Genomic DNA, 288358 nt, shown 5'->3' with positions numbered 1-288358 from the left:
AAACTGAGGACCCCATGTACATATTGAAAAACAAAGACAACAACATTGTAACAGACTTTTAAAATGTTAACTGATTTGGCTTTTTGTGGACTGGGAAGGAAGTGCTACATCCTGTGAGAAAAGAACACATTAACCAGAAGGGACAGACAGGACAACAGTGGTGGTAAAACTGGTCGTGCTGCCTGTGTGTGGTAAAGCAGTGACTAATATCATATATATATATAAATATATATATATAATATTAATATAAAAATTATTAATTAATAATAATAATATTAATACAACATATAATATATATAATATGAATACATAAATATGAATTAATAATATTCATATTCATATAAAAATACTTAAAAGAATGTTGGGAGCTGCTTCCAAGGACTTGCATTTTCTGTCTGCAAGCCATCATTGCCATGTAACATAAACAGCCAAAATTACACATTATTATTATTATCTTCCTTGGACTGTCCTCTCTTGTGAACACCCACATTCTGGGGTGGTTGTCATTGCACAGCCGCTGTTCCACACACACGCAGCACATTGCGATGCACTGTTTTTTAATTCTATTTTTTTAATAACCTGTGTAAATAATGAAAACAGTTTTTTGGATACAGGGGCATTTCTAGACTCCACCCAGGCAAGACAGACCATGGACGCCACCCAAAAACAAAAACCAGGGCAAAGGAAGAGCAAAGATATCTTTTATTAAATACTTGACGTATAAAATGAATACCAAATAACAACCAGCACTAAACTCAAAGTTGACATAAGAACGTATAAATAACAAAAAAAGAACTGGAAATGTGCAAAATATTCAGAAAGTTAAAAACACAACTGCTACTGGGGGTCTCATTTGGGAGATTCCTGAATCCTGACATGTCATTGAAATGTGTACGGGTTTCCAGTTGTGTCATTCATATGGACCAATATAGGCCAACTCTCGGGACCCCCTACTAGCCTCAAAGCAGCAACAGCTCATAAGGAGCCCAATGCAGAGGATTCCCTACACGCTGTTGTTGCAGTGTCTAAAGAAGTGACGTTGTGAGTCATTGTCAGCTGTCTCTCGGGGCCCCCTTCAGCTCTGGGCGCTTGGGTTGCCTTCCCTGTTGCGACGTCACTGTTTGGGTTAAGCTTTGGTGTGTAAGGCGTCGCTGCTGTGTGTGTCAAAAAATGTAGCGCTTTGGTTCACTCCGCCAGGCCTCAAGGGAACCTCCACTCTCCCCGCAAGGAAGCAAGCACTTACACTAACCCACTGTCTAGGTCTGCCAGGGGGGAATAAATAAATAAATAAGGGAACTCCACATCATAACATTTTAATTGGCTTTAGTGGCTTAAGTGTGGCTCGCCTGTGGTTACCGCGGTCAGGCGAATGTGGAGCGGAGCAGCCACCGGATGGTTTAGACTTTTAAACATACAAGGGCTCTCTAAGAAACACACACACACACGCACGATTTCATAACGACACTCATATTTAAAGGCCTGGGTTACACCACCGCAGCGGTCGGCATTTCCTCTCAATGAAACCACTTGACGAAATCCATCTCCCTCATTACAACACGTTAGAATGAGAGCACACACACACACACACACACACGCACACGCACACACACACTCACACACAGCTAAACATGCCCACAAAAATGCCCAAAACTCTTCCTTCAAATATGTCAGTTTGTTTGTGTTGGGCCTCCTTTTCGGCTGCCCCGTGTCTGTCTGTGTGAGCCGCCTGTACACTTTGATGTGTTTTGACTGCAGGGTTTTTGCGGTCTGTTATTGTGTGTGTGTATGTCCCCTGCAATTAGGAGTAGCACAGGATGGGAATCTGTCAACTTTGGATCCTTACTTTGATTAATATGATCATTATTGCCTGGAAAAGCTTAGATGAGTGAAAGAAAATACCACCTTTAGAAAAACCCATTTCTCCACGTACCAACATAACAACTAACATTAAAATACATTAGCATAGTAGGCCCAGGTGTTCATTAAAAAACAAGGCAGGGGTTTCGCTCCTAAAACGTATGCTCAGTGTTATTGTAAGCCACTGTGACATTATGCAGTTTCAACATAACTGCACTTACTTAAAGGAAAACTCTTAAATAATGACACAAATAAAATGTATTGCAGATAAAAGGTGAATACATCTCGTAGCTAAATAAATGTCTGCAAATTAAAAAAAGTAATGCAAATGTATTGACTTATTATGTTGTATGACAGCGACTGGTTAGCACATCCGCCTCACAGTTCTGAGGACCCAGGTTCAAATCCAGCCTCGGCTGTGTGGAGTTTGCATGTTCTCCCCGTGCCTGCATGGGTTTTCTCCGGGTGCTCTGATTTCCTCCCACATCCCCAAAACATGCACGGTAGGTTAATTGAAGACTCTAAATTGTCTGTAGGGATGAATGTGAGTGCGAATGGTTGTTTGTTTATATGTGCCCTGCGATTGTCTGGCGACCAGTTCAGGGTGTACCCCGTCTCCTGCCCGCAGTTAGCTGGGATAGGATCCAGCATACCCGCGACCCTAGTGAGGAGAAGCGGTGTAGAAAATGGATGGATGGATGTTGTATGACAGGCAACAGGTGGATATATGGGTTTATTGTATCATCTGCCAACCAGTGGAAGAGCATTTAATTATTCTGCCTGTCACTACATGTCTGGCATAGATGGATGAACAAAAATATATATTTGTAATTAATAATACATTTTTGGACAAATTCAAAGAAACTGGATAATTTCCTGTGGCACCTCAGATGATCTCTCACAGCACACTATTCTGCCATGGCACCCTGGCTGGGAATTTTTGGCTTCAATGATGTGTGTAAATGTGTGTGTTTGCATGCATATGTCCATGAGATAAAACTATAACCAGATAGGGAAGCAATGCCTCCAAAAACCTCAGTTTCATCTGCCTGCAAATCTTTCTCTTTCAAGTGAAAGGCATTAAAAGTCTCTAATTAGAGTTTGAGCTACTGTCACACATCTACTGATGCCATTCACCAGGCACTAGTATTTTCTTACCTATTTATGAGAAACCCAAACATCTCCCTTAATCCCTCAGCCTCCCTTATTGCAGGAAAGCACGCCATCACCATAGAAATCCAGTATGACTAACAGAAAAACAAAATAAGGGGTGGAGCAGGATAAGCAGGAAACAATACAGACAATTCTTACTGGTAAAATTGAGAGAGAAAAAAAAAAAAAAAGTCCATGCACGAAAGTGTCAAGATGGAGTTTGTGACGCATAGTCAGTGCGGGGTTTGTCTGCTCACACCAATGAGTCCAAGGGCTTCTTTATTTCTGAAGCTTGACTGCAATTTGGATAAGCAAGTTGGAGGTTCCCGGCAATTGAGCCTGAGCAGAAATGTCTTTATCTGCGCCTCCTGTGAAGAATTAGTTGAGAATCTGATATTTTTTTTAAAAAAGAAGAAAAAAAAAGCACTACAATAAAGTCAACATCGACTACCATAAAATTTGGTCAATTGAGGGAACTTGTGTACAATGAACCCACACGTTTCATTGTTCGTGGCCGTTAGAGTGTAGATTTTTAGGCAATTGTTTTTTATAGGGTTTTAGGAGGAAGTAGAAGAGGATGCCTCTTCTGTGTAATACAGTAACAAGTTCTGCCATTTTAATATTTGTCTATGAGTATTGATGGATGCTCTGTTTGTGTGAAAGTAGCAGTTGTTTGAAGGTTTATAATTAGTCCATTTATGGAATTTCACATTATAAAGTATGTTAGCATTAAGCTAGCAGACATTAATTAGAGGAAATTGTATGGCTCGGTTGAACATTTCTGTTGTTAAATATACAATGTTTAACTCTCATTTGTATTATGTGACAGTTTTACAGTAAATTTCAACTGGGAGTGACAAGTAAACAACTTGAAGCAAACACGTTTTGCCTCTTATTTTGAGAGCTGTGTGAGCGAGAGAGTGAAAACAGGCTTAAAAGCAGTACTCTTAAGTCAAAACGTGTGTAAAGTATTTGGTATGTGCTTTCCATGGTGTCTTTATATTGCAGATTTTCATCTATCGCGAGTGGGTCTGAAATATCCCTATGATACATGGGGGTTCAGTGAATCCCTGTTTACACAGTGAACCTGGCTCACTGTATAAGCTGCACCCTATCAAATTAAAAACAAACACAAGCATATAAGCCACACATACAGATATGACCGAAAACAGAAACTGCCAAGCATACTGTGGAAAATGAAACACTAGAGGACATGGCACAAAGTAACGCAGAAGTGAAAATACTGGTAAAGCTACAACAAAATATGCACAGCAAAAATAAGGTTTTATACAATGGCGTCCTGTTCACTGAATCCACTGAAGTCTTCGTCTTCGGTGTCCGTCCTATGTAGGCATTACATTGTAGGCATCCTGGGATATTGAAAATCCACAAATAAAATGCTAATTTGTTTAAAATGCAGGGATTAAAGCTGAGGAAAAAGTTCAAAGTTTAAAGTCCGAACTTAACATGAACAGGCACAATGTTCCACAGCAAGGCATTCCAAAACTAGAACGGCACTCAATAGAATGCAATCCACTACCGAGGCCAAAACGTTCTAGACATGCCCATCTTAATCATTTGATAAGAAAATTATAAAGGGGTGGGCACGTCTCTGCCACTCCAGCCCTGTAGATGTCAGTAATGCGTACAAAAACAAATTGGGTGCCAACTTCCACACAGAGCAAACTTGTTTTAACTGCAGATCGATCCACTGGATCTGGTGGGTCACTGCAATACTTGGCCCCAAGTGCAAGCAGACAGAAACAACGAAAAGGGAAACTAACTTTCTCTAGCCAAAAATTAGTACTAACCTGATCATTTTCTGGCGAGTGCAAAATTTGTTGCAGTAGAACTACAAGTGGTCATTGTTTCTTTTTTCATATTATTTCAGAGCACCTTGACAGCATAATTTGTGTCTGTAACTAGACAGAGGGATGCCAAAGATAATGTGGATTGTTACACTGCCTTGTTTTGACTCATTTCCACGTTCTAAAAAACAAACTGTAGTACGACAGGGTGAAAAAGCTTAAATACTGGGCAGCTTCTACCCACAGTCTGTTAAATATCTAAATGTAAAATAACTAGGTCCTTGTTGGGTATAGCTTTACTAATGTATATACTTGGGTGCATTTACCTCTATATGCCTCTTGCTGAGAGGTAGAGGTAAAAATGGTGAATCCAGCAGCAACACATTCCATTCATAATTTTTATTTTGCCTTAACATCAAGAGATTGGACAGGTTGGAGTTTTGGTTTAAGGACATCATTTTCATTGTTCATTTATGAACTGAACCTCACCCAATATCAAACGATGTGCTCTGTAGCTGAAGCTAATGTAAGTGTTTTCACAATGTGGAGTTTGAAAAGTCTAAATTAGTGTGTCTCCTATCCATGCCACCTCCATAAAGCTCTTGTTTTATGGAAGTATTCTGTCAATTGTGCTGGTAACACGCAGACAGCACATAAAGACTGTACAAACAAAGTTGGAACAACCCATTCTGTTCTTTGTGCTTAGTGCATAAAAACGCTTAATACAAAATATGTCATTGTTTGTCAAATGACAATGCAATACTTTTCACTTAAAATCTCACTAAATTCTCCCTTTTCCATGTAACTAACCAGTGCTGCTGTATTGTTCTTTCCTTTTCAGAATCCATCTATGTGCGGCGAATATAACATTTATTGAAATTAAATCCTCATGACAATAGGTATCAAATAGTCTGTAACCATAGCAGCAGCAGCAGAAGTAGTTATCATGAAAATAAGCACCAACATCAAAAGGGAAACTGTGGCAACTGGTAATGTGTTCAAGTGCATTCTCAATTACTTGGCAGTGAAGGGAGCACAGAAACATGACAGTTTCCACTTTGGATTGGGAGATTCCATGAGAACTGCAAAGGTTAAGCTTCCAGAAGGCTGCTTGCAAACTACTTGACGGGATTAGAGAATATATAATTGTTCAACCGCTCACATGTGTCATAAAAGGTGACGGCAAGGCCCCTTTGAAATGAGGACAACAGTATGTGTCTTTTCCATGGATTCATTTCTCCAAACACTTGGACCGTTTGGTGAGCTTTGTCTCGCCCATCCTGATGTTGTTTGTTCGATTGCACACACAGGCCAACTACCTTTACTTTCCACTGAGCTCTTGAACTTTTTACTGGTCAGTATAGACTGCAGAGAAGCTTCAGTGCCAAAACCTGGAAAGTGTATTTCATTGCAGTAAGTGTAAATGAATGGAGTGATGGTTAATGAATCTTCTTTTTACAAACTGTTTAGTTGTAATGACTTTCCCAAAGTCTTATTTGAAATGACTGCAACAAACTATTTATTGTTCAGAATAAAAACTGACTTTAAGGGCTCTCAAAAGCCCATATTGTCCATCCATCCATCCATTTTCTTTCGCTTTTCAAAGGTCTGGTCGCGGGGGGCACTAAGTTTAGCAGGGAAGCCCAGACTTCCCTTTGCCCAGCCACTTCATCCAGCTCTTCCGGGAGAATCCCGAGGCGTTCCCAGGTCAGCCGGGAGACATCGTCTCTCCGGTGTGTCCCGGATTGTTCCCGGGGTCTCCTCCTGGTGGGATGTGCCCGGAACACCTCACTAGGGAGGCGTCCAGGAGGCATCCTAATCAGATGGCCAAGCCACCTCATCTGGCTCTTCTCAATGCGCAGCGGCTCTACTCTGAGCCCCTAGTGGATGACCAAGCTTCTCACCCTATGTCTAAGGGAGAGCCCGGACAGCCTGCGGAAGAAACTCATTTCGGCTACTTGTATCCAGGATCTTGTTCTTTCGGTCATGACCCACAGCTCGTGACCATAGGTGAGGGAAGGAATGTAGATCGACCGGTAAATTGAGAGCTTTGCCTTTCAGCTTAGCTCCTTCTTCACCACATTTTATCTCATCCCCGACCTGAAGAGGACACTCCACCCTTTTCCAACTGAGGACCATGGTCTCAGATTTGGAGGTGCTGATTTTCATCCCAACCGCTTCAGACTGCGAACCACTCCAGTGAGAGTTGGAGATCACGGCTTGATTAAGCCAACAGAACCCCGTCGTCTGCAAAAAGCAGAGATGCAATACTGAGGCCACCAAACCGGACCCCCTCTACACCTTGGCTGCGCCTAGAAGTTCTGTCCATAAACGTTATGAACAGAATCGATGAGAAAGAGCAGCCTTGGCGGAGTCCAACCCTCACTGGAAACGAATTCGACTTACTGCAGGGAATTCAAACCCAACATTGGTTACATGTGAAATACACACAGCAAAGTATTTCTATTTATAACTGATTATTACTGTTGGAATCACATTCATCCTAGAAATTAATTAGCTTTTAGAGGGCCCCAACATGCCTAAAAATGCACAAATGTTTTTGAAGGGGTGTATCCTGATGGAAATTTATGTATTTTAGGGTTGCCAAACAACAACCCCCCAAACTTAATTAGTAGCTTCTTCTTGAAAGACACCATTTTCCCAGGTAGACATCATAACAGAGAGAATGCAGGGAAAAGTCTCAAGGACCCGTGCCAGAAACTGACCAGGAAGTTACCCATTTCGGTTTGAAACAGACATTTCTAAAGAATTCCAGGGATAACACTTTGATGAACTTTCACAAGGGAGTTCACCCCAAATGCATGCAGGGACGAACCCGCATGATCAAGCCCATTGAGTGTCGTTTCAATAGAAGCCAGGCTCGCCATTGGCCTAGCAGTACATAGACCAGGATGTGGGCTGTCTCATTGCATGAGACAGCTCCACCCCTAAAACGAGCCAATTTCACAATGGCAAGAAAATGGAACAATATGCGTATAAATCATGCTCCATGGGATAAGACATGGAAACTGTTTAAAGTTGTCAAAAAAAAATGCTAGCTTTTTCCTTTAACGGATGTATTTGAGAGTCGAGAGTTCTCTTTAAAGTGTGTGAAGCTACATGGATTCCTTTAACAGGTGAACATTATTTTTCCAGTAATAGACTTTGAGCAAATTAAGTAAGGCCGGGCAGCAATTCATGGAACATTGAAAGTTGGCAAAAATGCTGGCGTCGTAAGTGTTGTGGGCCCCCGAGGGCCAGTACAAGGTCCCTTCGTTTGATGTCGATTAAGCTTTCCATCTCACGACCACCTTTGCTGCAAAGTGACATCATCTCAAAGTGCTCACATTAAAAAAAAGAAAAAATTTGACATTGGTGATTGTGTTTTGGTCATGTGTTTGGTCTGTGTTTGGCCCTAAGCGCAGATGAGTGTAAATGCAGAGCAATCACTGGTGCATGCACTGAAATAAGGCTTGGCCATGGGGAAGGGAAACATTAATTACAGTGGTGCACAGAAACAGCAGAAACATTCCTCATGACTCTCATGTACAAGTGAGGCAAGCGATGCATGTGAAGCGCCTACAACCAAATGAACTTCGAAGGAAACATTCGTGTAATGACTTTTCTTTTTTGCTAGCAGGCTCAATTGTGGGAAACAGTGAGAGGTTGGAGCTACTTTGCATGAAGTAGCTGGACTGGTCATGAAGAAGTGTAGTATTGCAAATTCATTTTTTGGTTTGTTGATAAATGGTCAAACATTCCGGCAGGAGTATTCTTCTGGAGTGTCATATTTAAAAGTGAATTTTCATCTGTGAAAACGGTCTTTGGGACCGGAATTGCATGAGTTTGATAGAAACTTGGTATTAGTAGTTTTTGCATGTGCTTTACATGCCTGACTTCTGTGCAGGCAGTGTAGGTTCAGTTCCCACTCAGTGACAGTGTGAATGGTTGTCTCTCTCTACTTGCCATGGGATTGACTGCTGACCTGTCCAGGCTGTAGTCCATGGTGTTGCTGGGATAGGCTCCAGCTCCGCTGTGAACCTGCACAGGATAAGCAGTAAAGAAAATGGATGGACGGGTCGCTAAATTTTTAGTGGTTCCCGTCAGCATTTTATTGTCTCTCCGCTAATTGTTTTAGTGGTTTTTGTTCTGTTTTAGTGTCTTAATGTTTGTCGTCTTTGGACACAGACAACAGTAGACAGTCATTTCTGTGAAAAAGCTCACTCAGCTCAGAAAATGGAAGACTGATCCAAACATTTGGACTGATTGGGGGAGCTAAATGGAGAATTAATGTTGTTCAGCACTGCGGGCAGCATTGTGTCAGTGGTGACTTTATAGGCTTCGACAGAGTCTCTGTTTGTGTGAGAAATGAACTGCAAACTGTGTGTGTGCGGTCCTGCTAATGCACTTCTTCAACACTCTGAGAAGCATAAAATGGCTCTCAGTGGAGCAGGTCTCCAGTCTGCCTATCACTCCATTAGCAGCCGCGCGGCTTGACTCAGGCCAATGTGCAAAACAGCTGTGGAAAAGGCCTCCTGCCTTTTCTTTAACACCATGTCCCCTCAGAAATGTTTTTCCTACTCTCTTCATTTTTATCAGAAGTCTGAAAATTCCCACCCACTCCTGTCATGTAAGATTGGTTTCCTTCCAAGTATGACATGATGGAGCTCATCTGGATTCAGTTAGGGTGGGGCACCCTGCGGAGATAGAGTGGACGGGAACGACATGACTGAATCGATAAAGTCTCATTAACACATTTGGGCTATGGAGAGCATCAAACACTTTATTGTGCAGATCAGTATGCACATATGGAGTGAACTGCTGTACTGATGCAATGACGACGCACCAACTTAATGCCATTTTGATTTGATCGACCTGTTTCTGGTAATGCCTGTTGCGTATCCAGCATTAAAGCACTGTTACACTTCTTACTGAGTTTGTAAGTGCAGATAATTGAGGGAAAAGGCCACATAATGCATATTGGATGTGTAATAGTGTGGCATTTTTGCATGGACTATCAATGAATATATTAAATTATTGCTATATCAATTTAATAATTTTGTGTTTTACAGCTTAACAGAGGCATGGAACCAGTCAAGGTTTAATTTTATGAAAATTAAGTCCTTGTCAGTAGTTACTAAAGAATAACAAAACAATTGCATTCTTTAAATTATAACCATAAGAGTTGCAGTGGAACCTATCGTATTCATCCATCCATTTATTATCATTTATTATGTTATATGATCTTCTGACTGTGAGGCATGTGCTAACCTCTATCACACCATTTGTAACAGCCAGGATGTATGTAATGTAATGTAATGACTTACTTTTCTCATCCTGTTTACAATTAGTGCTTTGTCTTTTGTCTTCGTTTCTCTCTCCCCTCTAGAAACTTTGTTCTGTTCAACTCTGATTCTCAATAAGCTTCAATTATAATACTAAGAAACCACAGCGGAAGGTTAAAAATTCCACTGTGACACAGTAAAACTGTTCCGGCATAAAACGGATACAGATCTGCCATTCTGCTTGACCTAACAGTCGAACAGGACAAGAAAAAAAAAAAAAAGAGGAAGAGGAGAGTAACAGTCTTGTTTGCGAGATGAAGGTTTCAGTGCAACACAAGATGGATGATTTCATGCACCGGCAGTGTATATTTAAATATTATTATAAGCCAATGCAACATTATGGACCGTTTATATAGGAATATAGAGAAAAACAACTTGTTACAGTTACAATGCTGTATGTTGCACATAAAAGTTAAATACAAATTCTACCTAAAGAAATGTTTAAAAACAAACAGTTCTTAAGGATTAAATGCAAATGTATTGTACTAGAAAGTTAAATAGAACTGAACGGCACTTGAGCAGTGATTCTTTCTTTCGCTTTCATTTTAGGGACAGCTGTTAACTTCTTTTCACATTGGCACGACAGTTAGAAATGTAAAAGAAAAGCATGGTGCTTTGCCTTCAGCACTCCTCCCTCTCCAAGTCCTTGAACTCTATGGGTCTATCAAAGAGTGAGTACTTTTATTTTAGGTTCTTCAGAGTGGTTATTTTACGCTTGTACGATCTTTGTGAAGGTCAAATATATACTTACAAATTTGGCTCTACAAAATAAAAAAATAATAATGATCATTAGAAATGATCAAATAATATCAAATAATATTATATTATTTCCTAAATGTTTTCTAAATAAAGTATTCTAAAATACAAATAAATATGAAGTGGACAAGTGTTAAAGGTCTGATTTTGTCTGACAAAGCAAACGTAAATAGACAGATATAACCCTAGTGAACTTAAAATGCTGTTTTTAGATGGTGATTTCATTCATCCACCCATCCATTTTCTTCCGCTTAGCCGAGGTCGGGTCGCGGGGGCAGTAACTTTAGCAGGGAAGCCAGCTCCAGCTCTTCCGAGGGGATCCTGACACGTTCCCAGGCAAGCAGAGAGACGTAGTCTCTCCAGCGTCACCTGGGTCGCCCCGGGGTCTCCTCCCGGTGGGACGTTCCCGGAACATCTCACCAGGAAGCCGTGCAGGAGGCATCCTAATCAGATGCCCGAGCCACCTCATCAGGCTCCTCTCAATGCGGAGGGGCAGCGGCTCTACTCTGAGATCCTCCCGGATGACTGAGCTTCTCACCCGATCTCTAAGGGAGAGCCCAGACACCCTGCGGAGGAAACTCATTTCTGGGATCTGGTTCTTTCAGTCATGACCCATAGCTCGTGACCATAGGTTAGGGTGGGAACGTAGATCGACCGGTAAATAGAGAGCTTCGCCTCTCAGATTAGGAGGTGCTGATTCTCATCCCAGACGCTTCACATTCAGCTGCGAACCGCTCGAGTGAGAGTTGGAGATCATGGCTTGATGAAGCCAACAGAACCACATCATCTGCAAAAATCAAAGATGCAATACTGAGGTCACCATATGTTAGCTTCCTCAACACAATATTAAGATTTTTTATTTTTACTTTTTTTTAAATTATGAGAACAGGTTAAGTTCACATTTTACTATAGTGATAAAGTCTAATATCATGTTTTGTGCTGGAAATGACATGAAAGCATGCATCAGGAAACTCAAAACAATGTGACCTAACACAGAGACAGGAAGCATATTGCAGGTCCAACCGTCACTAGTTTCCTGGTTCAGAAACTCAGGATGACATTTGGTTTGTAGATGACATTTGGTTATGGGCACCCACATGACAGGGCAAGATGACCATTTAAATCTCCAGCTATTTAAAAATGGTGCAATAAAAGGCCCTTTGTAACCATTTATGCAAGTGGATGTGAACACACATGTGCAGTAACACCTTTTTTTAAGATGTGTTGAGTTATGCAGGAATATGAGATTAGTTTTGTTTTCCTACTTCTTCTTGTGTACATTGACCAGAGAGCCCAGGACCTATCAGGCTTGCTCTGTTTGATGCCAGTGCAGAGCAATCAGAATAATTGTCCATGGCAGTGTTGATGAAGCATTTCAGAAGGAGAAAAACACAAACTTGGAAAACTGAATCAATATCATTAATCACAGGCAGGAATCTGCTATTAATGTCTGTTTTATATTAGATGCAGGCGTGAGCGGTGTGCACGGATGGGGATTATCCGGCCGCTGTTCTGACCTCAGCTGTCCTCACCATGACCAGACAACAGAGTTCACAGCGGAGTGCACTGCGGAGTTCACCCGTTATCACCCATCAAGGCACCAGCACATCTCTTTCTCGGTACGTGTAGATGGTTGGGAAAAGAAAAAAACTCATTCTGAGCTTTATTATATGAACCGTGGAGAGGTTTTTGCATCACCAGAAGACACTTTAGACAGCAGACAATTTGCCCGTAGGTATGATTGTGAGCGTGAATGATTGTTTGTTTATATGTGCCCTGCGATTGGCTGGTGACCGGTTCAGGGTGTACCCCGCCTCCCGCCCGAAGATAGCTGGGAAAGCTCCGGCAGCCTGCGACCCTAGTGAGGAGAAGCAGTGAAGAAAATGGAGATATATATATCTATATAGATATATCTATATAGATATAGATATATCTATATAGATATATTTGTCCTGTTCGGCTCTTAGGTCAAGCCGAATGGAGGATCTGTATCCCTTTTAGGCCGGAACAGTTTTACTGTGTCACAGTGGAGTTTTTAAGCTGCCGCTGTGGTTTCTTAGTATTATAATGGGTATTTATTGAGAATCTGAGTCGATCAGTCGAACAGAACAAAGTTTCAATAGGGGAGTGAGAAAAGAAGACAAAAGACAAAGCACTAAGCAGGTACCCGATGCCACCCCCCGGCATGAGAGGGGAGCCCCAACGCCAAGCAGTCATCCAGCCCGGGGGGCTCGGCCTCAGGAGCACCGCCATGAAGCTAGTGACAACCCATCTCCCCCCCCCCCCCCCAACCCCCACCCCCCCGTTACTATGCAGTCAGAAAAATAGGGGGAAATAGGAGCTTGCTCCATCCACTCTACGCATTAACCTGGTATTGCAAAAACAGAAATATAATGAACTGGTTCCAGGGGGCAATTCCAGTGGTTATGTGCCCTGCGATTGGTTTGCGACCAGTTCAGGGTGTACCCCGCCTCTTGCCCAAAGTCAGCTGGGATAGGCTCCAGCACGCCCGCAACCCTAGTAAGGATAAGCACTACTGAGAATGGATGGATGGTTCTAAGGGTCAAAATTTTGCTGTCATAAAACTTTAAACCTTACCTGCTACCTTACTTGAGTACCACTTTTAGTGATTACGTTTTAGAATCGTTGTCAATACCTTTTCCTCTCTTTGTCTTACTGTTCACACTGCTGTAAAACTGCACATACCTTTAAAAAAACAATGTTACTTTCTGGTATTTTATTGTTTCAATCCATCCATCCATCAATTTTTTTTACCGCTTATCCTCACGAGAGTCGAGTGTGTTTATGATTTTACTTCCTGTCTTTGTCTTTGCCATTTGCCCCCACACACATCAAATCAGTTTTTATGTAGCTCCACCATTTAATAAACCGTATTGTTGAATGTAACTTTTTCAGTTTTGATTATGGGTCTGAACTTCACCCTGCCTGATCTTATTTTTGCTAATCATTTAGCTGCATACGAGTGTGACCGTGCTTGTATTTAGGTATCCAAAGTTGGTAAACAAACTGTATCTACAATTAATTACCTCCTGTACCCAACAATTCACCGTGACACATAAATAGTACAGCAGCCATTTTAATGTTAGCAAATATACTTTTAAACTTTTTATTATTACATTGATAATTATTACATTACTAAAATATCTGCGTGAATGACAGCAATATTATTGTTGAATACTATAAATGCAAATGCACAATGGAATGTCATCAAACTATTCATCCATCCATTCCATTTCCTGCTTGGAGTCAGACAACCATTCACACTCACACCTATGGGCAGTTTGGCGTCTTGACTTTTGTTATTGTTTTAAGGAATTTGGCACAAGAAAGCACATACCTTGTGTATTAGACACAGTGGAAAGTTAGTCACTGTGTCTAGCCAGTTTGCAAATTTAAACCCAGAATTACAGAAGTTGCATTTACTGCTCTCACTCTGTTCACAGATAATTATACACTATTTTAATATCAGGTCAAGATGGACTCTGTTTTACTGTAATCTGCATGCAGAATAGAGACTGGATAGTCGTGAACCTCAAAGATGCTGTCATTGAGGTACCATCCCAAAAGACACCAATAAGGTTGTGACATAGCCATCCATTCTCCAAAGAGCCTGGAAGGCAAAGAAAATGCAGCGAGTACTGCCTCACACAGAAAGTTTATTACACTACTGTAATGTGCTGAGGGACAGCAGGGAGACGTGTGGGCCGTGATAGGTGTACGGGGGCGGTGGCTGCGGAGGCTAAACGTTTCGGCTGCCGTCCAAGCTCAGAGCTCGATCCCTGCTGCGCTGAGACAGTGCGTGCGAGCTGTGTGCCAGAGGGCGGGAATAGGGAATGGGGGTTCATACACAGGAGCCGTATGAATTGAAGTGTACCCGTCTTCGATTTCTGCAGTTTTCTCTTCCTTTCACTTCTCTTTACAGGCCCGACTTTGATTTAGCTCGGCTGGTTTTGCTGTATTTTTCTTGGCCTTCGAATATGGGGGGAAAAAATGTAACAAAGCCCTTGCTGCTGTAAGTGTATACAGTAGATTTGACTTCTTCATGTGACTTTAAACGATGGAAGAGCTCTTTGGAGGTGACACTGGCAGTTTAATTCCCCCATAATCCTTAACTCAACACAGAGCTCTCCTGTAAATGCACACATTTAATGCCCAAGGTCTCCATTGTACAGATGTAGTGACATCATCACTGTAAGACAACTCCATTATCAGCTACCTGATGACATGTGGACAGGTTGAATTTACTGTCATGGATAAGGAAACACAGCCATGCAAACAACGCTTATCTTTGCCTTGCATAGCCTCTGCATTCATGCGCAGGGTGATTGTTGCGCATGCACGTTCATGCAGTGTAGTTTTTACAGAAGAGCAGGTAGCTCATCACTTACAGATGGAGCTGAGAAGGACTGTAGCGCATGTAATGCTAAGCCAAATGCAGCAGCTGTTCATTAGGTTGATCTTACGTGACTATCCAAGAAAAATCTTTGTTTCTGATTCTGTTAATGATTCACATACATTAACACACACTTGCATCAGCCCTAATGAAGCAACTCCAATTCAGAATCCAACTCCAGATTTATTGTAGCCCTGTTAGGCAGAGGGTTCACTGGAGGTGTGTGTGTGTGTGTGTGTGTGTGTGTGCGTGCAGATTTTGAGCAATCACCGATTGGAGGAGCCTTTTACTGTCACACGGGGACTTGCAAGTTCTCTTTGAAGCCACGACAATCTTTTTCCGAGCAGCTGTCGGTCTGGCGAGTGGCTCCTGACAGCAGTGCGACTGTAACACTGGATCCAGCGCAGGGGAGAGCTAGTCAGCTGCCAGGCTTCACATGACACTGCCAGCGGAAAGATGGAACTTTGAAAAGACATCAGTGGAAAGACCTTCAATAGAACTCACTTTTCCCACTACTGATAAAAGCCGGTTTTGATGAAAAACATTCCACACGCATAAATTCACAAAAATGTATTTGTACACTATGACAAAAATTAAATGACTCTTAAATGATGTCATTTTTTTTCAAAACATATTAAAATCTGTTCTCAATTAAAAGGGGGCCTTTATTTTTTTTATCAATTTATTTTCAATCAGATTAAAAGATGACAAGGTACTGTTCATAGTAAAGGGAACACAGGCCAAACAAAAAAATCATACTACATCCCATTGAACTTTTTCAAGTGCACTAATCAATCACTGAAAATCATATTCCTTATTATCAATTAATATTTACACTGTACATACTCCGCACATTGGGCACACTCATATCTCATTCAATGTCCCCTGGAGGACTGGCACCGGGCCGGGTGCTGACACATCTGTGCTGGTTTCCGGTCTGGTCTGGTCTGGTGGGGGTCCGCCCCCCTTTGGGCCTCACCTTCCTCTCCCCTCTCTTGGCGCCCTCGCCCATCCTTGCTGACGATGAGCGTTTAACATGGGCTCACTTTGGCAGGCTATGACTGTTTTTGGTCGGCTGGTGGCTCCTGCGTTGTGCCCTGTTTGTGGGTGGGGCCCCCATGCTTTCTGGGAGTGGTAGAGGGGTGGGGGGGAGGGCGTTGGCGGCGGGGGTACTCGGTGGGTGGGGGTTGGTCTTGGGAGGTGTTGGTCTGGTGCCCGTGCCCCTCCCTTTGGGACTGGTTGGGGTGCTTCGACCTCCCTGGGTCCTGGGGGGGTCGGTGGCATCCCCATGGCTGGGTCCCCTGCTGGACAGGCTCGGTTTTGCTGTGGTTCTCACCTCTAGTCCCCTTGTCCATTCTATCCCTCTGTCTGTCCCCTAAAGCCCTTTTCTGTCCGGCTGCATTTTCAATAAACATCTGAATAATAAAAAAAGTTTTAAAAATAAGCAAAGGGAGTATTTCAAACTCCCCTGTTGCACAGGAAAACTGTTCCAGCACAAAGGCATACAGATCCACCATTCTGCAAGTCCATGCACCTGAACAGGATGGGTTTAAAATATATAAATATATATCCATCCATCCATCCATTTTCTGAGCCGCTTCTCCTCACTAGGGTCGCGGGGCATGCTGGAGCCTATCCCAGCTATCATCGGCCAGGAGGCGGGGTACACCCTCAACTGGTTGCCAGCCAATCGCAGGGCACATACAAACAAACAACCATTCACACTCACATTCACAACTACGGGCAATTTAGAGTTGTCAATTAACCTACCATGCATGTTTTTTGGGATGTGGGAGGAAACCGGAGGAGTGCCCGGAGAAAACCCATGCAGGAACGGGGAGAACATGCAAACTCCATACAGGCGGGGCCAGGCTGCGGTGGGCTGAAATGGGGTTGCTGTGGCCGCTGGGAACACAGTGTAAACATAACAGTCCAAGAGAATAGTATTTTCAGTTTGTGGCATTGAAGAGGTGGTGGACAAAGTGATATTTTTTTCTGGGCAAGTTTGTTTTGAAAACCCACAACATAATGTTTAGTAACTATATCAGATGGTGCTTTGGATGAAATTGAAACTTTTTGCAAGTGGACTCATCAACACTCGTATGCATCTTGTCCTCTGTCTTTTTATTCACCCTTGCTCTGACATCTCCATCCCACATCAGTCTGTCTCTGTTCTATTTATTCCACTCACACAGTCTGACTTTATGGCCCTGTGGATTAAATGTGAGCGATGGAAACATCACTTAAGTATCTGCTCAGGAATGTCATCTGCAAGGATAGCTCCAGAACCTTTCCATGGAGAATTTGGAAAATGGTTAATCAGAAGTTTGCATTTAAGAAGGGAAAGAAAAACAAAGACATAAAATACAGGCCTTTTCAACCCTTTTTTTCGCTGATGGGATTCATCTGCAACATCGTGTGGACAGGGCCTCTGTATTGGCAGTCGGGATTAGGTGTCCCTTTTCATTAAGAATGGGACCTGGGACCTCTGATAATGACCATATGGTCCCTGTATGACTAGTTTCAGTTTGGTTGGCATTGCTGGCAGTAAATCGAATTAGTTAACATTGAGTGTTGGACTGTCACCGTTGCTCTTTTTTGCAGATTCTGTTTGAAACCTTAGTGGACGGAATTTCTCAGTGCAGCTGGGTAATTCACAGGGTCCAGTTTATTGGGTCTCTGCATTTTGCAGATGGTTGTTCTGCTTGCAATATCAGGCAATGATCTTCAATGTGCAGCTGAGTGTGAAAATGGATGAGAATCAGCACCGCCAAATCCAAGACCATGATCCTTACCGAGAAATGGGTGAATCATCTGGTTTTGATGCCTCCCTGGTGAGGTGTTCTGGGCATATCCCAGCACGGGGGGAGAAGTTCCAACCTGAAGAAACTATGTCTGATAAGAACATGGATGGATAGATGGAGGGATGGGACTCCTCTCTTCACTTAGATAGTTCAAGTTCATCCATACATTTTCTATACTGCTTATCCTGTTCAGGGCCATGATGGGAGCTGGAGCCCATACCAACTGACTTAGACTGGACTGCATGAAAGTCAACTTTTTGAACCACTACAGTACCAATTGGTTTCAATTCAGTTCACCAAGGATTTTACCCAGCTTTACTACTTCCATAGTTATTTCTTGTCAGCACTCTAGTGGTTGCATTTATGTACTGACCTTTTTAAAAAATATTTAAAATGATTATCCTACCTAAATGAATTTTCTACTTGAGCTGGGGGTCAGAAGTTAAATCTGCACATTTTGTTTTGCCAGTGGTGAAGGGGAAGGAGCTAAATATGTATATTGTATTTTTTAAATTTCTTTGTTTTTTGTAAAGCCTGTTCAAAATATTTGAAAGTTCAGTCAAATAATATACAACTCATACTGCTCCAAGTGGAGATTTTGGGTTAGTATTGTATGTTCCCTGCCAATGCAAACTGCAATCCTACCAATAAACATCATTCTTAAACAATAGGGAGTGCATACAGACACATGGAGGCCATACACACTATTACACATCAGATTAGGAGTTGCCAGTGATCAAACCTTTCCTTTTCGCTTTTTTATTTTATTCTCAACAAAGTACACATGTAATTGAAGATTGTCAACTGGATTATGTCATCCACAGAGATCTAAGATTTCTGATTTTAGTTCTGTATTAAGCATCAGCATTGTGCAAATTAATACCTCAAATAAAAACTGGGCATTACAATATTTCAAAAGGTAAAATATTTGGTATAGCTCCTGCATTACTGGAACTCTTTAGATTGTGCAGATGTAGATTTCCAGATATTGTGGGCAATGACAGATCACTTAAATGAAAAGCTATCTATACATGTTTTCATGGGGGTAACAAAATCAGCCCAGAGTGAGCGCTTAACTTTGTGTAATGAAACGTCTTTAATAGACATTGTAATTGGTGTCCTCCACATGGCACAGCCATGTAAATTACTGTGATTGTTGAAGACACACAGGTCTCCACCCTTGAGCTGATTTATTTTCACACATGCTGGGTGAGGTGTCTGCAATTCCTCCTCCACCCTGTCATTGTTTGCTCTGCTGTTAAGTGTGAATATGTACAGAGACCAGACAGAAATATAAGGTCTTTTCTTGCTCCACTGAGTACTGTCTGTTGATGCCACACCAACCTAATAACTGTACAGATGTCCCCCATGTCCATCCGGACAAGCTCACTGTGTGTATGCCGGTTATGTGGCATACATTATTCATATAGTAAGTTCAACAAGACACCTGCAAATTTTCATCAGTGGTGTTAAGAGTGTATGGGGCATTGTGTTTCTCTGTGTTGTGTTTAGTTACATTGCAAATGACGTGTTCCTTGAAGTCACAGAAATGTTTTCTTGCAACGTTTTGACCCTCTAATTACTGCTGCGCTCATGTCTGATGTTTACACACTTACCTTTGGTCTGAATGAGGTAATGTGGGCAACTCAGAGCTCTTTGATGGCCTGGATGTGCACCAATGTCAATATGAATACAGACTTTCCAATATGTGCTTCATATTGACTTCAAACAAATGCAGACATGATGAATTCCTTGTCCAGACACTCAAGCACGCAGGGAATGGAATGGAAATCCTATCAAATCTAGTGCTGCATCTTGTGGCGCTGCAAAACACCAAAACAAAGCCACAGTCGTCAAACGCACTAAACATCTAGAGTGCACTCATATTTGTGTGTCCTTCGTTTTCGTGGAAACACTACACTTGTTTGGCCTTCCTTTTCATAGAAATGCTATATGCATCTGTCCTTTCTTTTAGTGGAACCGCAAAAGTCCAATGCCAGGGCAGTTGAACAATAAAAATGTCCGTAAGTTGTGAAGTACTGTAAGAAACAGTTTGATCAGCCATCGTGCATGACATCACAAAAAGGAATGACTAACCACGTGTATTTAACTTTTTCTTTGGCTTTTTGGCTTCTTTGTAATACCACCCACAGAGGTGTGTCGAAAACAAAAATGTGGTCACTTAAGAACCTTAAATACAGGGACAGCGATAGTGTCATGATGAAAGCAGTAGCCACTACAGTACTGCTAATGACTAGTCACTGATGACGCATTTGATATTTTTGCAGTACTACAACTGCCACTGTTCCTGTTGTAGCCCCTTTTAAGCAGATCGAAAATTTGAACAGACTAGTCCGATCACATCCATTTTATCAACGTGTAGGGGGGCCAAGCCCAGTGTTAGGGGGTTACTGCCCCACCCCCACTGCACAGGGAAAGGGAATGCTTTACAATAATCTATATTCACCGACAACGCACACCCCATGCACCAAATATATGCAGAACACACACGTTAGAACACAAGAGCTGGGCGCTCACTGTGGCATCATGTTCACATCACGTCAGTTTACGGTGAGTACAGCTTTTTTTGTTTTACTATTCACAGTGTTTAACTTCTTTTTACACATGCATGATAGTTTACTTAAACCGTTTCCAGCAGAAGTTGCAAGTGTTTGACCCTGAAACAGATATTTTCTATGGTGGAACAAAATCAGAGGTCGACCTAAATATTTTTTACCTCAAAGATTCCATTGTAAAGCATCTGCTTCACAATTCGGTTTGGGGTTTGAATCTTCGCTTTGGCCTTCCTGTGCGGTGTTTGCATGTTCACTCAGTGCTTGCATGTTTTTTTTGTTTTTTTGGGTGGGGGTGCTTCAGGCTAAATTCTGAAAACATGCATCTGAATTGTGTATAGCTGTGAATGTGAGTGTGAATGGTGGTTTGTGTGCCCTGCAACTGACTTACGACTAGTCCAGGTGGTACCCCGTCCCTCACCTAATGTCAGCTGGAATAGGCTCCAGCTTGATGGATGGTTCAACTACTGTATTTTAGGCTGTTCCAGAATGTCCCATTCACTAAAAGCAAAAATAAACTCTACAGATGACTGTTTAAGTATATCTGCTTTAGCAGAGGTAAATGTACACTGTTCATGAATCAGCCCTGGTGCTACTTGGCACCGTTAGCATTCCCCTTGTGGCTGCAGAGGTAGAACAAGTCTATGTTATGGGAGTCTCATCCACACACTAAGTGCCACGGCATGAGGCATGACCGCGAGCTGCAGCTCAAGACCAAACACTTGAGCTGCTGTCATTGTGTTTCTTGCTAGTAATGAACCCGCATCGTGGTATGAGGTAAACCACAGTATCCTTTTTACTCTATTTTTTTTTTTTTTTTTTTTTTTTAATCTTTCCACTCAGACATGCGTGAACTCTGCCCAAACAGGCTTTCCCTGAGACATGGACTCCCACCAAGGGGGCATGGAATGCACCTCCATCATGCTCCACTCACACACCTCTGAGTGAAGGAGTCACTTCAACCTGCTGGTATGAGGTTTTATTTTAACTCCTGGCCATATGTTTTGATCAAAAGGCCGTTACTGTTTTGCTTTCGTAGTGGAGGATTTTTGCTGCTGTGTCGACGGATGGATCCCTCCACTCTGTGGATGAACCAGAGAGGAGCTGTCACCACCCTGCAGCCGACATGGACGCTTGAAGTGAGAGCAGGGCAGACAGCCAGTATGGGGTGGAGTGATGTTGTTGCTTCAAGAGCCAGTGACAGACGATATGTTGAAAGTGGGCCAATGTCACAGTGCGCCTGGAGTTTGATGCTGGTGGGGAGGTCAGCATTGGGTGCAGCTCACCTCACACTCCTTCCTATCTCTAGCCCAGAAGTCTCTTTCATTACAAAGTTGATGGGCTAGATTCCGTAAAAAAGGAGAGGAGGTGGAACTAAGATGTGTCCAATAGATCTGAGGCCCCATTACATGATGCAAAGTTTCTCAGATTTTCTAGTTGGACAGAATGCTGCATACTAACTCGGATGACCACATCAAACTATTATCGATTCCACAAATCTTCAGAAACAGGTAGAGGGAAATGTTCACAACAGTCAAGAATTGGAGCGAAAATATTATTTTAACACCCACCAACTACTGAAAATATATTTTTCCATAACTTAAGGTAATACCTAATTTACCTACAAGTAAATATAATTCTACTGGATACCTTGATGTGCTCAAGTTTTGTTTTTTTAAACACTAATCATCATCCATCCATTTCCTTAGGGTCAGGGGTGAGCTTGAACCTCTCCATCTGGCTTTGGGCAAGATGCGGTGCACCCTGGACTAGTCGACAGTCAATCACAGGGCACATAAAGACAAACATCCATTCACACCTATAGACAAATTAGAATATTTGATGAAACTAACATGCATGTCTTTGGAATGTGGGAGGAAGCTGGCATACACAAGCACAGGAAGAACGTGCAAACTCCACACAGGAAGGCCAGAGCTGAGATTCAAACCCTGGACCTCAGAACTGTGAGGCAGACGTGCTAACCACTAGCTCACCATGCTGCCAACCCTAATCTCCACTAAGTTCCATTGTTGTTTTATCTACTATATTAAAATTTATGTTCAAACAAGCTATTCAAATAAAATCAAACATGGCTGTAAATTAATAAGTCTCTTAGCGCTCTCTAGTGTTGACTCACAAAACGCACTTTTTTTTGCAGTTGTTTTGGTATTTATTTTCAACTATCGCGCCAATGTCTTTAAACGCATACGTAAGACTCGTTCGCTGCATTTGTAGAATAAAACTAGTACTACTGCTATTAATAATAATAATAATAATTGGTCGAGTAATACATTCGCATTGGGTGATTACCGCTGTGTGAGGTGGTTGTAGTTGGGTTTAGGTGGCTCCAGTCCATAATTTACAGTACTTACCATTTCACTCAAATCCACATTCGGAGTTCAGGTTGGACGAGATAGATTTGTTGATTTGTAAAATACTATTTATTTATTTAATTTAGTGATAATCTGTTGAAGAAATGTTAAGCAATTTTAAATGTTAAGCAATTTTACGCAATAGTAATAATACGCAATAGTAATAATAATAATACGCTTCTGAAAACTATATAATACATATATATATATATATTTATTATAAATATATATATTTATATATCTATATAATATATATAATATATATATATATATATATATATATATATATCCCTAATAGCAATTCCATTAATATTTTATTTAGTATTCATTCTTATTATTCACATTTCAGAAGGCAGTAGGCGATAACATTATTATTTATTTTTTTCCCCTAGTGGTATGGAACGTTTGAGTTTTTTCCAGTGCAGTACTCTCGAACGTGGTGTGGCGAATCGAGCTCTGATGACGCTGATGCAGAAATCCGAGGCAGGAAGGCTAATCGAGCACAGACTATGAGAGCAGCGTTTGATGGAGTATGGCGCTCTCGAGAGGTTTGCGATGCTGTCAAAGGGTTTTCTCGTGGATTCCCGTGCTTATTATTGCCTCCGTGGTGCTGTGGTCGTACTACGCTTACGTATTTCAACTATGCCTATGTGAGTATCGGAAACGAGTTTTTAAAAACCTTTCGTTCCCTCCTCTAAAACCGTACACATGTACCGCAGTTTGCCGCACAGCTGTTGACAGATTTAAATGACAGCACAGGAACTAGCAAACTGTGCGGAAGTGTTTTTTGGTTTGAACTTTATGTGTAGGTAACGTTTTAGATTTTTAATAATCACAAAAAGCGTAACGGTAATTTTGCTTCCACCGAGAGGTCGGTCTATTCATAAACGAGTGTCTGTTGTTATTTCAGTCTGCTATTACAGCTTGTGTTGTTAGCCGGTAAATGTCTCTTGGGTGTAAAAATAAACATTGTTGTCTGAACTGGGGGCATGTTTAAATATCCTAAATGTAATTAATTATTGTTTCTACAGTCACCCTGTCAAACACGTTGGAAAAGGGTGAGTTGCCTGTTTATGATCAGGGTTGTACAACGGAAAACAATGTATATGAATGTGAGCATGGTATTGCTTGTCTCTGCAGTGGCCTATTTACTGGTATTCCATGTGTGCTTTGGGATGTTTTCCTGGACCTACTGGAAGTCCATCTTTACTCCTGCTGCATCACCATGCAAGAAGGTACCCTCAAAAATCACAAGTCGTTATGGAAAAGGCCTCCAGATGGAATTAAAGATTCTAATGGGATGTGTTTGTTGTTGTAGTTTCAGCTGTCATACTCAGACAAGCAAAGGTACGAGATGGAGGAGAGGCCAAATGCACAGAAACAAATTCTTGTTGAGATTGCCAAGAAACTGCCCATACACACTCGTGCTCAGTCTGGAGGTAAACTTTCTCTTATACTTTAATGAGATGCTATACTACAAAGGCAAGTGGTTTAGCGGCAGTTAATCTTTTCGCATTCAAGGTGTGTTTAAAACGAGTAGTATAGTATTAGCATTCCAACGCGAAGCAGATGAGCTGCTGACTCTTTTTCATTAGCACTAATGGCTGAGCAGGAAGTTAAGCGACTCGGAAGCTCAGCTCAAATGTCCTTCACTTAAGTGGCATTCCTCTTGGGTCTAGCCATCAGGTTCTGCGACCGCTGCCAGGTGCTGAAGCCTGACCGCTGTCACCACTGCTCGGTCTGCGAAACGTAAGTCAAGCTTTCCTCCCAATATGTGCATTTAGAGATTGACCAAGGCAAAGGCGGTGTGCACTGTGTGGCTATCGTTCTATGAGGATCTGTCGGTACGGCATGCATCAGAACAACAACAAAATATAACATTGAGGAATGTTCGTTGCGAGTATTTTCGTTTTGTATTTGTCTGTTACACTTTTAACTGTTTGTGCCATTCAATGAAGGGCTGAAAGTGCATCTGATAGTTTTTTCACTTCACTCGAGTGGCTGCATGTTAGAAGCTTGCTTGTAAATCAAATTTTGGCTCACAACACAAGCAAAAAATAGGCCAAGAGACTGCTTGTAACTTGAAAAAGCCACAAGTTGGGCAATCATAATCAGTGCATTACTAACGTTACAGTGGAACCTTAAAATTCAAATGCCCCAAAAATCATACCGTTCAAAAACGAACATATTGTAATCTTTGCAATTTAACATCAGTCTGTTTACGACAGTGATTCCCAACCAGTGTGCAGTGAGAGTTCATCAGGAGCGCTGCTGAAAACTATCCAATATCACTTAATTTGTTAGAAGTATAATAAACTCAAACGGAAGTCTACGAGGGCCTTCGACACCGCCTGGTACTTGGGCCCTTAATATTTGAGAAAAATATCCGGTTTCCTCTCACATCCCAAAAACATGCATGGTAGGTTGATTGAAGACTAAATTGCCCGTAGGTGTGAATGTGTGCGCGAATGGTTGTTTGTTTATATGTGCCCTGCGATTGGCTGGCGACCAGTCAGGGCGTACCCCACCTCTTGCCCGATGATTGCTGGGATAGGCTCCAGCACACCCGCGACCCTAGTGCGGATAAGCGGAACATGACTAAATGAATGCTTCAAAAGTCAACTAACACCTGCAAGTCTAACATTCTTATCTGTGATGACACGAGTCATTTTGGCGTATATCAGGAGAATGACTTGAGAGAGGTTACTATAGTTAGCTGCCTAGCCGGTCATTGGCTAGCCTTCCACTGGCTAGCCTGTCATGAGCTAGCTGCTTCATTTTACACTTAGGTGAATGTTAATCTTATGATGTCTCATAAAAAAAAAAAAAGTTGAAAAGCGTTTTATTGTTACAGTGACTACTTTGTTTTTTTACACAAAAATTGACTAAGGTTCCACTGCATATAACCAAAAGAGGCGCCTTAAGAATCATAAATGATATGTAATATTTTAATTTTTAGGTGTGTTTTGAAAATGGACCACCACTGTCCCTGGTAAGTTTTAATAAATATTCAGTGCATCAGTCAGTTTCTTCTTGACTGCCTCATCTGATTTTCTTTTAGGGTGAACAACTGTGTTGGATTTTCCAACTACAAGTTTTTCCTGCTTTTCCTGTTCTATTCAATGCTGTACTGCATATACATAGCAGCCACAGTCTTTCAGTATTTCATTAAATTCTGGGTGGTAAGTGTCATCACAAGTTGTAACAAGCAGTACATTTTAGACCACCATTTATTCTGCTTGAATATGCTTTCCCAGGGGGACTTGCCAAATGGGCCAGCGAAGTTCCACGTCCTTTTCCTCATGTTTGTGGCACTCATGTTTTTTGTTAGTCTCATGTTCCTCTTCGGTTACCACTGTTGGTTGGTTGTGAAAAACAGATCAACTTTAGGTAAGTTACAAAGTGAATTTAAACAATGATAAGAGTGTGTGTCGCATATTTTGACTCCATTAATTTCACCTTTTTCAGAGGCCTTTTCAGCTCCATTCTTTGTCAACGGACCAGATAGACAGGGTTTCAATATTGGCATACGCAAAAATCTGCAGCAAGTATTTGGAAAAGACAGGAGACTGTGGTTCATCCCCGTTTTCACAAGGTGAGTTTGACATCAGAATCAGAATCCTCTTTATTTGCCAAGTACGTCAAAAACACACAAGGAATCTGTCTCTGGTAGTTGGAGGCGGTGTAGTACGACAATAGACGGCCATTTTGACAAAAAAATACTTTTGAGACTTAAAAACACTATGGAGAGTCACTTAGCCTCTAGCAATTTAATGACAAGAGGGAAGAAGCTGTTGGACTGTCTGCTTGTTTTAGTTTGCATTGATCGATAGCGCCTACCTGAAGGAAGGAGCTGGAAGAGGTGGTGACCAGGATGTGGAGGGGCAAAGAGGATTTTGCATGCTCTTGTCTTAGTTCTGGCAGAGTGCAAGTCCTCAAGGGTGGATAGGGGGCTACCAACGATTTTTCTGGCAGTCCTGATTGTCCGTTGCGGTTTGTCGTAGCACCAAAACAGACTGATGGATGAACACAGGACTGATTCGATGACTGTTGTGTAGAACTGCCTCAACAGCTCCTTTGGAAGGCCGTGCTTCCTCAGAGGCCGCACGAAGTACATTCTCTGCTGGGCCTTTTCCTCACTATGGTCGCGGGCTGCTGGAGCCTATCCTAGCTATCTTCGGGCAGGAGCCGGGGTACACCCTGAACCGGTCGCCAGCCAATCGCAGGGCACATAGAAACAAAAAAACATTCACACCTACGGGCAATTTAAGGTCTTCAATCAACCTACTGCGCATGTTTTTGGGATGTGGGAGGAAACCGGAGTGCCTAGATAAAACCCACCCAGGCACGGGGAGAACATGCAAACTCCACACAGACGGGCCGGGATTTGAACCCCGGTCCCCAGAACTGTGAGGCAGATGCGGCCGCAGATCATCTAGATTACCATAATATAGAAGACCATTGTCTTTTTGCACCATGTTCTTTACAGCCAAGGGAATGGACACTACTTCCCCTTGAATCGGAGTGAGTGTCAGAACCCCTTACTGGCAAACGAGGAGATGTGGGAGGAATCAGATGATGCCTCTGAAGAAGGAAGCTGGGGTGAGTCACTTGAATATCTGAGGCTATCTTAGATTCTAGGAGTATACGTCACATGTACACACAACAATTACAGTTTGGAGACGTAGTTTCGTTTCCGAAAGAAACAGCAGGAACAAAATAAAATAAAAATAAAGCCTCAGCCACAATTAATAAACAAAACTTGGAACAGTAAACAATGCTATATTTTCTTCAGAAAACAAATTCTGTAATTAGTCATGAATTATTCTTTTATCCATTTTGCCTCGCTTATCCATTTCTCATTTTATATTATCCCAAAAATATCACATTTCTTCTTCATATTGTGAGATATTAATCACATATTGCCCTCTCCTAGTGGTCACAGTTAGTGAGTAAGAGGTGTTATAATTTACATAATTAATCCCACCACACTTCAGTTGTACACCCGGGTTCACGACCCTTGTCCTGCATGCTTCTTCTCCGGTCCTTGTCCTGTTCTATCTTGTCCTGTCCTTCCCTCACAGGGTGTAGCACTACAGCCCCATGCAACACTCATTTTTTGTTTCATTGTTGTAGATAATGTAATGATTTACTTCTCTCATCCTCTTTACAATTAGTTCTTTGTTTCTCTCTCCCTTCTAGAAACTTTGTTCTGTTCGTCTGATCAAGCCTGATTCTCAATAAACCTCAATTATAATACTAAGAAACCACAGTGGAAGCTTAAAAACTCCACTGTGACACAGTATAACTGTTCCGGCATAAAAGGGATACAGATTTTTTATTCTGCTTGACCTAACAGCCGAACAGGACAAAAAAAGAGTAAGAGGTGTTAATTCCGATTTTAGTGACTTAAAAAAGTTTTAAATGTGGCTTCTTTAAACCTGAAGATACCATGTTGATTAGTAGGAATGCACGATAACTGTTTTTCCAGGGATACAGATAACTTGCTGCTTCTCCAAACCGATACCAATAACAATATCACTTTTTTTATGATTTATATCAGGAGTCTTTAATGACTTCCATGGCAAGGACCCCCAAACTGAAAGAAAGCTGGAGCAGGGACCCCTTATGTATATTGTACATAATTGTTTTATATTAAACTGGTCCTATAGTAGAATGCCTTTTTGTCGTCACAATACACAAGTACAGTGAAATTGAGATGAGATGCCACGTGTAAATGTATAGTGCGATCAAAACTAAGATAGTCAAATAATACACAGGTTCAAATAGTCATGCGTTTTATTTTAAATAATAAAAGAACGGGCGATCATTCATGTTAATGTGTATTTGAAGACATTTAAATTTGTGACTGGGCAAAAAGTGCCAGGAAAGAGTGTTGGTGCCAAACAAAGCCACCCGACATGAGTCATTAGTGGATGCGCACTCGTGTTGGTCCTACCAAACGAAGGTGTGCCATTCATCGTCTTTTATCTTAAACAATATAAGAACTGGCGACCATTCATTTTAAATGTGTATTTAAAGACATTGAAATTTGTGGCTGGGCAAAGAGTGCCGAAAGCAGGGAGGAATGTTTGTGCTGAGCTTAGCCGCCCAACGCGTGTCATTCGTGGATGCGCGCCGGCCTCGCCGAACGAGGAGGGCTGTTGTGTGTTTTGAAATTTCCATTTGTAGATCTAATTTATTGTCCAGTCAGCGAACCCTGGAGAGGAAGAGGGATAGAAGCAGCGCTCTGTATGGGTTACTCTTTAGCTTAGTTGTTAGCCCACCCCAACAACCACGTTTCCGTGTCGGGTTAAGGTGCCTCCGCTTGCTCCTCTGTCGGCTTACACTGTTACGCGAGTCCACTGCTTCGTAGGCCACTGGGTCTTGCCGAGTGCTGCGCTCCGACAACACTAACACTCGCGAGTGTTGTAGTTACGAACTCAAAGTCACTGGATAATCACAATTTCAGCAAGTGTTGGGGACCATATGCTAATTTTACTTTGGATATGGACTATTTTTGGTGTTGTCAGCAAAAGATTTTGGTCAAAATGCAACAGCAGTCGCGGGGCACTGAATGAGACAGCTCTCGATATCGGTCCAGTTTTTCCAATATCGGACCCATCGGTGTGATGTCACCCCCAATAGTTATCGTGCATCCCTAATTTTATTGGACAATATCTGGCTTGCTTGTTTCTTTTTTAGTACTGTACCATTGAAGGTTTTAAAGTTTATCTAAATGTAAAAGCAAATTATTTGCAATAAAATAAAACAGTATTATTTATAAAAGAATCTTACAGCTCTGGAAAAAAAATTGAGACCACTGCGAAATTATCTGTAATATGAACATTTTCTTTTTATTCAATAAAAAACTGAAAACATACCGGTAACTCCAATTCCAAGAAATTCCAAATAACCCATCATCATGTAATTTAGGGCATTTTATTTTATTTGTAATCATACAAACATTTTAATATGACGGATGAATTGCACAAATAGCTGTTTAATATTGGGTAATAATTTGAAGTCATTAGCCATTGTTGGGCTTTTGTGTTGATGGGGATTTCTCATCAAACCAACCAAACCCATCTCCATCCCCCATTATAGGTTAAGAAGTTGAGAAAAAGAATTCGGGGGACAAGTGCAAAGGATTGGTCAACTTAAATCCCAATTGAAGGTGGTCTCGAATGCATCATGTGACCACAAATCTTTGCTAATGGACCCATGTAATCAGCAGATTCTCTTGTCTAAGCAACCAACAATAGATACGTAATGTGCGTTCACAACACATTGTTTTGTGTCCATGACCTCTGAACTGACCACTGCCATCTGTGTTGAGCATCATAGAATGCAGTAAAAGTTAGCGGTTTATCCAGCAACAGCAATTCTAAGTTAAGTAGTGATCAATAAACATTAACTGAGAAGTCGTAACCAGATACCAGATATCTGAAAAAAAAAAAAAATTCTAACTTGAGTTCAGGCCATTTAAATGAAAAGTATTGCTTGTGTCTCAGAGATGATTTGCTGCTGATTTAACCCATAACAACCCCTTTTAAGATTATTTGCTAGTAAAACTATACCAGGACTTATCTGCTTTCTAATATCACATTGTATTTTTGTTGACATGACACTTTAAAAGTGCTTATGACCTTTGTTTAACCCCGTGTCAACACATCTCACCACAAAGAGCAGGTTGAGACAGACAAAATGAATGTAGACAGCTGTTGTTTCCAAACATTACCTCATCGTACACTCAGTGGCGATGTTATCTGTCCTGCAGAACATTATAATCATTTGCTGGTGTCATCAAGGTGTCCAAACCATTCTGCCTTCCCATCCAACATTTAAATGAATACAGACAATAGTTTATTAAAAAAATAAATAAATAAATTAAAAAAAAAAAAAAAAGACTGCAGAGGCCACGGTCATGTGACATTTATTCCAAAGCCTCAGTGGCATTGCAATCTAATGGCTTCCAAATAGGACCTGACCAGAATTATCTGCCGCCTCCTTGTGGACATTTGCAACGTCCTTTAACCAATACTGCCCTGTAGTGGCCAGAGGCTACATCACTTGAACATTTTCTAAACTGCTGTAAAGGAAATTGTGATTCATACATTCTCCCCTCTCACCCCTCCAATTTCAGTTGAGGATCAAGACCCTTCTGTTTCTGTAGAGATGGAGGACTAGACAATTGAAACTGGTGCAGAGGTTGAAGAGGAGGAGGGAATATGCACTGTAAATGTGGACCTCCTTCAACTACTCTGACATGGACTAAACATGGATTGCACCAGCATTTGGATAATATTTTCTTCCCAAAAGACATTGTGAAGAAACGGACTGACATTCGGGTGCGTCCCATTGTTACACAGCATTGAACTGCAATTCCATGTGATCATTTGAACTTGTGTGCTTTAGCAAAAGCATTGCTCCAGTGTATCACAATTTGCACGTTCCAAAATTACCTCATGTTCACTTATGCATCTGGAGGCGGACTGATTTACCTGGAAGTTCAGTCTTGTAACATATGTAGCTTATCTTATTTCCACTCACTTAACCTGCGCCTTACACAACTGTATTTATGTTGTACTGTGTTGTGGGAATCCATTTTCCTAATGAATGTATCCAGCAGGCTGCTTCTCAATAGACTATGTAACATTTTAGGTACAAATCTCCATTATAGTTTTTCCACTCCATCATGTGTGTTTGATAAGGCTCGTAAATGTAACAAACGGGAATAACAATTATCCCTAAAAGTGTAATAATGACAAATAATCAATTAAGTGTCAGATCTTAGAGTATGAGTAATTTTGCTACACAAACAATCATATCCTGAAATAGTGGCGGAAACAGCGTTATTGTCAACAACATGGATATGTATGTGGGATAATATAAGTAACAAATGAACACATCTGAGCAGCAACCTAGTGGTTGGCACATCTGCCTCACAGTATTGAGGTTCAGCTTTGACCTTCCTGTGTAGAGTTTGCATGTTTTCTTCCCCTCCAGGTACTCCGGCAACGCTCCACATTCCAAGAGCATGCATGTTAGGTTCCTTGAAGACTAAATTGTCCATATCCATATGTGTAAATGTGAATGGTTGTTGAGTAGTCCAGAGTGTACACCGCCTCTCGCACAAAGTCAGCTGATTAGCCATGCAGCGAGTGCAAACTGAATGTGTGAATGTGTGTTTTACTTAAGTTAGAAACAATTAGTTATACCTTTAGCTAAGGTATTTTTTTATTATAAATGTAGGCATAACAAATAAAAGTACAACTAAAAAGTGCTCATGTGAGGCATTTACACGTTCCTCTCCCATTGTAACAGTAACAATTCTCCTTCGACCAGATCAGACATCAGCGGGTCTTGTGCCACCCTCCCACAAGCATTTGTACAAATAAAGGTCTCTAAAAAGAGATACCTTGTATACTCTTTACAGTTGAGGAAATGTTGGATATTGTATATATATTGTCATGTTTGCTGGTTTGGAAAGAAAACAAACAAACATTACAATAGGCACTACAAAGCTCAGAACTGAACTCATGTCAGCATTGAAGAGATTTTGTGATCCATAGGATGTAAAATGGTTAATTGGCACAAATGTTTTACAGAGTACTGAGGTTCTTTTTAAGTAGGTGACGTTTCATCCAAATGTGGATGGAGAACATATCTCCTAATATGTGATGTTCGAATTGTTTTGTATCCATGTTTTGAGTATTTTTACATATTTTATGGCAATGTGTTGAGACAAAACATTATTTCAGATGACAGTCTATTGACAATGAAGACAAAGCCTGAATATAACCAGGATGTTTTTACTTCACTGACACTTGATTTCATTACTGAATATTTCTACTTTGTTGGACCAATCAAATACCACTCATGTCCGGCAAACAGTCCCTTGTTATTTATAATTTTTCATCTCTTTTGTCTACGTTTAATGTATGTGAACATAGAAACCTTTAGAAAATGTGGATGTTGTTTCATGTTGCTTATTTATTGCTAAAATCGTCTTTAGTGAGACATAGCTGCTGCGGGCAGTGTCTGTATATGTGACATACAGTGGGTACGGAAAGTATTCAGATCCCCTTAAATTTTTCACTCTGTTATATTGCAGCCATTTGCTAAAATCATTTAAGTTCATTTTTCCCCTCAATGTACACACAGCACCCCATATTGACAGAAAAAAAAACGCAATTGTTGAAATTTTTGCAGATTAAAAAAATAAACCGAAATATCACACAGCCTTTAAGTATTCAGACCCTTTGCTCAGTATTTAGTAGAAGCACCCTTTTGAGCTAATACAGCCATGAGTCTTTTTGGGAATGATGCAACAAGTTTTTCCCACCTGGATTTGGGGATCCTCTTCCATTCCTCCTTGCAGATCCTCTCCAGTTCTGTCAGGTTGGATGGTGAATGTTGGTGGGCAGCCATTTTCAGGTCTCTCCAGAGATGCTCAATTGGTTTTAAGTCAGGGCTCTGGCTGGGCTATTCAAGAACAGTCACGGAGTTGTTCTGAAGTCACTCCGTTATTTTAGCTGTGTGCTTCGGGTCATTGTCTCGTTGGAAGGTGAACCTTCGGCCCAGTCGGAGGTCCTGAGCACTCTGGAGAAGGTTTTTGTCCAGGATAGCTCTGTGCTTGGCCGCATTCATCTTTCCTTTGATTGCAACCAGTCATCCTGTCCCTGCAGCTGAAAAACACCCCCACAGCATGATGCTGCTACCACCATGCTTCACTGTTGGGACTGTATTGGACAGGTGATGAGCAGTACCTGGTTGTCTCCACACATACCGCTTAGAATTAAGGCCCAAAAGTTCTATCTTGGTCTCATCAAACCAGAGAATATTTTTTCTCACCATCTTGGAGTCCTTCCGGTGTTTTTTTTTTTTTTTTTTTTTTTTAAAACGCAAACTCCATGCGGGCTTTGCTCTGACATGCACTGTGAGCTGTAAGGTCTTATATAGACAGGTGGCTTTCCTAATCAAGTCCAATCAGTATAATCAAACAATGCTGGACTCAAATAAAGGTGTAGAACCATTTCAAGGATGATCAGAAGAAATGGACAGCACCCGAGTTAAATATATGAGTGTCACAGCAAAGGGTCTGAATACTTATGGCTGTGAGATATTTCAGTTTTTCTTTAATATATCTGCAATAATTTCAACAATTCTGTTTTTTTTTTCTGTCAATATGGGGTCCTGTGTGTACATTAATGAGGAAAAAATTGAACTTAAATGAGTTTAGCAAATGGCTGCAATATAACAAAGAGTGAAAAATGTAAGGGGTTCTGAATACTTTCCGTACCCACTGTACATTGTGTGTGTGTGTGTATATGTGTGTGTATATATATATATATATATATATATATATATATATATATAATTTTAAGACCACTCTTGTTTCTTCAATTTCTTGTTCATTTTATTGCCTGGTACCACTAAAGGCATATTATATAATACAATGAACTTGACAAAAAATGCAGCTGATTCCATAATACTTTGTTCTATTTGACATGCTTAAGCTTAATTATATTCCCCGTAATTTTGGTTACCATCAAGAAAATAATAGAAAATGGCTAGATATCAGGTCTTAAATTAAACTCATATGATCTATTTGTATTGTCAATATATTTGTCCAAACAAATGTACCTTTCGTTGTACCAGGCATTAAAAATGCATTAAAAATGAAAAAGAAACTGAAGAAACACAGTGTTTTTTTTTTCCATGACTGTATACATCAGTGACACATATTGTATCAAAAACCTGGATGTCTAACAATAAAAAAACAAAACAAAAAAAACAATTTCAAACATGAGGCAGTATTTGCAAAAGTTTGTGGTCCAGTTGAAACAGGTCTTTGGCATACTGTATGTAAATGGGTTTCTTTGTCAGTAAATATAGGTATTTTCCATTTGGGTGGTCTTTCTGATAACAAATATAAATCCTTTATTGAATCAATGCTCATAACATGCAAAATAAAATTATCTTGATATGGCTCAGCATTGTTTGTATTCAGCAAAAAGAGATCAATAGAATAAATACCGGTGTTTTTTTTGGGGGGGGGGGCGGGAAAGAGTATTTGGCACAACAAGGAGAACATGAACATTTTTAAATAAAGCTGACAAAAACACATACTGTACTTAAAGCAATTACAAGCTCATGTTGCTCAGCTTGTCCTGGTTTTAATCAGTGCCAAAATACCTTTGTCCAAAATGTGTTGGTGCCACTGGGTGAACTTCTGTTGCCAATATGGTGATGTCTGGGAACTCCTGGATTATAGACTTGGCCCCTAAAGAAAAAACAAAACAAAAAAAAGGACTAAGAAAACTTCTTTACTGATTATTCACTTTCATTATTGACCACTTTTGACATTCATTCTCAGTGAATCACTGTTTAATAAGGATTGGGTGTCAGTCCCCTGTATTTTTTTTTAACTGTCCAATTTTTAAACAATATACGTGTCATTACTTAATTCTGAGTGAGTACACATCATTTTATAGCACTATAAAATTTTTATGTTGAAATGGGGGGGGGGGGGGGGGGGGAAATCTTTGCTTTTTGTCACTTTCACAAAGTAATGCAGACTTGATTTTGGACACCGTCCAACAATGTTACAAGCAAAATGGCCTGGGAAAGACCACGGCAGGCTTTTACAGTTCAGTGACCTCATGGTGGCCTATGTCTTTCAATTCCATGAACTGTAGAGGGTGCCAGCACCTTATCTAAAGCAGGATTCTTTTAGAAGCTGGTCTTATTGATTTGTTTGGCTTATTTCTTGAAACAGAACGTACATTCTTAAAACTTGGCACGCCATAGCTCACATGCAAAAGCCCATTTCACTCCCAAAACAATTCATTTGTGTCAAAACGAAATTCCTTTCTCATTACTCACCCAAAATGCATTGTCCTTTGGCATTGTATAAGAACTTCAAGTCAAAGATTTTTGAAGTTTTGTCACTATGGCAGAGGACGATTGAAATAGCCCTCATGCCCACCTGCCCAGTCCTTCATTGACAATGCTTACTGTACATTTTTCTTTGTCTAGCTACAAAATACAATTGTGTATAAAACTAAACCAAAAAAAAATTATTTTACGATGACAGCAGCCTCCAATCTTTGACATCACAAATTGCACACATACTGCCAAGGAAATTGTCCCCATTTTGATTCACATGCATAATGTCCACAAAGCAGAGTAAAAAGAAAATGTATACAGCGTTGTATTATGAACAAAAACAAGGACAATTTGTAGCCTACATTGCTGTGAATACATTAATTTGTAAATTGTGCTATCTAGGCTAACTGGTAATTGTAGGCTACCTGTACTTAATAATTTGCAAAGATTTACTGAGACATGAAGACATACTAAGACATACTGTTTCAATAAATGAGCTAAATCAATAGAGAAATAATCCAGTCCTCTGCTTGAAGTGAAGTGTTTTTCTTCATTTGTTCACAAAGGTTTCCATTTGTTTTCATCAGCTCACATTTGACTTTGAAATTCAGCACAAATTAGTATCTGCTACCCATTCAAAATAAAATATTTTTTTAACGTCACAACCGAGGGAGAAGGGTTTTGCCGTGATTTCTTTTTACTTCATTAACTGTACTGTCTGCGATTGGCTGGCAACCAGTTCAGGGTGTACCCCGTCTCCTGCCCGATGACAGCTGGGATAGGCTCCAGCACGCCCGCGACCTTAGTGAGGAGAAGCGGCTCAGAAAATGGATGGATGGATGGATAACTGTACTGTACTTTTTTACCCCAGAAAACTGACTTGAACAACTCCACCTCCATATTCAGATGGAGGCACCTTGACAAAGGACGCCCAAGTGCCAATGATAACTCATTGCCTTTATCGATTGAAAGGACAATTGTCAGTCAATTTAAAAAGGTATTGCCAGAGGTGTGGGAGGATCTCTCTCTGAATGTTCTGAGCTCATATTTTCATGCCAATGTTATACGGTCCCAAAAAAGATTTTGTTCTTCAAACTAGTTTATATGGAATCAAAAATGCCTCTGCTGGTTGAAGTTAAGTCGTGCATGCACTTCAGCCTAAACTGATTTAAAACAGATTAAATACAATCAACTCCCCAGGATTGGCATAATGCTTAGCAATTCAATAATTGATTAGTATGCATATTATGAAGTAAGTACAAAATAGTTATCCTTTGGACAGGCACAATAATGAATAAATCGGGACTGTGTGGACTTGAGTAATGGTACATTAGAGGCTCGAAGGAGTAAAAGGAGTTAACTACTTGGTATCTTAATATGAAAAATAATCAATTGATCATTCCATCTCCTTTTTAAAAGAAACACATGTAAGTAGACGACACCCCCAACATTTGTGAGTCAGTGAGAATGAGCAACCTTATATTTGTGTGTACAGTGGGTACGGAAAGTATTCAGACTCCCTTAAATTTTTCACTCTTTGTTATATTGCAGCCATTTGCTAAAATCATTTAAGTTACTTTTTTTCCCCATTAATGCACACACAGCACCCCATATTGACAGGAAAAAAATGCAATTGTTGAAATTTTTGCAGATTTATTAAAAAAGAAAAACTGAAATCTCACACAGCTATAAGTATTCAGATCCTTTGCTGTGACACATATATTTAACTTGGGTGCTGTCTATTTCTTCTGATCATCTTCTGAGATGGTTCTACACCTTCACTGGAGTCCAGCTGTGTTTGATTATAATGATTGGACTTGATTAGGAAAGCCACACACCTGTCTATATACCTTACAGTTCACGTTGCATGTCGGAGCAAATGAGAATCACGAGGTCAAAGGAACTGCCTGAAGAGCTCAGAGACAGAATTGTGGCAAGGCACACATCTGGCCAAGGTTACAAAAAACATTCTGCTGCACTTACGTTTCCTAAGAGCACAGTGGCTTCCATAATCCTTAAATGGAAGACGTTTGGGATGACCAGAACCCTTCCTAGAGCTGGCCGTCCAGCCAAACTGAGCAATCGTAAAAGAAGAGCCTTGGTGAGCGAGGTGAAGAAGAACCCAAAGATCACTGTGGCTGAGCTCCAGAGATGCAGTCGGGAGATGGGAGAAAGTTCTAGAAAGTCAACCATCGCTGCAGCCCTCCACCAGTCGGGGTTTTATGGCAGACTGGCTCTTCTCAGTGCAAGACACATAAGAGCCTGCATGGAGTTTGCTTAAAAATAAAAAATAAAAAAACACCTGAAGGACAACAAGACAGTGAGAAATAAGATTCTCAGGTCTGATGAGACCAAGAGAGAACTTAAATTATTTTAGCAAATGGCTGCAATATAACAAAGAGTGAAAAATTTAACGGGGTCTGAATACTTTCCGTACCCACTGTATTTATAATACACTCAAGACAATAGCACTTACAGTATAGTTAAGGTTTTCCTGAGACATATCTTTGTGATATCATTGAAAATGGTGAGACTTTATTGAATTATTTCAAAATAAGTGTTGGATAATACTAATCACCAGCTGCATCCACCATGCAGCAATGCAGTTTACCTGTCGAATAAAAGCAATGACACATCAGGAGAATCGCAGTGGGAGATTGGAGACTGTTTGATTTGTTGGGTAAACAAAAGATATTGGAAAATGAGCCCGTGCCAGCTGTGATAATGTACCGTGAGGTGTGGAGAAGAGGCTGAGGAGGATAATATGTTTGGGCTGGACTCCATGCTCGATTAGCACCTTCACTGCTTCAATAACAGTGTTCCCAGTACCTGACGAAACACACACACACACATTTGAGATGCATTTCCTACGTCACACACCTGAAACAGCCCTCATTCAGAATTTGACATCTTAAGTTTGAATTGGGTTAATAAATCACAAAAAACATGGAAGGGTTAGCTGGAGTGTAATTTCCTACGTTATCATCTCAAAAAGGTCATCAGTTGTGACCCGAACACTTAGCATGCTTTTGAATATTCTGGCATTAAAATAAACCTCCAACCCGAAAGGGTCACGAGCATACTTTTTTTTTCTCATTTGTGTGCAGGGAAATGCAAAACTTAAACCCTCATTATGCTCTCCTGCAGCTTGGTGGCCATTGGCTTAGCAATGTATAATTTCCTCTGTGAAAGCTATAATTATCAGTTGTTGTGCATCTGCACTAAAATTGATATCTCACATATGTGCTGCTGTCACAGAATTGAATTCTAGCATAGAACAGCGCATGTGCGTTTGTGTGTGCGCATCCTTGGACTCACTGAGGATGGGGTACATGAGCAGCACTTTTCTTCTGTAAATATCTGGAGGGAACTTGGCATAGTAAACCTTGGCTTTCTGGGTCTCCTCGTCGCTTTGGATGAGGATTTTGCCAATGCGAATGGAGCGGCAGCAGTCCCGCAGACCCTGCTCCATGGCCTCACCTGTGCCAAACACATGCGAAACACAAAGGAGATTAAAATGTTTTTCCTTAACCTCTACAGTACGTGTGACATAAGTAGCCTTCTATCTATTATCTAAAAAAGTTAGAGCTGCCTCCGAAGTACTGGAAGGGTGAAATGTCCAAAGTCGTAAAACAATCTGTTTCGTGACGTTGGTTGACTTCCAAATTTCTCATAGGGTGAATTAATTTGTTCCAAGCTCAAATGTGACCATCGTAAACCAGGGTGCGTCATTCAGCCTTTTTGAATGATGAGCAAAGTAAGCCTTTCAGAGCTGGTACTGGCCCCACTTATTTATTCATTTATTTATTTAACTTAACCTTTATTTAACCAGGTAATACAATTGAGAACAGTTTCTCATTTACAATGCTGACCTGACTGCAGACATGTAGATCATTTTACACTTGAGAATATGTGAGTCTCAGGATGCACATGTCTGGAAACAAGGAGTCCCAGCCCTAGAACAATGAGTCCCTGCAATTTATCATCATGGAGTACAGATACAGTAATCCTCCGTAATATGACGGTTGTTGCTTCACGGTCCCGCTATATTTGCAGATATTTACAACCCCAATTCCAATGAAGTTGGGACATTGTGTTAAACATAAATAAAAACAGAATACAATGATTTGCAAATCATGTTCGACCTGTGTTTAATTGAATACACTACAAAGGCAAGATATTTAATGTTCAAACTGATGAACTTTATTGTTTTTAGCAAATAATCATTAACTTAGAATTTTATGGCTGCAACACGTTCCAAAAAGCTGGGACAGGGTCATGTTTACCACTGTGTTACATCCCTTTTTCTTTTAACAACATTCAATAAACGTTTGGGAACTGAGGACACTAATTGTTGAAGCTTTGTAGGTGGAATTCTTTCCCATTCTTGCTCGATGTACAACTTCAGCTGTTCAACAGTCCGGGATCTCCGTTGTTGTATTTTACGCTTCATAATGCGCCACACATTTTCAATGGGAGACGGGTCTGGACTGCAGGCAGGCCAGTCTAGTACCCGCACTCTTTTACTACGAAGCCACGCTGTTGTAACACGTGTAGAATGTGGTTTGGCATTGTCTTGCTGAAATAAGCAGGGGCATCCATGAAAAATATGTTGCATGGATGGCAACATATGTTTCTCCAAAACCTGTATGTACATTTCAGCATTAATGGTGACTTCACAGACACACTTACACAGCCCCATAACATCACAGATGCTGGCTTTTGAACTTTGCGTCCATAACAGTCCAGATGGTTCTTTTCCTCTTTGGCCCGGAGGACACGACGTCCACAATTTCCCAAAACAATTTTAAATGTCGACTCGTCGGACCACAGAACACTTTTCCACTTTGTATTAGTCCATCTTAGATGAGTTCAGGCTCAGAGAAGCCGGCGGCGTTTCTGAGTGTTGTTGATAAATGGCTTTTGCGTTGCATAGTAGAGTTTCAAGTTGCACTAACGGATGTAGCGCCAAACTGTATTTACTGATATTGGTTTTCTGAAGTGTTCCTGAGCCCATGTGGTGATATTCTTTACACATTGATGTCGGTTTTTGATGCAGTGCCGCCTGAGGGATCGAAAGTCACGGGCATTGAATGTTGGTTTTCGGCCTTGCCGTTTACATGCAGTGATTTCTCCAGATTCTTTCAACCTTTTGATATTATGGACCACAGATGATGAAATCCCTAAATTCCTTGCAATTGTACGTTGAGGAACAGTGTGCTTAAACTGTTCGACTATTTTCTCACGCACTTGTTCACCAAGAGGTGAACCTCGCCCCATCTTTGTTTGTGAATGACAGCAATTCAGGGAAGCTCCCTTTATACCCAATCATGGCACCCACCTGTTCCCAATGAGCCTGCTCACCTGTGGGATGTTCCAAACAGGTGTTTGATGAGCATTCCTCAACTTTCTCAGTCTTTTTTGCCACCTGTCCCAGCTTTTTTGGAATGTGTTGCAGCCATAAAATTCTAAGTTAATGATTATTTGCTAAAAACAATAAAGTTTATCAGTTTCAACATTAAATATTGTGTCTTTGTATTGTATTCAATTAAATATAGGTTGAACATGATTTGCAAATCATTGTATTCTGTTTTTATTTATGTTTAACACAACATCCCAACTTCGTTGGAATTGGGCTTGTATTTGTACAATTTATACAATATTTTTTGTTATCCACTGCACTCTCTCAATATATATCATGTTTCACCCTGTCACGGCAGAAAATTTATTTAGGACGATATATTTTACCAAAAACTATCACCATAAATGATAGTATCGTTGATTTTTTTTGTATGCCACTGATATAATGAGATTATAAAGCATAACAATTCAAGTACATCCTTTTTAAGAACGATTAACTTTCAATTCTAAAGAATATTGCACATTGGCATTCCCCCCCCCCCCCCGTACTTTTTATAGCGTTTCCACTTTTAAATTATATTTCTTGCAGTGTATGCTGTTTTAATTGTATTTTTCCCCTCTTTGTTTTAAATGTTTATAACCTGTTTATTCTTTGTTTTTAAATGCTTTTATTCATGTAAAGCACATTGAGTTACTTTGTGTATGAAATGCGCTATATAAATAAATTTGCTTTGCTTTGCTAATGTAGAACAATCAGTAAAATATCTTAGATAAATAAAAAACATAAATAAATGAGGCTCTGTCTGCAAAAATCGCACTTAAACAAATATTAAACATTTGGCACAAAGGTATAGAGTCATTAACCCACGAAATAGGCCCAAAAAAGTCTTAAAGACTGCCAAATTTGAATGAATTAAAAAAACAAATTTAAAAAACACCATGTCTCTACTCGAAAGCATTTGGGCTTTGTCACTGTTTTTAAATCAGATGTCATACATTTTAATATCACTGTTATTTTTAGTCTTTATTTTTTGTAAGAATGTTGTCGCGTTATGTCCTCTATAATTTCTGCTGCCTCGAGGCTTTCCAAAAAGACTATCTCTCAATAATCTTTTTCCTGGTCAAATAAAGGATTAAAACATTTTTAAATAAAGGCCCACCCTCAAGCTGCTGGACTTGAGACCTTCACCTGTCAATCAAATGACACTGAAAACTAGACCGCTGACGTCCACTACTGACTGTATATTGATAACGTGTGCTACTGTGGTTATGGTTTGTAAACACTTAACTTTCCCATCCGTGTGTGTGCTATGTGGGGAACACTCACACACAGAGCGCTGACGTTTTAACAATGTCGCCACGGTCGAGTGAGCTTTTTAGCTAACTGGTTAGCTTGCCGGCTAGCGAATGTAATAAACAGTTAACTTTCCCTCAAGTGTCCCAGTTGTGTGCATTTACAAAGCAAAAGTCGTTCTGCCAGCGGTGCTTGCTGAGCCGTGAGCAACCCGGCGGGTGTTACCACAACAATGAAGATTGAGTCCAGAAAAAACTCCCGTGTCCATTGTATGGAACAATAACTCGCCCTACTCGCCCTACTCTGCCTCTAAGTGGCTAACACCAAGACAGGACTCATACTTTTGATTCGTTGTGTGTGGAAGCTCTTCTTTCTTTTTCTCACTCTCTCTCACTCATACACACACACACACACACACACACACACACACACACACAGAGCAGGTCTTAAACCGTGCGTATACAGACAAAGAATAGATATGCTTCATGCGTCCCTGCTCATTTTTGTGTGTCTCAGACGTGGGACGCACACCAAACGAGATCCCTGAGACAGTAGCACAAAACAAGGAAATTTGTGCCATAACTTTTAACGATTACATATTCATATACATATATTTATAACGCTCTCATACGAATAAACTTTTTTTTTCTCCGAAAAGCCCTCTTTGAATAGTTCTGAGTGACAAAATACTGACTTTTTTTTTTACACAATATATTGGCGTTAGATCTCTATTATAATATATAATAATGTATAGACAGTTTTATTTACAGAATGACACATTAGAAGAAATATCAGGTATAGTTTTAGCGAGTTACTCAAGTAGACATCCAACTCAATGAAAACATGATGCTCCCAATGAAAATATAACGTGGTTTATAGCATAGATTTAGCCTGGATAATTTTACTTGGAAGTGGTTGCTGCAGCAGCCTCGACAGCTAAATTAATTTGCATAATAAATCTATGGGTATATCCCTATTCTGGCCAATGATCCAGGATTGTTACCCTGACATGCGCAAAAATGTGTGCAATACAGTAAAATGGCTTGATCGATTTAAGCCCTCAACAGTCCAACTTTCTGTATGCATTGGAGGTGTCTTTAAACTCACCACTCCTCATAATGCTGACGCCGCAGTTGCCTCTCTCAAACTTCACTCCTTCATATTTATATCCTTAGGACAAAATATGGCATGAGTCAATTATGAATGTAGCAGTGTTGAACAAACCAAGTCAGCTCCTCTGTGAAATGTGATGGATGTTGACTTTGGCAGCATTTCTAATTCTGATTCTCACCTGTTGGTGTGGTCACAGTGCACTCGGAGTAAGGCAGTTGATTCAAGCCTTCTTCGACTACAAGTCTAATCTGTTGAACAATAATATAAGCCGATTAAACTGTGAAAACATAAACAGACTGTTGGTATCATGGTACTGTTTGATCATACCAGTCGGTCAGCACAAAACACAAAATCCCCTCTGCTGGTTGTCCTAGAAACACAAGAAAAAATGTCCACACTGGATTTTTCCTATAAAAATGTTAGTTGGAGTAGTTATTGACTGCTACAGATAATTATTTCATTATGAAATTATGTTCAGGTGTGTCAGTATGGAAATTGTAATCTAATTGGTGGAGTGAATTAGTGAATCTGGGTACATACATTTTCCAACTGACTGAATCGAACAGAGTGAAATTTATCACTCACAGACCCCGATGGTCAATCCATCATACATAAATTATATGTTTGCCAATATCAGGAGCAATATCTTTTTTCCCCCCTTTTTTCTAAAATTGATCATGGCCCTTTGAGAACTTTATGAAGACTGAAATGCTACCTGATAAGAAAAAGGTCCCCACCCCAAAACCTTTACTTTTCTGCTAGGACTTTAGGTGACAAACATCTAAAAGAGCATTTAGGTATGTTATATTGATGTTAGGACACACTGGAAAGCGGTTTTCCTTATATTTTGATAAAATACATTAGAAAATGATACATTAAAAATAGTGATTGTTTCCAGGTATATTTGACTTGCTTATCTCACCTGGTATACTGGTAATTAGTACTTAAGTGGAGAAGATACTGTGATGACATAATAACCATGATTCTTATCTTCGGAAATTTGGTGGCTGAGAATGTGATCTTATAATACTACTACTACTACTACCACCAATACTATTACTAGTACTAATAATAATAATGATAATAATGGTGGTGATCAATTTTGGTGGAGAAGATGACATTAACTCGTGATGGACAGAAATTTCTGCAGCTCAAATGTTTCGGCCAAAAATGGCGGTTTCAGACCGAAAAAGACCTTTGTCACAGAAATAAAATGGCCGAAATAATGCAGTTTTTGCCACTACCTCTTAGCTTTGCCGCGGCTGGTGCGTGAGTGTGTACGCTGAATACCCTAAAAAATAGTTATTAACAAGCAATGCCCAATCAGGTTTTGCTGACTACCCAGTTGAATTGACTGGGAGATCACTATATTGGACACAACCTACAGTCACAGTTTGATAATGAAATAGTGCACCATAAAACAACCATAAATATGACAGTTAAATAAGGCACACATTCACAACAAAGATGAACGTCTTTATTACTGCAATAATTAAAATGTGGATGTCAGTCTTGTGGAGATACTTTAAGGACAAGGATGAAAACACTTCTTGGCAAAAGCAAATTATGCGCTACAAAATGGATGATGAAATCCGCTCGGGCTGCGACGAAGGCAGTCGCTACTAGCAAGCAATGAGTTTCACAAGCCCTGCCACCCAGTCCACTTTGCACCGCTCAGCTCCGACCGGTTCAGCTGCTCTCCCATCACAAAGATGTGGCAGAGGTGCTGCACGTCGAGTAAAGTGCCGGTAAGCGAACATGTGAAAAAGAATCACTTCAGTTGTCCTGTCACAGTTTTACTTTATAACGTTTGGTATTTTGAAGAAACAGTTTTGTATTTCTTTTTAGTAACCCTATTTTGTTGTTAACACAGAGAAGGAACATTGCATCTTAAGTGTATACTCTATCTACCAGACTCTATTCTTCCTTGTCTCGTATTTACTGTATGTACTCCTTTTACATAGTGCCTCGTGTTCAGACTGACACCACATAACTGAAACACCTTGTATTAAAGGGTACATTTAAGTTAAATGTGTGTGTGATAAGACTATTAGAAGAACATAACGGTTAGATGTTAAAATATCAGAAATGACAAGCTGTTACTCTAAAGTGTTATCTAAGTGAAAGTTTGAAAGTTTGAAAGAAAATATTTGTTCAAAATTAAACTTTTCATCATGATTGCAAGACAATGACATTATCAATATCAACCAATATAAACCAAGATGGCGCCTACCAGTGTGGTCGCCTCGGTAACGCGCTCTCTAGTATTGTCTTTGTTTTTGTGTTTTTCGTCTGTCTTTGGAGACCTTACACGACTCACTTACACAAGGGAAGACCTGCTAACCATGACTTTCTGTCACCAACTTTCGAATATCCGCTCAGTTTTTTCCCCGAGTTACTCACCGGAGCGGCGTCCGCGGTTTTAGGCGCATAGAGACGGAAGCGGCGCCACAGAGGGAAGCGAGCCGGCATTCAGGTGAAACTCCGCAAGAGAGGACACTGATTGGCGTTCCCGTCGATCCACCTCGCGAATGTACGCTCCCTACCCAACAAAATGGACGAGCTTCATCTTCTGTTAAAGACCAGTAAAGACTTCGGACGTTCCGCGGCCATGTGCTTCACGGAGACCTGGCTTTGCGACGCTGTACCCGATGGCGCCGTCATGCTTCCCGGCTTCAACATTCATCGAGCGGACCGCGACATGGAATCATCGGGGGAAACAAAGGGCGGCGGGATATGCCTCCATATCAACGAAAAATTGTGTATGGACGTCACGGTGCTCAGCACACACTGCAGCCCGCATTTGGAGTCGCTATTCTTAAACTGTAAACCATTCTACTCACCACGTGAGTTTCCATCGTTCATACTGGCTGGAGTCTATATTACGCCTCAAGCTAACACGAACGCCGCATTGCTAACGCTCACCGAACAAGTCAACGAAATTGAAAAAAAACACCCGGACTCTCGGACCCTCCGCACCCCGGTCACCAGCTCTTCCAGCTCCTTCCCTCAGGTAGGCGCTATCGATCAATGCAAACTAGAACTAGTAGACATTCCAACAGCTTCTTCCCTCTTGCGATCAACTTCTTAAACACCTAACCTATAATTCCATTACAATAAGATGGCAATTTTTTGACTTGAGTTCGTTGTCACATTTCTGTGGGGCCAATTATGTATTACTCGTGCACTCACTGTAGTTGTCTCGCCATGCTGCACTATTTGCATATACTGGCCACTCGTGCCAGAGTAGCATCTGCTCCATTTGCACACTGATTGAGGAGTATCTGTAACATTTGCACAACCAACATTGTCCCAGATGATCGCTCTACTCGTCACTTTAAACCGCATACACTCCTTGAAGTCTCAGTGCCCTTTGCACAATGGCCATTGCACCGGACTATTGCAATATTAGTCATTCGAACTGCTCTAAGTGCTAGAGGACTCTGCATATTTTTGCACAATTGTTTTTTGTCAATGTCTTTATGTCTCCAAAGTGTTCTGTAAATTGACTGTCTGTTGTACTACAGCGGCTCCAACTACCGGAGACAAATTCCTTGTGTGTTTTGGACATACTTGGCAAATAAAGATGATTCTGATTCTGATCAATACTCGGCATCGGTGAACAATCAAATGTATGTAATTGTATTTGGTCTGAAAAAAGTGGCATCGGTGCAGACATTTATCATCCTTTTTAGTAGACAATGATCAAATTTGACAGAACAGCCTTAGGGTACACAAACTTTGTAGCACCTGGACAAAACAATGGCATTTTTAAGTTTTTCACTGTCTGTATTTTGCCTCAATTTAGGAAAAGTCATCAAATTTCATGGTGTAAGAATGACAAGGTTTTTTTTTTTTTTTTTTGCATTGCTGTCAACTGTCAAAACAAGTAAGATTTGACTCAAATAGTATCAACTGAGATTCTTTATAAAATTGGTGGAGGAGAATGTGGGATTGTACTACTACTACTTCTAATAATAATAATAATAATAATAATAATAAAGCAGTGACTCACTTGTCTCTAATAATAGTCTGTAATTCTCTGATCTGGTCATTGAGAGGAAGCAGTTTGAGTTGGGGTCCCAGTGAGGCTTGGTTTACAGACTGTCTCCTGCTGGCATCACCCGCCTCAGAAGTGGACAACACAGCGGCCACATTGCTGCTGCTGCTGCTGTTTGCAAAGCGCACTTGCTTCATAGGGTGCTCCTGGCTGGTGTTCACATTGCTCATTTGCTGATTGTGGCACGACATCCTGAGTGAGGGGGCCGGTAGTTGTCTAGCAAAAGAGTCAAGGCTGTATGAGCTTTAATCAGCCGTTTGACAAAGACGTGCTTTACCTTTCGCCGCGACTCGTGTTTTCGAAAGGAGAATTCCCCAGTTAATACAGCGGTCGCATCCAGCCACACTATTAGTGTAAAATTTGCATACGTTTAAACTAAAAACCGCGTCGTTTAAAAAGTCAATTTAGACTGATATTAATGGTCAAATCAAGGTATGTAGCGACCACGCTCGCTTGCTAGCTAGCTTTGACACTAGTGACTGGCGATGACAACAACGGAAATGACGTAGACGACATGCGCACACTCACACCTCCCCTCACACTTGCAAACATGGCGCCACCGTTGCCATCGTTGATATGCGGCTTACACTTCCACAGACGAAAACTGGTAATTCTCCTTCAAAAGTCGAGCTCGTACCACCTTTGGAGTAAAAGTCAGGGCGAGGACGGGACGAAGTTCACGCGCCAAAGTTCTTACCTGGTAAGTTAAACGAGGATGCGGTGAGTTGGAGAGGACACCGTGCGCTTTTGGGGTGAGAGAACAGTACATGGACAGAACTGGAAATAAGTTGTCAGTGTCCTCCGTTGTTACAATGGAAATAAACTAACGATTGTGGGATTTTCGTATACCTGCATGCCTGTTAGATGCGACTGCTGTCATGCAAATACAACTTCAGTTTGTATAAGGACGGCTAGTGGCTATAGGGCTACCTTGGAACTCCAATTCGACGTTTTTAAGTTGTAACAGTTATATTCGCATAACAGGTGTGGTGTTATGCGTTAACTAAATATTTGATGTGACTTTCGTGTGGCAGGTGAATGACAAACACAGTGGGTCGTATAATACTGTTCATTTATTTAGTTGGTCAAATCATATCAGCCTGCCAGGGGTCTTGGATCACGTGTTGGAGACCCACAGAGGAGTCGGTAAATGTTAGATAAGCGTGCTTTCCCCCCACCGAAAGTGCATTGACACTTATTTTCCACTGACGGCATTGTGGTTGAAAAGCATAGCTCCACGATCAGAGGTAAAATTCAATGTGACACATATCAAAAGTGAAAGTTGAAAACGTCTTCTTTTAGTTTTGTTATGACACCCAGTTTTGAAATGATGCAAAGTCGTTAAGATTAGCAATTTATATGCCAAAACTCACACAATGTACTTGATTTACTTGAGATCATGGCAGGATATTTGATAATTATGCATAAACTGACCAAGTAGGTATATCTTGCAAGATGGAGTGTGTAACGTTTTTGCTTTAAAAAAGTCATTTTCACCCAAGCCACTACTAGAAGAGATGACAATGCTGCTTAAGCCTTTAAGCTCCTCTAATATCTTTCTGTATTTTTCAGTATTTGATCTTTTATATTTTGTGTTGAACAGCGACATTCCTACGCGCCGCGCTTGTAGCCCCGAAAATGACCTACAACCGCAAATGACGTACTTTACCTAACAATCGGCAGAACCGCCCCTTGTCTCCCGTTTGTAAAAAGCAAACTAAACATTATTTTGCGTTTCTATAACAGAAACTAATCCTACCATTTCTGTGTAAACAAAAACAATAATTACCGGGAACAAACGCCACGTCTTTCCGAGGACCCCTTAACTACCCAATAAGGTGCCTGACCAAAAATACACAAAGCTAAGATAAGCACTGTCCAAACAATGCATGCACAAAACACAGCAAAATAGGGAATTTAGAATAATTACCTCTTTTGAAGAATCCATCTATTTTCCCCGCTGGCTGTCCTTCAAAACATAATTTAAAAGTTGTAGAAGGAGCATAAATGCATAGTCTACGTCATATCGAGGCGACGGGTCTGTTGTTTTAATTTGGTATTCCATCCTATTTGTACTTGCTAAATGTCAGAATAATGAGAGGATTTTTTTTTTAGCAACTATAATCAACAATACAGTCATGGCTAAAAGCATTGGCACGTTTTTAGCCATGAATTTATTTATTCTTTTTTTTTTTTTTTCAATTTCAATTATTTTAATGTTATTTTACTTCTTACTCATTTATTTTCAGGTTGTTCTTTTAGGTTGTATTTGAAGTTGAGTTTTGGTAGTTGAATAAATACATATTTTTGAAATAAATGACTATTAATCATGATTTCAATATCAGTCAAAATGATTGTGATTATTATTTTTTCCATAATCGCACAGCCCTAGTGTAGCGTCTCCTCCCACTTTCACACTGCGCAGGCGTGCAAGAGTTGTGAAGCAAACTCAATCAAACATGTCAGCTAGCACTAGTTAGCACTCACCATAAATAAATTGAAAAATGTATAGCTAATCCATGTGATCAGTATCGGTAGTGTTCGGTAGCTCTCACTCATGGTACCGGAATTGGCAGCATACAGCACTGATCAAAGCACCCTGAACTCATTCACTTCCAGCCGTTTCCTGATTATTGAACTCCCAGACTGCCAGGCATTGTCGAGCAATTTCACTAATTTTTCAAGCTCCACAGAATATGTGTACTATGACTATATAAACCCCAAAACCACCAAAAGAAAAATCAGACTCTCTTCTTTCATCAGAAAAAAAGTTTTATTTAGCTTATACTGTTCTTTAATCGGCAGTCAAATATTGGCGAGTTTCAGTCAAATCGGTTTCTGAAGGGAAAAAAACAACTGAGAAAACAGCTTTTTTTGTGAAAGCAGACAGATCAAGCAGAACAATGATTGACACCAATATTTTTGTGTGTGTGAATATCTCAAACATCTGAACATAAAACAACACTGAGAAAGTACTTTTGACAGAAAAATAATTTATTTACAAGTATAACTATGTACAGAATTTACATTAGACAAAATGCATGAATAAATGGGGCTCCCACTCTTGCACTTTCTTCCTCCTAATTCTCCTCCTCTACCGTTTGCTCAGTAGTCCAGGTTTTTATTATCTTGTGCATAAACTCTAGCAAGGTTTTATCCACATCTGAATTTTATTCTTTGGTGGCGTTGAATGGGATCTTGTGTGGTTGTCATTGTCCTTGAAACCAGTCCCTACTTCTGCTTGAAGCACAACCCGTGCAGTTTAGAAAAATAACTATTACTATAAAAATACATTGTTAAAATTGCTGTAGTAGGACGTGGAGGAAAAACAAAATTTCAATTACCTTTTTTTGTTTGCACTGCGTTCTCTGCGTTTCCCTTGAAATGCACTTGAAGTGACAAAGATCATAGTGAATTGACGAGGCTTTTTGGGACACCATAAACTGTCAGAATGACAGTGCGAGTTAAGCATACACAGTAGGGAGGTGCTATACAAAGTTATTAGCAGTGCATGTACCATAATTTATCGTGTATAATGCAATTTTTTTCCCACAAAAAAATTTCAAAATTCAATAGTGAGCATTATACATAGGTGTAGGGGCAAATGGAAAAAACATTCACATTTTATAAATGTATGCCGCTATATTATGGTTATGAAAAAGCTGTACACGTTCATTCCAAAATGCCACCGCCACCTAGTGGTTATAAAAAAGGTGTACACTATACTTTCATTCCAATATGACAGGGGTACGTATGACTGCATATATGTACAGTTGTGCACATAAATTTACATACCCTGGCAGAATTTGTGAAATATTGTTGTTTTTGTAAAAAAAATATTAGTGAACAACAACCATCATTCATTTCTTTATGGTTATGTTTTGTTGAATGATAATGCTTTTCTGAAATGCTTGACCGTTTAATTTGAATTCTATTAAAATAAAATGTGTTTCGCCTGATCCTTCATGTTTTCTTTCTACCCATCTTACAAATTCTTCCTTGGTAATCAAACATATGAGCACACCTGTGTGTTTTCTAAATTATTAAATAAAAGTATGGCTGTGAATTTTAAACTAAGAGCATGTAAATTAAAAAAAAGGATCACTTATTCAAATAAAGTGCTTAGCTACGGAATAATTATTTGAAAAAAAAACTAACAAAATACAGATAATACTAGGTAGAAGGGTTTTCCCAGAATTTTGAGCTCAACTTTGGGGGTGTGTATTATACATGGGTGCGCATTATACACGAGAAATTATGGTACATCTTTTATATGTTTCAGCTGAGTACTCTGCCACACTCCCGAAGAAGTACATGGAATACAAACACAACTGAAAACGGTCGGCGTATTTTGGAGGCAGCAAATGTAAGTAGAGATGAGAAGTACCTTCAGATAAAAGTGCTTTGAAAATATGAGATTCATACACATTCAAATGCCAAATATTTCACAGCATTTGCAGGTGACAGACAAACGAACATGCTGGCATGGGAATGCGGGAGGAGGTCTCAGTGCAGACCCCAAAAATGTGGTGAGAATTTTATTTTTCATTGTTTATGTAAACAATTCACATTGGGACACATGGCATGCGCCAACATCAAACACGATTCCTATATATATAAATATATATATATATATATATATATAAATAAACAGCACAGCACGCACGCATATATATATGTGTGTGTGTGTGTGTGTGTGTGTGTGTGTGTGTGTGTATGATTTTAGGACCGTTAAAGCATTTTCCTCATTTTCTGATGTCCGTGATCTGTCGGGTGAGTGTGGAGTATACGCACGCACGCATATATATATATATATATAAATATATATATATATATATATAAACCACCAAATGGACATTACCTGAAGCCCCTGTGTGCCACAGAAACCTCCACAATTGCTGTAAACATTAATCCCCTCTTCGTAGTATTACTTAACTGAATTTGATCAAAGGCAGATGTCGAGAACGAGGTCTTGTAATTTGCTGCCATGCGGTTGGACTCTATAACACAGAGACTCCATATTAAATGTATTAGAGGAATTAGTACGTTAACTTTGGCCCACAGAGAGTCCCTGTGGCAGGTGTTTGCTGGAGTGTTGGTAAATAGACATGCTGGCAGCAATGGGCACCCCACTATCAGATAGGATGACAGCCCAGGTGTCTCGTGGGACTTGTATTCAGGTTGTATTGTAGTCAGGTTGGCTTTTCGTTTCTTGGTGATTCTCTGAGAAACCACAATGGACCTATGGACATTTGATACTCCATGTGAATGAGTCTAAAAGCTGGGCAATATATGGAGGAGCTAACATTCTTAACTGTCATACAAGAGAAGTTAACCAATGTGTAATAAAAACAATAAGTTACCCTTTGAAGAAAGGACACAGGAAGATGTTTGCAGAGTAATAACTGTCACTGCAATGCTCTCACCTTTTTTGTAGGTATTAGACTTTACACCGATTTGATCGGGCTGATCGGTATCGGCTGATATTTAGCATTTTATGCTGATCAGCTTGAATGTCATAATTCACCGATCCGATCAATGACGTCATTGATCAGCTCCGCAAAAGACATTTAGTCCGCGTCGCCGCATACACAGTATATTTGAATCCAAAAGCAAGTTTATTTTATAACCTTGTCGCATGTCTTTTGACCGTAGTACTGTAAATATCTGACGGCCAAAGAAGTTTAAAAAAAAACAAAAAAAAACTCGGCGGTGTGAGAGAGACAACACGTAATGCCAGATCAGACTACAAGACAAATTTGCTCTTTCACGATTCCATTGTCAGACTACTGCAATAAAATATTATTGATAATTAATTAATATAATATTCCGCATCCCGTTTTTTACGATCATTGGGCTTTATCTGGTCAACTCAAATGCGACCGGATACACTTGTTACCGTGGCAACGACAACAAGAGTGGAGCGAGCCGACGCTATTATAAGGACAAAATGGGGAAAAGCGTGCTCAGGACAGGATAGGACTTTCGTTTAAGGCTTGCTTGAGGTATGTTCACGTACTTTTAATACGATACGGCTTGCAAGCAGGCAATACAATGTTATGTAGCCTAGCAAACTAGCGGTAGCACGAAAAGGTTGCCGCCGTTCTGTCAAATCATGCTCTAAAGTTTCGGTTGTGGGTGAAGTAATTTAATTAAAAATAAAGTAATTTAATTACAGTAAGTTAGCACCTATTATATCTATCATGTCATGTTGGTTTGACCTGACTGATTAGAATTAACGATCTGACTAGAGTGGTGATTTCCAACCTTTATGGAGGCAAGGAATATATTATATATATAAACCTTTGCAAGAACAAAAGCAAAAGACCTTGTGAAGATGCTTGCTGAAGCTGGTCAGTGTCATTATCCACAGTGAAACTAGTACTGTACCAATGTGGGCTAAAAAGCCACTCTGCCAGGATGAAGCCCATCCATCCTTCCATTTTCTGAACCGCTTCTCCTCATTAGTGTCACGGACGTGCTGGAGCCTATTCCAGCTATCATTGGGCAGGAGGCGGGCTACACCCTGAACTGGTTGCCAGCCAATCGCAGGGCACATATAAACAAACAACCATTTGCACTCACATTCACACCTACGGGCAATTTAGAGTTGTCAATTAACCTAGCATGCATGTTTTTGGGATGTGGGAGGAAACCGGAGTGCCCGGAGAAAACCCACGCAGGCACGGGGAGAACATGCAAACTCCACACAGGCGGGGCCGGGGATTGAACCCCGGACCTCAGAACTGTGAGGCAGACGCTCTAACCAGTCGCTCCACCGTTCCGCCAGGATGAAGCCATTACTTCAAAAAGCCAGATTCCAGTTTGCACATGCACACAGGGACGGAGACCCTAATTTCTGGAGACATTTCCTATGGTCTGATGAAACTAAAATTGATCTTTTTGGCCATAATGAGCATTGTTAAGTTTGGAGGAAAAGGGGGGAAACTTGCAAGCCTGAGAACACCATCCCAACTTTGAAATACAGGGGTGGCACCATCTTATTGTGGGGTTGTTTTTCAACCACAGGGACTGGTGCACTTCACAAAATAGATGGCATCATGAGGAAAGAACACTATGTGGAAATACTGAAGCAACATCTTAAGACGTCAGCCAGGAAGTTAAAGCTTGGGCACAAATGGCTCTTCCAAATGGACAATAACCTGAACCATACTGCCAAACTGATTACAAAGTAACTTACGGATAACAAAGTCAGTTTTTTTGGAGTGGCCATCGCAAAGCCCTGATCTCAATCCAGTTGAAAATTTATGGGCAGACATGAAAAGGCATGTGCGAGAAAGGTGGCCAACCAACTTGCCCCAGTTACACCAATTCTGTCAGGAGGAATGGGACAAACCTCCTGCCAACTCTTGCGAGGAGCTTTAGGAAGGATATCCAAAACATTTGACCCAAGTCATGCAGTTTAAAGGTAGCGGTACCAAATGTATGTAAATTTCTGACTTTGAAGAAAATAATTGTCCCCCAAAAAATCCTTCTCTCATTATTCTGGCATTTAGGAAATAATCCTAATTGACCTAAAACAGGGAAAGTTTAGTCGTATCTCATGTCAGTGAGGGGGAAAAAAACCTTCTATTTATATACTGTATGGAAACTTATGGTTTCAATTGTACAGTGCAATGAAAAAGTGTTTTTCTCCTTTTTTTTTTTGCATAGTATCCCCACGTTAATGTTTAAGCTCATCAAATGTAAGTATCAAAGATAACCCAAGTAAACATAAAATGCAGTTTTTAAATGTTGATTTTATTTATTGAGGAAAATAAACGATGCAAAGCTACCTGGCCCTGTATGTAAAATTATTTTCCCCCTAAACCTAATAACTGGTTTGGCCACCCACAGTAGCAACAACTGAAATCAAGCGTTTCCTATAACTGGCAATGAAATTGTCACATCTCCGTGAAGATTTGTTGGCCTACCCTTCTTTGCGGAATTGTTATAATTCACCAGGCTGGAGGGTTTTCAAGCTTGAACGGCCTTTTGGAGGCCATGCCACAGAATTTCAATCTGATTCAAATCCGGACTTCATTTCCTCAACCTTCATTATTATTATTATTTTTTTTTTTAAGCCATTCAGAAGGTGACTTGCTAAGGTCACAAACTGATAGACGAACATTGTCCCTCAGGATTTTCTGCTAAAGCGCAGAATCAGAATCCTCTTTATTTGCAAAGTATATCAGAAACACACAAGGAATTTGTCTCTGGTAGTTGGAGCCGCTGTAGTACGACAATAGATAGCCGTTTTGATGATAAATACTTTTGAAACATAAAAACACACAACAGAGAGTCACTTAGCCTCAAGCAATTTAATGGCAAGAGGGAAGAAGCTGTTGGAATGTCTGCTGGTTTTAGTTTGCATTGATCAATAGCGCCAACCTGAGGGAAGGAGCTGGAATAGGTGGTGACCAGGATGTGGAGGGTCCAAGAGGATTTTGCATGCTCTTGTCTCAGTTCTGGCAGTGTGCAACTCCTCAAAGGTGGGTAGGGGGGGGCAACTTCGTTTTGTCAACAGGTTCTATTTAAGTGATTTCTTGTTTGCGTGTGGTCAGTGAAAATGAACTCAACTTTCTAAAAGATGTGATTAGCCGCAATTAATTCATGATTTAACAAGGTTAAATTTATTTTTTCACACAGGGCCAGTAGCTTTGAACAGTTTTGTTGTTCCTAAATAGATTAAATCACCATTTGAAAGCATTGTTTACTTGGGTTATTTTTGTCTATGATATTGTCTGTGATATTTATGCTTGTTGGATGATCTTAAAGATTAAAGTGAAGAAACTATGCAAAAAAAAAAAAAGAATTTGAGAAGCGGGCAAAGATTTTTCATGGCACTCTACATAGGACTTTGGTTGCCTATATTTTTTAACTTGAAATGATCCCACACATTCAACATTCTGTCTTTTCACCTGACTTGCCGCACCATTGCACCAGTGGGTGGCTGAGTCTGCAGGAAATATCCATATGGAAGCATCGTCCTGGCAAAGCTTCAACGCAGAGATTTTGCGTCAACGTTTTTTAAAATTTATTTATTTTGTTGTAGTCGAGTTACCAGACTTGTGTGTTTTTTTTTTGTTTTTGTCTTTTTTTTCCTCCCAAGCCCTAAATGTATTCCTTAGATGATACAGAGGCGGAACCAGACTCTTTCCTATGTTGCGGTGGGTTGCATTTCAGGTTCATAAATTTTTTATTTTATTTGAATTGTTAGGAATGTTTGGCCCACTTTAGTTGTTTGACTTTGCAGGTAGCACTATACAGTTTTGGACTCAAAAATTTGAATGAAAAGATATGCATTTTATGTTGTATGAAAAATATAGCTTACTAGAGTAAGCTATTTGTTTGTTTTCAAACTAAATGAGAGAATATTCTTCTTCTCCATAGCTGAAAGAGGTGAACTCAACTACAATCCTGTCTGCCATGCTCTCTTATGTGTGGCCGAAGGACAGACCTGACCTACGGGCACGTGTTGGCATCTCGCTGGGCCTGCTAGCTACAGCCAAGGTACTGTGAGAGACTATTACATGTCTATTACAGACATCATATCACCATATACACTACATTGGTTTTACTTTTTTTTCACAACTTAAGCTTCATGTTATAAAATCTGTACGTCAATTCTAATTTCTCTCTTGTTCAAAATAAATATTTTTTACCTTAATTTCAACTGCAAGGCTCAAATTAAGTGGTCTCGCATTGCAGTTGGCGAGTTAAAATTCAAATTTTGTGCCTTAAAAAACATTGAAAAGCAACACTGTGAATCACAGTTTTACCACAAAGATGGTTGCGAAGACAGAAGCACGCAGGGACGTATGTGATACAACGAGGTTACGTCACCGATGCGTGGGAAGTAGAATGCGGAAGAAAAGAGTTCATGGATACTTTTAAAAATTCCCACCATGCAGAACTCGCTGCTGTGGTGGGTCCAGAACGCGGACAAGTTTTCCTGTTCAGCCAAGTTGTACAAAACGTTCCCTGGCTGTCCTCGCGGCAAGCACATCGAATAAGAAGATTTTATTTTATTTTTTTCCCTCTGGCTGGAAGTACCATCACGGGAGAACAGGTGAGCCTTCAGTCAACGTGTATAAACTTACAAAACTATCCGTCGTAAAATGTGCACTGCAGTCGCGTTGATGTTCAGCTCGCCATTCGCGTGTGTCTTCAAAGAGTCAATCCATCAGTATCAAGTTACCCACAAAGCCATGTTGTCTCTGGTGACCGTTTACAAAACTATGCGTCGTAAAATGCGCACTGCAGAGTCACATTGATGTTCAGCTCGCCATCCGTGTGGGTCTTTAACAAATCAGCCCATCACATTTTTATTTTTCCTCATTTTTTGTGAGCTAAAAAACCTCACCGAGCTATTCTGTAAATTGAGGCATCCAGCGAAGACAAATGTTTGGGGTGTAGCCATTGTTAGCTTGCTAACTGCATACTGGAGTGGTAAATGGGGCTTGTTCTGGAAGCTAAGCACAGCTAACACTAAACGGAACAGCCAAAGGAAATGTCACTTTGTCCTGATATAGTGGGGCAGGGAACTTGCGCTAGAAAACATACGCCCCAACCCCGTGATCTCACAGCACTGTGTTTTAGCCCCGCCCACAAAATCAGGAAAATTCAAACGGTGAAAAAGATGCTTACGCTCTCAACAATCCAGCACTATATTGTTATGTCTTTGCACACCGTATGTTTTCAGCACTTATCTTCAATCATATTTAATGTATTTAGAAACACTGATATCTACTTGAGTTGTGCAACCTCTAACATACTTACATTTAAGTCGCTGACTTAGGGATACAGCTACAGTGTCTTTATTTATGCAACTCGTTTTGGCCTTGTGCTTTGTTCAGTGTAAAGGTACAAAATGTGAACCTTAATGAAAATGAAAATAAATGCACTAACAAGTCCTTGGCTCAGCTGGAGCTATTTTGGCATGCTTCTTTGGCTTTGTGATAGCTGAAATAATTACAGTCTTTGCAAATCACTTATTGCAGCTGTTAGTCTTTCTTGCATTCTGCTGAGCACTTTCATTTATCTCTGCACTCAAAAGGTGTCAGCCTTTTATAGTGTACTTCTTTAAAATTGTTTCTGGTGAAATGTTGTCAGTCAAAACATTTTCATCATATTAAGAATCTTTATTGTCGTGAACACATGCATGTACATGAGATTTTTACTCTGCATGCATCATAGTGGTCGATACATCACTGTTCGTGGCACACAGTGGAGTAGCGGGCTAGCCCAAGGACACCACGGTCGGGGGATTTTGGGGGTGAATGGTCTGTTGCTGCATTTTCTCAAGCTTTGTATACACTTGATGAAGCTGACGTTACTTTTTGCCCACATTCTTCTGCCGGTCTGTGACTTGAAACTGGGTCACGGTGACAGGCAAAAGATCTTAACCACTTGGCCTCGGCTGACCCATATTAAAGGTCAGAGTGTAAGGATTTTATGGCGGTCGGTTAAGTCATATTTGCATTGTTAATGTTTTGTAATACATACACATCATTTACAGCAAGTTGTCAACCATAAATTGGGAAAAGAAAAAAAGTATTTTATTGAGCACTCCTGAACGCTCCCGATTTTGAGACAACGTGGGAGTAGTTACTCTATTCACCGCAAGGGCTACTGGAATTGATGTAAAGTTTGTCAAGCATTAGCGTCCTGCACTTACTCTGAATGGGGAGTTACAATTTTGAATATGAGCAGGATGAGGATTTTTATACACAGGAGCCGGCTGAAAGTAGACTTGTGGTCAAACCCTGCAATTTTGAGCCGATCAGGAGGTCGGAGCTTGTCTGTGATAACGGCTAGCAACTACTTGGGAGCTACACAGACGTCACATCATTAAGTGAAAGTAAACTACTGTATCAATGTGACACACGACGGTGAAAAGGGGACACAATATCGCACACAGTGGGCTGGAAATACAAATGCTACGTGTACAGTATTAGCATGGCTTTGACATAGTCTTTGCCTGTGGGCTCCTCGTCCTCCCTTCATGACACTTTTGGAAGAAGTGTAGCTTATTCGCAACCATGGAAGTGATCAGTGACTTACACTACATTGACACCAGACGCAAAGAGAACTTTTGCCTCCCCAGCTTGGGTAGGGGGTGCAATAAATAGCGTGTACTGAGCAGCTGTTCAATGTGGACGCGCCAGTAATGTCAGATGCTGGATTTTTTGTTTTTCTGTCCAATATCTCAAACAATCAGTGTTACGGCCTCAACAAGTCAACCTTCAGTGGTTTCCGTAACAAAATATGGACATCCCGTCAGATTTGGGAGGTGTCTCCACTGTGAAACATGGGGGACAGGGAAGCTGGTCAAAGTTAAAGTTGATGGGAAGATGGATGGAGCTAAATACAAGGCAATCCTGGAAGAAAAACTTTGGAGGCTGCAAAAGACTTGACTTCATGTGTCACAATAGACCAGTCGAAGTCCAGACTGAGATCCGTCTGAGCTTGAACTAGCTTGCAAAGAAGAATGGACAGCAATTTCACTATCTGGACGTGCAAAGCTGATAGCGACATATCACAAAAGACTTGCAGCTGGGATTGCAGCGAAAGGTGGCTCAACAAAGTATTGACCCAGGGGTGCTGAATACAAATACACACCACATTTTTATCTGCTTAAAATTTTGAAAACTACTGTATGTGTTGTTTCCGTTCCACTTTACAATTGTGTGTTACTTTGTGTCGGTTGATATCATATAATCTCACTAAAATATTTAAGTGTGTAGTTGTAAGGTGCAAAATGTGAAGAAGTTCAAGGGGTATGAATATTTTTAAAGGCACTGTATTGTGTTGCTGAGCTCTAAAATCTCCCACCACTGGCATTAAAACTAAAAGGTTGCTTTCTGGTAATAAAAGTATTACAGTTAAACATTCAAGGTTGGAGCTAAAGTGCTACCTGACACACACACATCCTTGAAGAGAGCAGCTGCATTACTTGTGTGTGCACTAAAATATACACTGGGTACGGAAAGTATTCAGACCCCCTTAAATTTTTCTTTTTTTTTTTGTTATATTGCAGCATTTAAGTTCATTTTTTTCCTCATTAATGTACACACAGCACCCCATAGTGACAGAAAAAAAAACGGAATTGTTGAACATTTGCAGCTTTATGAACAAAAGAAAAACTGAAATATCACACAGCCATAAGTATTAAGACCCTTTGCTGTGACACTCCTATATTTAACTCGGTTGTTGTCCATTTCTTCCTTGAGATGGTTCTCCACCCTCATTGGAGTCCAGCTGTGTTTGATTATACTGATTGGACGTGATTAGGAAAGCCACACACCTATCTATATAAGACCTTACAGCTCACAGTGCATGTCAGAGCAAATGAGAATCATGAGGTACAGCACACCGTACCGCTGTTCTGCTCCCCTCATACATGTTCTGTACTATTTTAACATACTTCTCTGCAACTCCATGATGCAGTTCCTTCTGATTTTCTCTGTACTTCTCCATCAAAACCCTCAAGGCAAATAATGTATCTGTGTTACTCTTCCTAGGCATGAAACCATACCGTCGCTCTCAAATAGACACTACTCTCCCATAACTTCATTGTGTGGCTCATCAACTTTATTCCTCTATAGCTCCCAGAGCTCTGCACATCACCCTTGTTCTTAAAAATGGGCACCAATACACTTTTCCTCTATCCCTGTGGCATCTTCTCACCCTTTACAATTCTGTTGAACATCCTGGTCAAAAACAACACAGCCAACTGTCCTAGATCCTTCCATACCTCCACAGGTATGTTATCTGGACTAACTTTAGTGCCCTTACCAGTCACTGCTACTTCCTGGTCCACCACACTTGCCTCTTCTTTCTCTCTCTTATTTTCCTCATTCAACAACTCCTCAAACTACTCTTTCCATGTATCCAGCACACTGCTGGCACCAGTCAACACATTTCCATCTCTATCCTAAATCACCCTAACCTGCTGCACGTCCTTCCCATCTCTATCCCTCTGTCAAGCCCAACTTTATAAATCCAGAGCTGCCAAATGGTACGGAACATCCGTATTTTACTTCTTCTTAGCTAACCTCTTTCCTTGTACGCTTTGCTGCACTTTAAGGTTCCACCAGCAAGTCTCTTTCTCCCCTTTTCTACCAGAAGACACACAAAGTACCGTATTTTCACGACCATAAGGCGCTACATATTAAAAGTCTCAGTTACAGGGTCAATTTCTGTATTTAACACATACATAAGGTGCACCGCATTACGCTAGCATGTATGCTAGCGTATGTTTTTAAAAAGGCAGCGCGAGCAAAACTGAGTTCGGTTGTACTTTATTGAAGTATTTAACAATGTACTCACGTTATTCTTTTGATCAATCCTCATCCACAAATCCATCAAAGTCCTCATCTTCTGTATCCGAAATGAACAGCTGGGCAAGTTCTCCAAGAAACACGCCGGGTTCCCTCTCGTCATTGTCTGAGTCAGTCTCGTTGCCGGGGGGCTGTTCAGCAATGATGCCGGCTTTCGTGAAAGCTCTGACAACAGTCAAAGCAGATACCTTAGCCCAAGCATCCACAATCCATTCACATATGGTGGCGTAACTCCCCCCGCCCTTGCCTCCCAGTCTTAGTTGCACTTGATTTTTCACAACGGCTGTGAGATGGGCGCGCATGGAGTCACAGATCAACAGGGACGGTGACGCGTGGAAAAAAACATCCGGTCTCTTTACGTACACCTCACTCAGCCACTCTCTCATTTTCTTCTCGTCCATATCAATCTCGCTATGAAGCGATCGGTTAATCTAATCTAATCTATTTCCTTTCCTGATATTCAATTATATTTATTTATTTATATATATATTATACCATTTGACAAGAGAAAATCCAAGAAACGGCAGAAACGAAACAGACTGGCTGTGCAGTTCCTGTGTTCTCTGGCTGCCCTAATGTGTAGCAAAGTTCCCAGGTTGACTCACACAGCTGTTCTTGTGCTTTTAATTAGCCCTAAAACCCAATTCAATTCCATTAGCTGGACATGCCAGCCAGCACAAGGGCACCAGCAGAGACAACCATGCACAGACTATGTGTAAAGCTTCTATGTGCATATTGGTAAATGAAAGTGGTTTTACTTAATTCTAAAAACATTTTAAAACTCCTCTTTGGAGCCTCTTGTAGGGATAGGCACAATAATTGATTAATTTGATATTGGTTTCTGTCAAATGAGTAGAGTTATCTTCTTTGGGAAATTGAGCTGACAACATTATGTTGAATATCACACTGGCACACTGATAGTGAGAGTGTCCCATTCCATTAAATATTTTTAAATATGACATATACTGTACACATGAAAGCTTTACAACACCCTGATTTTCCCATCTTTTTTTACATTGAAATGAATGCAGTTCAATTTCTCATTTTACTCCGAAATGAAAGTACAGAACAAATATTCAAATTACAAAAGAAATCATGAAATCCACAAACAAAAATGTATTCTAAACCTTTGACTCATTAAAGTAGCCAGATATAACAGCTGAACATGCTTGTGGCATTATTTCTAAAATGGAAATCAAATATTCTTCAAAAGTTCTTCACAACTCTGCTGTGGAATTTCCCATAACTGTGACAATTCATTGGACTTGAACGACTTGACTTTCAACTTAAAAAAACAAATAAACAAACAAACAAACAAAAAAACCTTACAAAAAATTTGCGTGTTCTAAAACTTGACTGGTAGTGCTACCCTTCAATGGCTTTAAACGCAGCAATCCTTTCCCTTTTTTTATTATTTTTTTTAAACTAGAAAAAAAACACCTGTTTGGTATTCCAAACAGGTGTTGTTTGTTGCCCCTGTCCAAGCTTTTCTGGAACATGTTGCATGCATCAAATTCAAAATGAGAGAATATTTGCAAAAAAAAAAAAACATTAATCAGTTGGAACATACTTTAAATATCAATTGAATATAGTTTGAAAAGGATTTGCAAATCATTGTATTCTGTTTTTGTTTACTTTATACAGACCTGTGGTTATAAGGTTTAATGGCATTTTCTCATCTATATTTTATTTCTGTACTGTTGTGTCCTTTGTCATGTCAATTTTTTTCTTATTTTGCTCTATTTTGGGTTTACTGGATGTTTGTCATGGATGATAGGACCCCTCAAAAATGAAATGATACATCTCAAGGGGTTTATCATAATAAAAAAGTACTATTTAGGACTACAGAAATGTTGAGGCTCTTTTTGTTGTCTGATGGGCTGTTTGACACTTGTTCCCCCTCCCTTCCCTATATGCCTTCCCAGATTACCAATGTGACAGTGCCCTTCATGTTTAAGTATGCAGTGGACGAGCTTAACCAGATGTCGGGACACATGCTGAACCTGAACGATGCGGCAAGCACTGTGGCTACCATGGCAACGGCAATGTTGATTGGCTGTGAGTTCCAAAGTTGTGTTGCACTAGCAGGTGCTGTGCTCATCAGAGGCGACTATAGGACTGCCTATTATCTCCAAGATGACCTTTCTCGACACACTCACATCAATGCTGCAGCACAACCCCTGCCTCATACTCATTTTATGTGTTATATGCTCTGTTATATATTTGGATTCACTTATTTTAATTCGCTCATACTGTATGCAGTGACAACCTTTTAATGTGATAACCATTTCCTCTCAATGTGAAAATTTTTATTTGTCTATAGCAAAACAGACAAAGCAATTTTGACTCTTCTTATGGCAGGTTTCTGACGTAGGCCAAGTATGTTTCTGTCTCCGCATTCTATTTGTACTCTTATTTTCTTTTTTGCCTGAATAGTCCCTGTGCACAAAAAAGAAGTCGGGGTGAGGTGGAGCTCCAGGGGAAGCTCATTTCTGATTATTTTTGTTTTTTTCCCAGAGGTGCTAATGAAAAACAAATACATAAGGGAAATAGTGACCCGACTCCTTGGATACATACACTCAGCCCTGTAGCCACTTATTTTAATAAACCCACTTAGGTCTTACTCAGTAGTGCTTGGTGAATAACTGGAGCACATGAACAGGAATCCAGACAGGATGAATTAGGATATCAACGAAGAATGTAGGGGATGCTCTTCAAGAATGGAATTGTGTTTTGTGCGCCCCTTCTGCAATGCTCTGGGCTCATGTCTATGTTGGGGTGTGAAATTTGGCTGAAATGGTGGCCCAGTCCTCATCCTACCTTGTCAGACGTAGACACATTGTTCATTTGATGAGTATTCCTATTTAACGCCACATTACTCCCCCACAAAGAGCGGCAGAGAGAGCAATTACTACTATACTCTGGTCCTATGAAACAAGCTATGTATTCTCAGTGAAATCATCTCAAGAGGACCATGTGTCATTCAAACTGATGTGAATTTGTGACAGTAACCCTAAGCATTTTCTTTTGTAACTGCTGTAATGACTGTTTGATGATCCTCCAGCGACTGTTGTGCTCATTCTCAGTGGCAAAATTAAGCCTGTACCTCAAATCTTTTGAAACAAAACTAATTACCAGCAGCCAAGTAACACATCTTTTCTACTAACCTATAAATTGGCAAATCCAAGGAGATGTAGTGCAACATTTCTAATACTCATCAGCCTGGGTCCCAAGTAGCGGCTGACAGTTTTCGGGATTCACACCGGTTTCTGTGGGTCACGTGGGATTCCCACACAGTCACATGTGTGTGTGTATATATATGTGTGTATGTGTGCGTGTGTGTGTGTGTGTGTGTATGTATGTATATATATATATATATATATATATATATATATATATGTGTATATATTTGTTTGTGTGTATATGTGTGTATATATTTGTTTGTGTATATATATGTGTGTGTGTGTATATAAGTATGTGTGTGTATATATATATATGTATATATATATATATATATATATGTATATACATATACATATATATATATATATATATATATATATATATATATATATACATATGTGTGTGTGCGTGCGTGCAGCGGCTGAAATAAGTATTTATTGCTATTGACATGAAATTTTCACCAGATGTTGGGAACAACCCAAGTAATGCATACATACAAAGAAAGTAGAAAAAATAAGAAATTAAGTTGTGTAATAATGTGAAATGACGCGGAAAAAGTATTCAACATGCCAACTGGAATTTATTTACCGTAATTTCTCGTGTATAATGCACATTTTTTACCCAAAGAAATTGTCAAAATTCTCTCTGAGGGAAATCATAACTACAATGCGGCCTGAGACAAAAATAGTTTGACACCCCTGGGACTACAGTCTAGTCCCAAGCATGTATAACTGATACCAGGGTGTCTGCGAATCCATAGTCTTAAAAAGCCTTAAATTTGACTTTCCAAAATGAAGGCCTTAATTATCGCTAAAAATGTAAAATCATTAAATCCACCTTTCGAAGGTCGATAAGAAAATGCTTAATTTTGTTGAGTATAGATAATGCAAATATATGCAGTATATTGGAATGCGCCTATCTATGCCCATATTACCTGCTACTTGAGGTAATATTTACTGAATGAGAAGTCTTCAATTTGGTTTCTTCAAACCAGGTTTACTTCTTCTACTCTCACTCCAGGACACTCATTGGTTGATTCCTGATTGCTCTTTCATTGTAAGATTTAAGTATATACAGCTAGAAATGAAAAAAATAACAACTATGCTCTTACCTGTGCCTAATTTCGAGGCTGCCGTATTATACCCCACTTGGTCCACTTTACTGCAGCAAAACTTCTCATGTCCCCCAGCCTCTGACTAAAACGTCATCTCTATACTATTCTAGGTTTAGGACAAGCTTAGGTTAAGCCCAGCCCTGTTTCAGTTTAAACCTCCCTGCTTTACAATGTCGGAGTGTGTAATTGCAGGTCTCCTCCCCTGTTCCAGATGGTCTGTCACGGGCGTGTACAGCCCTCTTTAACGAGCTTCGGAACATGGTGTTCAGCAAGGTGGCCCAGAGCTCTATTCGGCGGATTGCCAACAACGTCTTCCTCCACTTGCACAGTCTGGATCTGGACTTCCATCTCAGCCGCCAGACGGGAGCACTATCCAAGGCCATCGACCGTGGCACTCGAGGCATCTCATTTGTCCTTAGTGCCCTCATCTTCAATCTGGGCCCCACGGTCTTTGAGATGGGACTTGTTAGTGCCATCCTGGTAAGATCTGTTTTGAGATCTTTCTATGGTGTTTGACATGTCAAATACTCTGAAAAATCTGCTCTCCAGTGTTCATTCTTTGTGTAGTCCTTATTCCAATACCCAGCACCTTTCGTCACCTTGACACACCGCAGCAGATTGTCAGGATATTAATTCCAGAATGTCTCATTTTCATTAGATGAATCCCGTTTTCTTTGGGTGGGCAACCCCGTAGCTCATTAGCATTGATGTAGAATCCAGAAGCTTTGTTGCAGTGTAATGTCCTCTCGTGTATGCCTACACACACTCATGCACGTGCGCGCAGACACACACACACTTCAAAAAGACCTGCTCATCTATGGCTTTGTCTTATTATTCCACCCTGGACCATAATGTCCGCTTGGATGTAATGAGGATAGACATCATTGCCCAAATAGCAAAAGCGTTAGCATGATTAGTTCTTGTAGTTTCCCCACCCTTTGTAACCCACTATTTCGTACTCTGACTTGTGACACCAGCACTGGAGCGTGATGGACTGATGTGCTTACTTGACTTTGTTTCAGGAGGCTTTTAAGTTGCGAATGATATATATATATATATATATATATTTTTTTTTTTTAAACTTGCTTTTGTCTTGTGCAGTTCTACAAATGTGGTGGAGAATTCACGGCCGTAGCGTTGGGAACATTATCCACTTACACCGCTTTCACCATTCTTGTGACACAGTGGAGGTAACATTTAGCATGCCTATACTTTTGTGCTGATTTGTAACATGTTGTACAATGTACAGTATTTATAGATTAACTACTGTTACCTTGTATCAGCTCAATAGTCAAAAGTGCTCATTTCTTTCTGCACACAGAACTCGTTTCCGCGTAGAAATGAACAAAGCAGACAACGAAGCAGGCAATGCAGCTATCGACTCTCTCCTTAACTACGAGACTGTTAAGGTGAGATCACACAGACATACTGTACATACACATACACACCTCTGCCCCTCAACCCTATTTTCAGTTCCTCCTTAATACTCCTCGCCGCTTCATTTTTATTTCCTGTCTTCTGCTTGCTTAATTCAGGAACTATCACAAGTGTTCCACCTTTTAAATCTTTTTCCCCCTCTTAAATGTTTTACTTCTACACTTCAGTATTATTATAAAATGCGATACTGTATAAAGTAACATTTTGTGTACATTTGTTAGACCTTTTCAATATGTTGGCATTGTACTATACAGTATGTAATACAGATATGCAGTTGAAGAAGTTTACAGACACTAATCATGTGAAATAATGTCATTAATTTGGTGCTTTTAATGATTTATTGGAACCATTGTTTTTTTTTCTGGGTGGGATGACATCCAGGCGGCACAGATGACTGGTTAGCACATCTATCTCACAGTTCTGAGGACCAGGGTTCAAATCCCGGCCCCGCCTGTGAGAAGTTTGCATGTTCTCCCAGTGCCTGCGTGGGTTTTCTTCAGGCACTCCGGTTTCCTCCTACATCCCAAAAACATGCGTGGTCGGTTTATTGAAGACTCTAAATTTTCCGTAGGTGTGAATGTGAGTGCAACTTGTTGTTTGTTTATACGTGCCCTGCGATTGGCTGGCGACCAGTTCAGTGTCTATCCCGCCTCTCGCCCGAAGGTAGCTGGGATAGGCTCCAGCACGCCCATGACCCTTGTGAGGATAAACGGTACAGAAAATGGATGGATGGAATGATACTACAACTTTATGCAGTAAATGACTTTCCTTGTACACAGTCTGGACAATATAATCTGTTGTTTAGGGCTGTCAAAATAATTACTATAGCGACTTATTGTTCAAGAAACAAAATGCACACTAAAATTACTTTTTCTGGACTCGATAAATTGTCATTGTTGTGGTGAGCCGGCGCGCAGATCACACATTGAGCTGACAGAGTTGGACGTTTGTGTCATTAGCCGCTAGTGGGCTCATGGAACGCCGGTGGACCAGTAGACTCTTGCCGGTGTTGGCTCCATCCAATACTCCACAGCCTTGCTCCATGTGCAGCGCATAGATTCATGCAACAGAGACATTTGAGAAAGTTATAGTGGGTACGGAAAGTTTTCAGACCCCCTTAAATTTTTCACTCTGTTATATTGCAGCCATTAGTTAAAATAATTTAAGTTCCTTTTTTTCCTCAATGCGCACACAGCACCCTATATTGACAGGGGAAAAAAATTATTCAAAAAGAAAACTGCAATATCAAGTATTCAGCCCCTTTGCTGTGACACTCATATATTTAACTCGAGTGCTGTCCATTTCTTCTTCATCCTTGAGATGGTTCTGCACCTTCATTGGTGTCCAGCTGTGTTTGATTATACTGATTGGACTTGATTAGGAAAGCCACACACCTGTCTATATAAGACCTTACAGGTCACAGTGCATGTCAGAGCAAATCAGAATCATGAGGTCAAAGGAACTGCCTGAAGAGCTCAGAGACAGAATTGTGGCAAGGCACAGATCTAGCCAAGGTTACAAAAAAAATTCTGCTGCACTTAAGCTTCCTAAGAGCACAGTGGCCTCCATAATCCTGAAATGGAAGATGTTTGGGACGACCAGAACCCTTCCTAGAGTTGGCCGTCCGGCCAAACTGAGCAATTGGGGGAGAAGAGCCTTGGTGAAACAGGTCTGGACTGCAGGCAGGCCAGTCTAGTACCCGCACTCTTTTAGTACGAAGCCACGCTGTTGTAACACGTGTAGAATGTGGTTTGGCATTGCCTTGCTGAGATAATCAGGGGCGTCCATGAAAAAGACATTGCTTGGATGGCAGCATATGTTGCTTGGATGGCAGCATATGTTGCTTGGATGGTGCCTTCACAGATGTGTAAGTTACCCATGCCATTGGCACTAACACAGCCCCATACCATCACAGATGCTGGCTTTTGAACTTTGCGTCCATAACAGTCCGGATGGTTCTTTTCCTCTTTGGCCCAGAGGACACGACGTCCACAATTTCCAAAAACAATTTGAAATGTGGACTCGTCGGACCACAGAACACTTTTCCACTTTGCATCAGTCCATCTTAGATGAGCTTGGGCCCATAAAAGCCGGTGGGGTTTCTGGGTGTTGTTGACAAATGGCTTTTGCTGTACATAGTTGAGTTTCAAGCTGCACTCACGGATGTCGCGCCGAACTGTAACTACTGGCAAGTGTTCCTGAGCCCATGTGGTGATATCCTTTACACATTGATGTCGGTTTTTGATGCAGTTCCCCCTGAGGGATCCAAGGTCACAGGCATTCAATGTTGGTTTTCGGCCTTGCCGCTTACATGCAGTGATTTCTCCAGATTCTCTGAACAATTGGATTATATTATGGACCGTATATATGAGTAAATCCCTAAATTCCTTGCAATTGTACATTGAGGAACATTGTTCTTAAACTGTTCAACTATTTTCTTACACACTTATTCACAAAGAGGTGAACCTCGCCCCATCTTTGCTTGTAAATGACGGAGCAATTCAGCGAAGCACCTTTTATACCCAATCATGGCACCCACCTGTTCCCAATTAGCCTGTTCAGGTGTTTGATGAGCATTCCTCAACTTTCTCAGTCTTTATTGCCACCTGTCCCAGCTTTTTTGGAAAGTGTTGCAGCCATAAAATTCTAAATTAATGATTATTTGCTAAAAACAATAAAGTTTGTCAGTTCGAACATTAAATATCTTGTCTTTATAGTTTATTCAATTAAATATAGGTTGAACTTGACTTGCAAATCATTGTATTCTGTTTTTATTTATGTTTAACACAACGTCCCAACTTCATTGGAATTGGGGTTGTACATTACACATCTAATAATGTCTTAAAAATCACTTACAGAAGTTCCTCTGTTGTTTTTGGCAATTTTTTTCACGGGCCTAACGGTGCGTTCGTCTGTAACTAATGTCAGTGCGGTAAACATGGACAGTGGCCCAATGGTTCCAGGAGGTGCAAGTTTGCTTCTGTTAATATTTTTTATTGCCTCAAGGCAGAATCTTTTTTGTGTCGACAAATTTTTGTGGTCGAGTTTGCCAATTTTTCTTTTTTTCTTCTCTTCACAGCTCTATATTTGACCACAATTTTCACAGGAGATATTAAAAAAAAAATTCCCCTGAAAAGGCATTTTTATCCCGACACAAGAAACTAAATTTCTCCTCACTGATTTTCAGTTCTTGGTATGTTGTACTTAGCTTGGCCATTTCAACCAGACTTAGCATTTTGACAGACTGTTATTATTGTGGAAGCGTGTCACATTGTTAATGTAACTGCTCCGTCATTATCATGTAATGACACTCAACTCACATTGTCTAAAGCAGGGGTACGCCGAGGTACTGCTCGAATAACAATTGTATGCAATTGTCGCTTATTTCTATAAGTAATGTGACATTCTCTTTAGTTGGTCTGCTTTGTGACTATCACGCAGCCTGACCTTGTTCCATTTTATGCCACATCCTCTGCATCTTTGCATCATCTTGTTGTCTATTTGTAAACTCACAAACAAATCCTCTATCTAGCAGGTTCCAAATGATTTTTCTTCATTAATCTGGATATATTTTGATTCCCATGTTATTTCCTTTGCTGTTATTTTGCATTCTGTTTTCCTTTTACATGTTTCTCTGTGTTATTTTGTATCATCTGTGTCAATGTGGCCGAATTTAACATCACTGAGCTGCGAGAGCATATGTAATTAGATCTCCGCCCACTCAGAAATCCGTTCCACTTTCACAGAAGGCTTGATGAGAAACCTGAACATGGTACCTTCTTTGTGCTGCTTATGTTTGTTCTTCATGTGCTACTTTTTCCTCTCTATCCCCGACCCCACCCTCAGTTCCCCTGCCTTTGCCTGTATTCCGATCTATGGCATGTCCGTAGCTACACAGTCAGTAGTTAAAGAAGCAAATCGCCCACTTTGCCAGAGCAGAAAAACAATAGTGCAACTAAACAAATGCAATGTTTGTCAGTTAGTGGGTAATTGGCGGTGGAGTGGAGGAGGGAGCTTGTTATGTTTATGTTGGCATTTTATTTGCTGCATTTAAGGAATGTATTTGTAGCAGATTCATGAGTCTTTTTCCTAAAGTGATAACTGTATGTTTTAATCAAAATTAGTGCTGCTCATGTTGATCAGCACTTAAAAGGTTATCTTTTGGGTGATGTTAATCCGTCATGGATGTATGTCAGAAACAAATGTATGCTGTAATTTTTCCTCAACTTGCATATTTTATCTTTACTTTGGAGTTGTTAATCTCCTCAAGATTTGACTTTATTAAGTAGCTCTCTATGGATTTTGTTCTTTTACTGTACTGATTTTCATTTCAATACTGGGGATATGAAGATACAGACATGAAGTGCTTTAGAGGCCAGGCCAACTGAGACCCAGACTACTCAGAGCAGTCACTGACAACCAATGCATCCTTTATATGGACTGTTACAAGTGTCTATCTGTCTGACACCACGCTGTATGGTTTCTTAACCTCCAACCAAACCACATTTTGTGTCTCTCATTCTCCCTCAATGTACGCGTATTTTCATCATCAAACCCTGGGCTGTCTCTGAGTCATTATCCCCTCTTTGTGTTTCTCACATCAGTACTTCAACAACGAGAAGTATGAAGCCCAAAGGTATGATGGATTCCTGAAAAGCTACGAGTCATCCTCATTAAAAACCACGTCTACGCTCGCAATGCTCAACTTTGGCCAGAGCACCATCTTCAGTGTCGGCCTCACCGGCATCATGTTGCTGGCCAGCAAGGGCATTGCAACAGGTGGGTAAGACTACAGTGATTGTCACCATATTGCTGCATTTTTTTGTTTTAATAGCATTCTTTGTCAGACGTGTGGCCTTGGCATTTCCAATGAGCTGCTCAACTGACCCTCTTTAACTTTAAACTGGGAAAAAATATTTATACACCAACATCAGATATTGATACTTTTGCTGTCCTATGTCAATTTCCAGTTTACATATACGTACATACACGTACATACAGCGGCTGAAATAATTATTTAACACGTCAGCATTTGTATCACTAAATATACTTCCAAAGGTGCTATTGACCTGAAAATTTCACCAGATTTTGGGAACAACCCAAGTACAAATAAGATCAGAGATTAAGTTGTGTGTAAACATGTGAAATGACAGGGAAAAAGCCAAGACAAAACCTGAAATCTATTGATAATAAAACAGCAATCCAGCCCCTTGTCAGTGCAAATGAATATCAGCTGGTTCAGTCCTAATTGATGGCCTACAAAAAAAGGTCTAATTGCCAAGGTGTGAGTCAAGACACATCTCACGATGGATAAGAGCAACACCCAAACATTTACATCATGCAAACAATGCTATTGTTTTATACATATGAGTGACACTGATTTATTCCAACTGACATGATTCAAAAGGCCAAGACTGCTTGAATGAAAGAAAAAAAAAAACAAAACAAAAAACTATGCAAGTTTGGTCAGTAAAACGCCCTTAAAAAGACAGTTGGTGACTGCGCTGCAGTATGCAGTGATTTGTTTTGCATTATTGCCATGCTTCTGTTGGCGCTCGTCACATTTTTACAGGAAAACAAAAGTCCCTGTAATGAACGGAACTAAATGTTTTACAATTGAAAGCGTGAATAGTATTATACGTATTATTAAATGCAACAAGCATGTAAATGAAACCCCAGAGATTCTACTGCTTTGGTAAATGTACAAAACTTCGTGTTTATGATATTCATAATGAAAGGAAGATTATCTTTACCCTTTATATGCCTCTACGGTGCTTCTGATGTGTAGGCACAATGACGGTGGGCGACCTGGTGATGGTAAACGGCCTGCTCTTCCAGCTCTCCATCCCTCTAAATTTCCTGGGCACAGTGTACAGAGAGACGCGGCAGGCTCTTATAGACATGAACACGCTTTTCACGCTGCTCAGTATCGACACCAAGATCAAGGTAACTTCAGCATCAGTTTGACATTAATTTCTTCACATTGTTGAGTTCATTCACAAGAGAATTTACTGTGTTCCTTTTTGTTACTCTGACAATGTCTCATCTGTATGCAAAGAAACTAAATGCTGTGTACAAAAGCCTGGAGATATTGATGACAAAGAGAAAACTATCTAAATACTCTTTTCTACAGCCACAGTGTCACTACCATCCATTCATTTTTTTCTACCGCTTATTCTCGCGAGGGTCGCGGGTGTGCTGGTTGACTTTGGGCGAGAGGCGGGGTACAGCCTGGACTGGTCGGCAGCCAGTCGCAGAGCACATATAGACAAACGTTCACACTCACATCTAAGGACAATTTAAATTTAATGACGCTAACATGCAGGTTTTTGGAATGTGGGAGGAAGCTGGAGTACCTGGGGGAAAAACATGCAAGTCTGAGGAGAACATGCAATCTCCAAACACAAAAGGTGGAGCCTGGATTCGAACTCTTGACTTCAGAACTGTGAGGAACATGTGCTAACCAGTCATCCACCATGCCAACTCAGTGTTCCTATAATTTTTTTATTTTAATGCAAGCGTAGCATGGTTAATAATGTGTTTTGGCCTCATGTACTGTGCATGATCGTGTGTGCTTGTTGTAGGGCTGGGCAATATGACCTAAATTTAATTTGACTGTATCAATTGAATCCCTTCACAGTAACGGTGGCTATATATACCAAGATATAATTGTCAGTGTAAAAATTATATTGGAAGCATTCATGAATACGTTGTTGTTTTTGTTAATGTATTAATTGTAGTGCCGTGTTACGTAATTGTCTGGAAAAAAGGGATTTGATAAGATTGATTAGAAGAGCTTTTACCGCATACCGAAAAAACCTGAAGTGAAAAGCTTTGAATCGCAGCAATTAAGCTGAACAAGTGAAACCTAATGACAACGGCTGTGTTTACTATCGACACTTCACATATGGTAAGACAAATAACTTTGATTTTGTTTTGCAATATATTATGATATTAGATATCTTCTTGTTCCTATTTAGTTTTTAGATTAATATTAGCTTTGTCTCAGTGGAGGGAGACTAGGAAAGCAAGAATTACATTGTTGTGTTATACTGTGCATATGACAAATAGCTTGACTCTTTCATGTTTCATATTAGGCACAAATAGCAATGACAAAAGCAGTCTTGACTGCACTCCCTATGTAAATATGATGTACAGTATAATATTATATACAATATAAAAGCAAGTTACATTTAGATACAATTCATAAGGAACTTATTGTTCTGCATGTACAAATCTTTTACATTAAACCTTTAAATAACATCAGACTGTACGCTGCAGGCTGGGGATACAAGTGTGCATGGATTTGGGTCCCACTTGTCATCAATTGCGTAAGGATCAGACAGGAGCAGGGTGCAAATGTTGTACAGAAGCTTTGCTGCATATATTTGCTTGGCATTAGCTGGCGACCAACTTGAATACTATGATAAGTCACGATGAAAACTAGTTGTTGATGCGTCTTTCTTTCTTCATTGCTTCTTGTCCTCCATTAGTGATAACAATACTTTAAAAAATGTACACACAGTTGTTTCTGAGTAGCTGGTAAAGCAGGGACACACAGGTCTTTTAACCAGAAAGACCAAAAAACAGCGCTGCCTGTCAGCTCCGTGAACAGACCTGCATGAGCCATTTCTATACTGAGACAGCGGCAATGACTTCGTCAATAACCATTATCACGATTGGTTGGTTAAGTCCAAATCTGTACCTTCGTCCAAATTTATACCTTCTACCGATTATACCGTGCGCTGCTAGCTTGATTTGACTCCTGCTTTTACTTTTGCCCCTTTTGCCAGATAACAACTGCAGTGATCTGCAGGTATATCTTATCATCAATTGCAAGATAAATAATACATTCTTAATATCTGTCTTCTTAATGGTTTATTTTCCTGACACTATTGTAAAATCCAAATGGGAGCCATTTTAACGTGATAAATTAATATTTTTTCAGTGACTATTTGTATAATACACAATTAAGCATTAGTCTTGAAAGTTCTTGCAGAATTACTTACATATGGTCATAGAAAAGCTGTTGGAAGCTTGCAAACCCTTTTCCTGCTTGCCTTTCTGCACACGTTGCGAGTGCACTTCAAATGTGTAGTCAGATGTTTCCTGTTTAAATATTGTTAATTCAGATTTGATTTGAACAGGCACACCCTTTGTTATTATTTTCATGAAACACACTGAATCTCATGCTAGAAGAGTCGACTTAAGTGCAAATGTTTCTGCAGCTTGGCCATCTGAGCGCTAGTGACGTGTCCGCCTGCATTTGCAGCAGTAATAATGATTCTTATTTTTCACTCATCAGTTCTGCTCTCATTTGTGATTCCCCCGGAGAATGGCGCAGCCTAGCAAGCCATTACTGACCAAACGCAATATGCATTCTGTTGAACAGTTACATTATGTACTTAAAATAATACATGCCACCCCTGTAACTGCTCCGGAAGATAAATTGCTTTTTTTTTTCTGCATGCGGGAAGGGTGGAGTTCTAATCTGTTTATTCTAATGGACTGTGACTTGTTGGTATTAATTGCCATAGCGGGATTGTGCTGTCATTCATTTTGTATTCACAATCTAGCTACCAATGGCCCTGTCTTTTTGGAAGTTTTTTTTTAAACTTTAAAGTAGCCGCGATTAGTGTTCTACTCTGCCTCAGCTACAGCCTTTTGGGTGATGTTGCTACTATTAGTTTGTGCAGAACAGGCTTTCAGTCTCAGCGTAAAAACAGGGCTTTATTGGCTACTGACCTTGGCTTTATCTCAGCCCAATGTTGAGAGCTGAGCCCATTGTGTATCTAAGGTTTTCATGCGTATTGCTCTGTCAGTCATCATGAAGATTGAAGAATCAGTCTTTTTTTTTCTCTCTCTCTCTCCCCCAACTCCCCCTTAAATCCTCTTCTGATTTTCCTTCTTTTCTCGTCTTTACAAGGTGTTGCATTGCATAAAGTATATTTATCTCTTTCAATTTCATTATCTGTCAACTTTGTGATTTGCGGCAGGAGAAGGATCTGGCCCCATCTTTAAGCATCACACCACAGGAGTCCACCATTCGCTTTGAGGATGTATATTTTGAATACCTGGAAGGACAGAAAGTCCTGAATGGAGTGACCTTCGAGGTGCCTGCTGGGAAGAAGGTGGCCATAGTCGGTGGCAGTGGCTCTGGGTAAGTCAGGTTGAGCAGGAATACAGACAATCGAACTTTTAGCGAGGTCTCATAATTGTATATGCTTAAAGTCTCGACCTGCTGTCATCACTAGGCTTTACACGATCGAGATTTTGGGGGCCGATCACCGATCAGCAAGTTTTAAAAAAACGATAATCGATCACCGATCCGATCACAAGATGGAGCAATGTGTCCATTTACACGACTTGTTCATTTATTGTATACACTTGTATACTGAGTACGTATCTTCAAAATTATTCTCTAGCATTTTGGACTTAAAAACATCTTTAAAACATCAAAGACCTCTAGGGGGCATTCAAGGATTGGCCACTGACATAAGTTGAGGTCAAATCAACATTACAGAAATAATGGGTGCTAACTTACTGTAATAAAATGACTTTATTGCAATTAAATTACTTTAACAAATACTGTTAATGACATGCTTACTCTAACTTTCCTACGGTCCCGGCTATATGGACGGGTGTTTTCCAGAGTTTGCGTCAGTTTTTATTTATTTATTTACGTTCCCTCTACGCAGCGTTGCCTGAACGCGGCATGCTCCTCGTTGTGTACATTCTTCAGGTGCCCTATCAAATGTGTTGTGTTGAAGCATTTTGATGACGTGTTGTTTGTCTGAGACACCGCAAAATAGTCCCACACCGACGGCGTTTTTCTTCTGATTGAAACAAACTTTATTGGCCGTCAGATAGTTACAGTAGTACGCCACAAGACACGTGACAAGGCTAAAAATATACTAGCTTTTGGATACATACGCGACGGCGACGCGGAGTAAATGTCTTTCGCTGAGCCGATCGATGACGTCATTGATCGGCTCGTTGAATTGTGACATGAAAGCCAATCAGATACCAATCAGATCGGTGTAAAGTCTAGTCATCACTGGAGTGTAAGAATCACGCTGTTGATGAGTGGTCCCTTTTCTGTTTTCAGGAAGAGCACAGTTGTGCGGCTGCTGTTCCGCTTCTATGAACCCCAGCGGGGGAACATCTACATTGGTGGGCAAAACATCAGGGATGTCAGCCTTGAGAGCTTGAGGAAGGCTTTGGGGGTTGTTCCGCAGGTCTGAGATGCACCAGTGCAATACGATCAACACGATACAATTTACAAAAACATCCACTACACTCAAGTTTTACACACAAGTGAAACGTGGTTTTCTTTTGTGTGTGTTATTTAATGACAACATGGTAAATTAGATAAATTCAATTTAGCGTTCCCTGCAATGTACTTACAAGCCTATCTGAACAGATGGTATACAATTTTGTCATCTGCATTCTACTCTTTCTCCCTCCTACCTTTGTCTTTGTATCTACAGCACTGTTCCCGTTGCTGCAATAACAATATTCTCTCTGAAGCTTCTTTCCCCCTCCCTCTCTATGTTGTCAGGATGCCGTTCTGTTCCACAACACCATCTTCTACAACCTGCAGTACGGGAACATCAATGCTACACCAGAGGATGTTTACCAAGTAGCTCGTCTTGCTGGCATTCATGACGCGATCCTCAGGATGCCACATGGTTATGACACACAAGTTGGGGAGCGAGGCCTCAAGCTGTCAGGTACGCTGAACCTAAATGGCCGTTGTTTTTAAATATGGCCATCATAGAAATTGTACGTGAGGAAGTGCTTGGTGTGCTTTTTTGTTTGTTTGTTTTTAAACATTTTTCCTTTTTTGGGGGGGGGGGGGGGGGGGGGGGGGCAGTTCACATCCAAACAGCACCTCTAGGAGGCTATTCTGACAGAATCCTCTAGGAGGCTATTCTGACAGAAACTTCAATGGAAGTAAGATTTGTGAAGCTGCTATTAAATAAGGGGTATCCAGTTACGAAATGTAACTTGGCCTGTTAACATGTTTTTGATTGAAATGGTTTTGGTTTCAGTAAATGACCTCCTCATGCTGCAAATTCAACATAGAACTGTTTTCAGTTCTTTAAAACCTATAAACATACATTCAAATCACTCCCCTTTTGACAAAATTCACCATTTTGAACTCAAAATACGCCATTTACGTCAATCGTAAAGATCCCATGAGTTTTTCTTGTGGGTCGGGGGGTCGCTGTCGTCATATGCTGTTTCGTACTCCTTGAATGCTGGCAGCTATTCAGCTATTCAACGCTGGCAGCTATTCAGCACATCCACCGTCCACACACAGATGTAATTTCTGAATATTACTCTGCAGGTTTGTTCAAAAAAATTCCAATTATGGTCTAAAATTATGCTGGCTGTCATTTGTGTCAACTATTGGGGGAAATCTGAGAAAAATATTTTCAAAATCATGTGGAACACAGTGTATTCCATCCACTGGAGGCTTGAAGCGGATGTCTTTTTATCGGCCCAAACGTTGGCATGACAAAGTCCCTCGAGGATGTAGCATCCACAGAGCTGTCAAATTTCCATATTTTGTTGCAGAAATTACTGAACGTTGACTCGTCACGGCCCGTAACACTGATTGTTCCGGAATAAACTCCTTCTGTTCCATATTTGATTTTCATTCAATTTTCACATGTACTGAATGTCAAGAATTGTTAGCTTAATCTTAGTTTGTCAAGTTCACACAAAGCTAGTGGCAGTCTGGGCTTCAAACTACCTTCTTGGACATTCCAAATTGCTGGCACAGTTTTATAATGTCTCTAAAAGCTGCTTGCATTCAAAAGGCCACACACACCTTGTATGTAACAAAGGTTGAGTCAGACGCACAGCCCAAGTCTCTTGCTGATTTTTCCTCACAATTAAAAGTCCTCTTGTACCCGTCATGCAGAATTATTGCGGCGGTGCTTTTTCTCTCTCCTTGAGGTGATTATCTGATCAGAGCAGGTGGAGACCTTTCACTCCTAATTTCATACCTACCCGCTGAGGTCTGTTGCATTGTTTCATGACGTCCATCGTCTCATTTCAGGTGGGGAGAAGCAGCGTGTCGCCATTGCCCGTGCAATACTGAAGAATCCGTCCATTCTCCTGTACGACGAGGCGACATCATCTCTGGACTCCATCACAGAAGAGGTGCAGGCATACATATTTAGCAAAACCAATACCCGCTCTGTCATCTGCCAAAGGTGCACATGATAATTCTGCATCACTGTGACATCCCCGCCCATTCACAGACTACTGCACATATTCCCCCTCGCTACCTGCCGCTGTTTCCTCCTCCTTAACCCCCAGCTCTGCTTAAACCCCCTCCGCCTTTGTAATTGTTACGTTTAATGAGAAAGTTCAGGTCACGATTCCTGCTTTTGAGAGTAAATAGCGGCAACAAAGACCATGTTAAATAAGATTTCTTGTTAGGACATGTGTGTGCGTGTGTATGCATATTTCCGAATTAACATATTTAAACATTGCAATGAGAAGCATATGAGGGCTGATATCAAGTTGTATTATTTGAGTGAAGTGAATTGCTTCTGTATCTTGTCTTCATATGTTGGTGATTATTTTTTCTGAAGACCTCCATCATTGCAAACATTTCAGATTAGTAGACTTTTAAAAAAAAATCAAAATAATGCTTGTTCTGCTTTCAGAACATCCTGAGTGCAATGAAGGAGATGGTGAAAGACAGGACATCGGTGTTTATCGCTCACAGACTTTCCACCGTTGTAGACGCCGACGAGATCATTGTGCTTAGTGAGGTACGTAGTCTTCATGTTTTGCTTCATACCCTTTTCCAATTAGTAAACTGTTTGTCATTCACCTACATGCCACAAAATGGTGTCTAAGCAACACGTTTACATTAGACAGGATTTTGACTTGAGCACCAAAACAAATAAGTGAGTTTTTCAGCGAATAACAAAGGATAGGTTCCATTTTAAAAAATAAAATAAAAATAATAATAATAATAATATATTTTTTTTAAAAATCTGAATTGCAAATGCTGGGGGACACTGTACATACTCTTTATTAATGGCCAGTCCAATTCATGCTTTTTGCATGATGGTCTGCACTCAAATCACCTTCTGTTGATTATTACTGCTCATATTGAGAAGTTAACCATTTGTTTTGGGTAGGTATTCCATCGGTCCATCGGGGGATATTACACACACACACACACACACACAAATATATATACACACACACCCGGTGATTGAAAAGTAACTCTCTATTTTTAATTATTTTTAATTTATTTCTGAACTATAATTCTTACAAGAAATGAACATGAGAAGAAAGTGCAGAATATATATATATCATGTTTGTGGAATAAGAATTAAACGGAATAATTAATCAACGTAAGGGGGCTGCCATGTTGGGCGAAATCATTATTATTTACAGACCAGAAGTAACGACGAAGCGCCATTAGGGAGCTGCCCGTTACCACGGCGCTCCATTGGACTGCGTCGGCTGACAGATTGCAGAGAGGGATAGATTTTGCATGTGCTATACTATTGGTCTGTCCCCACGTCATCTGTTATTTTTGCGCCTTATTAAGCAATTTAAAGTGGTGAAAATAGCTTGAGAACAAATCTGTTAAGGCTCTTGAATGCGCCACTGTCTGTGAAGTATTGTAAAACTCCGCCTCTTCCCTCACTCTGCCACACACCTTTTCACTGAGGCGTGCGAGCACTCCTGACCGATGAGGGTTTACGGTGAGGTGGCCTTGCCAGCACGACGAGGAGAAACTGTCACGCGGCCACGCTAGCGTAAAGCACCCACCCCTGGCTAGCTGTGTGCCATGTGTAATGTGTGTGTCATGCGGCCGTGGCCGGTGAGCACAGCCTGTGCTGAGGTGGACGAACGGACGTATTATATTATTATACTATTTTGATCACTCACAGTGTAATAAATAGGTGATTTTTTTTTTTTTTTTTGCGTATCAAATTGCCAATTGAACATGATTTTGCACCACAAAATCATGTTGATGTTGGTGCACAATGACATATAACAGGTAGGGGAAGGTAAAAATGTCGGTTCATTATGTATTGCAATACTTCGCCCCCACAATTCAATATCGATCAGCAAATCCTTGAATCGATTCACCTCCTGGCCAGTGGGGGGGCTTTGCATGTGACTCGCATTGTATGGACAGAAGCCGCACTCGACCGAACAACAACAAAATGGCGACTAAAGCTAGCAGCAGCGTGAAGCGAGTGACTTCTACTTTTGAATCTGACGTTTGGGGTCACTAGATTCCCCTGTAAATCCGGAACACAGGAAATGGACAAAAGACACTCGAACCACAATACGCAATTCCAACATGAAAACACGTCAGAAGTCGCCGTCCTAAAGCTGTACATGGAGTTTAGACAGCGGTTTTGGAGTTGTTGAAGTCTCCAGAAAGAGCAACGGACCCCTACGTATGTAACTATCCCGTCTCATTTTATTTCTAACGAGTGGGAATTGGTGTCAAATGTAATGCAGACAAGAGCCCTGCATGGAACCCACACATGGAGCAATATAGCAAACTTATTGACAGAGGCAATAAATGAATTGGCAAAGGAAGTACTGGCAATTATCACAATGCCGCAAACACACTTCACATTAGGTATTACTTAAAAACCCTGCCAAAAATAATAGTAACCTTAACCCTAATAAGTAAAGAAATATTAAGTATACATGCACTTTACTTTTTTCAATACAGAGGTTTTACTTTTGTACTTCATATGCGGAAATAAGTTATTTTGCACATTTTTTTTGTATTACATTTTAGAAGAGGAAATAAACACTAAGTTTATATACACTTTACCTTTTCAGTGTTTATACACAACTGCTTATTTTAACTTTTTGACTCCATGTGTACAAATGATTTATGTGCAAATTTTTATTTTCCGATGTTTTATTGCTTAAATAATGTGACATACAACAGGTTTAAATGGCATCAAAAATAAGTGTCATAATTGACTCTTGAGTATTTCTACTTGTTACTGAATCGATACCGTAGCATTTAAATCAATATCGAATAAAACTGAATTGCAACTGCAAAAAAATGCAATTGAATTAGAGAATTGCAACCTAGAAAATCTAAATCAAATCGTGAGGTTCTTAACAATGCTCAGCCCTATATGATAGCAATATAAAGTATAATACCAACTTGAACAATGCGGTGTTTGGCAACTCCAGCAAGATGGCTTTTATTTCCCCTCCAAAGTAGTGCTTTTGGAGATGCTAGGTTTCTGCCCGACAGTGATGATATGTAGCTTGTGATTTCTGCATATTTACTAACTCTGCATGATTTTCTTAGTAAGTACAGCTGTATAAGAAGTCGGAACTGATGCTTGCACGTCACATTCTTGCAAATTTGGACTATCGCAAGAGTAAAAACCCCAATAATGGCGGCTCCATAAGAAAACAGCTAGAATAAATACTTTAAAGAATTTAGTAAACTGATATACATACACACATAAAATATAACAAAGTTTTCACAACTAGAGTTTCTATGTTTCATAACATGTTGTGCAAAAGTGTGCCGGGCAGCACTGAATGCTAATGGAAGAGATGCAGCATACTCTCTAGTAATAGTGATTGTTTCCACAAAGCAGCGAGATAATATTGTTGAATACTCTGTGTTAAAGTAGCTGTTGTTTGAAGGTTTATAATTACTGTTACATGGATGCTAATTTCCCTTAGCCCGTCAATGGCATTTCACATTATTGTTAGCATTAAGATAGCGGACATTTGTTTGATGAAATAGTGGTCTGTTTGAACATTTTGTTGTATCAATATGCATTGATTATTTCTCTTTTGTTTTGTGTCAGTTTTACAGTAGACTTCAACTGGAAGTTACAGATGAACAGCTTTCCTTCTTATTTGGAGAACTGTGCTCGTGAGAGTCTTTTTTTTCCAAAAGTGATGCAATAAAATAGTTTTCCATTTCTTGACACTAGGCACTAGGGAATGCTTTAAAAGTGTGATTTGATAAGTTAAATGTGTTTAAAGCCTGTGGTTGGGATAAAACATTATTTATATGGTCTCGCTATAGCCCACATTTTTTTAACCTATCCCCTGCTCTAAATGGGGGGGTCACTGCACACACAAACACAAAAAGATCTCTCTTTCCTTCTGATGCTAGGAGATCAGAAAAAAAATATCCAGGTGAGAAGAGAAAATACTGCGTTATGTAAATGTTGTCCTTGGAATCACACGTGGTCTTAAAAGAGCATCAATGTGAAACGTATCACCACTCAAGTGACATTTTCCATCGACGCTCCCAGCGCTGATGAAATAAATGGCTCTTTTTGTGCTGCTTCCAGTGAGCATGTGTGTTTCCAGAGTCAGATGTCGGGGATTAGAGGGTCGTGGGGAGGAGGCATGTTTTGTGTGTGATGTCGCCATGGAGTTTGCAGGTGTCGCCGGCAGAGGACCGCCCAAGGTGCTCATTAAAAAGTGTGCGTGCTCATCTTGGGCTCACTAAAGATAACACCGACACCTCTGCATGCTCATGGGAGCTGAGGGGAAAGGGGCGCCTTCATTTGTGTTGGACTGTGTGGGAGGCGTGCATGCCGTGCGTGCGTGTGTGTTTGTGAGTCAGTGTTTTTGTGCGAGAAATGCAACAGTTGTTCAGGAGGCGTGAGGGATTGTACAGGGTGGGGGGGGGGGGGCTGGCTCTCTGCAGAGTGTGTGGTCAGTGTTGCTGATCATGGTGAGATTATTATTGAAGCTGTACTCATAATGCCATCGTTTCAATATCATGTGCGTGTTTGCAGCCATTTTGATTTGGGCAAACTTGGGTTTCTTTTGTTTTGGTTTTGTTTTGGTGGGACAGGGCAAAGTGAAAGAGCGCGGCAACCATGAAACGCTCCTCGCCACGGCGGGCAGCTTGTACGCCGACCTGTGGAACACCCAGAACAGCAGAATCCTCAACAGCAACAACAGCTCCAGCCAGCCGCTGCCTGAGCGACTCTCCCAGAAGGAGGAGGAGAGGAAGAAACTGCAGGAGGAGATCCTCAACAGTGTGAAGGGCTGTGGGAACTGCTCCTGCTGAGAGAAGCTGTCACCTCCGAGTGTCGTTACCATCCCGGCACAGATGGCGTAAGATGGAGTCCCCAGTCTGTGTGGTGTTTGAGGAGGAGAAAGTTGGGGGATGCGGCCCCATTATGCATCCTAGCCATGCCTCCAGTGGTGCGGCCATGCTTCCTTTTCCTCCCGCTTTTCCTTCTCATCTGAATAAAGTCTCGTGCTGGCCAAGTTGAGTAGGAGCTTAACAGATACTGGACGGTCTCCAGAGCTTCTATATGTCAGTTTCCTCAGCTGAAGCCAAGAATAAGAGACCTTGTATATCACATATGTGCACGCTAGACATCTGCTGAACAACATGGTCACATCCACTTCTTTGCTTTGCATGCATTCGGTTTTTATTGGCATCTTTCTTCGCATTGGAAACAGCAGAGATTACACGTATTGATGCACATATGATCTCCATACCGAGACCCTTTGTAGGGCTTGATTTTTTTTTTTTTTTTTACATTACTGGCAATTTAACCTGATTGTTGTTTTTTTAAATAAGTGTCTATATAGATATATTTCTATGTGTTGACAATTCATATCCATTTTATTTCCTGCGATTGTTTATTCACAACTTAAAATGTCACAGCCTTGAGTGAAATGTTTAATCGTTGCGATTGTCCCCATTGAATTAATCAACTATAGGTGAATGTGTGGAGTTGCGAGCACACAAAACTGTCTCCCGAGTGAATTAGCAGAATGTCACGGCTGGATCGGTGTAAAAATAACACTGCAGGAATAAATGATGAATGTTTTTTACCACAGTGTGAGCCACGTTCCAAGGTTTCCTCTGGGAACATTTTGCAGTAATATCATTGAGCCTTGACACAGCTATTGTGACGAGAGTCGTCTTTATTTTAACTGCAGTTAAATGGGCGTATTGATCAGAACGCATTGAAGGTTTTGCATTGGTAATATTTAAAAACTGACAGGCATGTCCTAAGTTTCTGAGGACTGCTTTGCTTGTGATGTGCACACTGTTTGAATCTACTGGTATTGTTTCTATTAATAAAATTGTGATTTTCTTCTATAAACCATTATTTTCTTGCACAGTGTGATCACATGACTGATGTATCAGGTACTATCGGATTGGGTTGAGCTTTTTAGCTTTCAAACTTTGAAGACACTGTAAACGCTATTTTGTTCTTAATACCTTATATACATTTGAAGATGATTGCTGAAAACATGCAAATACTGAACTGTCTAATACTCAGTTCTGGAGATGAAGCATAAGATTTTTTCACCATTTCAGTTTTTCAGATTTTTTTTTTTGGGGTGGGGGGGGGGGGGGGGGGCATGACTAAAACGTTGCCAAGTGTGATGCACTTTGGTGTCTGGCTTGAGTCCTCCAGTGGCATGGAAAAGCCCTGTGACGACCTGGTAGGATATATTTTTGCAGCTTAAAGTAGTTATCTTTGGGTGTAAGAGATATTTGATGAAGTAGCATTCATTTTTCCAGGTCATAGTGGTATTTGACAGCTGAGCGGGGGGGGGGCATGGTTTCAGCGCACTCAGTCGACATGCCCGCAGCGTTGAAGAGCGCAGAAGACGGCTCGATTTAAATAAATAAAATAAAAATATGATTTGGAAGCCTCATTTTATCAAATGTACATGGTGATTTGTTTAATCATTCAAATTTGACAGGGTTATTAACAACACCTCTCTGTTGTGTGTCAAATTTGGAAGATTTACTGTATTTTCACTTTACAGCAGAGGTAACCAACCTCTTTAGTCCCAAAATCCCTTTTTTTATTCTTTCACAAAATGTAAACTGAGATCTACCACTACAATATCTTCTGAAAAAACACACTTGCCACTTTTGACAAGACCAATGCATACATACACATAGAGAGAGATAAGTAGTCTGACTCTGAGCAATTAAAAAATAAGTATACCAATTTAGCCGTGTAACAAATGCCAATATGTTGGATTGAACGTAAAATGTAAAGACATCGAATCAACAGGGACATGAAACAGCTGCTTTTAGTATCGTCTCTTCAATACACAATAATTCAAGCAAAATTCAGAAAAAAAATTCTCAAATGTAGGAATAATAAATAAGTGCAATGCCCAACAAGTCCTCACCTCGATCGAGGTCTTGCATTCAAGTCAACATCACTTTGAAGTTCAGTAATCTCCATGTTCACGCTAATGTAAAGACCTCCTGCGTTTCCCCTGACAGCTCTTCTCTGTCAGTGTTGTGGAAATTGGGTTTAATACAAAACCAACTCATTGGCTCGTGCTTTGTACCTCCACAAATCTATGGACAAATTCTGTTACTAATTTGTTCAGACGCGCACATCATTGTTTGGGATGGAAATAATATTTATCTCTGAGGTTGTGCACACTTTAAATTCTTGCTTTAATTTCATTTTTCTTTTTAAAGTCAGCAAACAAGGGGTGCGCCATCAAACTTATTGAAGTCAACTCGCCATCGTTATGGTTTCTTGTGCTCGTAGCCAGTAAATGGCTAACTCGGAAAGATGTTTCTGTCGCAGCTTTGCTTTTTGCTGTTGGCGCGGTGAAAAGCGATACGTGTGCTTTGGTCTTTGTTGCGACTTCACCCACAGTTGAGTGAATAAGTGTCTAAGAAGAAGCTGTCATGAGAACTGTGCTCCTGCTCGAGGTTTTGTTTATAGATGCACACAGCATTTGAATATGAGGCATATCGTCTTCCCATTTGATGACGTGAAGAGGAATTTGCTATCCCATTCGTGATGGAAATAATGCACCGACAGTATGTCTTTGTGTGCGCTCTTTTTTCTTTTCTTTTTTGCTGCAGCAGATCAATCCGACTACCTCTGTGAAGTTTGCAGACACACTAGCAGCGTAACCTTTTTGTGCTTTTCAAAATCTAAACTAAGAAAAAAATTTATGTTCTCTCTTTTTAAATTAGGCGTGGGTTTCATTTTGAAAAAGACTGGATCTACCGTGATGGGCATGGAGAGCTACCTGTCAATCGCGAGCGATGTGTTGGTTAACCCCCCCACCCCCTTTACAGGGACTTTTATGGATTGTAAAAAAAAAAATTGCAGTAACAAAACGTATTAGTTTGGGTTAGGTAAATAAACAATATACAGTTTAGTCTTAACTAGAGGTGCAACAATTAATTGATTAATCGACAATTTCATCAATTATCCCTGGGTCCTGGAGGGTCAGCGATGTCCCCCCCCCTGGTTGAGTCCCCTGCTGGACGGGCTCGCCGACTCGGCCCCCCTCCACCCCTTCCTCCATGTGCCGGTTCAGCAATTCCGCACACCAGTTGACTAACATGCATGTGATATGGTGTTCATTTACTAATTCAGTAAGTTCGATAGACACACTATAGGCTTGAATTACTTGAGCTGGGATCACTAACAACATCACAGGTTATACTAGCATCAACTCACAGGTTCTTACAGGTGTTTAGACACGAACAAAGAATCCCACCGCACCACTCGTTAGTAGCACTGCCTTGCTCATTTTGCCACATCCTGTCCTTTCCTGCCCTTTTCCGTCCTCTCTTTTTCTCTTGGTTAGTTATTGGATGTCGTCACCGGATGTCCCCCCCCCCCCCATCTACAAATGACTGATGTAATGTTACTTGTGTTCAAATATCTACACTGTCTCACTATTGTTCTGCTGTGGTTCTCACCCCTAGTCCCCTTATCCACTCTATCCCCCTGTCTGTCCCCTAAAACCCTATTATTATCAGAATAATAAAGAAATCTAAAATTAAGCAGAGGGAGTATTTCAAATTCCCCTGTTGCACAGCAAAACTGTTCCAGCACAAAGGCATACATATCCACCATTCTGCAAGGCCATCCAGCTGAACAGGACAGATTTTTAAAAATAGCTACATTTGAGCCACTCAACAGTAAATATTCTCAGATTTCTGTAGTCCTCCATCAAAGCAGACTGATTATCTTCATGTTTAATAAAATAAGACATTTACAAACATCTGCTTTTGCTTTTGAATACAATGATTGACATTTTTGCCTGTTTCCTGACATGTTACAGACCTACGAAAGCGTATTGCTGCCACACCCAAAAAAAAACTTTATAACGTGATATGGTTCACGTTATAATGTGATAAATTACACGTTATAACGTTCACGTTATAACGTGTAATTTATCACATTATAACGTGAAAGGTTTCACATTATAACATAATTCGTTTCACGTTATAATGTGAAACTTTCACGTTATAACATGAAACGTATCACGTTATAACGTGATAGTGAGCCTTTTTTTTAATTTATTTTTTATTTATTTATTTTTTGGGTGTGGCAGCCGTACGCTTCCGTACGGACCAAACCCGTAACTGAATTATAATTAATTTATGTTTGTGCATTTTCTGCACTGCCAATTTGAAATAATGTCCTGTTTTTGACTAAATGGGTGGAAATTAAATGTTTTTTAATCTGATTACTTGAAAAAAAAAAAACAATAATTGACCGATTAATCAATTTACAAAATAATCCCTTGTTGCAGCCAGAGGTGGACTAGCATATGGGGAAACCGGGGATTGTCGTTAGTGTCAGTCCGCCGCCAGAAGTGGTGCAAGTTTGAGTTTCAAATTAAGAGCCAAAACCTGAAGTGCTCTGTTGGATACTCGAACGTTGCTAGTTTAACATCGTTTTGGTGGATTTGCTTTGTAAAGTGTACTTATTGATTCTGTTATGTGTGCTTGCCTATTTGTACTTTTTTTTGTCCTTTTCTCTTTGAAAGCCACACCCACACGACTAAACAATATGCACGAAGAGAGAGGAATTGTATTAGTGGGGAAAGCTGAAAACTGAAGTAACGGAGAAAAAGTATTTTCATTAGAGCAAGGGCTGTGCTATTAAATTTGGGTAGCTTAAGCGGGTTTTTTTTTGTGTCTTGTTCATTTGCACGCTTGGTACCGGAACAGTGGTCGGCCAATAAAGTATGTTTTACCAAGATATCGAGTTTTAAATCGATTGATGGATTAACTGGGTTTGTCACAAGGCGATGCTGCTGTAATCCTGACGGACACAGAATCAGTGGATCCTTCTTTAATAATAGGAAATCATAAAAACCAACATTCAAGTCAAATGTCACCCCGAGCGTGATGAGCCCTCCGCCACCTCTTGATGCGTGAAAATCGACTTTGATAAAGTCTCTCCCTTAAAAGGAAATCAAGTGCATGATTACTGTCTGGATGGCTCTCCTTTCATGCGTTAGATGTCCAGGCACATGAGCTGATGGTAACGACGTCCTTCTAATATAACCCAGGAAGAGATTATGAGACACTTCATTAGCGACTCCCAACAGTGACTGCCCCTGAAAGGTGACTCGCGAATTAACAGTGAGCATTGTTCACTATGATCTGCTCCGGTTTGTGTTTGATTTGCTCAAGGACATAACACGCAGAAGCGTGGATGTTTCGCGAGTTTGTGAGGGTGGCTCTTGCTTTCTGGTTATATTCGTCACAGTCACAAAATCTGTTGTTTCACGGCCCTTTTTTCCCATACGGTGAGCTGTACGTCTCCATTTAGTCACGAGGCAATGACAGAGCCAGCTCTATTTCGCATGCGGCGTTCTGCACGCTACGACGACCGGTACACTAAGGCATCTCATAACATCCGTAATGTGGACCACCAGACCCTCATACACGCTGTGAGAAGGTCACGAGAGGACAGATTTCCCAAATTGTGCTGCGCAGAAGGGATGATATCCTCCACTTGATCCCATCTTTCTGCCAATATAGCACGAATCCAGTGGTTCTCCAACCTTTTACACCAAGTACCACCTAAATAATACACACCTCTCCAAGTACCTCCATCGTCACAAACTTTAAAATAGAGTAGCGTATTAGGACTAAGGGTCAGTCAAAAACCAGACAGCAGTTTTATTTAGAGGTATGTTAAATATTATTGTAATCCACTGTGACTTTGTGTGCAGTTTGAATATTAACACTGCGCTTAAGCTGTACATGATTCAATTAAAATGTATTGCACATAAAAGTTAAAGACCCTGTAAAGTGAATTCAGAGATGTGTTTATTAATACAGTGCTGTCTTGACATATGAGTGACTCCATTTTCAAGTTTATTTAAATACAAGTCATCGTTCGGCTAATTTGTGATTTTTTTTCTTGTAGGCGCAGACTTGCTTGAGCGCATTGAACTCAACTCACTTCACAATAGGCAACACTTTGGTAAACAGTTAACAGATCTTTACCAAAAAAAGAAAAGAGGCTTCAAGCTGTTTATTGCCACTCCCAGCTGAAGTTTACAATAAAACTAAACATAAAATAAAAATAATTATAGCTTATGTATTTAAAACAACCACGTAGCTTAGCCTTTCAGTCCACTAGCGTAATGCTAATGCAAATTAACATCTATGCAGCGGTGCTATAACCCTTTAAGCAATGGATTAAGCACAAACGGTGCAGCAACAGTTCTCAAGGATTACATGCGAATGTATTGTGCTTCAAAGTTAAATACAATTGTACTTAGGCTTTTCAACTGTGTTTAGGATTCTCTCCTGTACCACTAGAGGGAGCCCGCGTACCACACTTAGAGAATCGCTGCGTTCATCATTCGACGATTGTGGTAATTCGCGGATGGATTTGGAGTGTAAAGATCTGGACCCCAGCTCTTATAAAACCCGTTTAGAGGTGATAAACATTCACAACCCCTCCCACTGTCTGTTACTGAAGTCCCCCGTGCTCTCCTTTGTCTCTTATCCTGAAAGTAGGAGGCGATCCTCTACACCAGACAGCCAGCTCACACCCATCCCTCCTCAGTGAGACTCGTAGGCCTTTGTGGCCAAAGGCGTCTCAGCCATAATAAATATGCAACAGTGCCTCACAGAAGGTATAGTTATTTCCACCGTTATGTGTGGGAGTGTAAATTTATGTGCGTAATCCTTGTGCATGACATCAATGCTCCTGGTCAGAATGAGAATGAATATTCACACAGTGATGCGCACGTGAGGATGATCCTCCTAAAGTAAAAAAACAAATACTGATACATATTGTGTTGCATATTATTGTGGAAATGCTAATGTATATGGTTGTTTTATTTACATTTTTATACAGTATACCAATTACTTAAACAGGTTTTCGAGTTATGCTCAGCAGTTTCAAGAAGTACATGAAGAGTTGATGCCTCTATTTCATTTGAGGATGTGAGAATTGCCACTCGGAGCTGCAGTTTTGGAGGGACAGCACCGTGGTGCCGTGAGATTCTACAACCCCAATTCCAAGGAAGTTGGGACGTTGTGTGAAACATAAATAAAAACAGAATACAATGATTTGCAAATCATGTTCAACCTATATTTAATTGAATACACTACAAAGACAAGCTATTCATGTTAACTCCTGAAGCATATTTTTCCTCTAATTTGTCCCATCTGTGTAACTATGAAACTACATATGCAAAAACTCCCCAGACATACTAAAATTCAAATGTTTCAAAAAAATGATAACAATAAGCCGAAATACAGCTACTAATCCTTTTATGTTTGACAACCACGGAGCATACAAGCTACTTAGGTACAGTGAGTAAAGGTAAGGTGGAGATAATCGTTTACACCTACAAAAGATATGCTGGGCTATCATAGCATGTCGCCCGTGAATTTTGTGCGTATTTACAGCATATTTTAGTTGTTCATCTTTCTTAGAAAGTTGAGGTTCCACTTGAGTTTTAAATGCAAAATTACAATCTTTCTTTGAGCTAACCACAAAACAAAATCGACTGACACTTCAAGATTAAAGCTCTCTTTATGGTCTTGTACATGAATACACAAAATTTGTCGTCGAGCTGAACCAGTGAATGAGTGAACACAGCTAGCTCACACGATGGCTCACTTGACGCAATTAATTGTTGTAATATGAACTGGATACTGTTTGTTTTCTATAGCATATTTACATTTTTACGTTTTATCTCACCAGAACTTCGTTTTTCGTATGTTTATTATTGTGTAGTTGTTGATCTAAAGTGTGACAGTGTTGTCTGGAAAAATTAGATTGCGTAAACAAACAAAAAAAGAGGTGGTGAGGCTACACAAGAAGGGATGATGCACACGTTAAATAGCTTTTTTAGACCCTTTTACGTATAATGTAGCGCCGCTGCCTGTTGAATCCTACTAAAATCATCACATCACAAGTGCCTGCTGTGTTTTTTTCCCACAAGAGTTGCTCCATTATTCACCGTCTACCGAGCAGCTCAAGGGTTTACGCCTAGATAGCATCATTACCATCACTACTATGTGTCAAATTCAATTTAGGCCCAGGAGTGTTTTAATCGGAAATAACTCAGCAGTTAGAGCCGATTTTTACATAACTTATAGGACATTTCACACCAACTGTCAGTGTTGGTGAGTGTCAGATTTACATTTTTTCCTTTTGCCTTTTATTCAAAATTTCTCGCTGCAAGAATTTCAGCTGAGCTTAAATGAGCCATCCTGTTGGCAATTTGTGGTCCTCACCGTCACTATTGTTTCGAGTTGGTTACAGGGGTGTTCCTTCCCCTTTTGAGCTTATTTGACCACTTGAATAGACTAGATGCCAGCAAAACTACAATAATCTATATGAATATCGGATTATGTTTTTTCAGGTTCAGCTCGCTAAGCATCAAAATGATGAATTGCCGTAGTGGATTGAGCTTTTGTTTTTTGGCCTTTTTTTAATGATGTGTGTTAAAGTAGCAGTTGTTTGACGGTTTATAATTACCCTAGCATCTAAGCAAATTTCCATTCGTCCATCTAAGCTATTTTGCATTGTATAGAGACCTTCACGTTCCGGGGAATTGCAGTCTGTTAGGACCTGAAGTGGGAGACGGGATGTGTTATTTTTTTTTAACCCACGTCAAACGTACACATGGCCACTTGTTGTCAGGCAGAGTTAATAACTGCACATAGGCCATTGGGAAAAACGTCCTAGTACCCCTAGTCCAGTGATTCCCAACCAGTGTGTCGTGGCACATTAGTATGCCATGAGCGATCTTCAGGTATGCCGTGGGAAATTATCAAATTTTACTGAACTGCTCAAAAACATATTCATTTACAAGAAATAATGTATCTTTGTTCCTCTATTTATGCCAGCGAGGCATAGTGACAGACAGAACAAATAAATGCTCTTCTATTAGATGGCAGGAAGTACATACAGTAATTACTGTGTATCTACTTTTTGTGACATTTGTGACATGCATGCAGCAACAGTGAATCAAACAGATGTACGCAAAAGAAATGACTCCAAAAACAACACCATAAGTGTCCTGATCCATTCCCTGCAGTTGCACTTTTGGAGCTTGGGTGGCGCCGTGTGCCTTGTCTCTCCCTCTCCCCCTCTGTCGCCCTAGCAATCAGCATCACCTGTGCAGCACACCTGTCTTCAAGCGGCACTGATTACTGCCTGCATTTAAAGCATCCTGCAGCCTTCACTTGTCTGTGACTCTCAGGCCGACCATCGTACGTCCAGGTTTTTTGTGATATGGCTGTAACTATCCTACGACCTGCCGCTGTACTCACCCGATTGTGTTCTTCCCCGTCCCCGTCTCCGTTGTTCCTCCTGTAACTTCCTCGCCTCGCTGCTTGCTCCAGCCGCGCCGCCGAGCCGCTCCACCTGCTCCCGCTCCTGCTTCCTGCTCGCTCCCTGTCCTGCCGGTCCGCCACCCCGCCTCGGATGTCCTTACCCTGTGTCAACCTGCAATGAACCATTCTAAAGCTACTCCCTCCACCTCAGTCTGCTCTTGGGTCCAATTCAACTCTCATCGTAACAATAAGGGTTATGAGAGGTTTGTTTTTACTCGATAGTTTCACACCTAAATCACTGCTCTGTATTACATACAAAAATTAATATTTGATGAAGTAAAACTGTGCTGTAAAATGTTGCCATCGCATGAAACTAATTAGTTTGACATTGACTGAAGCTCCTGTTTTGATCTTTGGTGAATGAAAAGCCAAAGGTGATATCGGTCTCTCTTAGCAGTATTGCAATGTTATATTTATTTAGTAAGGAACAATTAATGTGGAGTAATGTGTGAAACGTGGCACTGGTGTAAAAAGAAATTTGGGTCTGTGGGGTGACGTTGTGAGACAGCTGTGTGGGCGTCACATTAGGACAGCTTGTTAGTGAAGTTGTTGCTGAGAAATACAGACAATGTGTCATTATTTCCACTCCAGGAATCTTTATTTTGGTCCAACTGATGCGGTGTACATTTTATAATAGTTGATAAACTGATGACAATGACAAGTTTGCATTGGGTCTTCAACTGCAGTTGATAGTTTCAACAAGATACAAAGTTTTGGGATAACATTCGATTGTCTGTTAATGTAATTAATACCTGAAGTATATACTAACTTTGCACAGAATAAAGGTTTTGTTGTTAAATTCTACAGTGAAAGTATGCCTGCACATCAACATTTATTCATAATTACACGATGTCATTTAAATTTCAGTGTCAATAGATATTGAAGGTTTCCTGCATCATATTACATGCAAATTAGCTTGTCAACTTTTAAATTAAGCTCCAAGCTTATCTAATACTTCTTTGATAAAGACAGCAAAAAAATATATATTTTGGGCTTGTGGTTACTATGGAATCACTGTGGCAATTGTGTATTTTCTTTTCTTGCAATAAACAGGTGTCAAGCAACCAAAGGTTCCACACTAAGTAATTTGAAACGTGTTAGTGTCAGACATAAAAAATAAATTGTACTGTATTTGCCATGCGTGCATGTGCCGAGATAAGATGAGCTCTATTAAGAGAAGCACCATTGTGTGCAGTTATACAGTACTTGATTGATTTTATTTTTTTTGTCCTGTTCGGCTGTTAGGTCAAGCAGAATGGAAAATCTGTATCCCTTTCATGCCGGAACAGTTTTACTGTGTCACAGTGGAGTTTTTAAGCTTCCGCTGTGGTATTATTATTGAGGTTTATTGAGAATCAGACTTGATTAGTCGAACAGAACAAAGTTTCTAGAAGGGAGCGAGAGAGACGAAGCACTAATTGTAAACGGGATGAGAGAAGTAAATCATTACATTATCTACAACAATGAAACGTTAAATATGAGTGTTGCATGGGGCTGTAGTGCTACACCCTGTGAGGGAAGGACAGGACAAGATGGAACAGGAGAAGAAGCATGCAGGACAAGGGTCGTGAACCCGGCTGTACAACTGAAGTGTGGTGGCATTAATTATATGAATTATAAAAGTCTACAGGACGAGAGTATAAGTGAGGGGATACACAAGCAATTTGCATATTCATGAGTTATTTGTCGCAGTAAGTGAGTGACCCCACACCCAGTGAAAGAGTCCCAGGGGTGTGTGTCTGCCGATACATGCAAGTTAATTGATACCATTTTACATGCACAAAGACTGACAGAAGTGTTCTGTAATTGCGGCGGCTGAGGACTCCACCCAATCGATCGAGGGGCGGGATCCACCCGACAGCAGCCCGGCGGATGGGACCGAGGGACCCAGGGCGGTCCGCCGGCCGCACCGAGGCGCTCCGACAACCGGCCACCCAGTGGGGGCTGCAGGGTCCCAATGCTACCCCCCCTCCCCCCCCAGCCATACCGCCCCACACGCCCCCCCAAGCCGCAGGGCCCACAATGCAGCCGGTCCCGCCCAGTGAGTGTCCCTTGTTTGTTGGAAAGGAGAGCGGATAGGGGCACCTGACAAGGGAATGATAAAGGGGGGTGGGGGTTGTGCAGTCATTGGCCTTACCCCGTGTATCAGTGCCCCCCCCTGAGTGGTGTGGTGCATTAAAATCTGGAGAGGTCACTGAGTCGAGGGGGTGGGGGCAGGGCTGCCAGGCACTACTGCCTAACAGCCAAAGAGTGAGCCACACACACTTCTGTGTGGCTCGCCCGGGGACACCTGGCAGGATGCCAGGAGGCGTCCGATGAGACGGGTGTACTGTCATGTACTGCTCTGCAGTACCATTATTGCAGCCTGGAGGGTGCTTTGCGCCTTCTCGCCCTCTCTCTTTCCCCTCTCTACTCTCTTTCAGCACCTTCCTCAATCCGCCTGTCTCCAAACAGCCCTCGTCACCACCTACATACAAGTATAAGCCTGCCATCATTACATCTATCTGCCTCCGCCTGCTCTTGGGCCCAGCTCCTCTCCATATGTGACAATGGTCTTCCATTAGATGGCAGATGGACAATAAATCCATGTATCCACCTGTTGCCATTCATGCAACAGAATAAATCATGGATTGCAGAGAGTATGTCACCTGTGTTCAGTTAAAAAAAGCCCAGATTTTACACCGTGTAAATCCATTTGTGGGTAAATTGAAAGGGGGAGAATTCCTTTATATATACGTGGCCATATTTGTTTGTTTGTGTGCTGTGAGATTTTTCAAATGTAAAATGGGTGCCTTGGCTCAATAAAGGTTGGGAAACTCTCCCCTCAAGCAAGGCGCCGTCCCCACTCCCCAGCTCAAGAGGTGCAGCACTGTTTGAGCACCCCTTCACTTCTCTCCTTGCATGCCTTCATGTGTGATTTGGTTGCATGGGGGTTGTGTACAACACAAACTATATATGCAGCAGAGTTAAATGGAATTTACCCTTGAGGGAATATAATCAGTATAAAAAATAAATCAATGGTTCACGTTCATCCTGTCGCTGCTGTGCCATATATATATATATTATTTTCCACCTGGCACTCAATCAAACTGAACAGGCAAACATTTTCATAGAGCTCTTGTTTGATTGCACGGGTCATTTTGCAAGCACACATAAGTAACAGCTTTTTCCAGAGAGCTACAGAGCGTATACATAACATAAGTGTCACGAGTGGGCCCATCACGACGTGCAGCCGTGGCAGCACACACTAGCAGCCTATTCATTATTCATGACTATTCTTGTGCTGTCGGTCGCCCTGTTATGATACAGTCCAATTCGGAGTAGCTACACCTGATTTGCTCCGCGCCTCTGTCGGGCGGTGCGTGGCCCTGCGTCGGCCGCCTGCGCGCGCTCATAGGTCGGATCCAGAAGGCACGGAGAGGAGGGGGAGGAGTAGGAAGAGGAGGGGTGAGCAGACTGCAAGGAGCGGGAGAGGTCCAGCTGCAAAAAAAAAAAAAAAAAAAAAAAAAGAAAAAGAAGAGGAGAGAGTGGGGGAAAAAAAGAACCGTGACAATGGCAACATCAAGCATCTTCTAAACGGTAGGCGGAAGGAGGCGGGCGGAAGTTGGGACGCTCCGGGCCGCCTTGCGAGCGCCTCTTCCTGGAATAGCAAGCGCGGCGTAACATGGAGCGGCGCGGCAGAAGAGAGTCGCCGTGTCTCCATCACTGAGAGGCGCGTCCACCTGCTAAGCGAAGGCCCGGGCTGCTGCTGGCTGGTGGAGCAAGCAAAGCAGGCTGGCTGGCCGGGGCTGGTGGCTGGGGGACATGCAGGGGGGACGCGTGTGTATTTGGGAGCAAAGAAGACGCACCTTCTCACATTCCGTCCGAAGCTCTCGCGGAGGATCCGACTGCGACGCGCGGGGAAAGACGCAGTTTTTTGGGCGCAGACGCTCCGGAGGTAGGCAGTGAAACGTTTTTTTTTTTTTTTTTGGGTTGTTGTTGTTGTTTCCCCCCATCATTCATTTGTATTCAATATCATTACCGTCACTATTAACGTGGACGCGATGTGTGTTTGAATCGGGCTGTTTGATTTACACATCGATTTAAGGGCCATCCCTGCTTTCACCCCCCCCCCCCCCACCCCCTCCTCCCCCCATCAGACATTTTATTTTATTCCAAGGGAGCATGCGGTGTAGTAGCAGCCTCCTTGGGACAGCTGTCGTAGAGCCTGCTCACATATATTCACACATCCATGACCTCTTTCATGCCCAAAAAATACAGACCAAGACACACATTGCACACAGTCATATTTATTTTGCATTTGGGCAAAAAGAAGTCCTAGTGTTGTATTTTTGGGGTGAGCCGTCATTTTAAATTTGCACCCCACAGCCTTGCTTCCCTATATACTCCTTAAACGAACAAGACACAAATAGTCCCCCAGTAATGAATGATTCATGAATGAGATATTGAACCCCCAATGTGGGTTAACGCAGCGTCCCAAGGAGGGGCCCTCCCTCCCTCCCGCTAAAGGATCCCAAACATGAATCCTTATTGTAATTCTTCTTCTTTTAAGTGACCCTCGACACGGTGGCGGTGGAGTCCCCGGGTGTGAATGCCTCCACTGTCGGCCCAGTGGATCACTAGCTTCAGGGCACGTTTACTGGGCGCCCTGTGCACGGTCGGCCATGCTGCAAAAAGCAATGTGGACATTTGGCGTTGCTTTCAAAGACTCAAAGACTTTTTCAAGAGACGGAAATTGTTAGGTTGTGTTTTTGAATGCGCTGCATTGTGACACCTTCCTTCTTGAAGTCTGTGGTCCTTTGAATCCTTTGAGGCCAGAATGTAGCTGCAGTGAGGCGCTGTTAGTGAAATGTTTATCAGTACCGTTTGCGGGTCCTTCTCCCCAAATGTGAAGACAGCAGTGAAAACCAGATGGAAGGCCATGCATTGATTGAGTCAAAGAGTCCCTATAAGAGGGTTAAATTGAGTTGACACATTGATGTGGGTGTCATTATCATGTGTGACGGCACCATGTGCGCCATTGGGCCCCTGGCTATGTGACGTGTGCGGGGGGGATTTTTGTGGGGGGCTCCTAGTCCTGGCCTTGTTTGACAATCCTCGATGGTGAACTGGGCGCTTTGACCAGCTGAACTGAAATGCGTCGCAACGATCCACCTTCTCTCTTCTCTGATTGGCCGCACGAATGTAAACAGGAAGAAGGTTTGGTGTAGTATTAAGTGAAACAGTGGCAATAAACATGGAGGAAGTTCCATCTGAAGAAAACAGCCCCAAAGCATGATCTTGCCATCACCATGCTTCACTGTAAGCATGATGTTCTTTGGGTGAGGAGAATTGTTGTGTTTGCGCCAACCATACCTTTTAGAATTGTGGCCGAAAAGTTCAATCTTGGCTTCATTGGACCATAACAAAAACTCCCAAACATATGTATGAAAATATGAACCGTAACGAAAGGGTATGTACAGCAGTAAATGAGCATGCTTTCTTGTGATGTGTGAGGACATATTCTTATGCCGTTGCACAAACTAACAACTGTAATTTAGGACCGCCTATGCTAACCACATATGCGCTGACGATGTTTTCACTGATTGCGCAGATTGGTCATTGCGGTGTCATTGGACCTTTGAGGACAAGAGACAATAGACTGCGGGATTACACACAATCTCGATTTTGCTTTCATCTATATTTCACTTCCCTCAGTCTCCTCAAATGAAATTCAACAGACAGGTGCCAAGAAGTAAATATAGGAGAACCTGATTCTCCTCCGTTGTAGTTGTTTGTTAGAGCTGTCCCTGTTTTCTGCGGTACTATTTTAAATTGGGAAACCGGTTGCCTACAATTTAATCGAATACAGCTAAACTGAGCCGAAGCAGGTGCTATGTAGTGGAAAAGCAGCAGTGTCATCTGTTTACACACTGACTGTAGTTTCAAGCATTATTATGGCGCTAAGGGACAAGGATTCGTTCATCGAACGTGGATTGCTTTTTCACCACAACGTACTCTTACCATCTTTACACCTGACCGAACAGATGGTACCAACTAGAGTTTGATTCAAACGGACCAAAATGGGGCTAGTGTGATGGGCCCCTAAGAGGAGGTTGGATACCTGTCTTCTACGCCACCCTTTTTATGACCTTTACCTAACATTCAGTTTTTGTTTAAGAGTAAATTGTTGTAAGATGTTGAGCCGGATGACACTTTTCAGCCCCATCGTTCTGCCAGCAGCTTTGCCTGAAATGTGTTTTAAAATGCCGCCCGAGCATTATGTTGCAGTCATAAAAGCAGCAGCTTGTGTACATAGTCTCTTCTCTTCCCCGGCTGATGTGTGCTCGGTGGCTCCTCCTGCTTTCAAGCCTCGGGCGCATGCACGGGCTTCTACTAGCGCTAGTCAGTCCATAGAGAACCAACTAAACCTCATCAGTGCTGCCAGCCGTTCTTCTCACGTGAGGATCATGCCTCTTATATTATACACCTCACACATCCTGACACCGTATATTTGAATCAAGAAATTAGATGTCGCGAGGTATGACTTGGAAAGCACATGTACGAATGACAAATTATCTTTTTTTTCTTTTTTTTTGCCTGCAAGGCATCCCACTGAGCTTTATGTCTTGAATCATGCATTTCCTATTCTCATACCTGCTCTAGAAGCACCTTGATGCTATCGGGGCAGTTCCAATGTGTGTGTTTCGGTCAGTAACAATGTTTGCAGAGTCTTGCTGCGTTTGGGTTGTGACACGCCACGCTGAGGCCCAGCAGCTGTAGTCTTTCTCTAACATGAGAGCTTTCTGTAATTAAAGGCAGAGGTAAGAGCAAGGGAGCGGGCCGGGCTCTGATTGCTTTTCATAGCTGTGAGCACAGAAAGAGGTGCAACGTGCCCTCGGGGGACTGAGGCGCTGTTGAGCTCTTTTTCGCTGTCAGCTCTACCCCGATCCCTCCAGTTGAGCAAATACACACATGCTCGTGGCGGGCCCCAAAATATACATCCCTGCGCATCCACTTTTCAACTTGAAAAATATATGTGCATGTAAGTGGGACAGTGTAATGAATTAAAAACAGCACAATCTAAAATGGGAGAGTATGGTGAAATAATGCTGATCATGTCTGCCACGCAGAATAGTTGTTTGTCTACTTTTGGTGTGCATTTGGCTGGCGACGGTCCAGTGTGTACCCCGCCTTCTCTCTATAGTGAAATGTATGAAATTGAAGTCTGTGAGGTTGTTCTACAAACAGTCAAATAAAATTAAAGCATTTTGCGTGAAACCTGTGTTGATCGAGGATCCATAGGTTAACTCCGACTGTCTGTTTTTTTTTTTTTTTTTTTTTTTTTTTTTGCCTTTGGCTTTGTTTGCAAATTGGAGAGACCAGCCTCAACAAGGGAAGTCAAAAGAAGAATGTGACATGACAAGGAAGTACCGGAACTTAAAAGACTCCTGCATCGCTGCTTCTTCTTACGCTTGTGTGACAATTACAAATGTTAACAAGTTGGATGTGTCAGGCATTACACATTTGAAATATTGCGAACTGATTAGTTTGGCTTACTGACTCGTCCCCATTAGGTTCAATAGGCTGTTAACTTCGCTGTCGGGCATCTATTTAACGGTCTCAACTTTTGAGCTTTTTGTGATGTTTTGATTTCCCGTTAGTGTGTTCATTGAGGAAGACGTGTGTACATCAATGGCTCCCTTTGACAAGGTATATCCAATTTATCCGCTTCGGTTACAGTTACATTGCATGATATCCACCTTGTTTGTGTAGATTCCCATTCATCCAGGACATGGTTTTTAGAAGAAGTTGAATCGAGTCAACTGGACTCTTGTTAGTTGTTGACAACTTCTGCGGCTGATATGCGGTTGTATTCATGTATTTGTATCTGCTTGCACTGCTGCGACCAAACTGGGCCACATGAGAGAAAAAAAAAGAATTGTATCACTTGAACCACGCTGTGCGAATGGTTCTGTTTTAGCTTCAGGTGATGTCGAAAACTCTCAATATGTGGTAATTGTATTCAAATATTTCTTCCAATGAAAATGCACACTCCATTATTTGAAAGGCAGGATGTAAAATGCAGTGCACAGTTACTTTCAGGATATTGTATAAATTACAACAACAACATCAGTAAGAGTTTGTTTTTTAAAGAAGCTGATCCTTTGTGGATAAAAGCCACTTTCACTGGGCATTTTCACATAATCAGTGCTCAAGTTAGTATAGCTACTATAATGACATATTCATTGTTAGTATAAGGGCTTGGACTAGCACTCTAAATCCCCATTCGCTGTTTGTGTTGACAATAGTGAATGACTTTCAAATCAGAATCAAATCGTTACTCCTTGTACTATTCCGAAATAAAGACATTGTCCAACAAATGAAAAATCCTACTGACGCGGAAGGAGAGTACGCTGCTGTTTTGCCTGCCTGTTTTTGGCTACCACTTCTCCCTCTGGAAAAGTTTTTCATTTCAGTTTAAACGTCCTGTATTTTGGCTTTTTAGAGCTCCATAGAGTGACTTCCTAACATGGACTTAGTATAAAAGTGTCAGTTTCATTTTAAAAAAACATGACATTTATCATACGAGTGTCCAGAAAAGACCCATCTGACAGCTACTTCAGTTTGACCCAGTTTTGTATCCGCTTTGTCCATATTTGGCTAAGACCCCCTTTCCTCTGATTGGTTGCCTTCGTGTAGAAGATCCACTTGTGAGAGCACACGTTTGTTATGTTAACAGCGTTGGCTCACGAGTGGAAAGTGAAGGCAGAGATCATAGCTAGCGACGTACATAAGGTTGAGAAATTCAAATGAACTGATTTCAGACTTCTCGGCAGAAAAACGTCTCGAACTCAGGAATGTGTGGATGATTTGAATTCATTTTTCACATGTTTACTGAGGCACCATAGAGCCAATATTACATCCCAAATACTAGAAACTTGTGTTCAAGTGTACTTACATATAGAAAACAGCATTGTGAAAAATGTCATTTCCAGTATAATTCTTGTCGACAAGCAGTCTAGTCCAATGTAAGAGTAAACTAAGTCTTAAACATGCAATTTCCCCCCCCCCCCCCCCCCCCCCCCACTCATGGCCTTAATGATCTGCCAGATAGATAGATACTGCCATACTTGACTGCCACTGTGTATTTGTGTTCTATTTTATTTTTTTGTTTGATTCATTTCATTGTGTTTTCTAAAAAAAAAAAAAGTGTTTTATAAATAAATCCCATTTATTCTTATTATTAATAATTGCCATTCATGCAATTTTAAGGAAAAATACTGTGTCGAGATAGCTGTATATATCTTTATCGGGATATAAAATGACCTATATCAGGCTACCCAATTTCGTCCAAATCGCACAACACTTGATGCATACAGTATATAGGTTGATATATAGAAAAACACTATCATAGACAATTTCCATTGATCAATACAGCACAAAATGCAGTTAGATATGGATACATAAATACACAGATTGATACAAATTGTCAATGGATTCCTAGTTACAAGAGATACATTGGTCCATACACAGATCTTGATTTAAAAATGTATCTAATTATGTGTTTTACGTACTTTATTAATCCCATTAGGAATGTTATGGTGCACGAATGAAAACGAACATAACACAAGAGAACAAATAAACAGAGTTAATGAGACATATTGTGGAGATGAAGGCTTAGAGTTTGACAAACACACACGAACATACACAAAAGCACACACACACACACACACACACACACACACACACACACACACTAAGGTGGGTCTCCCGCTCCTCTACACAGAGATCCTTTCAGGATGTGTTGTTAGAAATAGTGTATCAAAATTTGTGTCATCATTTTGTTGATGAATTTGTTGTGCATGGTTAGTCCAAGTAATGCATTACAATTTCTGCCATCAATGCACAAAAGTCCAATTAATGCGGGCTCTATTAAACCACTTTCCGCATTGCCTACTTGAGCTCAGTATGTGGGCTGGTGGCCACTGGGACCATGCGTACGGAGGCTTGACGTTCATAGCTCATTTCCTACCTTCACATCAGACCCTCATATTGGAGATGGATAGATAATGCGAAATCCCCACGCCCCCCCGATCCAATGTTGGGCGTGCAGCCTCACGGGCACCCTCGCATGTCAACTCCTGGTATTCTCGAAGCAGACAGTGAGATGTGATCCTGGGAAATTTGAGAGGGAGCCTGGAGCGGTAGTAGTTTTAATGCGGCGGACACAGGTGCAGCGACATGAATGGTGTGAAAGCATCATATTCACAACATGACTCGGGAGGGTGGAAGCTATGTGACGGGGCTGGATTTTAATTGGTTTCGCAGTGTGCTCCCTTGTTTTGTTTTCTTTGTAATGGCACGCACAGTGGCAATAACAGCCCCGTGTTGTTCCTCATATAATAACACTAATAGATTCATCGCCCCTTGTCTAATTTGAACTTCTTATTTTAAATTCCTCCTGTTGAAGCAAGAGGTGTTATATACTGGACATGTATACTGAGGAGATAGCAGAATAATAAGCCATCTTCATTAGCCTTATCTTTGATTTGGCGGATGGAAAGGGAGGAGGGCGAGGAGTGGATGATGAGGAATCAGAGTATCACACACCAGGAGAGAGGAATAAATAGGAGCTGCAGAGGAATGGCAGGATGGTGGGAAGATGAGAGGAAAGGATGGACAGAGAGTACAGAGACACGGGGAATAGAAAGAAAGGGTGGTGGTGGTGGTGGTGGTAGGGGGTCGGGGACTGTCAGGAACAAACCATGGTGAGATAGACAATAGTTCTTCTTATGGGAAAGAAGCTCTTTGGCACTTTCTCATCTTTTTTTTCTAAATGTTGTTTTGTCTGTTCACCACTTAACAAGCCACCAGTGCCTCAGAAAAGAAGCTGCTCTACGTAATTACCAGCATCTCAAGACAGCCTCATTTGCTTCGCCCAAAAAATGTTGTGAATCTACATGCAAAAACCAGACTGGATCATACGCGAGATGAACCTTTATTAATATTTATTGCGATGCAGCATTTAGTCAATGATTTGCTGTAATTCGTTTAGCCGTGCTGCTGTTTTCATTTAGGGAAAGACTGCAGCGACACTTGCGCCTGAATCAAGCTTTCGGGATAATTGATGTGAAAAGCTGTTTTATCGTAGTTGATGTGAAAGGAAAGCATGACAAAAGCCTGTTGAGGAGATGCAAGAGCCCACCCGTCAGATATAGTCAGCCTGGCCGATAGTGCTTTGCGTTGCGTTTACCGTAACGCGCCAGAGGCAAATTAATAATCCATGCGCGTAAGTCAAATGAGAAATGTCCTGGAATATTTTAACACCAAACTGTATCGCAGGCATGAATTTTCAAGATGGAATTGACCTGATCTGCTGGATGATGCTACTGATGGCACAACCGCATCACTACTATTCTACTAAGACTAATAATTACAATCATTCCCAACAAGTGGTCCTTGTGACAGTAGCCTGGCACAATGCAAATAATAATGACGACTTCTCATTCCACATGGATCTCAATGTGAGTGTGTTGTGTGCACAGTGACATCTACGATGTACAGCTGCTCGTTTACTTGTTTGCCTGCTTGGGCTTGCCACCGTCAGTTATGTTGGATTGACACTGAGCATAAGGGCCCAATTTCTGATTCCAAATGCACTTTCAAGTACAGCGGTACGCTGAGAATACAAGTTGAATTCGTTCCGTGACCACGCTCGTATCTCAGATCATTTCCCCTTTGAAATAATTGGAAATGCCATTCATCAGCTCCAGCTTTTGCCACATTTTTCCTTCAATTCAATGGACATTGTGCTGTGCCTTCTGGTTTGTGCACCTTGGCTACCTGTGGGCAGTATTATACAGACATACAGCTATACATGGAACCAATCAAAACTTCTAGGTAAGCTGCAGTCATATTAGGTTTTCTCTGCAGATGATAAAGAATATATGCCTGTGAGTATTGTTATATTGTCTGTCTACGTGTTGCTCCATCATATGTGTTCAAATATAATAAATTAAGGCTTATAATACCGTGACATTGATGCTATTCTTTAGCCCGTCTATGGTGTTTCGCATTGTTTGTTAGCATTGAGCTAAATTTATTTATGAAAAGCAAATCTATGTGGTTGTTTTGGATTGACAATATGTAATTTGATTTGTTTTATGTTTACTTTAACAGTAAACTTAATCTGAGAATGGCAATAAACAGCTTGAAGCCTCTTTTGGAAGAATTATTCACCATTATCTGCCAAACTGCTGCTTGTTGTGAAGTGAGATTAGTGCTCTGCAGCCATACAGCGCTCATATCACCAATATTTGTTCCCAAATCAAAGCAAAAAAAATGAAATCAGCCCTACGACAGCTCATGTCGAAAACCTCGTAAAACGGGTCACTCGCATTTCTCAAGGTACCACTGTACCTGTAACCAATCTCACTGTATTTACATTCACTGAACACCGACCCCCTCCCCTCCCCCCGCCCAAAACAAACAAACAAAAAAAACAAAAAATGTAGGAGATTTTGTCATGGTCCAATAAAACCAAACTTTTTGGCCATAATTCCCAAAGATACTATATGTTTGGCACAACATTGCTCGTCACCAAAAGAACATCATACCTACAGTTAAGCGTGGTGCTGGCAACATTATGCTTTGGAGCTGTTTGATCAGCTGGAACTGGGGCTAATGTGCAAGGAATTCTGAAGAGTTCTGAATAGCAGTCAGCGTGAGACAAACCATTAAACCGCTGCTAGAAAGCAAAATAAAAAAAATTAAAAAATGTAATGAAAAGCCTACTAGAGCAGCTGAAATGTATTTGCGTTAATCAGATACACTTGAAGGGTGGCATGTATGTGCTGACTCCCATTTAACATGACTTTGAATGTGATAGATGAATTCTGAACACAGCAACATCCGCACGTTTGTGCAACCTTTTATCTCATTTTTATCTCCCCTCTCGAAAAGATTGAAATATTTTTTCCAATCGAGTTGTCCAGGTTATGGTGGAAAAAGTTTTGAAACAATTGATTTTGGTCTTATTTTTTATATCTGAAAAACTTGGCATTTGAATAGTGGCGTGTAGACTTTTGAAAAAGACTGTATACCATATTCTTTGTGACATTTGTGTTTGGTGGTCTGCTGTTGAGATTTTTGGAATGTAAAATATGTGCGTTAGTGTGATAAAGTTTCGAAAACACTGATTTAAATGACAAGTTTGTTGTTTTGGCCGTTCATTTATGGTTTTGGAGCTTACTACTGCAAAGATTTGAAAAAAGGTCTCAAAGTGGATGTTTATGAAAATGACATTAGCGTCTGTGTCTAATCACTCTAAAATCGTTGTCTTCGAAAACGGAGAACATGCATTTTGGTGTTAAATGTTCAATCTGTGCGTACCTAAGTACATCCCCAGCCAAAACAACAATGGCACAGCACGTTTATAATGGTTCTCCAAAAAAGTTTACTGCACAGCTAATGTATCCTCATACACACACTTTTATCATTTCGCACAGCTGACATGGCCATATGTACAGTAAATGTCACCCGCAAGTAACCTCTGCACACCTCCACTTAAAATGTTAACAATAGTGTGCATTGTGCAGGGTCGTATTTGTATTTGTCAATCGCTTTGATGATTACCGGGCTACTTGCTGGTTTTTGCGGGATGACAAACAGATGCCATTAAGATTCTAGGAGTTGAATTACCTGTACTGCATTAATTGCTGTGGAATTGATACTTTTGCCTATTTTACTATTATATTATACATTGGTGAATATATCATAATTGCATTTTTTTTGTTATGTCGTGTTTTTTTTCTATACTACTAGAGCGAGATAAACATCCAAAATTGGCAAATAAAGATTATTCTTCTGGGTGGCTCCACTGATGTCATAATGATTCAAACAGTAAAAATAAATCCCTGTATCTGCACCAAACTTCAATGTATTCTTTCTAGGCCCATGAAGTCCCTCTGATATTTAATTGGATTCATGCTACTACCAAAAGGCCTGCAGTGAAAAAGCTAATTTAAACAAGCAAGCTGGTGGTGGCTTTAGACTTTTGTACTGTACTGTATTATATGCCAACTTTAACAAGTGGCTAATTGCAGTGTCAAAAAACAAGCAGGAGCACGATGCCTCCCCCACATTTATTTTGGGCTTGCCTCTGACAGCAGCATTGGGCGACGTATGGAAGCTCCGCCATGAGCAAACAGACATTTCTCAGCTCGCGACGTGTCAGTGCTCTTCGAAGTCACTTCCCCAAGTCATCATTCAGCTCCACTGTCACAATTCAGCCCACATACATCAGCGCTGAGCCAGTAAAACGCTCTCCAGAGGGAGTCAAATATGCACCTCGGTGTAGCCGCCGCTGATAAAAGCGCTAATTCATCATTTAGTCACACAAAGCCTTAGAGATTCATTGTAATACCTTGTATACTGCTATACTAAAAATCAGAATTACACTTTGGCCTCTGTTTAATTTAGCAGTGGTCACAGCATTACTTGCTGACATCTTTAGTTGCATCTGTTTCATGCTGTATTTGCTTTAGTTATTAGTTATGTGTTATGCTAAATATTTACATGTAGTTACTTATATCCCTTCTGACCAGATAAATAGTCAAATGTTCGACTACAGCAATCGTATCATCCCTGGACCCTGATGATAATACAATTTTAATGTTTCTCATGTATTGTCAACTAGTCAAGATAACTTATTGGGATATTTCGTCCTATTTACAATTGTTCCGTCAGATCAGCGGTTCTCAAACATTTACATCAAGTACCACCCAAAAAAATAGTTCAAAATCTCTCCAAGTACCACCATCTTGACCGACATTAAAATACAGTCACGTAGTAGGCCCAAGTGCTCATCCAAAACAAGAGATTCCTAAAAAGTGTATTACGCCACTGTGACATTACGCAGTTTGAACATTAACACTGCCCTTTAATACAGGTAAATAAAAAATATACTTAATGATTCAGTTAAAATATATTGCGCACAAACGTTAAATGCACATTGCACCCAAATAAAAGTTTTAAAACAAAAAGCATTTAAGATTAAATGCAAATGTGTTGTTCTAAAAATGTAGGTACAACTGAATTTTACTCAATGATTGACGCAGTGATTGTTTCCCGACCGCGATAGGTAGCCCGCATTCCACTCGTGATACGCGTACCACACTTTCACAAATCGCTGCTTACATCATTGGTGTAGTTGACACTAAAACGGGCTGACAAAACAAGAAACAAAATTCAAAATATACATATGTCCTCATATTACACGCTCGTAAAAATAGCAAGAGCAAGACGTTAGCTACAGGCTCTTTCCATCCCTTTCAGCAGGTGTATCTTTGTTGCACTTTGAATCACTGCTTCAGGACAATGTTTCTGTTATGCTTGGCTAAATACTTTGGCTGCATCACAACAAGAGCTATTTTCCTTTTATATTCAAATGATGCTTTTGCTTAACTGCTTCTTTGAGATCTGTCTCAAAGGTGTGGATATGATGTGTTTTGATCGTGTCTCTTTCCCCTAAATGTGTGATTTATTTGGGATTTGCTTATGGTGTATTTATGTAAGTAATCCCACTGAGGGAAAATCTTTGACAGGGGAGAGCTTGTGTACTGTCTGCATGCATGCTCCATAACCGTATGATCTAAATAGGTTTTAAACCCGCTATCAAAGATGCATGCCGCTGCAGTGTTTGGGCTCCAGTGATGAGGCCTCTGGAGAGGTGGGCTAAGGTATCTTGGTACATTGTGCATGCATATAAAGGATGCAATCTGGGGCCAGCCACTGCTGAGAAGAACTCTGTGCTGATCGTTGATCCAGAAGTGCTGCAGTCCTTCGGGGTTCTATGACCTGAAACGGAATTAGCCGGAACAAACACTATCTCCACAAACACCCACCACTATACAGGCAGCATCAGTCTTAGAGAAAAACGACAGGCACACACACACACATGTACCCTTTTTGTGGGAGTGAGCTCATCTTACTCTGGACATTCAACTGATTATTTGACTTGCTTGTATATAATGACAACATACTCTGTAATAGAGCTAACAAAATAAGCTAACATACTCTAAATAGAATTGAGACACATCTCTTAAAGTGGAAGGAAACCCACTTTTTTTTTTGCAAGACATTGTATGTGCCAAGATTAATGAAAATATTATATTCTATTTAATATTGTGTTCGTGGAATTAAAATTAAACAGAATAATTAATCAATCTCCAGCATACTCAGAGCACGGCCATTTTAGGCAGTATAACCCTTTGCTGGTGACTGAAGTTGACGTCACACCTACCCACCCCTGCGATAGTTCCGTACGTCACATGACCAAACCCGGAAAACCGTATCGCAGACTCTCTGTGTATGTTGCGGGTTGCTGACATGATCGTTTGAACAACATTTTAGCAAGTTCAGGTTCAAACCTTAAAAGGGAAAGGAAATGCAAAAATATTTTGGGCAAGAATATGTTGTATGTCTGACCAGTAGTGTAATCCAATTCATATTGCGTTCGTTCATCAATTTTCATCGATCACAGGGGGGGGGGCGCCATGTTTTGAAATATCCTCCTCCTGAATTGTGTGTAAACAAAGCTCTTTTATACCAGCAGTAGGCGTGACACACGGCTTGGTATATATGTCTTTGGATTATGGACTATTATTGAATGGCCAAGTCATGCTTTTCACTTACTGAAGACAAAAATAAAGGCAACATGACCCTCAAAGAAGCAGGAAGTGAATGTAGCTGCAATGTAGGCCTGGCAGAGCATTTCTAGGATCCAGCATCACCATCTCCAACTGACCATTTGCTGACTTGAGACATGCATTGACTGATTCCCACAGACGCACTCCGTATTTCACTATTACTTCCTCTGGGAGTCAGATGTCTTCATACTTTTGCTTAAAATCTATTTTTGAGGGAGCGAAACGGTAAAAGAGGTACTTTGACTTATCTCTCTGTGGGCCTTACCCAATTTGAATCTTAAGTTGTGTCATAAAATGTATTTAAACCATGCTAAAAATTAATTCCATTCTTCTCTGAAGGCACATGGACTTTCTGTATCCGCCGAGATGAGTTGCTGTGCCCTCCTGAGACTTCTCATCACAAATCAATTACCTTTCTGCCTCCTTCGCCTCTCCCACTCTCTCCAAGTACTCTCCTCATATTCTTCATTAGAAGCCCACCACTTCACCTAGAGCTCACTTTGAACATCTCAAGCAGAACTCTGTACTTTTAAGTGTCCATCCCACCTTGGAGTACCTCTGTGTGATTTATTAATGTGTCTTAGCTGCATGTGCGGATCACATCGTTCCCATTCATCTTTTCGCAGTGTCTGAGCACTGTCTCTGATATAAGTAGAAGCCCATTTAGGCCTTAATAAAGACCTTTTAGGCTATGAAATCTACCTGTTTTGCTAAGGTGCAGTGGCTGCGTCCATTGGGAGTGATTATGTTACATTGTCCCTTGCGAGTTATACCTCACAAAAAAACATCTTGCTAACTGATTGGCTTCACGGCGGGATCCTCTTTTAATCATCGACAGGTAGGCGGATAAGTCTTTGCAGCAAAGTCTCATTAGTCCATCTAAGTATGTCTTTGTAGTGAAAATTTCTCAAATTATTGTTATTATTATTATTATTATCTTATTATTATTATTATCTCATTATTATTATTTTCAACGTGGCCTGTTCAATTGCATGGCCATGCAGAATGGTGGATCTGTATGCCTTTTGTGCTGGAACAGTTTTGCTGTGGAAAAGGGTAGTTTTAAATACCCCTGCTGCTTATTTTTTTATATTTTAATTAGTCTGATGTTTATTGAAAATGCAGCCAAACAGAAAAGGGCTTTAGGGGACAGACAGAGGGAGAGAACGGACAAGGGGAGTATGGGTGTGAACCACAGCAGAACAATAGTTAGACAGTCTAGAATCAGGGGTGTCTAACTCATTTTTGTCTCGGGCCGCATTGTAGTTATGATTTCCCTCAGAGGGCCATTAGAACAGTGAAACCATATAAATGTTTAATCACCAAATCATATTATTACCATTACACAACAAATTGAGGGATAACCAGTTTTGAAATCAGAAGACAAGGATAATAGATTGTTCAAGTATTGTTTATGTTACTGTAGAAGAAGGGTTTGATAACAGAAGAATCCAATATCTCAACATTATTGTTTATTATTATGACAATTAGGAATTTGGGTACAGATTTTAGCAAAAATCACGAAAGTTGACGAGCATGATTTGCTTTCGCAGGCCACATAAAATGATGTGGTGGCCCGCATCTGGGCCCCGGGCCTTGAGTTTGACACCTATGGTCTAGATATTTGATCACAGGTAACATTACAAAAGTCAAATTGTTTTCTTATTTGTGGATTGGGGGGGGGGGTCTGCACCCGGTGAGGACATGCAACAAATAACCTTTAAGACAAGATGAGAGAGGGCAGAAAAGGACAGGACAGGATGTGGGAAATGAGCAAGGCATTGCTACTGATGAGTGGTGTGGTGGGAGGCTTTTATAGTGTCTAAACACCAGTAAGAACCTGTGAGTTGACATCTTAATATAAACTGTGTTATTGTTAGTTGTCCCAGTATAAGCAATTCAAGCCTATAGCATGTCTATGGAACTTATTAGTGAATGAACACCATATCACATGCATGTTAGTCAGCTGGTGTACGGAGTTGCTGAGCCGGCACATTGAGGAAGGGTGGAACCCACCCCAACCCCCCATCCGCAAGAGGGGGGCCAAGCCAGCGAGCTCATCCCGCCGCGGAGCAAGCCAGTGGGACGCCACCCACTCCCCAGGACCCAGGGCGGTCCCCCAGCTAACCGAAGCGCCCCGACCAGTCCCAAAGGGACAGGCACGTTTCCGCCACCCCCACCCCCAGAGAGCATAGGGGATCTAACCACCAACAGGGCCCAACGCAGGAGCCAGCTGCCACCCGATAAAAAGGTTACAGTCTGCCAAAAGCGAGGGGGGGTGGGGGGGTTCAGGCCCCTGGAGTTAAACCAACAGAAATGTGAAGACCCACCACCCACCCTATTACTATGGTTACCAGGTCCCCGAATGGCAACCTTATCTCTGTGCTGTGATCGTGTGTTGTGGGGTGTCATGCATTACAACTGGGGAGAGGGTTGGGGCGAGGCGGTCACGGGGCAATGATGACCCGCAACCGTTACCCCCACCCAAGCCAACCAGCTCCCCAAAGGATTTGCGAATGTATGGGGTGCATTAAAAATCCGCTAGGGAAAGGCATGGCGGGCCAGAGAACAGGCCGGAGTGCTGGAACACCTGGCCAAGTGTCCTCCACAGCCCGACACTGTCCTCCCCACATTGATGGGTGTATGATGCATTAAAATTGGAGGACCGGCAGGGCAGAGAAGGGGGGTGACCAGACCGGAGACGAGCACAGATGTGCCAGGACCCGGCCCGGTGTCCGCCTCATCATGCCTCGTGCCAACCTGTAGGGGACACTGAATGAGATGTGAATGTGCCCAATGTGCGAAATATGTACAGTGTGAGTAATAAAAATGTGCTGAGTGTGTGAAGTAAGAGGCTAGACTCCTGCGTGCCCAGCCCGACCGGCTGGAAGGCCACAGAGAAAAGGGGGGCAGCCCCTCCCCACCCCACAGCTAAATTTCTCAAATTAGTGTGATCCTGCAGAATGTGAGCATGCCCATTAAAGGTGTCAAAGAAGAGTATCTGTGTGACTCGCCACCATCCATATGTCATTATGAAACGCACTACTCTTCGAACAGGAGGTGTACTGCTTGTGGTTCATCCCAGAAAACCTCATGGAGAATATCACCCCTGAGAGACTTGACACCACCCCGTGTGGACCACCGAAAGGTCCCCTTTGATTTTCATTCTTCGCACGGCAACCGTAAGAGTGTCACCGCATAAGGGATGTAAGGTGTCTCAAATGGAGCCACTTTTTGATTTTCCCTCCTCGTGAGCTCACTCTCACTCTCCTTTTCTTCTTCACTTTCCTCCTGGCACCAAGTGAGGACTATCCTGCAGCATTGCCTGCAAGATCACCATTTCCCCAAATTTCAACCTCCTTTTCTCCCTTGTTCATTTCCACTCTTCCCTTTTCCTTCCCCCCACTCGCAGGCCTTTGTAATTGGTATTCTGAGTGGCAGCTGGGATCCATACAAACGCAGCAGACAGAGGGAGCAAGCAAGCAGGGAAGAATGTTTGTGTGTGTGTGTGTGTGTGTGTGTGTATGAGAGAGAGAAAGAGAGAGAGAGAGAGAGAGAGAAAGAGAGAGAGCGAGAGAGACATGGAGGCAGGGAGGAAAAAAGAGAAAGCAAGCAAGTCAATACGCTGCTTCATTAGAGCACTGAGTCACAGTGGTCGTTGCCTCGTTTGTTTGTGTTTGTCCAATACCAAAGCAGGGCCTGATGGCCCGGTTCACTCACAGCGGCAAATCTAACAGCGACACACCCTCTGGTTGACATTTTTGGTGCCTCTTTTGACCCTTTTTCACCGACTCGGCTTAGCTCTACTCACTTTTGATGCCTTTCTGGACGTAAACTGCTGAAGGTTATTGTAGGTCTGTCATTGTAAAATTGAATGGCAGGGGGTGTGCATTTGTGGGGACTTACTCCACCTCTTAATATCACCACTATCACTCGATCAATTCAATATCAATTGTAGAAACCATTAATGCAATCCAAAAACGCAAAATAACAGCATACAACTGTGCCAAATACGGTACATCATCTGGAGCAGTTGATTTATCCCTCTTCTTTTCCTTTCGGCTTGTCCCGTTAGGGGTCGCCACAGCTTGTCATCCTTTTCCATGTAAGCCTATCTCCTGCATCCTCCTCTCGAACACCAACTGCCCTCATGTCTTCCCTCACGACATCCATCAACCTTGTCTTTGGTCTTCCTCTAGCTCTCTTGCCTGGCAGCTCCATCCTCATCATCCTTCTGCCAATATACTCACTATTTCTCCTCTGGACGTGTCCAAACCATCAAAGTCTGCTCTCTCTAACTTTATCTCCAAAACATTGAACCTTGGCTGTCCCTCTGATGAGCTCATTTCTAATTTTATCCAACCTGGTCACTCCGAGAGCAAACCTCAATATCTTCATTTCCGCCACCTCCTGCTTCCTGTTGTCTCTTCAGTGCCACTCTCTCTAATCCGTACATCATGGCTGGCCTCACCAATGTTTTATAAACGTTGCCCTTCATCCTAGCAGAGCCTCTTCTGTCACATAACACACCTGACACCTTCCTCCACTCGTTCCAACCTGCTTTGACCCGTTTCTTCACTTCCTGACCACACTCACCATTGCTCTGGACGGTTGAACCCAAGTATTTGAAGTCCTCCACCCTTGCTATCTCTTCTCCCTTTAGCCTCACTCTTCCCCCACCACCCCTCTCATTCATGCACATATATTCTGTTTTACTTCGGCTAATCTTCATTCCTCTGCTTTCCAGTGCATGCCTCCATCTTTCTAACTGTTCCTCCACCTGCTCCCCGCTTTCACTGCAGATCACAATTTCATCTGCAAACATCATGGTCCACGGGGATTCCAGTCTAACCTCATCTGTCAGCCAATCAATCACCACTGCATACAGGAAGGGGATCAGGGGTGATCCCTGATGCAGTCCCACCTCCACCTTAAATTCGTCTGTCACACCTACAGCACAACTCACCACTGTTCTACTGCCCTCGTACATGTCCTGTATTATTCTAGCGTACTTCTCTGCCACTCCAGACTTCCGCATGCAGTACCACAGTTCCTCTCTGGGTACTCTGTCATAGGCTTTCTCTAGATCTACAAAGGCACAATGTAGCTCCTTCTGACCTTCTCTGTACTTTTCCATCAACATCCTCAAGGCAAATAATGCATCTGTGGTACTCTTTCTAGGCATGAAACCATGCTGTTGCTCGCAAATAGTCACTTCTGTCCTGAGTCTAGCCTCCACTACTCTTTCCCATAACTTCATTGTGCTTAACTTCAGAATAATTATTTTAGAAAAATAATAAAGTACAGATAATACTTCATGTTTTGATCATATGGGTAGTAACAAAATCATGCATTGTAAAAATGCATTGTACATAGGTAGAAGGGTTTTCCAGAATTTTGAGGTCAACTTTGGGAGTGCGTATTATACATGGGAACGCATTATACGCGGGAAATTACGCTACATGTCATCATATGCCTCTTGTTTGCCCTTTCCCACCTCTACCGTTGCCCTACGTCGCATCTCCATGTATTTCTTTCTCCTCTCCTCAGTCCTCTCAGTGTCCCACTTATTCTTAGCTAAACTCTCTCCTTGTATGATTTCCTGTACTTTGAAGTTCCACCACCAAGTCTTCTTCTCCCCTTTCCTACCATAAGATATACCAAGTATTCTCCTGCCGGTATCGCTGATCAACTTGGTGTAGTAGTCCAGTCTTATGGAAGCTCTTCCTGTCCACAGAGAGCCTGTCTCACCTCTTCTAGAAAATCCGCACAACACTCTTCCTTTCTCAGCTTCCACCACATGGTTCTCTGCTCTGTCTTTGTCTTCTTAATCCTCCTCCGCACCACCAGAGTCATCTTACACACCATCATCCTATGCTGTCTAGCCACACTCTCCCCTACCACAACCTTACAGTCAGTGGCCTCCTTCAGAATACATCGTCTGCACAAGATGTAATCCACCTGCGTACGTCTACCTCCGCTCTTGTAGGTCACCTTCTGTTCCTGCCTCCTCTGGAAGAAAGTATTCACTACAGCCATTTCCATTCTTTTTGTAAAGTCTACACCCATCTGTACCTCCAAGTTCCTTTCCTGGATGCCAAACTTACCCATGACTTCTTCATCATCCCTTGTTTCCTTCACCAACATGTCCATTACAATCGGCACCAATCACGACTCTCTCACTGTCTGGGATGCTTGGAAGTACTTTCTCTAGCTCCTTCCAGAATTTTTCTTTCACCTCTAGGTGACATCATACCTGTGGGGCATAGCCACTAATCACATTATTCATAACACCCTCAAGTAAAAGTTTCAGCCTCATCACTCAATCCGACACTCTTTTCACCTCCAAGACATTCTTAGCTAGCTATTCCTTTAAAATAAACCCTATTCCATTTCTCTTCCCATCTACACCATGGGAAAATAATTTTAACCCTGCCCCTAAACCTCTAGCCTTTGAGCCTTTCCACCTGCTCTCCCGGACACACAATATATCAACGTTTCTCCTAATCATCATGTCAACCAATTCATGAGCTCCTGTCATAGTCCCAACATTACAAGTCCCCACATTCAGTTCTAGGCTCTGTGCTTTCCTCTTCTCTTTCTGCCTAAGAACCTGATTTCCACCTCTCCTTCGTCTTTGACCCACATTAGCTGAATTTCCACCAGCGCCCTGCAGGTTAACGTTGCCGTAGGTGGATGGTGTTAACCTGGGCCACGACCGATCCGGTATGGAATTCTTTGGATGAACGCTCATTTTTGTTTGGCAAAGTTTTAAGCCGGATCCCCTTCCTGACACAACCCTCTGCATTTATCTGGGCTTGGGACCGGCCTACAGTTTGCACTGGCTATTGCCCCCGATAGGGCTGCATTGGAGTAGTTAATTTATTTAATAACATAAAAAAATCTTATACAATCTACTCAGCAGAGATGGTGATTATTAAATGTAATAACGTGTGCAATAAATCTTGGCTTACACTGACCAGCCAATCAGTGGACGGAAAATGCTGATGTTATTTTGAGTGTGCGAGGTGAGCCTATGAGGCAAATTTGAAATCTGATTTGTTAAAGAAACGGTTCCATTGCTAATATAGATTAAAGTACTGATTCTGAAGGTCCTGGGCAGATTATATTGACGGAGGCTAAAATCTGTTTGGAAAAAAATTTAACATCTACATTCATGACTGAAAACAGTGCAGCCTAGAAAAACGTGACAAAATGTAGACAATAGACTGTGGGGAATAAATTAACACAGTTTCATGAAATAAATGCTGTAATTGAGGTTGTAATTGTTGGTCATTAAAACCTTGCTTGCCCTAATGATTCACCCCTGGTAAAATTAGAGAATCGGTCGCTGGAAAAGACATGCTTATGTTAGCTTACAATGTTGCTGCTGCTTATTCTCTGGACTGTGGGTTGTTAAAGTTTCTACATTGGTCTGTATTTTCGATGCCCTCAGTGTCTCCTTACCTCCTTATACCCTTCCATTGTTGCTTTTTGTTAGCATGTCTTGTTCCGAAAAAGGAATTTAATGCAACGTGGAAGTGGACCACGTCAAACTGCGGTGAATCGAGTCGTTGGAAAGGGGCATTTGACCAACGAGCCTGAAATTAAGTACAGCAAATTTAAGAATCTACCATATAGTGGACTTCCTAGTGCCAGAACACTGTTTGATTCTGTTTTTGGATGAGTGCTAGTCTCAGTGCAAGTGGAAGATCTGAGAGGTAAAAGCACCTTACAATATCGACTAGGGTGAGAAGACACTGCCATGTAAGTAGCAATTTCTAATAACCCAATTAAGGTTATAATGCTGTGGTAAGCAGTAACATAGATAAGATGTGGAGTTTTCTAAGATGAAATGGTACCACACTTTAACATACTATTAGAGGTTTTGCAGCAGTTTGCAAAAGTGCACCAAAATTTACAGCAAATGCATGTCCCTATGCTACTTTGGTCTGTCATGACAAACACTAGTTTTACTTGACGTTTCAAGAGAAGTAGGGACAAGACATTTGACAGAGCAGAAGTACGAAGTAGTGATAATAGTAACTTGGGTGTGTTTTCAGACTAGAGTTTGTATCATTTTAACAGTTATAAAAAAAATAATAGGTGGACTGCAATTGGCCCATCATAAAAATCTTTTTGTCAGTTTGGGGGAAACAAAATGCATATTCTATATGTGTATCTAATAAACATTAACCACTAAAAACAAACCAAAGACTTGTCATAAATGTATAATGTGAACATTTACCTGTATCTCTTTTGAGATTGTAGATTGGTTTGCTGAAAGAGTAAATAGGGATTAGGAAAGTTTTGAATTGTAACTAGAACTGGGCTCCCCTGCAGGCGACAATCCGAACCACTCACCCACAGCTGCCCAAGGCAAAAGGAACACTACAGAGTTAAGTTTCTGACCTGCTGGCTGGTCTGCTGGCAAAGCCAAAATGTTTTTTAATTCCAACCTGCAACTGTTTCACATTTGTGATACATTGTTATTGTGGGAACTATGCCATCGAAGGTCATGTAGGCATGCAGCATCACAATTTGGAGTACTACCACTAACTGTGTTTATCAAGCCTTGTTTTTACAAACTGTGCAGTCCAGCAACATTTACAACAGCCGATAAATTTTTGTAAAACTAGTAGTACATTTTAGTGATATGCAGAAGGGCAACATGCAATATTCATTTGTACTTTCTGATACCCATTGGCACTTTATTTCATATGCTCTTGCACTTCACAAGGGCATTGTGCAATTTTACTTTTTATTTCTTTTTTATGCCTGTATGCCATGTATGTAATAGATACTGATACCATAGTAAACATTTCATATTGTCTTTTGGCCCAACATCCATATCTCTTCCGAAACAAATAAGTAAACATATCACATACTAATAGGCCTTCCCATTGCCGTTCCCCCACTAGGATAGTGGGGAGGCTTACAGCTACAGATCCACTGGCCTATACCCCACACCCCAGTTATTAAATACCTACTGCTCAATACCCACAACGAGCGCTGACGTGCCTTTGTGATCGCGGACCGCCAATTGTTTGTCAGTGTTTTGCATTTGAGACACTAAAGAAGTAACAAGCAGCATTAAGAGGAAACAAAGGAGAATTGACACTGCAAGTTACGGGAAGAATTCATATTCAAAGAAGACCCAAGTGCACCTATGTGCTATCACTTATTTTCAAAGTAGTAGTGTTAAGTAAAGTGGGGCTTAACTTGCTTTCTTAAACGTTTTTCCCCTGCTAAACATTTTTCCCGTGGTATACATTATTTCTTATTTGAAAATTTGTTTCAAAATCTAAACATGTTACCAAAGCTTCCCAGAACTGATTGTGTTCAATATTAGAGGTTCCACTGTACCTGCTCATCTGGTTCTTTGTTTTTAGTCTGGTGACCTGACTGATTATAAAAATAGCTAATATGTGTGTGAGATACACAGTGACATAGCAGGTCAGTTTAGGGGAGCGAAGCCATGTTTCTGTTTTCAAATGAAAAATCCATTAGACAGCCCAAAAAAAAAAAAAAAAACAGGAGGCTGCACTTATTGAAAACACTGAAGTCTCAGGAAGAAAACAAGGCTGTGGAGTGTTGTGTCGTCCTGGATAACTGAGAGCATAGCACTTGGGAGGATGTTGAAAGAGTAAGAGCATGAGAGAAACAGGTTAAGAGAGAGTTGAAATGACCTGTTCCTCTCTTGTATACCTGTTTATTTTCTTGTAGTATGGCTGTGGCTGTCTGGTCTGAGCTGCTGTCTCCCACAAGGCCTTCGTGGTGCACAGTGACCTCTCATTACCATTGCTTGCGAGAGCCTGAAAAGCAGATTGGTGCAAAGGGCAGTTGTGCAGATGCGCGTAACCTTTTAAACCAGCCGAATATGTCAACCATACAAATAACTCATTAACCTTATCCATTTAAATGAAAGGCTTCTACTTTTATCCCACACCCCTTTCGTCTCTCTTCTGTTCGATTTACTTAATTGCCCAAAGCCGGTGATGAAAATGGCAAGTTGCTTTGGAATGGGAGCATTCAGGAGCGCAATGGGGATTGGCCCCCTTTGGCCAGGACACTTGACCAAGCCAGCGTGTGTAGGGAAAGGAATTGTACATAGGGGGAAGTGTTTTTACTTTAGTATGTGTGTGAGGGTGTTGTTTAGGAAGTGGCCTCCAGCCCTGTTTAAGTAGCACAGGAGGGTATTGATTGGAGGAGCTCAATAGTTGGCTCTTGTAAACACCTCGCTCAGAGGCAGCATTGTCCTAAAGGCCTGGAGAATAAGCGCGCCTAATAACCCCGTGCATATGCACACAACCAGCTCCGGGGCCAGTGTATGTGTGTACGTGTGTGTGTGTGTGTGTGTGTGTGTGCCCAACTCAGGCCCACACAGCCACTAATCAATAGGACTGATTACCAACAGGGAGCTCCACACGCCTTTGTTTGCTTCTTCTGCATTCCCACATGCATTTGAGAAACATCCTGTTGAAAAGTTCATACATGACAGATGTGTAAAAATCACAATCTTAATATACATTCTTTTAGTTGAAATTTTACTAAATATTTAATTTTACTACAGTAAAGTCTAAGGTTTGTCCTACCCTGCACATATTTTGAGTAAAAATATATTTTTATGTACAGCGCAGTATTGAATAAAGTAGCATTGACATGTTAAAAATGTTAAAAGACATTCGCAAGAAAAATATTTACCTTTATTTTTTTTTTCACTGGTTTTTATCTTTTGATCCATTCTAAATGATCCTGTTATCTTATTGTTTACATTAATTATTGTGGACATTGAACATTTTGTCAAAATGTAAAAAGAAATGTCAAAAGTAAAAAGAAAAAAATGTTAATGATGAAAACAATAAGATTTTCATTTATCACTTAACACATCCACTTATGGTGTTTTCCCACTTGTTACCCATCCAACAACAACAGCAACAAAAATCAGTAACTTTGTCATGGGTATGATTCATTTAGGGCTTAACTCTATTTCTCTTTACAGCCGCAAATTAAAATAAAATTCAATCGTTTATTGTTAGCTGTGTGTGTTGCCATAGCCCACTTCCTGGACAGGCCTTTTGGTCAATTAATATAATTAGTTTTTTTCTAATGAAAAAAATAAAATAAAATAAAATAATAATAATCTGAACTGAATTTTAAATTCACTGTAAACCTGATAATTTGAGGTGGCATGTTCCTTTTTTTTTTTTTTAAACATTTTGTCACGTACGTGGTTAGGGCGAAGGCGAGGAACGCAAGGCAAGAACATGGTGGACCCAATTGCAGGGAAGCAGGGAGGCAAGGCAGGAGTGCGGGAGTCTCAAAATAATATTTAATCTTCAAAAAGGGAAAACTAAACAAAGTCCCACAACAGATACCAATCAAATCAAAGTAACAAAGAAACACTCGATTATCTAAAACTGGAAACAAACTATGACCTGTGAGTAAGACGTGGAATAGAAAGGGAGAATGACACCTGACAATAACATACCACAATGATAAAGACAACTGACGACTATGACATGGCAGAGACATGTGACAACGACGATGAACCGACCAGAACAGGACCCAGCGGGAAGAAGATGGCGTCACCCTGGACACCACCAAACTGCCTCCCTGCTTCCCTGCAATTGGGTCCACCATGTTCTTACCTTGCGTTACTCGCCCTCGCCTTAACCACGTACGTGACACATTTGGGTGGAAATACAACTTAACGATGCATGAATTTTTTTTTTATCTCACATTGAGCAGTAAATTGATTGGTGCATTGGCGGAGACAGGGGGTAGCCAGGGGTGGCCACCTCACTGGCCACCCCGACAGGTTCCCCCCGCGTGTGTCAGGAATAATCGTCGAAACAAATGTTCGGTCGAATCTCCATCAGCACCTTTGTTGACGATCAGGATTCGAGGGGCGAAATCAACGATCAGCACGTGGCCCCCCCAGTAATTTTCGGGCTAACTGCTGGCCACCCTATGGAAGAATTCTGGGCTCCGCCACTGGACTGATGAGCTTGTCCAAGAAAGCCAGCCCTCCTAACGCGCGTCTGTAGAGACAGTATAGTTTATCATTAGCTTTAACATTAGCATTTTCTGTTACAGTTTACAAAATTAGCTTTGGGAACATAGCATAACATCCTGAGCCAACGCTTGCTATTTCTTGGTTTAAAAAAAAAATAGTTTTTTTTTTTTTTTTTTATTGTTATCTAAACGGGTATTGTATGTCAATAAAAATTAATTTGTACTTTTTATTTTTGTACTAGAGTACATTTCACAGGCTATTGTTTTTTATGCTCAGTAAAGGAGTTAAATCAGTACTTTACCAGAGTCACACACAAGTATCTGTACTTCTGCTTAAGGGCAGGGTGTGAGTACTTTTGCCACTTCTTTGTTGCTAAAGTCGTCGTAATTTTAAATCCCGGCCAGATGCTTTTCTTTTGTCTATAAAAGAGGATGTCTGGAGTTCATGCTCTTATGTGGAACATGTTTGTCCTGTGCCATTAGACAAACTGCTTGTTCTTGTTAAGTGTACAAATAAAGCTTTGCACATAAGGGTACTAAAAATGTCATTCCTCCCGCTCTGTTTTCATGCTCTGCCGCCATCTTTTCTCCGCAGTGCTTGCCTCTCAGCCTTATTGGCTGTCATATCTCTTTATACTGTTTGGAAATGCTGTACATTCTGTTACAGGCTTGTGACTGATAGCATGCCAATTTTAGCTATGGCACCTCCGAGAGGCGAACCCCCTCCCCCCCATACACCCTCCTCAGTGCAGAACACAGAGAGTCACATTAAAGCTGTGACAGTGTGCTCCTTTCACCGCTCTCCATGATTCCACGCTGCCTGATTAAGTGTTTTGCACCACTACTGGCTGTTAAGTTACAATTGGAAAACGCCACTGAAACATGGCCACCTCAGCTGCAATCTACAGGACGGCCTTGTTGCAGGTAAACACAGAAGCCCCGTCCCCCCTACCTCCACCCTCCCGGTTTGCGTATTGTCGATGTGAACTCACATTGAGTAATAGACAAGTGTTATTATTGTTGCTTCTTATCACAGACTCAAAGGCCATGTATGGTTCCACCTATAAGCCCCTGAGTGACATTACAAAAGCTAATAACGACAATGAAGAAAAAATAAATCACTGGAAGGCGGTGAATCAGCAACATGCGTTGGTAAATATTGAGATTTTGGACTGTCCCCCACCCCACCCTTCTGCTCCAACCATCCAGTCCTTTCTTTTTGAAGCTAAATAAAGGTGTAATGACAGGGACAGCATTTGCAGTGTCCAGAACAAAGGCAAATCTTTACAGTGGCAGTAATGGGACACAATTTGTGCTGTGGAGAAATGGTCGCATCACCTCTCTCTACCTCATTTTGAAAAACCCAGACAAAAGATCTTGGCTAACTAGATAATTAACCTGGCTATGAAGTGTGATGGATGGCAATTTCAGAGTGGTTAAGGACACTTTATATTACAAAACCAATCATTAGTGTTGATATTTTAAACTAGTTGCTATTCTAATCATGGTAGTGTTGTAAGGGATGGTCGCAGCGCTCGACTCTGACACTCGCCAAGCCGCCATTTGCGGGTCCGTTTCCACCGTGGCGCGTAGTACAGCCACTCCCAGTTGCCACTTTGGCGGGTTAAATTGTATTCACTTGTTTCCACTGCGTGGAGATTCCGGCGCTATGCTGCTGTCTGTCTCTCATCCACTCTGCCTGCCGCCTGGCTCCTCCCCCTCCTCGTTGAGTCCACACACACACCCGTAGCCTGTTTTTTTTTTTCAGTTTTAGCAAGCGCATTTCAGCATTTTTTGTTGTGTAATTTGCATCTTTACGAACTAAACAAAGATATATGTAACTGTGTTACCATCCATGTCCGCCATTATACAATATAATTCCATCCATCCATCCATTTTCTGAGCCGCTTATCCTCACTAGGGTCGCGGGCGTGCTGGAGCCTTTCCCAGCTGTCATCGGGCGGGAGGCGGGGCACACCCTGAACTGAATCTCAGGGCACATACAAACAGACAACCATTCGCACTCACATGCACACCTACGGGCAATTTAGAGTCTCCAATTTATGCATGTTTTGGGGATGTGGGAGGAAACCGGAGTGCCCGGAGAAAACCCACGCAGGCACGGGGAGAACATGCAAAACTCCACACAGTCGGGGCCGGGGATTGAACCCGGGTCCTCAGAACTGTGAGGCTGACGCGCTTACCAGTCGGCCACCGTGCCGCACAATATAATTCATATAATACAATATAATTCAGCGTCTTTGTGACATAAAGACACCTAATGCAGTATTTGGTGGCATCCTAAATATAGACAAAAAAAGTCAAATAAAAAGAAGCAAACTCTTTATTGTCATTAGGGTTGTGCATTGAGAATCGAGAACTGATTGGAACCGGGACTAACATTCCAGTTCTCCCGGAATCGTTCAAATGAAAACATTTGGGTTCCCAGTTTCGATGCCTTGTCCGCCGACCGTGAAGAAGAAGTGGCGAAAACCAACGAAGAAGCGGCGAAAACCAACGAAGAAGAACTCGCACGAAGATGTGCTTGTGCCCAACGGCGGCGTCAAACAAAAGTGTGTCTTAACTTAAAAAATTAAATACAAAATTAATGAACAGTCGCCTCAGTGCAACACTTGGAATAAGATTATATTTTGAAAAGGAGGCTTGCACAATGTGTAGCGTCTGATGCACTCCCTCCCAAGTCCCGCTCCGAGCCTCAGCCTACACCGCACGGAGCTTCAGTGACGTCAACTGTCAGTCATTTGGGTGAGTGAAACAATAAAATACGTCTATGTCAACATTGAGACAGCTAACAAGGTAAACGGTTGGTTGCACTTTTGCACTGATGGTTTTTAGCATTTATTTTAGTCTTCAAACCAACGTAAGAGCCGATGACAGAAAAAAACGCTTAACATTGAGCTAAAACAGGACACTTCTGTCAGTCTTTGTGCATGTAAAACTGTCAATTAACTTGCATGTGTTCGCAGGCACACACCCCTGGGGCTCTTTCACTGGGTGTGGGGCCACTCACTTACTGCGACAAATAACTCAAGAATATGCAAATTGGTTGTGTATCCCCTCACTCACACTCTCGTCCTATAGACTTTTACAATTTACATAGTCAATCCCACCACACTTCAGTTGTACAGCCGGGTTCACGACCCTTGTCCTGCATGCTTCTTCTCCTGTCCTTGTCCTGTTTTAGCTTGTCCTGTCTTTCCTTCACAGGGTGTAGCACTACAGCCCCATGCAACACTCATATTTAATGTTTCATTGTTGTAGATAATGTAATGATTTACTTTTTGTCATCCTGTTTACAATTAGTGTTTTTTCTTTTGTCTTCATTTCTCTCTCTCCCCTCTAGAAACTTTGTTCTGTCCGACTCTGATTCTCAATAAACTTCAATTGTAATACTAAGAAACCACAGCGGAAGCTTAAAAACTCCACTGTGACACAGTAAAATTGTTACGACCTAAAAGGGATACAGATCTTCCATTCTGCTTGAACAGGACAAAACTAGCAACTTTACATCACAATGAATTGGGACAAAATTCACATAAACTTGTGCCTCATCGGTGGGTAAGGAAAGGAATCAACGTTTCATAGAATTTGGTTCCAATCATTAAAGAAAAATCAAAATGAAAAAAAAATCACCGGTGCCATGTGAAGTTACATTTCATGCCAAAATGCTGAGTTCCGCTGCGTACCCCGGCTACAAGCTTAAAACAGAAAGTAAAGTTAAAACTAGCACATACAAACCATTTGATGTGATAAAACAGTTCCAACTAAGGATTTTAACAATGCTATATTTAACTTTTATCTGAAACATTACATAATGACTATTAAGTCAATTGGGTTAGTTCCACAACCATTGCCTTTTTTGTTCATAGGTTTGATATTGATACTGGTTATACAGAACCCCGAGTCAAATGTTCATTTTAGTCTATGTTGCAGGCTGCTAAGAAAATGGATGTTCATAATTTGGACGCACTTTATTTAAAACATGCCAACTTTTTTTACCCAGCCCCCTAAAAGAATCGGAATCAAGAATAGGGTGGAACTGGAATCGAAATAAGGCAATCGAAATAAGGCAATATAATAATCGGGACCGGAATTGCTAGAATTAAAACGATGCCCAACCCTAATTGTCATGAACGGTACTCAAAACAGCAAGCGATTCCTTTGTGTTTACTATTGTGGTTGTGGTTTTTTTTCATACCGAGAGATGTCTCAATAGTTATTTGGTTACATACTCTACAAGCAAGAGATTGTCAAAATATTACAAAAAAACTCAGTATAAATGCGATGCTTGTCATCAAGCCAAACTACAATCTTAATCCATCCATCCATTTTCTATACTTCTCATCTCAGCTGACTTTGGGCGAGAGGTTGGGTACGCCCTTGACTGAACATGCAGGGGTATTTTTTAATGTGGGAGGAAGCCGTAGTACTTGTAGAAACAGTGGCGGTTCTAGACCAATTTTAGTGAAAGGGGGAGGGGGCAGCCTGGGGCTAGTGGTATTGTTGTCAGAGCGGCCATAGTTGTCGGCCCCGAGAACTACAGTTGTGAAGGGTTTGGGGTGGGGGTGGTTGCATACTGAACATGAACCTAACCTGGGGGGGGGGGGCGCAAAGCAAGGGCCAAGTGTGAGGGGGTACTGGCCCACCTTGCTGCCCTTAGAACCGCTACTGCACAGAAAACCCATACAAGCATGGGGAGAACATGCAAATTCTACACAGGAAGGCCGGAGCCCAGCCTCGAAGCCCCCAACAGCCCCTACAACCATAATAATAGACATATTGTTAGATAAATACCTCTCTGACAGTGTCAGTGAAAATTGACATTATTAAGTTTGTAAATCTAGTTGTTTTGATAGTGCTCTTGTAATGGGTCTCATTAGATTATGCAGGTGTACCTAATGTTATGGCCATTGAGGGTATATGGGCACATGCACTAATGAGCATTTGTTAGGGGACTAAAATTGGATGCAGAATACTGTTGCGTATAAGGGGGATTTTTAAATTTAATGGTGAATATTCCTGATAAGGTGTATTGTTTGCTGAACTGTTGTGACTGCATTTATTTGCCACCTTTAAAATAGTGTAGAAAAGTCTTAATGATGTTTGTATTGTTTTAGTCCTACCTGGAAAGTGCAAGCAATTCTGTTTTCTTCAATTAGCGGAAGAATAAAGACTAATATTCCCACCGGAAAAAATATTTAATCCCTGCACACATACATTAGTTACTAGCTAATAATCTTTGCGTTCATGAAAAATATACATTCTTAAACAAGTTCAACTTTGCATTTGTCTTACATGTTATTGTCACAGATTGTTGGAGCATTTACATGAGATGTTTAATGAGTTCACCTCCTTAAATAAAATGTCATTTGTAAATGTCACGACCGCAACTTTGAACCCCAAAGCAGTCAACAACTTTTGAGCAGATGAACACTAATTTTATTTCACCAAGGGTTCACGATAACACCAGCAAAGATAATAACTCAAATGAAAAGCTATGTCAGAAAAATACAAATATACATAATAGGGGAGATGAATATAAACCGAGGTGAACAGGCAGAGCGCAACGGAATCTAGTTGCCGAAAGAATTAAAAGGGAAAAATGCAAAACGACAAAAACAAAATAAACAAATGGACGAAAGAGAAGCAATAACGGAACAAAAACACTCAGCCGTACAGGAGATAAACAAGATATTTATAATCGTAAAAAAAAAAAGAACCTCACTACACAAGTGGGAAAACTAGACCAAACAGAGGAAGAGTCTACAAACTACACAAGCTTAAATAATCGAACAGAAAACAAACACACAAACAAAGAACCTAATCTATAATGCACAAACTAAGAATAGGAAAAACCGTAATTACTTTCTAATTACGTAATTACCTTATTATTTGGAAGGAAAACAACCAAACGTGGCAGGCAAAGACACACACTCGATATGGGCAAACGTATATGAGGAAACTTGCCAAGCAGGTGTGCGCCCGTGGCTCCGCCCCATCCAGCTAGCTATCGATCTATCTATGTATCTATCTATCTATCTATCTATCTAGTATGATGACTGTTTAAGAAATGTTATATTTCGATGAAATGTAATGTAATTGATCGAAGTCATAGGTTTTTCATTTTAAACACAGTTATATGCAAGTTTTTGAAATGCTAGCAAGATTTGAATTAAGCCTCATTTCATGTCCTCACCACTGCCCTCACTCCCACCGCTTTGGGTGTCTGCACCAAGAAACGCCCCCAGCTCACGCACCGAAAAAGAACCAGGAAGACAGCGGATCATCATTACCATTCTTGTCTGGTCGCTTCAGCTCTTCGGTCAGCCTGGCACGCACGATGAGCCGCCGGAGGAACGAGGATGGGTCCTGCGTCCCGCTCGCCTGCGGCTGCCTCACTCACGGTGCACCGTGAGCGCCAACATTTCATGAAACTTTGTCCGTTTGATGTATTTTTTGGAATGTACAGTCAAAAATATGAGAGGTGATCAACTTACCTGACGACTCCGTGAGAACGGTGACATCACCTGCCTGTGAATATACTCATTCATCCAGGTCATTTCATTCTCTGGGCATTGAATCGATCGCAACCGGGCTGTTCTGGTTGTTTTAGCAGAGATTTCGTCCGAGCAGGCTTCATCTCGTCACCTTTGGTGACATTACTTTTCATTCGTACGTCGGCGGCAGTGGTTTTCCAAGCCCAGCAATATACAGCCGTCCGCATCTAGGACACCATCCTTATATATATATTTACCTTTGATTTGAAGTGGAGAGCTGTCCAATTTCTTCTTTTAAACTTGTGTTGCTAACCGCAGTTAAATAATCTGGCCAAGAAACTACGGTTTAGTCTCCTTTTGTCATACATGCAAATCAGTCGCCTTTCGGCGAAATTCACCGTTTTGAACTCAAAATACGCCCTTTACGTGAGTCGTAGAGATCCAGGGGGGTTTGGGGTCGCTGTAGCCGTCGCCAACGTCATAGGCTGTTTCGTACTCCTTGAACATTGGCAGGTAGATCCATTCCACACATCCACCATCTACACACAGATGTAATTGTGAAGATTACGCCGTGACGGACTAATATGGGAGCGGATTGGCCTGATGGTCTGCATGTCACAGGAGTTGACGAGACCAGAAAAAACACTTCCGCCGCTTCTGCTGTTAAGAAGTAACAGTACTTTTACTCCGTTACAATAATCTAAATGTCGCTCGCTACTTTTATTTATCAATTATTGCTTATTTATCGTGGCACGGTGGAGCGACTGGTTAGAGCGTCAGCCTCACAGTTCTGAGGACCGCGGGTCAATCCCCAGTCCCGCCTGTGTGGAGTTTGCATGTTCTCTCCATGCCTGCGTGGGTTTTCTCCGGGATCTCCGGTTTCCTCCCACATCCCAAAAACATGCATTAATCGGCGACTGAATTGCCCGTACGTGTGAATGTGAGTGTGACTGGTTGTTTGTTTGTATGTGCCCTGCAATTGGCTGGCAACCAGTTGAGGGTGTACCCCGCCTCCTGCCCGATGATAGCTGGGATAGGTTCAAGCACGCCCGCGACCCTAGTGAGGAGAAGTGGCTCAGAAAATGGATGGATGGATGGATGGATGCCCATTTATCAACTATTTCGTGCACGAGACTGCTACTTCGATTTCCGCATCGGGCGCTGTTTGCGCCAATCCAGTTTAAGCACTAGTGACGATTAAGTCTTGTTCAATCCAATGACACAAGAAAGTCACACGAAAGTCACACAATGTCTTCTATTTGGCTTCCCATGCATAGGTATTAAAACTAGATAAGCCAGCCCGGCTGATTGTCGTGCCATATTGGGAAGGTTGTCGTTACCATGAAGGCAAAGGCGCGCTCCTCTTGTTTACATTTAGACGAAAAAAAACAACAGCTTTCATGTATTGTAGTATTTGTCTGGCAATGTCTGCACAAAGATGGATATTTCAGCTCACTTATAAATTGCGAAAAGAGTAACAGTAACATCTGCAGTAAATTGCAGATGTTTTCACACACACACACACACACACACACACACACTGCAACATCAGAATTTGCACATCCATGTTTTATTTTGTAATTTTTTTGAATTGATGTTTATGCTGTGTTTAAAAAAAATCTGAAGTTACTCACTATTTACTCAGGACTTGAGTAATTATTTCCCTGTGTACTTTTTACTCATGTAATTTTTTGGAGGACTACTTTTTACTTTTACTTGAGTCACATTATTGTCAAGTAACAGTACTCTTACCTGAGTACTTACCTGAGGCCAAGAAAAACAGAAAAATATTGTACAACCCCAATTCCAATGAAGTTGGGACGTTGTGTTAAACATGAATAAAAACAGAATACAATGATTTGAAAATCATGTTCAACCTATATTTAATTGAATACACCATAAAGACTATATATTTAATGGGCAAACTGATAACCTTTATTGGTTTTAGCAAATAATCATTAACTTAGAATCTTATGGCTGCAACATGTTCCAAAAAAGCTGGGACAGGTGACAAAAAAGACTGAGAAATTTGAGGAATGCTCATCAAACACCTGTTTGGAACATCCCACAGGTGAACAGGCTAATTGGGAACAGGTGGGTGCCATGAATGGGTATAAAGGGAGCTTCCCTGAATTGCTCAGTCATTCATAGGGCAAAGATGGGGCGAGGTTCACCTCTTTGTGATAAGTGCGTGAGAAAATCATCGAACAGTTTAAGGACAATGTTCCTCAACGTACAATTGCAAGGAATTTAGGGAGTTCATCATCTACGGTCCATAATATCATCAAAAGGTTCAGAGAATCTGGAGAAATTACTGCATCTAAGCGGCAAGGCCGAAAACCAACATTCAATGCCCGTGACCTTCGATCCCTCAGGCGGCACTGCATCAAAAACCGACATCAATGTGTCAAGGATATCACCAAATGGGCTCAGGAACACTTCAGAAAACCAATATCAGTAAATACAGTTTGGCGCTACAGCCGTTAGTGCAACTTGAAACTCTACTATGCAAAGCAAAACCCATTTATCAATAACACCTAGAAACGCCGCCGGCTTCTCTGGGCCCGAGCTCATCTCAGATGGACTGATGCAAAGTGGAAAAGTGTTCTGTGGTCCGACGAGTCCACATTTCAAATTGTTTTTGGAAATTGTGGACGTCGTGTCTTACGGGCCAAAGAGGAAAAGAACCATCTGGACTGGTATGGACGCAAAGTTCAAAAGCCAGCATCTGTGATGGTATGGGGCTGTGTTAGTTCCAATGGCATGGGTAACTTACACATCTGTGAAGGCACCATTAATGCTGAAAGGTACATACAGTTTTTGGAGAAACATATGCTGCCATCCAAGCAACGTCTTTTTCATGGACGTCCCTGCTTATTACAGCAAGACAATGCCAAACCACATTCTGCACGTGTTACAACAGCATGGCTTCGTAGTAAAAGAGTGTGGGAACTTGACTGTCCTGCCTGCAGTCCAGACCTGTCTCCCATTGAAAATGTGTGCCGCATTATGAAGCGTAAAATACGACAACGGAGACCCCGGACTGTTGAACAGTTGAAGCTGTACATCAAGCAAGAATGGGAAAAATTCCACCTACAAAGCTTCAACAGTTAGTGTCATTAGTGTTCCCAAACGTTGATTGAATGTTGTTAAAAGAAAAGTTGATGTAACACAGTGGTAAACATGACCCTGTCCCATCTTTTTTGGAACGTGTTGCAGCCATGAAATTCCAAGTTAATGATTATTCTTTATGGTGTCTTCAATCAAATATAGGTTGAACAAGATTTGCAAATCATTGTATTCTGTTTTTATTCATGTTTAACACAACGTCCCAACTTCATTGGAATTGGGGTTGTAATTAATAATTTCCTGTAGGATGCATTTGGGATTAGCCTTTGAAGTTGGTAATCGTGAAAAATGAAGTGAAACAGACAATTAATTTAGTCAATTCTTTTTAAAAATGAGTGCTTAAATAGGAGGATACTATTCATGTGGCACAGCTTGAAGCAGGCATCAGGTGCAGTTGGAGATGGGCCTGGCTCAAGTTGGAGGCCAAAACAAAAAAGCAAAGAAAGGAGGAAAATGTAATTCTTATCTTAAATTTGTACATCACCATGTACTTGAGCGGTGTAAATAAATCTTTCTGCGTGAAGAATTTTTTAATGTATTTTTTCTTCCTTATTGTACTCTTCAGAGTCTTCCAGATTGCTTAATTTATGTTAAAATAAAAAAAATGCTCTGCGGGGGCCCGGTGCATACCCCCAGACCCCCCATACAATGTTTATTTTTGGTCACCTTTTTCATGCCTTTGGTGTTTGCATGTCTGTTTTGTGCGAGGCTTGTGAGCACGAGGTGCACGTCTGCAAACTACTGACAGATTATTCAGTCATGCCTCTTGTCTATACACCCGTTGATTGCCTATTCCTGTCCAGCCTGCCCAGTTGTAAAATAATAATTAAAATTAAATTAGAGGCATTAGATGGGTCCAGAGAGGGATGATTTTTCAAAAGATAATTTCAATAACATTCTGCTGTCAGGTCAAAGAGACAATTTTAACATTATTGACAAAAAGTGTTTTTTTTCCCAGTGCAAATTCCAGCTATAAACTGTTTTGGGTGAAAAGGGATGACATTGATTGCTTGTTAAGAAGTCTCTGGATTGTGCGCAATTGATTGTTGATAAATTTGCATATTGAAGCAAGTGATGCAAAACAGAAAGTAGTCCTTGGCCGCAACCAACCAATTTGCTATCGATTCCATTTCAATTAGTTTGCTGTCTGAAGAAGACAACAAGACATCAGCAAAAAGGAACTCCACCAGGAGGCATTATTCTGCTCAGTACAACAGTGTTACTGGTACTTGAAACAGGCATTCAATACATTCAGAAAGATTTATCAACAAATATTTTACAAAAGATTATTTATTTTTTTTGTCCTCATAGTTAATCAAATAAATAAATCTTAAAGCAAAAGCTTACCGTTGCAGACAGGGCTAATTGTCGTCCACTTTACTGTGACAAACAATGTAAGCTCGGCATGTGCAGTACAGCCAAGGCTTCACATTCACATAGCATTTGACATTTGTCTATGGAGACAGCCCTGTAGTCTCAGCTTGCATGCTGTCAGTCAGTGTGGAGTGTTCAGACATTTATTGAAGAAAAACAATCAACAAACTAGCATTATGTTACTGAAAGCTCCAGTTTATTTTCAAATTCCTTTGACACAAGAAGAATGATGCTTTTCTATTATTTTATAGCAGTTGGATACATGGGTTGTGATTATTATCATAAAACAAAGCATCTTCAAGTAACCCAAAAATAATTCCTGTCTTCTACATAATACAGGTCATTCATTTCTGTATGTCAACCTAATAATTTCTCATGAGAAGCGGTTGCACAAAGAGATGGGTTTAGTGGGATTATGGTGGAGGTGTCGATGTTACCAGCCCATTAAAGGGTCGTTTTTAGTTGTCATCTTGAGCAAAGATGTAAGCCTTACTGTAGCCCTAATTGGCCCGGAAACGACAGAGGCCATCTTGTAGCCAAATTAATCACATGACATCGGTACCACAGTGTGTAAGGTGGAGGTCAGAGAGGATGAATAGTGAACAAAACAAGACTTGGACTACAGAAGAACGCACTTTGACTCTGTTCAACTTCCAAGAAGAATGCTTGTCACATAGATTTAATCAAGTGGTTATGACCACAAAATCAACTTCTCTTTTGCAATTGATTCCTTTTTTTCCACCAGTATAGAATAGTACTCTACTCACCTTGGTCTTTGTTTTCCCACTTATATGTAAAATAGTAAAGGAGAAACATTAGCATTGTGGAATAGAATAGTTTGGAACTTCATTGTCACTGTTACAGGAACAAAGAAAATCAGTGATGTACCCCCAGTGATGAACAGGGGTTCACTGTACAGCATCATGAACATTGTAAGAATGCCTGTTGGGATACAATGTGACCATCTCATACCATGCAGTTCTAGGTTAAGCTGATTTTGGGATAGCGGCCATTTTGTGGAAGAAAAGGTCCTGCAATCCCTGAAATTCCTGCAGGTTAGTCTTGTTAAAAACAAACCTCTGCCTGCAGGTCATTGTTAATTTTTCACATGTTCCGCACCACAATTAATATTTCATGTTTCATCAACTACAAACCGGTCAGAGGATGTGCAACAGGTGAGAATTTGCTGGGATGGTCTGAAGTTTTGAACAGTGATCATAACACTGTGACACCAAGTGAAAGTGCTAAAATAAATGCTTTTTCAATGAACATTTAACCGTCGCTTGTGATTTGATATGAGGCACTGCAGCAGTATTAGAAGCAGTCAGGACAATCGCTTGCTTATTCTCGAGAGGCGTCCGAATCGCTTGCTTATTCTCGGGAACCGTCCGAACAGCTCCAGCTGTCATTCCCTCCACGTCTCCATCACCTCCTCCTCGCCATGGAGAGGTGGCGAGATCGAAGGAGGTAGTCTATGCATACGGCCATTAATCAGCGCTGTGGAGGTAGTAAACGCTGTCTGATGGTCATTAGAGAACACTTCTATTACAGAGGTTACTGTGTGTAGCGGTTAACCTTCTCATCTTTGATGTATAGCACTATATGGGTTTTTAGGAGCAGAGAGGAGGAGGAGGAGGAGGGCGGACCATCCTTCCCTAGAATGGAATGTCCCCCTTCAGCGGCTCTTGTGCAATCATTGTGCAACCTTTTGTTTCCATCCCTCCGTGCTCCTCTGCCCCCCACCTCCACCTTGCCCGTCATCCTTCCCTTTATCCCCAACACTCACCCCTCCTATCAACTGAAATGTGCCTTGCAAGTGGAGGCCGCTGCTTAAGTGGTGAGAGAGGGAGCAGAAAAGGGGGAAGAGTGGAAGTGGAAGGAGGGCGAGAGTCTGACTCACAGTTAGCTTTGCTGGCTGCATGCTGCAGCACCAATTCCTCCCATTTCACTCAAGGTCTCTCTCTTTCTCTCTCTCTCTCTCTCTCTCTCGCTCTCTCTCTCTCTCTCTCTTTCTGTCTCCTGTGCACGTGCACACACACTTGCAACCTGAATTTCACTTGAGCTTTCTTTGTCGTTGAAAATAACTTTATATTCTTTTCCTTTGCTGCATTATTGACTTCAGAAGCCTCATTTTCATTTTGTTATGAAAATTTAATGCACACCCTCATAATTTGGATGGCTGCTCTTGATGTGCAAGCTTTTGCAGCTGTTTGGCTGCAGTATATACACCACTGCATACAATAGATGGCAATAAACGGATTTTCTCTGTCGATAAGATTCCAGATAAAATGTTTCGGGAGCAAAGAGGGCAATTTTACGTTTTTTTTTCTTTTTGAATGTATGGCTATGTTAGTACCTAAAAGCACACTCCCCTGCAGTGAAATGACATAGTGGCAGTGATGACAGCAAAAGCCCAGTGGTTTTCATCAGCTGTCATTCACACAAGGGCTGCTGAGTACAAGCAGCTTGGCCACCACAGAGTGGCACAGGACAAAGCTACTGGGAGGTTGTCAAGAGACAATGATGTTTAATGAGTTCAAAAAGGTTCAGTTGTTTTTAAAAAAAAAAAAAAAAGGCAAAAGGCAGTAGCCTCGGTAAGTTTCTTTCTCCACTCACTCATCAATCGACTGTAAATATGGACTTCATTTAGCTATTTTTCAGCAATTTGAACCTCCAAAGGCAAACTCAAACCCTTCTGGTCAACCTCCAATTTGTCCTGCTTTCAAAACTACATTTCCCATCGAGATCAGTCATCCATCCATTCATTTTCTGTTCCACTTATTGTCATAGGATCGTTGGTGAGCTGGAGCCCATCCCAGCAGACATTGAGCTGGAGGTGGGTTAGGTTGCAAAATCCACCAAATTTTCAAAGATGGAAACTTTCCATGAGAATTACTGTACCAGGAATGGATGGGCATTAAGGGAATATATGGGAATATATAACCCAGGAGTTTACAACAAAATTTTCACCCCGAACTGGTCGCCAGTCAGTCGCAGGGTACATATCGAGACGGACAACTTATCGCACTCACATTCATACCGTCACTGGGTGGGAACTGAACCCATGCTGCCTTCAACGAAGTCAGTCAGGTGAAAGTATCACTACAGATATCAATCATATTTGGAGTAATTTTCAAGAATAAAATTAGATAAAATCCGAATGTTATGTAAAACATTTAAGCATAATAGTCTTTTGATTACATCAGACATGGACCTGGCACCCATTAAGTTGGTTTCTAGCCAGCAGCTAACATAGAAGTCTACATCTTCACTCAGTGCTCACTCTTGTGAAAGACTTTGTCTTTGTCAACAGATGGACTCAAATAGACAAAATTGTTTTCTTTTTTTGTTTTGTTTTCTGTGGGACCTTAATTCTGATAAGTAGGCTTCATATTTGGGCTACAGGAATATAGAAATTGTAATTTGAGCTAAATAAGGCAAAGAAGGGCAACATGACTGTTTGATTATTTCAGAACATACAGTAAATAACAGTTTCATGATTCTAAATCTGTCAGAATGTGTCACATTAACATTTTTCTGAAGAACTAGAGTTTCAAGTAGAACGTTCTAGGCTAATGCAGAGCACATTTCGGCACAAGCATTCACAGAATAGTAAACGCTGATGTACTGAGCATGATGATTTTGGAATGGTTTCTTAAATATCTCCTGCACACTTAATAATTATTTTAAATAAGCTAAGTGGAAGCTTTCAGGGTTGGAGTGCACAGTAAATGTGGTCAGTATAAATGATATGAATGTGGCCTAGGGTAGAGATTTGGACTCTACCGACCAATCGCGATTACGCATGTTGATGACCTGTCTTAGATTGACAATGACCAATGAGACACTGCAGAGCAAGAGGATCTGGTTAAATTTAAAAAAAAATGAAACCACCTACTTGAGTTATATGGACTTGGTTCGGATTTAAAAAGCCAGATAGCGAGCAGAAAAATATCATTTGAATGCGGCACAGTGTCTGCAAACAAATGTAAAACGATTTTGAATTTGTTCTATCGTCTAAATGTGCTTGCCTTTTTTAAAGAGTACTCCCTATTATCAAAAGAGCAACACATTGCAGACGCCATTACGATACACTTTTGCAAAGATATGGCGGTGCCTTTTCAAATGCAGCGGCTTTCAAGACATGATTAAAGCCCGCCGAACACCGACGGCCGAAAATGACTAAACTGTCACACAGTGTGAGGGGATCGGCAACTGGTTTTCATGAGGGCCAGACCATCATCCACTAGTTTTGCTTTGATTGAAAATCTTAAACGCCAGTTAACGGCGTTGCAATGTTGCAGATGTAAGGGCCAATCCAAAAATGCCATATTGTATCACATGAGCTTTGACAAAAAATGAATTACAAACAAATTAATTACTATTATTATTAATTGCAGTTAAAAAAAATTACGCATTTTAATCGCATTTTGTGTTCAAAACAATCCAGAATCTTTCTCAGTGCACGATGGTCACTGCCAATACAGTATATGTATAGTAAATGTATTATGTTTCACAATAATACTATTTTAATGATAGAATAATACTGTACGTACCTGTGGCTAAAAAGGGAAGCATAGAGAGTGACGCCAAAATGTAAGCGAGCTTTCACAGTAAAAAAATAAATTTCCTAATATTAAGCGATATTCAGGTGGCTGCTACCAAGCTGTATCCAAACAGTAAATGTACACTATTTATATATTGTGTATACCAATTATTCACAACTATATTTTTAATTTCATATGTAAAAGTGAAGCGTGTAGAGTCCGTCGCCGAAATGCACGAGTGCAGTAAATGAATTGAGCGAACAGCCTCTCAAATAGCCACACTCCTTTATTTCTCACACGTAGCTACAGCTGCCAGGTCAATCTGCTTCTTCCTTAACAATCGCGGCAAGTTGTTTGTGGTTAATTAAAATAAATAATACAGTAAGGAAATGTGGCGCCTCCACATATTGTGTCCCAGTAAGAGCACTGGGGGTCACAGTCTCTCAATTGCAGCGATTTGGTGAAATGTTTTTGCAGGGGCCAATCGCCTGTTGTGTTCATGTGTATTATTTTTTCGTGTTTGTCGAGTTCAGCTGCTTTTTATGCCGCGTCGCTCATTGTGCGGCGGGCAACCCTTGATCCATGACATGTAGTGATGAGCCGCAGGTATTTTCATGAGACGAATCGCCCAAACTGAATGGCCAGCTGTCAGAGAGAATCGAAAAAGACCATGCTGAATTAAAGGTGCCATATTTTACCAAACCAATTCTTTCTAGTATTTGGGATGTGATATTGCCTCTGTGGTGCCTCAGTAAACATGTGAAATATCAAGTAAAATCAGCCATGCATTCCTGAGTTCCAGATGTTTGTCTGCCTCGAGGCTTGAAATCAAGTCATTCAAATTTCTCAAGCTTATCTACGTCACTAGGGAAGATCTCCGCCTAGCTCTCCGCTCCTGAGCCAGCCCTGTCAACATAACAAACACAAGTAAAAGACCCACTTGCTCTCACAAGTGGGTCTTTTACATGGAGGCAACCAATCAGAGAAAAGGGGACAGTCTTAGCCAAATATGGACAAAGCGAATACGAAACTGGGTCAAACAGAAGTAGCTGTCAGAGGGGCCTTTTCTGGACACTCGTATCACAAAACCAAGGTGTTTTTTAAATGAAAATTACACTTTTATATAGTCCATGTTAGAGAGTCACTCTATGCAAGTCTAAATAGCCAAAATATGGGACCTTTAAGGTATTTCACTACTACAACTACGAACTTGTGGTCAAGTCTCACCATGGAGCCTTACTGTATATCAACCTCACGATCCATTTCATAACTGATGAGTGGGAACTGGTCAACCGATACTTACAGACTTTATATTTTACTGATGACCAAATATGTGAAGCAATAGCAGAAGGATAAAAGGTATTTATTTAATATATCAGCAATGTTTTCATTTGAACAATTTTGTACCACTGAGTGCTGAGTTTCAGTTTTGAGATCTGCACGATAACTGTTCTTCAGTTTACGCTATATCTGTTTTTTGCAGTCCATTTGCAAAATAGATTCAGCTCAGCTAAGAAAATATATAGGCTACTCAGAAAGGCGTCCTGTATGATTTTTACATTTTTAAGTTTACATCAGGATATATTTCAGTGAAGGGATCCAATTTAAACAGTGATATGAATTTTACAGCCTATCGCCCAGCCCTATTTGAGTATTCGTGATATTTTATTAGAACATCCCATGAGACATGAATGTTATTTGAGTTGTTCTTCCTGCAATTAATTCACGCTTTAACAACCATTCATTGCCTTGACATGACAGCATTAATATGTTTGGACCTCAGATGATTGAGGTCAAGGTTTCTGACTTTGCAGCACACCATTAAATTGAAACACAGTCAAGGCCTGTGTGATGTTACTGCGGACACTTTTTTTGCTTTTCACGCTAGTATAAATATTCATTGTCAGGGGGCGGGTCTTGGAGTCGGTTCCCTTGTCTGATTATTAGAACAGAACTCCATGAAGCAGATGGTGAAAACTGTAAATATTCATCCACTGTCTTACATGCCATGGATTCTGAATGACAATGAATAGTCTTACACCTCTAGCCAATGTTCAGGCCAAAGATTGCAGTGGCTCAGTGTTTTGAATATGAATATACAGTATGCTTATCAGAACAGAATGAAACACAGATTTTATGCATAACCTTGCACCCCAATCTTTCAACTACCAAAACAACACCAAAACAGCATTTGAAAGACCTGAAGAACCGAAGCCTCTCCTGGGAAAAGTAAAAAAAAAAAAAAAGAAATGCTTGTGTTTGTTCAGATTTTGGTTGGATAGCAGGCAAATTTGCAGTTGGAAGCTGGATTAATTGAGTTGGATGGGACGCACCATTCTCATTCCAAGGTGGGGCTCATTGGGCCAAAAGTGAAAATAAATTGAAAACCTTTATACAGATACTGCACTAACCAAAATATAATGGGATTTTCCAATAGATACATGTGCCACTCTCGTAAATTTAAAATGTTTAGCTTTTGAATAATACTCCTAAGTGAAAATGACAACGAATCATCAGGTGCATCATTCACTTGAATAAATACATGCCACACCTCAGACAGACTCCTGTTATGGCAAAATGATAAAATATAGTATATACTCTTATTTTTATTATCCCATAGTTTTGTGTGATTTTATTTGTTATGGGAAAATTATAAAATATAGTCTATAGTGTTATTTTATCATTTCTCCATAAAACTCCTTTTTCCCCTTTGAAAAAAAATAACGGCTGCTTTTCTCAGATACCCCCATATGTCACTGTAGACTGCAATACCACAACACACACAGCTTGTAGAGCAGACATTGCATCTGTTAAGCTGAAGTTTCTTCATTCAGTGCTAGACTTTACACCGATGTGATCGGCCTGATCGGTATTGCCCGATATTTAGCATTTTATGCTGATCGGCTTTGTCATAATTCTCCGATCCGATGATGTCATTGATCGGCTCCGCAAAAGACATTTACTCCACGTCGCCATCGTGCACAGTATATTTGAATCCAAAAGCTATTTTATATTTATCTTATATTTTATTTATTTTATTATTTTTTTTAAATACAACTGATGACTGAACAACAACCATCATTAATTTCTTCATAGTTATGTTTTGTTTAATGATAATGCTTTTCTGAAATGCTTACAGTTTAATTTGAATCCCATTAAAATAAAATAAAATGTGTTTCGCCTGGTCCTTCATGTTTTCTTTAAAGAATTGTACCCCTCTTACAAATGCTGCCTCGGTAATTAAACATATGAGCACAACCGTGTGTTTTCTCATTTACTAAATAAAAGTAGGGCTGTGAATTTCAAAATAAGAGCAAGTAAATAAAAAGAAAGTATTACATGTTCAAATAAAGTGCTTAATTTCAGAATAATTCTTTGAAAAAAAACTAACAAAATATAGATAATACTTCATGTTTTGATCATATGGATAGAAGCAAAATCATGCATTGTAGAAATGCATGATACATTGGTAGAAGGGTTTTCCAGAATTTTGAGGTCAACTTTGGGGGTGCGTATTATACATGGAGGCGCATTATACACGAAAAATTACGGTAATCTTTACTTAATATGAAACTATGGTATGCCATGGTCCTGCTGTACCTCCTCAAAAAATGGTGCTACGAGTGCAAAGGTTAGTGTAGAGCACTGTAATAGTAAATGATATACGTCAGTTAAGCACAGATAAAATAGTTACATCCCCCAAGGAACACAATATAAGGAAAGCCTGTTTTAGCAATGCTATAATAACCACATATCACTAGAATATCAATAATATAGTGCACACAAGCCCCAAGGCCAAATTGTTAACAAAGGATTTAAAAATATCATGAAGCGTCATATGTGTCAGCAGGCTATTTACTGGTTCGGGGCTGGGTATGACCATTTTTATTGTTGCCATTGTAACCCATACTGTAAAATGTGACGGATATGTGCAAAGTAACCATATATGGAGACTTTATTAGGGAATATTTTACCAGCAAAAAATACCTGAGATATAACTGAATTCCAAAAGCCCTAACGAAACCTATTGCATTTTGGGATATTTTGTCCACTGAATTTTTGAACGCCTCAAGAATTCAGTGGACATACTAAACTATAAAGTATATATACATACATAATATATGTTCTATAAACTATTCCTATTACAGTATATCAAACAAACATTTTTACCCCAAAACGGCGCTAAGGCACCATATCGTAACCTAAGAATCAGACTGCAGTGTTCCAACAGAAACCGTGTGCAGATGCGATTGCTTGACATACTTCTACGGTACGTTTAGTGCCACAATAAGACTATACCACTGCATCTTTATCCATTTTTTTTATTTGCTCTGCAGCACTGTGTAGGCAAACTTACACAACCTTGTTTTTGTGACAGTCTGCCGCCACCCTTATTTCTCTCTCTGAATACATTAAGAATGGCACTGGATCTCTTGGCAGTTTAGCAAATTAATTATAAAAACAAGATCAATCTAAGTTTATACTGTATGTAACTCAGTCATGTTTCCTTGTAAACGCTGTCTGCATAATTCTTAATGATGATGGTGACATTAGGGCTGCTTGCAGTGCGCAGAAAATCTCTTGTTTGTTAAGAGCAGCAAATTAGCAGAGAGAAAATAATCGGTAGTCGCTGGTGTTTATGATTCAGTGTATTTCTCTCTCCTTACAAAACTGCTACCAGTCATGCTGCTGTTTGTATGAAAGAAACGCTTAGAAAGATCCTACAGAAACAGGAAGCAGTAGAGGTTCTCAACAAGCCACAATTAATTGACGGAATTGACCGCTAATCCAGGTTAATCGGGTTGTTTCTACATAATAGTTGTGATATTTGGACTGCTTTAATCCTGTTATGAGAGAGATGGTTAAAAGGACGAGGCGCAATTATACTGCTCCACATTAAATAATAATTTTTGTGTGACAAAGGAAATGTTCTTTATGGAAATTTGCATCCTTACCATGCTGGCTGTTTTGGTGCAAGCGTGCCATGCTGTTTGAGGAAGTCTGTTATTTGGACTGTGAGATTCTATGCACCACCGTCGCCACTGCTGTGATGGGGGTGTCTGTAAATGGCTGCCCTGGGCATTGAGCACACAGCGAGGCACAGTGAGCTGCAGCCAGCAGCTCTGGAGAAACAGCAACACTCTGTTATGCAGCCCTGTGCTCCAGAACATTGTGTGTGCATCTGTAATCTCACTTAGCCCCTGGGCTGGCACAGAAGCCCCCCGCCCCTCCACAAACACACACACACACACACATACATAAACGCACACACACACAACACACACCGTCATGTTCTTTCGCTTTCACTCTTCCTTTCAATGCTCTTTCTCTCCATCGACACTGCGTCAATGCCGCTCTCGCTTTCTCGTTCAAGAAGACATAGAGCCCAGCAAATACACCCACTTACTTTCTCGCACTGTCACCCATGTGCAAACACTAAAGGGCCTTGAAGATACACCCATGTGGAAAGATCACTCTCCGACTTTGTCAAAGCCACAACAGCCTGTTCACTTTTGAATGAAATGAAACAAAATCTCCATCATCCGCTTCGTCGCTGCCATGGGAGTGGCTCCCTTGTTTTTCTTATTTTCCCAAATATACACTAACCAGCCACAACATAATGACCACTTAAACATTATAACGATGTCCAGCCAATGCAAAAGCTGTATCAAATACTCTTCCTTTCTACTGATAATAACCTTCAGATGTGATTATATCAGAGGGGTTATAGGGTAACAATATGTTCATTATTGCAGTTGAAATGTTGTTGTGGTAAGAGCTGTTCCTAATTAATACTCTTTCATGTAACTGCCGGTAGTTGTATTAGAACGGGGTCACCCACCTTTTTGAAACTGAGAGCTACTTCTTAGATATCATTTTGATGCACACTCCTAAAATAACAAATTCATTTAAATGGCCTATAATTGTATGTAATTATTAGTAATTAATGATATTCAAGCCACTGATTGTTAATGAATGCGCCTGAAGTGGACTCTTCGTCTCACACCGAATGATAGAGCACCCCACGATGTCTAACACACCGCAAAGGAAAAACTGGGGGCTTTGAGGTTCCACATATAAGATTATTTTTCATTGAACCACAAAACATGGTGCGATTGTCAAGGAAGAGCCAGATTGGCGACCATCAACGAGAGTGTGTGGGTATGTTGTCTTCGTGTGCAACGTACCATTACAGCTATCGATTTTCATCAAATCAGGCCTACTCAACTGTATCTAAACTGACTTTTTACTATTATTATGAACTAAATGATTTGCACTCGTTTTTAGTGTAGTTTTAAGTTTTAATCTTGAGATGAAACAGAGGTGGTGTCCAAGAGAGTTTGTAGCTCTCAAGCTATTTTCAACAATTTGAATCGCTTAACAATTTGTCAAAATAACAGACCACATGGTGATTGACCATTAATATCGATTTGTGGAAAAATTCAAATTGGCTATATATGGACATATAAGGGTCCCACTTCACATCGAGGATATAAAGTACTGTTTATACTGTATTGGTATACGCCCCGCCAGCTGGGTCTCGCTTAAACCCAGAAAACCTTTTTTTTTTGAGGGACAGCTTATATGGATTTTTGTCTGTTAAATTTGGGACTATGCAGCACCAGTCATCTGGGATTCAAATTTGTAATCGCAGAAACCAGTCACCAATGATCAGCCACTTATGAAAACTAATTGCTGGACCCCGCACTCTGCACAACAGTTTAGTTGGTTTTGGCCGCGTCGCTTGGTGTGTGGCTGACCTTAGACGCTGTTCTCAGTATGATCCTGTACAGTTCTACACAGACACAATCGTAGACGTATTGTTAAAATACAGAAATAAATTCATCCATCCATTCATTTTCTTTACCGCTTATCCTCACTAGGGTCGTGGGAGAAATAAATTAAGAATATAATTACTTTATTGTAATTGTAACATGAAAAATAAAACATATTTTGCCCACTCATCTGTGCAAAATCAAGCATAAACAGACCTACTGTATATAAACAACAAAAAACATACATTTGTCTGTGTTTAAATCAAGTCAAATTGCTCAAACCCTTAAACTCATAAGGTGTGGTAACAGCATTAATCAGTTTATGGCTTTGTTCAGTTAATTATTGCAGTTGGCTAAAACTGTCTCTGAATCTGAATTTCACCTTGTTTTCATTGCTCTGTATGATCTGCCTGTATCGGATACCATTTCAATGTACAAGTAGGCGATTGGTGTATTTACTGTTTGTTTTGATAGAGCAAAGACTTTTAGCACCCAAAAAAAGCGGTTCCATGTTTAAATATGTATTAAGGAGTAAGGTTGGGCATCGAGAATGAAGAACCGATTGGAACCGGGACTAACATTCCCGTTCTCCCGGAATCATTCAGATTTAAAAAGTCAATTGGGTGAATGTGAAACAATAAAATACGTCTATGCCAACATTGAGTCAGCTAACAAGTTAAACGGTGGGTTGCACTCTTGCACTGATGATTTTTAGCAGTTAGTACCACAAACCAACCTTAGAGCTGATGACAGACACAAAAATAAAATACATTATTTATAAATTATTTTACCATACTGGAAAGAAAGTAGAAAATGTCACGTTACAAGCTTAACATTGAGCTAAAACTTCACCGAAGGTCAAACTACCAACTTTACATCACAATGAATTGGGACAAAATTCACAAAAACGTTTTCTCACAGTATCACAAACACTAACCTTGTATCTCATCGGTGGGTAGCTAAAGGAATAAATGATCTACAGAGCATTTGGTTCCATTCATTGCTATTTTTCATGCAATCTCGTTTTACTTTTGTTTTCACCGGTGTCATGTGAAGTTACCTTTCGTGCCAAAATGCTCCGGTGTGTACCTTTCAAAATAAAAGGCCACAGGCTTAAAACACTGCGATTGGCTGCCGACCAGTTCAGGGTATAACCCGCCTCTCGCCCGAAGATACCTGGGATAGGCTACAGCATGCCCGCGATCCAAGTAAGGATAAGCGGTACGGAAAATGGATGGATGGATGCTTAAAATGGGAAGTCAAGTTAAAACCATTTGATGTGATAAAACAGTAGCAAATAACTATTTTAACAATGCTATATTTAACTTTTAGCTGAAACATTAATTCATGAGTATTAAGTCAATTGGGTTTGTTCCACACACACTGTCTTTTATTTCATAGGTTTGATATTGATACTGGTTATAAAGAACCCTGAGTCTAATGCTCATTTTAGTCTATGCTACCCGGCTGCTAAGAAAATGGATGTTCGGAATTTGGACACCCCTTATTTAAACCATGCAAACTTTTTTGACCCAACCCCCTAAAAGAATCGGAATTGAGAATCGTTTGGAACCGGAATCGAAATGAGGAACCGGAATCGGGACCAGAATCGCTCAAATTCAAACTGTAGGAACTGGCGAGCTGTTATGAGCTGTGTCATATGTCGGCACTGTGCATGCCATTGTCTCCTCGCTTTCTTTCTTTCCTTCCTTCATTCTCCGATGGCTGTCGCGGAGACGCTCCCTTCTCGCTCTGCGTTCCCAGTGCCGCTGTAATGCATTCACACTTTCGCCTTGTTGCCAGGCCTCTTTTGGTGCACCACTACACTGCAATCCAAATGTAAAAGCCTGCCCTCTTCGATGCACACTGATGTTATTTGACCCCAGCTACTGTACACTGTATATGAAAGTGATTCATGCTTTATTGTTGATATTTTATTCATATTCACGTCTGCTCTTTATCTCTCCCGCTGAAGCCATGCTAGGTGACGGTTTGTAGCAACAAGAATATCTCCTGAATTGACATGTTGTGATCATGCCGATGATGTATTGTTGTGATCATCTGCAATCTGCGTGGTGTGGCTGTCATCTGCTCTGATATCTGCTGCTGGCTACATTTTTACTCATTTATTGTAGTCGAGGTTGTAGTTTATTTTTTTAAGCTTTGTTTTTTAAATTAATAAATACATTTTAAAAAAAGAAAAGAAATCACTGACTTGACCGCTGACATGTTGGGCACCATGAGCCAAGTTGTGGTTGCCCTGTCAGAAACTGTACTGGCCCCATATATTCATGATATAACATGTTAAGTTTTAGTGATTATTTTGTATTTAGCATCTTTATACTATATTATTTGATCCAGTTTAACAAATTATTAGTAAAATTGCATTCATGGGCATGAATTTGTGATAAACTCACTAAAATCAAGGCATTGCAATTGCATAAATTACGTGAATAAACAGGTATCCAGGCATTAAATAGAAAAAAATAGAGGAATGAAAAAAATGGGCACGGTGGATGACTGGTTAGCACATCTGCCTCACAGTTCTGAGAACTAGGGTTCAAATCCCAGCCCCGCCTGTGTGGAGTTTGCAAGTTTGCACAAGCGGTACAGAAATTAAGAAAAATCATCTGGGGTAAAGCGGGACAGCAATTTTAAGCATTACCATAATTATATGATTAACATTAATACATTTTAAAACGATTGCATAAGTGTACCACCACCACCATCTAAACTTTTCATGATTTTTCTGATTATTTTGCAATTTATTTACCAGCAAAACAAACCAATGTACCTTTTTAAAAGCATAGTCCTAAACAGAAAATGGATGCATCATTACTGCTGCAAAACAAAATTTGCTGGTGACTTGCGGCGGGAGGAGAAATTCTCACCGACATTTTACAAGGTGCGAGCGGGCAAGCTAGCTCGCTCACCCGCAGTTCAGATGAGTTGACAGCTCACATTTGTCTTTGTAAATGTTATTTAGAATGAATAAGTACTCCAGTGAGCACAGTCCAGTCACCACTTATTCCATTCCCCTGGTGTCACTTGTAAAATGGCCACTTTTAGAAAGCCCGTGGGCAGCCACCTTATCAACTTGAGGCGAACCCCGATTCGTGCTTATCGAGTCAAGCGCGTGCCAGTTGTTGTTCTTCTTTATGTCGTCTGTCTTGGGCTGGCCGAAATGTTTCGGTAATAAAGTATTTTGGTCTGATACAAAACAAAATGCACTTTTAGGCCCTTTACGGCCTATAATATAATTATATATATATATAATAATTTTCAGTGTCTGAGAAATTTGTACTTTGAAGGCCAACGTCAATAGGTACGTGGTAGCCCAACACAGCGGCGCACTTGCTCAGGACCATCCGGCCACCGTTAATGTTGGACCCTGATTTATGAATAGAATGGGTTCTCCGTGAAGTAGTATGATTTGCTTTCCCAGGTCATATAAAATTGGGCCTTGATGAGGTAGTCCACTACTATTTTGCAGACATTGATGATATAAGTAAGTATATGAAAAATAAAAAGGAAGTATTGAACAAATGTTTGACTTTTACCAGCTGTCATTATCTTCTGTTTTGGTATGTTTTCTAGTTGTAGTCTCAGAGAATAATAGAGGTAATAAAAATGTAGGTAACTAACACAAATAATATAGTGGTGCCTTGAGTTTAAATTATTCCGTGACCACGCATGTAACTCAAAACGCGTATCTCAAATCATCTTTCCCCATTGAAATGAATGGAATTAACAATCTTTTCCAGCATTTTTGCCACATTTATTTATTTATTTATTTATTTATTGCTTCAATTCAATTGACATTGTGCAGCTCCTTCTGGTGTGCACACCTTGGCCACCTGGCAGCAGTATAATACCAGTGGGTTTCCTCTACATAGGCTTTACTTGGGCAGTCCGCCCAACTAAATTGACAGCCGCCCAAGAAGTTGAACCTAAAATCCCGCCCCCCAAAAAGAAAAAAACATGCACGCTTATACTGTACAGACACAAGAAAAGCTCCAATCTGTCTGCCTGCCTCGCAGCTCTGAACTGTGATTAGGCAGGCCGGCTAGCCAGATTGTCCAATAATGCATTAAAAAAACGGCAGCAAGGTACGAGATTGTGTCGCCCGGCCAGCTCCCCGCCTCTGTACCTTGATTAGCCAGGCTAGCTAGCTAGCTAGTGTCATTCATTGCAGCGCGGAGCTGCCCTTGCGACAAAGTCACAGTCACTGATCATCGCCCCCATGGCCGCTTTGTTCACTCGAAACCCGGATCACTAGTGTTTACACAGAAATACTCAGGTAACCCATTGCCTTAACATTTCTAAGTAATCAAAATCATTGCCCAGCTATTGATTTAACTTGGCTTAAGCGCATTGCAAACCTAGATATGTAGAGAATATTTATTCTACGACTCATTTAACTTTGCTTATTAAGTACACTGTAAAACCTGGATAAGTGCAGTTAAGACACTTGCTCAGAAATCATTGTAAACTTGAATGACAGCAACTAACTGTCAACAGTGCTAAATCAATATTTGTATTCGTTGTGGTGCTGATGACCGTAATGTCACTCTGTTGCACACAACCCACAGTCAGGGTTTCTTGAAAAAAGAGTGCAACAGAAATGTAACGCCAGAGTTAAATAAGACACACATTCAATGAACTACGGGTAATCTGACATGATCAATGTTTCGTTAATCCTTATCGTTCATGAACATTAAGAATGAATGTTTTTAACACGGCAACAGTTCAACATTTTAATGGCGCAATGCATGCTGGGAGCCACACAGCTTCACAATTCTGCTGCATGCAAAGTAGAGCAACTCTCTGTGTGACATGACGTCAACCAAAATCCCATGGTGCAGTGGAAATACATCACTTTAAAGTATTTCACAGTAGGGTGTGTGGTAAATAACTGTAGAATTTACAGGAAGCTTTGTCTCACAAATTTCAAAATCAGAGCTAATTGATCAATGCCATTCTGTCAAAACTGGCTTCATCTAGATTTTTGGCGGACTTCTGTATAGTTGGGGGCGAGGCCAATGTACCTGCAATCTGGTAAGATAAATTGCCAAATTGGCAGTAAATAAAAAAAAAAACATTTTAAATTGTGGTTTAAAGTGAAAAGAAATTCTGGTTTTCAAACTTGTGTTTATGTCTAATGGGGAAAATTATAAAAGACATCTTTTGTGCTCCCACTGCGTTCAACACGAATGCATTTCTTCCTTGCATCATTCCCGTGTCTCAGACTGCAGAAACTTTCCCAATTGAATGTGAATTCCGCGCTTTTAGTGGCGGGCTTGTTTGATTATCCCCACACAGGAAGCTTTGCTGGATTCCAATCCTTTCATCGTGCTTTAAGAAGTGTGAGCCCGGTCCCCTGTGGCATTTTGGGAGAGGTGATTTTTAGTGCTTTTCCTTTATGCACATTAGTTTGCCTGCCTCCTCCGATTATCGTCTCCTACAAGTGGATATTGGTTTTGAAAAGTGTGCTAACCATAAACTATCTTCACTCTCACCGGGCTGTCTTTGCAAGGTTAGATGTTCTGAGCCACATCTTACCTAGAAATGACTGTGAGGGAAAGTGTCAATTTTCAAAAAACCTTCTGGAAACTTTCCATGGAAAGTTTAGCAAAGGAATTTTGGAAATGTTCAGTTGCACAAGTTGGACACTTTTCATGGGAATTCATGATGATGACTCGAAATGAAAGGGGAGAACTGGATTTTTTTTCATCCATCCATTTTCTATACCGTTTATCCTGTTCGTTGTCACTGAGATCTTGAGCCTATCCCTGCTGAAGACACCCTGGATTGGCCGCCAGTCAATCACAGGGAAAATATAGTAAATGATCACTCACACTCACATTCACACCTAAAGACAATTTAGTGTCTTCCTTGAACCTAACATGCGTGTTTGAGGAACGTATCCAGAGAAAACCCACGAAAGCACGGGGAGAACACGCAAACTTCAAACGGAATGCCGGAGCCTGGACTCTAATCCTCAGAACTGTGAGGCGGAGGTGCTAATCACACTGATGGTTATGCTAAAACAAAATGTGTACTGCTGTGTATATGCTAAATTGTCAGGTGATTCCTTTTAGCTCATTTGGTTTCCAACAATAAATATTTCCAAATATTATCAGCTTAACTTGCAAAAGACAGTTCAGAAAGATTTCCCACTGCTTTGCAATTATAAAATTGCAATTATAATCAACATATTTTGTTGTTGTTGGTGTGATTTAGCATATTGCCTTTAAAAGAGGAACCAAACAAATGCATTCCAGTATGAAGCCTACCTGAGTGTTTTGTGTCCCGCCATGTTTTTCCATTTAAAAACATCACTGCTCAGATGAGTGTTTCCCCTCAGTGTCCATTTTCTCCTTTTTCCTCTGCGTGATTGTTAGCATTCGACTTGGCAATGGAAAACCATCGACTCAGAGCAATTTGTTGTTCATCATGTAAGATTACACATAGGGTATATCAGTTCTTCCCTGTTTTTCGAAAGTGATTAGGACAAACGGTGGCGGCTTTCTCCTCGCTAAAGTGGATTGTAGAATAAAGAAGCCGCTTCACTCGGTATCACAGTCTATCAGCATTATTTACCAGTGCTGTCATTTGCTTTGTACAGCACCTCTCCCTGCCAAGTAGGCGACTGGCGTTGGACCAGAGGCTAGTGACAACAGGCTACAGTGGAAAGCAAGGGGAGCTGTGTGAACGGGCCAAGACTTTTCACTCCCTTGGCCGCCGAGTAAAGCACTGAGCTCTATCTGCTCTCACTGAGCGCAACATAGCTCTTTATAGGATTTTTCCATACTACTGTTGTAGTGAAGGTCACAAAGCCAGCACATTTTAGGAATCCGTGTGAGCTGGACATTACAATTCCTTTCTAACTTGACTGTGCATGTTGAGAGAGGATGTCACTAGAATATTAACAAAATCAATTGAGGATTATCCATCCATCCATTTTCTATTGCTTATCCAGTTTAGGGTGATAGGTGAGCTTGCCTATCAGCTGAGTTTGGGTGAGAGGTGGGGTACACCGTGGATTGGTCGCCAGTCTTTCAAAGGGCACTCATAGACAAACAACCATCACATTCACATCCATGCCTATGGAAAATGTATGGGCCTAACATGTTTTTGGGATGTGGGTGGATAGTTTGGGTACCAAACAAATGTTCTCTTTTCCACATGCTAAACTGTGCTGCCTGTTTACAGAATTATAACATTGGCTAATATATCAAATCACAACAGCGCAACCCCCAGTTAAAACAATATGCCCCTGTGGGACCGTGTGTAGTTTAGGCCATACATCATAGCATTCTACTCTGACACTTATGTGCTGTGATTATTTGGGAATATCATGACATCATTGTCTGTCATACTGTGACTAAAAAGCGGCAATTTCCATGCTTTGATTGAGTTTGATTCTTGGAGTAATGATGACACTGCCTTTTAGGATGTTGTTAAAATGTTTATTATTATTTATTCATTAGTACTGCATTAGCATAGGTTTGTGATAGACCTTGGCACATTCTGACTTGCGTACAAATTCGGGTTACGTTGCTTTCGTAGGAGCAGTGAAATATTAAACGTGCATCCAAGGTCGGACTTGCCTTTTATTTGGAAAATAACATTTTGACAAGCATGTGTCGGAATTGTTGTAAAAGTGGGTCACGACTTAGTGACAATAAGAAAATGCGGGTCCCAGGGTGACAACAGTTGAGAACAAATGACTTAAAGCGAGCCTGTACAGTTAACAATAATGGTTTTATGGTGGTGTTTGTGTTACTTACTGCAGGAGATTTTTCAAAATATGAACAAATCATAGGTCAACCAGCATCCTGGAACAGATTCAGTTTGATCTTAGAGGTTCCACTCTATTTGGAATAGAAATATACTCCTTGGTTTCTGCCGAAGTTGGTTCCTACATCACCGACGTAACCTGAGTCAGAACAGTGTCATCTGTATCTCTAACCTACTGTATGCTAAGTCATAATGACAGTAAATATTGCTATGTAAAACACTTCTCAGCCATAAATATAAAATAATCAAATTAAAAACAGCAGCAATAAAAGTATGTCACAAGTCAAAACAATTTCTTAATTATATACGGAAGGTGGCATTGTTTCCACGAAACGTCATAGGCCGTGATGTTGGTAAACCGAGAATGCCCCGTTCATGAAACACGACTCAGCGTACACCGTACCTTGATTTATGAACAGGGCTGGCGATATGGCAAAAGAAAGATCACAATTTATTTTGTCGTATCGTCCGATATTGATTATTATCACCATTGTTTTATAAGTTGTTTTAAAACATGGTAGGATTAAAGCATCTGTACTGAAAACAAAAGAACTTAGGGAGTAGTTCAACATTTTATTAATGCCTTTTGCCAACAACACTCCTAATGGCCATTATTTAAAACAGTAAGCCCAACATTATATTAGCACACTAAACAAATCAGGCAAATTGAATAAAATACATATAGAAAAATATAAGAACAACTTTCATGCAGCAGTGCAACAAATGCAGAAAAAAATATAACACATCAGTGCACTAGTTTACAGTCCTGAGTATTTTTGCAGGTGCAGTAGTTTCATTTCATGTATCATTTTGCAATGAATTTGAGGTGTTCTGCTACTTGTGTGTGGTTGTCTGAATTTTCTCTAGGTTTTGAAAAAATTAGCCCCGTTTTCAAAATTGTGTTGGAGCAATCGTAAAAAACTGTAATACGTACATATTCTCAAAACCATTTTTCTTCTTTTCCATTCTCTTTTGATATATTTTTATATTCATTTTTTTAAATACAGTGCTATTTTTTCCTATTAAAAACGTAACAAAGAAATGGTAGTGTTTTGGAGGGCTGGAATGGATGACATTTCAATTTATTTCAATCGGCACAAAAGATTTTTTTATTCAAGTAAATTAAGTTACTAGCTCAATCACAGAACAAACTAAACTCACATGTCAAAGTACCCCTGTACATGAATTGCACAGGAAGCTTCAAATCTTCAACTCGACAAAGGGCTTTGACAGTGTTACTGTATGTTCTGTACCTACAGGTGAAAGTCTGAGAGTCATTAATAAGTACGTTTGTCATCTCAAGCCATCAGCCGTGTGCAGGACAGCACCTATGGAAACATCAGCACTCAAAGCTTGGAAACAGCATGACACAGATGGTGGGAAAGCCTTTGTAATGCTAATGTAATATCATGCTGTGTGTGTGTGTGCGTGTGTGTGTGTGTGCGTGTGTGTGTGTGTGTGTGTGTCTGCCCGCTACAAACTGAGCAGCCTGTCTGCGGAGTGATTTTACAGTACGGCACAGGTGTCAAACTGGTGGCCCGGGGGCCAGATCCGGCCCGCCCCATCATTTTATGTGGCCCGCGAAAGCAAATCGAAATTGCTCATTGTGTTCTGGTGTAATGACATTGAGATATTTGCAAGCATTTTTTTGGTACCAATCCCACTTTGAAGAGAAATGTAATTGTCGAAAAACATGTTTTTATAGGCTTCTGATTTAAAGACTGGTTCTTCATCAATGTGTTGTGTATACTGTATATAAATACAGTAAATGAGGTAATCTTTCATTTATATGGGTTCACAGTTGTAGCGGCCCTCCGAATTAAGTCATATCTACGATGAGGCTCGTGACAAAAATGAGTTTGACACCCCTGCAGTATGGTGAGAAAAAGACCTCCCTGGGTTCACTCTGAAAAGGCTGTGGGGTCGGCGGGTCTTATTGCTCGGCCTGCTGCGACAGGGCCTGCCTTGACTCTATTAATTCCTTTCTTTTGGTCAGCATTGTAGACTGTTAATTATCTCAAGTCTCCAAGTGTTTGTCACATTATTTGCACTTATGATAGACTTACATTAAAAATAATAAGGGTCACCTATAAGGTGTTGTTTAAGACTTAAAACAACTGCTGATATCATGCTGATACAGTCCTGTGCCACTCAATGTAAAGCCCCTTCCCAACCAGCGAGCCAATGACAGGTCACTTCCTATATCGCCAACCAATGGCCTTGTGCCTTCCCTGCTAGAAAGGAGGCAGCCGAGAGACATTGATGTCTTTCCTGAGCTGCTCCGCGTCACATTGTTGTCAATTAGATTTCCAGCCTTTATCCCAGGTATTTGAATCGCAAGGGGGAGTGTTTCATATCCTCGCTGTTCGAAGAAGGGGGATCTTGTCTAGCTGAAAGAGCATGCTGGATTAAGAGGGTTATTTCCCCAGAGCGGGGGGTGGGTATGAGAGTGAGTGTCACTCAGAAAGCGCTCTCTCTCACAGCGCCTCTGCATCGGAGCGCTGCCAGGGCGCCCCGGCTTTGACTTTATCCCCCTTCATTCCTTCCTCACCTAATCCTTGACTTCTTTCTCATTTTTTAACCCCTTCTTGGTCATTTTGGGCCTCTATGAGAACACAAAAGCGAGACCTCCATGAACTGTTTAATATTACACACTAATATGTGTCAAAAGCTCCTTTCTGTTACGATCCCGTAGATTCAGCCAACCACCTCTTCTAGCCCTTAATGGCACCCCTGTGTACATATCCTCTTCCTTACCTTGTCACGCTTCCGTCCCTCTTTCCCTGCAGCTTCAATGATACCCTGCAGGGAATGGAGGATGGCATGCTTTGGAGGATGCTTGTTATTCCAATCACACCTCAGATGAAGCGAGGTTCCAGTAAAGTGCAGAATAATTGGCAGGTTCACGCATCTACACACAGCCTTGCTATTTTAGCGTGTGTGTGTGTGTATAAGTGATGATAGAGGGTTAATTACTAGCTTTGGTGTGCACCCGTGTAGTCATGTACATGGTGACAGTTTATCCGCTTATCATCATAAATGATTCGTCACCAGCCAATCACAGCGCACATATAGAAAAACAAGCATTGATACTCATTCACCTGTATGAAAAATGTTAGTCTTCAATGAACCCAACAGGAATGTTTTTTTAGTACCCCGCATAAACCCACCCAAGCACTGCGAGTACATGCGAAGTCCGCACAGGAAGACTACAACCAAGATCTGAACCCTGAACCTCAATAGTCCCACACGTCGTCGGTGTGGGACTATTTTGCGGTGTCTCAGACAAACAACACGTAAGTTATTTGCAGTCTGTGCACAACTGAAGTACGTCGTCGGGAACATCATCTAAATGCTTTAACACAACAAATTTGATCGAGCACCTGAAGAATGTACACAAGGAGCATGTCGCGTTCAAGCAACGCAGGTTGGGGGGGAAATGTCCAACGGACTCAAAACTCTGGACAACACCTGTCCATATAGCTGGGACAGTGATAAAGTTAGAGTAAGCATGTCATTAACAGTATTTGTTAAATTAATTTATTTGAAATAAAGTAATTGAATTACAGTAAGTTAGCACCCATTATTTCTCTCATGTAATGACATGATTTGACCTAAACCTGTCAGTGGCCAATCCTTGAATGCCCCCTCGAGGTCATTGATGTTTTAACTTTTGTCTAAAATGCTAGAGAATAATTTGAGCTGGGACGGACGGGCTCCAGCACGCCCGCAACCCTTGTGAGGATAAGCTGTACAGAAAATGGATGGATGGATGGATACAGTATACAGTACACAAGTATATACAATAAATGAACAAGTCATGTAAATAGACACATTGCTCCATCTTGTGATCAGATCGGTGATTGGTTATTGATTTTTTTAAACTTGGTGATCGGTGATCGGCCCCAAAAATCCTGATCGTGTAAAGCCTAATTAGGACGTACAAGGTTTCCGCCCAACAGCGACAATATATTACATTTTAGCTACTGTATAATGATGTTTGTTTTGTGATGAGACAACTCACATCTGTATTTAGGGTTATTTAGGGTGCAGATGTTGGGTAAACAGGCAGAAAGGTTATAGGTTGTATGTATTTGCCTTCTCCTACCGCGAGTCATATAGTCATTGGCTGACAGGACTCTGGGGATGATCACTGATACACATCAGCAGAGCAATATGGGGTAGCACATCAAGATGGGGCATGTAGTGGTTATGTAACATCCACCCAATCGGTCCTCTACTATTTATTAGCCAATGATGGCAGATGTAGCCACCACTAATATTGAGTTGTGATTTTTTTTTTTTTTTTTTTTTAACCCCTCCCACCGCTGAAGGCAGGTCTGATCTTGCAGAGTGTGTGCCCTTTTGATTTCGATTGGCTCCAGTACAAGTGTGGAGCGAGGTGTGCAAGATGTTTTCTTATCTGTGATTGGCTATGACACAGGCTGGGCCCAGCGGTGGCTGCCGTCACATCTGATGGCATTACCCTGTGATCCATCTCATCAGAAAGCGGGTTTGTTTATGAAAGACTTCAATTCTATCTGCACACGATCATATACATACTTTGCAAAATAAACAAACATGAACACACTGACATGCTGGTTCTCTCCTGCATTGTAAGGCCCACAATGATTTGGACAATAATTTTTTCTTGTTTTGTCTTAATACATCATCACGATAGATTTGAAATTAAACAGTCAACATGTGGTAAGGTGTAGACTTTCAGTTTTAATTTATGAGGTTTCAAATGTATCACAATTCTCATGTAGGAATTAAAGCCATTTCCAGGAGGATTTGGGCAAAGTAAATTAATTTTAAACTATACTTTATAGTTTTGTGTGGAAAATATTTAGCAGTCAATGACTGCCTGGAATGTGGAGTCCAATGTCATGACCAGATTTAGTCATGGTAATCCACAAAACTTCTTAGTTGTGAGAAGTTTCACCTTTAATAAAAAAAAGTTGTTTTCAGTCTCTGGTGGGTATATCACCTTGGGGTGGTCACATGAGTGTTGTTGTTGTTGTTGTTAATGTTGTTGCTGATGCTGCAAAACAGCAGCATTATTAAGTTTGTGAACTGAAGAAGCCTTTTGGATTAAAGGTGAAATGTCCAACGACCGAGAGGCCCCAATTGAATTTTTGCCGATTACACTTTGATTAAACATCTAAAAGAAAAAAATATTTTAAAAAGCATCTTTGGTGTATGGCTGCTAATGCGAGTCAGGGTACAGTGGTACCCTGACTCGCAAGTGATATAACTAATGAGATTTCGAGATACGAGAAGTCATTTAGCCGATTTTTTTGCTTTGATTTGGGAGCAAAAATTATGATACAAGCACTAGAAGACGGCTCACGTCACAACATGCGCATAGTAGACTGTACACCGATCTGATTGATAATTTGCATATTATGCTGCTCGGCTGATCGGCATTAATGTCATAATTCGCCGATCCGATCAATGACGTCATTGATCGGCTCTGCAAAAGACATTTACTCAGCGTTGCCATCGTGTACATTATATTTGAATCCAAAAGCTAGTTTATTTTTAGCCTTGTCGCATGTCTTTTGACGTCATTTACGATCACTGGGCTTTGTTAAATCAAACACAACCACACTCGTTACCACGGCCATGACAACAACTATGGATCGCACATGTATTGTGTTGGTCAGAAAAGAACATAATGGGGGAAAAACGTGTGATGGTGGTCACCGGTAGTCGGGAGAAGACGTTTACCGATTCAGGAACCGCTTCAGAGTTTGCCGCAAGGTTTGATAGCAATATAAACCCCTCATGCAGGCTCCATTCAAACTATTTATTTATTTTTTGATTTTTTGAGAGAGTCGCAGTCAGCTCAGTGTTTGGATATAGATTGTGTAGTTTGTAGAGGTTTCTCGAGTTTGGAGTGTGTTTACAGTATAGCAGAGTTTGGAGATAGCTTGGACAGTAGAGAAAGCTTTACAGCTTCATCTGTTGTCGCAAAGTTCTTGTTCAAATATCTGTTGCTTAAAGCATTATAACACTGCCACAGTGATGCAACTCGTTAGCCTGTCTTTATCATTTTGCATTGTGCATTACCATTAAGCTCGAGGACATTCAAAGTGATGTGGCTGTTTTAAATTCACTGCTAGACATTCCTGTAAATTCTAGTTACTTACCACATACCATGCAGTAAAATACTGTAAAGTGATTATACTTTAATTAAATACAGTTTCCGCTGCATCATGGGATTTTGGTTGACGTCACACACTACAAACAGAGTTACTATATAGTTTTTAAAATCAATGTTTTTGTTCATTGTAGTGCTGACGAGACACATAAGGAAAATGGGAGTTATTTTGGCTTGCAGAAGAAGTAGGCCAAATTGAGTACTCACAAGGAAGTCCACACTTGTATCTCATGCAGTTGATAAGTCATCAGGTAATGGTTAGCTTAGCATACACTTCACCATCGCTTAGCATAGAGTACAGCTGAAATGGCTGGGATGTCATTTGATTGTACACAACCCAGAGTCAGGTTTTCATGAAAACAAAGTGCAACATCAATGTAATATGAGAGTTAAACAAGTCTCAGCGTCAACAAAGTACGGGTAACATAAACACACATTATTCATGTTACATTACTCCTGAACGTTCATGAACATTAAGGATGACGTCTTTATTACGGCAACAGTTCACCATTTCATGATGCAATGCATGCCGAGACATACAGCTTCTGCTACAAAATACAGTAAGTATACTTACTGAGTCACTCAGTTGTGAAACTTCATTTTTGTGTGAATTTGTAAGTCAAGGCACCGCTGTACTTACAAAACCGACAGGACGGTGCCGGGTCTACTCTTCAATCACATCTTGATGACTTTATTTCAAATCTATCTATCAATCCTAAAAAAATCCATCATTGTATTGATACAGCTGTACAGAGCTGGAGTATGGAAAGGGAACACGCAGGCATGCACACACACGGGCACATACACGTTAATAACTTGCAAGGCAAAGAAAGGAAAATTGCATAAATGTCAATTACTGTGGCACTTATGCGTGAGGGGTAGAACAAAGTGGTGGCAATAAAAAAATATTGATCACAGCAGCACAAAATGTGTTTCACAGAAACAGACATTGACAGAGCGTCTTGGCTGTCATGTGAACCTGCAGGACATTATTTCAGTGTATTAGGGACATAATGGTCCCCAATCTATCCGACGTGATTTAGATGCAGCAAAGTAAACAAAGTGTAGCGCTAATAAATGCAGCTGTTGGAAATATAATTGCCTCCCAGATGGCTCAACGCTGGCAGTACAGATAATATGGAGGATGTAATGCATGGGGATGTGTTTGGAAGAAGAAGACCGTTATTCTCTTCTGAAAGGAATATACAGTACATCGTCTGTATTCATATGCAGTTAATCATATATCAGTGTATTTTGAAATTGAACTGAGTAGGAGCCGGCGGCATGGTGAATGAGTGGTTAGCAAATCCGCCTCACAGTTCTGAGGACCTGGGTTCAAATCTGGCCTTGCCTGTGCATGTTCTCCCTGTGCCTGCGTGGGTTTTCTCCGGGTACTCAGATTTCCTCCCACATCCCGAACACATGCGTGGTAGGTTAACTGAAGACTCTAAATTGCCCGTAGGTGTGAATGTGAGTGCGAATGGTTGTTTGCTTATATGTGCCCTGCGATTGGCTGGCAACCAGTTCAGGGTGTACACCGCCTCCTGCCTGCAGTTAGCTGGGAAAAGCTCCAGCACGCCCGCGGCCCAAGTGAGGATTAGCGGTTCGGAAAATGAGTGAATGAATGAGTAGGAACTGCGTGGTTGTAATATTTGTGTACTGAATATGAGTGTGAGTGGATATGTCTGTGTGGGCTTAATCCATCAATCCATTCATCCATTCCCTTCACCGCTTATCCTGTTCAGGGTCGCGGGGTGCTGCAGCCTATCCCAGACTTCAGGAGAAAGGCGGACTACACTCTGAACTGGTCGCCAGCCAGTCGCAGGGCACACATACACCAAAGTCAGGCGAACGTACCACTACACCATAAGTGACTCTCCTAAAAATCCAATATTGTTATAAGACTAGCAAGAACAAGCAATATCTGAAGAAGAAGAAGAAGTCATCTTTATTCGTCGTGAACACAAGCACACAAATGTTTCCTCTGCATTTTACCCATCACAGTGTCGGGGACACCGAAAACACACACATTATTGTTATTATTATTATTTGGCCCAAGCGACATGACCAAATGCTACTGAACAGTTGCGCTGTGTGCAAGGTTTTGTTAGTTAGTTGTTAGCCTACTGTCAGCCATGAGTTTAATGCTAACACACAATCTAACCTATAACGCAATAAGCAAGGATATTTGAGCAGAAATGGTGTAACGACACAAGTAGAGAGCAAATATAACAATACTTACAGGCATGTATTCTTTATCCTCTAAGAAGAACAATTAATATTACTGCAGCTTACTGAGTGACTCAGTTGTGAAGCCCCTCGTTTGTGTCTGTATGACTTTATTATAATAGGTGTGCACCAGAAGTAGCAAAAGGGCTGGAACGGGATTGTTGGAACTTCCATTCAATTCAATGGGGATGGATGATTTGGGATAAGAGTGTTTTGAGTTACAAGCAATGTCAGGGAACAAATTAAACTTGCAAGTCAAGGCACCACTGTATAAAGTATGAAAAAGAAGTGACTTTCAGCTTTTCCCTGTAAATATACACATTTATATAGTGTTTTAAAAAATTACTAGACTATATTTATAATTTCATATGTACCTGTGGGGGCGGCACGGTGGAGGATGGAGCGGGGTTCGAATCCCGGCCCCGCCTGTGGGGAGTTTGCATGTTCTCCCCGTGCCTGCGTGGGTTTTCTCCGGGCACTCCGGTTTCCTCCCACATCCTCAAAACATGCATGGTAGGTTGATTGAAGATTCTAAATTGTCCGTAGGTGTGAATGTGTGCGCGTATGGTTGTTTGTTTATATGTGCCCTGCGATTGGCTGGCGACCATTGCAGGGTGTACCTCGCCTCTCGCCCGAAGATTGCTGGGATAGGCTCCACCACGCCCACGACCCAAGTGAGGAGAAGCGGCTCAGAAAATGGATGGATGGATGGATGAATGTGGTTCAATAAAAAAATAAAACTGTTGTATGTTGCACCTCAAAACGTTGTTTCCAGATAACACATTTTTTCCGATGCGGCGAGTTGATTATGTGTGTGAGGGTTCATCTCCTGGTTTGCGGGCGTGAGACACCAACTGTATTTTTTTATGCAATTGTTCAGTCGCATCACTTGCTGTGTGTTGGGCCTAAGTTGCCAACATTTGAAATGTCACTGGTGCTTTTAGCTTCACATGTTCCTCCTGCGTTCATTTTTGTGTGTTCTTGTGGAACTCTTGTTCCAGGCACTTGAGCCAAGGCGAGATGTTCTTTTGTAATGTCATTACATTATAAGATAGCCTCGTGTACCATGATAGAAGAGCTGTACATGGGAATCGGATATATCCATATTTTTGTCGGAATTCCTTCTCTTCTGTCTCATTAGCAGAAGTGTGGAGGCCCCCAGAGTTGCTTCTTGAGCTCCATTGGGACAGCTGATGAGGCCTATGTGACCTTTAACAACCTAATCAACTTTTAACACCTTGCCACCTGCCTGCCTTATTGCCAGTCTTCCCTCTGCCATTCAGCATCATACCTCCATCCTCATTTCAACTTCATCTTGTGTTATTTTCAGGCCCGAGTCCTGTTTTAGGCAGTTAATCTGCACATGTATGAAAGACGCAGTGCAGGGGCGTGCAGAGACCCTTGTAGGGGCAGGTGCTCAAAGTTAAAAGGTGGGCACATGGAACAAGAGTTTGAAACGCCTTAGCATAGCATTGCAGGCTATTCATGAAAACAGAATAAGAAAATACACTTGCCGTAAGGACACAAGGAATTGCAGTTTCTAGCAAAGGTGCACACCATTTGCTTAGTTGTTGATCGTAATGATGACAAACCCACCAATTCGTATTTTCTGGACAGATTACACCTATTTTGTGGTCATATATTAGCATTTGTGCGCATGTCACAACTATATTGTGGCCAAAATAAAGTTTCCATGTCATGCCTGGAGCTCTGTACATGTTAGTGGATTTAGTCTCTCGAACTGTTTTTGTTTAAAAATTGATTTTAGAAGGTGGCCCACCTTACATTCTCCATCCATGGCATGGCATTGCTTCTCTGCCCTCGATTACTTTGTAATTATATAGATTTTGTTTTTTACTGTATAAATTAGACACATTAATTAAGCTCCTTCTGCAGGACAGTAAATAAAATATCTTCACAGTACATTCATAACACTCCTGATCTCGACTAAATTTACCAAACCATTATCATGAAAGGAAAATGCATTAATTGGAATTGCATAACTTCTATTGAGTTAAAATACAATGAAATTAAATCACAACTGGACAGATAATCAACTGTCCAATGATGACACAAGATGGAAAGAAAGTGAAAAGGAATTGAACTGCTTTTTTAATACAACCCCAATTCCAATAAAGTTGGGACGTTGTGCTAAACATAAATAAAAACAGAATACAATGATTTGCAAATCATGTTCAACCTGTATTTAATTGAATACACTACAAAGACAACATAAACAGGCTAATAGGGAACAGGTGGGTGCCATAATTGGGGATAAAAGGAGCTTCCCTGAATTGCTCAGTCATTCACAAGCAAAGATGGGGTGAGGAATCTGGAGAAGTCACTGCATGTCAGCGGCAAGGCCGAAAACCAACATTGAATGCCCGTGACGTTCGATCCCTCAGGCGGCACTGCATCAAAAACCGACATCAATGTGTCAAGGATATCACCACATGTGCTCAGGAACACTTCAGATAACCAATGTCAGTAAATACAGTTCGGCGCTACATCCTTAAGTGCAACTTGAAACTCTACTATGCAAAGCAAAAGCCATTTATCAACAACAACCAGAAACGCCACCGGCTTCTCTGGGCCTGAGCTCATCTAAGATGGACTGATGCAAAGTGGAAAAAGTGTTCTGTGAATTGTTCTTGGAAATTGTGGACGTCGTGTCCTCCGGGCCAAAGAGGTAAAGAACCATCCGGACTGTTATGGACGCAAAGTTCAAAAGCCAAGTTTTTAGTCAGATTGGAGTACTTTCTGATTTCCTTAGTCCTCTTAGGCAAACAAGTTACCTTAATGTTTTAAGCAAAACAAGACATTCATGGAGTTCAGCTTTTGGAAAAGTGATCGGTGTTATTGCCTATTTTCTGATTCTGTTTGGAATCAAACACTAACACGAGTGCCCGGTCTCCCCAATCCTAAGGCCCACCAAAACCTTAAATCAAAACTTAACATATGAGGCTAAGATCAATAATTTTTAATAAAACAATGTTCCATAAATAGTACTGTATATGCAAAGTATATGCAATCACCGACTCACTCCACATTATCCCTCCTAACGTATACATGACCTATTAATTTATCATACATTGAATACATTAACTTGTAAAAGCGTTACTCGACTTTTCGTCCAACATTTGATCGGTCTGATTGTTTGTGTGTGAGCCATGGCATATGATGCATTCAAGTGTAGGTCGGAAATGTGTGCTGTAGCATGTCAAAAAGGATTTTAAAAATGTTATTGCTCTGCTACGGTTCCTCTGATTCTGGTGAAACTTGTGTAACTTTTACAGTATGTCTTAAAAACGTGAATCTCATTTGTGGATGAGCAGCTCATGCGGGCACGCGGAGAGATTCGCCACAGCCCCTCCCCTCTCATGCAGTCTTTCTCTTTTCAGATACATACATCCAACCATCCATTTTCAACACCGCTTATCCTGGTTAGGGTCGCTGGGCGCTGGAACCTATCCTAGCTGACTTCAGGCGAAAGGCGGACTACATCCTGAACTGCTCGCCAGTCAGTCGCAGGGCACATATAGACACGGACAACCTTTCGCACTCACATTCAGACCGTCATTGAGTGGGAATTGAACCCCCGCTGCCCACACCAAGATTTAGATTTTATTGATGAAAGGCTCCAGACAGGTTTACACACACTACACACATTACGCACAAAAAAATAAATACATTGACAGAGGACAACTTGGGCATCTAGGTCAGGTGCCCGGGCACCTAAAGCCCCCCCACCTCTGCACGCCCCCAACACAGTGTAGTAAACACCCTGGAAGCAAGCAGTGATGTATTGTACTGGTAATTGGTTGTCGCTCTGCTCAGTCTTGACCTTCCCTCTGCTTATTTCTCTCCTCTCCTTAGCTTTCGCTGTCCTCTCTGCTGCAGTATTATGGGTGTGTGAGATTGAGATGGGGGAAAGAAAAAAAAGATAGAACCGATAATACTACAAAAGTTACTTGGGGAAAAGAAAAGTGGTCTTGCATAATTTAATAAAATCAAATGAAAGAGTTATCAAAGACTTTCCATTACGATGTTAAAAGTGCTTCTTTAGATATAATTATATGCTTGTTACCGTTTCGGTATTTTGCAGTGGTGAAGAACTGGCTTGAATCATACTAACACATTTCTAATATTTTGCTTACCTCTGTGAGCTGCACGAGAGTTATAATATTAGACACAGCTCTTGGGGCAATAGAGTTCAGTTCACCACTACAATCTACACCCACAAATATAATTATCAAAGTATTAGTATGTTTCTAAAAGTAGGATTTATGATACAGTCCTTCTTGTATTGGACCATATAATATTGTGCAAGCGGTCATAATGTCGCTGCTGTATGTCACTAGTTGTGTGTGTGTGTGTGTGTGTGTGTGTGTGCGTGTGTGCCCGCGCGTGCGCATGTGGGCGTGTGTGCATGTGTGTGAAAGAAAATTAAACATGTAAAATTCCAACAAGTGAGACCTTGAGAGAAGTTGTGCTATGGAAAATGACTAAATGATGAGACAAAGGTCAATACAACAGCACAAAATTCAAGGACTTCTAGTGGTGAGAGGTTGACGCTACATGGAGGAGATAAATAATGACATGATCAGCTATCAAGTGGATTAACAGGGTCAGGATGCTAGACTGTGGATGCAGAGGAGATGACACTGCAGGAAACAGAAAGGCCAGATATCACACACTGCATCTGTGTAGTTTAGCAGCTATTCAGCAATAGAGCAGGAAGAAAGCCTGATGCCAGGGGCAACATTGGGGGCCATGAGGTCTGTTGAGGAGAAACCCTAGCTTAAGGCTATTAACGGGCAGTCTATCGAGACACAAAGTGGGACCAGATGGAGACACAGGTGTAGAGATAAAGGCTAAAGGGCATAAAGTGTAGTCTGGCCTCAAGAGAGACGAAAGTCTTGAAAGGAAACACATTGGAGTCTAGCCTCAAAAGAAAAAGGAGGATGTTTGGAGGCACCACATCAAGTTGAGGAATAGAAATATACTGAACTTTTAGTACTAAATTAGGTATGAAACCACATTGAGTATCTTAAGTGTGTGAATTATGAGTAGGGTAAATAATGACACTACATTAAATAATATTCACTCATCAATCCTTCCATTTTCTTGAACTAGAGACAATCCCAGTTGATTTTGGGTGAGAGTACACCCTGAGCTGGTCAGTCCAGGCCAATCACAGACCACATATAGAAAAACAGGCGTTGACACTCACATTGATACTTATAGACAAATGAGTCTTCAATTAATATGTAACATGAATGTTTTGGAATGTGGGAGGAAGCCGAGAGAAAACCCACACAAGCCCGGGGAGAACACACAAACGCCTCACAGCAGGGGGTGAGCCGAGATTCGATCCCGAGCCCTCTAAACTGTGAAACAGATGTGTTAACCATCACACCATTGTGCTGCCCTATAATGAAATTCAATCATGAAAAAAATACAACATTTTGAACTTGAATGCCACCCAGGAGATTGCAGAACTCCAAACTGTTAAGAAAATTGACAAAAATGTGGAGATCCTTTTTGTGTTAGTTTGTTAGTTAACAGGCTACTTCCTGTTTTTTGGATGCTGATGTGAGATTTTGCTAATGTATAGACTCTGCAATTTTTAACTGTTGGAAGAATCTCTTGTTGACTGACATCACTGTGGCATGATTTTAAAGGGAAGAATTGTGCAGCTCTATTTTGATTTACATGCCTCAGGTTGAAACCACAGTGAAAAATATATTGTTTATAGCTCTATATTATTTATTTTTGTTGTCTGCTTTTAGAAGGGTTTATGCTGTTGTTAAGTGGATTTTAGTATATTTTCTTTCACAGTGCTGTTGGCACTCACTGTTTTTTTAGTTGAAAAAATTGCATAAAAAGGAAGGATAAATTTAGTATCTTAAAATGAATTGCATATTTATATTTTCCTTTAACCTATAAGGATTGTTCCGAGAGATACTATGCTTTATAGCTAAGATGGACCAACCACGACCTTATGAGTGGAAAGAGTTACTTTGTAGATTTTCAAAAGTACCATTAGACTGAGAGGTTGCTTTTAATTTGAGTTCTTCTAATTAGGGCTGTCACGATTGAATCTTTTTAGAATAGATACAGCGGCTGAAATAAGTATTTAACACGTCACCATTGGATTGGCTTTCCACTTATGTATTATGGCCCCAACCGTGCTGACTGGAACATTCAGAAGCTTAGATATGCGCCTGTAACCAATGCCATCATTGTGTTTTGCCACAATTAATTTGCGATGGGCGGAACGGTGGACGACTGGTTAGAGCGTCAGCCTCACAGTTCTGAGGAGCGGGGTTCAATCCTCGGCCCCGCCTGTGTGGAGTTTGCATGTTCTCCCCGTGCCTGTGTGGGTTTTCTCTGGGCACTCCGGTTTCCTCCCGCATCCCAAAGACATGCGTGGTAGGTTAATTGACGACTCTAAATTGCCCGTTGGTGTGAATGTGAGTGCGAATGGTTGTTTGTTTATATGTGCCCTGTGATTGGCTGGCGTCCAGTTCAGGGTGTACCCCGCCTCCTGCCCGGTGATAGCTGGGATAGGCTCCAGCACTCCCGCGACCCTTGTGAGGATAAGCGGCTCATAAAATGGATGGATGGATGGATAGTTTGCGATGGTCTTGAGACAGCTCTCTGCTCTTACCCAACATGAAATGTGTCTTAACTCACACCTTGGCAATGAGACCTTTTAGTAGGCCATCAATTAGGACTGAACCATCTGATATTCATTTGCACTGACAAGGGGCTGGATTGCTGTTTGATTACTGATAGATTTTAGGTGTTGTCTTGGCTTTCCATGCCTTTTTGCACCTCCCTTTCTTCATGTGTTCAATACTTTTTCCCTGTGTAATTTCACATTTTTACACACAACTTAATTTCTGATCTCATTTGTTCTATTTTCTTTGTATGTTTGGATTACTTGGGTTGATCCCAACATCTGGTGAAATGTTCAGGTCAATAGCACCTTTGGAAGCATATTTAGTGAGAAAAATGGTGACATGTTAAATACTTATTTAAGCCGCTTTATTTCATTGAGTACTAAACCCCCCCCCCCCCCCCCCCCCTAACCTTTGTTTTCAAACTACAAACAAGCATTTTCTTTTCATTTAAGAGGGCTGGCCTTCTATCCTTAAAATGCATATTTTGGTACTGAGTGTATGGTATAAGCTCTCTATAGAATTTGAGACAACAAAAAACAGTTGGCATTTGTGATTAGTACTAGCGCGCTAACGATTAACATTTTAGGTTAAAAAAAAAACAACCTAACTATCATTCAGCTCACTCATACATCATGTTATATGTATATTACGCATCTAATACTATCTTAAAAATCCCTTACAGATGATCCTCTGTCATTTTTGGCAATGTTTTTCACTGGTCCACCAGTGTGTCCTTCTGAAACAAAAGTCCGTGTGGTCAACATAGACAGTGGCCAAATGGTTCTGGACGACAACCAATTTTTGTGGTCAACTTAATTGTATATAAATAATTAATTCTTTTTTTTTCACAGCCCTACTTCTCATGTTTCTTACATTCTGGAGGCAGTGTGGTATTTGTTTACATCTGGTTCTGCAGGTTATATGCTGTCCTGTTAAAGAGCCACTTTTTTAATCATGATCCACTGTGAATCCGTGCATATCAGTTGCTTCCTGGGCTCTTCAGCCGCCTCTGATTGACGATGATTATCATGAGCGGGTGCCACATCACTTCCATCACCATCACCATGACCATGTGAGACATTTTAAGTGAGGGTATTTGATTAAATGTATCACCAAACAATTGTTTGTATAGACACGCAGAAACAGGAACTCATACACTGTACACAATAGAATTCTGGCACATTTACATCACACTGACAAAATGACGGAGATGTATCTGCTTTTACTGTATTTAAATAAATGTTGTCTTGCCTTGCCTAATAGCGAAAATCTGTGACTAATTGACACGCTATTTTAGGAAATTTACCCCCCCCCCCCCCCCGACACACACACACACACACACACAAAAGACATAAATAGGCAGGGGATCGGGAAAATAATACCATGAATAAGCGAGTGGTTCAGTGAATAATGGGGGATAAGTTCCTTCCAAAAATCCACGAATAGGTGATTCTGCAATTGCTGAACCACGACAATGCGGGGTCCACTGTACTTGGTCTTCTTCCCACATTCCAAAAACATGAATATTAAGTTCATTGAAGACTCTAAATTGCCCATTGGTGTGAACATGAGTATGAATGCTAATGTGCCCTGAGACAGACAGCCAACCAGTCCAAGGGTGTACCGCGCCCTTTTGCCCAAAGTCAGCTGGGATAAGCTATAGGTCACCTGCGACCCGAATGAGGACAAGCACTATACAAAACGAATGGATGGAGGATGATAATGATAGGGGGAACTTGTGCCGAAAACAGGACATTTTAGATTCCATTAACCATATTGTCATGTTAATTGGTAAAAGACCTTAATAATTTGTGGTGTGTCAGTGTCAACCCACCTCATGCTGCTGGACTTCCTGCCTCTTGTTTTGATAGAATAACCAGTAGCAGCTTTTCTCTTGAGACTGAAGTGCACAAGCAATAAATACCGGTTCCAAAACGGAAAATCTCATCGAAACCACTGTTCACTACCCACGCAGAAGGAAACAGCAGAGAAGACGGGCGATCATAGCGTAGTGATATGTGGATACAGATGTGTCTCGCAGGAGCATGCAAGTATTCACTCATTGAGATTAGAATACAGCATGCCAGTGTTTACACCTTACTCCTCTGTCCTCTCAAAAAGTAATCACTTGAAATTGATTTATAATTTCTTTGGATTTATCGTAATATTTATATGTGCTGAGTTTTTCTCTTGTTATATTTTGGAAGTGTGCTATGACAGAGATAACGCTAGGTTTGCAAAGGGGTGGAATATTTCTTAGAAAATCTCTATGGCAAGATATGAAATTTTGAAAAGATTCAGATGGTGACGTTCCATGGAAATAAATGATAATTAGAATTAAGTTTTTTTCAACTGTACGTTCAAATAATATTGAGCATTTTGTTTTATAATAATCATCAGTCAGTCATGCTGAGATATATTTTAAATTAGATATTCGTAAACTAATAAAATTCATAGATATTTTTTAATTTCGAAATGTATTTATATTGGTGGACTTTGTGGCTCACTAAGTGGCTGTTTAGCTTCAATATATGCTCAAATGAGTATTATTAATGTGATGATGACGATGATTTTGTTGTTGTTGTTGGAAAGCTGGAAAAACAGTTTACCGCTAACGACTCTAAGTCAGTCTAGCGTTGAATACAATCGCTAACCAACTACAGGCGACCATACCCCCAAGCAGAGAACAATAAAGGACTACCTCACGACTTGAACACCTTCTACTGCAGATTTGAAAAGGTCAACTCCATCCTCAAAAAGGCCCAGCAGAGGATGTACATCCTGCTGCTTCTGAGAAAGCACGCCCTGGCATAGGAGCTGAATCAGTCCTGTGTCCATCCATCACAGTCTGGTTTGGTGCTGCCACAAAAAAGGCAAAACTCTGACTGCAACGGACAATCAGGACTGCTGAAAAAATTGTCGGTACCCCCCTACCCACCCTTGAGGACTTGCACGCTGCCAGAACTAAGACAAGAGGATGCAAAATCCTGTTGGACCCTCCACATCCTGGTCACCACCTCTTCCAGCTCCTTTCCTCGGGTAGGCAATATCGAACAATGCAAACTAAAACTAGCAGACATTCCAACAGCTTCTTCCCTCGTGGCATTAACTTCTTTAACAGCTAACCTTACAATTCCATTGGTACCAGTTTTGTTTTGAGATAGTTGTAACGTATCTGTCGGGCCAATTATACATTATTCCTGCACTCACTGTAGTAGTCTCGCCACTCTGCACTATTTGCATACCTGTTGTTGACCAATACTGGCCACTCATGTGGTTGAGAAGTCTCTGCGCCATTTGCACAATGGTCACTGTACCAGATTATCGCTCTATTAGTCGTTTCAAAATGCTCTAAATTGCTATAGGACTCAGCATCATTTCCACAATTGCCCACAAAAAAAATTAATAAAAAGTATTAGCATTACCACATTATTGGTGACCTTTTATTGCTCAGTAACTCTCGGTACTGTGTTTTCTGTTTTTATGTCACAAAGGTATTTTCTGTCAAATAGCTGTCTGTTGTTGCAGTGGAGCGGCTCCAGTGACTACCTTGTGTGTTTTTACTTCGCAAATAAAGATGATTCTGATTCTGAACACATTTAGGTTCTCCAGTAATTCTTGTACATTTCCAGAGAGATTTTAATTTACTCAACATTCCTGGTATTTTGCAAGCCTACTCATCACACACAGCTCTTATTGTGAAATAACTTTTAGCCATATCTACTAGATTTAAAAACAACTGTTGGTTTTCACACTTACAGAAATTCTGTAATTTGTAACTGTAGATGGCAATAATACAAGTGGATCCTGGGATGTTTGGCGAGCTAAAAGTTTAGTTGGCTTCAACACAAACTGATTTGTTTGCTTAAACCAAGTACCATTAATCGTAATATATTTGGACAAACGGTTAGTAATATGTAGCAGTCTGAAAGGCACTTTTATCTGCTTTCAAACTTCATTTAATTGTGTTTTATTGAGCTGAATATGAATCCTGCTGTAATGCAATGAAATGTAATTTTACGTTACAATGATACAAATATGATGATGAGGGGTTTTACTGAACTTAGTTGAGGAAGATCTCCTTACCAGAAATATAAAAGTATCTGCTGCTATCAGCAGCAATCATTAATAGCCAACAGCAATAAGAAAAAAATTTAAAAATCCCCAACCAAAAATACAAGTCTGCTGTAACCTTTGACAAAGACTTTGCTATTTTCAATATACATAACATGAATGTGTTGATGAAAACGGTTTGACTTGTTGCATTTGCTTGCTGTGTGTGCCCCCAGAAGAACATTGCTTATATACCAGTACTATATTACTAGCATGGAGGCCTGCTGACCTTCGACAGAACAATTCCCATTCGTGACAGCACAACACAAAGAGAGTGATACATTCCTAAACTGAAATTAAGCGCTCCGCATTGCAGCAATTAGAATAATAGGAAGACTTCAACAATACTACGACAGTAAGAGAGGAACAATTAAGAAGGCAGCTTTCCATAAACATCACGTTCTCTGCTGTGCTTTCACACTCAGCAAACATGTCAGAAATGTGTAGTGTGTCTCTGGCTGGTTTATCGTGCAGAGTCAACTTCAAATGCACCCACTACTACTAATCTCCCTCCATCCATCCATTTTCTGCGCCGCTTATCCTCACGCTTATCCTCACCCTGAACTGGTCGCCAGCCAATCGCAGGGCACATACAAACAAACAACCATTCACACTCACATTCACAACTACGGGCAATTTAGAGTCTTCACTTAGCCTACCACGCATGCTTTTGGGATGTGGGAGGAAACCGGAGTACCCGGAGAAAACCCACGCAGGCACGGGGAGAACATGCAAACTCCACACAGGTGGGGACGGGATTTGAACCCCGGTCCTCAGAACTGTGAGGCGGATGTGCTCACCAGTAATCCACCGTGCCGCTACTAATCTCCAAACCGAGTCTAATCCCTCACCACCATTTCCATCAATGGGGATAGTGCAGAGCAAAGATGTCCAAGTTCTGCCTATGACATGAATAGAGTGATTGGTTTCATGGATTCATGTTTTGCAGCATTCTTCCTAACCAGGACTGTAAACTTAGAAGTCTTACAATGAAATGCGTGTGACACAGGTTATGCAACCTTTCAGCACACAGCTAATGTACCTTCGCTGAAATGGTCAACCTGTGCTCAAAGGACGAGTAGCCAATTTGGTGGTGCAATTCGGTTCAGTGTTCCCTTTGGTGCTTTGATGGCTGCTAAGGTGGGAGTCTCTTCCTCGGCCATTGACTCATCCCCTCTGTGGACACAATGGACCCTTTGTACATTCCGCACATATAATCTCTACTGTGAGATCTTGTTTCAGAGTTTTCGACAATTAAACATGGCCCTGTACTCCAGCCATTCCTCTGTTTGCCGCTTCATTGGAAAAAATAATACTATCCAATCAGAGAGCCATGCAGTGAACCAGGAAGAGGCTTGCAGGAATTAGATTGTGCTCCAGATAGGTTCCATACGGAGCAAGTAAACATGTTCTTATCTTGTTATCCACCTTGCACATTAACACATCATGCGTAGAAGATGTGGAGGAGTACAGCAAACCTTAATCGTTCTGTTTGGCTTTTCCCATTCTCTCCCATTTTGCTCTATTTCTGTTTCTTATCCTAATAAAGACCCTGGTCCACATGCACTACAGGGGTTATGAACTGAACATTTTTCTACACCTTGTCAAAACAGTGCATAGGGACGACTAGGGCAGAGACAAAACATTGAAATCTTGACGCCTCGTATTGTTATCTCTAATGATACTGAATTCGTTCACTCGACAGATGAAAATCAAGTATAAATTTTTACTTTTGAATATAATGTAAATTTCTGAAGTGTCCAACATAGTACTGTGAAAACTGTGTATCCAAGCAACCAACGTTTTGTTCCCTTTGCACTCTTTTTCAAGTGTTGATAACCTCCGACAGTGAATGTTTTCAGATTAATCGAACAGAAGTTTATTGCCATTGTTGATTATTGACATTATATACCGTTGTTATTGTTGGCAAAATATATTGTGGTATGTTTTGGGAGTTACTCTGTGTTGGTGGTTCTTCCTGTTTAAGTGCACTTAAACTTTGTCACAAGCCTGTGCACTGGAATTCTCCCAAAGCTTTCACCGTTGTTGGCCTTGCAGCTCCAACATAAAATGCTTATTCTATTACAGTTAGTCCATCATTGTTAGTGAAATGGCCTCTGGTCACGTCTTCATAAGAGTTAGTGGAGATGGTAATTGGGGGGGGGGGGGGGGGGGGGGGGGGGGGGCATATCAACATGTCGAATGATATGTAAAGTATGGAGGACAATCATGAATAATGTGGTGAGTAAACACATTTACGGTATTACAGCTGAATGGCAGGGCGTGGACTGTTGCAAAATTCCTGCCTTTGCCTTTCTCGCTCTGGGTTTCTCCCCTATGGTTGCATGTGCAGCCTCTACCAAGGCATAATGGTGCTGTGAATGCTCGCCCTTGGGGCTTTGCGAAATACACACATATAAATGCACACACGCACACACACACAAACCTTACTCACGACATATCCCCAATCCACGCTCTGATGTCTGGCAGGACCTCTGTGGCCTGACCAGCATTCCTGCTGTGTTTGGTGTCCATGCCACTGTGGCGACACACTGCTCAGAGGCCACAGCCAATTTTCAAATTTATCTTTTCCGAGTCCTTGAAATTGTTGTATTTCCACTGGTTGATGGTCAGGGTTTGACATTTAATTTTTTTGTTCACCAGCCACTGTGGATACTGCTTTCCCAGTTACCAACCACTCAGCATTTTTATGAGCCACAATTTTCTTGTTGGGTAATTGCATTTAGTATGATTAAAGCTAGATTAAAGAACTAGATTTGCACCTTTTTAAATGTTATTTGAGGATAAAAAAAAAGAAGAAGCCAAAAGCCAATATATTGGCCAATATACAAAATAAACATTTGTATACACAGGATATACACTATACTGTACATGAACAGAAATTCTGCAATTGGCTGGTGACCGACCAGTTCAGGGTGTGCCTCTCACCCGAAGATAGCTGGCATAGGCTCCAGCACGCCCGCGAGCCTAGTGTGGTAATGAAAATGGATGGTTGGATGGATAGTTACGTACGTAGGGGTCAGTTGCTCTTTCTGCTAACTTAAACGTGTCCAAATGCGGTAAACTTCCAGAGAGTAACTCTCTTAACATCTTCTTTTCCTTTCGCCTTGTTCGGTTAAGGGACGCCACAGCGCATCCTTTTCCATGTAAGCCTATCTCCTGCATCCTCCTCTCTAACACCAACTGCCCTCATGTCTACCCTCACTACATCTATCAACCTTCTCTTAGGTCTTCCTCCAGTTTTCTTGCCTGGCATCTCCATCCTCATCATCCTTCTACCAATATATGCACTATCGCTCCTCTGATGTGTCCAAACCATCAAAGTCTGCGCTCTCTAACTTTGTCTCCAACACATCTAGCCTTGGCTGTCCCTCTGATGAGCTCATATCTAATTTTATCCAACCTGGTCACTCCGAGAGAGAGAAGCTCAATTTCTGCCACCTCCAGCTCTGCTTCCTGTTGTCTCTTCAGTGCCAATGTCTATAATCCGTACATCATAGCTGGCCTCACCACTGTATTATAAACTTTGCCCTTCATCCGAGCAGAGACTCTTCTGTCACATAACACACCTGACACCTTCCTCCAGCCGTTCCAACCTGCTTGGACCCGTTTCTTCACTTCCTAACCACACTCACTATTGCTCTGGACTGTTGACCCCAAGTATTTGAAGTCCTCCACTCTTGCTATCTCTTCTCCCTGTACCATCACTCTTCCCCCACCACCCCTCTCATTCATGCACATATATTCTGTATTACTTTGGCTAATCTTCATTCCTCTCCTTTCCAGTGCATGCCTCCACCTTCCTAACTGTTACTCCACCTGCTCCCTGCTTTCACTGGAGATCACACTGTCATCTGCAAACATCATGGTCCACCGAGATTCCAGTCTAACCTCATCTGTCAGCCTATCCATCACCAATGCAAACAGGAAGGGGCTCAGGGCTGATCCCTGATGCAGTACCACCTCCACCTTAAATTCCTCTTGTCACACCTACAGCACACCTCACCACTGTTCTGCTGGCCTCATACATGTCCTGTATTATTCTAACATACTTCTCTGCCACTCCAGACTTCCGCATGCAGTACCACAGTTCCTCTCTGGGTACTCTGTCGTAGGATTTCTCTTCTGACCTTCTCTGTACTTTTCCATCAACATCCTCAAGGCAAATAATGCATCTGTGGTACTCTTTCTACGCATTAAACCATACTGTTGCTCACAAATACTCACTTCTGTCCTGAGTCTAGCCTCCACTACTCTTTCCCATAACTTCGTGTGACTCATCAACTTTATTCCTCTATAGTTCCCATAGCTCTGCACATCACCTTTGTTCTTAAAAATAGGCACCAGCACACTTTTCCTCCATTCCTCAGGCATCTTTTCACCCGCTAGAATTCTGTTGACCAAGCTTCTCAAAATCTCCACAGCCACCTCTCCTAGATGCTTTCATACTTCGATAGGAATGTCATGAGGACCAACTGCCTTTTTATTTTTCATCCTCTTTAATGCCTTTCTAACTTCCCCATTACTAATCATTGCCAGTAGCTGGCCCACCACACTTGCCTCTTCTACTCTTTGTTCTCTCTCATTTTCCTCATTCATCAACTCCTCAAAGTATTCTTTCCATCTATCCAGCACACTACTGGCACCAGTCAACACATTTCCATCTCTATCCTAATACGCCCTAACCTGCTGCTCATCCTTCCCATCTCTATCCCTCTGTCTGGCCAACCTGTATAGAGCCTTTTTCCTTCTTCAGTGTCCAACCTGGCATACGTCATCATATGCCTCTTGTTTGGCCTTTGCCATCTCTACCTTTGCCCTATGTCGCATCTCAATGTATTCCTTTCTCCTCTCCTTTCAGTGTCCCACTTCTTCTTAGCTAACCTCTTTCCTTGTATGATTTCCTGTACTGTGAGTTTCCACCACCAAGTCTCCTTCTCTCCTTTCCTGCCAGAAGATACACAAGTACTCTCCTGCGTCTCTCTCTGATCACATTGGCTGTAGTGGTCCAGTCTTCTGGAAGCTCCTCCTGTCCATCGAGAGCCTGTCTCACCTTTTCCTGAAAAGATGCACATCACTCTTCCTTTCTCAGCTTCCACCACATGGTTCTCTGCTCTGCCTTTGTTTTCTTAATCGTCCTCCCCACCATCAGAGTCATTTTACACACCACCATCCTATGCTGTCAAGCCACACTCTCCCCTGCCACTACCTTCCAGTCAGTAACCCCCCTTAGATTACATCATCTGCACAAGATGTAATCCACCTTCGTGTTTCTACTTCCACTCTTGTAGGTCACACTATGTTCCTGCCTCTTCTGGAAAAAAGTGTTCACTACAGCCATTTCCATCCTTTTTGCAGTCTACCGCTATCTGTACCTCCAAGTTCCTTTCCTGGATGACAAACCTAGCCATCACGTCTTCATTACCCCCTTTTCCTTCACCAACATTTCCATTACAATCTGCACCAATCACGACTCTCTCTCTCTCTCTCTCTCTCTCTCTCTCTCTGTCTGTCTGGGACGCTCAGAACTACTTCGTCTAGCTCCTTCCAGAATTTCTCTTTCACCTCTATGTCACATCCTACCTGTGGGGCATAGCCACTCATCACATTACACATAACACCCTGAATTTCTAGTTTCAGCCTCATCACTCGATCTGATACTCTTTTCACCTCCAAGACATTCTTAGCTAACGCTTCTTTTAAAATAACAATTTCTCTTCCCATCTACACCATGGTAAAATAATTTAAACCTTGCCCCTAAAGTTCCAGCCTTACTGCCTTTCCACCTGGTCTCCTGGACACACAATATATCAACCTTTCTCCTCATCATCATGTCAACCAACTCCCGAGATTTTCCTGTCGTAGTCCCAATGTTGGCGGCACGGTGGCCGACTGGTTAGAGCGTCTGCCTCACAGTTCTCAGGACCGGGGTTCAATCCCCGGCCCCGCCTGTGTGGAGTTTGCATGTTCTCCCCGTGCCTACGCGGGTTTTCTCCGGACACTCCGGTTTCCTCCCACATCCCAAAAACATGCATGGTAGGTTAATTGAAGAGGCACCACAGAGCCAGTATAACAACCGAAATACTAGAAAAAGTTGCTTTGGCAAAATATGGGAGCTTTAAAAACCCTGGAAATAATAATAGTCACCCTACTAAATAAATAAATATTGTTTAAGTATACATTCACTTTTTCAATACAGAGCTGTCAACATATTTAGTTTTGTACTCCGTGTGCAAATAAGTTATTGGGAACATTATTTTTTTTATTGCAATTTCCAAGAGGAAATAAACATTTAAGTTTACATGCATTTTACCTTTTCAGTGTTTGTACACGACTGTCATGTTTTTTACCTTTTCACTCCATTTGCACAAATGTTATGTATACATTTTTATTTTCTCATGTTTTATTGCTTAAACAAATGTGACATTACATATGACATGTTTACATGGCATCAAAAATAAATATTTCAAAATCATCAAAATTGATGTGTCATAAAACGTTTACATGGCATCAAAAATAAACATTTCAAAATTGTTTACTCTTTACTGCCAAATCAGGAGGTTCTTAAAACACATTCACTGCCATTGACTGCTTTAGAAGTCAAATATCCATGTTAACTGAGAAGGGTGGCAGTGAATGCCCTGTCCTAATACACAGTGGGTTTTTTTCCCTACAAAGATGCAACTTATACAACTTTAAAACGCTGTATAGGAGTCTTATATTAGATAACGGTGGACATAGGTGTTAACAATTGCACGTCTTTGTTTAGTCCGCAAAGATACAAACGACATGACAAATACTGAAATAAGCACTCTGAAACTTGCCTTGCCATCTCGCCGCCATCATGCAGCCAGTGTGTGAGCGGGGTAGGGCTTGGCTGGTGCTTTTTGTGTGTGTGGGGCAGACAGAGAAGAAGAGCAGCAGAATATATGCGCACTGTGCATGGTAGAAAATATGTGAATCAAATTCAACCCGCTACAGTGGCTAGTGGGAGTGGCGGCGTTACCTGCAACTGCTGAAATCTTGGCAGGCGTTAATGTCAAGCCCTGTTGATGTCCATATTCCACAATGGCTGATACAGGTCACACAAACGGCACAACATTATGACATTGACCCCCAACATAAATGCAAATGCCAAAATACAACAACATTAGCCCACATCACAGTGACATTAAGGAAGTGACCACAGGACTCCCTCTGACTGTATAATTTGTCTGGGTTACCGGGGACTCCTATTGGCACCGTACCACGTGACTAAGTCGGTAAGTTGCACAAGTTTTAATGAACAAAGTTGGAACACTGATGATTTATGACAATCCAGAAGTGACAACAATCACGCCTATAAAACAATAGCTTACTTTCACTTACTTTTCCAACTTTATTCATTAAAACTTGTGCAACGTCCCACCTCAGTCACTTTTTTTTGTCAACTTTATTAATCAAAGTCAACTCCAGTTTATTTGTATAGCCCTTAATCACAAGAGTCTCAAAGGGCTTCACAGGCCCCCTCCTGATCTAAGCCTCCCAATCGGGAAAGGAAACACTCAAAACCTCATTTGGGGAGAAATAAGAAACCCTGAGAAGGGACCACAGATTGTGGGATCCCCCTTTCAGGATGACCAGGCTGCAATGGATGTCGAGTGGGCAACATTTACATACTATGGTGCTGTACAATGTTAATTAAGATGCCATGAGAGTCCATTTAAAGAGATGAGCGCTGCAGGTAGATGCCTCAGGAAAGTTGTTCTGCCACAGGACCTGGCCCGATCAGTCGATGCAGAATCCTCCATAGAAACGCCTCTAGGGATGTGGTCCACCTCAGATCTTGTCTAACTGCAAAATACATACAGCAACCGCCTCAGATTCGGTCATCACCAACAAGCCCCCACTCCGACTAGGACAGGAGGGGGGAGGAGAGAGGAGAAGCGGCAGTTAAACAGGCCTACATGTACTTTAACTAAATTCTAAAGTGTAAAAATCTAATCTTATTTTGTCTGTATGAGACACCCAAGCGGCGACATTTAAATACTGAACAAAAGAGGGATAAGTATTGATCCCTGTGGGACTACGAAAGTGAGATCACATTACCTGGAATACCGATATAGATTTCAAAGTGATCTAGTGCTATGTTATGCATGAGTAATTGAGTAATAATAGTATTGTTGAGGTGTCGAAGTTGATTGTGGTCAAAATGATGGCATTGGGCCAAGACTTCAAATTTGATCAAGTAATGGTCGGACATCGTGGTATAAGGGAGTACCATTACATTCAAGGTCGCAATGCCACGGGGTACTACCAAATCTAAAGTATGAACATTATTATGGGTCAGTTCATGTATTAATTGCGTATGTATTAATTTTAAAAAATGCATGGGATGGTGGGAGAATTTAACAGCTGCTGTTGATTCTATCGATCAGAGAAAAGAGCATGCAGGCTCTGAAATAAAAAAAAAATGGTTTGACATCAAACTCAATGCCAAAAACATTTCATGGCCCACAAATATAAAAAACAATAACAATAATAAACAATAATAAATCCCTTCCTTCGCATTAGAAGTGACACCGATTTTATCGGGCTGATCGGTATCGGCGGATATTTAGCATTCTAGGCTGATCGGCTTTAATGTCATAATTCGCCGATCCGATCAATGACGTCATTGATGGATACCTGTATTGCAAGCATTATTGGGGACACATGGTAACGTCATTGATCGGCTCCGCAAAAGACATTTATTCCGCGTCGCCGCGTGCACAGTATATTATAATCCAAAAGCTAGTTTATTTTTAGCCTTGTCGCTAATGTCCATGAAATCCAAAGTATTAGAGATTTCGTTCTGATATTTTCAGAGGTTGAAGTGGGCATAGGTAGAAATGTCCACATACTGTAAATCTTGGTGACCATTGGTTGCAGTTTCGTGACATTAAGTGAAGTTAAGATCAAATTTTCTCAAGAGTAAGCATCTATGGAGAGGGTAATGCTTAATGCACATAAAATCCAAAATATTGGGGCGATCGTTCTGATATTTTAAAATACTACTTTTTAGTATACTGCTTTTGGTTTACGTGGTAACAATACAGATCCATCCATTTTCTGAGCCGCTTCTCCTCACTAGGGTTGCAGGCGTGCTGGAGCCTATCCCAGCTATCATCGGGCAGGAGGCGGGGTACACACTTTACAGGCAATTTAGAGTCTCCAATTTATGCATGTTTTTGGGATGTGGGAGGAAACCAGAGTGCCCGGAGAAAACCCACGCAGGCACGGGGAGAACATGCAAACTCCACACAGTCAGGGCCAGGGATTGAACACAGGTCCTCAGAACTGTGAGGCTGACGCTCTTAACCAGTCGGCCACCTTGCCGCCTAATAATACAGATGTTAAAAAAAAGAATCCCTGCATTTATGGATTTTGGATTAACATAGATTGGATTCTTTGTGTTAATCTGGTAATACAAAAATCCATAATAAGAAAATGACACAATTTTAAGGCTGTATTTTCATGGAAAACATAAAACATTTTTCCTGCTTACATTTATTGAAAAAACAAATTTTTTTGTTTGTTTTTTGTCTGCCTTCCAAAATCACAAATTTCATGCCTGGAAGGTACACTGACCGTGGCATTTCATGAATCTGTGTATGTGGATAAATTTTTTTATAGGGATGTCCCGGTCCATGTTTCCTTTGGTAATTGGATATAACCTTTGTGGCCGACTGGTTAGCACATCCGCCTCACAGTTCTGGGGACTTGGGTTCAAATCCCGTCCCCGCCTGTGTGGAGTTCGTATGTTCTCCCCTTGCCTGGGTGGGTTTTATATTGTAATTTCTTTTCTCACCTTTCAGTTTTTGTACCAACTGTAAACCACTAGAGGGCTACACTCTATTGATTGGTCCACAAAGAATCATCACTTTCGTGTGACTGCAGGAATGGAAAACATGTCTTTTCTGAAACAAAGTGTGTCATTTTCTCAAAACAAAATCCATAAGAAAGATGTCCTCCATTGTGGTCCATTGTTTAATTGGCTGGGTTTCTGTTCATTGTTGAATTCATTAGGGACTATGATGTCACACTTTTTGCATAGCTGATACAGCTACTGTAGCTTTACTCACCCTATGGTGGGAAATGAAAACCAAATCAGGGCTTACCTTTCCATACCATACACTGGTAAACCTTACAATATAAACCGGTGCAAACATACTGTACTTTTACTGACTGAAGTTGAAATGTCTCCCAATGCTGCATAAATACAAGACAATGTTATCCCATAATGTAAACAAAATATGATATTAATCCTCAGAATGGGTGTGCCTACAGGGTCCTTATACCAGCTCCACATATAAGCACATGTGATGGCTCTGAATTGAAGTCACCCACTGAGCCACTGAGTATGGTGTTGTAAGATAAGTTCCCTTCAGGTAGCTCTCCAGCTTCCTTGCTCCCAGGTCAGTGGCCAGCTAATGAAATCTGGAAGCAATAGGATGAAAGAGACGAGCTGTTTATAGTCAGCTGTGCACTCCCTTTCTTTTATTGTTGACCGTCTGTCTTAATCTCCCAGACACCATTTTCTCACCACGAGGAGATCATGTTATTAGATCCCCTCTTCTGGCTCATCTGTCATCCTGCATCTCCAGCCCTCCTGAGAGGAAATGTGGGAGCTAGGAGAAAAAGTGGGGTGCAACGAAAGACTATCAAGACCAAATCATCAAATGATTAATTTCCTGGCTCTGAGTCTCTGTCATCATTTTCCTTACAATACTGCCATCAGATTAATATTCCACATTAGCCACATTTTCACATACAGTTCAGTTTAGTTTACCACAATATGGTATGGGTGTTTAACCCTGATCTGGCTTGTGTTTTCTGCATAGGGTGCGTAAAATAGGAGGGTAATTCTGTGTCATCATCCGCATAAATCCATACTTTGACATCAAATCAGTACCCTGAACTGGTCACCAGCCAATCGCAGGGCACATATAGACAAACAACCATTCACACTCACATTGACACCTATGAACGAGTCTTGAATTACCCGGAGAATTCCCACACAGGCACTGGCAGAACATACAAACTCCGCATAGGAAGGCCCGATTTGAACCTGGGAGCTCAGAACTGTGAGGTGGATGTGCTAACCAGTCGGCCACAGTGCCGCCCATTTTAATGGTCCATATTTTACTAAAAAGTTGATTTGATATATTTTATGCTCAAGAAAATGAAACTGGCAGTCATTTCCAATAATATCAACATTTTATGGAGGAATTGGTAGAAAAAAAAAAAGTAATTGCACTTGGAACGCCCCTTTTTCACCATCAAAAACGTTTTTCAAGAGCCTGATAAAATGCCATGAACACGGCGCTGTAATAGCAGGTGTTTGTCTTGTTGACAGCCACGAATGCCCATCAAAGTTTGTGGTTACATGCCACCACAGATCACACAAAACTTCATAAATTTCATAAAAGCAAACCCCTATGTTTTGTCATCTTCCAAATCAGTTTTTCTAAGGTGAGTGATGCAATAAAGCCAAACAAACAGCTCACAAAACTTGTGAATACAGGCGGAAATGAATGACTTACCTGAGGTGGATGCTTTCTGCAAGGAGGCATTACAGCGATCGATTTGAACAAAACAAGCCTCCACAAATGTATCTAACCTCACTATCTTCACTCGCTATTGTCAAAAAAAATATTCAAAATTCACTTTGAATATAGGTGACATTTACAGCTTGCTTGTGAGCCAACAAGCACGTTAACCAGTATGGGAAAATCAGATCTGCTTCTGGCGCTGACGTCAGAGGCTCTAGAACACAGGGGTCAAACTGGTGGCCCGGGGGCAGATCTTGCCCGCCACATTATTTTATCTGGCCTGCAAAAGAAAATCAAAATTGCTAATTGTGTTCTGGTGTAATAACATTGACATATTTGCAAGCATTTTTTTGTTGTTGCCAATCCCCCTTTGAAAAGAAATTTAATAGTTGAAAAACATGTTTTTAGAGGCTTCTGATTGCAAAATTGGTTCTTCATCAATGTGTTGTGTATAGTGTATGTAATTATATGAGGTAATCTTTCATTCATATGGGTTCACAGGTGTCACGATGTGGCCCGTGACAAAAATGAGTTTGACACCCCTGCACTAGAACGTTTTTGAGGGAAATGTGGGCAATCCAAGATCTGCTAAAACCATTAGAAAATAAGCCTAAAATTATGACTGAGTCTTTGGGGGGGAATTCATTCTGCAGACATAATTTTTAAGTCTAGAACAATAAAATAGTTGCCAATGTTCACAGCCTTAGAGAGTCCCTTTAAGAGATACTTAAAATTCCAATTACTCTCAAATTAATGCTATCAAATTGCATTAATTTGAGAGTAATTCCACAGCAAAGCAGATCAATAAAATTGCTTGGATTCTTGTTTTGTTTTTGGCCACATCTCTTGTTGCAAGGCAACTTTCATAGAGCTCAAACATACAATAACTGCCCCATTGGCCAATAAAAAAATAAATATATATACAAGAATCAAAGGTTACTGTTGCATAAATGCTTTTCACAAAAAGCTAATTATCTCCATAATCTGTGAGACGTGACCAAAAAATGGAAAATTTACCTATGTTTCACTGCACATAACTAAAGAATGGAAAAGGGCAGGATCTAGCTTTTTTTGCTGCTGAAAGAAGATAGTTCATCATTTAATTTGATAGATTTTGTATGAATATAATCATCGAACAAAATATTCAGTAAGCCTTTAAAAGTGGCTCAAAATCCTTAAAAACGGCTGGCACCCAGGGAGTTTTCTTTTCTGAAAACGGCTGCCGCTAAAGGAGTTAAGTTTAAAAACATGGAAAACTGCTCTGGGAGAGACCAGTCAGTCTCAATTGCTGCAGTGAGCTTAAATGGCGCAGAGTTGTGACGACTTTTGTCACAGGTGATATGGAATGACTCCTTTCTGTGAGGAAGTCTGTCCTTAGATCATTCAGAAGCACCAACATTGCATTGCTGAATGGACAATATGTTTTTTATATGATTTTTTTTGGGCACTTCATAAATGTTTACAAGAGCGGAAAAGTTCACCCTGTTGACTCTCATTTTGCCTGTGCTATGCTGGCACCGCTGTGCGTGCCGGTTTGCGCCTGCCTTTCAGACACATAATGCAATGAAGCAAAATAAGACAAAGCAATCTGTCTCAGATTTGAAATTAATCAGTTTGCATATCATCCTCCCACAACATACGCAATCCTGGTTACTGGGATAGGTTGCAGCTTCCCGCAACCATAATGAGGAGAAAGGGTATAAAAAAAAATGTTTTATATAACTACAGTACCTTGATTTACAAGTGGCCCAACTTTTGAATTTTTTGAGTTACGAACGTTGCTTGGTTGATTTTTTACTTTATTTTTTTTTCGTTTTGTGTTGCGAGCCAAAATTTGAGTTAAGAGCAAGCTTCAGATATGCCACAGCTCGAGTGAAGTGGAAAAAAGGGGTCTCAGTAGATCCTGGGCGTCTGTGTCCTCTGGGTTTGGCTAGCTTAGGGGTGGGATGGTGCGAGGACCTTTCTGCATTGGCGAAGGTTTGACTGCATGATCTTACCCTATCACATCTGCAGCCACTTCAACTCAATCTTCAGCATTGGTCGGGCCCAAAATCTGTGCTGCATAAGTCTTTTTGGTCACACTTTTTTCTATGTAAGGAAGTAAGGACTCCCGGGTCTGAGGGTGGAAGGGGATGCATGTAGTATAAATTGGGCAACTCCTGAATTCTTGCCTTTCTGTTTTCTACTTCTTTGTCTGTCTTGTTTTGCTTCACATACAGTGCATCACGCCCTTTCTGGATGTTGAAGAATTAAAAGTAAACTTTTTGTTGTTGTTGTTGGTTTGTTTGTAGTTTATCTTATTTTATTTGATTGTATTCTCTTTTTGTTTTTCTGTATGTTTTTGAGCTTCAGAGAGGTTAGGGATATGTTACCACACACACGCTCACTAATAAAAATTTGTATGCTGCAAAATAAATAATGCATGTTGTATCTGCATTGTTTTTTTTGTTGTTGTTTTTTTTACAAGTCTTGCCATAAACCACGTAAAAACATGCAGATGTATATGTATAAAGAGAAGACTAGCAAAAAGCTGAAGTAAGCTACAAATAAAGCACTAGAGCTGCTGTTGTTGTGACTCAGCCTCATCCCAGCGTACAGGGTGGTGGGTTCTTTTTGGGAGCTGGAATAGCATTTCAGTTAAGTAAAAGCACTTCAATTAATCTTGATGAGGAATATTGATTTTAAATACAAGTGAATTGAAATACAAGCTCGGTCACAGAATGAATTAAACCCTTAAGTCAAGGTCCCACTGTATATATATTTAATGTGTAATACGCATCTCACCCACAATCAGCCGGGACAGACTCCAGCTCCCCCGTGACCTTGAACAGGATAAGTTGCAGGAAATGGATGGATGGATAAATTAAACATTTAGAAAACTAGTGGGAAAAGATAGAAAATACAACGCCTGCAGCCCCTAACGCAGTGATGTCACATTCAAAACGTAAAACCAGGTACACCATAGTGAACTGAAACAAAGTGTACTGCTGGGTAGAAACATGGCTTTTGTGCCATCCAACCCATTTTCAGTGTGATATGCTTGGCTGACAAACTTCAACCGCTGTCTTCTTTTTTTAGCGGGACTGTTTGTGTCAAACTGCGTGCTTGCCAGCGCACTGCCTCTCCTGCGCCGCATAAACACTCAGTCATTCCCCCACCGCCCTCCCCACTCTCCCCATAAGTCGTAACACAGTAAACGAGTCGGCGTTCACAGTGTGCTGTCACCGCCTCAGCCACGTCTCTTTAATCTCCCCTCTTTGTGCTGCTTTGGTTTGCCTTACCGTCAAGGCACATAGGAGGGAGTGAGTCGGCTAATTACAATAAACAAATATGCTCAGACCTGCCTATGTGAGGTTGGCATAGGTTAACAACTGTGCTATAAATGTTAAATGAAGCTTAAAATAGGAAAGATTGGAACAGTTTCAGTGAACTCAGCTGTGTACTTTCTTGCTTGGCAAAGTTTAAATTAATCTTAGACTGGAATCTGTGATACACAGAAGAAAGAGAGATGGTTTGCTACCCTGAGGGCCTGTTTGATGTCTCTGTCATGTTTTCCCTCAATTACTGTAACTTTGTGCTTCTCAAAGCCTCATGCAGATCTTTGCTGTAATGAAATCTAGTATACTAGCGTTGATGTCATCACACATTAGACACAACTGCATTCACCCTTTAATGATGGCTTCCCTTTCTCTCTCTCTCTCTCTCTCTCTCTCTCTCTCTCTCTCTCTCTCTCTCTCTCTCTCTCTGGCTCTCTTCAACAGGTGGGACAATCAAAATGATGCATAGTACGTGCAGCGCGGAGCCGTATTGATGGATGTGTTAACGGACAACGGTCTCACACTGATTGTGAAGACTTCCCAGGCAGATAATGCAATTGCAGTGGAGAACACAGGTGAACTCACACTACCTACAGATAAAAACAAAAGAAACGGAAAATATTGGATTTTTTCTTTTCATCTGGGCGCCTCAAAGATAAGAGGTTCTAGGTTCAAATCTCAGGCTCCAGCCTCCTGCATTGGGTTGGCATATTTTCTCCAGATACTCCAAAAACAACCAAAAAGGTTAGGTTAATTAAGATTTTTTAAATGACCACAGGTGTGAATGCTTATTTGTCTACATGTGCCCTGTGATTGACTGGCAACCAGTCCAGGGAGTATCCCACCCAAAGCCAATTGGAATAGGCTTCAGTTCAGCCACGAACCTAATGAGGACAAGCCGTAAATGGATTGGTGATCATTAGAGCCAACTGCATGTGATCGGTGAACCAAAAGCACGGAGTTTCAGAGGAAGTTCTTTTGCTCAGAATATCATACATGGTGTGGTGGTCCCGAATGGTGTCGACACCGATGAAAGCCAATTTCTTCGGAGACAATGTGTGGAAAAGAGGCAGTAAGGGAGACAAGCTCTGGAATAAGGACAGTCATGAATCATGCTGCACTTACTCACCACTTATTATACACATCCTGTACTGGCTGAATTGATCTCCCTCAACTATTCACACAGGATATATCTTCTATTGAAGATGGAGCAGTAGGTAGCAAACACCTTCTGTAGTTGGCCTACCAGCTGGATGAGGGAAGACCCCAGGTGGCTGAGCTAGCTGCAGCTACATCAGCATTTTATGAATGTAAGAGCCTTGATATAACAAGGATAAGGTGCACGGGAGTTGCAAAGGAAGCAGATAGTGAGTAGAACAGGGAGATAGTCTGGATGCAGAGGTAGAAGTGATAAAAATGGAGGGGGAACTATCAAAAAAAATGCTTAAAAGTCAGCGGAAAAATCTAACCCAGCTATTTTCATTAGCTCTCCACTATAGTGATATGATATTGGAGGTATTTACCTCCACCAAGGAGCTTATATTTCATCGGCTGAGGGCTTTGTTTGTTTCTGTGTTTAACTTCCTGTCTGTTTTTTATTTATTTATTTATTTTTAGAATAAGTAGGTATTCTGTTAGTCCTACATGATATCTCATCATATCATTTATAAGCACTAATTCAATTCTAACTCATTAGCGTGCAGTGGACCTTTTTAACCTGAATACATTTTGTCAAGAAAACAAATATTTATCATTTATTATATTGACAGATGGATAAATTAGTATCTCATTGAATTATTAAGAACAACTGTGTGGAATTGATTGCTGATTCATCGTATCTTGAAGGAATTGAAAAGGAATTGCTGTCAGGGTAATAGGATTTTAGCAATTTTTTTCAAAGAAGAAACAACAATTGATTTAGTATGCTCTGACATTTAAAATTTATATAAATTAAATAAATATAAAATTCATGTTTTTTTTTTTATGTATTGAATATTATATCATTAATGTTCTCTGTGCTCTGCAATTGGCTAGTGACTAGTCCAAACTCAGCTGGGGTAGGCTCCAGCTCACCTGCGGCCCTTAATGAGAACAAGCGCAGTAGAGAATGGATGGATGAAGCATTTTCCCCATAGTTGATAAGCAAAAGACATATACGGTAGCCGTATAATATACTTTTATGAAAATAGCTTTTTCATTATTGTGTTTGGTAATTGGCTAGAATGAATGATACAGTTTGAGATTGGCTGGCAACCAGTTCAGGGTGTACCCCGCCTCCTGCCCGATGATAGCTGGGATAGGCTCCGGCACGCCCGCGACCCTAGTGAGTAGAAGCGGCTCAGAAAATGGATGGATGGATGGATGAATCATACAGTTCTGCTGCCTCAAAGTGAAGCACCCACACCCATAAAGTCTTTTTAAGTAGAAAATGGCCACCATGTTGCTATAAGGCAGTGGAACCATATTTTTCATAGCCACTTAGCAAAGAACGGTCATGATAATATTACAAATATATATATAAGTGTAAGTATACAATTAATAGGAATTGAATTCTTAGGATTTTTTTTATTTTAATTAGGTTAAAAATTTCTTAAGGGATGAATTAACAAATATGGTTCATAGCTCAATAAAGGTGGAGTTATCTATTGACTTGTTCATTCATGTGGTGTCATGGCATGTACGGTTGAATTTGTAGCAAGAGCTCCTGATAGAAAGTAGAGGTAGGCAAAGACAGTATCATGTGTGGATGTGTGTCATGTGACAAACTCACAAATTGAGTCACACTTGCCCATTTGTCTCTCTCCATGGTCCTGCTTTTGGCAAGGACGCATTCCACACACAGTCTCATCATGGCACAAGGCAACTCCAGCTTCCCTCAGGTGGATGAAACCCTGAATGTTGTGTCCTGAAATATGAGCCCAGTCTAGTCAGGTCTCATCTAGCTTGGCAGAGGGTTAGACTATCTAACATGGTCGGGCACAGTAGGGCGGAGGATCCCGACTCTTCACTGCCGCCTGCCAGCAGTCGATGTTGCTCCATATGGTCAGTGCGAATGTCAGTGCCAGATTGCATGAGCTGTTTCGCATTCAGCCTCCGTTTCTATTCAAAGACAGCTTGTCCTACAACACTATCAGCTCCATATATGAGTGTCTCATTCTATGAGAAATTCGGCTGCTATAATTGAAATACTTGTCTTACTCACATCTGCCATCTTACATGTAGAAGTAACATGACATTGTTGTCAGAAAGTGAATGTGTGGGTTCCGATCCCCATTTAACCTTTCATGTCAAACAGGATTTCTCAGTAAAGTCACTGCTCTAAGACACTCTGTGTGTGTGTGTGTGTGTGTGTGTGTGTGTGCATGTGTGTGTGCGTGTGTGTGTGTGCATGCCTGTGTGTCTTTGTGTACCTGCCTGACTGATCTGTGGCACATTCTGAACAGCTGAAGAGCTAATGGTCCAGCTGGAGACAGATGGCCCCTCGATAACACTATACCCCCGAAGCCCCCCACACGCATCATCTCTCTCTCTCTCTCTCACACACACACACACACACACACACACACACACATTCCAGGCATACACACACTGGGTATGAATTTCAATCTCATATGAAGCCAGTCTAAATACATTTTCAATACGCATTTAATGTTTTTCGGCAAATTGAACAGACTGTTTGGCATTGTAGGATTCCAACATAATAATTGAGTGGTGATTTGAGTAGTACTAATGAATATACTGGAGTACTGTAGGCTACACCTATGCTATTTGTATTTCTTTATTTTTACCAATTTCACTTTCATTGAAAATATTGAAACAACACCAACCTGCGTAATTCATTATAAAACAGATTTTATACCAGTGGTGGGCCGCGCATTTGGTACCTGGGCCTTCAGTGGGGACCTCAAATTATTCCACCTCTTTATACCACCACATCACATCACAATTATAGAAACCATCAATACCATGCTTGCATTATTGCAAATCTTTCCTGTTTGGTCTCCCCCACAAGTCACTACAAAAACTGCAGCTTCTCCAGGACTCTGCTGTCCGAGCTGCTGCTCACAAGGACCCCTTCACTCAGCACATCACTCCAGCCCTGCAACAACGCCACCAATACAGTGGCGGGGCTGGGGGTGCTATAATGCTATAAAACGCTGATTCCTTTCCCAATTTTCACCGATGAGGCACAAGGTTAGTGTTTGTGATACTGTGAGACAATGTTGATGTGAATTTTATTTTTGTTATTTGAACGATCCTGGGAGAACCAGAACATTAGTCCCGGTTCGAATCAGTTCTCAATTCTTTTCAGAATCAGAATCATCTTTATTTGCCAAGTATTTCCAAAAAACACACAAGGAATTTGTCTCCGGTTATTGGAGCCGCTCTAGTACGACGACAGACAGTCAATTGACAGAGAACACTTTGGAGACATAAAGACAAAAACAGTCACTGAGCAATAAAGGGTTGCTAGTTATCTGGTAATGCCGGTCGGTACAAATTTTATTTTCTTTATTTTTTTTTTGACAATTGTGCAAAACGATGCTGAGTCCTCTAGCACTTAGAGCAGTTTGAATGACTAATATAGCAATAGTCCGGTGCAATGACCATTGAGCAAAGGGCGCCGAGACTTCAAGGAATGTATGCAGTTTAAAATGACTAGCAGTGCGATAATCTTGGACAATGTTGATTGTGCAAATGTTGCAGATACTCCTCAGTCAGTGTGCAAATGGGGCACATGCTACTCTAAAAAGAGAAGCCACAAATTCAGTCTTCTCAGTGCTTTGTTCAAAAAAACAAGTGCTGGGTTCATCCATCACAGTCTGGTTTGGTGCTGGTACAAAAAAGGCCAAACTCCGAATGCAACAGCCGAAAAAAATCGTCGGTACCCCCTACGCACTCTTGAGGACTTGCACACTGCCATAACTAAGACAAGAGCATGCAAAATCCTCTTGGACCCTCCACATCCTGGTCACCACCTCTTCCAGCGCCTTCCCTTAGGTAGGCGCTATCGAACAATGCAAACCAAAACCAGCAGTCATTGCAACAGCTTCTTTCCTCTTGCCATTAACGTCTTAAACTGTTGACTTACAATTCCACTGTAACATGCTGCCAATTTCGCACATCTGTGTTGAGACACTACTACATTATTTGTGCCCTCACTGGGTAGTCTCGTCACTCTGCGCTACTTGCATATCTGTTGTTGTCCAAAAATGGCCACCCATGTGTTTGACTACTTGACTCCAACTTTTCGGCTGGCCTGAGCGCAATAAAAAAACACCGGGAGTAAATAGAGAGGGAAATCACAACTGTTGCGTTCTTTGCATTTTGTGACCGTGCACGACTGACCAATGGTCAAGCAGAACAACGGGGACGTGCCCTTCCTTGACAAGTCATTATATTGACAACGGGGATTTTCAAATTAAAAGTCAGTGCTTGCAGACTAATGTTATTGCGTTTTATGCATAAACTGTGTATTTACACCCCGAAACCACCAAATGGAACCAGAGACCAAGCTGCTTATCTCCTATTACTAATATCTTAGAAATGGAGCCATGGTGCCATTTTCAAGTTTAACCGTGTGGCCAAATTTCAGCCCTCTCACCTTGGCCTTTAACTGATTTGTCTTTGGTGGAAAACATTCATTCCTTTTCCATACCGCTTATCACTAGGGTCGCGGGCGTGCTGGAGCCTATCCCAGCTATCTTCGGGCAAGAGACGGGGTACACCCTGAACTGGTTGCCAGCCAATTGCAGCGCAGGGCACATATAAACAAAAACAATTACGTGCACTCACTTTCACACCTATGAGCAATTTAGCAGTCTTCAAATGACCTCCCATGCATGTTTTGGGGATGTGGGATGAAACTGGAGTACCTGGAGAAAACCCACACAGGCACAGGGAGAACATGCAAACTCCACACAGGTGAGGCCAGATTTGAACCCAGGTCCTCAGAACAGTGCGGCAGATGTACTAACCAGTCGCCCACCGTGCCGCCTGGTGGAAAACATAAAAGTCCAAAAAATGTCCCAAAAAAGTTATGCATAAGGGCTGGACTACAATTCATTCATGTAAACCCTCAAAATTCATTTTAAACGATGCTGTCTGTATTGATAGGTGCTGTGTGCTGTTTCTACCCCAAGGTGTCAGTAAAGCCGAAGGCATGGAGTTCAATGACTGGATGACGTTATGTTGGGGGGAAAAAACAAAAACACTACCTAGTCACGTCAGTGTGATGGGTTTCTACAGTACACTGTCCTTTCCTATGTTCGAAAGGAAGCACCTTTTTATCTCTTTCTGACTATATGATCCATTCCACAAAGGTTAAGGAAAGGTGCTATAAAGGTTCAAACACTGTAGCTCGTTAGAAGAGTTGACTTTCCAAAGAGTCCCTAAGTCACATGCTCAAAAACGAAGGCGCTGATTGGCCGAAGAGGAGATCTGTGCATCGCCGATCAATTGCTTTTGGATGTCTGTCACAGCTAATTTGAAATTATTTGTCGAACTGAATATGAAATGATCAAACTAAATGTGAAAACATATCATTAGAATTTTTTATTGCAGATTAAATAATTTTACATTCACTTTCAAGTTTATTGGACTTCAGTTCCAAACTAATGAATTCAATTTTAAATTATATTATTCATATTCAGTTTTGAAATGCAATGTTTAAAAGTAAACGATACAAATTAAAATTACGTTGTTCAAATTCAGTTTTTAATACAATAATTCAAGTTTAGAAATTCAAATATAAATGATTCAAATTCTGTTCCTGCTGGCACATATTTCTGCCTATAGTGGTACTTATGCAATCGTTTTTCAATGTACGTCAATCATATGGTTGTGGTAATGCTCAAAATTAAGTGGTTTTCCTGGGGGAAGAGGGTTAGGAGCCCTCAGTATAAGAGCCAAACAAATACAAGTAAAGCCTTTGTTTTGTTTTTTTAATCGAATTGACTTGTTTTGTCGGCACGATGGACGACTGGTTAGCACATGTGCCTCACAGTACTGAGGACTCGGGTTCTAACCCGGCCTCCCTGTGTGGAATTTGCATGTTTTCCTCGTGCCTGTGTTGGTTTTCTCCGGGTAGTCCGATTTCCTCCCACATTCCAAAAACATGCATGGTAGGTTAATTGAAGACTAAATTATCCGTAGGTGTCATGTGAGTGTGAATGGTTGTTTGTCTATTTGTACCCTGCAATTGGCTGCCAACTAGCTCAGGGTGTACCCCGAAGCCAGCAGAAATAGGCGCCAGCACACCCGCGAAGTGGGGATAAGCGGTTCAGAGAATGGATGGATGGATATCTTGAGTCACTGTCAATCTTTACTTCATATGAAACTATAGTATGGTCATGCTGTACCTTCTCATAAAATGGTGCGAACAAATCATGTGCTGGTGCGACCAACTTAAAAAGTGCTATTCGTGCAAAAGTTAGTGTAGAGCCATGCTCATAATTCACATAATGCTCAACAATCCATTAAATGACTAATCGCTTACTGTCTTAATATTCCTATGCCTGCTGCAAATTCTATATTTGTGGAAGAAAAGTTCCTTCTCACTGAACAGATGTGTTAGTATCATCAGTGAGGCCAGTTGTATGCTGTCAGTTTATAGGGAACTGGTGGCAAATACAGTACAGTATATTGCTGTGATGTTCTTGCAAGTTTAGAAGTTGCCACAATTCCACATTAGCTTACTTTGAGAGTAAGCTACAGGATGCATATTTCTCAGGAGATTGCAGTCGTTAAATGATTTAGCATACATGTATGCTTTTTATGACCAGCAGGCAACATTTCTGCAGGACAGAAGCCCATGAGACGCGCTCTTGCAAATTTCATTACCTCTCTGAATCACTCTCAGATCATATGCATATTCTAAGTTGTGCTCAAAAGCAACACACACATGGTGAGGACTGTTTTGTCAAGCAGTCTTCCCTGATGCATTTACACTTACATCAATAATGATTTGGCACATCTATAAAAAGATGGTCGTGACCGAAAGAACAAGATCCCGGATACAAGCGGCCAAAATGAGTTTCCTCCCCAGGGTGTCCGGGCTCTCCCTTAGATATAGGGTGAGAAGCTCTGTCATCCGGGAGGATCTCAGAGTAGAGCCGCTGCTCCTCCGCATTGAAAGGAGCCAGAGGAGGTGGCTGGGGCATCTGATTCGGATGCCTCCCGGACGCCTCCCAGGTGAGGTGCTCCGGGCACGTCCCACCGGGAGGAGACCCCGGGGACGCGCTGGCGAGACTACGTCCTTCGGCTGGCCTGGGAACGCCTCGGGATCCCCCCCGGAAGAGCTGGATGAAGTGGCTGGGGAGAGGGAAGTCTGGGCGTCCCTGCTAAAGCTACCGCGACCCGACCCGGATAAGCGGTAGAAAATGGATGGATGGATGGATGGATAAAAAGATGGGTAACATTGCTTGTTAACCTCTAAGAATGCATTCATTTTATTTGTTTTTTTTTTTTTACTTTTTAATTTTCCAATAAGAATCGGCGTGGAGTCTCAGCAGAGGGAATGCACACAGAGACAGGTACGGATGATATTACGTCTACAGTTTCCAACATATGGGCTCGCCATGTACCAAATATACGTAACTGCCTCCACGGCTGTGATCTAATTATGCAGCCCAAACACATTTATCTGCCTGCTACTACAAGCCTGCTTCTGTGGATTTTGATTGTTCCTCATCAGTCTTCGACTGATTAAGACAATGTCCCAATCAGCCTTCTGAAAACCACCCAAAAATGAAAACCCATTAACTTTGTAACTAGCACCTTTGTGGATTTAATTTTGTGTTGTCATATAAATGTTAGGGGTTGGAGTCGTTTAAAAAACATATCTAATTAATTTGAGTCTTTTTAATTAATTAAACTTCATTAATCACATTTTAATCGTATACCAATATTTGTACTAAAATCAGCATATTTTTAATTTTAATGGCTTTCAGCGGACAACTGAATCAAATAATTGACACACATGGGAATATTGTTGATGCTGTAGAAATGCATTTAATTGCATAAGCACATAAAACAACAGCAAAAGAAAAATGCTGCAGTTAAAAAAAGGCTGCAATCAAAGAAAACAACAGCAAACGAAAAAGGACGCATTTTGGCTGGCATGTTTCAGCAGCCGCTGTTTCGTTTAGAAAACGCTATTGCGAAAACGCTTCTTTTTAGTAACTGCTTTTTCCTCCAGAAAAAGATGTTGCCAAAATGCTTCTTTTTGGTACCTGCTTTTTCCTCCGGAAAGAGCTGTTGACGTAAATCCTGGCTGGCTAGCTAACTGGGAACATCGGCTTCACGAGCCAGCTAGTTAGCTCAGCTGCTAGTTAGCAGTAGCTGGCTCGCTCTCATGATTCACCTGCCATGATGTGTTGAATAAATCTTGCACAACTTGATCCAGTTAATCTGCCGCAGTAGCTGTCTGCCATGAACATCAATGCAGCAACAGGCACAGCCATCGGACGCCTCATTCCGCAGAGATTTTCGCTTTGGGGGAGACGGCTCTGTGATCCATGTGATCGGTTACAGTAGTTATTGTACAAATGAGTATATGCGCATGCGCACTAAATCAAAATGCTGATGGCCGTAAACAATGGAAGTGCTGCTTTGCAGCATGACAGCTCTTGTCAGAATAAAGTATGTAATATGTTATTCTTTGACTTGTTTTGATTCGAATGCAAAAATTATTAATTTGGAATTAATTTTTTCAGACGTTGCGAATCAATTCGAATCACCACTGATTTGAAGCTCTAGTGTGTGTGTGTGTATGTATATATATATATATATATATATATATATAGAAAGAGAGAGAGAGAGAGAGAGAGAGAGAGAGAGACCATATATATATCTGTGTGTGTGTCTGTGTTTGTACTGTATTTACGTATCACACTCTAGAGCCCTGTCTCGTTTAAAAAAAATATATAAGAATTCGGATTTCCAGCACCACGCTGGAGTACATTATGCCCTCATGCATCCCTGCAAATGTTTTGTGCGTGAGACACACATCAAACGAGATCCCTGTCTATGTGTGCGTATTTACACACGGACATACTCACAATGTGCCGTGAAAAGGTATTGGTCCCCTTGTCAAATTCTTCTATTTTTTAATTGTTTCCCCCATTTTAATGTTGAAGATCAAACAACTTAAAATGCTCTTTTTAAATGTTGATTTCATTTATTAAGGAAAAAAACTATAACTAGTTACCTGGCCCTGTGTAAAAAAAAGTAATGCCCCCCTAAATCAGTTTCTGTAACTGGCAGTGAGTCTTTCACATCTCTGTGGAGATATTTTGGCCCACTCTTTCTTACAGAATTGTTCGAATTGAGCAAAAATGGAGGGCTTTCGAACATGAACGGCCTTTTTAAGGTCATGCCACTGCATTTCTGGACTTTGACTAGGCCACTTCAAAACCTTCATTTTGTTTTTTTAAGCCATTCAGAAGTTGACTTGTTGGTGTATTTTGGATCATTATCCTGCTGCTGGGTAGGGTTACCAACTTGTTAGCACATCTGCGTCACAGTTCTGAGGACCCGGGTTCAAATCCAGCCTCGCCTGCGTTGCGTTTGCATGTTCTCCCCGTGCCTGCATGGGTTTTCTCCGGGCACTCCGGTCTCCTCCCACATCCCCAAATCATGCATGGTAGGTTAATTGACGACTCTAAATTGTCCGTAGGTGTGAATGTGGGTGCGAATGGTTGTTTGTTTGTATGTGCCCTGCAATTGGCTAGCGACAACTTCAGGGTGTACCCCGCCTCTCGCCCAAAGATAGCTTGGATAGGCTGCGGCATGCCCGCAACCCGAGTGAGGAAAAGCGGTACAGAAATGGATGGATGGATATCCTGCTGCAGGGCACGGTTACCAACTGGTTAGCACATCTGCCTCACAGTTCTGAGGACGCGGGTTCAAATCTGGCCTCGCCTGTGTTGCGTTTGCATGTTCTCCCCGTGCCTGCGTGTGTTTTCTCCAGGTACTCCTGTTTCCTCCCAAATCCCCAAAACACGCATGGGAGGTTAATTGAACACTCTAAATTGCCGGTAGGTGTGAATGAGAGTGTGAATGGTTGGTTGTTTGTATGTGCCCTGTTGGGTTGGGCATCGTTTGAATTTGAGCAAATTGAACAGCTTGAGGCCACAAACTGATGGCTGAACATTTTCCTTCAGGATTTTCTGTGAAAGACCAGAATTCATGGTTTCATCAATCACAGCAAGTTGTCCAGGTCCTGAAGGAGCTAATCAGCCCAAGATCATCACACTACCACCACCATGCTTGACTGTTGGTATGATATTCTTTTTCTGAAATGCTGTGCTACATTTAGGCCAGATGTAACGAGACACACACCTTACAAAAAGATCAACTTTCATCTTGTCAGTCCATGTAATCTCCCAAAAGTCTTGGGAATCATTCAAATGTTTTTTTGACAAACAATTATTCACACTCACATGCACACCTATGGACAATTTAGAGTCCTCAATCAACCTATCATGTGGGAGGAAACCGAAGTACCTGGAGAAAACCCACGCAGGTACGGGGAGAACATGTAAACGCCACACAGGCAAGGCCGGATTTGAACCCAGGTCCTCAGAACTGTGAGGCAGGTGTGCGAGCCAGTCGTCCACCGTGTCACCCCACTGTAAATTTACTACATGTACATTGACTGAATGACATATAAACATTTTGTTATAATTTAAGATTTTAAGAATGCTGCGATTGACTGGTGACCAGTCCATTGTGAACTCTTGCCAAAAGTGAGCTGGGATAGGCTCCAGTTCACCCATGACCCAGGTGGATGGATAGACTGCAAGTCCAGCTACAAAACATAACCAAAAAAACACAATAAAACAGCCCATCTACACACAAACACGACAGAATTCAGTATTTTGCCATTATTTCAAAACAGTTGCAGTGCATAGATATTACTTTCATAACATTTCCATCCATCCATCCATTATCTGAGCCGCTTATCCTCACAAGGGTCGCGGGAGCGCTGGAGCCTATCCCAGCTATCATCGGGCAGGAGGCAAGGTACACCCTGAACTGGTTGCCAGCCAATTGCAGGGCACATACAAACAAACAACCATCCACACTCACATTCACACCTATGGGCAATTTAGAGTCTTCAATTAACCTACCATGCATGTTTTTGGGATGTGGGAGGAAACCGGAGTGGCCGGAGAAAACCCACGCTGGCACGGGGAGAACATGCAAACTCCACACAGGCGGGGGCGGGGATTGAACCCCGGTCCTCAGAACCGTGAGGCAGACACTCTAACCAGTCGTCCACCGTGCTGCCTCATAACATTTCAATGATTAAAATATTTACATTTTAGGTGACCCAACTGCATACCTTTTTGTATGCAGGAATTATACCAAATTATTGTGAGAACAAGCTGAACATGTATTGCAATTGTGGCTGCTAACATCTCAGTAAGTCCTTTAAATAGTGATTTGGAGATGTGGAGTTTTGTAGCTTTGTTGTTTACATGTATGCCACTACAGTGTGTTTATAATGACGCAAGTGAATCATAACTACACTGTACGCTTCTTATTTTACTGTTTTAGATTTGTTGATTTCTTTCCTTTCCACATCCTATACCATTGAACTCGAGTCACTGTCACGACTCATTTCAGTGTTGATAGTACATGATATTGCATCTATAGTAGTCACAAACTGAATCAGTACAGTCCTTGCTGGATGAAATTTCCAAGTCTGGCGGTTAATTAACAGTAACTGTATTTCACGGCCACAGAACAAATAAAAAAAATGCTGCATATTTACTTTGGAGTAACTGAAAGAACTAAAATATATTTTCTTTTTCCCAGCAGGGGTATGTGAGCAGAGTGGTGACCTGAGTCTATGCAGACTTGTTGATGCTGCTCTCCATCCCCCACCTTCTCCTGCTGTGGAGTCATCACAGCGACTCTGCCCAGCACACCAGAGAACCACACACATATCACCAACTCTCTCCTTCCCCCTCCAACTTGGCACTGACTCCTCTCTGAGTCTGACAGCAGCTCCATGCCCTCCCTCCCATGAGGTTCCAACCCTAGTCCCTAACTTTCAAAACAGCCCCAGTGCCGCATCACTTCCCAATCCAGCTGTAAACTCCTGGGGCGCAACGGGAGATACACAGAAGAGCATTCTGTTGCCTGCTGCCACCTCTCTGTCACTAACAATGATGGAGCCTGACAACGTATCGACCCTGACAGAGGACTGTCTCCTTCAGCAGAGCCGCACTTGCCTCGGTTGCTTTATTGAAACCTGCGACACAACCTCCGTACAGGACCCACCACATGAGCCTAGCACGAGCCCTAATTCAGAAACTGGACTAAGTGTGCAGATAGGGGACGTGAACCGTGAGGATTTCTCTGACATCAACAACATCAGCATCCAGTGCCTGAGCCATGCAGGGGAGGCAGTGAGTCATTACGGAGAACAGCTCCTCTCTGACCAGCTACTTAGTTTTCCCCTGCCGAAAGCCTCCGATGAAGCCAAGAGGGTGGAAGGAAACAAAACTACAAATGACTGTGATGACCCCCAGGATGATGCAACAACTAAAAACTTGTATGAAGGACTGTTACTGGACAAAGTCAGTGGGGAGGAAGTACTGTTGGCTAACGCCAGCCAGGACTGGGGCTACTTTGAATCCTTCATCAGCGAGAGTAAGATGGAGCTGCTGGATTTATGTTCTAAGAATGAGCTGTCAGTCAACCTCTTCTCTGAGGAAGATGTTGACAATTTATTTGATGACGAAGATGACGACTCTACATTAAGCAGTGACGTTTGTTCGCTTAAGATTCGTTACGAGTCATTTCAGGACAACATGAGGGAAAAAACTAACGTGCTCCAGGAGGAGACACAGTTTAATTTTTTTCCTAGTGTCCTGGCTAACTGTGCCAAGAAAGAAGAAGGAGTAGGCGTCTTGAGGAGGAGTGTTGATGAGGTTCAGCCCAAAACCGATGAGCTCATCCTGCAACCAGAACAAGAGGAAAGCCCGGGGGACTGCAGTGGCCAAAGTCCTCTTGACGGCTCCCAAGGCTCACCCATGTCAACACCTAAGGTAAATTATGTAATAGACTTTAATTCTACTGAGGAATCAGGAGAATTCAGTGATGACAGCTCCTGCACTGGCTCCTCCTCAGACACTGTGCAGGAGGGTAAATTTAAGAAGGGTCACTCCAAAAGATTCCTTAGTCCTTCAAATCCACTTAACTATGGTTTGCGCTCTAAAAGAAAGGTTCGATACAGTGATGATTACTTATATGATGTTGACTCGCTTGAGAGTGAGAAGAATGCTGAGAAAAAAGAGAAATCCCCACCTGGTCAGAAAGAAGAAGAAGATGTAGATTGGTGTCCCAAAAAACGAAGGAAATCATGTCGTAAAGAGCCACCCGTGGTTATCAAGTACATCATCATCAACAGGTTTAAAGGAGAAAGACTCATGTCGGTGAAACTGGGAAAACTAAACCCTGTGGATGGTACTGTGAGCTTAAACGCCAACACAATAAGCAAGTATGAGACACTGGCTCCACTGAAGGATTACTGGCAGGCGAAGCAAAGAGAGAGACAGGAGCAGCTTAAGCTGGTCGCCAGAGATAGACAACAACGTGGTTTTCATCTTAACGGACGCCACCATCGCCCTTTTTATTCTGGTCATCCTAAAAGAAAATACAAGATCGCAAACAGACTAAAGGTTCAGAGGATTCACACTGTGGAACAATCAGTCATTGTACATGGTTCTCTGCCCTCTGATCAGGCCCATGGTGGTGTCTCTAAAGAGGAGGGCACCCTCATGGTGGAGGAGATAACAGCAACTTCGAACATCCCAGTCACATTGGACTTAAACTCCATCTCTGACACAGTTATAATCAAGAGTCGCTCACAAGAGAGGGAGGAGAGAGAGGGGAGGAGGTTGGGAAGAAATAAAATGGTCAGGATAAGAAAATTCAAAAGCGAGGCCAGGTTGAGAAGCCTGAAAAAGAAAGAGGCAGAAGGAGAAGAGAAGAGCCTGACAAATGAAATTGATGCCACTGCAGCAAACACGGAGGACCTTGCTGCTGGGCTAAAAGATGCAAGCATGCACTCAACCACAGCCAAACCAGATTTCTCTGACAGTGTCATCACAACTGACACCGACAAGGTGAAGTTCCCATTTGTTTCATCCTCTTGCTCTCCTGGCAAAGCATCACCCTCAGAGGAGGTGGAAACTGGTGTTCCTGTCATCCCAGGGGGCTACCTGCAGACTCTGCTAGATGCTACAGACTCCTCTGGAGGTACATCTATCCCATATTTCCCTCAGCAGCCCTCCAGGCAACAGTATCCTGTGGGCCTTTCCCTAGAGGAGAAACAATTTTGCTCTCTTCAACTTGCTCAAAGCTGTGTACTCTCCCCTCCTTCAGAATCAGAACTTCAACAGTCTCCCCAGAATTGCCCCAGCTTCCCCCAAATGTGGCATCCACAGCTCTGCACCAATAATAGCCAGAATTTTGGACCTGAGACCCCTGAGACCCCCATCTTACCCAACAGCTTTCCAGCTGCTGTTCCCATAAGTGAGAACTTGCCCGTTTCTAACTACAGCCAAGTAAGCCCTGAGGGTGAGCGGATACTTTACGAGAAGAGCTACCTGACTGAGCCTGGACTACAACCTGGGGCAGATCTGCAAGTGTGTCAGTCAACCTGTGTAGAGGGCCAGGTGCAATACCAGAGGGGGTCTCTGTGCACTGACAATGGAAGACTCATCAGCTACGACTCAGTAGGCTCCTTATCAGCCTCCTCAAGCAATTACAGTTCACTAAGCCTCAAATCTTGTGAGCGAGAGGGTGAGGAGGAGGGTAGGGACAGTTTCTTAGCACATTGCAGTCCAAAAATGGTGATTCAGCAGAGTATGGATGCCCTCACACCCCTCAGAGAGTCTTCAGACCTGCTGGACATCTCCAACTTTACCCCTGACAAATTTAGACACTCGTCATTGTCAGAGCTTTCCCCGCCTGAGACGCCCAACCTCTCCCCACAGGTTGCGGGACGTGAAATGAAGATACCTGGGAATGTTGGAAAATATCAAGATGTGAATGATATTTCTACAGAGCGCAACAGAGACGTCAAGTGGAACTGTGACATTATGCAGCAACAGGAGCACACAGGAAATGCCTACACAGTGGAGGACAGTCAGTTTCCACTGCACAACTTTAATAGCCAGGATGTCTTATGTTTAGATAAAAAGGGGGAACTGGGGACTACAGAATTTAATGAACAGAATGATGAAATGGCAGAGGCCAAAAGCATCAAGTCAAAGAGGAAAGGTAATTACAAACAGGCAGCTGCAGGACAGAGCCCAAAAAAAGTCCGGGCCCCCAGAACTCCCAAGTCAGAAAAGGTAAAAACCCCCAAACAGAATTCCCGTTCAACCAAAAAGATTAAGGCCATGTTAGAGGGTAAGGCAGCGAAGAATCAGGTAGAGGGGTGTGGTACAGGCCTGACTGACAGCACAAGCAGCGGGGACTGGTGTGGCACTGGCTGGTCAGAGAGCAACAGCCTAGTCGGAGACGACCAGAGAGAGTTTGAGGAGCCCTCCAATATTCTGTCAAACATTGTCTCTGGCATGGCTGAGGTACAGAGATTCATGATGGCCTCCATTGAGCCACTGTGGAATCCAATGTCTGAGGCCGGTACACCATCTGAGGCCAATAGCCTCAACCTAAAGACCCTTAAAATCTTGGCGGGCACTGAATCCGATCTGAAGAAAAAGGGTGCCATGCTAACAGGGGCTGGAAGAGGCAGGAAGGCAGGGGGGAAAGGAGGGAAAAACCAGGCCAAATTCAACCCCACACATCCCTTATTTCCTCAGCTAGCTCTGGGTTGTGACATGTTTGACAAACCCAACTTTATTAACCCTGGGCCTGCACACAAAAAGCTGTACCGCCACAAGACCAGTGCGAAATTTCCTCGCATTGAAACGCTGAAGGGGAAGCGAGCTGAGAGAGATTCAAATAAGGACATAGCACTGATGACCTCTTTTGAGAAACTGAGGTAATATTTTGTTATCAGCTGCTGTTGCACCCCCTTTTCTCCTTCGCCCACAATACCTGAGCCCTCCCTCACAAGCATACCTACACTGACACTATGCCAGAGCTGCATGAGAACTAAGTTCCCCCTTGATTTCTCTCACTTCCTTTAACCCCGAAAAGGAAATTAATATCTGCATGAAAAACTTCTTGTACGTTGCAAACTACCTATTGAGTGATTGTGTCAAGCTTGATTGAGATTTAAAACAACCATGGCTGCATTTTCCTTGCTTTTGTTGTTTCTGCTTCGTTCTTCTTATAGTCGTTTTTATTTCTTATTTTTGTCAGGGGAAAAAAAAGAGAATAACCCTTGAAAAATGTTCCGTAAGCTTTTTGAGGAGCTTTGTTTTTGTATTTTCTCAGCAAAACATGCTCCCCTGAAGTATGTATTTATACCCTTTCCCTCTAAAGATGTAGCTATATACACAAATGCATTGAGTGACATGAACGCACCCTTCCTCCTCATCTGTTTTTGTATGCAGAATGTGGATGTCCTGTTGTTGCTGTCCTTCATACACTGCCTGGCTCATTACAAGAGGAAAACCTACAATTAATGAGCCTTATTTAATCCCAAGGCATCTTGAAAACACAAGATGGGACCATTTTGTATTGATGACATATCAGACGTCTTTTTCCCCCTCAAGGCCGGAATTATTTTCTTTTGTCAAGCCCTTCTTTTTCTTCTGGAGCGTGGAGAAACTGATTATCTACATTTACATTTTTACGCCTTGCAAAGTCATAAAAGCTTCACCCTCAGAGTATTTTTGTCATTGTTGCTGTACAGGGACATGCAATATTTGCAACAACAAAAAAGAGATAATTATACCTTAATCAATGTGCCAAAAGTAACAATGCTGTGTAAATGACCTCTTATATATGTGTGAATATTGGCTGTTCCTACAGTATATTCTATCTACTGGAATATTGGCTCCTTACAGAGACTTACCACAACAGGAAATCTTTGTTTGGGACTCTCTCTTCTCTCGTCTGATGAAAGGCACCAACAGCTAGCAGTGGTACACCACCACTCACTAAACCAAATCAGAAACACTCTTCTTATGCCCCCTGCCCCCCCCCCCTCCCTCCCCCCACCACCATCACACTTTGTTTGCCAAATTCAATTTACCTCAACATCGCCTGGCACTGAAAAGCAAAAAGAGAGAGAAAAAAGGGGAAATCTGCTCTGAAGGCTACTGAAGTGGAAGAGGATGAGAGGAAGATGTAGTCAAACAAGTTTTCAGTGGACTGAGGAGAATGTAGTAAAGATGTTTAGTGCTAAGCAAGGAAATTATTTGTCAGTTGGGGCTGAGCCTCACTGAATAGCTGTTTTGGACTGAAAATTCAAGGCAGTTTATAACACAGAAATGTAGATGTACGCATCATTCCTGAATGGGCGTTGGACATGACATCCTTTGCAGTTCAATTCCATGTGAATGAGAAAGCGATTTTCAGTACAAATGGAATCTTGTAAATGAAGGAAAGCATGTGTTTTCATTAATTCCATGTGGAAAGCTCATTTTTACATCGTTTTCTTCACATTCTTGTGGAGTTTCTTTTTTAATAATGTATATCCCGGTACTATGTATTATTTGCACCATATGTGCATTCACTTTCTGATTATTTCTGCTTACTTTTTCCATGGTATATCGTTGTTTTCATCATGGTTGTCTTTAATTGTCATCAAAATTTTGGTCCATGTTTTGGCAGAAGATCAATAGCATATGAGTGCATAGTTTTAAAAAAGATATGAAAACAATTGCATTCCATTTTTTTTAATCAACGACTGCTCATTCGTTACTGATTAAAGATTCAACCTTAAACACAATCGATCTGTTGCAAATGGCTGCAGAAAAATATTTTATAAACTGTTTTTAAAGAAGATGCAGCTTCTTTTACAGATATATACACAGGATAAAGGCCTGTGTTATTTTGGGACATTTTATTTTAAGGCGATGAGTGCAGAAATGGAAACTTAAAAACGGGCCTTGTCACAAAGACCATTGTGGCACAAGGATGATGGTAATAACCTCAAATCAAATTGCTTTTTTTCTTTACCCTCTGCCCTGATCCTTGCATTTCTTTCCTCCAGAATATCAGGGTTAGGACCAAGACGAGCTGCTGATAGGAAGCTCCACATGGGTTACAAACCCATTTAGTCTGCCTTCTCTCATTTCTGCCTATTGTCATATTGAATGTACTTATCTAAGTTTTGTTTTTCTTTTTGATTTGAAAATGTGCCACTGTTGAGCTGCCTCATTTTAATGGTGCTAAGAAAGCTGACATTTTGTTTTGTTTTATTTGTTTTCCCAGAAGTAACAAAAAAGAAATGCAAACTAGATTAGGTTCCTAATCCTCCTTATGAATGTATATTATAATGTTATGTTTGATGTATTCACTTCATTATTCTTTGACATTGACTGGAATTACTTTTGCTCTTTTCATTAAAATATTGCCAAGCTTTATATATACTGTCTAGAGTTGTTACCAGAAGGAATCTTAATGAACTCTTGACACAACAAAATCTTGTATATTTTTTGTGTGCCAATTTGTAACATATTTTGTAAGTGTATATTTTTCTTAGAAAGTGCTGTGAAGTATTTGTGTGTGTGAGTAACCTTTTATGCGCCTCTATGGGCAGTGGAAAGGATATACAATGACAAGTTTCTGGTTTTAAAAACCAAAATATGAAAGTATCAACAAAAAACTAGAAATATTTACATTTTGTTGGGAGTTTTTGTAATAAGATCATGATCTTGTTGTGAGAGTGTTGTGTTGCTGTGTAAAACACAAATAAGCAAAGAAAAAAAAGAAAACTTTGGCGAGAAAAAATATAATTTGTGAACAATTTGCTGTTTTATAGATTTTCATGTAAATTATTCGAGTATTCTTTTTTTGTTTGTTTTGTTTTGTTGTAACTGTTGCAAAGGTTTTAAATATTTGTGATCAAGCCTGTATGGTGATAATGTAATATTGGTAAATTGCTGAGTTTTGTAATAATGTTTATGGAGTAAATATACAAATTAAAATAAGATTTTGAATGCTGCTTTCTGAAGAGAATCGGGTTGTGTTATTCAACCGTTGTCTAAGTCCCTCACTTCAGCATAGGTGCTAATGAATTACTTTGTAATGGATAGAGAGACAGGCAGATAGAGAGAAAGACAAATAAAGATGATTCTGATTCTGATTCTGAGACAGACATAAGGAAAGAGAGAGTGAGAGTTTATTAAATAAGATATTTTAAAAAATAAACCTAGTACGTAAAAGATTTGAATACAGAACAAAAATTAAAGTCATAATACCATGCAGTCTAAAGGTCCGGAACAAGACTTTTTGGAAAAAATAGAAATTAATATTGCCAACACTTTTTGCACATTAAAATTGCCACAAATAGTCTCGTTCCTGGTGGACCTTTAATAGGAGTCTCTTTCCTGGTGGACCTTTAATAGAAAGAATTGGGAGGATTGGGCACTGCTCCTGAAAATAGAGCATCATTCATCCCAATTAGACCTTCCATATTCGCAATATTGTAAGATTCTTTGGCAAAAGACATTTTAATTCAGATCTAATTAGCACTTAGGGTCAGGCATAGCTTGAATGATTGCTCATCCATAACTCTGAGCTGGGCATTGTGGTCCACACTGCAACTCATTCTCGCTTGCTTAATTGGAGCTGGAGCTACTGTCTGAGACCATAAAAACACCCTGTGATGTATGCCTCCAAAATTGTCAGGTGGTAATAATATTGTGTTTGTTCCATAGACAGCCATAGCAGTTAAGTAAGCGAATTATAAAATATAGAGTGTCTCATGCAATGGTTCTGGTATACACCTTCAGTTAATTGTTTTGTCAGTGTTTTTTTTTAATTATTATTTTTTAAGGAGGAACAGTTTTGAAGGACTATGAATGAAAATGTGCAACTTTCTTTTCCCCCAGTCAACAAACACATTGACATACTGTACTTTGTTTGACGAGCAGACTCAAATATTTCCTAACTGCATAAGCAGCTCCATTAAGAATGCAGCCTTATGGGGGGGGCACAAGCCAGTGCAAACAGTAGGCCGGTCCCAACCCCGGATAAATGCAGAGAGTTGCGTCAGGAAGGCCATCCGGCTTAAAACTTTGCCAAACAAAAATGAGCGTTCATCCAAAGAATTCCATACCGGATCGGTCGTGGCCTGGGTTAACAACGTCCGCCACGCGCCGGTGGAAATTCAGCTACTGTGAGTCGAAGTCGAAGAGGTGGAAAGCGGGTTCTTCGGGACAAAGAGAAGCGGAAACCACAGAGCCTAGAACTGAATGTGGGGACTTTGAATGTTTGGACTATGACGGGAAAATCTCAGGAGTTGGCTGACATGCTGATTAGGAGAAAGGTTGATATATTGTGTGTCCAAGAGACCAGGTGTAAAGGCAGTAAAGCTAGAAGTTTATCGGCAGGGTTTAAATTATTTTACCATGGTGTAGATGGGAAGAGAAATGGAGTCTGGGTTATTTTAAAAGAAGAGTTGGCGAAGAATGTCATGGAGGTAAAAAGAGTATCAGATTGAGTGATGAAGCTGAAATTTGAAATTGAGGGTGTTATGTATAATGTGATGAGTGGCTATGGCCCACAGGTAGGATGTGACCTAGAGGTGAAAGAGAAATTCTGGAAGGAGCTAGGCGAAGTAGTTCTGAGCATCCCAGACAGAGAGAGAGTCGAGATTGGGGCAGATTGTAATGTACATGTTGGTGAAGGAAACAGGGTTGATGAAGTAATGATGGGGAAGTACGGCATCCAGGAAAGGAACTTGGAGAGACAGATAGTGGTAGACTTTGCAAAAAGGATGCAAATGGCTGGAGTGAACACTTTTTTTTCCAGAAGAGGGAGGAACATAGGGTGACCTACAAGAGCAGAGGTAGAAGCACGCAGGTGGATTACATCTTGTGCAGACGATGTAATCTGAAGGAGGTTACCGACTGTAAGGTAGTGGTAGGGGAGGGTTAGACAGCATAGGATGGTGGTGTGTAAAATGACTCTGGTGGTGGGGAGGACGATTAGGAAGACAAAGACAGAGCAGAGAATCATGTGGTGGAAGCTGAGACAGGACGAATGTTGTGCAGCTTTTCGGGAAGAGGTGAGACAGTCTGTTGGTGGACAGGAGGAGCTTCCAGAAGACTGGACCACTGAAGCCAAGGTGATCAGAGAGGCAGACAGAAGAGTACTTGGTGTATCTTCTGGCAGGAAAGGAGAGAAGGAGACTTGGTGGTGGAACCTCACAGTACAGGAAATCATATCAGGAAAAAGGTTAGCTAAGAAGAAGTGGGACACTGTGAGGACCGAGGAGAGGTGAAAGGAATACATTGAGATGCGACATAGGGCAAAGGTAGAGGTGGCAAAGGCCAAACAAGAGGCATATGATGAATGTATGCCAGGTTGGACACAAAAGAAGGACAAAAGGATCTATACAGGTTGGCCAGACAGAGGGATAGAGATGGGAAGGATGTGCAGTAGGTTAGGGTGATTCAGGATAGAGATGGAAATATGTTGACTGGTGCCAGTAGTGTGCTAGATAGATGGAAAGAATACTTAGAGGAGTTGATGAATGAGGAAAATGAGAGAGATGGGAAAGTAGAAGAGGCAAGTGTGGTGGACCAGGTAGTGGCACTGATTAGTAAGGGGGAAGTTAGAAAGGCTTTAAAGAGGATGAAAAATGAAAGGCAGTTGGTCCTGATGACATTCCTGTGGAGGTATGGACGCATCTAGGAGAGGTGGCCGTGGAGTTTTTGACCAGTTTGTTCAATAGAATTCTAGCATGTGAGAAGATGCCTGAGGAATGGAGGAAAAGTGTGCTGGTGCCCAGTTTTAAGAACAAGGATGATGTGCAGAGCTGTGGGAACTATAAAGGAAAAAGGTTGATGAGCCACACAATGAAGTTATGGGAAAGAGTAGTGGAGGCTAGACTCAGGACAGAAGTGAGTATTTGTGAGCAACAGTGTGGTTTCATGCCAAGAAAGATTACCACAGATGCATTATTTGCCTTGAAGATGTTGATGGAAAAGTACAGAGAAGGTCAGAAGGAGCTACATTGTGTCTTTGTAGATCTAGAGAAAGCCTATGACAGAGTACCCAGAGAGGAACTGTGGTACTGCATGCAGAAGTCTGGAGTGGCAGAGAAGTATGTTAGAATAATACAGGACATGTACAAGGGCAGCAGAACAGTGGTGAGGTGTGCTGTAGGTGTGATAGACGAATTTAAGGTGGAGGTGGGACTGCATCAGGGATCACCCCTGAGCCCCTTCCTGTTTGCAGTGGTGATGGATAGGCTGACGGATGTGGTTAGACTGGAATCCCCGTGGACCATGGTGTTTGCAAATGACATTGTGATCTGCAGTGAAAGCAGGGAGCAGGTGGAGGTACAGTTAGAAAGATGGAGACATGCACTGGAAAGCAGAGGAATGAAGATTAGCCGAAGTAAGACAGAATATATGTGCATGAATGGGTGGTGGGGGTAGAGTGAGGCTACAGGGAGAAGAGATAGCAAGGGGGGAGGACTTTAAATACATGGGGTCAACCGTCCAGAGCAATGGTGAGTGTGGTCAGGGAGTGAAGAAACCGGTCCGAGCAGGTTGGAACGGGTGGAGGAGGGTGTCAGGTGTGTTATGTGACAGAAGAGTCTCTCCTAGGATGAAGGGCAAAGTTTATAGAACAGTGGTGAGGCCAGCCATGATGTACGGATTAGAGACAGTGGCACTGAAGAGACAACAGGAAGCAGAGCTGGAGGTGGCGGAAATGAAGATGTTGAGGTTTGCTCTCGGAGTGACCAGGTTGGATAAAATTAGAAATGAGCTCATCAGAGGGAGAGCCAAGGTTCGATGTTTTGTAGACAAAGTTAGAGAGCACATACTTCAATGGTTTGGACACGTCTAGAGGAGAAATAGTGAGTATATTGGCAGAAGGATGATGAGGATGGAGCTGACAGGCAAGAGACCTAGAGGAAGACCAAAGACAAGGTTGATGGATGTCGTGAGGGAAGACATGAGGGCAGTTGGCGTTCGAGAGGAGGATGCAGGAGATAGGCTTACATGGAAAAGGATGACGCGCTGTGGTGACCCCTAAAGGGACAAGCCGAAAGGAAAAGAAGATAAGCAGCTCCATTAAGGTGGCATATCGTAACACCTTGTAAGGATAATTGTTTTTTTGTGTTCAATTGTTCAACGGGAAGGTAAACAAATGCAGTATAATAAGAATTACCGTTGTATAACTAGTAACAACAATGGAGTTTTATTAATAATCAGGAAGCCATGTAGGGGGGGGGGGGGCTGATGACTATTCTAAGGGCTGTCTAAGGCAGTGGTTCTCACATTTTCGTATAGTCGTAAAACAACACTGCTCAGCCTCCCTGGTAAGGTCTATTCAGGGGTTTTGCAGAGGGGGGTACACCAGGAAGTCAAATCTCAGATTCAGGAGGAGCAGTGTGGTTTTCGTCCTGGCCGTGGAACAGACTAGTGGACCAGCTCTATACCCTCAACGGAGTCTTCAAGGGTGTATAACAGTTTGCCCAACCATTCTCCATGTGTTTTGTTGACTTGGAGAAGGCATTCGACCGTGTCCCTCGGAGAGTTCTGTGAAGGCTGTTTTGGCAGTATGGGGTACCTGATACAGGCTGCTTGGTCCCTGTACGACCAGTGTCAAGAGTTTGGTCTGCATTGCTGGCAGTAAGTTGGATTTGTTTCCAGTGAGGGCTGCCCTTTGTTACCAATTTTGTCCATAACTTTTATGGACATAATTTCTAGGTGCAGCCAAGGCATTGAGGGCTCCAGTTTGATGGAGGAGTTCTTTGGTGTGGGAAGAATGGAGCAGAAGATTGACAGGCGGATCGGTGTCTGCAGTGATGCGGACTCTGTATTGGTCTGTGTCGACGGAGGTCAGCCAAAAGGTAAAGCCCTCAATTTACCAGTCAATCTACGTTTCTACCCTCACCGGTGGTCACGAGCTGCGGGTTGTGACCGAAAGAACAAGATCGCAGATACAAGCGGCCAAAACGAGTTTCTTCTGCAGGGTTTCCAGGCTCTCCCTTAGAGATAGGATGAGAAACTTGGTCATCCGGGAGGGGCTCAGAGTTGCTGCTCCTCTACATTGAGAATACCCAGATGAGGTGGCTCGGGCATCTGGTTAGGATGCTTACTGGACGCTTCCCTGGTGAGGTGTTCTGGTGACGTGCCACTGGGAGGAGACCCCAGGGATGACGCAGGACACGCTAGAGAGACTATGTCTCCTAGTTGTCTTGGGAATTCCTGGAAATCCCCCCAGAAGAGCTAGATGAAGTGGCGAGGGAAAAGGAAGTCTGGACTTCCCTGCTTAAGCTTCTGCCCACGTGACCTGACCTCAGATAAGGGGGAGTATATGGATGGATGAATGGAGAGCAGTAAAGAAAATGTATTGTTAAAAAATAAGGGGCGTGGGTGCCGGATGGGTGCTGACAGTAAATTTTTTTAAACAACGGTTCAAAGACAGTAGGGTGGCACATCTTTACATCCATCCATCCATCCATTTTCTTTACCGCTTCTCCTCACTCGGGTCGCAGGCGTGCTGGAGCTTATCCCAGCTGTCATCGGGCAGGAGGCGGGGTACACCCTGAACTGGTTGCCAGCCAATCGCAGGGCACACAGAAACAAACAACCATTCGCACTCACAGTCATGCCTACGGGCAATTTAGAGTCTCCAATTAATGCATGTTTTTGGGATGTGGGAGGAAACCGGAGTGCCCGGAGAAAACCCACGCAGGCACGGGGAGAACATGCAAACTGTGGAGTTGAACCCGGGTCCTCAGAACTGTGAGGCTGACGCGCTAACCAGTCGGCCGCCGTGCCGCCACATCTTTACATTGTAGATTTAATCGTCAACGGGGTGAGGGGAGGGAGGTGACCTGATGGTAAATTTTCACCTGTCAGCAATGGTCAAAAAGCAATGGGTGGTACATCTTTTACATTATAAATCCAATCGTCGGGTGTGGATGGTACTATCCCGCATATCAAAAACCCCTCTCCCTGCGTCCCCCCCCCCCCCCAGCCATGACGCCATGTGTGATTGCACACTTTTCACATGCTAGTTTTTTTTTTTTTCAATTAGTAAAATTAAATATGCAACACACAAATATTAATCACATTAACCTGACTATAGACAATCAGAATCCATATTACAAGTGTCTGACAAAATATTGGAGATGTGAAGAGATAAAGAACAGGCAGTTCCCGATAGCCTTCTCTGTTTTAGTACAGTCATTTTGTATCAGTAGATGGTGCTGTTGAACAGTGCTATTTCTGCTTTTGTAAGGTATTGTGCAATCTGAGGTGAAAACAAGACAAGTGCGAAAGTAACAGCTTTAATGTCTGAATTATAATGCTTTAAAAACACCAAGGGCATTTCATCTGAGAGCCTGTTTAGATGCTGCTGGAAGTTGCGTTTGCACTGTGCTAGTTTACTTTGGCTCCTCACTGATATTCAAATTAGTTGTGCAAAATCACTTTAATAGCAAGGACTAGGTATGTTACTAAAAATTTCAAACCACCTGTATAGGATTTACATAGATTACAACTAACTAAACTATAAACTAGAGGATATAATTGGATAGAAATTTTAAACACCATTAAAATATTTAAACCGGCCATTTTCAGATTTTTCAATGGTGGCATCCACTCGAGCCATCTCATTCCGGACCACGCAGAGACCAACGTAATAGTCAGATTTACATCATTAAACATTTACATTATCTTCACAAAAAAGAAGAATAATAATCGTTCATCACGTCGATATACCTTTCATTCATGTCAAAATTTTATGAATGTGTGATTTCAATGTGTGAAATTAAGGAACATTTTCATCTTTGTCAGAACCACAGAAAATATCATATGAATTGAAAATGTTAAAAACGAGGTGGTAATTTCCCAACAACGTCATAGGCCAGTAGAACAAGGATTACCTTGCATGGAACAACGAGAAATATAATTTGGGTGGACCTTCACTAAAATCAAGTTTGGGGCGTGTCATATCTACCCATTCATATCAGATATTAATAGGAAAATACTTGCTCTTATATAAAAATAATAACAATAAAGGTAGTCTTTCTAGACTTCACTTAAATATTATATATCTATATATATACTTACAAATGACGTCTGCAGAAGAAGAAAAACATAAAAATAGATTCAGCAGTAATTTTAGGCTTGTTTTCAAATGAAAATGTCTTTTTTTTTAATAGGCTTTTTTTTCATTCATTGAAATGCCTCCTTGAGGAAAGTAGACAGCCATGTCATCCCACGAGGTAAGTGCTTGCAGATTCATTTCCGCATAAATAAACCAGTTTCGTCAGCTCAATTTTATATTGATTGCCTCTAAGACCTTTGAAAAGAGTTCTGATGGATGACACAGGTGTTTCTGTAGGGTGCATGGTGGCATTGTGTGACACAGGCAGACTTTGATGAGCACTGCTGACTGTCACGGTGGGCATGTGACATCACGGCCCTCTGTTCGTACTATTTTATCAGGTTTGAAAGCTTGATAAAATAGTTTTGGATGATGACGTTAAAAAGGCGTTTGATTTTGTGGTAGGTTAAAGACTTTTTGTATGGTCATGGGGCTCGGCTGACCGCGGACTTTAATAGGATCTGCTGGCTATCACGGCGGACACCTAACGAGGATCTTCCGGCCAAAAGCTTGGCGTCGCTTAATGACCCAAAACTGGGACCAGTCATCACCAAAATGTACATGGACATCTCTATTTATGTCCACTTACACCTCTGAAAATGTCAGAACAAGCGGCCCGATATTTTTGATTTTATGGACGTTTAAAGATGTGCTGTGAAGTAATACCAGATAATGATGATTTTTGTCAGATGTGATGCCTCATGTATTTCCAGATTGGAAACCACCGATATAAAAATCACTCAATAAATCCCATATAATTAAATTTTGAAGAATTTTATGACTTTTCTGAAGTCAACTTCAAATTTTTCTGGAAAAACTCCCGCAACCTGGAAGTGATGTCAGTTCAAGGACGTGATTCAAAACATCATAGCTGGCTTCCTACACAAGCACTATTTTCATGGTTGAAGGAAAAGGCAGCTATTCTGATTCTGAAACAGAGAGTGTATCAACTGAAACATCTGGACAAGGGGCAGTTGTTTTCAAGAATTTTGGAGACGAAGAGCATTAAGATTTTCTGCTCATTGGTTCATTTATGTACGAGCCAGATGCGATGGATGCCAGCGTCGAGCTTGTTCCAGACCAACCAGATATGGAATGGCGTCTCGACACAAGGAGACTGAGTGACTGGTGTGTCAGTACAATTAGTATATATCGTGAAGCTCAATTCGATCGATATTTTATTAATGCTCGATATGAAAAAAGGTGGTCACCAATTTTATTTTCTATACTTTTCGCTACTCCGGAAGACTTCCGCCTGCATGGAGGAGAGGATGCTAGCGACTAGCGAGCCATAAATAGTCCCAAAAAGGTCACGTCTATCATTTGGAAAAACAACCATGGTCTCCAAAAAGTTTAGAAAAGATGTTACGACGAAGACAGGCATATCCGTGTAAAAACACCTGAAGATTAAGCACATTAAAGAGAGCTGCAACTCCATGTAACATGAACAAAACAACGCCACGTAGTGATCGTGGTAGCAGTTGAAGCGCTTGTGTTTTTGTGTTCACTCTGTGAACGGGGCGGGAAGATATCCAGATAGTAGTTTTCCGATCACGGACGATTTAGAAAGTGTTCACGGAGCGTAACAAGTGTTCACGGAGAGTAACAGCTACGTAGTGAATAGACAGTATGTGCCGTTTGTAAACAACCCAACTGCTAGTTCAACTTGCAGCAAATAAATGACCAATAAAAGTCAAATTGGAGCCTCACCTCTAAGTGTATCCACTGTCATAAGCCATTGATTCTAACACAGCACGCTTGTCCAGACTGGGAAAAAAATTCACCCGCTTTGCTTTTACAAAAGCAGTCCACTTCACCGCTCTAACCTTGTAAAAATGGGAACAATGCATCGCGACACAGCAACACGAATCTCAGGAACGCAGATACAGTAAATAACAAATTAAAAAAAAAAGACAATGAATAGCTTCTTTCACAATAACCACCGTGCTATACAACGAGTCTCCGGGAAATGACATTCCTGCAGAAGATTGCCAATTTTTTGTATCTTCATTGCTAAAGGGGGTGGCTATGGGACAAACTCCGAAAATACTGGGTAAATTGCAAAAACAGTTTTGAAATTTTCTTCTGGATAACATTCAGCACCAGATTTACACTATGCTATTTTTTTAATTTTACTTTACATAACCTGTTTAAGCATTTTCCTCTCCGCTCCACTACACTAGAGGAGAAGCTTAACGTTGCTTAACGAGGAACACAGTTAACATTCATAATATCCCTAATATTTGGGCTATTGTTCTAATATTTTCAGAGGTAGAAATGGGCATAAGTACACTGTTAGACATTCCTGTAAATTAAACAATTAATTACCTTTTTTTTTTTTCATACCTTACAGTAAAATAATTTAAAGTGATTTTACAGGAATTAACTACAGTTTCCACTGCATCGTGGGATTTTAGTTGACATCACACAGCGAAATACTGTATTTTGCATGCATCAGAATTGTGAAGCCATGTGCTCCCTGCATGCATTGCCCCATAAAATGTTGAACTGTTGCTGTAATAAAGACATGAATCCTTAATGTTCATGAATGATAAGGATTAACGTAACATTGATCATGTGTTTATGTTACCCATAGTGCGTTGAATGTGTGTCTTATTTACAGTAACTCTTGTGTTACATGTACAGTCCCCTCCAAAAGTATTGGAATGGCAAGGTCAATTCCTTTGTTTTTGTTGTAGACTGAAGACATTTGGGTTTCAGATCAAAATATGAATATGAGGCAAGAGTTCAGAATTTTAGCATTTATTTAATGGCATTTACTGTTTGTTGCATTTAAAAAAAAAAAAAAAAAAAAAACCCTGACTCTGAGTAGTGTGCAACAGAGTAACATTCCCAGTCAGTTCTACCACATGCTAAGTGAAGGTAAAATTAGCTTGTCAACAGTATTGCAAGTAAGTTACAGTAATAACCCTATGAAATGTCTAACAGTGTAGAGATGTCCACATAAAAATTTGGTGATGGTTGATGATAATTTTCTGACATTAAGTGACATAGTTTTTTTATGCTAACTTTATTTTTTTTCTGATTGTCCCTGCGGCAGCCATCATGTTTACCAATTTAATTGATGACACCCTAGTAAATTTGCTCCCCCCCCCCCCCTCATTATATTAGATTAGCAATTTAACATAATTTCGGGGTGCTATAGCTGCTGTGTTCATGTCAGAGCAATGGTATGTGATTGCTTGGGTTAATGAGGCTTGCAAGGATGTGTGGCACTCGCCGCCGTGATTGTATCATTTAATCATGACACCCTAATAAATTAGCAATTGTATACCTACCAGCCATGATATCTTGGATAAGAAAAGAGAGGCTATAAAAAAGAGAATGATTTGAGTGACAAGGAAACCTATTAATACATATGTACCTATAGAAAAAAAGCAGACACGCACACACACAAACATGCATACAACTGTGCAATACATGCAGTAGCTTTATCACGCTTCTAGCTACAAATTGTTAAATAGGCATATTTAGATACACTTATTGATACACATACTCTTTAACACAATGGTCATGAATGAGACACACTGACAAACACAGTAACGTTGGCTTATTTGTTGATACCTGATAATAACATTTACTCTTACACAATACTTATGAATGACATACAATCTACACACACAGTACATAGAGTAATGTTAGCTATCTATCTGGTTTTAGCTGCCTGCAAACTTGGTGATTGTGTTGATTGAGTTGTCATGAATTCCATGCAAACACATTTTTAGGTCTAAATTTAAGATTATAGTAGATGAATTGGTTTTTGTGAGTAAAATAGGTGGTGTAAGAGGTGATAATTCTAAACAGTCTGTGTGTTCGACTAAATCTATATTCCTGACAGTCACAATAAATAAAAGAATAAAATTATCATAACATTCCATCGGAAATAAATGTGGGTAATTTGTTTACCCACTTATGGAAGTTTGGGGGAAGTAATACCAAAATTAAAATACTGTAAAATTTAAAAAAGGTAATTTTAAAAATTCCAATGGCAGGATGTCAAAACCACGTTTTTTTTAGGATTACCTGAATTTATGATAATTTTATATAACAAAGATATTACGAGAAAATGGCCCAATTGTGCATCTAAGGGTTAAAAGCACATCATTTGACGTTGACACCCACAAAAAAAAACTCAAGAAAAATGGAGGAGCAATGAGCAAGTTACGTCGTTTTCAATGTACATGTATTGCTTTTAATGGGAACGCTGCCCCCACCAACGTGGCCGCTATGTAAGCATGTCGCTTAGCTGGGGTCCGACAGAGTGCTGTCGTATCTATAGCTATCTTCTTTTGATATAGATGGATAGTTTCTTGCCCTGAACTATACTTAAGGCAGCGTCTCTCGCAATTGGTTCAAGCGTCGACGTACTGAAATGGCCGTGTTTAAAATCAGCAGGTATACCTGCGAGGCTAAACTCGGGGAAAATAAATGTGCTGTCGTCAGGAAGTCGGAAGACAGTTGTAGCTTTCCCAAAAGAAACAAAATGGACTCCTGAAACTCCACTTAACGTTATAGTCTATCGTTTTTAAAGGTTATTGGAAGAAGAACTGGGTCCTGTGATCATTTAATTACTCTCATCACCAAACAGGTAATGTACTGGTGGCCTTTTAAGAGACGGTTCATGTTTCCCAGTTGTATTATTTTCAGCGAACTAATTCGGTCCAGTTTGTGCTTGCCGAGTGCTGGTTGAGAACGTCATTGCTAGCTGCCGTCCGCTGTGTTAGCTCCACGGCCGCTATCGATGACACTACATTTTATGGATATGGAACAAACCTATCCTGCCGTGAAGCATTCTTTGGAGCTTTGTCAGCTGGCTTGACATTGCGATTGACCTTGTGCCGAGTATGCCAATTTGGCGAATCCTGAGAAGTTCATCGCTATCGTAGCGTTAATTGGGAGGCCCGCTCGAGGTTTACGTAGCTAGTTGCTACTCCGCTACTTAGCATTGAAGCCACTTAGCCATTTGTTTCGGCGACTCCGACTATTAGCCAATACGACACGTTACAACTTACATTTGTTATTGATAATTGTACGTAAAGAGTTGCCAATCCACGTTATTAGCATCACTTGTCTCTGGTAGTGCATCACTTGTCTCTGGTAGTGAATTATAGTGACCGTGTTCAGTTCGAGTGTTTAGCCACATGTACGTAAACTAAGCTGTCTGATACCATTTTGTTTATATTTCCACTGTGCCATTCATGGCGCTCTTACTTTCAAATGATACTTTTCCATGTAATCTAATATATTCCATAGAACAGTACAATACAATCTGTGTTGTAAAGTATATTAGTCACTCTCCTGTGGGTCAGCTAACTATAGAGAAGTACGACTTGCGTCCAAGTTGCCTCCTGATCATTTGAGCGTATTGAAATGTTAATTCGAAGTTTGAGGTAGGTAATATCGAATACACTTGGTCACAGCTACAAATAGCTAGATAAAATACTATCTGTACTATATTAAAACTGGTTTTAAAATGTCAAATTCAGACCTTTTTTGTCAGGATTCCCTGTTTTTCAATCACCTAATTGTGTCTTTTAATTGGCAATAGTCATCTCCTCTTGAACCATTTATATAATGTATATTTCTGTGTATGATGCAGCAATTAGATCTTGCTGGAGACTGGAGAATATTCCCAACCTCTTCCCCTTCTGAACCAATGGAAGGGTCTGACAGTTCAGAGCAGAGCGGCAGTGACCAGCCAGAGTCGCAGCGCAGGAGCCAGCTGGATCGTCTTGACAGAGAAGAAGCCTTCTACCAATTTGTCAACAATCTGAGTGATGATGACTATCGTCTTATGAGAGACAACAATCTTTTGGGCACCCCAGGTAATAACCTTCGCTTATTTTGGGCAGTTGATTTCGCGGAACATTCTGTCAACTCAACATTAGTTAAATCAGAATCATCATCTTTATTTGCCACGTATGTCCAAAAAACACACAAGGAATTTGTCTCCGGTAGTTGGAGCCGCTCTAGTACAATAACAGACAGTCAATTGACAGAGAACACTTGAGACATAAAGACATTGAGAAAAACAGTCACTGAGCAATAAAGGGTTGCTAGTTATCTGGTAATGCCGGTACAAGTTTCTTTGTGCAAAAAGATGCAGTCTTCTAGCACTTAGAGCAGTTTGAATGACTAATATAGCAATAGTCCGGTGCAATGACCATTGTGCAAAGGGCTCTGAGACTTCAAGGATTGTATGCAGTTTAAAGTGACTAATAGAACGATAATCTGGGACAATGTTGATTGTGCAAATATTGAAGATACTCCTCAGTCAGTGTGCAAGGGGCAGGTGCTACTCTGCCATGAGTGGCCAGTATTGGTCAACAACAGATAGGCAAATAGTGCAGCGTGGCGAGACTACTACGAGTAATGTATAATTGGCCCGACCGAAATGTGACAACAAACTCAAGACAAAAAAATTGGCAGCATGTTGCAATGGAATTGTAGGTTAGCTGTTTAATAAGTTAATTGCAAGAGGGAAGAAGCTGTTAGAATGTCTGCTAGTTCTAGTTTGCATTGATCAGTAACGCCTACCTGAGGGAAGGAGCTGGAAGAGTTGGTGACCAGGATGTGGAGGGTCCGAGAGGATTTTGTTCTGGCAGCGTGCAAGTCCTCAAGGGTGGGTAGCGGGGTACCGACAATCCTTTCAGCAGTTTTGATTGTCCGTTGCAGTCGGAGTTTGTCCTTTTTTATAGCAGCACCAAACCAGACTGTGATGGAAGAACACAGGACTGATTCGATGACTGCTGTGTAGAACTGCCTCAGGAGCTCCTGTGGCAGACCATGCTTCCTCAGAAGCCTCAGGAAGTACATCCTCTGCTGGGCCTTTTTGAGGACGGAGTTGATGTTGATCGCCCACTTCAGGTCTTGAGAGACTGTAATTCCCAGGAAGTTGAAGGTCTCGACGGTTGAAACAAGGCAGCTGGACAGCGTGAGGGGCAGCTGTGGCAAAGGAGGCCTCCTGAAGTCCACGATCATCTCTACAGTCAGTGTGTCGGCCGCACCACAGCTCCAGCCGCTCCACTTCCCGTTGATATGCAGACTTGTCACCGTCTATGATGAGGCCGATGACAGTGGTGTCATCTGCAAACTTCAGGAGTTTGACAGCCGGGTGCGTTGAGGTGCAGTCGTTCGTGTAGAGAGAGAAGAGCAGCGGAGAGAGGACACAGCCTTGGGGTACCCCAGTGCTGATGCTGCGTGTGGATGAGGTGGCCTCCCCCAGCCTCACCTGCTGTGTCCTGCCTGTCAGAAAGCTGTAAATCCGCTGGCAGACGAGACACTGAGTTGGAGAAGGTTGGAGGAAAGGAGTTCAGGGATGATGGTGTTGAACGCAGAGCTGAAGTCCACAAACAGGATCGTCGCGTATGTTGACTGCATCGTCGGCAGACCTGTTTGCTTGGTAGGCAAACTACAGGGGGTCCAGCAGGCGACCTGTGATGCTCTTGAGGTCAATGTATCAATGGTCAATCAATGTAATGTCTGTTTAATCTCCAGGTAGAGCTCTATATATTAAGAGTGCCATATTCTTTCTTAAAATAAGTATTCAATGCAAAAACTAAAACTCATTATATTACACAAACACATTGAAATATTTTAATGATTCATCATGTAGAATTTTGATGATTATACCTTTATAGCAAACGAAAACTAAAAATTCACCATCCCTAGAAACTAGACTATTACAAGACAATCAAGAAACATCAATCCATCCATTTACTTTACCGCTTATCCTCACTAGAGTCGCGGGGTGCTGGAGCCTATCCCAGGTATCTTTGGGCGGGAGGCGGGTTACACCCTGAACCAGTCGCCAGTCAATCGCAACTGCACATAGAAACAAACAATCATTCGCACTCACATTCACACCTATATGTGTTTTTTAGAGTCTTCAATCAACCTACCACACATTTTTTGGGGATGTGGGAGGAAATCGGAGTGCCTGGAGAAAACCCACCCAGGCACAGGGAGAACATGCAAACTGCACAGAGGCTGAGCCGGGATTTGAACCCCGGTCCTCAGAACTGTGAGGCAGATGTGCTAACCAGTTCTCCACTGTGCTGCCAATCAAGAAACAATGAACATTATTTTTAATGTAGAAATTAGGAAGGATTTTTCCCTCTGAAAAGTATTTTCCCCAAGTGTTTTAACGAGTCTATGTAATGTATGAGTACTTTTCTACCATATTCTAATTTATTGATAATTACTTGTAAATCTAGGCGTAAGCCTGCATCGCATTTCTTCCATAGTCTCTGTATATAATAAATACTACCCTGGTTTAGGTGTTTCTTTACACTGTGTGGTTCAAATGACGGATTTCAGATGTTTTTTTTCTGTCCCAGCAAAAAAGGTGGAATACAAATCAGATATGTATTTGATAGCTGCCGATGTGACAGCAGCGTAAATCGACAGGTTGGATATCCACTATGTCAGCGTTTTCGGGATTATAAGAGTATGAGACCTAGATAACTCATTTTAACCCTGCTGGGTGTCATCTTTTCATGGCGTGTCCGTTACAAAATTAGGATTATTTTTATTTATTATTTTTTTATATTTAAAAAAAAAAAAAAAAACAACAACAACTATATGTTTAGGTCAAATAACTGTACAATAGGCAATGGACCAACACACAAAAACATACAAATGTATGCTATATAATTCTCTGAGCACTGACTTGATCGGAAATGGACTGTTCCGGTTGTCTTAGAAGATGTTTCAGTTGTTATCTGAGCAGGCTTCATCAGTTCATGCAACAAGGTTTAGTGAGGACTGGACTGTGTCGTTGTATATTGCTGTCAGTCATTTATCATCACGTTCTAATTTTGATTGACAGTCAATCACAGGCAACAAATATACCACACACAGTACCACATTTTGCTTTGAGTTGGTATTTTACACTTGTCATCCGATCGGGGTGACTTTTCAAGCAAAATTTTCCGCCGAGCACACCAGTCGGAGTTTTCTCACTTGTCTTTTCACTGGCGTAAGCATTGACCTGATCACTAACCTTAGAGCAACCTGCACCGCATCTCAATCTAATCTTTGAAATCGGTCCGATGTCAGCAAAAAAAACGTGGATAGGATTGGATAAAAAAATCTCCGGTTTTACCACTCCTATACAAGCAGTACACTTCATGATCTGCTCCAGCACTTTTATCCAGCTGCGCTCGGATGGCATGCACAGCCCACGTGATCAGAACAACAGGTTGCTATGTAAAGTAGCAAGCAGTAAGAGTGAATGTTGTTTGGTTAATGTCGCTTATTGAAACTCCAGTTGAAGTTCACTGTAAAACTAAACACACACAACAAAAGAATTATACCTATTAAATGTTCAAATACATCAGATTTCTTTCTTCGTTTTTGTTCACAAAAATCACTAGCTCAAAGCTAACACACAATGCATGAGAAAAACCATTGATGAGCTAACAAAGATTAGCATCGAACCCGGGGCACTTATCTCTCTCTCAAAATAATGAATATTGGTACACAAACCTTTATAAACACAAACAAACAGGCAATATAACAATACTGCCAGACATTTTCTTCTTCTTGACGCGTGCACTGCAAAACTTGTTGATGCATGCCGAACACCGTGGAGATCATCTCTCGTGATTGGTCTGTTTTAGTCACATGCTGTGATGACGTACTCAGCGTGTCCCTTGGTTCTCCATACCATCTACGCTGCCGCCTTCTCGATCGATTTTGCAGCATAATTAAACGTATCATCTAGGTCCATTTGTTCTAGCAGTCACTGAAGTCTCTAAATTGTCCATAGGTGTGAATGTGAGTGCGAATGGTTGTTTGTTTATGTGTGCCCTGCGATTGGCTGGCAACCAGTTCAGGGTGTACCCTGCCTCCTGCCCGATGATAGCTGGGATAGTCTCCAGCACTCCCGCGACCCTTGTGAGGATAAGCTGCTCAGAAAATGGATGGATGGATGGGACATCCCTATTTCAGATATCCATCCACAATTAAGGTAAAGGAGCTTGTGTGGTCAACATAAATTGTGATTATCTGAGTGAATGCATGATGAATACAATATATTTTTTGTGACCAACCCTCATGAGTTAACATTTTAACTTTGACACCCCTAATATTTAATAGCTTCAAAAAAATGTTGTACCCTTCTCCTGACTGATACATTTGAACAATGAGATTCTTCTGATGTTGTGGAAGCTCTCTGCAGACCATAGCTTATGCTGTATGTGACTAAAAAAAATGTCAGGAAAAGACTACTAGAATAGCTAAGCTTTATTTGGGGTCAGTCAAAGGCACCTTAAATTGTGGCAGGTATGTGCTGACTCCCATTTAACTTTAACTTAATATTGTTGATCCCGAACATAGCTTCATCCCGAGGTATTCAAGGTTGTGCACAGTTGTGCATTTATAATTCACCTCTCTAAAAGGTTTATTTTTTTAAAATTGAGTTTATAGGTCCTATTAAAGGGACTGTGGGTCATAATGGTCCATATTTCACTAACAAGTTTTTAAATATTTTTTTAATATATTTGTTTTCCCTCAAGAAAACTGGCAGTCGTTTCCAGTAGTATTAATCCATTTATGAGAAATTGGTAAACAACTAATTGCCTTTGGAACGCCACTTTTTCATCACCCAAATCCCCCCCCCCTTTAAAATGTTTCACTGTTAGTATTTTCGCTCATTATTATTTGGGGGGGAAAAAGATTTTCAATACAGGTAAAAATTACAAGACCGAACACGGAGTAGTTCAATGATGAAATGTCCTCATCTTCTGCACTTGTTGTGACAGGATGACGTGTCCAAAATTGGGGCAGGCTAAAATCTGTGTAAAAATCAAACATTTCATCAGAAAGCAAGCCTAAAATTACTACTAAATCTATTTTGGAGGGCATTTTTTTCTGCAGATGACATTTGTAAGTCCAGAGCTATGGAACACGTGCCAGTGTTCACAGGATTACCTAGTGTCTTTAAGTTGGAAAAACAGTGTTGAAATGATTTATCTTGGTCTTACTTTTTTACATCTCAAAAACCTGGCATTTTTTCATTGTACCTACCTATTTTGGCAACCACCACAGTGCATAAATCACGTGTAGTAAATCAAAACTCCAGTGAAAGTAGCCTGTTAAATGTGGTCTAAACCCGATATATAGTGAGAACAATATGGAGTAATACAGCGGTTACCTGCATTAAAATCAGAGGGGACAGTAAGCCAACTCAACTATTGAATGTTTACTATTTGTATTATTTGTTTGTGTGCATGCAAGTTAAGTTTGTTTTTTGTTCAAAACATGTAAAACACAGTGATATCGAATGAGTAACTTGACAAATTGTAAATAGTCAATAAATATTCAGGCACTAAGTCAGAATGTGGCTCTTGTAAATACAGCCTAAGAAATTAGGCATTGATGTGTCCTGCCAAGTATTGTACTCCAATCAATTCCTTTTTTAAAAAAATGTTTTATTTATTTATTTATTTATTTTACGTTTGCCTTTTTAAAATTGAAACCATCTCTTTGTTTTATTATATCAGTGTTAAGGCCTCTTTATACTCCCGCGGTCGCGCGGCCGACAACGCCCGCATTCCATCACGTGACTGACGAGTTGCCCCGCGCAGCACCTCTGCGTAACTTGCCGCGCACTCGACAAAAATAGTTGCTGCGCGCCGCGGAGATCATCTCTCGTGATTGGTCCGTTTTAGTCACATGCTGTGATGTACCAGCGTTCCATTGGTTCTACAGATCATGTCCGTCGCCGCCTTATCGATCGATTTTGCAGCATAATTAAACGTATCATCTGGTCATTTAGGTCCATTTGTTCTGTCGCGGTCGCCATTGTTGTTGCTTTGTTCCTTGTTACTGAAAGGAAAGTGAAAACGGCTACTGGAAAAGGCAAAAAAAATGAAGAGGAAACTCCACCCTGTGGTGTCCTAGCCAATACCAGCCGTAGCGACACCCCCGACTTGGAGAACTGCAGTACACTTTCAAAACAGCGCGCGTGGGTTGCACTCGAGTATAAAGGCAAACTACGTGTGGGACAGCCTCAGTGACATCAGCGCGGTAGCCGTCCGTGCGAGTATAAAGAAGCCTTTTTCTCTTTAATCACTATAAAAGAGGTTCCCCCAAACCCCCTCAATACTTCTGGCATTCTGTGTCAGATTTCAACACTCTGGTCCATTAATTGACTGTTATGTGAATCATCAAAATCTCTGTATATGTGAACATGAATTTGAAATTTCTAATAATGTTGATCTGCTTCTGTCTTTCTGTCCAAAAATATAAAATAGCCTATGGTCCTCATTGAGATCTTTTACACAGCAAATTGTTTATTTGCTCATTTAGGAAGATTATTTGTGGAGATTGACGTGATCATAGTTGTATCACTTTTCCCTTACAATGAACCTTGGACATTTTGTTTACTGTGAAAGTCTCTGACATAACTTCGTCTGATATCAACTATCTGGTCATTTAAAAAAAAAAAATAATAATAATAAATCTCTCCACAGTTTGTTGAAATCTCATTTTTGCCCGTACCGGAAGATGCGGTGCTGAGCATTAAGGTCAGGAAGCCTGGTTTTCACACTATGATGAAAATGCCACAACCTTTGCGCTCTACTCAAGACGCCAATCCGTTTGTGTCCCAGGACAGTGTGAGGGTGAGTGTAAATTTGGAGCAAACTTTAGTGGATCATCCTGCGAGGAGAGGGCATTGACTGGATGGTGGCATGCCCTGGTAAGTCGAGAGGTCTTAAGCATTGTCCTGTTGCTGTATTTTAGGGAAACCAATCAGCTATATGGATCAGTATTATGATCAGTATTTTTGAAATACAGTGGACCCCCAATATTCGTGGTGGATAGGGACTGGGCTTGACTGTGAATGCCGAAAATCTATGTATAATTGACGGCCATTGGAACTGCATTGGGAAGATATTTATTTATTTTAATATTTTAACCCCCCCCCCCCCCCCCCCCCCCCCCCCCAAAAAAAATCTAATAAGCGAGGACAAACTGCCAAAAGACATTTTCAGGATTGGTCCCCCCCAAAAAACTTTAAACTAAAAGATTAAACAAAATTGGGGGGGGGGAATAATCTGCAAATAAATGCATTCGCGGGTGCCGAACCGCAAGTATGCGGCCGTCCACTGTATTCTGTATGGACCACGGGACGGATTTTCAACTCCTGTGTCCTGTGCATTTATTGCAATATAGCACCTATTGAAACCTTGAGGGACTATTGGGAATAACAAACTATAAATTCTGTACAGTACAAACCGGATATGTGTTCACTGTTCGTAGTTTTTGTTGTTGAGGTTATTAAAAGGTTTTGCGTTCTGTTTTATAATGGGCTTCCTCCGAATTGACTGATCATTTGATTTTAGTGCAAAATGGTGTGCACCTTTCGTGTCTGAGAAGTAGTTTTGTGGAGTTTTTATGATGAACTTGACACAAAATGACATTAAGGAATAGCAAGGGTATAGCATGTTTTCTTTCTTTTTGATAACATGTTCTTATGTTTTTGATTGTTTTATTCAGGAGAGGCAACAGAGGATGAGCTGTTCAGTAGACTTCAGAATATCAAAAATGGTGCAGAGCAACAGACGAACACGCCCAGTTCAGAAAATTTAGAAGAGCCAAGTGGTAAGTTAGACATTTCCTTTGCTTTCCATTTAAATCAAATTTTGGAAATAGTGACACATTTTCAAACACATCATCTTTGTCAATTTTAGAACAACCTGAAACCTCAGAAGATCCTGCTAATGGCGATAGTCTCCTAGAATGGCTGAACACAGTGAGGCGCACAGGCAACACAACCAGAACTGGTCATCGTGGAAACCAGTCATGGAGGGCAGTAAGTCAGACCAACCCAAACAGTGGAGACTTTCGCTTCAGCCTGGAAATCAGCGTGAATCGCAACTTAGCTGAGCAGCAGGCCGCTGCTGAAGGAGAACAACAGCCTCCAGAGTCTCAAGAAGTAGATGGAAATGCTGAACCACCTGTTCTCATGGAGACAGGAGTGGTAGAAGAACGAGTTGTTGAGGAGATGGCTGTCATAGTAGGACCAGAGCCTGAGCCCGAGCCCGAGCCCGAGCCTGAGCCTGAGCCTGAGCCTGAGCCTGAGCCCGAGGCTGAGCCTGAGGCTGAGCCAGAGCCTGAGGCTGAGCCAGAGCCAGAGCCAGAGCCAGAGCCAGAGCCAGAGCCAGAGCCTGAGCCTGAGCCAGAGCCTGAGCCAGAGCCAGAGCCAGAGCCTGAGCCAGAGCCTGAGCCTGAACGGGAAGAGATTGTTTCAAATGAGACGCATGCAGGTCCTCCCAGCTCACCAGTTGTTGTGTCAGTTCAACCTACGCTTTCTCTGTCTCTACGTAGAGGACATAGGAGAGCTCGCAGCCGCAGTTCAGAACCATGCAGAACCAGGGCTCGTACAGCCAGGAGCCGTTCCCCTCTCCGTTCAGATCAGATGGAAGAGCTGCCTAATCCCCGCTTTGCTCATACATCTGAAGGACCTAGCACCGATACCAGTGCTCCACGTGCGCTTCAAGTGGAGGGTAGTTCTCGGACTCGACAGCATGTGCTTTCTAGACAAAGTGGTGCTGAGAGTGATATTCAGCAGCCCAGGGTTGAAACTGAACAAACTCCTGAAACCCAAAGTGTTGCTTCTCATGAAGGAGAAAGTGGAGTTGAAGGTGGTGCAGCTGGACGAAGGCCACCTACTATAATGCTTGATCTTCAGGTGCGTCGGGTGCGTCCAGGCGAATATCGCCAAAGGGACAGCATTGCCAGTCGTACACGTTCGCGGTCACAGAACTCAAACAACACATTTCTTTATGAAAGTGAGCGTGGTGGATTTCGTAGGACTTTCTCACGCTCTGAGCGTGCTGGTGTCCGGACCTATGTCAGTACAATTCGTATCCCTATCCGTAGAATTTCGGATGCAAGTTTGGGAGAGGCGACCTCAATGGCTCTCCAGTCTATGATTCGACAGATCATGACTGGCTTCGGTGAGCTCGGCTACCTCATGGATTCTGACTCAGATTCTTCCGATTCCAACCGTGGAGCCAGTGCATCCGCAGATTTGGCTGAACACTCCAATAACCCAGATGCCACCGCTCCTGCTGCTCCTGTTGTAGATGAACCACCTGTGGCTACTGGAGTCAGAGCAAGGACAGTTGAGACCGATATGGATGAAGGACTTGCCACTACCCCTCCAGCCCCTGGTGGCAGGGCTAGACCCAGAGCCCCTATCAACCTTGAGGAGCCAAGCTCATTGCCCCTCCTCCGACTGGCTCACTTCTTCCTATTAAATGATGAAGATGAGGACCAACCCCAAGGGCTGACCAAAGAACAGATTGACAACCTTGCCATGCGCAACTTTGGCGAAAGTGACGCCTTGAAGACTTGCAGTGTCTGTATAACAGAGTATGCGGAAGGAAACAAGCTGCGGAAGCTTCCTTGCTCCCATGAGTATCACGTGCATTGCATCGATCGCTGGCTGTCGGAAAACTCCACCTGCCCCATCTGTCGCAGGGCTGTTCTGGTGTCTACTAATAGAGAGAGTGTAGTGTAGCTCACAACAAGCCTCTTTGTCTACACTTTAATTATGTAATAACCCAAATTCATAAATAACTTTAAGGAGAAAAGTCTATGTTGAAATGTATACCATCCATACCATTTGCAACTTTTATCTAATCACCAGATGGATTTGGGTTGCTCCACGCTGGCACTGATGGAGGTTAGGGCTGCTCAGTGGTATTCTGGTATCATGAGAAACCCTATTTGAACATTGTTGGTTATCATGTGTGCACATTTTCTTTTCAACAGAGAGTCTACCTTGGCACATGTCCATCTCTTTCCTGGTTTTAAGGTTTAGGTGCACTCATAGAAAAAAGACCAGGTACAACAAATACGTGTTGTTATACGGTGCAGACAATTCGTGTGCATTGAAAATGGCTTATCACTGCAACCCTAGTCTAGACCTTTGAAACTGTCAGTTAATAAACTTAACTATTACAGTGCCAGTGTCCACCTTTCCAAAGTTAGTCACACACCATGCATGTTGTTTGAATCAACCCCTTAAGTGTCCATTCTGGGTTTTTTTTTTTTTGCACTGTCAAGTTGTGTGTGAAAGAGAGCCACTATTCTGAAGAAAACCATCTGGTTATAAAAGCTGTGCACCTGCAGGCAGTTTCAGCAGCTCAAATCTGCACCGATTTTTTTTTTAGTTCCTAAACAATGCCTTATAAATCATAAGGTGTGTATTGGTACAGTTCAGTTATTCCAGGTCAAAGTATTAGCTGTAAATAAGCTTGTATAAATAATTTTGGAGTCATTCTTTGTATCAGTGGTTTTATTTTTGGATTGTAAATCATCTGAGATTAGGGGTTATTGGCCAGTGTTACTATCTACCAGGGCAACCCTTAATTTAAATATAAACATAGCTGGGATAAGTATACGACTGATTTTTATCTACTGATAGATATGGCCAAATGAGGACATTGTTGGTTTGCCATTTCATGTATACGCTGCCATGTTTGCTATGGCATAATGTACATGTGTAATAAACAATTTTATAGTAGATTGTTGTTCAGGCAAAAAGAACTTGGAACACAAGTTACATAAACACAAGTCAACTTTTGGATTTGGATGCATTTTGCCATCAAAACAAAAAAATAATAATTCTACTTGCAACGATGGCACGAATTAGAGATTCCTCAATATTGGTTGTACATATTTGAAATCATGCTGTTGGCAGTTAATCCCTCATTTTACCATGACTAAAAAGCATCACATACCTGGTTTGTTCTTTAAAATGTTCCTGGATTTTAGAAATGTTGCACAGTTCCCCCCCAATCGTTCAGTTGCTGGTCTACTTTCAATTCTACAATAACACATTTTGTAGTTGTTGTCAGCGTTACTGAGCTAAATGAAATGCGGCTTCACCTTTTCAAGTCATGATGAAATAATACTATTTACAAAACTTAATTTCCATCTATTTCCAAGGTTTTCCTTCTGAAATTGGCCAAGTGTGTCTTGATCAGGTCCTGGTAGACTTTCAAGATGTTCAGCCACAGATGTTCATTACATTACATGCAAAAGACAAAACAAACAACAATGATATAAATGTATGCTATTATTAAATCTATTGTCAATGGTTGAAATCCTTAATAAAGATTTATTGCATTATTAAAAGTAAATTTCTGTTTTCGAGGATGTCAGTTTTGATGGCACTATTGATGAACAAGGGCACAGTCTACATGGAAGAGGGGGATATCATTCTCCATGTCTTTGCCATTGTTACACTTTTTTTCACGGGCCATGAAATTGAATGCAAAATTTTCTCGTTGTTGAATACCACAAACTTGTCTCCAAACTATGTAAAACTGTGTTCCCTTTTGGGCCATGCTTGGCCTTTTTCTGTGATCCACCCAATTTGACTGGGTTTGAATGGAAACTAACTGCTGAATTAAACAAGTTATGCTACTAATACATTGTAGATATCAATTCTGTGAGCTTTTGAAAGCATGCAGCAATGACTTTCTACATGCAGTTAGTTGGTCACATTTAGAAGATATACATGCAAATCAGTCACCCTTTGGCCTCATAATAGGCCATTAACGTGAATCGTATAGAGCCCATGAGTTTTTCCCTGGAAGACGCTGGCGTCATAGGCTGTTTCGTACTCCTTGAACGCTGGCAGCTAGAGCCAGTCCACACATTCACCATCCACACACAGATGTACCGTATTTTCACCACCATAGGGCGCATTGTATTAAAAGGCGCAGTCTCAGTTGTGGGATCTATTTCTGTATTTAACACACAAAATAAGGCGCACCGTATTATTGGGCACAGGCATGGTAAAACATACGCTAGCTTAAAACATACGGTAGCATGCATGAACGCTAAAACAATGTTTTTAAAAAGGCAGCCGGAGCAAAACTGAGTTCAGTTGTACTTTATTGAAGTTTTTAACAATGTACTCACGTTATATTTTGATCAATCCGCATCCACAAATCCATCAAAGTCCTCATCTTCTGTATCCGAAATGAACAGCTGGGCAAGTTCTCCAACAAACACATCGCGTTCCCTCTCGTCATTGTCAGAGTCAGTCTTGTTGCGGGGGGATGTTCAGCAATGATGCCGGCTTTCGCGAAAGCTCTGACAACAGTCAAAGCAGGTACCTTAGCCCAAGCATCCACAATCCATTCACATATGGTGGTGTAACTCGCCCGCCGTTGCCTCCCAGTCTTAGTTGCACTTGGTTTTTCACAGCGGCTGTGAGATGAGTCATAGATCAACTTGGACGGTGACGCGTGTATCTTTACGTACACCTCACTCAGCCACTCTCTCATTTTCTCCTCATCCATCCAGCCCTTTTGATTGGCCTTAACGATGACTTCGGCTGGAATCTTTTCTTTAAGCAGCGTCTTCCTCTTAGAAATCACCAGAGGTGGCAGTTTCTGTCCATTACCATGACAACCAAGCACAACAGTAAAAGCAGACTTCTCCTTGTGCGCATCGTCTCCAGTGTGGTTCACCAGGATGTCCAAAGTGAGCGGCACCTCTTCCATGTTGGTGATGTGTTTGTCGGCAATCTTTTTACTGCAGTAGGAGCGGAAGATGGCCAGCTTTTCCTTGTAATCCACCGGAAGTTGTTGCGCCACGGTAGTCCTTGCCCGGATGAATAGATGGCGCCTTTTCATAAAACGAAAGCACCAAGACGGACCTCCTTGAAAATGTTCGATTTTAATATCTTCTGCAAGCGTTATTGCCCTCAGTCGAATGGTGACTGTAGAGACGCTTCTCCCGGCTCTTCCAACTCGGGCCACCTCGCCTTGTTTCCGCGGAAACTCATCTTCGTCTTCCTGACTTGGCGAAGCTTGTTTTCCTGCTTCCTCCACTTGCAAACCATGGATTCGTTGATCTTGAATTCTCTCGCGCCTGCTCGATTCCCATGTTCCTCCGCGTAACTGACAGCTTGCAGTTTAAACTGTGCTGCGTAAGTGTGTCTCTTCGTAGGTGCCATTTTCGGGGGTCCTTTGGCAAACCGATGTTGTTTTGCACGATGCACATACCGCCGCTATAGACCTACTGGGGGCGTGCCTTCAGCGTCCTCTGTCACGTGCACCCTTCCCCCTTTACGTCAGCATGCTGTCCTCAGTCACGTCCGCCTTTCCACTATATAAGCAGCGTGTCGGCAGGAAATTCTCCCAGTCAGTCAAGCGGAGCGCTCATCAAATTCACACATAAGGCGCACCGCATTATAAGGCGCCCGTCCATTTTGGAGAAAATTTAAGACTTTTAAGTGCGCCTTATCGTCATAAAAATACGGTAATTGTGAAGATTACTCCACGGCGGACTAGCATGCGGCCTGAGGTTCTGCCTGTTTGTGCGGGACTTGGTTTGGGTAAGTCACAGGAGTTGAGGAGACCAGAAAAACTTCCGCCGCTTCCGCTGTTAAGAAGTAACGGTAGTTTTACTCCGTTACAATGTTCTAAATGTCGCTTGCTAATTTTATTTATCAACTATTTCACGACTTCCGCATTGGGCGCTATTTGCGCCAATCCAATTTAAGCGCAAGTGACGTTTAAGTGTAGTTCACCATTCAAACGACACAAAGCCACATGACCTCACACGTCGTCTTCCATTAGGCTTCCGGGACAATGGTATTAACGAGATAACCAGCACCGCTGATCGTAGTGCAGCTGTCTTGGGGGGGGGGGGGGGGGGGGGTCGTCGTTACCATGAAGGCAACGGTCTGCTACTTGTGTTTACATTTAGATGAACAAAAACAACAGTTTTCATGTATTGTAGTATTTGTCTAGCACTGTCTTCCCAAACGTGGATATTTCAGCTCACTTATGAGAAAATTTACTGCAGTAAATTGCAGATGTTTTGTGGGAGTTTTGACTCTGCACATACACGTACGCACACAATATCAGAATTTGCACATTCACATTTTGTAATTATTATTATTTTTTTTATTGATGTTCATGCTGTGGTGAAAAAAAAATAGGAGTTACTATTTACTGAGTACTTGAGTAATAATTTCCCTTTGTACTTTTTACTTTTACTTGAGTCACACCAAGTAACAAGTACTCTTGAGGACAATGTTTGGCTACTCTACCCTCCTCTGGAGCAGATATCCTCTATTGCTACTCTTACGTTTAAGCAACATTTGTGCTCATCAGATCAGCCAGTGTGGTATTTGTTGCACTGGTCTTTTGTATTTTCGCGTTGAGGTGCTGCGGGTCATGGCCCTGATTGTGGTCCCAGCAGAACCGCGAAGCACACGTAACATCGGCGACAAGAGTTGGTCTGCTACTACATCTTGTATTAATTAGGAAACGCGCCTACAATTATCTAATTAGTTTATGGATGATAATGTTAAATGTATTAAACGACGGAGTGATGTTAAGGATTATGTCACAGCACAGAATGAACTAACTTCAGCTTCAGAAATGGCCAATAAAAACAGAAAAATATTGTATTTAATATTTTACTGGAGGATGCATTTGGGATTAGCCTGTGAAGTTGGTAATAGTGAAAAATTTTCTTTTCCAGAATGAGTGCTGAAAGAGGAGGATGCTATAAAGCAGGGGTGTCAAACTCATTTTTATCACGGGCTACATTGTAGTTATGACTTCCCTCGGAGGGCCTCTACGACTGTGAACCCATATAAATGAAAGATTACCTCATATACTGTAATTACATATAGTATACATGACACAATGAATAACCAGTTGTAAATTCAGAAGCCCATAAAAACATGTTTTTCAACTATTACATTTCTTTTCAACGGGAGATTCGTAACGAAAAATGCTTGCAAATATCTCAATGATTTTACACTAGAACAAAACTAGCAATTTCTATTTGATTTCGCGGGCCACATAAAATGATGTGGTGGACTGGATCTGGCCCCTGGACCACCAGTTTGACACCTGTACTATAAAGCTTGAAGCAGGCATCCGGTGCAGGTGGAGATGGGCCTCGCTCAACTTGGAGGCCAAAACCAAAAAAGCAAAGAAATGAGGCAAATTTAATTGTGATCTTAAATTGGTACGTCAACATGTACTTCAGCGGTGTAAATACGTTTTTCTCTGTGAAGAAAATGTATTTTGCCTTATTGTATTCCAGAGTAGTCACTGATGGTGTAGTGGTACACTCGCCTGACTTTGGTGTGGACAGCGTGGGTTCAGTGTGAATGTGGGTGTGAATGGTTGTCCTTGTCTATATGTACCCTGCGACTGACTGGCGACCAGTTCAGGGTGTAGTCCGCCTTTTGCCCGAAGTCAGCTGGGATAGGCTCCGGTGCCCCACGACCCTAACCAGGATAAGTGGTGTTGAAAATGGATGGATGGATGTATTCAAGAGTGTGATGTATTTATTGCTGTATGTTCTTGTTTTATACTACTGTGTGCTGACTACCTGATGCTGAAATGCAATTCATCAGCCCATCCACATTCAACACTGTAACTGTGTGATGTTCTTGCTGATGCGTGGTTATACCATGTTCACAAATAACCAGATTTCCAATAGTTAAAAAATGTCTTCATTAATATTTACTGTACATCTTCCACTAGATGGCAGAAGATTAAAAAAAAATCCATCATTTGAGTACATACACGTAGTTTTTGTGACATCTTTGTGTGATGCCGTGTATGGGCTCATTAAAGGTTGAGCAACACTGTGACTAATGTTTAACTAAAGGTGGACAAACGTGGAAGCCACTGCTTTTAGCTACAATACAATAGTGGTATTTCGGAGAGCTGCCAATCGTCTTTGGCCCGTCCAAAGGAGTTTGTGTCTGGTAATTCATCAGAGCGACACATAATTATGTTGTAGAGTGAATTCCATTTGCCTAAACAACATATCTCGAGACGCGATTCTCGAGTGTCATGAGCTAGCTAACGCGTTGCTACGTGTTGCTAAAATAAAGATTCGGACGCTCAAGTACAAAAAGCTGCAACCTTAAGCGTGTGGTTTCATTGAATTCATCGTTGGTTTCTTCCAGAAAGCCTTCGCTCCAACGCAAGAAGCTGTTAAACGCAAGGGGACGTGTCCGATAGAAGTGAGTCCTGTGGACTATTTCGTGCTGACAGTGAAAAGTGTACAGGACACCATCAGGTTCTATACGTCAGCTCTGCTCTGGGCACGGAGGTTGTCACGTTCAAGGTATGAATGATGACGGGTCCTCGTATTACGGATAATGTCCGTTATGCCCGCGACGTCATAGTACGAATCCGTATGTAAGTCGAAATGCGACGTAGTCCTATCAGTAACCGACGCTGCTAACGCAGCAGTAAAGTCACAACCTGCGATAAAATATAAAACAACAACAGGTGGCAAAAGTACGTTCACTCTATACTGAAGTAGAAGTACAGGTATTTGTTTAATGAAAAGACCGATTTAAGTAGAAGTACTGATTCAACTCCATTGATTAAAAGTAAAAAAAAAAAAAAAAATGAAATGTCATTTTAGTCAGAGCAATTGAGAAAACATGGTACATGGCTTGAATAAATAATTTTCTTTTTGCGCAGTGGTATGTGAAGTCTTCTCTAATCTACCACTTTAGTTTGAATTTGAGATGTGTCAGTCAAAAAGATGTTACAATAAGAGGTAAACTGTTTGGAAGGAAGACGTGTAATGTACAGTACATTAAAAAAAAAAAAAAACATTTTTGGTGGAAAATGGAAATTCAGACAACATGATCATTGATGGACTGGCTAATTAATTTACGAGATGGAATGAGTTAACCATGGTCATCGTGGTAGATGTGTTTTTCATACTGCCATAATTTGTAGTCGTTTGTAGTCGACCAATGAGGGGTTATTTTGGTGACTGATGCTTCTTGATTTACAATCTGTTAGGCTCCGATAGATAGTCTATTTCCCTGTTATCTAACTAAGAATGTCAGGTCGCAATTGCATTGAAACTATTTCAGTGGATGCCGTGCGTAACCTTGAAATGTTGTGTGTCAATACAAATGACTCCCTTTAAGTGTTTACTTTATTTGTTCCATTGCCTACAACAGTTATCCCCAACCACAATGACAGGAAATTGGTAAATTCACTTAATTAGTCTGAATATTATTTATTGAAAACAAATGTATCTTTGTTCATCTTTCTATGCCGGCGACATATAGGGGCAGGCAGAACAATTACATTCTCGTACACTAGATGGCAGAAGGTACAATTAACCTGTGTAGCCTTGCCATTTATACAACAGAATAAGTCATGGCTACCTGCAAGTAGCCAGTATTAGTTTTTATGTTCAACTAAAAAGGCACAGATTTCACACTTGAGTTGACGAAATTAGAGAGTAAATTGAGACAAGATGTGATTTGTTTGGTGGTGTGCTGTGAGATTTTTTTCAACGGACAGTAAATAATAGGGACAGTGCCAAAGGCCTGCCGTGAAAAATATGTGAATAATTGATGAAAAGGTATTTGTAATTGCCTGTAGATGCCACAAGATGGTGGCAAAGCAAATAAAACGGAGAGGATTGTAAAGCAGCAACACCATGCAGCTAGCGTGTACACAATCATACCCATATTAGATAAAAACAACGATATTCAGTAGTTAATTATTCAAAGCAAAAATACCTTTACATGAGGCTCGTAATTAGTATCAGCATACTAACCTTAAAATGCTCGCACCTGGGCAAACAAACGTGCGCACGAGTACTTTACATAAATGTTATGAAGTCGTTAAACTCAACTTTTGGCATCCACATACAATAATAAATGTTTGGGAATACAGGCAGATTGTAACAGCAAAGTAGATTGTACAGGTTAATAGAAGCTGCAACGGGAGAGAAGCAAACATACTTTCAGTTTCACTTTTGACTGCACGAGGTGCATTCAAGAACAACAAACAAAACAGGACATCTCAAATGGAGACATAAAAAAAACTATCAATGACTTAAACCTAACAGCAACACTAAGATTCCACCAGATGGCAACAATGTCATCAGGACCAACTGCCTTTCCATTTTTCATCCTCTTTAATGCCTTTCTAACTTCCCCCTTATTAATCATTGCCACTTCCTGGTCCACCACACTTGCCTCTTCTATGCTTCCTTCTCTCTCATTTTACGCATTCATCAACTCCTCAAAGTATTTCCATCTGTCCAGCACACTACTGGCACCAGTCAACACATTTCCATCTCTATCCTTAATCACCCTAACCTGCTGCACATCCTTCCCATCTCTATCCCTCTGTCTGGACAACCTGTCTAGATCATTTTCGCTTTCTTTAATGTCCAACCTGGCATACATTCATCATATGCCTCTTGTTTAGCCTTTGCCACCTCTACCTTTGCCCTACGTCACATCTCAATGTATTCCTTTCGCCTCTCCTCGGTCCTCTCAGTGTCCCACTTCTTCTTAGCTAACCTCTTTCCTTGTATGATTTGTCTTCTTACATCTTCCTCCCCACCACCAGAGTCATCTTACACACCACCATCCCTTTGCTGTCTCGCCACACTCTCCCCTACCACTACTTTACAGTCGGTAATTTCCTTCAGATTACATCATCTGCAAAAGATGTAATCCACCTGGGTGCTTCTACCTCCGCTCGTGTAGGTCACCCTATGTTCCTGCCTCTTCTGGAAAAAGTGTTCGCTACAGCCATTTGCATCCTTTTTGCAAAGTCTACCACCATCTGTCTCTCCAAGTTCCTTTAGTGGATGCCGTACTTACCCATCATTTTTTCATCACCCCTGTTTCCTTCACCAACATGTCCATTACAATCTGCACCAATCTCGACTCTCTCTGTCTTGGATGCTCAGAACTACTTCGTCTAGCTCCTTCCAGAATTTCTCTTTCACCTCTAGGTCACATCCTACCTGTGGGCCATAGCCACTCATCACATTATACATAACACCCTCAATTTCAAGTTTCAGCCTCATCACTCGATCTGATACTCTTTTCACCTCCAAGATATTCTTAGCTAATGGTTCCTTTAAAATAACCCCTACTCCATTTCTCTTCGCTTCTACACAATGGTAAAATAATGTAAACCGTGCCCCTAAACTTCCAGCCTTACTGCTTATTGGCTAAGAGGTTTCATGACCCAGTGCCAACCCTGAGTAATTACCACGTGACATTCTCAAGGTATCATAATACTATTGCTTTATTCACTTAAATACTGTAAAAAATGAATTGGTTATCTTCTTCACACATTGCTGTTTTGTTAATGATCAATTCTTTCTTCTTGTGTTATGATCTTTGCTTCAGTGTTAAGGCTTTAAGACGTGGTTCCCCCTGCCTGTCCCATTCCCAAGACCAGTGCAAACACCAATAGAGTAAAACTAAACAGCACTACAAAACCTCAGAGCGGAGAAATGCTCAACACAAAACGACTTATTTTTTCCCCAAACATTACCTAACAACCAAAAGAAAATAAACAAGTGACACGTTGCTACCAAAAGCTCTAATGGCATAAACAGGAAAAAGAATCGAATCAACAGGTCCATTTCAGGCTTGCTTAACACAAGCTAGCATTATAACACCACAAAATAAGCCTGCATCACTCTGCAACACGGAATTACAGTAGACGTACAAAGTGTTTTCTGAATACATCTGCACAGCTGTCAATTATTACGGATTGTCCGTATGTTGTTAAAGAAATCACTGAACGCTGACTTGTTCCTCTCGTAACACTGATTGTTCTGTATATTGAAAAAAAATCCAGTATCCAACCTTTACGGCCAGTACGGCGCTGTGTCAGGCTACCGAAATGCTTCAGATGCTGGCCAGTCCGCATTGAACAGTCCCACAACCTCTGCTTTCCCTCCCTCTGCATATCAGGGAACGCTTGTCACACGGTATTTTGCACCGTCCCAGCTTCCTGCGAGCTGCAGTTAACGTGGCTAAATGCGATTCCGAGCTGCGGAGGCGAACGTTCACTTCCCGTCCGGTGTCAATGCAGCATAAGTCACTAATCATCGCCTTCATGGCAGCGAATAAGCTACACTTCTGACAAGTATCGCTTTCATGAAGCGAGGACAAGGAGTCATTAACAGGAGAAAGACGGGGACCCCATGCTAATTGCTAAGATGTCAAAACAGCGAAATAATTGATTGGGTGATAGAGTACACTTGTTACAACGGAGAGGAATCAACTTTGAACATCAAAATAGCAGGCAAAGTAATGTATCTGGTGAGAAAATAATACACAACCTCTGACAGCCACACAGGAGGATGGGCAGTAGGCCAATCACCTGTTCCCTTTAAAAACAGACGGATTACAGAAACCGCAATTGCGACCTATTTGTGCCTCATGGCACTAAGAGCACTAACTAACTAACTAATTCCAGCTTCCTCCCACATCTACAAAATGTAGTTTGCAACTGCAGACTCTAAATTGTGAATGTGTGTGATTGGCTAGCAGTCAAGAAGGTACCCGCCTCTCGCCAAAAGTCAGCTGGGATAGGCTCTAGCTCATTGGCGACACGAATGAGGGCAACAGTTATAGAAAATGGGTGGATCCTTTTAAGAAATGCCGTTTTCCCCCTTTAAAACAAGCATTCCATTGTTTTGAGGCATAATAGCATTAGTGCTTCTCTCTGTAGTCACACTGATCTATGTATTTGCATAGACACTGTCATGTGAATGTTCTCTGATTTTCAGAAAACCTCCACCAGAGGGCAGAATTTAATTGTCACATATTGTAGTTGCTGCTCTGCTCATTCACTAATTACATACTTTTGACAACTTTCTTCACTCATGCATGGCACCTCTGTTACACCAACTAAGGGAAACCGTAAAGCTCTGGGATTCCATCATCTCGGCAAGGAGTTTGAGCCCAAAGCAAAGTACCCAACTCCAGGCTCTGCAGACTTGTCAAATTAAAAGAAAAACTCTAACTACTGTTGCTGCACACTTGAAGGTCTGTCTACCGGTAATACAGAATTATTTTCTATGTTAGTAGTTTTTGCTTTGTTTTTTCACCCCACCCTCTGCTATTGTCGTGTCTGTAGGTGTGTAGAGTGCAGATAGAGGAGGGCCCAGTGGATAGGACTGGAGCAGTGGGGACAATCACGTTACTATACTTCCAAAATCCAGATGACAACCTCATTGAAGTGTCCAATTATCACCAAGAAACATCACAATAATTTTAATGAGAGGTCCTCTTGTTGTTTTTTTTGCATTTTTTATTATTTTTTTTAAAGCAAATATTCCTAAAACTCAGGAGCGGGCCATTCATTGGGCAACAGGACCTTCACACTGCAGGGCATGATGTCCAATTCAGATTATTTGTTAAATCCAATCTTTTTGTGTAGTCGTTCACATTACAAAAGCAAATCTGAGTTCAAACGTGGACGGAATGAACCCACGAAGTGACACGCGTGCACACAAAACACGACATCATGCACCCTGACGTCATGTTGCAAATGCGCAGAAAACAGGCACAGTGTGTGTGTGGAAATAAAGGCAGAGCGGCTGAAGGCTTTATTTAATAGCTTTATTAATAGAATCAGTTTTTTTAATTTCAGTACTTAACACAAATAGTTCATTGTTTGGGATAAACTGAAGTAAAGCAAGTAAAATGATTAGCAGATATATACGATATTGATATTGTAACATTCTATGTGCATATAGATACTTCTTCACTACTCTTTTTTTTTTGCTCCATCGCAAAGTACAATGTACATTGGATGCATATTGTTTCACAAGACTCCATAGGGGAGTCACTATCAGCTGTAATCCTGTATTTTCACTGCAGTTGTGAGAGAAGGGGCGTACAGTCGTTGAGTTTTTCCATCTCTTGCACTATTTGAATCAGTCTCTCAACTTTATCTTCGGGAAGCACAGCCCCTGCATTATTCCTGAACTTCTTTCGCAGGCTCTCATCGGTTAGTGGTTTGCGCCAGTGACCATAAAATGTGTCGCAGCGCCCTCTCAGAATGTCTCCCCCGACAAGTGCTACTTGGACTTCACCATACATGCGATCGAAATTGGCAGGGTTGTCATAGGGATGCTCCACACGGACACGCCTCAGCAACTGGAGGAGCTCAGCACGAGCCATGGCTGCAGGGGTGAAGGACTGCACTTTCACCTCACCATCCAAGAGAGCACTGCAAGCGTTGAACTGGAAAGAATGGCGGGCCTGGTGGTCCGACTCTGGGAAAGCCCTGTTTATGTATTTTGAGTTGGGAACTCTGAGAAGGATGGCCTGAATGTGAGCCGAAGACACAGTGCCAGGACCAAAGCCCACAAGGTGCTTGTGCACTGAGGCCGCAGCGTCTGCCACCCAGTGCATGGCCAGATGTGCAGGGAAGCGCTTGAAAGCTATATCCTGCCCTTCTAGCAAGAATACATGGTCACCATCGTTAGGTGATTTCAAATGCTGTGGCTTGTAGTCTTTGTAGAAAGCATTGAAACCAGCAACTCCTTCCACAGCATCCAGGACAAGCTGGCTTGCCTGAAGTCCTTGAGAGGCCAGTATAGCAGCCTCCATCCCCAGGCGGGAGGCATTGCCTATGTGCATGGGTTTGGACTGAGTTGCAGCGTTAGCCATCGGGGCTCCAGAGAGAGACGCAGCAATGGCTAAGGCATGACTGCACTCGGATGGAGTCAGCGACAAGAGGCTAGCACAGGCTGCTGCACTTCCCATTGTCCCCACCACACTGGGAGGGTGAAACCTGGCAAGGATAGACACACAAATACAAGCATGTTGGTATTTCTCTCCAAAGTAGGACTCCTTATATACGGTAAGTGTGCAAAAGTCATAGACCACCGCTTGTGGTCATTGGGTGAGCTGGAGAATGAACATGCACACTCTACACAGAAAGGCTTGTGCTAACCACTATTCCATAATTTACTGTATGTAAAACTGTAAATTAAAAGGAATAATTATAAGCCTGTGTAATGACATAACTGCATTTCATGTTTTAGGCGGTATCTGCAACTGCTGTGCAATTATTTTCTTACCTTAATTACGTTATTCATAACTAGTGTATTCTTAAATTAATTTCATGAAGTCTTAGTAATGTTTTATTTTACAAATGCAAATATAATTGTATTTTGTAAAATACCATAGCACACTTTGCACTGTGATGCCGTTGTAAACAACAATACAGAGGTCATCATACCAACTATTGACCTGTTTTTCGTTTTTGGTTTGTAAAATGTCAAATATTCCCCAAGAAACAGTACTTTTTATGATGATAGGTAGCCTTACAAAACAGCTGTTATCTGGTTTGACCCATGCACCTTTACTCTTACCTCTTGGGAATGTTATGGGCCTCATTAGAGAACCTCATGAGACGTCCCTGGATCTCAATGCCAACATTGAAAGCCAGCAGGAAGTCCAGGCCACTGGGTTTGCCGTCGGCAGGCATCATGTCGCTTAGAGCCAGCACAGCAGGAAGCACAGCTCCTGAGGGATGAGTGGCAGGGTGCCATGTATCATCAAAGTCCATGGCGTGAGTCTGTATCAAAGAAGAAAAAAAAAATCAAATACCTCTCAAATCCCAGGTGCTTTTATCGGGGTGTGGAGGAAACTTAAATCATAGGGAAAATGATGGCTTTAAATGATGACTTAAGCTCCTGGTGGATTAGTCAGGAAGCAAAGGAATATTTGTCGGTTTAATAGTTGGAAATTGAGTTAAGTGAAGTCATGGTGCCATCAACAACTTCTGTAAATAGTTTCCCCCCTAGACTGTCCATTAATGAATGTAAAATGTTTCAGTTTAGTTTGAGGACTGGTGCCTTGGAACATGTCTTATATTTTTGTACGGTTGCAGCTGGCTGTGCTCACCGCCACACCGTTGACAAAAGCTGCCAGTGTTGGCGAGAGCTTGATGCCCTCGGGTCCGTAGACAGAGCTGACGTCATGATGAGCGTACATGAGCTGGGGGAGTAGGATGGAGTCAGGTAAACAGTTAGCGTCATCATCGACACAAAGAAACACACACATACGCAAAATTTAATTTGGTTCATCACTCCTCAGTTGCTAAATATGGTTCTTTGACATTCAGTAAAGACAGCCATGACATTTACTACAAACGATGTAATAACTAAGGATTACCCCGCACTACTCTTTGACTCACCTGTCTGCATGCTGCCTTATTTTAGATAAGACCGATAAAAATGATGTTGAATTTTTTTCCCTCGGCCTCACCTGGGAGTGCTGCAGAGCCAGTTGAAAGACATCTGTTGTGCTGCCAAGGAGACCAACTCCAATACTGTCCAGCACCATCCTCTTACTGCGATGAAGGACCACAGGGGACAAGTGTTGAGGCTTCACTTCACTGATGAACTTTCCAAAAGTCGCCGTGACCGTGTCCTCATGGGCGGGGTACTTCAAGACTACATGGGGTAAAAAAGAGGAGTGTAATGGGGAAATTAAAAAGAGGGACAAAGTGGCAAAGGAGTTTTGTTGCTATGACATTACCCTCCACTGCAGACTTGTGCAGTCCTCTGACAACCCACATTGGTCTGATGCCTTTCTGCAGCGGTGAATATATTTTTTTTATATTATTATACATGCTTAGGTGTTAAACAGGTGAGTAAATGTAATCTGTGTCACACAAATGCAAACAATATAGTTTGATAAGAGGTCTTGAGATAGTGAATGATATTCTTCATAATCAAATCAAACCAGTAGTTTTGTCATTCCAAACAACACGATTATGGTATATATATAAAAAACAATGTCTGAATGTATACCTGTAGGATGGAGCTCATGGCTTCAGTCAGGTGTGTCTTCCAAGTTTTTTTCTTGATGCAGCAGCTTTGTAGTCAGCAGATTAAGAGTGATGCTGATGTTGCCCAGGTGGAGCAGGGACCAGCCTTATATAGTCAAGGATTTACAATAGTGACGAAGGTGGAACAAGGAAGATCACGGATTTTCCACAACACAATATTATCTGGTAAAGGAAGGACTTTCCACATGTGTGCATGTCATCATTATTGTAATCAACACCACCTTCTTTAGAAGCAAAAGAGGAAGGTCTGGGACTCCATTGAGTTACATGACATCATTTCCTGGGTTGCACAGTGGACAGGATAGTTGTGCTTAGAATTTTCGTCAATCCCACCCATCCAACCTCAGGAAGCTATTTATCCATGCCTGGGACAATGTCAACATTTCATCGGAACATCTTCAAACGGTAGGACCTTATCAACTCTTAAATTTTACTAATACAAACCAATAATATACATTCTATGTTATACTGAATGACCACATTGTTGTGTCATGTGTGGTAACTTGCTTCACTGTGGCAGAATAATTCCTTGACAGGCATTCAGTTGTAAAACTACTCTGGGCATTATTGCAAGAAAATACAAGTTTAGTTTAGTTTTTTTTTTTTTTAGCTAAACTTGTGTTTAGAAAACACAAGTTTAGCTAGTTTAATTGGAAGCTTTTATTCAACTTATCATTTAAAGCGTTTCATTGCAATATCTATAAAGTTTAATTGCTTTTTTGTCCAGGTTATGTGTAGTTATTTGTACTGTACTGTGCTGTTTAGAGCAAAAAAGACTGAGATCTCTGTTGTTATGAAATGGGTCAGTTCTGTACAAGCAGAGACTGCAGTTTCTGAGATGTGTAGTTAGATAACAAAAAGCCTTATACAGTTATACACCTTAGTGTTACAGACAATTAAGCAAAAGCAAAGCAAATGTTTTTTTTATATAGCGCATTAAATACAAAAGGTAAATCAATGTGCTTTACATGATTAAAAGCATTTTAAAACAAAGAAAATCATTTGTGGGCAGCCTAATAGCTAAATGCTACTTCAACATGTTTGCTTTGGACTCTGTGCTCCACTATTTGACCTGAGTCTGTCGAACTCAGAGCCCTACTGGGTTTATATTCCATTAGCATTTCATTCTTGTATTCAGGACCTAAACCGTTTAGACCAGTAGCGAAAGTTTAAAATCTATTCTAAAGCTGACAGGAAGCCAGTGTAAAGACTTTAGAATTTAATATGCTCTGACCTCGTTGTTCTCGTCAGAACCCGAGCTGCAGCATTCTGAATGAGCTGCAGCTGTTTAATGCTCTCTTTGTTGAGTCCAGTCAGAAGACCATTACAATAGTCAAGTCTACTTGAGATAAAAGCATGGATGAGCTTCTCCTGGTCCGCTTGACACATGCAAGCCTTCACTCTGGATATAAGAATAACAATAAATATAAATAATATCTTGATATCTTATCAGTGTATCTCTATCTTGATACACTGCTTTATGTACAGTATTTGTATATTTACTTTTGCAATTTATCCATGAGTAATTCTGAGTTGACAGACAATAAATCCCTTGCCCCCCCTTCCTCCCATCTCAACAGATCATATAAATCATGACGAAAATGAGTGGTTTTCCAGCTAGTTTCTACAGTGAGCCGGGTGTTTTAGGCCTACTATCAAATGGAATTAGCGCATTCCTTGTACTTCTCCAGAACTTCAGTACGGCACACTCCGGCATGTCACCACATGGGGTGGAGAACATACTTGCAGGTAAAATGTGAATTAGTGTCTCGACATATCATAGGTGGTAACATGTAAATTGGCCCAACTCATGAGAATTGACCTTTGTTTATTTAGGTGTGCATCTCATCCTGATTGGTGGTATCTGTCAACTGGTGGCAGGCCTGCTGTCCTTCCGAAAATATGATCATCTGAGTGGCACTGCCTTTATCGGCTACGCCGCTCTTTGGGCAAGTTATGGTGCATCCCGAATCTACTTTGGCGCATTATCCAAGACCCCCTCAGGGCCACACCCAATAACAAACAACATGTCTCTGTTCGCCAACATAACACAATTGAATGCAACAATGGAAATCCCAGTTTGCTATTTATGCCTGTCCCTCAAGGAGTCTGTTATTGCTGGTCTACTCCCATATATCCTCCTATCGGCTCTCCTTACCTTTTGTTCAGCCACAGTCAACTATATCATGCCTTTTGTTTTTGGAGCCATCACAGCCAGTTTAATTTTTGAAGCAGCAGCTTTAGTGTCAGGTTCATGGGCTCTTGTGGCAGCCGGGATTTTTGAGTTACTCATCCTGATCTTTGCCATTTACGGCTCAGTAGCACTGCTCATAAAAGGTCTGTCTCAACGTCTAGCCATCAAAGGCTTTGGGACACCTCTCTTTAACGTCCTTCTGCTTGGTACTGCCAGTTCAGCCAATGCCCAGAAGCCTGACACAGAAAAGAAGAAAAACACAAAGTACGCAGAACCCATGGCCTTAGGTTTCTTCTGTGACACAGTGCCACCATTTATTCTTGCATTTTACAGCTTTGGGTTCATGAAATCTTTTGGTTTGGGAGTTGCCTGGGTGTCAATAATCACAGGTGCACAGCTTTTCTCTAGCTACTACTCCCATCTACGCCAAGACTGCTACCATACGACTAAGTTTGGTTTTCATGCCAAATATTGGCTGGTCAAGGCTTGGGATGAGTTTGTGGCATCTGTTCTGATTGTGGAGGACACCAAAGTCACCTCAGCGAGGGACCCAATGGTAGGAAACTGGTTCTTTGTGGTGGGAGCCCTGGTGCTTTGTTGTGGAAGCCTAAACATGGATGTTCTGGAACTGAGCCACAACATGCTGTTTCTCCTGCTCACCATCTCCACAATCCCTCAGATCTCCCTCAATCACTATTACATATTCTTTGGTATAGCTTGTACCATGTTTACCGGCGCCTCGCTGTATGGTACCTTCTCTCGGCTCATCAACACTACTGCAGAGAAGTCGCTTATCATTGTTGGACCACAGCCCATCTCTGCTGCCCAGCTGAAGAGTGTGTTGAACTGGAGCAGGTCCAAAGAAGCAAAACAAGAATTACCGTTCCATACCGAACAGTTGTCAGATGCCCTCTTTTACTTGTCAAATGGGGTTGCGGCTCTGTCTGCTCTCCATACAAGTGTACACAGCAGAAATCCTTCATTCCTCCATCTGAATGTCCCTTGGGTCCTCATCCCTGGAGCTGTCATCCAGGCTTATGTCAGTCGGCTGAAAGTCACTGGAGAAAAAACGTTTGGGTCTGTCATTGCGTCTATCTATGTAGCAGTTTGGGCAATGTGGACCTGGTTTAGATTTGCAGGTATGTTGTTCCAAACAACAGGTGTACCCGCCAATATTCTGATTTTCTTGTCAATAATTCTGATCCCAACTTTTGACTTTCTAGGTACCCTACTTCAGCTTTCCACACAAGTCGCTTATGATTTTGCCGCGGGAGCCATCGCTTTCCTGGTTATCAATTCTTTCCTCTTATTCAGTGGTAAGGATTACCAAATTATCTTTTGAGGGTTATAATAATGCCATCAGGCAGATTGTAATTATTTCAATTTATGTCAGCTACATACAAGAACCTGGTCCTGTTGTTGCTAACAGCAACCATGGAGGTGGTCCTTGTTTGTTTTCTTCTTTCGACTCTGCAGCGATTGCCATACCAACTAGAAAGTGAGTCCAAAAAAAGAGTATTAGATATTAATTAAACACTATCGTTCATTCATTCATCTTCCGTACCGCTTATTCTCACGCTCAATGTTCATAAATGTTTTGCTTTTTTGCAGTGGCCATGCTTGCACTCTTTTCTGTCATTTGCACATATGGAGCAATGTCATCATTAGTAAACAGCCTCTTTTCCCAGAGATTACTACCTTTGGGTCCTCCATTATTAAAGGTACAGTATTCCCGATTTGTTCTCGTTTCTCTCTTTAAATGCTGTGTTATAAATGCCTTAATTTGCTTAAGAAAAATGTGTGTGATTTGTCTAAGAAGCAAGTGAAGCAGGAGACTGTGGCTGAGCTACCGTGCCCTTTGGCAAACTCCCGACTCACCTCTGGGCTTTTGAAAATTGCCAGCATTCTCGAAAAGGGGGGAGTATGCGGTATTCCCACAGACACTGTGTATGCTTTGGCAGCATCCTGCAAGAATGCACAGGCTATTGACAAAATCTATAACATCAAGGTACAAATGAAAAATGATGAGTATTTTAAATTTAATCCTCATCAAGCATTTGCCTATTCTTCATATAGATAGTCATATTTTTTATGACATTTTAGGACCGACCAGCAGAGAAGCCCATTTGTATTTGCATTTCTAGTCTGAAGCAGCTGGTGGAAGCCAAACCTCCCTTTAGTCCTCTGCTATGGGAGTTTATGCGGAACGTGTATCCAGGAGGCATCAGTTGCATCGTTAGCAAAGGAGACTGGCTCTTGAAACTGGGTAAACCTGTAAAACAACCCACAAGTGTTCATCTTATCATCCAGTCATCCTCCCACATGTTAAAAGTCGATGCCATGTAGGGGTGGGAGCAGCTTATGACCGCCTTGGCACCAGGGACAGCATCATGATCCGAGTCCCTGACCACACTGTGACCTGTCATCTCTGTAATATCACTGGACCCCTCGCTATTACCTCGGCCAATCCCAGTGGAGAACCAGACAGCACCCACCACAGCATGGTCATCGAGTAAGCCCTACAGATGTACAGATGTCACTATGTGCAAGTTAACATTTAAACTCTGGTCTTTGTTTTGTCTCAGCCGACTGGGGCACAAGATCCAAGGTGTTCTGTGTGATGGGGAGACGAATGAAGTTGTTGCCTCAACAGTGGTGAACTGCCTGAAGATCAATGAGGGTACAATGGAGATTCGTCTCACTTTGTCTTTATTACCATGCCAATTTGAACGAATCTGTCCTTTTGAATCCACAGGGGGCATCGCCATTATCAGGGAAGGCTGCGTCCCTGCAGGACAAGTCAGAGAGATCTTTAACAGAGTGAAAAGCACAATGGCCTGATGGTTGGTTGGTTTGGGGCACCCCAAATGCTCAGGGCCCCAGCACTGTTGTACCCTCCTTTGTTCCCCCACTCTTCGACGCCCCTGTACAAGTGTATCCAGCACGCTGTTGAATCCGTATCTGACTGCAGTGTTGTGAAAGGAGTGTTTTAATACGTGTGCTGTAGTTTTGTTGACGAGCAGATCATATGGGGCGTGTAATGTATCTTTAATGCTTCCCTTCTTGTGCAATTGAGCATTTGATTTTCCTGGTGTGTCACATGAACTGTATTTGAAACTACATGGAATAAAATAAATTATGACCTGTTCTGTGTAATGGGTGTTAAATATGAGGAAACAAAGGATGTTGAGGCTCTTGACGAGTATCTCAATGATGTGAAGACTTACGCCAGATAAGGAGGTTACTTTTCATGATTTGCATTTGCCATTTCAGTAGAGAATGTGAACTCAATCCATCCATTTTATACTCCATATACTCCATTTTATATTCCATACTGCTTACGCTCACTATGGTCGCACGCGTGCTGGAGCCTACCCCAGCTATCTTTGAGAAGCGGGGTACAACCCGTACTAACCGCAGGGCACATATAAACAAATGACAGTGCGCATGATTGTTTGTTTGTATGTGCTCTGCGATTGGCTGGCAACCAGTTCAGGTGTACCCCGCCTCCTGCCCGATGATAGCTGGGATAGGCTCCAGCACGCCCGCGACCCTAGTGAGGAGAAGTGGCTCAGAAAATGGATGGATGGATAGTATTTGCGGGTAGGAGTCTCTCAGCATGAAATACATTGACTTTACTTTTTATTGCAAATGTGTCAGATTGCAAGGGAATCTTTATTGCAAAGCCCCTTCAGGTCACCGCATATTTTAAGTTAGCTGGGCCATTCTAAATCTTAATTGTTTTTTTCTGATGAACAAATTAATTTGTTAATTTGGATGTATGCTTCTTCATCATCATGAAAAAAACACTGTGTCACCAGAAGGCCACCATACCACAGAAAAAGATGGTATCATTCTTTGAGTTTGTTTTCTTCACCTGGAACTGGGTTTTAGTCAAGGTGGAGGACCTTAAGAATCATTCCACTTACTCCAGTGAATTGTGATACAAAACCCTTAGGTATCAAATCATCAATAGAAACAAGAAACAGTAAAACTACACATTTTAGACTGGCCTTTTTTTTTTGTGGGAAACCTAAGGCATGCCTGTGTAATAGTCAGACTGTCTAATCAGCATCTTGATATGCCAGAAATAGGCATTTTGTGTACATTGAAAAAGTCTTAGATCTTCGAGTTCAGTTCATGAAAAATTGGAACAAAAACAAATGTGTTCCAAAAGTGCTTTGTATACAGGGAAAACTTTGTTAGGCTTCTGTTTGCTTGGTGTAAATTGATGTTTGGATGAAGAAAACAAGACAGACATGTTTATACATCTGTAAAACACAGTGAGAGTCTAACTAATGTTCTTGGCAGGATGTTGCCCTCGTCAAAGTGTATCCATGTGGTGCAATATGTCAGTGGAACATATTTAGTCCAGACAGACCATTTACTCAATGACGACTTTGAGGAGGAAATGCTGTTTGGAAAACTTTCTTTTAGTCTTGGTACACTTTAGGTCCCAGTTCGGTATTACATAACCGTTAATTGTTTATGTCGGTGGCAGGTTACATTCAACAAAATGCGCCCTTTCCTTGCAGGGCGTGGGCCTGATTGACAAGAACAGATATGAGTTATTTAAAAAGGCTTAAAATAATAATAAACCGAAGTTTGTTATGACAAAAGATACAATGTCTCTTGCCGAGAACAGGGCATTCCTATTTTTGGGAAGGAATTGTCTGTGTGTTTATTATTATCTGTTTTTCCTAACTTTTACCTTATGTGGTGGTGCCTTGAGATATGAGTAACCCGACATACATTATGAGTTTTTTGAGATACAAGCCGTCATCCGGACAATTTCCTGCTTTGACTTGCGAGCATACACTTGAGATACGAGCACGGTATGGTGGCAGGGAACTCAATTCAACTCACTTCACAACAAGCAACAGTTTGGCAAATAGTAAACAATTGATTTAAAAAAAGAGGCTTCAAACTGTTTATTGTCACTCCCAGGTGAAGTTTATTGTCAAACTTAAACATAAAACAGAGAATTACCTGTGTATTTAAAACAAAGACAGTCTGCTTCGCTTAATGCTAAAAAACAATGCAAAATGCCATCGGCATGCTAACTGTTAGCACTGATAACATACCATAAAACAGTGCCATAAAAAAATATTTGCCACCTTCTCAAATTATTATTTTTTTGCATAGTTTCCACACTTTAATGTTTACGATTGTCAAACAAATGCAATATCAAAGATTTTAGATTTTAGGGTAAAAATAGCATGGAGTTTTTAAATGGTGATTTTATTAAGGAAAAAGATATTCAAAGCTACCCGGCCCTGTGTGGATGAAGTAATTTCCTCCTAGACCTAATAACTGGTTGGGCCACCCTCAGCAGCAACAACTGAAATCAAGCATTTTCTATCACTGGCAATGAGTCTTTAATATCTCTGTGGGGACATGTTGGCCCACTCTTCCTTGCAGAATTGTTTTAATTCAGCAACACTGAAGGGTTTTCGAGCATGAACGGCCTTTTTAAGGTCATGCCACAGCATTTCAATCGGATTCAAGTCCAAACTTTAACTATGCCACTCCAACACCTTCATTTTTTTTCATTCTTTTTTTAAGCCATTCAGAAATTGACGTGCTGGTGTGTTTCGTATCGTTGTCCTGCTGCAGAACGGATAAATATGGGTGGGTTGTGTTAGGAAGGACAAACAAATTATGCGAGTGACTTGCTGTGGCAACCCCAGATAGGACAAGCTGAAAATCACATGTATCAAGTATTAAATTCCAGACTTTTCCAACTTTTCAATGTATCTGCTAGTGTGTGCTTGTGTGTTGTGTATTAGAACACCACACCGTATCTACGTTGAAAATCGCAAGTCTCCTCCCCCAAACCAGATGTCTTTCCGAGTACCAAGACTAACCTTCTAGACTGTACAGTAACCCTGCCCTTTTGATCGAAGCCAAAACGGATAGGCTCCAGCTATGTGTATGCTGTGGTACGAAAAGTGATTTTTTTTTTTAAATGGAGGAGGAAGGAGAAAAAGCAGCTCGACGGCTTATATGTTGCATAATAAAATACTTAATACAGTGTGTAAACTGCAACACTTGAGGATGACACACAGTACTGTATCTCGTAGATAAATGCCCTTTGTTTATTTACATCATCATTAGACATGATCAACATGAACATCAAATTAACAGCTAGCCATGATGCAATTCTTCACTTGTTCACAATGCTTGTAAGTCTGTTTGTGACCAATGGCTGGGAACAGTTGGTGGTCTGGGGGAGTGGCATAATATACTCCAGACTGTGTTTGATGGTGACTTTTCAGATTCTGCTGTTGTCCTCTATTGAAGATGATATTATTTCTCTTTCTGGCTGATCGGTTTCAAAAACTGGATTGGTTTGGCCCTGTCTGTGCCGCCTCTGAGCCTCCTCGAAAATTTGAAGAACCTTCCAGGAAGACATTGAGTGAAAGTGGTAACATGGCTTAGAGAGAACTAAGAAGAGCAGATATGTAAATTACCTTGGATTTAGGGATAAGACCCACTCTGAAGAAGCCAATGTGTCCTGTTTCAATTTTAGTGCAGTCTACCACAGTGGATGCAATGTTCTCTGGTGATGGTCCATCACATAAAACAGCATCCACCTAACAATGTAAAATGTACATGTAATTTCCAAGCATGGCACTAAAAGTAACAACAAATAAAGCTGAAACAGCCAATCAATTAAAGCCACCTCATCTCCGAGCTTGGCATAAACCTGGTTGTGATGGGTCGTGTCTGCTTCTCCTGTAGGGTTGGCTGAGGTCACAGCAACAGGCCCCACCTGAAATGAACACTTATTTACTCTTGTTGGCCCCAATATTAGGTACAATCTAAGCCACAGTTATCAAACACATGGCCCCAGGGGCCAAATCTGGCCCTCCACGTCATTTTATGTGCCTGCGAAGGGTTGACACAATTTTTCCTTCCTTTTTTTCTGTTCACAACTAGTTATCCATCATAAAAATTTGATCAAATGCAAGGGCAATAATGTGATGGGATGATTCTTCTGATTGCCACACATAACAGACTAGGTAAAGGGCCGATCTCACTGGCCTGGAGACTAGTCTATGACCTGATGGCGAACCAGCAGAGATGTCTCCGCAACATCTCCTTGAGAATAGCTGGGTCGCCAGGGAGTCGCGGTGAATTTGAATCTGTTCGATTTTATTGCCGACCTTTTGTAGACTTATACAAGTCTCCACCAAGTCTCGATATTGGAGAGACTAAAATACACAGGGCTGCACATAAGGTGGTGTATGCACTGCAAAGAACACCAGATTCTAGTGTGGCGCACGTATTTGCCCAACAATACATTTTGCAATATAAAGTATGAGCCAGAGTCACTATTGCCTGGCTACAGTGGACTAGCTATAGACCCTCAGCAGGGTCCTCGAGAGTGCTTGGGAGTTTGCCGAACCAGTCTCCATTTGTTTTGTGGACTTGGAGAAGGCGTTCGACCGTGAATCTCTGGGAGTCCTTTGGGGAGTGCTTCGGGAGTATCGGGTACCGAACCCCCTGATATGGGCTCTTCGGTCCCTGTACAACCAGTGTCAGAGTTTGGTCCGCATTGCTGGCAGTAAGTTGGATTCTATTCCAGTGAGGGTTGGACTCCTCCAAGGCTGTACTTTGTCACAGATTCTGTTCATAACCTTCATAGACAGAATTTCTAGGCGCAGCCGAGCCGTAGACGGGGTCCGGTTTAATGGCCTTAGTATTGCATTCCCGCTGTTTGCCGATGATGTGGATCTGTTAATGTTTGTAATGTTTGCGTTGATTCCCAAATTTACAAAAAAAAACATTAAAAAAACCAAGGCCATTTTAATACAGAGCTTGTGTTGTTACCCCATTATCTCAGTTTTGGGCGGATATATGTGAATGCAGGCTTTCTAAGATCTACATTCACTGATTCATGTCCATTTGCCCTTACTAGATCTATGAGGTGGGTGGCCACAGAACAGTCTGGGTTCCTGATTGCAATACTTTGGGGAGTCCCGATGTGTTTGGCAGCATCTCCTAAACCAAAGGTGTCCATCCATGGGCCTGTGTGAGAGAGAACACCAGACAGGCGGTTTATATATAGAAAAAAGAAATGGTGGGCATCAAACACTTTGGAAAGTTAAGTACAATTCCTTTGTAATTTATTATATAGACTTCACAACTGAAATAAATTCCAAATGATCATGCAGACACAATAAAGGAACACAAGAATTGCAACACCATATGGATTATAAATTGTTTATTTATATTTATACACATAAATTCCTAATTAAATATCATCTATCCATGCATTTTCGATACCACCTCATTAAGGTCCCAGCTGAGCTTGAACTTATTCCAGATGACTTTGTCAATCATTGGGCTCGCATTCATTCCAATTGACAATTTAGAGGCTTCAGTTAACCTAAGATGCATGTTTTGAGGATGTAAGAGGAAAGTACCCAGAGAGTAGAAAGAACATGCTCATACACACCTCTAGTTATAACCATGCTTATAGATGACGGCCACGCGGCCTCCATGAAGTCCAGGAGCAAGGGGCTCAGCAGGTGTCGGACTGGGTCAAGCTGCTTGAGGGAGGACAGCCACATGGACATGGGTCGGTCCTGTGCCTGCTTCTTCACCCTATGGCAAAGCACAGCTGTTAGAGAGCAGTGATTCCAAGTATACCACATAAACTCAAATAGTAGCCTCTAAAGACTTGGTGCCTCAATTTGTGTCCCCCTCAGGAAAAATCGAACAGATGGAGCCACGTTGGCTTCAAACGGGTCAGTTCTTCTGGTGCATGTGTACAATTTAGTATGATACACTCTGATTTGAATGCCCTTTCCAGCATGTGTGTGCAGAGATAGGGGAATTGACTTGACTCGAGTCATCAATTTTAGGACTTGGGTCTTGCTTGGAGGGGCATGCTGGGCCGACTGGTTAGAGCGTCTGCCTCACAGTTCTGAGGGCGGGGGTTCAATCCCCGGCCCCGCCTGTGTGGTGTTTGCATGTTCTCCCCGTGCCTGCGTGGGTTTTCTCCGGGCACTCCGGTTTCCTCCCACATCCCAAAAACATGTATGGTAGGTTAATTGAGAACTCTAAATTGCCCGTAGGTGTGAATGTGAGTGCGAATGGTTGTTTGTTTGTATGTGCCCTGCGATTGGCTGACTAGGGTCGCACGCGTGCTGGAGCCTACCCCAGCTATCTTTGAGAAGCGGGGTACAACCCGAACTAACCGCAGGGGACATATAAACAAATGACAGTGCGCATGATTGCTTGTTTGTATGTGCCCTGCGATTGGCTGGCAACCAGTTCAGGGTGTACCCCGCCTCCTGCCCGATGATAGCTGGGATAGGCTGTGGCACGCCCGCGACCCTTGTGAGAAGAAGCGGCTCAGAAAATGGATGGATGGATGGAGGGCCTTGCTTGGTCTCGTCTGTTTACATTTGAAAATTGGTAGTGTTTGTTTTGTTATTGAAAGGAAAGCTATATTTTTGTGTAGCACGAGCCTCATGTTGATGTTTCAGCCATTTATCCATATTTGCCTGCAGGTAGGCGGCTGTTTTGATTTTGGCAAGGCTGTGCCACAGGCTATTGTCTTCCCGGGCAAGTAGTTGTAGCGCACATATACCATTTTATTGACGGGCTTATTAAAATCACAGAGAATATTTACTTTTTCTAGTTGGGAAACACAGGTTTAGCTAACCAATAGCTGGTCAAACATGAACTAAACTTCCATGTCGGTTATGCATTTAACTGAGAAAACAATAAAGTAATAGACAATACGGATATTGGTTTTGTACAGATACTGAGCAAAGTAGCTAAAATACATGGTGTTGTCACTGAGCAAGATTGTATGACGACTTCTAACTACTTGCTGAACCCAAGTCATGACTTGACTTGCTTGAAATTTAGTGGAGACTTGACTGGATTGATTTTTGCCATAGTGACTTGGGACCTGCTTGAAACTTGAAGGATAAGACTTGATCGATGTTTGTCTATGACACGTGACATTTGGAAACTTAAGCAGGGAATTCTTTCTGCCTCCAAGTGCACTTCATTACTGCTGGTAATGAATAGAAACTGCTAATGTGAGGCACTTGTGCATTCCATTCCCAATAAACGCCTGGTACTCTCTGAGTGAGGACAAACTCACTTGTATGCTTTGACAACTGCATCGGGCCTGTTGCAAGCTGCCACCAGCACATAGACAGTGTCAGTTGGCATGCCGCATATTCCGCCATTCTTCATAATGTCTGCGGAAGAGACATGCGAGTGCTGTATTATTAAGTTGGTTTTACAGTGGTACTTTGACTTATGAGTTAAATGCTCTGGGAGATCAAGCTCGTAACTCAATTTATTCATACAGTGGACCCCCGCATACTCGCGGTACTTGCAGATTCACCTATTCGTGGATTTTTCCCCCAATTGTTTTCTTTTTATTTTTTTGCATTTTCTTTTATTGGGGGGAGGGGGGTAGGGTAACCAAAAACGGGGTTATTGCCGATTTATCCCCATTTATTCAATTATTTTTGGATTTGACTGTTTGTACTGTTCAATGAATGGCTGAAAGTACATCGGCGCCTGGACAGTTGCGCCCCCATTTTTTTTCACTTCACTCGAGCAGCCCCGTACCTGAAGCTGTCTCGTGACTCAAATTATAGCTGGAAAACACAAAGCAAAAAAATCTATCAAGCGACTCAAAAAAAATCCCGAGTCAAGGTATCACTGTACAAATAAAAAACCTACAAAAATACATCAAATTCTATTGTATAATCGTACCTGCAATTTGTTGAACAGATGTGGCCTTTTGAGCTGGCAGATGTGGGCAGATATGTGCACCACCCCCAACACCGCTCAGTCTTATCAAAGGTTTCCCAAGGGGGATCTGAGGGGACTGGAAGGTGCTGTTGAAAATGTGAGCTGAAAAACAATAAAAACTGACAAGGCCAAAGATAATGGTGACTCCCATGTCATAACCATAAGGCAGCATGTCAAGCGCATCCAGCAGGAAGCTGATGATGATGAGCTGGAAGGTGAGCGCATAGAGAAACCAGCCGACGTTGACAAACAGCGCTGCGGCCGTCACCAAAAGGTTAAACATCAGGAAACCGATAATGCCGACTGCCACGTTAAAACCTCTAACGTCTCCGTACAGCCCTCCGTATCGTGTCAAGCCCCACACTGTCCACATCACGCCGTACAGGATGAAAACGGTGCTCTCGAAGGTTTTTCCTTGGGAGAAAGCGACCGAGCCGCAGAGCAGCTGCAGCGGCCCGCCAGTGACCACCACCCAGGGGAGCACCAGCACAGACAACGGCGCCCCCTCCCCAACTGTGGCTGTCATAGCGAAAGTAGCCAACACACTGCATGCGTGACCTAATACTTCTGCGTCTGCATATTTAGAGTACCCCAAATGAGGTGCACAGAGGTCCTTGCCATGGGCTCGGAGAGTGAGGCCTCTCATCCTGGTTACTAAGGCTTTAAAAAGGTTCTGGCCCTGAGGGATCCTTTGAGTGGAGACCATGTTATATGTTGTTATTAAAAGCATACAAGCAGAGCTGATAAATATAACCGCTTGTACACCCTGACTTCCTTTCTGGAAGAAACCTTGAGGTTGCGAGGCAATGGCTATACAATAAGCCACAAATAATAGATGGTAGAGGGCTTTCAGCAAGTTCTTCTGACAGCTGAACAGAGACAGGACAAAGAAAAGCACAGAGAAGACGACTGGGAATGGAATGGGTGAGAGGGGTTCGATGGAGTAGAATGATAGGAGAGCACTGTAGCCCTCAGCAAACCTCAGCACTGCTGTGAATCCGTAAAAGGTAGCAGAGAGTGGGTCCATGGCTCGATAGAAGACCACGCACATACCGAGCTGGAACACGCCAGCTGTCCACAGCCAGGGGACGTGACCGACGGACAGTCGGGGGACCACGCCAAACAGAGGGCAGGCTGACACCGAGGCCGACAGCAAGTTCATCACCACGCCCACTGACGCTGCGTCATCACATCCGTGCCGTGTCTCAGTCTTCAGCTTGACGTTTGTCTTCGTGCCTGTCCCTGGAAGTTCCACTTTCCTGTGAGTAATAGTGGCCAACAAATGCCCTAAACAAAAGTAACCACCCACCAGACAGACAAGAAGGTAGTTTGCAGCCGTGGCAGTCTGGCCGAAACCTTCAGCCGACAGGCTGGCGATTTGATGGGCACAAGCTAAGCTGATGCTGATGGCGATCAGAAAAAAAAGCACATTTCTGACTAGTAGAGCAACACCAGCGATAACACACAGGGCCAAGGCAAATGCGGCCAAGCCAGGGACTAAAGAGAATCTTAGGTCTTTGGGCTCAAGCACCCCCTGTCCTGTCAGGATGTAGACCACACTGGAGGCACACCACAGGGCCGAGACCGTCAGACACAGGGTTGAGAACAACTGCACTCTGGACAGGATCCGACATACACCTTTAACAAGAAACACATCACAATTTATTATGCAATAGTTTAGACTTTAATAGAGAGAATCAATAGTTAGATCAAATTTAGAACAAACCTGCGTAAGCTGTGATAGCAGCAGCGATGAGCAGCAGAACCCCCAATGCAGTTTGGGGGATGAAGTCTCTTTTCGGAGAGCTGCCATAGTTGTGTAGCAAAAGTAGGAGGGAACCTAAAGACAACAGGATAAAGCATTTTGATTCAACACACACGCAGTCTGACAGCATTCACACAACAATAAAAGAAGATTTTTAAAAAATTATTCATGTAAATCTCAATAAAAAGAGGAGCGCGATGTTTTTAAAGTAGGCAGCTTAGCACATCTGTCTCCCATTTGTGAGGACCCGGGTTCAAGTCCGGTCTCACCTGTGTGGAGTTTGCATGCTCTCCCCGTGCCTGCGTGGGTTTTCTCCGGATACTCCGGTTTCCTTCCACATCTCAAAAACATGCACGGTAGGTTAACTGAAGACTCTAAATTGCCCGTAGGTGTGAATGTGAGTGTGAATGCTTGTTTGTTTCTATGTGCCCTGCGATTGGCTGGATGACCGGTTCAGGGTGTACCCCGCCTCTCGCCCGAAGATAGCTGGGATAGGCCGAGGATAGTGAGGATAAGTGGTACGGAAGACAACATTAGTGTCACCATGTTGATTGAGTACAAGCATATGTTGAAATAATCGTAAATAACCACATATTTTATAATAAGGTTTGATTCTCAGCTTTCGTATGATAATCTGACAAAAAATATTTGTATTAGTTTGCTAGCGTGGATGTGTCATTCAAAGCATTCAGATTTTACCTGAACATATTTCTAATAATGTAAATAACTTGTTCTTTGCTTTCTCATAATACACAAATTCTGAATTCAAATAAAGTAATATATAAAATATTTTGGCAAAAAACAGCATTAGTATGATAGTGTAAATGTTGCATTTTAAAGGGCACAGCATATTCTTGGTTGAAACAAATATGTCAAATGTTTGATTCTCAACATTCATACAATGATTTGAAAAATATGATTTTAGATAAATATATCCATCCATCCATTGACTGTACCGCTTCATCCTCACAAGGGTCGTGGAGATTTTAGATAAATATAAATAAAATAAATGTATGAAATATGTTTTCCCATAAACTGCAATAGTGTGAAAAGAGTTCAATAGAGTGACTTCCAAGCTCCAAATTCATTAATATGTAAAGAGGTTTCAGAGGGCTGTTTTGCAATGTGCTCCAGCTCTTTAACCTTCTATTAAATATTACCATTTAATTCAAATGGATCGGAAACATTTTCTTTGAAGTGTATAAAAATGGCTTACCACCAGAGATGCCCAGTATGCCAACGGACACATGCAGTTGAGCCATTGCAGAGAGAGATGTGGAAAGACGTTCCACCCGGCTGCACTTTATACGGACCTGAGTGACATCATGCAGACATCACACCCACAAATATCATATTACTGGGAAACAACCTTAAATAATGTACAGCTCTTAAATGGAAACACGAGCTTGTAAAATAGATGTCACATTCAGCCTCGTTAACCTTATTAAATTAACGATGGGTTTAATGTTTCTTTTACATTTTTCGTATTCCAATGCAATTATTTTTGTGCTTCTTTATTTCAGTGTTTTCAATCATAAGCAATAATAATAAAATAATAATAATAATATAATAATATTGCTAGTGTAGTAATACTATTGCTACCACTACTACTAAATAATAATAATAATCATAATGAGAGTCAAAATTTAGGTTAATGGTTACGTTGATGTTTCAGGTCAGAATTTCTACACACCCATGTATTTACTGTATTGACTGAATTTAAAATACTGAAGCAACAAGAGGAAGCAATAGGAAAAGTGAGCATGAAACAAGAGCAAAACACACAGAATGCTGAAATCACTGCACAACAGTTGCATTGTCCATTGGCCACAAGAAACTAGGAGGGATGATTCAGCACATTCATGCAGGACCAGGTAGTAAATGTGGGCTCCTGTGAATGGCATGAGGTCATCCCGGTGGGCGGAGACTGGAGAAGCAAATAAAAGAGAGTGTGCACCTCACAAGTGTCACATCTCTTCTTGGGGAGTGGACTGATTACACACATCGTGCAGAACTGTGCAAGGTGAGACTGCTTTGGTGTAATGTCTTTAGATTTGTAACATTTAGCAGATTGGAAGCTACAAATGGTTATTATCGAGTTAGTATATTTGTCTGGAGTTTTAACTGTGTCTAAAAATATCAATTTCATTGTTTTTTTGTTTTCTTCTTAACGAAAAAGGGTAAACTGAGTTTGTCATATTGGTTTTATACAGTACTTGCTCATCTTAAAGGTGCCTTTGCACACATAACTCCAAACCTAGCTTCACTTGTGGCAGTCCGCCAGTCTGATGCATTTTTTTAATGTACAATAAATAGTGCATATGTTTTACATCATACTACATGTTCTGTTAAATTGGAGTGGAAAAAAACTTCCCACAGGAAATTTTGAATTTAAAACATCACCACGAAAAAAAACTTTGTTAACTGTACCAACACTGTTTTAAGAAACAGTTTAACAGTACTGCAAACAATCCAATACTAAAACAATACAAAATAGTATCTCTCTTGCTCTCATTTGTTTCCCTACTCATCTATCCATTTAACAGTGTAGGATTGTTGATAGTTTTCTCTATCTCTATCCACATGACAAAACTCCTAAAAATTATGAAACTGCAAATTAATGAGGAAAATCTAGAGAAGCTTCTTGAGTTGACTTGGTGCAAGTGTGCTTTACCATCCAAATTAAGGCAGGTGAAAAAACACCAATAACATTTTGAAAAGTGCAATGTGTTATGGAATTTTTATTGACTTGAAGTGATGCGCGCGCGTGTGTGTGTGTGTGTGTGTGTGTGTGTGTGTGTGTGTGTTCTTAGCAGCGCCATGGCAAAGCGAGTAGCAATTATTCTCTCGGGCTGCGGAGTCTACGATGGCACAGAGATCCACGAGGCCTCCGCTGTCCTCGTCCATCTGAGTCGCGCTGGAGCCCAAGTAAGACACTCAAAAGACTATTCATATCGACTTTCACACCGACGTGGCGAAAGTACTCACACACTGTACTAAAATAGAAGTGCGTATACAGTGGGGCCTTGAGATATGAGTGACCTGACGTACGTGTTTTTCAAGATACGAGCAGTCATTCGGATGATTTTTTTGCTTTGACTTGCGAGCGCGAATTTGAGGTAAAAGTGCTGTTTGGTGGCAGCGCCAGATTCTTATCAGATTATTCAAAAAAAAAAAAAAAAAATGATTTTCAAGCTGTTTATTGCCACTCTTAGTTGAAGTTTACTGTCAAACTAAACATAAAACAAAGTTACTCGTGCATTTAAAACAGCCACATATCCTTTAGTCTGCTTGCCAATGCTAATATAGTTAATGATTAGCATCTATTTGTCTGTGTTATAACCCTTTGAGCAAAGGATATTTGAAAACAAATGGTGCAGGAACAGACATAGAAAGACAATATAATCGTACTCACAGTCATATACTGTATTCTTTAGCCTCTGCAAAGAGTCACAATATGAATCCATCCATCTCTGCACAATAAGTAGTTTCCCTCTATTCAACTCCTTCTGAGAAAATACTAAAAAAAAAATTGCTAACACTAAATGAGATTTTAATGCTAAATTAGCAAATGATAACTTTTCAGAAGACAGAAAACCTTTGAACACCAGAGGTTGGTGGTTTTAGGCTATCACAAGACAACGCATTCACTACAAATAGCTATTGTAGCTGACAACACCAAACACAAATATCTATTGCAAATAATAAATAAGGCTATGAACGGGGAATATCTTGCTTCGCCAATTCCGCCATTGTCATTAATTATTGATGCTGGTTGGTCATCGATCGGTCGGTCGGTCAATAAATAAAAATCTCAACCATGGTTGACATGATCTCTCTCACTATTTACGTCTTTTTTACGTGGTGTAAGAGGTTGAGAAAAATATCCATCCATCCATTTTCTGAGCCCCTTCTCCTCACGAGGGTCGCGGGCGTACTGGAGCCTATCCCAGCCATCATCGGGCAGGAGCCGGGGTACACCCTGAACTGGTTGCCAGCCAATCGCAGGGCACATACAAACAAACAACCATTCGCACTCACATTCACATTCACACCTATGGGAAATTTAGAGTCTTCAATCAACCTACCATGCATGTTTTTGGGATGTGGGAGGAAACCGGAGTGACCGGAGAAAACCCACGCAGGCAGGAGAACATGCAAACTCCACACAGGCGGGGCCGGGGGATTGAACCCCGGTCCTCGGAACTGTGAGGTAGGCACTCTAACCAGTCGTCCACCGTGCCGCCTTTCTCCAAACAATTTGTAAAAAGAGCAACACACCAAGGATTACCTTCAAAAGTCAGTTACTGAAAATCCTTTGTTCATCTCTCATAAGTAAATATCTGTGTCAATGAACATCTCAGCGCCATCAAAATGTCAAGTCTGTCTGTCATTGTGTTCAGATAAGTCAATTTGCTGTTGTCAATACTGTGTTCTCTGGGGCGATGTTCTGATGAAAACATTTGATAACAATTATTTTAAAATGTAAGTTAGTGTTTATGAGCAATTGATTGCAAGAGACTGGACAAGATTCTCATTTACACTTGCACGTGCACACATAGCAACTAGATGATGCTCAAGCACGTCCCCTTTTCCCTGAACCGAAAAAAGTGTCCTTTTTGCTGCGGTCTATTTTTTTCTTCATTTACAAATATTTAAAAGAATAATTACCCTCTCTATCATCACCTTTCCCCAAAGTGTTTTGAAATCCGACGAACATTTATTGGAGAATTGTACATATGCTCCCACCTTGCCCGCAGCCCCCCCCCTTCTCCTTCCAAAAACCTGTGAACAGGGATGTCTTGACTTGTTTATATCTACTGTAGCCTCCTTTTAGCTCCTTTGTCAATAGTAGTATTATGGACGGTGTGAACTGTGTAAACACAAATGCATAATGCTGTTTTTTTTCCCTTAATTGTACTTTTGTAATTTTTGCGATGGGGTCCCTTTTTTTTTTTTTTTTTTTTAGAGCACCTGCCCCCCAAAATGTCTGTGCATGTGCCTGACTATTTGTACTGTAATTTGTTGACAGACCATGTTATTGCAATGCATGAAAGAAAGACAGCCCTGCTTAGCACAAAGAATCTTTGTTACTTTCCACCGCTGCTTTCAAAACATTGGTTTTTTTTGGTAGCCATGCATTAATGGGTGAAATCCCTCCTCCAGGCACAGATGTTTGCACCAAACCAAGATCAGATGCATGTTATCAATCATTGTGAGGGGAAGCCTTCAGATGGCAAAAGAAACGTCCTGCAGGAGAGCGCCCGAATTGCCAGGGGCGACATCGTGGATTTGGCCAAGTTAGATGTTTTAGCGTTCGATGCTGTCATCATCCCTGGTGAGATTTCATCATTTACATTTTGCATTTTATACATACAGTATCTCATCTCCTGGTCAGTGACCATGTGAAAGGTTGTTTGTCTCTATATGTGCCTTGTGATTATATAGAAAACCAGACCAATTTAGGACTGTAACAATACACCAAAGTTAAGAGTCAATTCGTATCTCGATTTCTGACTCACAGTGCGATATACGGTTAGATTCAATTTTAAAACACCATTGTAGAAATTCATGCATATAATAGTATTTTAAATGTATAATATATTATATGTATTATATTAATTTATTCAAGAAAATGTTGCATTTGTTATATTTATAATATATAGACTTGATCAATATAATAAATACATTTGTCAGAGTAGACTGCCTGTGTTTTCTTCTGTGTCCCTCTTGAATTAATTTTGGGATGGTCGAGTGGGTTAACACTTTTGATGAAATTTGATGAAATAAAGAAGAAATTCTATATTCTGGTGCTCTTGTTCAGGTGGTTTTGGTGTGGCAAAAAACCTCAGTGATTGGGGCATGAAGACTAAGGACTTCACCATCAAGCCAGAGGTGGAGAAGACCCTCAAGGATTTCCACAAAGCGGGAAAGCCGTTGGCCATGTGCTGCATCGCTCCAGTCCTTGCTGCCAAAATCCTGCCTGGTTGTGAGCTCACAGTGGGCCAAGACAAAGAGAGTGACGTGTGAGTGACTATATTCGGCATCATCACAGTAAATGCGGCATCGTGCAAGTTTGAAAAAGTTTGCTCTCGTCCTTCTCAGGTGGCCGTACGCCCAGACGGCCGGCGCCTTACAGGAGATGGGCTGCACGCATGTGAATAAAGAAGCGGAGCAAGCGCATGTCGACGTCAAACACAAACTCGTCACCACTCCGGCTTTCATGTGCAACGCTCCCATTCACAAGATCTTTGATGGAATCGGCGTCATGGTTAAAGAAACACTGAAACTTGCTTAAGAAGTCTCCACATTCATTTGTGTGTGTACTGCTTTGACTCTGACTATCTCCAAAATAAATACAACCTGTTACTGAAACGTTTGAGATGCATGTGAATTTTCAACATACATGTTGGCTAACCAAACCATTGATTTTATTTCATTATTATTAGGGGGTTTACATAGAGCCTTGTGTTCCGATTATAATTGGTTTAGAAGCCTAAACCAAATGAAAATGCTCCATATAAACACATCAATTGGAATCAAGGCTAATATAAAAAGTACAAGTACTTTTACAGAAAAAAATGCACCTGTAATTTTTTTAGTACACAGTAGTTGCCATGTCATGAACCTGATAATCCATGGCAAAGATTATACATCCTGTGCTTAACGCTCACAAACAACTCTAAAATAGGAAATCCACTGTCACCATGGCATTGATAAAAGTCAGTATACTGTCACAGTGATTTTAAGATCCTTATCCTCACTCGGGTCGCGGGTGTGCTGGAGCCTATCTCAGCTGACTCTGGGCGAGAGGCGGGGTACACCCTGAATTGGTCGCCAGCCAATCGCAGGCCACATTTAAACAAACAAACATTTGCACTCACATTCACACCTACGGGCAATTTAGAGTCTTCAATCAACCCGAGGCAGAGGTGCGAACCAGTCTGTCACTGTGCCCTGCGATTGGCTGGCGACCGGTTCAGGGTTTACCCCGCCTCCCGCCCGAAGATAGCTGGGATAGGCTCCAGCACGCCCCCTAGTGAGGATAAGCGGTAAAGAAAATGGATGGATGTTGTTACATTATGGATCCCTCAGTGCTTTGCACATACACCCCACACATCTTGCAAAGTTACAAAAGTTAATTTTTCAAAATGTGTATTAGTTTGAACAAAAGTAAATGTTTATATTTTTTTTGTATCCACAGTATAAACCTCTAACCCTGATTCTGAACAATTGCTAGTAAATAAATATAATTTGCCATACAGTATATTCTAAACTCTGCTGAGCTTTGTGATAGTCAAATCGAAATGCCTGATTTGTGAACATCCAGTGAAGGACCATGTAATAAGAACACACTGCAAATGATGAGAGCCATTCAGCTACCTGGGATGACCTGAAGGGTCCCGTTCTCTTTCAGCGAATCATCTAGAGCCAGCCACACAGACAGAACGGGTCCACCAGCAATACCCCAATACCTGTGGACACCATTTACAGACATCAGGCGGATACGCTCCGGACCCACCACTATCAGGTACAAATCTGCGATGAATTTAGAGTCTTCAAGTCACCTACCGTGAACTGCAATAAAATTAGGGTTAGGTGCGCTGAAGAAAAAATCAAAAACAACTAAAGTTTTTTAGCACTTGCAAGATGCGAGGGTGTTTTGTCAGGGCCATCACCCAAGGATACTTGAAGGTGAACATTATGGAGGTTGTACTGGGTGTATTCTTCACCTGGTGACAAAACCACAAAGACAATCACAATATTCAACTATTATGTACAGAACTACTAGTTAGTGTTATTTATTTATTTTACCAAATTCTCTCTCTAGCTCAGAAAAAGCAAGCCTGGCTTCCGTTAGCCCGACGTCGGTCAACACAGGCACGCCCGAGAGGAAGCCCTGCTTCCCGTAGGTTTCCTGAAGCTTGCTTGTTGATGTTGTCACGTCTGCTCGTGTTCCATTTGCAGCAAAAATAAAGACTGTTCCATGAACTAGTTTATGTATGTATGATTACACATGGCCCACCTAAACTGAAGGGAAAGATCCCTACACACTACCTTTTCTTTTCTGACCCATGTCAACATGCAATGTCCAATTTAACTCCATGTACATTGTACTTTAGTGGAGCAGGCAACATTTAGAGCATAGCAATTGAAATCCACAAATACCTGCTTAATGTCCAGTCTTCTTTGCAGGCTCTCGGGTAGTGCTTTTAAGTGGAACTCCATGTCAGGGCATTTTGTAATGTAGTGTGAAACGTCTGGGAATGGATCTAGCATATATAACAGGGGTGTCAAACTCATTTTTGTCTCGGGCCGCATTGTAGTTATGATTTCCCTCAGAGGGCCGTTAGAACAGTGAAATGTTTAATCACAAAATCATATTATTACTATTACACAACAAATTGAGGGATAACTAGTTTTGAAATCAGAAGACAAGGATAATAGTTTGTTCAAGTATTGTTTAAGTTACTGTCGAAGAAGGGTTTGGTAACAGAAAAAAGCAATATCTCAACATTATTGTTTATTGTTATGACAATTTGGGTAAAGATCTTAGCAAAAATCACGGAAGATGACGAGCATGATTTGCTTTTGCGGGCCACATAAAATGATGTGGCGGGCCGCATCTGGCCCACCGGGCCTTGAGTTTGACGATCTATAAGATGAAACTCTATCTGATGAGCTATTCATTCCCCCTATTCTGACAGAACAAATGACTTGTAAGAGGAAACTCCATGGCATCCATGATACTGTGACGCACACTGTGGATTCCAGAGAAAGCTCTCCTTTCACACACCTTACACCTGGTCTGTTTGATCTCTACTCAAAGGGAGGCTCTTTTTGTTAAATTGGCTTGTTTTACTGCACTTGAGCCACCCTGGACCAACTCATTTGTTTGATACACGCGGTTCTTTCACGTCATCACAACCTTATACTGTATGCAATGATGAAAACTGATAACATGTTGTTGTATTCCTGTTTAAAATGTTGGAGTGACGCAATGGCAACCTATTTAGAGGAAAATCACATGGCACACATGCACGTTCATTTTGTGTATGTATGTACAGTATATAAAGAAGTATGTCTTACAATTATTAATACCATTACCACATTGTGCATTTTTATTGGGTAAATGAGTATACTGTTGAAAATTGACAGTTGCAAAAGACTCATCCGTCCATCCATTTTCTGAGCCCATCCCAGCTATCATCGGGCAGGAGGCGGGGTACACCCTGAACTGATTGCCAGCCAATCGCAGGGCACATACAAACAAACAACCAGTCGTCCACCGTGCCGCGCGAAAGACTCTTTGTTAAACATTTAAAAAAGAAGAAAGAGTCATATTTACAAGTCCAAAACGATTCCAACTATCTGATTACATACATAGTCAATGTTCTAAATGTATAATTGATTGGAATGCTTGAAAAATCTCATTCCTTTCTAGGACCCTAACCTACCATTATGTATTGCCATAATATTCACATAAAGACTCACGATAAAAATCATAACAGTCAGTCTTGTGTACTGAAGCAAGGCTTCTATCTTTATACTGTATATCTATACCTGTATATATTGATGATGATTTAAATTCTTAATCTGCATCCATGCATGTTCAGGACTACATTTTTTTGTACAGTTTTGTTTAGATTTCAGTCTTTAACACATCTATTTTAATGTTTTTCCTGCTGCTTATCTAGAATCAGGTTGCTGTAATGCACCTCTCTCTCAAACAATGTAATCTTACACTTCCTGGGTGACATTCAGGTGTTCGCAGGCCAAATGAGATATGAGATATAATCATGTTTGGGGTATACCCATGGGTGAGTCATCCATTCATCCGTATTTTCTATACTGCTTTTTTTTTTTTTTTTTTTTGATACTGCATTTTTTTTAAAACATTGTCTATCGTCACCGTCATTAGGGTAAGGGGACAAATGGAGCATAACAAATAATAATAATAATAATGCAGCTCTATCCCCCCAAAAGATTGGTATGATACTGTGTGGTATCATCATTATTTGCAGTATATTATGAGGGTTTCTGAAACATTATGAATAATTTATGGGGTGTATGGATCAGGTTTCCTTCTTCCTCAGTCGTTGCCCCTTTTTGGATGCTTGGGACAGAGTGGGTGGTGTTGTTGCTTTCCGGCTGCAGTCTGTGTCCACGTGTCTCCTCCCTGTGGCTGGGATCCGTTATTGCAGCGATGCACCAGCACTGGGTCCTTGTTGGGTGCTGTTTTTTTCAGCAGCAGCCTCTGCAGCATCTGTTTGTCCGATTGCTCCCGTCGAAAGTCATCCTCGTATACTTTGAGCTGTGACCAATTATGGAAATGAATAAGGAAGCTTGGTTGGTCATCAACAAATAAACAATTAAATAAAAAAAAAAAAACGTAACAAAAATACAAAAAGTAAAAATGAAATATACAAGAGGCCTTTATATTTTTCTTCCATGTTCTTACTTTCTAATATGTATTTTGTATGTAATTCAGAACAGTGAAGAAAAACGACCAAAAATAAAATAAAAAATACAGAGCTGTATGTGTTTAACTTCCTGTTCCTGCTGCCTCTGCGCCACAAATTATGTATAGCAACAAGCGGCAACGTGAATCTGGACAATTCTAATTATCTTTGAGTGCAGCTTCTAAGTTTTATGAGCAATCACAACTTATTAGTGTCGTTTGTGTGATTTATAATTTATCTCAAGGAGGAAAACTTCATTTGCAGTAAAAACCTCACGTCCACGGTAAGCAAGAGGACGGTACTTTTCCTTGTGAAGCCTATCAAAGTGAAGGTGCCCTACAAATTTGAAGATTACCTGCTCTTGCAATAGGGCCAGCTGTTGTTGCATCTCCTCCCTCTTCCTTCTCAGCCTTTGGTTGTCCTGCAATGTGCTTTTGTGGTTGCTGTGCGCCGTCCGATATTCTGCTTCATAGATATCCGTCTGCGGACGCAAGACATCATCATGGCACCGGGCCAATAAGTATAATTGTCTCCTGTGCTACCAAGCAAATTGAAGAACAGCTAGAACCCAGCAGCCACTTGGTGGTGCTTTTGTCCATCTAATCCCACGCTCTTTCTCCATAGCAACAGTAAATTGAGAGCATTTGGATTCAGTGATGAAATGAAGATCCCACCTGACACCTCATTGCTTCTAGCTGCTCCTTTAGGTCCAGAATCTCTCGGTGGGAGTCACAGCTCGGGGGTTTGGGTTGCGGCTGCGCATCCAGACTAGAAGAGGCAGGGGCGACGCATGATGGAGGGGAGCTTGAAGATGAGAGGCCGGGGATGGTCGCGCAGACCTTGTCCTGCTATGGGAAACAAAATCCGCATCAGTACTCACCGACTATCGCCGGACATAACAGACAGGTGAAGATACCTTTTGGACAGGTGGCTGGTACCTTCGGCCCTCCAGTAGCCTGACATATTCTTGTAGTTCTTGATTCTTCTTCAGCTCCAGCGTGAATGCCTGCTCGTAATAATCCTTTGCACTCTGCGCCCACAGAAACATACCGTATATACAGTCACAATCTCAAATAGTTAAATAGCTAATTTCCCCATGTAGTGAACTTCCCGTTCTAGGAATTAATATGGAATTGTTCACCCGCTCTTCTGGGACAATTTTCTACGAGATTTCAGTTTTGTCCATTCATCCAGAAGAATATTTCTGATGTCATACAAAATGGCCTGGCACCACCATCGAGTTTTATACAATTCTACAGCTGTCTATCCATTTTCTATAGTGATTGTCCTTATTAGGGTTGTGAGTAAGCTGGAGTCTATCCCAGCTGACTTTGAATGAGAGGCAGGCTACTCCCTGGACCAGGCACGTGCACACATAGACCCCAGTGGTGCTCAAGGACCAGCCCTTTTGCCCTGGATGAAAAAAGTGCCCTTATTGCTGCAGCCAAATTTTCTTTCCTTTCGGTATTCAACAATGTGTGTGTATGTGTATGTGTGTGTGTGTGTGTGTGTGTGTGTGTGTGTGTATATATATATATATATATATATATATATATATATATATATATATATATATATATATATATATTGCCTCAACGCCACGGCGCATCAAGGCAGTCATTGAAGCAGAGGGATTCCCAACCAAGTATTGAAGATAAACATATCGTTTTGAAAGTATCATATTTTGATTCATTTAATGGGACCCCAATTTTTTTCTTTTTTCTACAAAAAGTGAGACGAAAATGGTGATTTCTTCACAGTATACTATTTTTTTTGAATTCCTGATTTCATGGGTTTTATGAGCTGGAAGCCCTAATTATGTAAAAATAAACAAAGAAATACGTGAAATTGTTTAAATTGTGGGCCCTGTATCTATAGTGTGTGAAAGTTTAACTTTTTGAATGGAATTATGGAAATAAATAAACGTGTCTATGATATCAAATTTACCGTAATTTCTCGTGTATAATGCGCACCCCCAAAATTGACCTCAAAATTCCGGAAAATCCTTCTACCTATGTATAATACATTTTTACAATGCATGATTTTGCTTCGACCCATATGATCAAAACATTAAGTATTATCTGTATTTTGTTAGTTTTTTCAAACAATTATTCTGAAGTTAAACACTTGAACACAATACTTACTTTTTAATTGCTTGCTCTTATTTTGAAATTCACAGCCATACTTTTATTTAGTAAATGAGAAAAAACACAGTTGTGCTCAATGTTTGATTACCCAGGCAGAAGATGTATAACAATTCTTTTAAGAAAACATAACGGACGAGGCGAAACACATTAAATTTTATTTTCATGGGATTCAAATTAAACTGTCAAGAAAAGCATTATCATTAAACAAAACATAACCATAAAGAAATTAATGGTGGTTGTTGTTCAGTCAGCCGTCGTATTAAAAAAAATCAACAACAAAAAAAACAATATTTCACTAATTCTGCTGGTATAATTGAATTTTTATTTAATTGAGTTGTACCAAGTCATAGATTACATCATCCAAAAATCTTAGAATTACTTATCTTGGTCTCATTCTTTAACAGCATATCACAAAAACCTGACAATTGTTCATAAATGTATTATTGACCGTGTTGATTGTGTTAACAGCAATACAGAAGTTAAATGGAAAAATAAAATAAATACAGATGCTAAATATATGTACTTTTTTTGTCACTTGTATGAATAATTTTGTTGATTTTTCCACTTGAGCACCTGCCCCGAAAATTTTTTTGGGCCGTACCTGCACTGGACTGGTCGCCAGCCAATTGCAGGGCAATAGAAAGAAAAACAACCATTGACACGCACATTCACAGTGTCGCTTTGGACAATTTAGAGTCTTCAGTTATGCATTTGTACATGCATGTTTTTGGAATGTGGCACCGACCCCCACACACACAAATAAATAAATTGCTACGTGAATTGGTTTTCAATTATGTAATGCATGACATGTGACTCATTCATTCATTGGCATTTTTATAGGTAATTGCGCCCCATTGTGGAATGGCCCTCTGTAGAAGAGATTGGAGGGAACCTTTTTATGCACTACACAACCCAGCAGTCGGCAATCCTTGTCTACAGTTGCAGGACTTGTTGCAGCGGGTCTGCCTTACAGTCAAAGGGTTCTGGGTCTGAATCTCAGCGCAATTGTCCATAGGTGTGAATGTAAATTATTGTTTGTCCACATGTGCCCAATGATTGATGGGCGAACAGTCCAGAGTGTAACGTCAGCTGGGATAGGGTCCAGCTCACCTGCAACTCGGTCAAAAAATGGATGGATACTTTTGTCCTGATGTATTCAGTCTTTCCTTTTCATTTACACATTGGTGAGTGTATTCACCTGCTGGTTCTCGACCTTTAGGAGTAGTTTGCTGTTCAGCTCTTTGAGGGTGGCATTTTCCACATCCAAACCGTCCAGCCTGTGCTGCAACCCCAGGGTGGTATTGCGATACATCTGGTCCCAGTCCCCATTCAGTTTCATCAGCTGAAACCCAAAGATTTCATCACCACTACCATCATTAGCATCAATATCATCATAGCCTCTCTGCCTGATGTTGCATAGGGCCAAGTACAAGAGTGGCTTACAATACCCGCATGGTATGGTGGTGAAAAAAGCTTGTCTTTCTGTGGATTTTCTATTCAATACAGAGTAGTGATTCCATTGTGGAATTGATACAAATCAGTGTTGTTTTTGGTATGATTTCCTGTGTCTGAATTCCAGTTCCTGCCAGCTCTCACTGTTCCTGCATGCAACTTGGGGCAGATATTGCATGACTCCAACAAATCTCGTGGGAATTCAGTGAACATGTAAAGGATTGTGTTTTTTTTGTGTGTCTTCATGCCTTTTTTTATTTGATGAGAGACTGTAAAAGAGAGTACTATATTGTAGTTCTCTTGTTGTGTAACCTACTTTCTGTAAAAATGCAACTGAACACTTTTAGCCACTCCACTCACATTAATACTGATGTCACAATGATGTGGGATTAATCAGAGGGTGAATTCATATCAAATGGAAAAAAATAATAGCTGTATCAGGAGAAAAAATCATTTGTCCTATTTTTTAAAAATCAGGAAGTAGGCCAAGGTTGTATGATATGTGGGGGAAAAAGGAAGTAATTTCTACACCTCAGCTGCAATTTTTCACACACCGCCCACATCCTCTGATTTTAACAGAGAACTGTGTCATTTCCAACATCAGCAGTACAATCTGTGCATGAAAGCGCAGAGCCTGCGAAGGTGAAGTTGTACCTTTTTGTTGACTTTGCGGAGCTCCGTGTTGTTGTTGAGGAGCTGCACCTTCTCCTGGTCAGCTGAGGTGACGCTCATACTTTCAGTGATATGCTGCTCCATAGAGGGTGACCCGTCAGACACCGAACACACACTCTTTCGCCTGCACGCACATACAGTAAAGGTGACCGCCAAAAAGTAATGGTGGCCAAAGTACTCACACACTGTACTTAAGTGGAAGTATAGACACAGTGGAGTCTTGAGATACGAGTTACACAACGTACAAGTTTTTCGGGTTACGAGCCGTTGTTCGAATTATGATTTTTTTGCTTTGACTGGTGACTTACGAGCGCTGTATGGTGGCAGTAAACTCAACACAACTTAATCAGAACAAGCAGCAGTTTAGCAGAAAAAGTCGACAAGCTGTTTATTGCCATTCCTAGTTCCTAGTTTATTGTCAAACGAAACATGAAACAAAGAAAATTAAATGTGTATTCAAAACATCCATGTAGCTTCAGCTAACAAGCCTATTTAGTTTAATAGTGTACTAACAATGAATGCAAAATGCCATAGACGTGCTAACGAATAACATCGGTGTCGTAGTGTTATAACACTTTAAACGACGGATATTTGCACACATGGTGAACAACACATGAAGGGAGATAATATAACAATACCCACAGGCATATATTGTTTTATCCTCTGAGAAGAAAGACTGATATTTCTTCATTTCTTCTAAAGACTGCTTACTGAGGAGTCACCGTCTCCATGTAAAGTATAGCCGTATACCTATTATATCATACTGCCCCCAATCAAGAGCAGCACAATGTCCATTGAATTGAAGCAAAAATGTGGCAAAAATGGTTTATTTATTTACAGTCTATTTAATTGTATTTCCTGTATTTTTTTTAATAAGGTACAATATTAAACAGTGCTATTTTTATCTTATTAAAAAAACATTACACAATTCCTTGTTTTTTTTTGGGGGGGGAAGCTGGAACAAATTAATGGTATTTTCATCCAATTAAAAAGGGAAAGATGCTTGAATAAACAACTGTTTTGAGTTACCAGCGGAATAAATTAAACTCAAATCTCAAGGCATCATTGTATTTGTGTGTTTAAAAAAAAAAAAAGTAAAGAAGACAAAGTAGCAGTAGGAAAGTTGTAGCAGAAGCTTTCCATTAATAAAAAGCAAACACATACTGTATATGCACAAAAGAACTTCAGGATACTTTTAACACCCACTCGCATAGAGTGAGTGCACTTTCGGAGAATAAAACCTGAGCCATTATGTTTGCCCACGCACGCATATATATGTGTAGTCACATTAGGCACTCAAGACAGCCCAAGAAATGTTTACCATTATATGAATGTGCATTACCCTGGAAACCATTAATCAATGTTGAATCATTTTGGGTGACAGCAAAGAAAAAATATTAGCTGGCATCAATTAGTCAGAGCAGCTTGCTCAGTGGTCGTGTTGTGAGGTCTCGTCTCAGAGGAATAGTTGGTGGAGAGGGAATAGAGACTACATCCTCCTGGAAGAACACACGCAGCTTTGCATGTAGCGCCTTGGGCGTTCTCACATGTGCATACTGCAGGACTCACAAAGAGAAGATTGCCACTCTACCGATTGTGAACATCTGAAATTCTTATTTATTTTCAGGTCATAGATTAATTTGAGGTTTTGAAAAGAACATTACTGGGCATTAATATTTGCAAGAATGAACGAATTGTATTGCCGAGAAGCAAACATTTTCATGCATCCATTTTCTCAACCACGTACGTGTCATCATTAGGGTTACGGGCTGGACCTTAGCCCAGCTGACTTCAGGGAAGAGGTAGGTTACACCTTGGACCGGTTGTCAGCCAAGCACAGGGCATATATAAACAAAAAACCATTCACATCAAAGTCATATAAAGAAAAGTCTGGACAGTGACAAGCTGGTAACAATATGGCACCTGCGCATAATGACTTTAAGTAGAACAAATACGGTTTGTTAATCGCTCAGAGTAACTGCCACACACACCAACGCCACAGGGAGAAGAATAAAGACCACGCCCCGCCCATCTGTCAACTGTCAGGCAGACACAATACATGACAACCGGGAAAAATGGATGCTACTTCATCTTGGATCTTTCTTATGTCTACACATACCGTAACTACATGTTTCAGATGTGAAACTATATTTTAAAGCCTCTGGTGGCTGGAACATATCCCACCGGATCATCAGAATTCGAATCAATTTTATTGCCATTGTCAATGCAAGGTACTTTCACAACCAGGATTTTTTTTTTTTTTTTTTAAGCAGGCACACCAGCCCAAGGTCCTGGTCCACATGTTTGCGTGTCTGGCAGCTAATAAACATTGTGAATCAGTTTCACAAAGTTTCCTATCAAAAGTTATCTTGGAAGGGCACTGAAATGCCACTGCATGCCAAGCAATATGTTAATAACCCTGTCATGTTCTATGATAAAGAGGGTGATAACAAATTTATCGAGCCTGCTCCTATCTTCGGACAACTGACTGAATATTGTCAACATTTGTGTAGCCATGATGAGATTACAATATTGCATGGAAAACATGTGACATCAATTGGATAACGACACATGAGATTGTGGGGAGGAAGTTAGATAATATCACTTGTGATGACCTCATTGGAAACTCAACGGTCACTTTTTTGTTCCACCTCTTCATTTGGCAACATAAATTTATTTTCCCCAAAAATAACATAAAAAGGTAATCAGTAAGGAATCTATGGAGTCTCCAAAATCTAACAAATTGCCAGTATTCATCATACAAATAAACCTAACATGAACAGGATAGGAAATTGATCAATAGATGACATCACCAGAACATTATCAGGAAATCATATAATGTCTTGTCAATATCTTATTTAGCCCCATGGTTTGACATCTGTCATATTTTACCTGCTAAGAGAAATATTGAGCATACTGTACATACCATAGTGCTTCAGATTTTTTTAGGTTGATTTCACTTGTCACTGATAAATCCATGTGGTTTTCTGATGAAGCTGAAGATCTCAAAGGTAGCTTCTCTTGATCTTGATCCATAGCAGATCAACTCGTCATTCCTAAAAATGAAGAGTGTAATTTCGCTTGTCACACACAGCCCAGAAGAGGCAAATTAAATACCAAGTGTCAGTATTGCTGCGTAACAAAACAGGAAGTCGCACCGGTACGGGGCATGTGACTAAAAGTTTTGAGAAGAGGAAATGACACTCTGACAATGACAAGCTGTTTTGGCTTCAACCATTGCAGTTCATTTTGCAAACACGCTATATAGCCAAAAGTGTTTGTTCACCTGCCTTGACTCACATATGATTTGAAATGATATCCCATTCTAAGACCATATGGTTTAATATGATGTTGGTCTACGCTTTGCAGCTTTAACAGCTTCAACTCTTATAGGAAGGCTTTCAACAAGGTTTAGGAGTGAGTTTATGAGAATTTCTGACCATTCTACCAGGAGCATTTTTGTGAGGTCACACACTGATGTTGGACGAGAAGGCCTAGCTCACTGTCCACTCGAAATCAACCAAAATGAGTTCTATCAGTTTGAGGGCAGAACTCTGTGCAGGCCAGTCAAGTTCAGACATGTTGGAACAGGAAGGGGTAATCCCCAAACTGTTTTACTGTCCAAAATCTCTTGGTATGCTGAAGCATTCAGAGTTTCTTTCACTGGAGCTCAGGCGCTAAGATTTTGGACATTTCCAACTTTGTGGGAACAGTTTAGAGATGGCCCCTTCCTGTTCCCACATGACTGTGCTTCAGTGCACAATTCAAGGTTCATAAAGACACGGGTGAGAGAGTTTGATGTGGATGAACTTGACTGGCCTGCATAATCCTTGACCTCAACTCAATGGAGCACTTCTGGAAGAATTAGAACGGGGACTGAGAGCCAGGCCTTTTCGTCCAACATCAGTGTGTGACCTCACAAATGTGCTTCTGGAAAAATATCCATAAAGTCCTATAAACTTTCCCCTTCCCACAAGAGTTTGAGATATTATAATTGCAGAGGGTAGACTGATGTCATATCAAACCCTATGTATTTAGAATGGGATGTCACTGTAATTCATATATGAGTTAAGGCAGGTGAGCGAATAATTTTGGCAATATAGTGTATATTGAAAATTGCATGAGTTTCCCAAATGTTACATGGGAAACTTGAGTCAGTGAAATGTTTATGTTTTGTATCAGAAGACAAAGTAGGAAGCTGAATATCTGCTTCTCACCAGATCTGACAAAATAAGTGGAACGACAGCAACTCATACAAATTTATACTGTACATAGCCTAAGCATGAGTCTATGCACATACACGAGTGCTGAGGAAGTTGTATATAAAAGATTGTCTCAAGCAGTAGGGTACAGTATATATAGTCAATGTATTTTTAGTTATTTGGCATTTTTATGATTTTGCCCTCCTACACCACCACAACGGATAAGAAACAAGATAGGATAATCAAGATGTGTAGACATTTAGCTTTGATTTAGGAGGTATCAAAAATATAGCATTTACAAATTTGGAATTTACATGCATTTTATGTAGAATATGCGTCAACTTTCAAGCTTTTCTTAAACTATTCAAAATATGATGACAGTAAGGATCACTAATTGACACATTTTCTGGGACACCAACTGTCAGTAGACAGGCTTTTTTTTTTTTTTTTTTTTTTTTTTTAAATGCAAAAAAGTAACTGTGTGGCCAAATGACAAGCAGTTGAAACCAGATGTTAACATACACTAAATAAAAAGACACAAATGCTTTTTCTTCTTACTGACTAATATTAAATCAGACTAAACATTTAGTGTTTTATATCAATTAGGATGACCAAAATTATTTCCATTTACTAAATGCCAAAATAATAACAAAATAAATTTTAGAAGGATATTTTTCATAACTTTCTTCAAAGTCAGAAGTTTACATAAATTATTGTTTGGTACGATTGCCTTTAAACTGTATGACTTGGGTCAGTTTTGATAACGTTCGATTCCTTCCACAAGATTCTTACAATATTTGGCAGGAATTTGGGGCAATTCCGCCTGACAGAACTGGTGTAACTGAGCCAAGTTTGAAGACCACCTTGCTCGCACATGCCTTTCCAGATCTGCCCATACATTTCCCATGGGATTGAAATCAGGGCTTTACATTGGCCACTCCAAAACATTGACTTTGTTATCCTTCAACCACTTCATAACCAGTTTGGCAGTATGCTTCGTGTCATTGACCATTTAGAAGACCCATTGGCACCAAAGCTTTAACTTCCTGGCTTATGTCTGGAGATGCTGCTTCAGTATTTCCGTATAATATTCTTACCTCATGATGGCATTTATTTCCTGAAGTGTACCAGTCCCTCCTATAGCAAAACAAACCCACAATATGATGCTGCCACCCACGTATTTAAAAGTCGTTCTCAGGCTTGCAAAATTCCCTCTTTTCCCTCCAAACGTAACAATGCTCATGATGGCCCAAATTTCAATTTTTGTTTATCAGACCACCGGACATGGATCAAAAAATTTTATTTGCCCCTGTGAGCAAATTTAAAATTTTAATCTGACTTTTTTATGCCTGTGGCAATGGACCATCCACCGCCAACATTCCCCTGTCACAAGGCTGTGGTGTCCTTGAGAAAGACACCAATACCCTGGGCGCTTAAGCAGCCCTCTCCAGTGTGTGCCACCACTAACATGGTGTGTTTGCTGTGTCCACAACTGTGGTGGGTTAAATATAGAAGAAGAATGTCGTGTGCATATGTCCATGGCGATAAAAAGGCAGCCCTATGGGGGAAAAAAACCCAGTGTAAACTGTAGGCTGGTCCCAAACCCGGATTAAAACTTTGCTAAATCAATATGAGCGTTCATTCAAAGAATTCCATACCAGATCGGTCGTGGCCACTGGCGCCGTTAACCTACAGGGCGCCGGTGAAAATTCAACTACTGTGGGTTGAAGATGAAGGAGAGGTGGAAAGTGGGTTCTTAGGCAGAAAGAGAAGAGGAAAGCACAGAGCATAGAACTGAATGGGGGACTTTGAATGTTGGGACCATGACAGGAAAAGCTCGGGAGTTGGTTGACATGATGATTAGGAGAAAGGTTGATCTATTGTGTGTCCAGGAGAGCAGGTGGAAAGGCAGTGAAGCTAGAAGTTTAGGGGCAGGGTTCAAATGATTTTACCATGGTGTAAATGGGAAGAGAAATGAAGTAGGGGTTATTTTAAAGGAAGAGTTAGCAAAGAGTGGCACGATCAGAATCAAATCAGAATCAGAATCAGAATCATCTTTATTTGCCAAGTTTGTCCAAAAACACACAAGGAATTTGTCTCCGGTAGTTGGAGCCGCTCTAGTACGACAACAGATAGTCAATTGACAGAGAACACTTTGGAGACATAAAGACATTGACAAAAAACAGTCACTGGGCAGTAAAGGGTTGCTAGTTATCTGGTAATCCCGGTACATTATTTTTTTTTGACAGTTGTGCAAAAAGAGGCAGAGTCCTCTAGCACTTAGAGCAGTTCGAATGACTAATATTGCAATAGTCCGGTGCAATGACCATTGTGCAAAGGGCGCCGAGACTTCAAGGAGTATATGCGGTTTAAAGTGACGAGTAGTGCGATCATCTGGGACAATGTTGGTTGTGCAAATGTTACAGATACTCCTCAATCAGTGTGCAAATGGAGCAGATGCTACTCTGGCATGAGTGGCCAGTATATGCAAATAGTGCAGCATGGCGAGACAACTCCAGTGAGTGCACGAGTAATGTATGATTGGCCCCACAGAAATGTGACAACGAACTCAAGTCAAAAAATTGCCAGCATGTTGTAGATAGACGATAGACGACCGGGTAGCACACCTGCCTCACAGTTCTGAGGACTGGGGTTCAAATCCCGGCCCCGCCTGTGTGGAGTTTGCATGTTCTCCCCGTGCCTGCGTGGGCTTTCTCCGGGTACTCCTGTTTCCTCCCACATCCCAAAAACATGTGTGGTAGGTTGATTGAAGACTCTAAATTGCCCGTAGGTGTGAATGTGAGTGCGAATGGTTGTTTGTTTATGTGTGCCCTGCGATTGGAGGGCGATCTGTTCAGGCTGTACCCCACCTCTCGCCCGAAGATAGCTGGGATAGGCTCCAGCATGCCTGCGACCCTAGTGAGGATAAGCGGTACGGAAAATGGATGGATGGATGGATGGATGGATGGATGAATTTGATGCCTGCAACTCATTCCAAAAAAGTTGGGAAAGCTCAAAAAACACCTGTTTACTCACATGTTACAATACATACATCAGTATGTTAAAATTTATGTATCTATTTTTAATGAATCTCATTTAATAGATAGTCCAATGACTTATAGTAAATACATTTAAAAAATACAGTGGTGCCTTGAGAAATGCACATCACTCATTTTGCAAATAGTAAACAAATCTTTCAAAAAGAGCCTTCAAACTATTAATACGACTTTCAGTTACAGTTTACTGTCAAGCTAAACATAAAACAGAGAGAATTACACGTTTGACTGTTTCCCAAAATGTTTTTATTTCTTTTTTACTGAAATTCAAATAATAGGAAACGCCATGGCTAACGAATAGCACCTATGTGGTGTTGTTTTAGCTCTTGAAGGAACAGATATGTGAACACAAATATATATATATATATATATATATATATATATATATATATATATATATATATATATATATATATATATAAAAACACACACACACGCACACACACACATACTCATAGGTGTGAAAATCTCATGACTGGAGCATTGTCACTGCTCTTGGCCTGTGTGGCAACAGACAACGTGAGCGGGTACCCTTATTAAATACAGAATGGCAACTTCAAGATGTCCGCGTACCTATGGTATGCCCAGCTTGTCGCAGATCCATTTTTCCATCCATCCATTTTCAACACCGCTTATCCTGGTTAGGGTCGCGGGACGCTGGAGCCTATCCCAGCTGACTTCGGACGAAAGGCGGACTACAACCTGAACTTGTCGCCAGTCAGTCGCAGGGCACATATAGACACGGACAACCATTCGCACTCGCATTCACACCGTCACTGAGGGGGAATTGAACCCACGGTGCCTGCACCAAAGTCAGGCGAGTGTACCACTACACCATCAGTGACTTTGTCGCAGATCGGTCTGCCAAATTGGCAAACGCGTAGCGAGAACGAAAGTCAAGATACACCAGTTTATGCACTCCACGGCAGATGCACCGCCAATGAAAATAGAGCCCATAATGCTTAATTCGTCTTCAGGTAGTCGACTATGAGCTGGTGTGAATCCGTTGTGCTTCATAATAATACGAGACCTGACTGCAACTGATGATAACGGTGTCATACATATATTCATGACAAATAATGAATGGGTCAGACTGATTGTATTCACCAGTGTCCTCGCTGCGATAGGTTAATTAGAAAATCACATGCTCATCCAAAGGACAATAAAGCAAATTAAAAGATTTTTCTTAATTATTTTTCCCTCATCACGCCAAGCTGTCCTTTATTAGCACCAGCTGAATTTATATGCTGATCTTAATTGTGTCTTGTTCTCCTGTGTCAGAGTCTAATCGATCCAAGGCCACTTGCGTGCTTAAGAGCTGGTCTGAAAATGACATCATTACCAAATAACATGATTATTTGGTGAATTTTAGATTGCGGCAGGAGTTCATCAAGTATACAGGAAAAATGATGATTATGCAAGGAATTGCTTTCATTCTGATCAGTAAAAACTGTAAGAAAAGACAAAGAAATATTTTCAAAAGGGGACAATACACAAAGAAAGCAAAAGGCTGTTCATGTGTGTATATTGTCTGAGAATATAAATGCTATCTTCTCACTTATTCATTCTCACTCATTTATTTCACAGAAGCAATTGAGATTTGGACCAGAACCTCTGAATGTGCAGTCGACTTGCTAGTCAATATTCCACCATGCTGTCCATTTGGCGAAATTGTGACAATGCAGACTATACACGCCCTACTACACAATGTGATTTAATATGTCGTCCACTGAATTAATGCCGAGTTGAACCGCTAAAACCATTGTATCTTTGTACACCCCTTTAAGTATCCGACACTCCATTGTGAGGCAGGAGCAGAGGACTCAACAATATGCATTAATGCTGTCCACCAGCTTGGCCTGACTTGCTCAGGTGATTCCGTTTACATGTCTCTTCAATCTATCTTGGACGCCAGTCAGAGTATTGCTGTGCCAAGCAGAGGCTTTGCTGGGCGGCCCCACAACAGCACTGCAGTGCCTTCATTGACCCAAGACTCCGTCACAGTCAAGGACAAATGGGCTGCTGCTACCAAGGGGATTAAGAAAAGGAGCATAACGTAGAGATGGATAGCTCATTTATCAACTTGAACTTCAGTAACAGTTAAAAGGACATTTAAGTCAGGGTTTGGTGTTTTTACACTGGGACAAATGCGGACTGACTGCAGCCAATCTGCTTTGGTAACATGTAAATCACGTATTTTGTCCTTGGCGCCAGTTGTTTGATCAGCTCAGTGATTGAAGGTGACAGTGAGCTGTTATAGAAGCTGACAGAGTGCATCTGTTCCCAAGTCCCAAACCAGCATCTATTCAAACAAGTCAGCTGTGGCGCCATGTCTGACTTGGACAATTTCTGTCAAATCTCAACAACACATTGTTTGAAGACATGCACGCTAACAACTCAGCCTTTAGGGATCAGCTTTATGAAGCTGCTAAAATATTTCTTGGCATGGCATCATGTTAAAGTGCATTTATTGATGGTCTGCATGCAACATACAGTCAAACAAACAGTAATTACAAAAAAAGAGATGATTCATAAATTATGTAGGTCCGCCAAGGATAAATATTGGTAGTGTAACAAGTTAAGACAATGTGAATTTCACCATAACACGTTATCTGTGTTTGCTGTAACTGTTACAGTATATATATATATATATATATATATATATATACTCTATGCATTTTGCTTCATAGAATGCATGTGCAAAGGACACCATTTTTGGTGGTCCAAGTTATCCATTCTGATTAATAGCGACTAGGCTCCACAGATCTGTCATACTCTATGTATTGCCCAATATATTCTCTGTGTCCTGAATATAGTTGTGCCCACTCAATTGGATTGGCGGTTGGGAACTATTAGCTGCTCATGTTGGCAGGGTAACTTAAAAGACCTTGTAAAGTGAATTCAAAGATTTGGTTCTGAATACATTATACACGTTTGAAGACATTTCCTTAAAACAAGTGCAAAGACTAAGAACTATGTAGTAATCAATTGTGGAGCTATAGCGTTAAACTGTTCTTCACTATTTTTGTTTACCTGATTTTTTTAGCGTTGCTAAAATGGGGTCCGGGTATGCCCCTCCGCCCTCGGCATCAGTTGTCCCTCCCTCACTAATAAGAACTTGAGTGCCTCTCTTTGGATCTGCGCTTATCCGGTACATTTGCAACATGCTGTTAGCGAACTAGCTATGCCGACCACCCTAAAAATAAATCTTTCCTTCCCTCTGGCGTGGCCGCTTTAAAGGTCCCATATTTTACCACACCAACTTTTTCTGGTCTTTCTGATGTTATATTGGCTCTACATAAACATGTGAAATATGAATTAAAATCATCCACACATTCCAGAGTTTGACGTTATTCTGCCGAGAGGCCTGAAAACAGGTCATTTGAATTTCTCGAGCTTATCTACGTCACTGGCGAAGATCTCCGACTACCTCTCCGAACACGAGCTGGCGCTGTCGTCATGACAAACACGTCTGCTATCAAAAGAGGGTCTTTTACCAATCAGAGGAAAGGGGGCGGTCTTAAACAAATATGGAAAAAGCGGAAACAAAACTGGGTCAAACAAAAGTAGCTGTCAGAGGGGCCGAGTGTTCAGACTCGTATGTCAAAACCAAGGTTTTTTTAAAATGAAATTGACACTTTTTAAATAGCTAATGTGTGGGACCTTTAAACGCCTTGTTGTAGGACGTGAGTGCATGCACGTCACACAGAGAAAGGCGGAAGAGCGAAGATGTTTTTTTTTTTTAAATGTCCAACTTGACACCCGGCGTGTGGACCAGGGCTTAAGGCTTGTATGGCCACTTTAGACTGCCTTGTTTTTGGCTGTGAGTGTGTGCACCTCTTGGAGGGAAGACAGAAGAGCAAGGGGGGGAAAAAGTCAGAAGTGACAGCCAATGTGTGGGCAGGAGCCTCGTGCAAGCTTAGCCGTTTTAGAGCACCTCGCTGTTCTCGTGTGGAAAATGTTCAAGTCACTGGAGGCTTTAAGCGGATATATTTTCACGGCTCAAAGGTAGTTACGGGTACAGTATTAGACAATGTAGCACCTACTTTTCCAGTTTGTAGTGGTTTGACAGTTGAGGCGGGCAGCACATTCAGCGGCAGAGAACGGCATTGTTTTTCATAATTATGAAGCCTCAGTTTATGTACAGCACTTGATTTTATTTTGGGGTTATCATTAAAATGTGCCAGGTTTGTTAACAACACTCTCCTCCGTGCTGTGTCAAATTTAAAATTTGGATGTACCTTTTGGCATTAATGGTGCCTTCACCATTGCAAGTTACAAGATGTGCAAGTTACCCATGCCGTGGGTACAAACAACCACCCATACCATTACAGATGCTCGTTTTTTAACTTTTCGCCGATAAAATCTGGTAATCCTTTTCCTCTTTGGCCCAGAAGACCTGACGTCCACTATTTCCAAAACCAATTTCAAATGTGGACTCGTCAGACCACAGCGCACTTTTCACTTTGCATCAGTCCATCTCAGATGAGCTCAGGCCCAGAGAACCCGCCGGCATTTCTGGGTGTTGTTGACAAATGGCTTTCGCTTTACATGGTAGAGTTTTAACTAGCATTTGTAGATGTTGAGGCGAACAGTGTTAACTGACAATGGTTTTCTGAAGTGTTCCTCAGCCAACGTGACAATATCCTTTACACAATGATGCCGGTTTTAAATTCAGTGCTGCCTGAGGGAGAGAAGGTCACGGGCATTCACGGGTTGGTTTTCAGCCTTAACGAATACCTTTATTAAATTGTTTATATTATGGACCATAGACTGTAGACTTGTACTATTTCTATGCAGGAATCAAATTCAAAACAAGAAAATATTTGCAAAACTAAATATAAAGTTCGGCGGCACGGTGGACGATTGGTTAGAGCGTCAGCCTCACAGTTCTGAGGACCCGGGTTCAATCCCCGGCCCCGCCTGTGTGGCGTTTGCATGTTCTCCCCGTGCCTGCGTGGGTTTTCTCCGGGCACTCCAGTTTCCTCCCACATCCCAAAAACATGCATTAATTGGAGACTCTAAATTGCCCGTAGGTGTAAATGTGAGTGTGAATGGTTGTTTGTTTGTATGTGCCCTGCGATTGGTTGGCAACCAGTTCAGGGTGTACCCCGCCTCCTGCCCGATGACAGCTGGGATAGGCTCCAGCACGCCCGCGACCCTAGTGAGGAGAAGCGGCTCAGAAAATGGATGGATGGATGAAATATAACGTTCATCAGTTTGAACATTAAATTTCTTGTCTTTGTCGTGTATTCAATCGAATATAGGTTGAGAAAGATTTGCAAATAATGTTATGCTGTTTTTATTTATATTTTACACAACGCCCCAACTACATTGGAATTGGGGTTTGTACTTCCCTCCATTTCCAATCAGTCAGAACAATAAACAAATTGTCAAATCAGGTTATGCTATCTGCTTGTTAGTTGTGACCTGTATGTATCAGTGGAATACATACGAAGTAACAAAAACAAGGAGCAAAATGTTCTTTGTGTATGTTTTTCATTGAATAAGAACGTGAAATGAGCCAAAAGGTAGGCCTGTCTATCGCATCACAGCTATGTTTAATAAATATCTGTTGGGGGAAAAGGGTGTGTAGGAGTGACAGAAGCATTTCTTTTCAATAACACACAAGGCTGCCTCCGAAATATTTCATTTTTTAGCACTCTCGCTCTGTGCCAACTGAGAGCTTGGAAGATTGTTAGTGAAATGTGCAGATATGCTGGGAGAAAATTCTCAAGGAAAGAATAATACAAACCGACTTGAGAACATTTTGAAACCTTTTCACTTAATGTTGAATGTTTCACTTATGTTGAAGGTTAGCAATCTGGGTTCAGTCCCATTTTGCCTTTTGAGCGCATGCCTTGATTTTGTTGTTGTTGCTCGAAACCATCTACAATTGTCGCCAATAGCCTGTTGACAGGATTGAGCTCTTGTGAATGTGGAGGCCAATAGAGCAGTACGTTGAACTCCTTTCCTTTTCATGTTCAACAAAAATGTTTGACAAAATTAGAGGTTATGGATTTGAAATTTGAGCTGTGTGTGGTTTGTATGTTCACATCATGCATGTGGTTTTCTCCCACATTCCAAAAATGGGGCGGCATGACTCAGGTGGGAGAGTGGTCGTCTCCCGACCCGATGGTTTGGGGGTTCAAGCCATAGCCCTTGCGACCTGCATGTCGGTGTCC

At 41.3% G+C, this 288358-nt stretch overlaps 11 protein-coding genes across 23 annotated transcripts; 7 read left to right on the top strand and 4 right to left on the bottom strand.

The window, feature by feature from the left end:
* Positions 1-23601: 23601 nt before the first annotated feature.
* On the top strand, positions 23602-34343 carry zdhhc15b (zinc finger DHHC-type palmitoyltransferase 15b). 2 transcript variants are annotated; one of them, XM_061686769.1, is made up of 11 exons: positions 23602-23731; positions 24113-24139; positions 24222-24316; positions 24400-24520; positions 24761-24830; positions 26041-26073; positions 26143-26263; positions 26339-26471; positions 26550-26676; positions 27571-27683; positions 31228-34343. In XM_061686769.1, the coding sequence occupies exons 1-11, from the start codon at positions 23614-23616 to the stop codon at positions 31269-31271; spliced, it is 1002 nt and encodes a 333-aa protein (XP_061542753.1). In that variant the 5' UTR covers positions 23602-23613; the 3' UTR covers positions 31272-34343. The 2 variants fall into 2 exon arrangements, with proteins under 2 accessions (XP_061542753.1, XP_061542752.1); XM_061686768.1 differs by having other exon boundaries at positions 26143-26471.
* Positions 34344-34411: 68 nt separating this feature from the next.
* On the bottom strand, positions 34412-48288 carry uprt (uracil phosphoribosyltransferase (FUR1) homolog (S. cerevisiae)). Of its 3 annotated transcripts, XR_009769253.1 has the most exons (9): positions 48081-48288; positions 47759-48019; positions 44071-44113; positions 43922-43991; positions 43738-43800; positions 39294-39455; positions 38706-38804; positions 38452-38586; positions 35285-35370 (listed from the first exon to the last, which is right to left on the bottom strand). XR_009769253.1 is itself a non-coding variant. In XM_061686770.1 (8 exons), the coding sequence occupies exons 2-8, from the start codon at positions 47992-47994 to the stop codon at positions 35264-35266; spliced, it is 780 nt and encodes a 259-aa protein (XP_061542754.1). In that variant the 5' UTR covers positions 47995-48019; positions 48081-48288; the 3' UTR covers positions 34412-35263. The 3 variants fall into 3 exon arrangements, 2 of the variants coding, with proteins under 2 accessions (XP_061542754.1, XP_061542755.1); XM_061686770.1 differs by lacking the exon at positions 38452-38586 and having other exon boundaries at positions 34412-35370; XM_061686771.1 differs by lacking the exons at positions 38452-38586; positions 48081-48288 and having other exon boundaries at positions 34412-35370; positions 47759-48074.
* abcb7 (ATP-binding cassette, sub-family B (MDR/TAP), member 7) lies at positions 48225-86019 on the top strand. Its single transcript, XM_061686767.1, has 16 exons — positions 48225-48503; positions 52086-52169; positions 52255-52332; positions 57197-57316; positions 64074-64206; positions 66657-66925; positions 67547-67635; positions 67767-67854; positions 72487-72661; positions 73671-73828; positions 76879-77042; positions 77991-78120; positions 78444-78615; positions 79953-80056; positions 80569-80676; positions 84741-86019. Exons 1-16 carry the CDS (start codon positions 48318-48320, stop codon positions 84957-84959), a joined length of 2277 nt encoding a protein of 758 aa, XP_061542751.1. The 5' UTR covers positions 48225-48317; the 3' UTR covers positions 84960-86019.
* An 11992-nt stretch (positions 86020-98011) lies between these two features.
* Positions 98012-207575, top strand: nexmifb (neurite extension and migration factor b). Of its 5 annotated transcripts, none has more exons than XM_061686526.1 (4): positions 98012-98457; positions 187929-188059; positions 200313-204513; positions 205031-207575. In XM_061686526.1, exons 2-4 carry the CDS (start codon positions 187978-187980, stop codon positions 205377-205379), a joined length of 4632 nt encoding a protein of 1543 aa, XP_061542510.1. In that variant the 5' UTR covers positions 98012-98457; positions 187929-187977; the 3' UTR covers positions 205380-207575. The 5 variants fall into 5 exon arrangements, with proteins under 5 accessions (XP_061542510.1, XP_061542509.1, XP_061542512.1 ...); XM_061686525.1 differs by having other exon boundaries at positions 200310-204513; XM_061686524.1 differs by lacking the exon at positions 98012-98457 and adding an exon at positions 198650-198765 and having other exon boundaries at positions 187971-188059; positions 200310-204513.
* An 11641-nt stretch (positions 207576-219216) lies between these two features.
* Positions 219217-232200, top strand: rlim (ring finger protein, LIM domain interacting). Its single transcript, XM_061686167.1, has 4 exons — positions 219217-219336; positions 220348-220573; positions 228255-228359; positions 228449-232200. The coding sequence occupies exons 2-4, from the start codon at positions 220405-220407 to the stop codon at positions 230281-230283; spliced, it is 2109 nt and encodes a 702-aa protein (XP_061542151.1). The 5' UTR covers positions 219217-219336; positions 220348-220404; the 3' UTR covers positions 230284-232200.
* A 2767-nt stretch (positions 232201-234967) lies between these two features.
* Positions 234968-243261, top strand: glod5 (glyoxalase domain containing 5). Its single transcript, XM_061686579.1, is given in 7 exon segments — positions 234968-235029; positions 236424-236523; positions 236728-236853; positions 236856-236888; positions 241473-241555; positions 241557-241605; positions 241697-243261. Coding segments are annotated over 7 exon segments (588 nt in total). The 3' UTR covers positions 241832-243261.
* On the bottom strand, positions 242185-245209 carry irg1l (immunoresponsive gene 1, like). The gene is made up of 5 exons (XM_061686574.1): positions 245116-245209; positions 244843-245030; positions 244480-244572; positions 243945-244150; positions 242185-243361 (listed from the first exon to the last, which is right to left on the bottom strand). Exons 1-5 carry the CDS (start codon positions 245207-245209, stop codon positions 242434-242436), a joined length of 1509 nt encoding a protein of 502 aa, XP_061542558.1. The 3' UTR covers positions 242185-242433.
* si:ch211-153b23.3 (uncharacterized) lies at positions 244471-250753 on the top strand. Of its 4 annotated transcripts, XM_061686423.1 has the most exons (13): positions 244471-245178; positions 245463-245593; positions 245659-245833; positions 247009-247177; positions 247265-248761; positions 248846-248938; positions 249016-249120; positions 249234-249343; positions 249442-249630; positions 249726-249888; positions 249969-250134; positions 250208-250302; positions 250378-250753. In XM_061686423.1, exons 4-13 carry the CDS (start codon positions 247021-247023, stop codon positions 250461-250463), a joined length of 2661 nt encoding a protein of 886 aa, XP_061542407.1. In that variant the 5' UTR covers positions 244471-245178; positions 245463-245593; positions 245659-245833; positions 247009-247020; the 3' UTR covers positions 250464-250753. The 4 variants fall into 4 exon arrangements, with proteins under 4 accessions (XP_061542407.1, XP_061542409.1, XP_061542406.1 ...); XM_061686425.1 differs by having other exon boundaries at positions 245463-245833; positions 247120-247177; XM_061686422.1 differs by having other exon boundaries at positions 245463-245833.
* A 3058-nt stretch (positions 250754-253811) lies between these two features.
* On the bottom strand, positions 253812-261443 carry si:ch211-153b23.4 (uncharacterized protein LOC335392 homolog). Its single transcript, XM_061686573.1, has 9 exons — positions 261398-261443; positions 260143-260256; positions 258378-260054; positions 257752-257851; positions 256087-256235; positions 255544-255656; positions 254308-254397; positions 254096-254218; positions 253812-254022 (listed from the first exon to the last, which is right to left on the bottom strand). Exons 1-9 carry the CDS (start codon positions 261441-261443, stop codon positions 253897-253899), a joined length of 2538 nt encoding a protein of 845 aa, XP_061542557.1. The 3' UTR covers positions 253812-253896.
* A 716-nt stretch (positions 261444-262159) lies between these two features.
* On the top strand, positions 262160-266538 carry si:ch211-153b23.5 (uncharacterized protein LOC321177 homolog). 2 transcript variants are annotated; one of them, XM_061685989.1, is made up of 5 exons: positions 262160-262204; positions 262995-263109; positions 265348-265519; positions 266006-266207; positions 266287-266538. In XM_061685989.1, exons 2-5 carry the CDS (start codon positions 263002-263004, stop codon positions 266477-266479), a joined length of 675 nt encoding a protein of 224 aa, XP_061541973.1. In that variant the 5' UTR covers positions 262160-262204; positions 262995-263001; the 3' UTR covers positions 266480-266538. The 2 variants fall into 2 exon arrangements, with proteins under 2 accessions (XP_061541973.1, XP_061541974.1); XM_061685990.1 differs by having other exon boundaries at positions 262172-262204; positions 262998-263109.
* Positions 266539-268645: 2107 nt separating this feature from the next.
* si:ch211-153b23.7 (uncharacterized) lies at positions 268646-278051 on the bottom strand. 2 transcript variants are annotated; one of them, XM_061686674.1, is made up of 7 exons: positions 277842-278051; positions 274898-275039; positions 273990-274133; positions 271561-271674; positions 271319-271492; positions 271000-271125; positions 268646-270496 (listed from the first exon to the last, which is right to left on the bottom strand). In XM_061686674.1, the coding sequence occupies exons 1-7, from the start codon at positions 277949-277951 to the stop codon at positions 270275-270277; spliced, it is 1032 nt and encodes a 343-aa protein (XP_061542658.1). In that variant the 5' UTR covers positions 277952-278051; the 3' UTR covers positions 268646-270274. The 2 variants fall into 2 exon arrangements, with proteins under 2 accessions (XP_061542658.1, XP_061542659.1); XM_061686675.1 differs by having other exon boundaries at positions 271319-271489.
* Positions 278052-288358: the final 10307 nt, after the last annotated feature.

This window comes from Phycodurus eques, chromosome 9 (genome assembly GCF_024500275.1).
Source record: "Phycodurus eques isolate BA_2022a chromosome 9, UOR_Pequ_1.1, whole genome shotgun sequence".
Taxonomy (NCBI): domain Eukaryota; kingdom Metazoa; phylum Chordata; class Actinopteri; order Syngnathiformes; family Syngnathidae; genus Phycodurus; species Phycodurus eques.
Note: the sequence above shows the minus strand (reverse complement) of the source record. Positions and strands in the feature narration are given on the sequence as shown.

Coding starts and splice junctions, on each gene's coding strand:
- irg1l (XM_061686574.1), bottom strand. CDS start 245,209: ATGTATAATAATATAAAAAAAATATATTCACCGCTGCAGAAAGGCATC. Junction 245,031..245,115: donor GCACAAGTCTGCAGTGGAGG/GTAATGTCATAG, acceptor TACCCCATGTAG/TCTTGAAGTACCCCGCCCAT. Junction 244,573..244,842: donor TGGCTCTGCAGCACTCCCAG/GTGAGGCCGAGG, acceptor CTACTCCCCCAG/CTCATGTACGCTCATCATGA.
- uprt (XM_061686770.1), bottom strand. CDS start 47,994: ATGTCGTGCCACAATCAGCAAATGAGCAATGTGAACACCAGCCAGGAG. Junction 39,456..43,737: donor CGTCAGCATTATGAGGAGTG/GTGAGTTTAAAG, acceptor TGTTTGGCACAG/GTGAGGCCATGGAGCAGGGT. Junction 38,805..39,293: donor GCTCATGTACCCCATCCTCA/GTGAGTCCAAGG, acceptor GTGTTTCGTCAG/GTACTGGGAACACTGTTATT.
- abcb7 (XM_061686767.1), top strand. CDS start 48,318: ATGCGCACACTCACACCTCCCCTCACACTTGCAAACATGGCGCCACCG. Junction 52,170..52,254: donor GTATTTTGGAGGCAGCAAAT/GTAAGTAGAGAT, acceptor AATATTTCACAG/CATTTGCAGGTGACAGACAA. Junction 57,317..64,073: donor GCCTGCTAGCTACAGCCAAG/GTACTGTGAGAG, acceptor ATGCCTTCCCAG/ATTACCAATGTGACAGTGCC.
- si:ch211-153b23.4 (XM_061686573.1), bottom strand. CDS start 261,443: ATGGCTCAACTGCATGTGTCCGTTGGCATACTGGGCATCTCTGGTG. Junction 260,055..260,142: donor TGCTATCACAGCTTACGCAG/GTTTGTTCTAAA, acceptor TTCTTGTTAAAG/GTGTATGTCGGATCCTGTCC. Junction 256,236..257,751: donor GCAGTTGTCAAAGCATACAA/GTGAGTTTGTCC, acceptor GCTTTGCCATAG/GGTGAAGAAGCAGGCACAGG.
- zdhhc15b (XM_061686768.1), top strand. CDS start 23,614: ATGGCGCTCTCGAGAGGTTTGCGATGCTGTCAAAGGGTTTTCTCGTGG. Junction 24,317..24,399: donor CTGCATCACCATGCAAGAAG/GTACCCTCAAAA, acceptor TTGTTGTTGTAG/TTTCAGCTGTCATACTCAGA. Junction 24,521..24,760: donor CACTCGTGCTCAGTCTGGAG/GTAAACTTTCTC, acceptor TCTTGGGTCTAG/CCATCAGGTTCTGCGACCGC.
- si:ch211-153b23.7 (XM_061686674.1), bottom strand. CDS start 277,951: ATGGATCAAGATCAAGAGAAGCTACCTTTGAGATCTTCAGCTTCATCA. Junction 271,675..273,989: donor TAAAGGTCGAGAACCAGCAG/GTGAATACACTC, acceptor CTGTGGGCGCAG/AGTGCAAAGGATTATTACGA. Junction 271,493..271,560: donor ACCAGCCACCTGTCCAAAAG/GTATCTTCACCT, acceptor TGTTTCCCATAG/CAGGACAAGGTCTGCGCGAC.
- nexmifb (XM_061686524.1), top strand. CDS start 198,675: ATGGTTTCATCAATCACAGCAAGTTGTCCAGGTCCTGAAGGAGCTAAT. Junction 198,766..200,309: donor ACCACCATGCTTGACTGTTG/GTATGATATTCT, acceptor TCTTTTTCCCAG/CAGGGGTATGTGAGCAGAGT. Junction 204,514..205,030: donor ACCTCTTTTGAGAAACTGAG/GTAATATTTTGT, acceptor TTTTGTATGCAG/AATGTGGATGTCCTGTTGTT.
- si:ch211-153b23.3 (XM_061686423.1), top strand. CDS start 247,021: ATGACGAAAATGAGTGGTTTTCCAGCTAGTTTCTACAGTGAGCCGGGT. Junction 249,344..249,441: donor TGGGTCCTCCATTATTAAAG/GTACAGTATTCC, acceptor TTGTCTAAGAAG/CAAGTGAAGCAGGAGACTGT. Junction 250,135..250,207: donor CACCACAGCATGGTCATCGA/GTAAGCCCTACA, acceptor GTTTTGTCTCAG/CCGACTGGGGCACAAGATCC.
- si:ch211-153b23.5 (XM_061685989.1), top strand. CDS start 263,002: ATGGCAAAGCGAGTAGCAATTATTCTCTCGGGCTGCGGAGTCTACGAT. Junction 265,520..266,005: donor CGATGCTGTCATCATCCCTG/GTGAGATTTCAT, acceptor GCTCTTGTTCAG/GTGGTTTTGGTGTGGCAAAA. Junction 266,208..266,286: donor CAAGACAAAGAGAGTGACGT/GTGAGTGACTAT, acceptor CGTCCTTCTCAG/GTGGCCGTACGCCCAGACGG.
- rlim (XM_061686167.1), top strand. CDS start 220,405: ATGGAAGGGTCTGACAGTTCAGAGCAGAGCGGCAGTGACCAGCCAGAG. Junction 220,574..228,254: donor CAATCTTTTGGGCACCCCAG/GTAATAACCTTC, acceptor TGTTTTATTCAG/GAGAGGCAACAGAGGATGAG. Junction 228,360..228,448: donor AAATTTAGAAGAGCCAAGTG/GTAAGTTAGACA, acceptor TGTCAATTTTAG/AACAACCTGAAACCTCAGAA.